The 272209-nt window shown below is 41.0% G+C and overlaps 15 protein-coding genes across 25 annotated transcripts in view; 6 read left to right on the top strand and 9 right to left on the bottom strand.

The window, feature by feature from the left end:
- Positions 1-9482: 9482 nt before the first annotated feature.
- On the bottom strand, positions 9483-15322 carry prkg1l (protein kinase cGMP-dependent 1, like). 2 transcript variants are annotated; one of them, XM_085368095.1, is made up of 19 exons: positions 15133-15322; positions 14907-15021; positions 14533-14699; positions 14047-14160; positions 12618-12723; positions 12394-12457; positions 12137-12214; positions 11864-11958; positions 11559-11624; positions 11369-11446; positions 11190-11286; positions 10973-11112; positions 10799-10888; positions 10536-10677; positions 10290-10453; positions 10066-10188; positions 9805-9867; positions 9645-9711; positions 9483-9566 (listed from the first exon to the last, which is right to left on the bottom strand). In XM_085368095.1, exons 1-19 carry the CDS (start codon positions 15320-15322, stop codon positions 9483-9485), a joined length of 2043 nt encoding a protein of 680 aa, XP_085224221.1. The 2 variants fall into 2 exon arrangements, with proteins under 2 accessions (XP_085224221.1, XP_085224220.1); XM_085368094.1 differs by having other exon boundaries at positions 14907-15035; positions 15138-15322.
- Positions 15323-17057: 1735 nt separating this feature from the next.
- ubl4a (ubiquitin like 4A) lies at positions 17058-21050 on the top strand. The gene is made up of 4 exons (XM_085368093.1): positions 17058-17206; positions 18430-18535; positions 18643-18881; positions 20449-21050. Exons 1-4 carry the CDS (start codon positions 17159-17161, stop codon positions 20554-20556), a joined length of 501 nt encoding a protein of 166 aa, XP_085224219.1. The 5' UTR covers positions 17058-17158; the 3' UTR covers positions 20557-21050.
- Positions 21051-21354: 304 nt separating this feature from the next.
- Positions 21355-31894, top strand: LOC146621058 (dynamin-1-like protein). The gene is made up of 18 exons (XM_085367208.1): positions 21355-21391; positions 21839-21958; positions 23761-23902; positions 24141-24179; positions 24376-24422; positions 24522-24593; positions 24688-24774; positions 24882-25044; positions 25360-25480; positions 25574-25912; positions 27779-27899; positions 28011-28166; positions 28277-28366; positions 28463-28561; positions 28740-28856; positions 28946-29055; positions 31380-31539; positions 31714-31894. The coding sequence occupies exons 2-18, from the start codon at positions 21857-21859 to the stop codon at positions 31768-31770; spliced, it is 2022 nt and encodes a 673-aa protein (XP_085223334.1). The 5' UTR covers positions 21355-21391; positions 21839-21856; the 3' UTR covers positions 31771-31894.
- Positions 31895-40305: 8411 nt separating this feature from the next.
- disp3 (dispatched RND transporter family member 3) lies at positions 40306-47926 on the top strand. Of its 2 annotated transcripts, none has more exons than XM_085367206.1 (20): positions 40306-41299; positions 41380-41603; positions 41686-41818; positions 41915-42049; positions 43308-43468; positions 43622-43797; positions 43903-43994; positions 44103-44267; positions 44609-44770; positions 44860-45006; positions 45105-45238; positions 45333-45502; positions 45605-45735; positions 46013-46197; positions 46313-46439; positions 46590-46735; positions 46839-46998; positions 47110-47223; positions 47313-47485; positions 47570-47926. In XM_085367206.1, exons 1-20 carry the CDS (start codon positions 40312-40314, stop codon positions 47924-47926), a joined length of 4080 nt encoding a protein of 1359 aa, XP_085223332.1. In that variant the 5' UTR covers positions 40306-40311. The 2 variants fall into 2 exon arrangements, with proteins under 2 accessions (XP_085223332.1, XP_085223331.1); XM_085367205.1 differs by having other exon boundaries at positions 40312-41299; positions 41380-41599; positions 41682-41818; positions 43658-43797.
- Positions 47927-50567: 2641 nt separating this feature from the next.
- Positions 50568-81289, bottom strand: bmp1a (bone morphogenetic protein 1a). The gene is made up of 20 exons (XM_085367207.1): positions 80875-81289; positions 70036-70149; positions 67078-67194; positions 66486-66603; positions 64966-65144; positions 64638-64743; positions 60086-60210; positions 58316-58431; positions 58042-58144; positions 57662-57778; positions 57160-57305; positions 56851-57046; positions 56479-56604; positions 55246-55406; positions 54909-55089; positions 54666-54791; positions 54345-54472; positions 53765-53978; positions 53216-53466; positions 50568-51911 (listed from the first exon to the last, which is right to left on the bottom strand). The coding sequence occupies exons 1-20, from the start codon at positions 81017-81019 to the stop codon at positions 51777-51779; spliced, it is 2904 nt and encodes a 967-aa protein (XP_085223333.1). The 5' UTR covers positions 81020-81289; the 3' UTR covers positions 50568-51776.
- Positions 81290-83560: 2271 nt separating this feature from the next.
- On the bottom strand, positions 83561-98863 carry kansl3 (KAT8 regulatory NSL complex subunit 3). Of its 5 annotated transcripts, none has more exons than XM_085367199.1 (22): positions 98546-98863; positions 97383-97657; positions 97097-97267; positions 96922-97012; positions 95791-95976; positions 94778-94906; positions 94543-94659; positions 94345-94443; positions 94034-94105; positions 93843-93917; positions 93506-93663; positions 92801-92864; positions 92523-92711; positions 92140-92296; positions 91692-91769; positions 91261-91440; positions 88687-88774; positions 88321-88448; positions 87833-87939; positions 87198-87378; positions 86192-86313; positions 83561-84354 (listed from the first exon to the last, which is right to left on the bottom strand). In XM_085367199.1, the coding sequence occupies exons 2-22, from the start codon at positions 97592-97594 to the stop codon at positions 84349-84351; spliced, it is 2610 nt and encodes an 869-aa protein (XP_085223325.1). In that variant the 5' UTR covers positions 97595-97657; positions 98546-98863; the 3' UTR covers positions 83561-84348. The 5 variants fall into 5 exon arrangements, with proteins under 5 accessions (XP_085223325.1, XP_085223326.1, XP_085223327.1 ...); XM_085367200.1 differs by having other exon boundaries at positions 98553-98863; XM_085367201.1 differs by lacking the exon at positions 91692-91769 and having other exon boundaries at positions 98546-98862.
- A 7895-nt stretch (positions 98864-106758) lies between these two features.
- On the bottom strand, positions 106759-107565 carry LOC146621054 (beta-microseminoprotein-like). The gene is made up of 4 exons (XM_085367204.1): positions 107484-107565; positions 107241-107322; positions 107034-107139; positions 106759-106931 (listed from the first exon to the last, which is right to left on the bottom strand). The coding sequence occupies exons 1-4, from the start codon at positions 107484-107486 to the stop codon at positions 106802-106804; spliced, it is 321 nt and encodes a 106-aa protein (XP_085223330.1). The 5' UTR covers positions 107487-107565; the 3' UTR covers positions 106759-106801.
- Positions 107566-110234: 2669 nt separating this feature from the next.
- LOC146621053 (beta-microseminoprotein-like) lies at positions 110235-111040 on the bottom strand. The gene is made up of 4 exons (XM_085367198.1): positions 110959-111040; positions 110717-110798; positions 110510-110615; positions 110235-110407 (listed from the first exon to the last, which is right to left on the bottom strand). Exons 1-4 carry the CDS (start codon positions 110959-110961, stop codon positions 110278-110280), a joined length of 321 nt encoding a protein of 106 aa, XP_085223324.1. The 5' UTR covers positions 110962-111040; the 3' UTR covers positions 110235-110277.
- Positions 111041-112478: 1438 nt separating this feature from the next.
- antxr1a (ANTXR cell adhesion molecule 1a) lies at positions 112479-140207 on the top strand. Its single transcript, XM_085367197.1, has 17 exons — positions 112479-112852; positions 115402-115473; positions 115567-115638; positions 116172-116253; positions 116421-116454; positions 117305-117384; positions 118023-118091; positions 118595-118675; positions 120842-120902; positions 122072-122170; positions 126120-126189; positions 126297-126375; positions 126527-126622; positions 128322-128366; positions 130395-130658; positions 133638-133718; positions 138784-140207. Exons 1-17 carry the CDS (start codon positions 112695-112697, stop codon positions 139156-139158), a joined length of 1818 nt encoding a protein of 605 aa, XP_085223323.1. The 5' UTR covers positions 112479-112694; the 3' UTR covers positions 139159-140207.
- A 7098-nt stretch (positions 140208-147305) lies between these two features.
- On the bottom strand, positions 147306-170879 carry LOC146621051 (glutamine--fructose-6-phosphate aminotransferase [isomerizing] 1). The gene is made up of 19 exons (XM_085367195.1): positions 170039-170879; positions 159541-159648; positions 158726-158833; positions 158467-158592; positions 158325-158383; positions 158105-158239; positions 157956-158017; positions 157692-157771; positions 157498-157606; positions 157230-157393; positions 155517-155612; positions 155160-155257; positions 154838-154958; positions 154406-154563; positions 151516-151630; positions 150929-151056; positions 150661-150828; positions 150102-150263; positions 147306-149128 (listed from the first exon to the last, which is right to left on the bottom strand). The coding sequence occupies exons 1-19, from the start codon at positions 170043-170045 to the stop codon at positions 149084-149086; spliced, it is 2049 nt and encodes a 682-aa protein (XP_085223321.1). The 5' UTR covers positions 170046-170879; the 3' UTR covers positions 147306-149083.
- nfu1 (NFU1 iron-sulfur cluster scaffold homolog (S. cerevisiae)) lies at positions 170876-176890 on the bottom strand. Its single transcript, XM_085367196.1, has 8 exons — positions 176813-176890; positions 173486-173586; positions 173124-173259; positions 171978-172044; positions 171767-171884; positions 171593-171656; positions 171319-171493; positions 170876-171192 (listed from the first exon to the last, which is right to left on the bottom strand). The coding sequence occupies exons 1-8, from the start codon at positions 176869-176871 to the stop codon at positions 171160-171162; spliced, it is 753 nt and encodes a 250-aa protein (XP_085223322.1). The 5' UTR covers positions 176872-176890; the 3' UTR covers positions 170876-171159.
- Positions 176891-176960: 70 nt separating this feature from the next.
- Positions 176961-180728, top strand: lg12h9orf78 (linkage group 12 C9orf78 homolog). The gene is made up of 9 exons (XM_085368092.1): positions 176961-177112; positions 177272-177331; positions 177450-177501; positions 177622-177692; positions 177774-177851; positions 178032-178229; positions 178394-178530; positions 178611-178715; positions 180277-180728. Exons 1-9 carry the CDS (start codon positions 177036-177038, stop codon positions 180372-180374), a joined length of 876 nt encoding a protein of 291 aa, XP_085224218.1. The 5' UTR covers positions 176961-177035; the 3' UTR covers positions 180375-180728.
- A 335-nt stretch (positions 180729-181063) lies between these two features.
- med22 (mediator complex subunit 22) lies at positions 181064-192194 on the bottom strand. Its single transcript, XM_085368091.1, has 5 exons — positions 192124-192194; positions 191752-191905; positions 183690-183770; positions 183053-183261; positions 181064-181431 (listed from the first exon to the last, which is right to left on the bottom strand). The coding sequence occupies exons 2-5, from the start codon at positions 191872-191874 to the stop codon at positions 181239-181241; spliced, it is 606 nt and encodes a 201-aa protein (XP_085224217.1). The 5' UTR covers positions 191875-191905; positions 192124-192194; the 3' UTR covers positions 181064-181238.
- A 2420-nt stretch (positions 192195-194614) lies between these two features.
- aak1a (AP2 associated kinase 1a) lies at positions 194615-220138 on the bottom strand. Of its 4 annotated transcripts, none has more exons than XM_085367194.1 (20): positions 219364-220138; positions 213069-213187; positions 212431-212539; positions 211759-211901; positions 211471-211592; positions 211291-211372; positions 211070-211202; positions 210854-210957; positions 210462-210541; positions 210202-210365; positions 209433-209602; positions 206658-206879; positions 205378-205565; positions 204897-205090; positions 204738-204806; positions 202132-202236; positions 201828-201929; positions 200534-200692; positions 200059-200148; positions 194615-196007 (listed from the first exon to the last, which is right to left on the bottom strand). In XM_085367194.1, exons 1-20 carry the CDS (start codon positions 219521-219523, stop codon positions 195154-195156), a joined length of 3369 nt encoding a protein of 1122 aa, XP_085223320.1. In that variant the 5' UTR covers positions 219524-220138; the 3' UTR covers positions 194615-195153. The 4 variants fall into 4 exon arrangements, with proteins under 4 accessions (XP_085223320.1, XP_085223319.1, XP_085223317.1 ...); XM_085367193.1 differs by having other exon boundaries at positions 204642-204806; positions 206661-206879; XM_085367191.1 differs by lacking the exons at positions 200059-200148; positions 201828-201929; positions 206658-206879.
- Positions 220139-271898: 51760 nt separating this feature from the next.
- adrb3a (adrenoceptor beta 3a) overlaps positions 271899-272209 on the top strand; it is a 13283-nt gene continuing 12972 nt past the window's right edge. For both annotated transcript variants that reach the window (XM_085368089.1, XM_085368090.1), the window contains exon 1: positions 271899-272209. This exon is cut by the window's right edge and continues 1514 nt beyond it. The gene's annotated coding sequence lies outside the window, so the exon portion shown is untranslated.

The following is a 272209-nucleotide window of genomic DNA, read 5'->3' as shown; positions in this document are numbered from 1 at the left end:
GCAGTTAGATAAATATGAATCATTGTTGCAGGCTGAACAAATTGCAGATTGAATACTGAGCAGAGCAGATTACGGACAAATGGACAACCAGGTGGGTTTCTGGCTGTGCAGAGCAGCGGGGGAAGGGTAGCTGAACCAAACAGAGTCCAGTGTGGAGAACTAATCCGAGCAAATACAGAGCGAAATCCAGAGCAGAGCAGCCGAATCAGACAGAAGACATGGTAAAGGGATGCAGTGGGAACGCTGTACAAGAGAGGCTGCCAGTGTTGGTCAAGTTACTTGAAAAAAGTAATCAGTAACTAATTACTTCCCCCCCCAACAGTAATCCCGTTACTTTACTGATTACTTATTTTCAAAAGTAATTAATTACTTACTTTTTAAAAACAATTTACAACCTGAATAGGTGATAAAGCGATAGATCTTTCAGCCCAATTCTACTTTTTCTGCATAATCCATCATACAAAATGTAATCAAATGGAAAAGTCTTTTTTTTAAACTTGTTTTATCAGTTTTAATCTTTTAACTTTATGCATCAAGTAAAAATTAATTTATATGAACCATTCTCTGACTTCAAGAAATTAGCTTAACATTTAAACCTATTTTCTGCACATTCCAGCACATAAAATAAAATATTTTTTGTGTTTACATTCAGTCTTTCAAATAGATGCAAGTTAAAATACAGCAGAAAATAAATAAAGTCAAAGACTAGCGGTCCTGTTGCTCTATTTTCACCTGTAAAGCAGGAGTACGGTAGGTGGAGGTTTGCCCTGGTGCAGGTGTGCCGCAGCGGTCAGTGGAAGAATCCGTGAGTTTCTCTGTGAATTTCCCATTACCTCTTTGCGCACTCGGTGCTTGTTTGGGGGGGGGGGGGGGTTCCCACTGTAAAAAGAAGGTTTCTTCCCACGCACAACGGACACTAATGTTTTTGTCACTTTTTATGGAATCAAACTCAAAGTAAGGTCAGTACTTCCACGCTTTAAATGCTGCACGGTCATTCTCTCTCCCCACTCGATATATAATCCATTGTTGATCTGCACACACACACACACACACACACACACACACACACACACCTTTTGTCACGAATGTCGCACTCGCTTACGTCACTGTCATGAGACATTCTCACAAAAAAATAAAAAAATAAAAAAATCAAAAAAAATAAAATCACGATTTTAGTAACGCAGCGTTCCTACAGGAAAGTAACAGTAATCTAATTACCGTTTTTGCGATAGTAATCCCTTACTTTACTCGTTACTTTAAAAGAGTAATCAGATTACAGTAACGCGTTACTGCCCATCTCTGGAGGCTGCAGGCAAATGTGGACAAGATGATAAATTTTAACTTTAAACTACCTTTACAATAATTTAGTAAAATGTGTTTCATATTTTGTGGTAGCTGTGACGTCATTTTAAAACGCAGGCAGTGATCGGTTCAGTCCGCTTCACAATATCTTTGTTTTAGCATAACTAATATTACACTTTATCCAAAGATCATTTATACTCCTCATATTAGTTTTCCGTAATGCTCTTCTTCTACAATAATTCAGTTACTTAGGTGTGTGTGTGTGTGTGTGTGTATTTATTACCTTCACAATTTGTAATGAAATTATCTAAGTAATTTTAAAAATGGATAAAATCTCTACACTTAACCTTTATACTTAATATTGAATATTTATTTAGGGAAAAATTAATTGAATAAATCGAGTTTTTTTCCTGGGTGTGAGTATCAAGTCTAGTATCCTGACAACTCTAGTGGATGTTTACATATCTGTCCCCCTACACCCTGTTTATCCACATACTAAAGAAAAAAGAAAATACGAAAGAAAGAAAAAAATATATCATTCCACTTCTGAAACACAATAATCCAGCCTGAAGAGCCCGGTTTAAAAGGCCCAGCCACAGCGGACCACAGGTTTGGCACAGCTGAGAGAGAGAAGAGAAGAAAAGACTCTGGGTCTATACAGGAGAGAGAGTGGTGGGGGTGGTGGGGGGGGGGTAGAGAGACACCAGGAAGTAATAACGATTGGCTTAAAAGAAACAGGCACCGAGGTTACTCTCAGTCATGTTCTGCCACCCTTTCATTCGCCAGAGAGAAAGAGAGACTCAGGGTGTGTACAGTAGCAACGGGGGCTGGTGGCGAGATGGGGTGAGGAGGGAGGACCGGCTGGGTCCACCCCTAATGGTTCTCTGCCAAAGACTTCATTGTTCATATCAGAACTGAATGAATCAGGGAGACACGGGGAGGGGAAAATGACACACACACACACACACACACACACACACCAAAGTGCAAGACCAGACTTCTCCCTGAAACTGCTAATTTCATCCCCTCAAGCAAACCACTTCATCTTCTACCGCACAAGGAATTCACCTCTCTGAATAAACCTCCCCTTTCCCACATTTGCTCCGCCCTCCCTGAACGCTCCTCAACCTCTCACCCATTTTCTCCCCCAGTGCCCAATTGGAGAGGGTAGCTTCCCCTTCCCTCCTGTTTAACCGGAGCTGATGCTGCGCCGCTTCCCTAGCCTGCACGGGCAAAGCAATGCCACACTCGTCCTCAGGAGGATTTCTAATCTGCTTTAAGCATCAATTTATGTGAACTAAAGCTGTTCACTTCCCTCTTTACACCTGCTGAAGTCACAGAGCAGCTGGTGAGCCCCTCAAGTCCTTTCACTAGGTAAATAAATTGAAAACAAAGGGCTTTATGAAACGTGACATCAAAAAAAAGAAAAAAATGACAGTGTGGTGTGAAGAGAGCTTCCTGTGGCCCCTTTCTGTCTTTCTCTCTCCCTGGCCCTCCCTTCTCTCTCACTCCCATTCATTATGGCTATTGTCAAGTCCCAGACAAGAACCATTGTGCTTCCAGCTCTTACTCCCAAGAAGACAGGAGACAAAAGGAATGGCAAACACATGTGAAAATATACTGAAGGAAAACAAACGCACCTTCATTCTGTGCCAGTTCCTGCAGGGAGAGTGCGCTTTTGGCTACATTGTCATTCGGAGAGCTGCTATCGCAGCAGGGCACTCGTGACAGACGTGCACACAGTTCATACAGTAAGTGCTGTGATGTTTGAACAGTAACAGCGGATCGAAACTATATTTGGTGTAAGTAAAGGCATCCGTATGTGGAGTATATGCCAAAATGCAACACACACAAAAAAAAAAAGGTTCAAGTGGAGACGACAGGCATGTCGCCATGTCCGTGCATGTTTACTCTCGCTCACAAGTGGAGACATAACCAAGAGCTATTCACTAACAGAAGTATGACAAACACATGAGTGGAACGCAGCATGTTGAAATTACAGACATAACCCCCCCAAAAAAACAACCAAAAACCGGTTTTGAGTCAAATCTGGCATGTAGTCAATAATTACAACCTCGTCAATGTTCCTTTATAACCGTCAAACATTTCAACTGCCATCAAACTAATGGGGTGTCATGGGAAAATGTTCCCGGGCAGGCGGTAAAAAAAAAAAAAAAAAAAAAATTTAAAACGGCATGGTGGGGTTATGAATTATTGTAAGCTTGAAAGATCTAGGAGCCACAGCAGACACTGCTAAAGATTCATGTCACTGCTGAGATCAGAGGATAAGAAGAGAAGAAGAATAGACCCTGTACTGACTTGTAACATTTTCAGAGGCTGAACACTGCAATAGGACCCAAGTCTGCATGAGCCGTGGGACAGCGCAGCGTGCCCTGCACAGTCTGAAAACATTTCATTGTTGCTGCTATCACCTAATATAGCTCAGCCCTCCAACATCCTACAGCACCTGACTGCGGAGCTGGGCCAGACAAACATCTGGACTATGCAGCCACGACTGCAGGTCTAGAATGAGCACCAGCACTCTCCGGGGCAGTGTGTTTTATGCTGCACTGCAGCTGTAACATTAGGTTTCCAGATGACACCCTACTGGAGTCTCTAAATCAGCAGCAACAAAGAAACAACTTGCAGAGAGGCGATCGGGCTTGAAGCAACGTGATGTAAGACCAAAAGCTTTTCCCTGAACACAGTGAAACTGGAAGAGCTTCCCACTGACTTCAGCAAGATGCTCTCAAACACAACTGAGCCTCAATTAAACTTCTGTGATGAAAATTGTGTCGTTTTTCCTCCAGGAGTTTTTTTGTAGATGCATTTCCTGGTGTGCTTTCTTTGCAAGTCAAATTTGTGCATAAATTTTGACTCCAGTAACACATGTGGGTCCTGGGATGAAATAAAAGTAATAAAGAGGATCACAAGTTTAAAAAAAAATAAAATAAAAATTGAATAATCAAAGTCCATGTTTTACCAAGAAAACCAAATAACATGCATCTATTTTCTTCTGTTTATCCAATTCAATGTTGCGCAGGAGAGCCTGGACAGGTTGCTCACACCACTAACACACATTGACACCCAGATTCACACCTACAGCCAGTTTATAATCATCAGTTAACCTAACGCCATACATTGTGGGCTGTGGGAAAAAACTAAGTAATCATCCATCATTAAAGCTGACACAGGAAGAACACAGAAAGTCCGCAGAGAAAGGTGACAGACTAATTTCAGACCCAGGATCTTCTTGCTGTGCCGTCCCTCCACTGCACCATCCCCACAAAATCCCAGCAAAACTTTTATCTGTACAATTTATTTGTTAACAACAGTAAAAGTCTTACTCTTGGCAAAAGGGCGGAAATGTAAGCGTATGGAAGAGTGGTTTTTAGAGTTCAGGTGAACTACTGCAAAACCTGGCTTTATCACAAGCTTTTAATATGCTTTCAGTGTTGTAGGAAGCAGCCGTAAGCTGTCGGGATTCATGAATGTATTTTGGCAACATCACCGGCACAGTTAAGTAAAGCTCGCAAGTATAAACAAAGAGCTTGAAAGAGTGGAATTGAATTTGCTGCTGTTCAGATCGGTTGTGGTGGCTGTAAATGATTTTATAGAGCAGCCAAAGACTTATTTAACACACATGCACAGTTTCCTCTGCATTAGACAAGCAGGCAGAAATGCTTGAGATGCTTAAGCTGCCGTCTCCTTTCCTCGTTCGTGTTGTCACATGAAACATCGGATAACGATTTGGCTCTGTGCATCACACAGAATATAAAAAGAGCTCTGTATAGTAGCTTTAAGAACTTTTCTGTGGTGACGGGAGCAATGCTGGGGAATGCTCCCCCCTGACCCAGAAAACTACAGGAGGTGGCACAAAGCAAGAGGGGGAAGGTTTTTATAGCTGGGAGACAGGCCACAGCATTTTGTGCCAGCACCAGAAGACCGGTGTAGTCTGCACACGCTCCATGTGCCCAGGGAGGAGAGAGTTCTGGTTGGAGGGGACCCGAAGAGAGAGGACTGCAAGATGGACACGTGAGGCAAGCGTGGGGTGGGGGGGGGAGAAAGAATGAAACGCACGGGTGTTTTCTGGCTGTGATTCCTAAACAAAGCGTGAAGAACACAGACACATGCACGCTCGATCCCAATGACGTTTCTCTTGTAGCAGGAAGCGAGAAAGACCACACATCCGGGATGCAGAAAACACCACTTTCCTCAAGGCGGTCAGGAGTCTCCCAGGGTCTCGAATTCACTTAAACCCAAGCGGAGATTCTCGAAAACAAAGCTACAGTTGTGCATTCTTTTGCAGACGTTTCTGGTTTCAGGTAACTAAGCAGCGCCAGGTTCAAACGTCAACATGCTGTCAAAGCTCACGTCTGACTGAGCCGGTGTATTTGTTCATTCTTAATGGTTGACTACAAACGTCAGGTGACACATTCAACACTGTAACTGTCAAATACACACAAAACAGATGGCAGGAGGCCATATGGACAACTCCAAACACGTTGCCTCCGAATATCTCAACACGCAAGTATTAGAAGTATGATTTAAAACAAAAGCAGATGTAACGTGTGGAAATGAACAGCGGCTGTGATTTTACACAACAAAAATGGCAGAAAACCTACAATTAGGGCTGAAACTCACTCCAACTGTAATTATCCTCAACTTGGACCACAGACAAAATTCACAGCAGCCCCCTTTTCTCTGTACCTCACTTACATTTTCCACATATAGCCTGTAAAGTTTGGGCAAGTTTAGCAGCAAAACAAACCCTCTACATATATACACGTTATCCCCAATACTGGCCTTTTAATACAGATCATGTAGATAAAATAAAGCAAAAAGGTTCATGTAAAGTGGCATGCAGAATGCAAGGACGAAGAAACTACTTAAAAAATAAAAGTGTCTGTACTAAATTGATTTATGCAAATGTAAGCAGCGTCTTTATTGAGTGCTCTTGTTCTAAAGAATATGGCACTTCCTGCGGACTCATTCAGGCTTCCTCATCTCTGACAGGTGACCTGTGCTTGATTACAGCAGTGTCTTCAACGACAATTGACTTTTCCTTCTGCGAGTTCCACTTCAATCTAGACTCTAAAGTTAGCAAGCGCGTCATTTTTTTTTTCATGCGATTGCATTTGAGAAGTTTCTCTGACAGGCAGATGACCTTTCCTGCCTCTTACCCAGTGGGTGCTGCTGGGATAGGCTTCTGATAGTAAACAGATGTAAAATGTGATATAATGTTTGCTTTGTGGAAATCACAGCACTCTTAATATACCAGGACGTCGCTTTCAGGTTGTGCTGATCATTGAGTCCATTGATGAAAAATTATAAAAACTATTTTTATATTCCTTAGAGGAGCTTCACATTTTTCAGTGTGAGGGGGGGAAAAAATAAAAAAAAATAAAAAAATAAATAAAAAAATAAAAAAATAAAAAAAATCACAGTTGTGGCAGTAAGACTGGATTTGGGGAATACAATGTTGAAAACATCTGGAATCATTAACTGATGGTACAGGAAAAAAAGAACATGCACGTCTTTAGAACATTATCCTACCACCACTGAAACGCACAGATAAACAGTACCATGTTTCCCCCAATAAATGAGAAAGGGTTCCACGTGTGCGACTTTAAAATCTTATGTTAATGACTGAATGATGTGTTGATTTAGTTTCAGTTTTTGTTTTACCATCATGCTGGAAATATGTTAATTAATTTAAACACAAAACATAACATGCCAACATCTTCCACTTATCCAATTCTGGGCTGCAGATGGGACTGGAGTCTTTCCTGGCTGTCACAGGGCAGGGGGCAGGACACACCCTGGAGAGACTGTCAATCTACTGCAAGGCTAATTCAGAGACAGAAAACCGTTCACGCATACAGGTGACTTAGTAACCAAGTAAGCTGACATACACCTGTCTGGACTGTTTGGAGCAAGACTGAGGGTTGACTTGAAACCAAGACCTTGTTAGTGCTAACCGCCGCACCAACCCCAAAAACTGTCAAGTGAGTATCAATAATATATTTGGTGCTTTAAGTAAGCTATAAAGTGAAAATTAAAGAAGAAAAACAGCATAAAGCATCTTATTAAGGAGTTGGACCTCCATGCTCCTCGGCACTGATTCTCTAAGTATTTGAAAGTGTACTTGAGGGACACTTTCCTTCAACTGGTGTTTTGATAATAGTGGTGGTGAACACCAACACCTGGGTCCAACGGGTGTTGACTTCAGTTGCGATCTAGTGATTTGCAAAGGTCAGAGCATGTGACTGTAATCACATGCGTACTCAAAAGCATTCAGTGACCCCCTTATGAATGAAAAAGAAACCACGCCGATTGGGAGAAGCTTTTCATTACTGGGTGGAAGGAATCACTCAGAACAGCCCTGGTTTCATTTTCAGTCGACAAAAGGCCATGCCAATCGATTATTATTATTTTTCTGGTTTGTCACCATTTCATTTCACATAACCTGTGTATCTGAACTATGTTGGGAATGCATTAAGAGTAAACTGCTGGTGAATTTTTATGGGAGAAGATTATCTTGTTCTCACATCCACAATACATTCAAACAAACTCCCAATCAGCTCACAGCTTATATGCTATATTCAGTTATTAATATTTAACCCATGCAAAAAAAACACAGGTGTTCAGTATTTAAATGCAACTTGATTTACGTACATAAATGTTTCATTTTTGCTTGTTTTTAACGGAGTACACAAAAGTTTAAGAAAAATGTTTTTACCAGATGCACATTTTTCCTGCTGCCTCGAATCACTTTCAAAGAAATCTTTCTTTGCTTGCGTAAAACTTTTCACAAGTTAACAGGTTGATTCCTGTTCACATTCCTCCAAAATCTGCAACTATCAGCTCGGCAGCATGGGAACTCGGCGTGCTGCAGCCAAACTTTGTTTCTTTCCTTTTTTCACAGTCTAAGCCTGCTCAGTTTAGCTTTGTGCTTCTTTATCGAGCTGAGACGTCTGAATACAAACTACCGAAGAAAGAGACTCTGACAGAGACTTACCAGAGTGAACGCAGGTTTCCAAACGGTCGTTGACTGAGAGCCTCACTTAATCCTGCCTCAGGTCCACAGAAATTTGCCCACCAGTCCAGCTAAACGCAATTAACCTGTGTTTCCGGTCCAAATCTTCAAAATAAAGGACTGCGCTCAAACACTGTATACAAACACACTGACTTTAAAGGAAAACAGTTGTACATGTACAATGATAATAAGGGCTAGTCTATTCTATTCTATTCTATTCTAAGAGAGGATGAGAAACACTGGGGGGAAAGACGTTATAATATGAAAAACACATTATATGTATAATTAAATAAATAACAAATAATTGTTATTTCAATATATATATATATATATATATATATATATATATATATATATATATATATATATATATATATATATATATATATATCAATTAGTTGATTCACTTTATTTTTAACCAAAGCAGGGTATATATAGATAGTTATTTCATCATCTTTGCACACTGCACCATTACACATATACATATGATATATGTTGCTATTGCCTGTGTCATGTTGCCACTGAGAACAAAAAACAAACAAACAAATAGAGCCGGATTCCTTGTGTGCGAGCACTTATTAGGCCAATAAAGCCCATTCTGAATTTAAAGTTGTATTAAAGTTATACAACTTCCTGTGTGTTTGCCTTTCCTTCCGGACCTTGACGTTTTTCTGCAAGACTGGGCCCACACTGACGTAACTTCTTAATTGCATTCATGCATTTGAGGGAGGGATCAAAAGTGATTGTGCAGTCCCCCCAGCCCCCCAGCCTACCATTGACAAAGTGAATCTCATGAATCAAAATTTAAAAGGAAAGAATAGAAAGACACAGCTCATTTGATTAATGAATCTGTTTATTTATTGTTTACTGGATTCGATTTGACTCCAGTTATAGGCTATGTTTGGAAATGTGTAAAGGTTTTATGCAGATACACAGAAAAAACAGTCTTGGCTTAGCGCAGCAGGCAGTATGGATCACTTATCAAACAAAAGCTGCATCAAGTGTTACAGCGGAAAATATTTTTTGTCTTAAACTGTAATGAATTCGTAATGGCAGTAAGTCTGTGGGTAGTCAATTATTCATGGAGACAAAACCTGAAGTAGTGTCTGACAGGATTTTGTTTCCGGTTCACAGAAATCCCTCAGAAATCATCCCAGTCTGTGCACGGCTCCACCGAGTCCTCGGTATAAAGGCCAAATGAACCGCTTCCCAAAAAATGCTTGACCTGAAAAAGACAGAAATAAAAAAAATGACTAACATGAAAAGCTGTAAAGACCAACAGCCAGTATTGAATTTGCCTTACTTTGGGAATAACCGGGGCTGTTAATGTCCTTTCACAAAGTCCGTCCCAGTTGAATCCTTCAAACCATCTGAATAAAAACAGAACATCATAACAACATGTTTCCAAGCAGAGCCTCAATGTTTCTCTCCAGAGTACCCAAAACAAAAATCCATCATCTTACTTGTGTTTCTGAATGTCCCTGGCCCCATTTCTCTGACTGCCCAGTCTCTCTGAGGGATTGCTCCTTGAACAGACCAGCAAATAAGCTGAATTTATAATCAGTTTCTCATCTTTAGGAGGTGGTATTACAGCACACTTGCACTGTTTCTGTCTGGTTTTGTGTGTTGAGGGTGGAAAAAGTGTGAAAAAGCACTAAATAACAATAATTTAAAAAAAAATCTGTCCAAGCTTTCACACTGTGCTTAGTGGCTCATATTCACACCTGCACAGTTTCTTTATGAGACTGGAGGCACTTCTGCTGATGGTTTTTGGAAAGTCGACCTGATCGATGCCACGAATTGTTGCAGTGAGAATTTTCAGGGGGTCAGAGTGGCTGAATGGGAGCCTGGAGAGGAGAACAGGTGGCCGTCAAGATAACTTCAATCTGCAATTCGGAAAAATATGCTGGAAAAAAAGGAGGGTTGTCCAAAAATTTGAAAAGCTTACCTACCACTCAGAAGTTCAAACACAAAAACACCCAGCGACCACAAGTCTGCACACATGTTGTGGCCTTTGCTCGAGATGATTTCAGGTGCCATGTAGCCCAGCGTACCACAAAACGTCCACGTTTTCTTACCCACCTCAACCTTCTTTAGACACCTGGAGCCAACCTGCAAGAGACAGATATGAGTACATTTGCTCTCACCTCTGCTACATTTCATTTAACAAGACGTGACGTTAAGATTGTAGTACCAGCTTGGCATAACCATGCTCATCCAGAAGAACATGTTCAGGCTTGAGGTCCCTATAGATGACACCTTGACAGTGCAGAAAGGACAAGGCCTTTACAACACAAGCTGTGTAGAACCTGGTGCTCCATTCATCCAAATATCCTCTGAAACAGTTTGGAGAAGTGGCTGACATGAGGTGCAGGCCATTTAATATTTTACTGTGAGGAAACACAGTGGGACTACAAATACAGGCCTCAAATATTCCGTTTATTCTTAAGTACTTACTTGTCTTTGAGTAGATTAGATAAATCTCCACCAAGACAAGCTTCTGTCAAAACATACAGACGCTCTGCATCTTTAAAGGTGTTGTGCAGCCTGTGATCAATGAAAATAAAAATTACTTTAGATCTTTCTACTCAGCATCAACAATATTTTACTAGACCTAAGTATGGGACACACCTGACTATAAATGAACAGCAGGTCTCCATTAGGATGTGGCTTTCTCTCTGGATGTGCTCTCGTTGGCCACTGCTGACAATCAGCTTCTTCTTGAGGACCCTCATGGCAAAAGGACACTTTGTCTTGCTCTTCAGTTGCACCTTACAGAGAACAGAAGTAAATGCATTACATTATAGACACATCGCCGAGGGCGAGCTGCTTGCAGATTGACCCTCACCAGGTCTACGTGACCAAACTCTCCGACCCCCAAAGGGCAAATAATCTGGAAATCACTTAAGGTGGAAGTAGACAGGAGGGTAGGATCCGCATCTGAGCTGCTTACAAGGAAAACAGGGGTGAGCTTTTATTCTGGGTCTTCTGTATATAGAAATGAAACAGTGTTTTAACGCTCCTCACTAGACTTCAGGTTCATTGTTTTGTTGCTCCTCTTGACTGCAATCAGGTGTCAAGCCTTCAATGATGCCCTTAAAGGTGCTGTAGTACAGACAATTACGAATATTCACGTTAGATAAAGCACATTTTCAAATCAGAGAGTAATGTGACAGCTGAATCACTTACAGTTTGTGAACAAAAAATATCCACTTACTCTCTGTCTATTACCAGGCACGTAACTCCTCCAGCAGCTATCACACTCACAGTCCGAATGTCCTCTCTGAAGACAAGCAAGTATCACAAAAGTATCACAAAATAAAACACAAGACTATCAATGTATATATATATATATATATATATATATATATATATATATATATATATATATATGTGTGTGTGTGTGTGTGTGTGTGTGTGTGTGTGTGTGTGTGTGTGTGTGTGTGTGTGTGTGTGCTTTTTCATTATATGTGCAGAAATTTCTTTATAGCATCATCTGAAGGAGCTTTTTTTCCTTCTTACCCCCACAGAGCCTTTTCTCCAAACCACTGTCTCTCAGAGAGCTTAGAAAGAACTACCTGTTCTTCCTGCTCTTGCCCCTTTTCTGTCACTTTCACCTGTCAAATGTAATGAAAAAAGAGGTAATGGTGATGAGCGCAACGCACCAAAGTAAATTATCACCATCATAAAGTCATTTCCGCCACTGCTTTGACATTTCTGTCATCCAGGCTGTAAATCTTTTCCTCAGAAAGCCCCCCTTGATCTGTGCAGCAGGATGAGAGCAGAACACTTTACCTGGCCTTTGCTGATGATATAAAAGGTGTCTCCTGTGGCCCCTTGTCGAATGACGTACTCGCCATCGGCGTAATGTGTCTGTGGAAGGCAAATGAAAACCGACAGCAGTGTGACCAGTGGAAAAATATCAATAAAACAAAGAAGGGTTCATCCAGAGAGCTTTCTTTGCACTTATAGAGGCACTGCATGTAAACATTCACCTCATCTATTAGCTGGATACACTAGTGTGCTTCACAGTTAAATAACTTCAAGTGTACCTCTTCCATGAGATCCGACATTTTCATGAGGACATCTGCTGGCAGCGACTGGAGGAAGGGAATGCTGCACACAGATACAAACAAAAAGCACTGGATATCATCCGCAATAGCTCATGTAGGTGCATGAGGACAATGAGCAGATACCGTGCTCAGAGGTAAAAGCCTACACGGCCCATCAAAGCAGCTTTTTGGAGCTGCTCCATGTGCATCAGTCTGATTTTCACCTGCTAAGAAGCTCCACTGAATGGGAAAGGCGCTTGAGACCACTCTGCATGATTATGGTCTGGTAGCTCTTGCGATCCACAACCCACAGCCTGCTGTCCGTTCGTGCTGCAGATCAAAACACAGAGGAAAACGCTGTGTCAGTGACAGATGAGTGAAAGCACTATCGAGACTCACGCTGCCTGTGATGGATGTGGACGTGCAGCCAGTAAGTAGGCCAGGATTTCATTAGAAATGCTTACCGTGTATCGTAAAAACTAAAAATACTTGTTTTCCTTGCAGAGGTCAGTTGATATCAATCAAATCTAATTTCCTTCAGCCATCATCACCATCTTTCTTTCTAATAGAGCTTGAAAGAGAGTGTCGTTAATTAATAATGACCAGTATTGATTGATTCACTGAACCTTCCTGCAAACGGAAGACGACGTCCCCACCAGACAGTCTAATAAGATCGAGCATCTGATTATTGTGGTGCAGTCCTTGTCTCAGTTCCCTGTTTTTGGATACAAACCAAACTTTGTCGCTTTACCTTTGTATGGCACACGGCGTGCAGCCATTAGTTTTTAATTTAATCTCTTGTACCAGATATGATGGGAAAAAAGGTAATTTCAGGTCAGGAAGGAGATAAATGCAACAGGCCTTAAATGGATTGAAAAAAAGAGGGTACATGGAACAAGGGGGAGCAGCGAGCAGACATCAAATGAGTTTTGTTACCAGAGAGCAGACAAATGTAGAACAGTGAATTGGAAAGGCTGCCTGGTTGCAGGACAAAGAAAGGAGTTTTTTTTAAAAAGGGGAGGAATGGGATGCTTTTGGGACCAAACAAGACAAAACAGACAGATTTTTCAATTTAAACTAATCTGGCCATTTTCACAGCCTATTTATTTGTGAAACCAGGTCAGACACACGCAGCCACGGCTGAAAAGGTTTTCCCACAGGACTCTGCGATCGGATCCTCAAAGGAAATGATAGCACAGTTTCTGCTTGTAAGAGGGGGAAAAAATCACCACAAAAGCACAGATGAGAGGTTGCAACGCAGCGGTCATTAAATCGAGATCGTTTATAAGAAGATTATTTTTAAATGTTTGCAAGATGCTGAGATGCTGGATTGCAGGGAGGAGATGTGGCGGTCCAGGCAGCCTTGTTAAGCGGCAAAAACCAAGGATGCTTTAAATTCCTCACATCTGATAGAAGGCCATGCAAAGCTGTTGTAAAATCTCAGAGGGTCTTTTGATTTCGAATTCAACAGGCGTCTTTTGTCCGAGGCCACAGCCAGAAATCTTACCGCTTGTGAAATTCGCTTAAACTAGAATTATTTATATTCTCGCCGAATCAGAGATAATCACAGAGAAATTCTTCAGGTTGACAGCTCTCCTGTGACATCTGCGTGCAATTATAAAATAAAGAAGCCGATGCAAAGCTTTGATATACCTGACACAGAGTAGGTGTGGGTGCAGTTGTAAAGGAGCGCTAGCTCTCCAAACATGTCTTCTGGTTCAACTGTGAGCAGCTTCAGTCCATCTTTCATCATCTCCAGCCTCCCTTCTGCGAATAAACAAACACTGGGTGAAGGACGACGCAGAGAAGTGGGTTTTATGTCAGATAATGTACAGACTGAGAGAGATATACAGCACAAACAACAGAAAGGCAAGGCAACCGGAGATAAACAGCCTCTCCGTCTCCTCAGGCTCAAGCTGACATTTCAAGCCAAACTAGAAATGTGTTGCTCCACACGCTGTCACTTTGTTGCGTTTCTATTTGCTTCTGCTTATCAGTACAAGAATTTAAATATAAAGATATGATCAAGCTCATCATTTAATCAGTCTGTCCTTAAGCATCTGACATCTCAAGGAAGCCTTAATAAATATCCTCGTGTGTGATTAATGGCGGCCATTGTGAGAGGAAAAAAGGATTTACCTTCCAAAACGTAAGCCTGAGCCCCAGCGGTCCCCTCCTGAATAACATAGCAGCCTTGATTGATGGTGGTGGAATGCATGCAGGCGATGATGGCTCTGATTTCTCCTTCATCAAGGTGCTTCAGCAAGTCGTTTCTCAGAAATGATGCCCGAATCAGCCTCTGGGACCTGAGGACATGAGGAAACGATATCAAATTTGCAGGTGAGGATGAGTTATTAAACAGTGTCAATTGCTTGAGCGTCTGACAATGAATAAAAAAAGCATTGGTTCATCATGAGTCATGCAGTCAGCAGTCAGTGAGCCTTGAACATGCATGAATGTAATTTTTCAATCTGAGCAGGTGTAGCTCTGAAGGGAACACTGTGTCCTCTTACTCGTGGCTTTTGTCACAGCTTCTCTGTGAAACCAAGGCAAGAGTCACTGGGTCCAGAGTGAGGGGCTCACAAATCACCGTCTGCCTTCTGGGTCTCTTGTTGTCATCAGTTTGAGCTGAGGTAGAAGCAAAAAAATAAAGAATAAAAAAAGTCAGGGAAATTTAACAGAACTCTATATCAGTCCTAATAAGCCTTGCAATTATTAGAACAGCACAAAACTGCCTACATGCACTGACTGCAGAGGATCCTGGGAGGGAGACAGTGGTTCTGTAGCGGTCTAGTTCTTCCTGCAGCCGCCGGATGAGTTCATCCTTTGTGTCCAGCTCAAGCTCCAGCTCATCTATCAGCGTGTCCCTCTGGCGAAGCTCCTCAATCTTTAGTTGCAAAGCAAACTGAAGGTCCCGAAGTGTCCCCATCACCTGCAAACACTAGCAGACTTCATCTATGCTTTTTACAAAGAGCCATCCATAGAGTATATACATTCCTACAGCTCCTATGCAGTATGGATCTATCTATAACAAACTTGATCTCTGTCTGATTTTGATCTACACACCTCTTTATTATTTAGCTAATCCATTCAGGTGTAATGGCTTCTACCTGGATAAGAGCATAGATCCACCTGTTTTGGGCTTCTTGTACATTTCCACACCTATACGTGTGTTCATATGTTTATGAGCACATTAATGTTCACTGCAAATGAGTCACAGGTAAGGTATAGCTCCACATTGCAAGCATTAGCTCTAGTCTATTGTTCTGCATCTCTATACATAATTCAAGCCACATTAAGACAAAATAGAAAGAAAGTAGAAATGAAATGCTTGCACAGTAAATGTTAGTGCAAACTTCCTGCTGGGTCCCACACAAAAGTCTTAACAGGAATGAAAACATAAAAATAAGATTGGATTTTCCATGTGACTGTTAGGCGTGGCTGATGCTTTCACGATGATTTTTTCTTTTTTTAAAAAAATCTTTGCTGCTTTTACGCTGTTATGTTTCTAATTGACTGTCTGTTAGCACAGATGAGGCTGTGTCCGCAAACTGTATTAATGCTGTGCGATATTTCACACCATAAACAAACAAATGAACACAAACATCACTTACCACACGCAGCCTGTATGGCGTTATGGGGGTCTCTTTCACCGGCGTGTTTTGGCCTGGTTTGGTTGCAGACTGTTCACTCGACAGGTGCACATCCCGTCTGTAAGTGCCCAGCTGAAGGATGCTCTCCTCTCTTGCTCGCGGCTGGCCGGGGCTGGGCACAGACAGCAGGCAATCACATGACCCACACGGTGGAAACCATGCGGGGAGGGTGAGATGAGAAACGTGTGGACCGGATCCCATCTGGGTCACGGGGTCCTCAGGGTGTTCCTGAGCCTTGGGAGTAGGTGGGGATCCGGCAAAATGTGCAATGCATGTTAATGATTGTATGCCCAACCGATCATAAAGCAGGTTAAAGGCTGGCCGTGTGCACCGATCAAAGATTTATTCGTTTTCTCTCCATAGCAGATGTGCAGCCATCCTAATATAATTTTACCTTATATCATGTTTTTTATTTTCTCAGTAAAGGCTTGATATGTATTTGATGTAGGTGCATAAAGTAACAAAATAAATGTTACTCTGCAATTGGACGGCAAGTAGTTTTCCGATAACTACAGTTTCAAACTACATGTGATGATGAGTTATGGTAACAACGCTATAATGTTGCAATAATGTGAGGCATTAATAGGAAAATCAGTTATAAGTTACTGTGTTCACCACGATACTAGTAAAAACACGCTAGAGTCATGCAGCCTTAGTCCACTTTATTTAAACACAATTTCCCTGTGTGTTATTTAAACACACAAAAAGGAAAAAAATGTTTTAAAAACGTAATAAATTAGCCCTGGTGTAGCATTGTTGATAATATTACTAATAGCCGCGTTATAAGTCAAAGTTGTAAGCCTTTTTGAGTTTTCCCATCCTTTTTTTTTCTTTTTAATATTCAACTGCGGCATAATTAGGAGAAAATAAATGGATTATTGTTTGTTTTTGTTGTTATGACACTTTCCTCCGAAGGCTGGTGTAGCTGCCATGCCACACTCCGGCCAGCGCGCGGCGGTAGTGGGATGCGGGAGAAGAAAATGGGCCGTTGGCAAGCAAAGAATTGCGAGCTGATAAAGTAGCTGTACTCTGAAGCAGCACACTCCGGGAGGCTTTGTTACTTTATCTTTATTGTTGTGTAATTTTTTTGTTTTTTGAAAGCATATTCAAAAATGATCCTCACGGTGAAACCGCTTCAAGGAAAAGAGTGCAGCGTACAGGTGAGTGAAGTACCGCTGCGCTAGCTCACCGCTTCTTGCTAACTGCGATCGCAGCTAGCAGTTTAGCCGAGCCAGCATTGGCATGTCACATGCCGAGCTGCCTTTAGAAAAACGGCTACGCATGTTTTTTTGAAGTAATAAAATAGCCTGTCAGAAATACTGGGATTCAGTGCTACACACTGTAGCCTACACTAGCCGGTTGTATGGGCATTTCTCCTCAGAGTCATTGATGTTATAGTGGCTGGCGTGCTAGCCAAATCCTGGATAAGATGTTGCATACAATCTCGCCTGACAACAGCTGACTAGTAGCATTTGAAGCCGGTCTTTGTGATTTCGGGTAAAGAAAAAAAAGGGGAAGTCCTATCTTAGGAAAACACTTTTTCGTGCAGTAAGACCAATATAGCTGTCAGTTAGCTTTAGCCTCAGTCTGTCTCTCACAAAGCTAATTTTTAAAACATTATGAAGCACAAACTGGATTTTTTTTTTCTAAAATTGTTTAAAAATTCTGTGTTCAGCAGAGAAGTGGTTCCATGCACAACATCTACGCTATTACAGTGATTACAGCCATTTCGTTTAAAATGTTAGCCAGAGTGCACTTTATTTATTTATTTTTTAGAGAAAGGGGCCTCTACAAAGGTCAGTACAAAGCGGGGATGTCACTTATTTATATCCCCTTTCTGTTTTTTGCTGCTGTGTTTTTGGTCACTATCCTGTTGCATAACCCAAAGGCGTTTGAGTGTTAGGGGACAAACTAATGACCGGACATTCTACCAGAAAATCCTGAAGGATAGAGCAGAATTCATGGTTCCATCAATTACACGAAGTCTTCCAGGTCTCGAAACAGCAAAGCAGCCCCACCATCACACTACCTCCACTGTGTTTTACACCAGATGTAACACAGAACTCAAACTCTTCAAAAAGTTCAGTTCTTTTCTCGTCAGTCTAAAGAATATTTCCCAAAAAGTTTTGGGGATCATCAAGATGCTTTTTGGCAAATGTGAGATAGGCGTGTGTGTGTGTGTGTGTGTGTGTGCGTGCGTGCGTGTTGTTTTGTTTTGTTCAAAATATGCCAAAAAACAAGAAATCAAGAATGGGACAAATACTCTTTTACAGCACTGTGTGCTGTGTAATTTAAACGCTGTTCAGCTGCACAGAAAGAAAACAGCTAGCGTCATGCTCTTAAATTACACATGTACTACATGATTGGGTTGTTTATCTTCCAGGTGACTGAAGACGAAAAGGTCTCCACAGTGAAGGAGCTTGTATCTGAACGTCTCAACATACCAGCAAACCAACAACGGTTACTCTACAAAGGGAAAGCTCTAGCAGGTAGATGTGGCAACAGTGCCACATTTGATGGCAGCATTTGTTAATACTTTTCTGCATGCATCATATGTACATTTTTAATGGCAATACATTATATCACTCTCCCTCAGATGAACACAGACTGAGTGATTACTCTATTGGTCCTGAAGCTAAATTGAATCTGGTAATCCGTCCCGTGGGAGAGAGGACTGCAGCTTCAGGGACAGCAGCACCAGGCGGCGGTGGTAGCTGTAGCAGCACCAGCAGCGGAAGCAGCACACAGGGAGGAGTATGGCAGACCATCTCCACTATACTTGCTAGACACTTTAGTCCGGCAGATGCAGCAAAGGTTCATGAACAGCTTATTAAGGTATATAAATGCAGCATCATCTATTTTTTTTCGTCACACAAGTTGACAGCTGTGCATATTTAATAAATGTAAAATATTAAAGTTGAAAGGGCCAGTTATGGATGATTTATGAACATGTAGTGGTAACAATGAGATACTAATTTAATTTCTGGAAATCTATTATTAATAATTACTACAATATTTGTATAATGCTTTTATCTTTTAATGAGAACGGATTTTACTGTAGAAAGTCGGTGTACTGACAACTCTTGAGTAGGGCTGTGCGATATGACCAAAATCTCATATCCCGATATAAGACATTTATCATCCGATAACGATATAAATCACAAAAATTTTACATTTTCTGTACATTCTGAGAATCGCGGGCAGCTCGACTTGCGTAAAGTGTTTCCAGCTGGGCGTCGTGTACCTGGAGTCGAGTGTTTTTAACCGATGCATGAAACTACACATTTTTAGACATAAGTTGTAACGGCCGCTGTTTTCTTTGTGAGTATTTATTACACGGCGTGCTGCAGGGAAAAGCCTGTTCTAACGTTTGAGTCTAAGGTTTTTTTTTTTTTAGCACCTGTCAGCACTTTTTTGCTTCTCATCCTTAAGTACTCTGCATACTCTTTTACGTGATTAAGTTTATTTTGAAAAGTCTCAACAGGATCTTGAGCTTTATTGTGAAAGGTTTATGTGGAAGATAAACAAGCGGACACGCAATGGTTTTACTGTCGTTGTTGCTAACGACAACGCATAAAAACAGGCGCTTGTCTGTCCATAGTGTGGTTATATTAAATATAAGAGAAAGAGATAACTTTAAGAAATTAATATAGTGACCATCAAAACGATGAAAAAATATTGCCGTAAACAGTTTATTTTGCGACACCACGAAACAAATGATAGCGTAAAATGAAACGATAGATGTTTTTATATTGTCATCCGATATATATCCTTATATCGAACAGCCCTACTCTTGAGTTTGTTAGTTGATCAGCTCCTATCCATCCAACTGTGCTCACTAATTAGAAGCTACATTCAGCTGCTCCCTCATTCACGAGGCGTTGCCACAGCAGGTAGCTCTGCATGCCTTCCCAACGAAACCCCAAAGGGATTCATGTCTCCTCCTTTCGCTTGTTAGGCAAATATGTAAACCACTAAACTATGGAGCCACTAATTATGCTGGGCTAAATAATTAATTGAACAACTCAGACCAGTAGCAGCCAGACATGCGTGTGTGTTTGAAGGGGGGGGGGGGATGAAGCAAAATCTAGTTTGGCCTTTTGCTGCCAAATTCTGTTGTTATCCTGAAATTGTTTAATTATTTGCGTGCAAATAATTTTAACATCATTACAAAACAAACAGTCAAAATTGAAAATTAGCTTACCTCCACTTGCGTCTACACTTTTTGGACTTAACAAACTCCTTTTAAGAGCAACAAAAATGTTTCTGAAGGTCATGCTTCCAGTCCTTCATGCATTATTTCTAAGCCAGAACATGTTGTAAATAAATGCACTGAAATGTTTTTAACCTGCTACTTTTCAATATGTTTTTATTTCTTTTTTACTTTCTTTCTTTTCTCAAGGACTATGAACGTTCCCTTCGACAGCTTAGCCTCGATGACATTGAGCGCTTAGCGGGGAGGTTGCTTCATCCGGAGGGCGAGGGCATGGACACCTCATACATGGACTAAGAATGCATAGCTTGAAGCTGTTTTTTTCCAATTGTTGTTTGAGAGACGCTCAGTGCTTTGACATGCATACGGTGTTCAGAGTGTTAGACTGTGAAAAATACAATGTCATTTTTCTTACAGAGAGCCCCAGGGTGAGCATGGATAACACTGATTGTTTATCTCAGCAATAGGGCTTTCTTATCTTGGATGAGAAAACTTGGCCTCTTGAAATTGGCCCTTGTCATTGGTGGCACAGTAACCTCGACCTGATCACATAATATCTGAATACAAAGGAGTCCATTTATGAAGCTGTCTTCACATGATCTCTGGCTGCTACAAATTCCAGGGGACACTAACTTCTAATGGAGGGTATTTATTAGTAATATTTGGGTTGCGTGATGACTGGGTGTTTCCTGTTATAACCATCTGTGCAAAGTTCATACATGTTTTATTCTGTAACTTACTGATGGCCATTGTATGTAAATAACATGTTTATATATACAGATATTAAAACACAGGGGGAAAAAAAGCCTATCTTTCCGCTTTTCTTGTGTGCTTTTTAAGTGTCAGAATATATAAATGTATAAGCAGTGTGGTTTGATTTGAGGTTTCACAAGGCGGGACTTTACATATCAGCCAATCAGATGCTAGGAAACCTCGTGACTCAAATTTTTGACCAATTGGATTGACTGAGTAATACGGTTCCGCCTATGTGATCAACTGACGGTCTGTATCTTTATGCTGCTAATTTTGGATGACATTTCGGGTAGAATGAAGGGTTAACGCGTTGTTTTAATACAAACTATGAAGAACAGGAAACTTGGATAGGAAGGAATATATCTTGAACATTGGTGAGGTCAGCATCGGGTACCGTTTCTTTAGCAGCTAAGCGAGTGTAAGCAGTTAGCTAGCTTATCCATTTCACTTCCTTCCTTTACCCAATAGATTTAGCAAGCTATAGTTGGCACATAACATCGAGTGTCTCGGTTTGTGCTGTCACCACCATTTGTTGCACTGTTAGTCAGACCTGGTTTCATCCCAGTAGTTGACAACTCGTAACCAGTGTTTATCTTAAAATGCCACTTCAAACTGGTGCTTAACCTGGGAGGATTGAGCGTGGTGTTACACCCCTCTCATCAGGACCACTTCTCCCTCTGACGAAGCTATACTGCTTTTGTTTTTTTTAACAATTTTGAAGTTTGTTTTATCTTTGCTCTGTGTGTGTGTGTGTGTGTGTGTGTGTGTGTGTGTGTTTGTGTTTTTAATTTATTCATTTTAAAAAAAAAAAACAACCCCAATGTAGCAACCGTCTGTTGGAAGGATGGAAACTCTCATTCCCACCATCAACCGGTTGCAGGAGGTCTTTCTAACACTGGGGGCGGAGATCATACAGTTACCTCAGATAGTCGTGGTTGGATCTCAGGTAGGCTAGGACGCATCTAAAGTACTGTGCAAAAGTCTGAGCTACCCATGATTTCGTTATATTTTGTTTCCAAGCAGCCAGGCTGTCTTCTAATTAAAGTAGTCTTGAACAATAGTTCTTCAGGTTTTCTGAAGGTCTATCAAAGTTCTTCTTTGGAGACTGCCTACTTTTTTCACTCCTTTTCAGTCAAGTCCTTGTACCTGAGCATTTTTTACAGAAATGTTTTGTTCATTAAGTTAATTTGTTTATTCCCTAACTCAAAGCCTGAGCAATATAGCAGACAACTAACTTACAGAACATGCTTTGAGTTGTATCTTTGGGCATCTTGTTAGTGAAAATATTTTATTCCCATTTCTTTATCTGTGAAAAAGATCCCAAAAGAGCTGAAAACTTTGTATACATAAAAAAAATATCTACAGCAGATGAACTGCATCTGAAAGTCATGTCCTTAAGAAATAGGAAAAAAAATCCATCAAAGACCTGACACAGAACCTGAGAGATGCATCTGGTCCTTCAGTTGACTATTCACTAAAGTCTCATCAGGGTTGTCAGTGGAAGAGTGGCTGTCAGGTAACCATTCCTAAGGAAAGGAAACCAGGAGAAAACACTGAGGTATCCCAGATTACAAACTGGACTGAAAATCAATGGCAGCAGGTTTTATCGTGTGATGAATCCGTATTTGAAATGTTTGGTTCAAATCATCTACAGAGATGTCAGGAGGGAGGCACTACAGTGAGTGTCTACTGTAAAACCGTGGAAGTTCTATCATGGTTTAGAACTGCATTTTCAGCCAGTGGTCTTATCAAAATTGATTAAATTATGAACACAGAAAAATGCAGTCAGATTTTGATCCTCATCTGGCCAACAGCCTGTATCCACAGGCTGTGAGGCTCCTGAACTCTCTGCCCCCCTCTCACGGACAATAACCATATCCAACTTCTTAATAGCAATGAACTGGTCTGCATTGGTGCATCATATCTTTATTCTCTTCCCCCTCCTGCCCCCCCCTCTTTCTTAAATAGATAACTATCATATCTGATATCATATCTCACAGTACAATAATATTGAATGGGTTGCATTGTTGTATTTTGTCATGTTTCTCAGGTCTTTGTCTGAATTTCTACGAACATTATTGCTAAGGATTGTCTTATTGCATTGGAGTCACACTGGGTTAAATATGTACACTTGGGTTTTAAGGGGTATTTATTATTTTCTTCTTTTTTTTGGGTTGTATGGAAGCCCCAAACGCAATTTCATTGTTCTTGACAATGACAATAAATAAATAAATACTAATACTATGTAGTGCCATCTGAAAAGCATCTGATTTGCGGTGGCTTCATTTTTCAGGATGATAATGATCCCAGATACACTGCCAATGCAATAAAAGTTTACCTGGATATACAACACACACACAATGGAACACTATCAGGTATGGAGAGGCCAACCCTCAACATAATTGAAGCAGTGTGGTATCATCTTGACAAAACAAAAGGCAGACAACATCCGAAGAAGAGGTTTGAATGTCCTTCATGAAGCCTGGAGAACTAATTCTGAAGGCTGCTTAAAGAATTGACAAAAAAGTTTGCCCAAGAGAGCTTGAAGTAAAAAGCTCAATGGTGATGCAGTTTTCTCAAATTTTTATCTATAACATTCCATCATCTGTCATGTATGCTGTAGCTGAAGCTGTAAACTGGGTTCATGTTATTTTTTTTATTATATTCACAATGGCGTATCCACACTACATGAAAACTTTGCAGATGACTGTATCAGGGTTAAACTGGTCTTATCATGTGTCATAACAGAGCAGTGGAAAGAGCTCTGTGTTGGAGAGCCTGGTTGGACGGGATTTCTTGCCTCGAGGATCAGGAATAGTCACAAGACGACCCCTGGTGTTGCAGCTTGTTAATGTCCCCCCATTGCAGGAGAGGCTGAAGATCGAGAACGGTAAACAAACACAAATCTGTCACTGTTATATTCCTTTAAAAAAAACAAAGTCAAGTTTAGGAAGTTAGGGTATGCAGAAGAATGAGGAGAATAGAGTAACAGAAGGTTGTTATTAAAGTGTATACTGCATGCAGTAGTTAACGTGCACCTTTTCTCACTGTTTTTAACTGCTATTCCTTTTATGGTCTTGCTTTGCTAACACTCTCTTTCTTCCTCTTCTCCTTCACTGGCTTTTCAGGAAATGGGATTAAGCAAAATGCCCAAAACAGCTACCCAGGTCTCTCTACACTTGATCTGCATGCACTTGTCTTTGTTTAACTTCTTCATTTCTTTTCTGACATTTTCTTCAGCCTGATCTTTCTGCGTCTAGTATGAACACAAGTGGCTTTGTCTTATATTCAAATTAGCATAATGTCTCTTCAAAGTCTTAGTTTTATCTGTGTTAAAATTCACACTTACTCCTATTTGTTCAGGTCTCAAAGCTGAAGAATGGGGTACATTTCTGCACTGCAAGAATCAGGTTTGTTTATCTTAGGCATTCAAATAATATGTACACTGCTTTGGTTCTGTATTGTGTGCTAGGATTATGTGATGTGTAATTTTCTCACTCTTTTAATAGATCTTCACAGATTTTCAGGAAATTCGTCGGGAAATTGAAGCAGAGACTGAACGAGGTTCAGGCGACAATAAAGTGAGAAGAACACTTTGATGTGCGCTCAGTAATGCTGCAGGTTCAGCTGTTTCCACTGGATTCATTATTTTCTTTCTCTGTTTTTCATATCCAGGGGATCAGTCCTGAGCCCATATATCTGAAGATTTTCTCTCCAAAAGTTCTTAATCTCACTCTGGTTGATTTACCTGGAATTACTAAGGTAGATTCAGCCTCTTGACGGGGATGCTGACTGGATATGATTTATGCAAACACAGTGACGTTAGATAATCATTAATAATGATCGAATGTGTGCTGTGGTTGTCTTAGGTTCCTGTTGGGGACCAGCCAAAGGACATCGAGGCTCAAGTGCAAGAGATGATCTTGTCCTTTATCTCCAATCCAAACTGCCTTATCCTCGCAGTGTCCCCTGCCAACTCTGACTTGGCCACATCTGATGCACTAAAATTGGCTCGTGAGGTTGATACAGATGGTAAGACATTATTTATACAGGGTTTTTTTTTTCCTCAGAATTTATCTTAATTTTCTCTCTCTCTCTCTGTGTTTACTGCATGACGTGCTTCATTTTTAAATTGTTACATAACATGCTTTCATTTTTAAATTATCAAATGCGTCGAAAGAAGTAATTTCATGCTACTGATATAGCCTGTCTTTACAGTTTAAAAACCTTGCTGACAGGAAAATGAATGTTCATGTGCTCCCTTTGGCTGTGGTGATAAAGAGAATGATTAAATGGGGGAACCGTTCACCCTGAATGATCTGTGAATGTTGTGTTGGTGTCTGTCAGGCCGTCGAACACTGCTGGTGGTCAGTAAGCTGGACCTGATGGATGCAGGAACCGATGCGCTGGAGGTCCTTCTGGGTCGAGTCATTCCAGTCAGGCTTGGGATTATCGGGGTGGTTAACAGGTTTGGAAGAAACAAACTTGCTTGTTGATCTATAATTAAAAGTATTAATATTCTGATTATCTTACTGAACTCGCTGTTTTCTTCTTGTTGTAGGAGCCAGCATGACATAAATACTCAGAAAAGCCTGGAGGACTCAATGAAGGATGAGCAGGCTTTCTTGCAGCGCCACTATCCCTCGCTAGTGTCTCGTGCTGGCTCTCGCTATCTGGCCAAAACTCTCAGCAGGCTGCTCATGCACCACATCCGGGACTGCTTGCCAGACCTCAAAACCCGAGTGACTGTGCTGAGTGCCCAGTACCAGGCAAGACTCAACAGCTACGGACAGCCCGTAGAGGATCACAGTGCCACCCTGCTACAGATAGTCACCAAGTTTGCCAGCGATTATTGCAACACCATAGAGGGAACAGCCAGGCACATACAAACCTCAGAGCTGTGAGTCTGACCACACTCTAGTGGCACCTGGTGGAGCTTTTGTTTTCTGAAATGCCTTAACTCTTCTGCTCAACACAGCAGTTGTTGCACAAATCTGCATTTTAACTTACTTTGATGAGCGTCCCAAAAGGTTGATTCTGTTCATCTGGACGTTTTCAGTGAGAGAAACGTTTCGTCGCTCACTGAAGTGACTTCTTCAGTCTCAGCTGATTGCTGCAGGTTTCCCCAACCTTTTAAACAGGACATTTGCATAATGACTGAAGCTAGCCCACTAACGAACAATGGTCTATGAGGTCAGTTTCTTGATCATTAATATGAAATTGTTATGAACATTGATCAACAGCCACTGATCAAAGACCATTGGTCAATGACAGCTGATCAATGGCCTTGAGTACTATTCACAGAGAGGTGGGGAATGGCTTCAATCACAGCACTGTAAGCTGGTGAAACGTGAAAAATATACCATTACGCCCCCTCCTCAGCCTTCTTGATATGATGTTCTTCTGCTTCCCTGGCCACTGTATCTGTGGCGATGCTGTTCGCTCTTTGTCGTAGCGTCCTTATGACACACAGTTTGTGCTCCAGTGGGTGATGAGGGTCAAACCTTAAATACTTTACGTTACCCATCAACTTTTAAATGTTCCCCCTTAATAATGGAAATCTCAAAGTCTAAGAAGGCGGTCTTTCTTCATAACCTCCATGGTGATCTTGATGTGTTTCTCCACCGAGTTATTGTGATCAGTGAATTGTGGTACGTCCTGAGATTTGATTTTCAACCAGGTGTCATCCACATACCTGTACCAACGACTTGGGGGTGTTCCAGGGTAGGATAACAGAGCCCCGTTTTCCACTTCTTCCATGTACAAGTTGCCCACAGTGGGTGAAACTGGGGAACCTACGGCACACCCATGTTTCTGCTTGTAGTACTGACACTTGTATTTGAAATAGGTGGAATGAAGACACAGTTCCACAAACAAACACACTTGGTCGGTGCTGAGAGTGGTCCTGCTGCTGAGGTTGGGGTCATCCTGTAATCTCTTATGAACTACCTTCACTGCTTCAGTGACTGGAACACAAGTGAAGAGAAACGTAACATCATATGAGACCATTGTTTCATCTGCCTCCATTATGACATCTCTAAGCTTCTCAACAAAATTCAAAGTGTTCTGGATATAGCGTTTAGAGCTGCCTATCAACGGGTTGAGGATCAAAGCCAGAAACTTTGAGATGTTATACGTGACTGAGCAGACAATTGGTCTTAAAGGTACACCCTGTTTTTGTATCTTAGGTAAACCATACAGACTTGGTGTAGTTTCCCCTGGGTGTAGCCTGTGGTATGAGGTCTGGTCAGCAGCATTGTCTTAATCTAAGTGCTTCAGACAATCTATCACCCTCTTCCTGTAACCACTACCTGGGTCTTGTTGTAGGGGTTCATAAGTATTTTTGTCAGTGAGCAGTGACAAAATTTTTCACGACAGTCCTTCTGGTTAAGTGAAACCGTGCACCTACCCTTGTCGACAGAAGGGTCGACAAGGGTAGGTGCACTACCCAGATGAACAGAATCCACTTTTTGGGATTTGCAAACCTGGATGATTGAGACTGCATCGAGACATTTGACGAGCGTCATGAGAGTAATGTCCTCGTGCTAATGTAGGTGTAAACTAAAGTGGTATCAGCATCTTCCGTTGGCACATTCCACTCTGCAGCTTTTACCATTTGATGATTAATTCATTAAAATACATGGGGAGCAAATATTGACCCTTTTTGGTTGACTGCATTTAAGCTTGGCACAGCTAGCATTGCTGACACGCAGGACTGAGACACAGCACTGATATCACAACTTTCACCTTTCTCTTCTTTCTGCAGCTGTGGAGGTGCTCGGATCTGTTACATATTCCACGAGACCTTTGGCCGGACCTTGCAGTCTATCGACCCCCTGGCGGGCCTGACTGATCTCGATATCCTCACTGCTATCCGTAATGCTACTGTAAGCTTCTTCTCGCTTCTGTTTGTGTAGCTCTACTAAATCCTAATTCTAGTCAAGTCTGGAGCTGGTGTGTATTTGTGTTTGTATGTATGTATGATATTTGCCCTGCAGGGCCCACGGCCAGCACTTTTTGTGCCCGAGGTGTCCTTTGAGCTGCTGGTGAAGCGGCAAATTAAGCGTCTAGAGGAGCCCAGTCTGCGCTGCGTGGAGCTGGTTCATGAAGAGCTGCAGCGGATCATCCAGCACTGTTCCTCCTTCAGTACACAGGTGGGACCACAGATCATATTGCACTTTACACATGGTTGAATAAAGAAAATAGTGCCGCAGTAATTATTACAGAACCGTGTTAAAAAACAGCGTGTCTTTGCATTTTTAAGGAGCTTCTTCGATTTCCCAAGCTGCACGATTCCATTGTGGAAGTAGTGACTGGATTATTGCGGAAACGCTTGCCGATTACTAATGAAATGGTAATCCACAGCTTAAGCAAGATCATCATTTTTATATTAATTATATTAGTCATCCCACTGGATGCTTTTTTTTTTGCTTTTTTTTTTTACTTTCAGGTCCATCATTTAGTAGCAATAGAGCTTGCCTACATCAACACAAAGCATCCAGACTTCACGGATGCGGCGCAGGTCTCCGCATCTGTCAACAGTCAGCAGGTAGTAGTTTGTTTCTCACTGCAGGGACTTTTTTTCTGCTTGGCTAAACAGCAGACACTGTGCTCTTTAAAAGCTGAAGTGTAATTCATAATTAAATATTAAAACCACTTTCAGAGTTTTTAGTGGAATCCCAGCCTAAAAAAACCCGTCTTTTACCCTCTGAGTTGCTTGTTTTCAGGCAGAGGCTCTTGACGGAGGGAAGCGCTGGAAGAACGAGAAGGTCACGGAAGAAAAGGCTGCAGCTGCAGGCTTTGGGAGCCCCAGCAAAGGCCAGGCCATTAATCTCCTTGACACAGTGAGTAGCGGGATTAGCAGTATGACAAAGCACTGAAGTCATTGCAGATGGTCAGTATTAATATTTTGCTTGGCCCTTCTCTCTGTCAGGCTGTGCCAGTGTCCCGAAAGCTGAGCTCGAGGGAGCAGAGGGACTGTGAGGTCATCCAGCGTCTCATCAAGAGCTACTTCCTCATTGTCCGCAAGAGCATCCAAGACAGGTTTGACTGGCACAAATCCAGAGCACCTCAGGGGACCCTACTTCCCCTTTACATCACGTTCAAAGCTCAGTTGTTGCTATTGATTAGTTCAAATTTGGCACAAACATTCAGTTAGAATAAAGTTGGTCAAAAGTGACATGACCTTACTGAACTCGCAATAATTCATGTGGTAATTATGTTGTCTCTTATAGGACAAAATGATTAATTGAGATCAAAGTTCAGCTTTGCTGTGACAGCATTCTGTAAAACCACTTCTCTGGTTATTATTCAGGAGCTTAAAGGCTTTTATACACTGGACATGTATTTGTTCAAATGTTTTGAGCGTTAAAAATATTTTTTGGGCCGGCAGCATAACTTCGCTTACCAATCAGACCACTGCATTTTCCAGCAAGTGCGCTGTAGGTCCGTGAGTCGTTTGGTACCGGGCCGCGAGAGTTGAGGCTCGGGTGTAAAATTTATGGTTTTTATCGTTAACTCGGTTTCCCTGGGTCTTATGTTACTCTCAGTGTTGTTGGCGCATTTCAGAAGGACGCTGCTAATAAATTTACACAACTACACAGTGGATTCGTGTTTATTATTATATTTGCAAAATACCACAGTTTTTGTCTTGGTCATTTTATTTTGTTGTATTTATCTGCAACACCTTAAAGGCTGGTCCGTGAAGATATTGTCTGAAATTAAATTGGTCTGTGGCGCAAAAATTGTTGGGGACCGCTGTGTTAGACGACAGGTTTGGATCCAAAAACTTTGGGAAATTCTTTGTGTTTTCCGAAAGCGCTCCGTGTGGCCTTAACTCTTAGATAAAAGAGTAGATCATATATCTTGGCCATTTCTGAATTGATGATACTGATCAGTGGTTAACCAAATATCATTAGAGACTTTTACATCAGTAACACAAAAATCTGAAGGCTGTCTGTCTATCTGACCCATTAAAACACTGAGCCTGAACTTTAAATAGTTAACACGCAGCCATGTCACTGTCCATTTCATACCATCAAACATGACATTGCTAAATCCTCCCTCAAGGTCTGAGAGTACTACTGTGACCACTGTGGTTCCCGCGGAGCTGTATTTTGGTGCAGAAGGAGCTCATGCTGATGGATTTTTGCCTGATGATGCTTAATGCGAGTGCTTGTACGATCTGTGTTCAGAGAGCAGTTTCTGATTTATTCCTTAGGGGAAATGTTCCCTGACTGAAAGTCTGGGTGAAGTGTTCGCTCGTATATAAAATGTTGTCTGCTCCGGTTATATTAAAGTAATGATGCAGTTTAAGTCCATTTACTTGCATTTGCCTGCATGGACTGGTTTTATCTATGGACAGGGGTGGGCTTGGCTCCAACAGGCAGCTTAGCCACTCAGTCAAAAGTTCAGAAAAGTGTGTTCAGGCTTCCTGAACGACAGGCGTACAAGTCTAAATGTCAGCTCAGGTGTAACATTTGTAGCTGTGTTTGTTCAGGTGAGACGTATCGTGATGCTCTTCTTCTCCCAACACTTTTAATGTTAGATCAGTGCTGATATGTATTGGTCAGATGAAAATGTTGTTTTTTAATGAAATCCATCAGATTTTTCCCTCATTTGCATCTTTTCTGCCTGGCCGCAGGGCACCGAGAGCAAGCGTGCCACTGCGTGCGTGTATTAACTTCACAATTAGATGTGCCTGATGGTGCTGTCAGTGTGGCTCAGGGTTAGCAGCTGTTAACCTTTTATCTTATCAGTTGTTACTTAGATAAAAGAGCTGCATTGAAAGAGCAGTCTAACTACATGAACAAAGGCTTCTTATATAATGAGAGCTTTTATTTTTCCTCTAAAAAAGATGCAGGGGTTATATTTACATGTAAACTAGAGGGTGACACATTTAGTGAGGATATTAGATTTAGTCTCTGTGGATATTAACTCATGCACTGTTTTCCCTACTTTTACTTCAATTACTGTAAGGGGATTAAATATATCAGCATTAGCAATAAGAGTTTTTGTTCTGGGTGTTTTTTTTTGTTTATTTTGTATGTGTCTGTCTTAACTGTGGTGCTCTGTTAGAGAATAAGTGTGCAGATGTTGATTCCTGCAGTGATGTCTGTTCTCATACAGCTGCTACATACATACAAATCAGTGTTTCTTAATATTAGTTTAGTGAAGTTGTTTCTTTTTTTAAATATGAGATTAAGCACAAAATAAATCAGCAGTAATGATCTGAACAGGGACTCAGCTCTAACTCTGGAGTCCCTCGCCCTAGTTTCTAGTCAGACTACAGCTTTCTTGGTTGGTGGAAGCATGCAAATTCAGAATAGTAGCCCTAGTGTAAATATCATCGATCTGTGTGTCTACAGTGTGCCCAAGACAGTGATGCATTTCCTGGTGAACTACGTGAAAGAACATCTGCAGAGTGAGCTGGTGGGTCAGCTTTACAAACAGCCACTGCTCCAGGAGCTGCTCATTGAGTCACAGGACACAGCACAGCAGCGGACTGAGGTTGCTCAAATGCTTGAGGTAAAATTGGATGATGCAATTTGTTCTCTGAATGGGTTCTGAACATCGTGGAACAGCTAGTTGTTTTTCTTTTTCTTTTTTTTCTTTTCTCTGCGGTCTTAATGCCAGCAATTTAACCAGCCTTTCTTTCTTTCTTTCTGTCTTTCTTTCTTTTTTTCTTTCTTTCTTTCTCAGGCGCTTAAAAAAGCCAATAACATCATCTCTGAGATCCGGGAGACTCATCTTTGGTAGCCAGAGGAATGCAACAACTTCTTTTGTGTCAAAGGAGAGCTCTGAGAGTTTGAGAGTGTATGTGAGTTTTCGGCAGTCTGTGTTAATGTGTGGCAGTACCACTGTTTTCTCACGGACCAGTGACCATAGCACATTCAGATCTACTTTTTTTCCTCTCTGGCGGTTGCACTGAACAGCATACCGGAGCTGTTGCTTTTCACTGTGAATGCTGAGAGAGAGAGAGATCAATCACACTCAGGCTGAAAGTGTTATTTAACAGGTAGAATGTGACAAGCATAGCCGCGAACAAAAATTTCCTGCAATACTTTGTGTGAAAACCTTTGATGGGTCATAAGTTTGTTTTCTTTTTTTGTAATGTATGTTGTGTATGGAGTATTTATTTTCTCTGTGTTTATTTTTTTTTTATAAATTTGAAATGTGTTCACACTGCACAGCTCCATGCTTTCCAGGCACGGGCTTCCTCTGAGCCCACTTTAGCAGGTGCTAAAACTATGTTAGATTAGATTTCCTGACTTTAATCTCCTTTGTTGGAGTGCTCAGCAGATATAGAAATAAAGTGAAAATCAAATCAATGCAGACTGCAATGCAACACTAAAGACAGGCTGCAGTCATTTAAAGAAATCACAGGATGACTGCGGATTGTTTTTCCAGCTCCGATGCTAATCAATATCAGGTTTATTTTCCAGTCTCGTTTGCATATGAGCCTATTTTTACTGCCTGCTGTAAACATTCCAGTTTTAGGTGAGCAAACCAAACATGCCCAACATATCCTTCCCTCTGTTTGTGTACGATTTTAGAAGACTGCCACATTGAGCTGGACAGCTTAAGTATAAAGTGTGTATGCACCATAGTGTTAGTCAATTCTTACACTTGAAGTGTGTTTTTATTTTTATTTTATTAACCATTAAAAGAGTATGCTTATTATATTTCAGATCCACATGATAGCACTGAAATTTCCTGTAGCTTCGTTTCCTTCCCCACAAAACCAATTATCCACTTGTTTCCACTGTTAATGCTACAGAGATATAAGCTTGTTCGTATTACTGACCCTTTCCTGCCGCTCAGATAAACTGCCTCCAGGAAAGCGAGACAATTAGAAATGTAGATGAATCCTGCCTGCAGTTGTTTTTTTGTTACATTCCCAACCAGAAACCTCAGTCTTAATTTAACCTGACTCATTTGCCCCTGTGCCAGTCACTGTTTCATTATGTAATATTCATTAATATGTAAAATAATGCATCTCTTCCCGGCTTTCCTCCCCCATTCTCAGGCTCAGATAATAGCCAAAACTAATGTTATCCTAAGAATTAGACTTTTTCAGGAAGACCTGCTTTAAACAGAAAGTTCGCCCCTGATCAAATATACATGTTCTCCTCCTCGGCCTGCAGTGCTGTTTATCTACTGGATTGTTTTGGTATGAAAGAAGACGGCTCCTACATGACACAGGGCAACCAGAGGTAACTCGAGTCAGAGTTTTCAGGGTCCCCGAAGGTGCCTCTCTTCTTTACCTGGCTAAATTGCTACGGTAACTGATGCTGAACACATGACCCGGTCAGGAGCATGATCTGATCAGTTTCCTTTTAGGATCAGGTGGAAGCACAGTGTTTACACTATTTTATTTTCAGTTTGCTTTCAGTGAAAAAAGTTGTTCCTTGCTGAAGGAATATGTTTTGTATATGCAACTTTTTGAAGCCATACTTTACTAACGCACTGAAGCCCAGCTATAAAGCTGCAGCAGCACAAAGTGTATGTGGCATTGTGACAGGAATTTGCATACATTCGGTTGGTGATGCAGAACGTCTGTGGTCCTAATCTGCTGCTAAGTCTCTTTACACTGCTGGAAATACAGCTAATAGAGTACAAATTAGAAAATGAATTGGTTACATTTGTAGACTATATAATTAATAATTTCACTTTAAGCTGGCGACAAGTGATATCCACAGCTCTTTTATGTACACACCTGTGATGTTTAAGCATATCAGGTTTAAAGTTTATGAGCTCTAACATACAGCTGTCACATTAGAAATAAACAGCAGCACCGAGACCCACCAAATGATAAAATAAGTATATTGGAAGGTACTTCAGGCTGCTCCCTTATTTCCCGAGAGGTCGTCAGAGTGGATGAAACTGTGTGTTTGATTTGGCACCGGATGCCTTTCCTGACATGACCCTCACATTTTATCCAGGCTTGTGACCCTCGCAGGCTGGGTTCCCAGAATTGAACCGAGGATCTATAGGCGAGTGTGTTTACCACTCAGTGTGATTTTGATGATAATGAGTTCATATGATATATATATATCGTCATTACTTTCTCCTCTTATTTGCAACATCGTTACCATTATATTTTACTGCTGTATCTGTCTGTCTGTGTTAGGCATGTGACAGACTAGCTAGGGTGTACTCTCCCTCTCATTATATCACAGCTGAGATTGGCTCCAGTGCCCCTGCAAACCTGAACTGGATAAGTAGAAGAAGATGGATGGATGGATATATGTACTAGCACCACGTCAGATAATGTCACTGTCTGGAATATGAGGTGCTGAGTTTATGTATTTTAAGGAAAAAGAGTCAAATGATGCAGTCACTAACTGACGCTGTGATACCCGTTATCACCAGCTGTTTTTAGGGTTTCTTTTTGTTTGCTTTTTAACCAGTTAATGCAAAGAAAGCTTGGCTGAGTTGAACTTGCTTGATTTTTAGGTACCTTCAGCACCGCAAAGTGAGAGCCATCTAGCCCACTTCTGTTCAAGAGATGGCATCAAATTTCTCCAAAACTGTGCAATTCACTCCAAAATAATCCAAACAGATACACTGTACTTGAGGCCAGAGGGAAACGTGTACACTTTGGGTGGGAAATTTCTCATTAAGGGTACTATTAAACAGTAATTCTGTCTTCACTGTGTTTTTCTGAAAGCCCTGTATACGGTTGCATGTATGGTTCAGTATGCATGTGTCAAGATATGAATGAATGTATATTTTGTATTATTTAAATGTATATTAAGATCATGTGTCAACTGCCTCATGAGTTCTTGCCTGCCAATATTTGTGATAAATGTTGACTAAATGTCATTTGGAGGGTCTCATTAAACCCTATCAAAGGATCCCATGCAGTGAAGTGTGTGTGTCTGGTGTCATAGACAACATGCAGCTCCAACAGTTTTCGTAAAATGTGTTTGTTTGTTTTTTGGTTGTTTGTCCCCCACAGAGCTCTAGCAGTAGATGTGATTGGACTCACTCTTCTTCACTATATTGATCTCGAGCGACTGAAAAAGTCTTTCTTACAGATGTCTCTGTTACAGTTACACCAGCATGATGAAAACAGTGCGCAGCTATGAAGTGTCCTCCAGGATTTCAGCACTCGCGCACTCTTTCCCATTTTTCAAACCTCTCTTCTCTGTTTGACTCCACGATGCCACAGAAAGAGTGAAATTTCACTACAGTTATCTGCTCTCATTTAGATGATGGATTGTCACCTTTTGATGTCAAGGCAATCCAAGTTAAACACGAACAGGGGTTGAGGAGCGAGGTGATGGATGAGTTGAACGTAGCGGTGTGAGGAGAGTGCTGGTCATTAATGTTGGATGAGAGCGAGCGAGGGCACTACAGTCCGGGAGAGTGCAGTACTGGCACAGCAAGGCAAACATGACAGTTGACATCGGTGCTGAATTTACAGCCTCCACCAAATATTAGAGATGCTGTATAACACAGCAGTCAAACCATTTACAACAGAGGACAGCAGGCTGAGCAGCTTCATTCACTCGGTCGGCGCTGAAGAATGAAAATGAAGCAATAACTAATAAACCCTTTTTCTCAGGTGATTATTTTAAATTGCCTGCACTTTGTCTCCCACTGTAACCAGTTATTCTTATTGCCCTCTTATAGCACACCCCACCTCCCCACCAACTGAGACTAGACTAGACCATACCAACTCTGATGTGATGGGAGGGGGCTTGGCTGCGGTACCGTGACAACTGCATCCTTTGGGTCACCCGTAACTAGCTGACTGATGCTTGAATTTTTTTCCGGTGACATTTTTGCAGTGGTATAAAAATCCCCGCGGGCTCGCCAGCCTGTCGCGGGAGGTGCGGAGAGGTTTTCGAGCTGCGTTTCCCTCCTTGTGTCTCATACACTATTGAGCCAGTCAGCAGAGCAGGCTGAACAAAGCCATGGGAGAGAGAGAGAGGAGCTTCTGGGAAGAAATGTCTCTCACTGACTCTGTCGCCTCGACAACCGGGTAAGAAAGGAGGGGAGGGAGAGAAAGGACTGGGGAGCATAAAAGGAGAGGAAAACAACACATTATGAACTGCCGGGGTTAGAGGATTCTTGCAGAGTGAGGGGAGAATAGTGGATTTGTTTTTGTGTGGGTTTCTCTGCTGAGGGCTCCCTCAGTGTGCCTCTTGATGAGTTATTAACTATGACATTAAAACACTAACTGATCATTTCTCTCCCCCCCACATGAGTGCGTGGAGCAGATGAAATTACAGAGCACAAGTTCAGCACATTACAAGTGGACCAAACAGGCCTGATCGCCCCACCTGTAATTTTTGTTTCATCAGCCTCAGGTAAGTCTCTCCCCTGTGTTGCAGATTTCTTTTGCTTTGATGGGATCGCTTATTGTTTTTGTCTGATCTTTTCTTTTTTCTTTAAATTAAATGTGAATATGAGATGCTGATTGCTGAAGAAATGCAGACCATTTAAGCTGTTCATCTAGAAAATAAAAGATAAAGTGCACTAATTGTTTTAGAAAGTTGTACGAAATTGGTTTCATACTGTTATCTATGTCCTCTTATGCTGCCAAGATAGAGGGAAAAAACTACCTCCAGTGTAGTATGAGGCTTTGGTGTTCAGTTTCATTCAGGGGAGGGAGAGAAATTGAATTTTAGATCCCCTGGATGCCTCACACTGTATGCACAGAGCTTTGCGCTTTGCCTTCAGTTTGAGCAGGAATTCAAAGACAATAAGAAAACGAACATCTCTGCTGGGTGCAGATGGACCTTGAGAGTTTGATTTGAAGCACAGATTGAGAGCGTGTATAGAATTGGAGGCACGTCTGCCATAAACACACTGCTGAATGCTCATGCATAAGGAATACATTCATAAAGCACTAGTGGTGAAATCAATGCCCCTTTAAATGAGGTGCTATGCTGGCTGAGCCTACACCAAGCTCAATGTGTGTGGGTCAGCAGGCAGCATGCGATATCCATATTGGATGAGATGAAGAGGAGATAAACTGAGGAAGGTGGAGGGATGTGTGTGTGTGCGTGTGCATGTGTGTGTGTGTGTGTGTGCGCGTGTGTGTGTGTGTGTGTGTGCTATCAGTATTGAAGGTTACAAATCTCTCACCTTTGTGGACAGGATAGGGATGTGGGGGTAAAAAAAAAGGCAGCGAGACTGATGGGAAGAAAAGGGCAAGAGATTGAGGGCAAACAGAGTGCTGAGAGAGATGTTGAGAGTAATGATGATATGTGAAGGGTTCAGGCTCACAGCAAGCTGGGGATTGCTCGGAGCGTACACCTCGCCGGCTTCACATCACCCAGAGAGGTAAAGGAGGGTAATAACACCGACACTGAGCTTATCTGTGTTTTCACGGGAGAGGCCGTGCGTACATTAGGTTTCCAGTTCATCATCCTGGATGCCCTCATCTCGCTGAACACGACATACGAGACAGCTCTGTCCATCACCTACACCTGCTGTGCTTCCAACGAGCTGGCAGGTACAGCACAAACATCACTTGTTGGGAAAAAAAATGTAAAAGCTACAAAGTTCCCACGTGAGCCTGAACGCAAGCGGGATGTCAAAGGCATCAAAAATTCATTTTCAGACAATTAACACAATTTTACACCTGAAAACCCAGCACGTGCAACTTCACTCCAGGCCTCCTGGTGCATTCACCTGTCTCATTTGTCACAATGTAACTGCATTACAGAAAACCACATCCTTTCCTTTAAGAGCGACGCAGCTTTAATATACACTCAGCCATATGGCAGACTGCTTTTACACCAACATACACTTAAAGCACGATGCCAGTTTATTCTTATTTTTTAATCCACACCTGCGCCGGTGTGGATTAAATCGGGTGCTCTCTCCTATTGATTTTTTTTTAGAAGCGACGTTGAACAGTTCTGGCAGCTTGTAAACACATTAGTTATACCAGGCTGCGTACCGCTCGCAGTGCTTTGCAGATGTACTCCACTCATAATTATTGTACACGAGGCGCAATGTTCCTGGATGCGAAGGAGTGCCAGACTCATCACGAAGAGACGAAAGGATGCGTCCCCGAGGCCGTGGGTAGTTATCTCTCCCTCACTGTACCTGCACGCCGCTGCGAGGCACGTGTAGACAGTAGAGGGATCATAAAAAGCAGGCAGAGCTTGCACTGAGCCTGCCTCACTCTCCTAATTCATTCATACATCCTTAGTTTGAAATCTGCTCGGCTTGTGAGGCTTTTTTACGAAGCGGGCCCTAAGATGCACCTGTAGTGCTGCTGCCCCCCCATAATTATTAACCAGCAGAAATTTCTTTTTGACAGATTTTCAAGGAGCCCACGGTTTGTTTGATGTCTGATGGCTGCGCCGTCTCTTCACCCACTTCCCCGTTTTTCTCTTCTCTCTTCTCTCCCTTTCCCACTCTTCGCATGATATTTCTGCACTTCTCTGTGTGCCTCCTCTCATCTGCTGCTGAGAGCATCACGACCAAAACATGCTTGAGAGGGGAGGGCAGGGGGGCAGAGAGGATTACCAAAATCTAATTGCCAAAATTAGTAGCTGTATTCAATTTCATTTACCCCCCAAGTACAGAATCATATCGAGTTTAATTCTTCGTGTTTTTCAATGCAAAATAGTGACGCTTGGACCGAAAACGCATTTGACGAGGAAAAGTCAGCATTCGAGGAAAACAACATAATAGGACTCATTATGGAATAATAGCCCACGATGGCTGCAGATAACGAGTCATAATAAGTTGAAATTACACCAGCAATTTGGAACAAATTATTTTTCCTTGTTATATTAAAAATATATGTCTGTGTTGTTTAAGAGAAAAAGGTCACTGAAAAGAATGATTAGATGGTTTTCTTTTTGTTTAGTGATGCATCCTGAGCTTTTGTCTTAAAAAACAAAAAGCTACCAAACAAACACCATTAATGCGTTTATCCTCTAAAAATGCGGGAAGCTCACATTCACACCGCGCGCCCCATCTGCACTCCCATTAAAAGGGGCAGCGGTGCCCTTGTTCGTGCACTTGGATGACATGGTGCATAATAAAACAAAGTGTTGTCCATTTTTAAAAGAAGTCCCAAATTTGGCCTTTTTTTCTAAGAACGTGAAATGCAGGGCGGAGCTCTTGCTTTCAACTCCGCAGGTTTTAAGATCTATTGAATGTAAAATCCAGCGTGAAACCATGGTGGATGTTTGAGAACATCAAAAGTGTTTCTCTCAAAGGGCGAGGAACTGGAGGGTAAAGGATTTTAATGATGTGCCCGTTAAATACATCCCCCAGTCTGTGAGCCGGAGTCTGACTGTTGCACGGTGGCCGCACAAGGAGGCTGGCTGTTCCGAGTGGAGCACTCCCTTTATTGCCACCGTGAAATCAACTACGTTTAGATGTAAGAGCACAAACTGTCCCATAAATCAGCACGCCTACAGTTCATTTGGCATCTTAAGGGTTTGCCTTTCAACAGTCTTTCTTCCCTGCTCTCCAACGGGAGGAATCTTTTTTTGCAAATATCGATTAATCCGTGTCATTTGTAAATTACTCTCTTTTATGATGGATTTTTCACTCTAGCTAGAAAGCTGACTACAGCTACCTTTTACACATAATTATGATTCAATGTCTTACCTGGCTGACCTTAAAGCATCGTTCTAAAGAGAATAGATAAATTGCTGCAGTTAGCAGACTCACTGCCACTTGAATGCAAACTGTCTGCAATGTCTTGCCTGAGAGAAAAGAAGCGTAGGGGTGGGGGGGGGGAAAAGTGACACCTATTGACACGATTAGTCGAAGGCTGCCCATCGCTGGAGATAAACTCTTTATACCCCGCTCACTCTTCTTGTCACTAATTAGACAAGTGAGATGATTTAATTTGGTGCAGGGTGGAAACAACTGCATCGACTGGTCATATGTAGAACCCCACTAGTATACGCTCTCCGGGTGATAATGGCTTGCATGGGCTGGCAGAGAAAAGAATTAAATCACAGCTTTTTAGCCCGTCTCACCCCAAGCTCTTGTGATCAGCATCTTAAAGCAGGACTCGGCCAGCCATTTTCTATTACGAGCCCTTGAGGGGAAGAACAAGAAGGGGGAAAAAGGTCCCCCTCGCTCAATTTTCTCCATGCGAGCAACCAGTGGACGGCCTTTCTCGCCAGCTGCTTCAGGATAGACTTAATTCGCTCGTGTCCTTGCTCTCTGAGCACAACTTTCAAAGTTGCCTTGTCCCCCATTCTGTCGCAGCTGTGCTCATGTTCACCTGACCAAGTGGACAACAGCCATAACGTTAAGTGAGTGATGATCAAGTGGTCTTATGTGTCCCTGACAGGTGCCGCAATGGATGTGGATGATGAGCCGTTGCTGTTTCACACCAGCTGGGGTGGTGGAGAAGAGGAGGAGGAGCTGGAGGAAGAGGATGGAGCAGCACACGCCGCGGAGCAGAGCTGGTCCTCGGGGGATGCTTGGGTTTGTGGACTGTGGAAGGCAGTGGGGTGGGTTTACACGCAACCCTGGGCCAGTGGGGCGGTTTTAGGGGCAGCTGTCCTGCTGCCATGTGCCCTCTTTGCCTACATGCTGCTCTACTGCCCTCCTCTGGACATAGACCTCTCCTACAGTGCCTTTGAGGTTCACAGCCACTTCTCAGCTGAACGTTTTGACGCCCTCGCCATCGCCGTAAAGACTCAGCTGGGGTCGTGGGACAGACGCAGACGAGACATAGATATCATGGAGTCTGAGGCGCTGCGAGAGCTTCTGCTTGAGAAGCTGGGCAGGAAGGAAGTGTTCAATAAGATGGATAATGAGGACACGGGGTCCTCCGCTCCTCAAGGGGACCCTTTACAAGCCAGCGATCATCAGAAGAGAGGAGCAGCAGCAAGCAGAGATGAAAGGACAGCGCCTCATCTGGGTCAGGGGGAAACGGGGACGCATGAAAGCATAAATCCAGGAAAAGGGGAAGAAGAGGCGAGATTAGGGGATGGAAATTCAACTTTTTCCCTCATTAGGAAGCGCAGATTTGTTCCCAATTACTACTTACAGAGCCAGGCTCTGTGGAGGATTGAGCTGGTGTTTGTGGCTCAAGGCAAAGGCGAGCGCAACATCTTCACTCCAGAGCGCCTGCAGACGATACACCAAGTTGAGCGGCTGCTCATGCAGCACCCACAGTTTCATCAGTTCTGCTGGAAGCCTCTGGAGTTACTGAGGGATCTGCCACTGGGGCCGTCCTACTGCTCCCCACCCAGCTCCCTCCTGTCATACCTCTACCCCAGTGAGAGAGGAGGCAAGATCTACTATGATGGCATGGGCCCAGACTTGGCTGATATTAAAGGCAGGTTGAAATTCCAGTTCAAGCTTGAATGACTCCTTGGGGTAGCCCAACTTAACTTTGCTGATTCTCCTCATGTGCAGGTTCTCTGGGCCTGGCCATTACCCACCCGCAGTTTTACTGGTACGTGGATGAGAGTCTGTCCCCGGAGCATCTGTTCTCATCCCTGTTACGCAGTGAAATCCACTTCGGAGCTCCTCTGCCGTCCTACTACTCCCTGCAGGACCGAGCGGATGAGCAGAGAGCACGCTTCAAAAACTTTGTGGTCCAATATGCAGACATCCTGGCCAACCAGTCTACCAGGTCAGTAAAAACTCTCGTATTCACAGGTACTGAATGCTATTGCAAACACTCAAAGTTGTTTTGTCTGTGTGACCTGTTCCAGTCAGGTAAAGGTGCTATATGGGGGAACAGAGCTGTTTGATGACGAGGTGAGACACACCTTCCACAATGACATGATGCTGGCTGTGGTCAGCGGAGCCTGTATTACTGTGCTTGTCTACGTCCTTACCTCCTTTTCTGGTACAGTATCCCCGTATTTCACTTACATCGATGTGTGTACATGTTTCTGTTTGAAGGCGCAGAAATATTTACAAGCTTCTTCTTGTCTCTGCGCAGTCTTTTTGACTTTCTTTGGACTTGCTAGCATCGGACTGAGCTGCCTGATGGCTCTTTTCTTATACCACGTCGTGTTTGGCGTGAGGTACCTGGGCATTCTCAACGGAGTTGCAGCGTTTGTTATTATCGGTATCGGTAAGTCGTTTAAGCAATAGTTTGACATTTTGTAAAACACTTTGTGTTTATGAAGATTGATGCCACTTTGGGGTTTGTAAAATACACTGAACAGCCTTATGACCACCTACCTAATAATGTGTTGGTCCCCCTTTTGATGCCAAAAAAGCCCTGACCCAGCGAGGCATGGATTCCTCTAGACCATGATGTTAGCAGCAAACTCTGTAAGTTGTGCTGTATAGCCTCCATGGATCGGACGTGTTTCACCAGCACATTGGACAGATGCTTGATTGGATTGAAATCTGGGGGCCTTGGAAGCCAGGTCAACACCACAAAATCATGTTTTTGTTCCTCAAACCATTCCTGATCTGTTTTTGCTTTGTGGCATGATGCATTATCCTGCTGAAAGAGGCCACGGCCATTAGGGAATACCGTTTCCATGAAAGGATGTACATGGTCTGCAAGAGTCAGCATGGGCACCCTGACTGGTCTGTTGCTACGCAGCCCCATTTGCAACAAACTGCAATGCACCGTGTATTTTGACACCTTTCTATCAGAGCCACCATTAAGCTTTTAGAGCAATTTGAGCTGCAGTAGCTTCTCTGTTGGATCAGACCACACGGGCCAGTGTTCGCTTCTCATGTTCATCACTGAACCATGGCTGTCCATGACCCTGTTGCTGGTTCACCACTGTTTCTTGGACCATTTTTGATAGATACTGAGCACTGCAGACCGGGAGCACCCCACGATAGCTGCTGTTTTGGAGATGCTCTGGCCAGTCATCTAGCCAGCACACTTTGAAACTCACTCAAATCCTTATGTTTCTTACACATCTACTTAAAGGACCAATGTTCACTTGCTCCCTAATATAACTCGTCCACTAACAGGTGCCATGATGAAGAGATGATCAGTGTTACCACCTGTCAGTGGTTATAATGTTATACGTAATCGTATGTGAAGCTCAAGGCAAGCTTGGCTTAGCTACACCTAAATACAGAATTGAAGAAGAAGCCACAAGCCTGGCTGGGTCACTGTATTTCTCTGCGTCTCGTAGGTCCCCATCTAGCTCCCATTTCCAGGCTTTTCACGCTAAACTAACAAGCTGCAGGCTTTAGCTGATTTCGCGCACAAGATGCAAACATAATGACCTTTTTATTTTCTGACTCTCAGCTGTATGTGAATGCTACGTGGAGCTATTGCTCTGAAATGAGGAAAACTACAACTCTTTGTCATGAGTTGTGCTAAGAAGTCCTCCTTTTGTCTACCCTTCATCTCTCAGGGGTGGATGATGTGTTTGTGTTCATCAGCACTTTCAGACAGGCTTCTCATTTGCATCAGCCGCAGCAGCGAATGATCTACACAATTAAAACAGCTGGCCGAGCGACATTTCTGACCTCCTTCACGACTGCGGCCGCTTATGCCGCTAACACCTTCTCTCAGGTAATTATGAAACTGAGAAAGAAAAGAAAAGAACAGCGCTTAATAGGACATGTACAGGGTGTATAAATGACTCTCCTACAGTGGGTGAATAGAAGTGCCTCTCTCAGCAGACAACCATTTTTCCCACGATAAGCACAAATTGAATGTTTCAAGGTCCTTTACACTGCGCTTTGTTCACCTGACACTCAGATCCCAGCCGTGCATGACTTCGGCCTATTCATGGCTCTCATCGTCAGCTGCTGCTGGCTTTGGGTGTCTGTCTTGATGCCTGCTGCCCTTTGTATCTGGACACAGTTTGTGGAGCCTCGTGAACATGCCTGGTTGAGCTGGTAAGCTTTTGCTTCCTTACTTTTTGTGCTGCGTGACACCCACCCAGATCTAATCCCCCTCAGCTGTCTCTCTCTCTCTCCCCCTAAACTCTCCACCCCGCGAAGCTGGAAGCTGTTTTCGGGCCTGTCGGCGAACCACAGCCCTTTGTCGGACGAGGATGATGATGTGGCTCTTCTGTCAGTGGAAATGGAGCCAGGTGAGATTATTATCTGCCTAGCATCGGAATGAAGGCTGGCAGGGGGATTGGTTGTAAGAATGTGTCTCGCGGGGCACCTCTGAGGATCTTTTCCTTCGTCTCTGCCAGGCTTCTGCGACACAGACGGCGATGCGGCCATCCTGTCCCTGTCGGTCGAGACACCTCTGTCCCCTCCGGGGCAGCGGCACGTGGGTGTGGTGAGCACCAATCTTCAGTGGGCCTTGAAGCACTTAGTGGCTAAGCCGGTTGTGGAGCGACGGAAAACTGTTCTAGGTGAGATTTAATCTTAACTCAGAACTTGCAAAGACAACATCAATTTATATCCCAAAACTCAGCGGTTGGGGCTTCTAAGATATTGTGTGCAGAGCTCTTAATGTTTGGTTTAGATGTGAGAGTCACCTCAGGCTTAAGTAAGAATTATTGTAGAAATTCTGTAATCTCTGTTTGCCCCGAGGGGATTCTGCCTGTCAGAGTGAGTGCAAAGCATTCTCATGAAGGATTCAACCACACTCTTTGGGAGTGACTGTAATTGATCCTCACTGCTGATCTGTCCCACAACTGTTCTATCAAACCCTCTTTTCTGTCGTTGTTTGTTCATCTCCCTTCTGGCCCAGGTGTCTTTCTCCTGGTTCTGGTCTTCTCAGCTGCCTTCTGTTGTCTCCTGAGGCCGGCCACTCACGCTCCCCTTCTTTTCCGCCAAGATACAAACCTCCAGAGTCTGCTGGCTCTGCGGAGCAACCTCAGCGGCCAAGGCATCTCCTGTCCCATGTGCTCAGGTAAGAGTGGAAGCATAACTCGGTTAACTTCTTAGATCTGGAACGAATATCAAAAGAAAAAAAAACAAAAAACATGTCGTGTCCTGCAGGTGTGTTCATGGAAAAACCCCACCCACTTCCCACCCATGCTCCCTCGTCTGCATTTTTGTATCCTACACATCAGCAGAGGCCGAGCAGGACAACTCCCACTGCTGCTCCGAGTGGAGTGAAACAGGACTCACTCACTAACCAAACAGGTAAAAACCCAGCACATAAAAAAACCCAAACCCAGCCCTTTTCTCATTTAAGCCCTGTTTCCTGTCTTTAAAATCCTGACCTTTGTACCTTTTTCAAGGCCCTCTTGTGACAGTGTACGTATCAAAGTTAGACCACGGAGCCTCTACAACCATTTACCGCTTCTCCCTTAACGCCAGCATCCCGTCCCCGTGGAAGATGTGCAGCACAGAGCGTGAGGTGTCATCATTCCAGGTGTGAGAGCAGGAAAAAAGCCAACCTGATTATATTGGTAATAATTCGAGTCCCACTAAAGCAGCTTACAACTAATCTTGCTTTATTTGAATAGGCTTTTAATCAGCCCCATGGCAATTACACCGCCAGAATGACAGTGTGTGTTTCCCACGTATACCTCCCGTACGACAGCTGGATGATCACGTCCGGCTCGTGTGATCCTCGTCATGGCTGGACGCCAGATTTTTCCTTTTATGTAGCATCATCCCCACAGCAGCACAGCAGGTGAAGGCACAAAGGAAGAATGTAAAACAGAGACTGAGACAGGCTGTCAGGTTGTTTTAGTGGGGAAATCTGTCATTTTTCAGCTCTGCTTTTTCCCTTTAGGAAGTTGTACTTTGCTCAGTGCCGCCTGAGACCTCATCCCAGCCGCGTGTGTGTCAACCCGCCAGGCTGTGGCATTAGCTCTGGGCCTGATGGACCTTCACGGGGAAGCTTTTATACGTTTTTTCCCAGCGGTGAGCGAGCAAGCATCTCGTGATAAGCATAAAGACTGTTTGTTAGCATCAGGAAAACAGTTCTCACTCCGCATGAGTCACGCTGCACAAATGTCTTTTTCCTGTCATTTAGCTGAGTCTTAACTACAGAGAAAACGCACTGATGTGACTTCTCCTCTTAAAGTGAATCCTCTGGAGAGTTTTTTTTTTCTTTTCACAGTGCACCAGTTATGCAGATATTTTTGCCCCGTATAAATAAACGTGGTTGAAAGGGTTTTCTTTGCTTCTATTTTCAAAGATCCCTCATCTGCTGCCAAAACGAAACCATCCAAAACGTTTGGCTTCAATCCGTGCAGCGGCGGTGTGTGCGGCCAACCGGCGGTGCGTCCTCTGGTCGACACCGGAGCCATGGTTTTCCTTGTGTTTGGGATCCTGGGAGTGAACCGAACCGAACGCAGGGACAACCACGTGATTGGAGATATGGTGATGGTCACACCTGCGCCACATGCATCTTAAACTGTCGACTGGAGGAACGCTGCACCGGATTTTAAAAGGACTTTCTCACCGTTGTAAATTTGTTGTTTGATTCTCTCCAAAGGGCAGCATTATACTGGATCCAGACTTTGATATTTTCCAGGAGATGGGGCATCTTTGCAAAATCTGCAAAGCTGTTAGTGCAAACACACAGCTCGTAAAGCCGGGAGGAGCACAGTGCTTGCCGTCAGGTAACATTTGCTTATCTGATGGGAAGGGAAAGTAACTTTTCAAATGTGGGGTTTTTTTGTGGCACAAAAAAGTAGTATAAAGTCAAATCAGCAAGGTTAGGCCTTCTGATTTGACAGCACGCAGGCTAAAAAGTCTGCTGTTCCTCACAGGCAACAAGCTATCTTCCATTCTGCCTCTTCTTCATCCCGAGTGCCACTCTCTCCCTGAACCCAACCTGCTCCCAGGGCAGCTGTCCCATGGAGCGGTGGGAATGCATGGAGGGAAGGTCCGCTGGCTGTCCATGGCCTTCGAATCTGTAAGTCTCTTCATCTCCATGCGACAAACCGCCGTCGGTTTCAGAGTTGCCGCAACGCCTTAATTCTCTCTCTCTCTCTCTCTTCCTCCTCCTCCCTTGTAAGACCACATACAAGGGAAAATCCTCATTTCAGACGTATTCCGATTTCCTGCAGTGGGAGAACTTCATCCAGGAGCAGCTCGCAACTCTCCCGCAGACCTCTTCTCTGCAAAGAGGCTTCCAAACGTGTGAGCACTGGAAGCAGATCTTCATGGAAATCATAGGCAAGTGAGAGGTGGAGCAGATGTCAAAGAGATGCAGTGTTTGTTTTTTCCTTTTCTAAAACTGGAGACAGATAAAAATGCCGAAAGTGCTGCCCTCTGGTCCTGTTGTAGGTGTGGAGAGTGCCCTCTGGAGTCTGCTGCTGTCTCTGGCCATCTGCGTGGCAGCTGTTTCTGTGTTTACCGCACATCCTCTGCTGCTGCTGCCCGTGCTCGTGACCATTCTCGGTAAGAGCCGCACTAACATATTTACATTTGAAAGTGATGTTTTCAAATAACCAAGAGTGCATTTCCCTCATGTTTTTGGTCTTGAATAGGGGTGATCTGTCTGGTAGTGGCGCTCATGTATTGGCTGGGATGGGAGATGGGAGCAGTGGAGGCAATTTCTCTGTCAATACTTGTTGGATCCTCGGTGGATTACTGTCTACACCTGGTGGAGGGATACCTTCTGGCTGGGGAGACCACACCTTCTATGCCTTCTCATAACTTGGTACGCGACTATTCTAATTTCAAATTGACCACAGCGTGTTTTTTTTAAGAGTCTGCACTTTTTAAATCTCTGTTTTATTCGCAGGAGCCTCAGGCCGAGAGGCAGAGGCGGACTCTGGAGGCAGTGAACCATGTGGGTGTTGCCATAGTGTCCAGCGCTGTCACCACAGCGATCTCCACAGTCCCTCTCTTCTTTTGTGTCATTGTGCCTTTCGCCAAGTTCGGCCAGATTGTGGCCATTAACACGGCCGTCTCCATTTTGTACACCCTGACCGTGACTGTGGCCACGTTGGCCTGCGTGGCCCCGGCCCGCTTCAGCAGACACCCAGGCGCTGTACTCAAGGCCAGCCTGGCTGTGATGGCAGCCGCCTCTTTGGGAGCAGCTCTGTGGTGGGTCGGGGGACAGCTGGGTGCCATGGCCTGGCAGTCACTCACCACATAAACACTACTGATGTCACACAGAGGCGTTCCTCTGTATGCAACCTGTGAGAACTATTTTCTTTCTTCCATGTTTGTGGAACAACGGCTCAGTACACGGTTACATACTTTACAGCACAAAGATGTCAGAGTTATCACAGTTTTTTTTCTTTGTTCTCACTTGTATTGATCAGTGGATTGTTAAGTATAGAGGGGGAAAAAATCCCCACTCTGGGTGTCTCTTTTTAAAATCTAGTGTAACTGAATATGTGACTCATAATAGTAGGTTGATTTCTGATTCACACGAGCTGTTTTTGGTTTGTTTCCCCCCCTTCATCTTCAGCCCTAGATGATGGAGTAATTGTTGGGAAACCCTGACTGAGTCACAATTTTCATCTGTGTTACTTATTGAGTTGTGAAGAGTTGCTGAGTGTTCTGTGACCTGCTTTTGTGAACACTGACACAGCGCAGCGCTGCGATGTCCGTGAAGACCAGTGTTAATGGTTCATTTTGATACGTGGCCATGTTGTGAAGCATCAGAATGTTTCTTTGGGTTTTTTTTTTTTTTTATTCGTCGTTTTGTTTTCTTTGTCTCGATTTTGCACTGAATGTGATTTTTCAGCCACATTTGTATCAGAGCTTATGATGTCCCACTGTGGCTGGATTAAAAGTTCTATAAACCAAATTTATACTCTGTTTTTATGTTAAATGTAATGTAAGATGATGTAAATGTCTGCGTATGCTGCTCTTACTCATTCTGAACTGAGCTTTGGATGCTGCCAACACACACACGTTTAGAAGAACTCTCAAAGCCAATATTTAGCACAAGTCACTTTCCTCTTTTGTGACTTCGTTTTATCTCAGATCTTACAAAATGCTTCAAGGTGTCTATTTTTGTCATTGGGTTAAAAGAGACCTTTTATCAGCTCCTCAGGTGTACCCTCCACAAGCCCTCCGCCACACTCACAGCCTCTCACTGTAACCTGCTCGGTTCTCCCACAATTCAGAGCACCACTCAATAGCGTCTCCACTCTGCCCCACAGTGAAGGTGACGGCCATTTGTCAAACCGCACAACGTAACGGTCGGGGGAGAGGGGCCGACTGCAGCAGGAGCAGTAAATTCTGGTTTATGTGCGTGTTGTTACTCGTGGATGTCAAATAAAACAGGTGCAGAAAAGCTCGAGGTCTTTTCTTTTTGTTTTCCTTCCTCCTGCACGGTTATGTAACGGAGCGGCGGGATGACGGCCTGTCGCTGTTGGCTTATAATCACATAATTACCGGGAGAGCTACTGTAGATGCGTCGCATCTCTGGGCGGCTGTTAATAACTCATATGAAAGAGGTCAGATGAAACAATGAATTGCATTAATGTTTCATGCTGGTTATTAAATAAAGGGACGCTGTTCTACACAAAGAGGTATTTTCTACTCAGCGTGATGGAAATGGATGTAGGAAGATGAGAACAAATAGGAGTAAAATTAGAAGGGAAAAAAACCCGTTGACTTTTGTTCTGGAGAGACTTTAATTTCCACTGTGAATGAAGTGGAAATTAAATTGAATGTCTGCGTACCTTTCACATTCATTTCCTTCTTTTTTTTTATTACCGCAGTGCTTCTTGTAGGGTACCTAGATGTATCGAGCTTGATATCGACATCTGTTATTTCTGTCTACCATCTATTGATATCTCTCTCGCTACCCCTTCATTTGTCGATAGCTCTTTCTCTCTCCAACCCATCTTTATAGAGATCTCTCTCAATACCCATCTAGCTATCTATCTAATGCTATTCTCAATCTCTTTCTACTTATTTCAATAACTCTTGAGATATAAAATAATGAGAAATATTGAGATGTATCTCTACTTATGTTTATTTATACCCACCTATAGCCATGTCTATTAATTTACATGGTACTTTTTTGTTTTGTTTGTAAAAAGATCTCTCCAAGCCTGCAGTCTTGTTACACATTTATGTATGTGCAGTACTTTTGTTAAGTAAAGGGCCTACTGTCAGGCACTCGAGCAGTTTTTTTTTGTTCAGCAACATCGCTCTGCTCCTCATATTTTCATGGAAAGAAAAAAAAAACAATAGGAGAGTAATGGAATAATCAGAGGGAGAGTGATGTTACATGTAGAGGAATGAATATTTAGCAAAGTGGAAAAGCAAATGCTTTCCTACTGTCGTCTGGAATGAAAAAGCTCCCGTCTATAAATACTGAATAACAGATAATATGAATAAGAGATAGTCTGTTTATATTTGACTGTTCTTTTCCTGTGTTTGCAAAGGTTCTTCAACAAACTTACTTCAAACAGGGAGCATTCAAGTCCTCTGGTCTGTTACTCCGTCTTGCACGTCCTGGGTAATCTCTGCCAGAACACAATTTAACTACAGTGGCCTAAAAAACAGGTTTACAGAGCTGAGCTCAATTAGCAGTATGGATAAAAGGTCAGTCATCAAACAAGTGTGTCAGGCCACAGAAGGCTCATGCAACATGGTGCTGAATAATAAATAAAGAGAAGGAAGGAAGTGAGCAACAAAGTATATTCAACACTGACCATTGGCTATACATTGGAAGGCAATTATAAGGCTAACTTCAGAAATACCTCCCCCCCATTACATTATATATGTAATCACTATGACAATAAATACCCAGGCTCATTTGGTTCTTGAGAAATACTTCATTGTAGCAAGAAAAAGGCATTTTCTCTGGAGAGAAATTATTTTACATCAGACGTGTAAATCAACACGGAAACATAAGTCATATCTTTATTACCCCATGTTACAGGGCACACACAATGTTCAAGTATGCCTGAGGAACTAAATGGAGCAATTACAAAAAAAATATATATATAATAACAGAATAAGAGATAAAATGCATTTAAAAACAAGTGAACTGGCATTGCATTTCACAAAATTCCATAAGCTCATGATTTTGGAACAATTCACTGTAAAGTGCTAACTGGTTCGAGCTGAGAAAAGCACACGTTCCCTTTGAAAGATCAAACATTACTTTATACACGGAGGTACAGTAATAGCCAATCATCAGGCAAGCAATTACCAACCAGAAGATATGGACCACATTTCATTTATTAGTCCTTTGATAAGATAACAGATTCCTACATTTTCTTGTTAATGGTAACAACGAGAATCTTGCCGCTGGTTGTCAGGACAAAGCCAATTACAAATGCTGGTGTTGTCACGGTACCGTTTTCCTCCTTGCCTTGGAATTACATGCACTTGACTGACATACAGTATCGATATCTCAAGTCAAGTCCTTTTAATCCTCTTATGGATAGGAATCCTTGAATCAAAGGGATGAGAGGAGAGTGAGGTGAAGAGAGCCTTTACTGAGGAGTGCAGGAGATGTTCCCCATATGCCTCCTCCTCTTCTTCTCCTCCCCTTGCATGTGGCAGGCTGGCCTGACAAAAGCAGGGATCTGTCCAGCTGATGCCCGCCTTCCTACAGGTCCTGAGAATCCACTGTTTTCCTTTGTGCCTTTCTCGGCATGTATTTAAAAAAAGAAGAAAAAAAAAAAGAACAATAAAAAAAAACAAACAAACAAAAAAAAACATATCTGGTGGTATTGGGTCAATACATTTTCCCCTACTGTCCACCTAAAGCAGACATCCACCCTCCCACCCCAATCCTAACCATAGAAAGGTAAAAACAAGGTGTACTGCAGAATGGCTTTTACTCCTCACAGTCTGTGGGGGGAGCTAGAGCCCCTAGGAGCTGAGGTGCGGTTGGTGGTCTTGCGGCTGTTCTGTCGTGTCTGATTCATTTTGTTGGCCGAAGGGATCCGAGCGTCTGGCTGGCGCCTCCCTTGGGGGCCCCTCCGTTTGCCCCTTTGCCCTGCACGGCCCCTTCTGGCCTCCGCTGGTCACTTGCGTGAGTGCAGTGTGTCCTGGAACTTGGTGCTGGTGTAGCGGACGTGAAATCCCTTTTTGTTGATTGTGTCGTCGGAGTGGAACTTGATCACAATGGAGTCACCGGCCGAGTAGATCTCCTCTGGAGGCTGTCAGGAGGGACAAAACAACAGATTCGTTTGTGGCTTTCTGCTTCCCTGAACTTCAATTCAAACTAAAAGGACTTCACACATGCTGAAGTCCAATCAGTGAGTCTGACAGAGAGCTTCTTGACTGCTACTGCTGTAAAAGCCAGGGGCCATGTGAGGGTCTGGGTCCAAGACTAGCCTTCTGCAGCTTTCTCCTCTTCTTTTTTTTTTTTTCCCCTTTTGTTTGTGTTTTGCTTGAGCTTCATATTGAAGTGCACCGCTGCAGAAAGCTTATTTCTTCCCTGAATAGAGCCATATAATGTGTTGCTACACACATGCTTCAAAAAGAGGTAATTGCATTACGTGAGCACAAAAATATGAAACATTTGACCTAAGTGTTTTTCAGAACACCATTATCATGTGAAAATTGATTTTAAAAAATTAATTCGAGCAATCATTAGTTAAGGCGCCGAATCAGCTGCCCTGTGGTTGTCACAAAGACGAGCGTTGCAGTGTCAGAGCAGTCAAAGCCCGCGCAACCAACTGTAAACACACCGGACTGCCGATTAAAGCCGCCGGTGAAAATTCGCCACAACATAACACCCTGTAAGTCTTGGTTTATTGGGAAAGGGATTTTAAACAAGAAGAAAGCGGCCCATTCTATTTTATTGTAGACCCAGAAACAATCTACTGTGTAACTGAGAAAAGCCTCGGGGCTGAAAGTAAACCTCCCCCACAACGTAATGAGTTTTTACTCTACTTTGGACTGAACTGTGTCAGTTTATTTCAACCTGTTTTATAAAAGGAAACTTGATTGAGGAGCTGCTCCCCGAGGAACCCGGGGTGTTACGTCCCCTACAGCGAATGACTCATAAGAATGTGCGTGAATAAGAGGCCAAAGCTTATTAGAAAATCTTGTAAATGAAATCAAGCTGTTCTCTAACCTGATGAAACTCGAGTTACTATTCCCCACAGGACTCATTGTTTCATAGACCAGCTGCAGCCTCCATCGGCTGATTATTTCACCGCTGGAAGTAAGTGCCAGAGAGTCCAGCGACACCCAGGGAGTGACCAGCTATGTTGACCTGTAGCCACCTCCCAAGCAGCACTCCTAAACTCAGGAGGAGCCCGCTGGCTTAAAGCCAGAATCAAAATCCCCAGGCCGGGTCAGAAAAGTCACCCCATTACAGGCGACAGGATCAGTTTTGACAGGATTAATAATTCCAACAACTCCCTGATAATTACATCCGGGCAGTCACGGTGCTTCCCTGCAGAAGGAGTTACCCAAAAAAGAATCTCAGAGAATTATTGGATAATGTTCTTACCCCTGAGCCACAGTAACGTCCCAGCCGTGGAGACTTTGTGTCAGGGCCATCGAAGAGCTCCATGTAATCGTAGCCGCAGTCCGCCTCTTCTTCGATCTCAAAGGTCTGGAAGATGAGCTCCACGCCGTAGCCTTTCTCCGCCGAAATCACCCACTCGCAGTCAGAGGCTCCGGGGTAGTTATTGTCTCCAAACTGGGCATGGGAGAACAGGTCCTTGGTTTTGACTTCCGCCTTTAGTTGACCTCCACACTCTGAACAGAAAAGTTGAGTTAAGCATTTTTGCAGAGAAAAAGAAGTGGGCTGATGGGAATCAGGGCCAGCTGTGCTTTTGTGTCTAGAGTCATCCTGTTACAAAAGGAGAACATGGTCTGAATCATCCCATTTTGAGACAGGGTGGTGAACATTGACCTACAAATCCTGGAAGAACATCTAAAGCCCTTCATGAGGTTTGATATGACTAATTGACTTAAAAATAACAAAAACCGATGTGAAACTGTACACTGTTTTTTTTAGGAGAAAAACCCCTGAATGCTGTAATATAACTCTCACCCGCAGTATGGGAAGCCTCAAAGCCTTTTTTCTGCACAGAGTTATCAGAGAAGAAGCGAATGAACAACTTGTTGCCGCTGGATGTGATGGGTGGAGGCTTCTTAGTCCCACAGAAACGACCCAGTTTCTGCGCTTTTCCATCGCGCCCGTCATAAATGTCAATGTGGTCATAGGCACACTCCAGGTGGGCCTCCATGTCAATCTCATTGAAGGCCTGTTAGAAATGAAGAGGAAGATCAACTCGAATGATAAGGCTTAGACATTAAAGCCCTTTGTCTTTTAGCGAGATAGTAAGGGAATATTTCTAGAAGATAAGAACTTAATTAACTCGGCACACGGAAGATCAACGCGCGACATTGTTTCAGCAAATAACAGACTCTATATCTGTGGCACAGTGGGCAAAAATGCAAAAATAATAACAGAAGGGGGAGCCACACATCATCATTAGGAAGGCCATAACAGTTTCTGACATGAGCACAGTAAACACAGATGTCCTCAGCGGATTTAGCAATTCAATTATGCAGATAAAGCTGCTAACAAATAAATAAATGACTGACAAGCAGGAGGTTGTGGCACGTACGATTTTGATGCGGTGACCTGGAGTGGTGGTGAGCACCCAGGTGCATGCCTTTTTGCTGGGGTATTTATCTGGCCAGTTGGGGCTGGTAATAATGCCGCTCACACTATTCACAGTGTGATCACAACCAGCTGCAAAAAAAAAAAAAAAAAAAGAAAGAAAGAAAGAGATAAAATGTCGACACGGTGCTCTGCGTCAGGCTAATCTACAATGGGCTCAAGCACTGCACTCAGACTGTTTATCGCTCTCACCAAAATCTAAGAAGAAGACGAGTAGATAGATCTATTCAAAAAGACAAAAGACAAAAAATGTTATGTGCAATACCTTCTTTGCAGTCGTGTCTGTTCTCATGCAGCACAAAACCACTCCTACACTGACAGCTGTAGCTCCCAAAGGTGTTGACGCACTCATGCTGACAGCCACCGTTCTCCTTGGAGCACTCGTCCTTATCTGCAGGACCACAGAGGACACAACAACGCTGACGACTGCTCGCTTTGAAGACTTGACAGGTTGCAGATCTGAGTGAGTGAAAGCAGAGACCGTGCAGAACCCTGCCAGAAGATTTACCTGAGAAGAACTGCGCTTTAAATCCCTTTTTGGACACCGTGTTGTCGGATTTGAACTCGATGCGCATGTTGTTGTACTGCGAAGTGATAGCTTCTGGTTTCTCTGCCCCACAGAACTTCCCGTGTAGCTTCGAGTCGGCCGACAGCCCGCTGCGTACCTCCACGTAGTCGTACTTACAAACCTGCACAGGACGTGTTATTTGGTTTAAATTACAAAACTCAAGGAGGAGAGAAATGCTTCATTTGCTATGATTAAGGAGAGATGCGTCGCAGTGACAAGGAGCAAAAGTATAGAACAAACCCACCCATTGTTCATTTAACATAACCCCAAATCTCACATCATTGCCCTCAGTCTCGAAGACGTCAAAGAGCAGAGTGATACGGTACTGCGTGGGGGCAACCAGCTGCCAGATGCAGTTCTTGTTTGGGGGGTACTCTCGGGGCCAGCCTGGACTGGTTATCGAACCGTTCAGCTTGGTGATGAAACCTCCACAAGCAGCTGGACACAAAAGACAGAAAAATAAGCAGCTTGATATGCGCGCAGGTGTCCACACACAAAAATAAATAAATACATGATATCACTGTATATTTCTCAAGGATTGGTTCCAAATGTTACGCTGCCATCTGAGATTTCCTTTGAACATAACAACCCTCGGAAAAATGTGATTACTGCCTGACCTTTCTGCCAAAGCTTTGTAGTAGCAACGCAGGATATAACACAACAGCAGCAGCTGGTGATACTCATTAGATCACTTGGCTATTCTTAGTTAATTCCGTCAGTCATTAACTAAGTAAAACAAAAAGCTGTGCTGACACATGGACTGTGTTGAAATCCAGAAATAATAATAGTGCACAATATCTAACAGATATCTATATAAGCACAGGTTTTAGGGATCATTTTAACTCAATTTAAACGCAGGTTTAAAATATAAAAAATGTATTTTAACCATGTAAAGCCTGAACCCTGAAGTTTACTGAAGCAAGAAATTGAATATTTGCGTATACGAGTGCATCAGTCATCTAAAACATAACAGGGGGTTAGTGCTAAAAAAACAAAACAAAAAAAAAAAAAACTGTCTGCAAGCTTCATGTGGAAATATTGCACGTACACCATGAATGTATATCCTTTCTAATATGCATTATTTTAATATTAACACATTAATAAGAGAACTACATTCAGTTATGTGCATTTTTAATTCATTTTAATGTGTCCGTCTTTAATTTCAGGCCCCGTTAATTCAACATCAGCGAAATATTTGTACACACAGCAAAGAGATGGGTAGCTGGCTGACTTCCTGTAGAGGCAGAAAGGGATTAAATGGTAATGTTGTGCAGCTGTGTGTGCTAGCAGTTGGGTCTTAAACAACAACATATAATTTGAGGTAAAATAAAGCTTTCATTGTTGTAACACAAATCAGAAAAGGCCGTGGCTGGCCAGCACCACTATTAATGCTGGCTGTTAGGAGCAGGACTGACTGTACTTATTGTATTTGGGTGGCTAACTGTGTAAAGTGCTTTAGCATGTAAATGACATGGTGAGCAGGGCTGGTGACTTTTCTCCCTGTACTTACCCTCACAGCTGCGCTTGTCAGCAGCCAGCTCATAGCCTGGGTCACAGGCACACTTGTAGCTGCCTAGTGTGTTGACACAGCGTTGCTCACAGCGACCGTTGTCCGGCTTGGAGCACTCATCCATCTCTGAACACACAAAGATATGGCCCTTTTAGCTGGCCCCCCTGGCTCAGTGGCTTACGAGAGAAAACCCTCCAAAACAACAGCAGAGTCGGGCAAAGAGGGTCGCACAGAACGCAAAGGTGCAAGAAGAACAAGGATATATGAAAGAAAATTTAAAAAGGTCATGACCTACAGAGTGAATGTTGGAACATGCTTTAATTCAGATGCTGACATTCTCTCCTAGATGTTGTCAGCACTTAAAAAGTTCACCTTTGAAGAAGTTTGCAGCAAAGCCGGCCTTGTTGACAGAGCCATCTGAGACAAATTTCATCCACAGATGGTTTGAGCTCGTTTTTATGTCATCTGGCTTGTCATAGCCGCAGAAGCGGCCCAGCAGAGGGCTGTTTTCAGAAATCCCATCGCGCACTTCTAGATAGTCATATGCACAGCTGTCGTGTCTCTCAATCTAAAGAAAAGCAGAAGATTTGGTGTCAAAAAGGGGAAAAATTAGTCATGAAATCCAGAAGAAAGCATGAACACTATTCTGTTAAAAACATTAAAAATGCATTGGTGTCTTACCTCAAAAGACTGGAAGGTGAGGCCTACGTGGAAGCCCTGAGCGACAGAAATCTTCCACACGCACACTTTGTTTGGCCTGTAGTCATCGGGGTAGTTGGGAGACTGGATCTGGCCATTGTCCTTCTTCACCTCCCCGCCACAGATGGCTGCATGTGACAGTAAAAACAACACTGAGCTATTTCATTGCTATATCATCAGTATTTTCCTTTGGAAAAAAAATAAGGTGCTCACTGCTGATTCACTGATTTATGCATTGGGGATTAACTGAATGCCTTCACACTCACACACATACATCATCCCTTTGCACGGTCTGCAAACAATAGAGCTGAATGTGAAACCTGGCCAAGATCTGATTAATGCAGCATAAAATGCCTGACACATCAGCAGTAGGAGAGCCAAAAAGGGTTTTTATGGGGGGTTTTTTGCTACAGCCTCTACACATATTGTTGGATGTGTGATCCGACCCTGCGTTCAGCATGCATGGAAGAAAATGAGTGCTCACCTTCATAAACAGCAGAGAAACCTTTTCCCACCCAGTTACTGCTGCTGCGGAACTCAATCCACAGGCGGCTGTCAATGGAGATGATCGGCTCGGGCAGCTTATCGCCACAGAAACGACCTGGGTCACAGGTGAAAACATAAAATCAAACATTTGAACCTCACAACATCCGCAGTACTGGCAGAAATCTGTCTCCAGAGCTCTACAGAACTTCACACGAAGCACACTGCATCCACCAAAGACTGCACCCAGCTTTCACTTGCAGCAGTTGTTTTCTGAAACTGAATGTCTTTTAATTTTTTTTCCCTTACACAAAAGTTGACCAGGAGACATCTGGAGGTTTGTTGTTCGTTAGCTGCTCTCTGAATTCAGTTAAAACTGACCTTTAAGTGGTGCCTTCCTCCAGTATCCATCTCTGATCTCCACGTGGTCATACCAACACAAGTGACTCCTGTACAAATCCATGGAGGTGAAGTTCAAAATGATCTTAATAAAAAAATAAAAACCCATTATTGGGACAGCAGGGGGCAAAGGTCACATATTGCTAAATCTCAGATAAATATGATGAAACCAATAAACTGCATCAACATGAAGGAGCCAGAGATTTGATTTGAGGTGCCTTTAAGCAAAGATCAGACACTTTCCGTAAGCTCGTACCTTTTCCCCCGGTGTGACTGATATTCTCCAGATGCAGTGCATGTAGGCCGAGTATCCATTTGGGAATCCAGGAGAGGAAAAATTCCCGCTGCTGTCCTGCAGGCTGTCTCCACATCCTGTGCACAGAGACAAACGCACAACTGCACATCAGACCCGATGCTCTGCCAGTCAGTCTCTGTCTGAAATCACCTAAGCTACTAAAAAAACCACAACAGCTCTGAAGTAGATCCTCTGAAACTTGCGGCTGCGGAGACAGATGCTTGATGCTGGAATTATAACACTCAATGTGAAGAAAAGGGCAGTGCTTTCATGTTCAAAGGCACATCTGCTGATAATATTCAGCCACAACCCCTCATCTCACCCATCCCCTCCCCCACCTACTCCAGATGATGATCACACAAAGGAAACAAGAGAGTGTGAGACACTTTCTCTGAGCATCTTCTGAAAATAAACCTGGCCCACTATAAATAACCCGGCCCTCTGGAGGATGTGATGCATTATGTACGTGTTGCCAGTGAAAAAAAACAAAAAACAAAACAGAAACAACCTTTAGTTTGATTGGCAAAACTAAGTGTGCGATGACTGAGTCCAAAACAATATGCAGCCTAGAAGAATGAGTGCGTGAGGCTCCAGCCAACTGGGGGAAAGATGCCTTTGATTAAGGCACGAGGAAATAATAGAAGGCTAGATTGGCATCTTCAGCTGTCCGTCTTGGGTGGCGTGTAAGCATTTACAATCACCCTTGGGTTTTTGTTCTTTTACCTTGAACTTCATTTAGTAAGAGTTAAGAAAACACTCTCCTTGCCTGTTTGCGTTCAAAGCGAGAAACCGACGAGCCCCGAGCTTCAAGCTGTGTGAAATAACGCTTTGTGCGGAGCTCTGCCAATCCTGAGCCATTAACCAACACACATTTGGGATGACAAACACTCCTAGGAATGCTGCATGAATGGGAGATCCATGGCTCTTTAAGAATTTTTTGTTTTTTCCAAGAACACATGGAGAGACTCACTACCTCATCCCCCCACAGCGCGTGCCACATCATCCAGTCTTCCTCAGGAGACAGCGATTGCCATGATGAAAGAGACAGAGCACTTGCAGTGATGCACGTAGATACATTTAAAACTTCCACCTCTGCCCTGAAACCACACTGGATGATCCACTGTGGTGACCAAGCACTATGTTTACTCATTGAAACTGACTGCTCAGCTGTCCCAGCTTTACCTGCAATTAACTGTCTGACACCAAATGCATTCAGCAGAAGGCTGCTCTTCAACGTACATCTGCTAATGCTATAAATTGTGTTTACTTCAACAGCATCAGATTCTCTCTCCTCTGGAAGCATAAACACACAGAGAGCTTCAGAAAAGTACCAGGATTACATAACTCTCCTTAGTGTATAGCCACGTGGTTTACATTGTTGGGAGTAAACACGCGTGTCTGCACATCACAGCTTGTACAGTCATTTCGGTTATTGTCTTTAGAAGAACAGCTGTTCTTTTGCATCTATCTGGGAAAACAGACTGACTAACTTCCTGTCCCTGGGTAGTGTTTACACTCCTCCCTGCTTGGGAGTCTGGTACGCTATAGCTAAGGAACCGCACCACATCAATCGCCGATGTGCACAGCGTAAGCTGCATCTGCGGAGGCCAGGAGAAGTTACAGACCTCTCTCTTCCTCTCTTTCCTTCTTTCTCAGGGTTGTGCTATGCATACGTTCAAAAATAGACAAGAAAAACCCCATAGCAGACAAGAGCTGTCATTTTGGCCTTACTGGAGCACTTGTAGAGTTTGCGTGCCTGTGCAATATCCCCTTTGCTAAGTCTGGTTCTTTGGCCAATGGGTGGTCGCACGCCGTTCACATCGTAGCGTGGCAGGATGGTGTCCAGGAAGATGCCTCTGTAATTCAGAGAGAGAAAGAGAGAGACTGATGTTAATGTTGCATAAAACCCCAACTGCATGCGCACCCTCCTGCAGTCTACTCCAGCATGCACACATGCCACAAAACATGTTTGTTCACAGGATTAGGTAACTTACCATCAATCAGTGCAGTTCAATCACTGTCAACATTAACTAAAGAATTAAGAGTTCTACATACCCAGTTAAAAAGGAGTGCTGACAGTCAGAAAGTCAGAAAGAAATGTGATTGCTTTTGTAGAAAAAAAAAAAGAGCAAATCCAACTACCAGCATGGAGTGCTCATTATCATGTTTACTTTCTGGATTAGCATTTAAAACAAGTTTCAGGATATCAGAAAAAAGTAAAAGGCTTGTAATGAGATGCCATCAGAATTTATTTGTCTTTAACCAGCTGTTGCTCACCCACACCCATGTGGACACAAGAGGGTTTTCATTAAGATAAAGACCCAGCTGCTTGTACAGTAAGAAACGACCTAATTAAGATGAACATCAAACCTCTTATCTATGAATATCCCCACTTTTGATAGCGTAACCAGTCAGTATATGCTTTGACATACTTTACTGTTTGACCCTTGCTCACTCTCTAATGAGGTTCATTAAAATTACGATACCATCTGAACGTTCAGTGTCCACATGTGTGCGCCTGGGCTTTGAATCTCCCTGCATCTGGTGCTACTCTGCAGTTCTTTCAGATCTACTCATCTCTTTGATATGGGACTGCTGTTGAATTTCAGTCTTTCTTTAAGGTTGAGGTCACACAGTCCATTTCAGAGGTTAATGCTCAGATATCATCCTTTACACACACACACACACACACACACACACACACACACACACACACACACACACACACACACACACACACACACACACACACACACACACACACTAGCGATAGACCCAAAACTGCCGCGGAGGCAGGGAAATGAACATCAGCCACATTCTTGATAAACATCCAAAATGAAAACTATAAAGATAAATAAAATTAGATAAAACATCTGCAAATGTTAAAAATGAGACAGGACAGAACAGTTAGTCCAGAAAGACTCCTTTTTACAAAGCTGCCTCACTTGACACTTTGCTAGTTTATCATCTTCATTTTTCTGTAAGTATTGGCAAGAAATGGTCTGGCTCCCTGGCTGTTCCCATGGTGACATGCCTATCAACGCCAGGCATGTGCAAACAGAGCAAAAAAAAAAAAAATTAAAACAAAACAATGCCACTCCAGTCGGTGTCAGAAAAGACAAAAGGGGACACTGGCAGATCTCTATTTGAGCTGGCACTGCTCCACACACTCGTCCTAAAAAAAAAAAAAAAAAAAATCTCTCGAGCAAAAGGAGGGGGAAGGCAGAGCCATGGGTCGGGTAACACACCCGAGACAAAAAGCAAGGGATCAGCCCTGCTTGTCCCCAGGAGACACGGCAAAACATCAAGACAGGCCATGAAATCTTCCGAACAACACCCGCGGCAAAGGCCCTGGCTTCCCACGGTGATTTACTGTAAAACACAGAGCAAACACACCGGCCAACAATGGACCGACAAAGAATGACACTGGCACAGGTAAATCAGCCAATCAGCGCTGAAGAGAAAGTGCTTGGAATGACTTGTGAAAAGCCAACAGGAGCCCCTCGTCTGCTAATACAGCTCTGTGAAACATTCCCCGGCAGTGACAGCCACCGCTTCTCATTTCTAAGCAGCCTTTTTGGATCAGAGGAGTTTGTATAGGAACAGAGTCAGAGTTGGACTGAAAACAGATCAGGGTGGATTACCTCACATAAATATACCCCATTGTGCAGCCAGCTGTAGAACATACTGCAAATTTATAAGATTAAGAGCCTAAGTCCAAATGATGACCTGGGAGTGACCACAGCTAAATGGACATGTGCTGACCTGACTGAAATCCAATACAAGATAAAAACCATTCCCTCTTTAAAACCTCAATTCCATGGAAGTAGTGGGCTTTGTTTCCTGTAAACCTGGAAGCTAAGACAAGACAAAAGTTTGTTGTTTGCATGGAGAAGGAGTACAAATGTCTCTCTTCCCCTTTGTCTCTGTTCTGCAGTCTTTTTCTGTACACTAACAAACACTGGAAAAGCAGCAGTAATTCATCTCCGCTCGGCGTGAAGTGCATTAACAACCTACAGTTTGGATGCACGGGGCCAGGCAGGAATTTCTGCATACTGGCCTACATCCAGCCTCAGCCTCTGTTTAGACAAAGATTTACTCCCCACTGTCTGTTTGTTGCGAGAGCATGGCAGCTATCTGGGAAGAGGCCACAACTCTTAGAGAGCCAGTGGTGGGAAATATAAAAATATATGCATGTGCAAAGCTGAGGGAAGGGCTAACAGCTGGTTCTTATATCAGGCGGAGGTAGTAATGATTATAGTCTGCGCTTACTTGTTTTTTTTGCTTTAACTTTAGGTGCCCAGAGATCAATTTACACCCATACTGAGTGACTGAAGGCTGTCTGGTAGATGGAGGGACAGTTCTACACACTAAACTAGTATCATATCCCGCACATGACATTAGGAGATGGCCATGATATTCACATGCCTGCAAACCTGGGTTGTAACAGCTTTCAAAAATAATTTAACATATACTGCCAAGTTGTCTTGAAGCCACTTGCAGTGAGTGTAGTGCTGCTTTTGTAATTACAATAATGAATCAGCAGCTGAAAGAGTCAAATACTCCTAGTTCCTCTATTCTGGCTTTGTAGTCATCCAGATGGTAAAAATACTTGAAATTAACCACAGTCCCTGATGACTAGGTCAAGAAACCAGGCTGCCTTGTGTTAGTCATGTACCTTTTTTTCCCCCCACCCGCCTTAGATGGATCCTTCATCCAACACTGTAGCTAACCAGTGATGTGCTAAGCAACAGCACAACATCTGGCAGGCCTTCCCATAGAATACAACAGGGAGTGAAGAATGAGGTCAGCCGATGACAAATTTAAGTATCACTAAGAATACAAACAGTTCCTCTTTTACAAGCGCATGTTTTTCTAAGCAACAAGTTTCTGGAAGATTTAATGCCAAAATTTCAGCTGGTCCTCTGCAGTTCTTTGTACTGACGTTACTGTCCCAAGTCTATGACGCACAAATTTCAAATCATGTGACTATTTAGTTTGTAAAGCATTAAAAAGGAAAACATTTGCATTTTTTATCCTATGTAGATTATTTAGGGATTAAAAAAATGCTGCTAGGTGTGTGAAGACATTCAGTTTGGAGGTAGTCATAACACCAAAGTGCTGTGAAGATGCCAAAATGTTCCACTCCAGAATATAGGTCTCTGCAGTAACCTTGGGTGACATCATTTGTCCCACCATGAAAATCTTTTCAAAGAACTCTTAGGACCATAATGAGGTGGTTTATGGATGAAACCCTTTACGAGAAGCTTCACACAACCTTGAAGGTGGTGTCCATAAATGCTGTTGTGATGAGGCAGGGCTACTGTTGCTGAGCTAGCTGCTTTATTGGGGCTGCTACTGCAGGAAAAAACAGCAGGAACCAAACAAAGGAGCCTTAATTTAAAACAGGCAGTGTGAAAGAGCGAGTATATCCCAGACAAACACTTTTACTACGCCTGCAAAAATTCACATCTCACTTTTCTTATTTAGAGTTACAATGTGTCTATTGTCATACTGCTAATCCGGCAAATGCCAAAATTAAAGCGAGAAGTGTAAATGATACCGTTTACAGGTAAACCCTATAAACAAAGACCACAGACCAGTCCAAAGAGACCCAGTCACGGTCTGAAATGGAACCTGGCATCCAAGTTCTTCTTAGTTTCCTCCATTTACCTGATATACGACTCCCAGTACACCAGCAGGTAACCTAACCTTGTCCAAATATCACTTAAAAATCATAGTACTACTTCTCCAGTTGACTTTAGGCTCAATGCAATGTGAGGATTTATTAATTTATTTCTTTTAAAATGTCATGCCAAAAGATATCGGGTAGAAATCGGTTTATTTTTGCACTTAGTGATAAAAGACACTAAATCAACAGCAAGCTTTGAAATTTTTTAGCAATTTCTTGTTAAGAACAAATATGCCACTGCTGTAGATTTCTGTAGATCAGGTTGCATGTGCTGGTCTGGTGTGTACATTTAATATAGAGTTTAATATGATGAGCTTGTACAGCTGCACTGATCTCTACTGGACTTTCTAGTAAAGAAGTAAATACGTGTTTTTTTAATTTATTTCTTCCTACAAGAATTGGGATTTGTGCCACATTACTGAGCGGCTGCTCGCAGACACAAACCTGGAGCATTACACACCAGTGCAGTCATGAAACATGGAAATGGAAAACGAGATGAGACCAAAGTTGGAAATGGTTCAGTCTGACTCGCTCTTAGACTAGTTCTCATGTCTGGGGCTTATGGAGTTGAACTTTGGGTTTGGCTCCTACCTGGAGAATGTATTCCTGGCGTAATGCATGATACTGTCAAAGTCATAGACTTCTCCTAAAGAGTCCACCTCTCCTGGCTCCATCTTCAAAAAGTTATATTCCTGTCCTGTAAAAGAGAAAAATTCAGACCGAACCCTTACGTCAGGCGTAAATATAGACTCTCAGGATTAGGTTCATGAAAACACTTCTGCAAGTTTGTGGCGTTTTATTCTTAGCTCAGAGTGTGTGAATAAATGTGTGACTCTTAATATTTTATCTAACTCTCTGTCTCCGTCTTTCACTTACACACATTATTGCTGGGGGATCTCGGAGAAACCTGAGGTCTTACCTGGTTGAATGTTGTCCCTGATAATGCTGACGTGATCATCTCGGTCGGGTCGTGTGTGTTCGTGCCAGAACCCAATAACATGACCTAATTCGTGCACCACAATGCCAAACTTGTCACAGTTTTTCCCTATGGATATGGCCTGGGGGCCCCCTCCGCGGCGACCCACATAGGAGCAACACCTATGAATCAGCAGGCAGACACACATGGAAACACAGGCAGGCAGTGTGTAAGTCAAAACACAGAGACTAGACTTTATGCTTCACTTCATTTAAAAAAAAGAAAGAAAAAAAGTAGTGAGTGGAAAAAAACGAGGTTAGCAAAGAGAGAAAAAGGAATGCATCTCTGACTCTATCTCAACATGCTGCTTATGTATATAATAAAACTAGAAAAGAAATCACCTCAGAATCTCTGCTCTGTTTTATAGTCGACACATACAGGAGTGACATTCATTCAGCTGTCTGCTAGTGGAAACGCTGAGAGTAACTGAGGAAGCTGGCTGCAGCGCTCCATCTCGATGTGACATGAAAGGTTGAGTGTGGGAGCCTGCAGGATGGGCACACACATAATGGCCCTGTGGGCCAGACAGCCGCTCTCTAATTACAGCGAGCCAAGTCAGGCTCTCCTGAGACACGCCTTGAACTTTGCACAGGACAGATGGGGGCCTGCTGAATATGCAGCAGAGTCAAGCGTTCCCACTGCTAACCGCTGCTGCCTGTGCGGATAATGTCATCGTTGTTGCTCCAGAGGCCAGCAACTGGGCTAAAAATGGCTTTTAACAGTTGGCTAGAAAAAGTTTCATGAGTTGCATCCTTTTTCCTGTTGGTACTGAATGATATAAATCAGCAGGAGGGGTACATTTGAGTAATGACATGATGGTATCCGGCTTGTGGACTAAATCTGAGAGGTTGATATGTTCCCTGGAAACCTCTTTAACAACTCTGACTTCCTTTTCTCAAAATCCTAAATGGATTTGCATTCTTCAACACCAAATGTTTTAATGAAAAACTGTTTCACGACGGCTTACAAAGAAAGAGCCCTGCACATCCAAACAGGTTGTCAATAGTCGCTTAGCAACGAGAGCCACCACCAGCACTTCCCCTGCGTATCTGTTTAAAGAGAAATGCTGAGTGGACACCGAGCCCGACTTTCAGCAGAGTGCAGCAAACAGGCAAAGGAAGTCTCTCCCTCGTGCCCTGTCCTGCACACCGGGTATGATTTAAGCACTCAGTGACTGATGCAGTGTGATGATCAGGCACAGGAAATTCCTGCCCACCGAATGGTTTGCGCTTTAAGGGATGGCAGGGGGGCAGAAAAACAAAACAAAAACACCCAAACCCAAAACAATTCCTACTGACTGCAGAGAGACTGCAAGGAGAGGATGAACAATGGAGAAACTCTGCTGAGCAAGAAGCAAGGAAAAGCATTAGGGCGCTAAATAATTAGCTGCAGACACTGAACAGAAACAGGCCATTGTTCAGCTCCTACTGTACACGTGGGAGCTTAAAACCCCACTGACTCACCCACATGGTCGGTAGGTGAAAACAATATAGCTTTCCTCAGTCGTCTTCTCAATAAAGGTCACACAGGTGTGCTTCTCCCAGTGCCGCATGGCTTGGCGGAATATAGCCCGCTGGCTGCCTGAAAGGGAAGTCGGAGAGGGTGAGAAAACGCACTCCAACAGCATTTCATGGAAGAATGGAGATGAATAGAAACACAGTGAACAGACGAGGCTTAAAAGTAAAGTCATACCAAGTTCAAAATGTGCCTTTCTCATCGTTAACCACCATCACACACACGCAATTTAAAGAGTCCCAAAATGTTATATTTATCATGTCAAGAATTCAATATTTGGTTTGCTTTTTAATAAATTGCACAACTACAAGCATACAATTTTTTAGGCGATGTAACAAGATCGCACAAGACCTCAGAAGTAAATACGGTTATTTCTAGAAGCAAAACACTATGAAGGGTACCACGTACTTTACTTTGCAGACATCTAGTATTGTTTTACAGATTATAGTTTACCGTGATTTGTGACTTTAAATGGGAATGAATGATGCTAATTATGTTTACCACATCTGGTCACACGTGAGCACATTACATGTTACTTACCACTAAAGTTTCCACTGATGACATAAGGGATGACGCCGTCGGGCCAAATGCGCTCCGGTCTGGATGTGGCAGCTCTTTTCCTGCGCCGTGCACCTTGCCTGCTTTGACTGTTTGAGCCTGAGGATTTGAACCAACCACGAGACAAAATAAAGATCACTCAGAGCATTCCTGGGTGAAAAAAACCCCCAGCCGTTCCTCCAACATTGGCACAAAGAGATAACAAGCTATGCTTCTACTTAATAGATTCCATTTTTTTTATTTGCAAAAACCAAAGGGCTTTCTTCAAGGCTTGAAGCCGGTTATATTAATATTGGCTGGTTATTAAAAAACTAATTTAAGTAATTACATTAATTCCATCAAAGAGACAGTTCAAATAACACTGTACTTCTCGTTGTGCGCTGAATGGATTTTTATTAAAGCCGAGTCTTTTCTTCTTTCAAATTAATTTTAATGTCACTCATCCTCACATAAATGCCACCATACAGACTAAGCCCCCACCTAAACCTGGTTATTATTATTATTATTATTAAAGAAACATCCTTATGCGAACCTCAACTTTGATAAACTTGCAGAACAAGCATGAGCTCAAAGTGCATGTGATGAATAAGCCACAAGTGGATGTAGGCTTAGTCAGTCGATCTATTAAATGATGCATATTTGCAGAAATACAGATGGAAGTGATTTATCTGATGAAGCAGTTACTGCTGTGGTTTTAATTGGGATCTTGCATTCTACGTTAGGACACCAATTTAACTTGTAGAAACAACAAACAAAAGGTGCCAATGATTTATACGTAATTGAGCAAAAAAACAATTAAATTCCTGCGGCAAACACCATCAGGGGGTTTTTCTTGTATTTGTAACATCATCCAGAATTATTATTAATAATTCTGGATGATGTGACTCTCGATAATGTGGTGTGTTGCAACTTCACACAAAATCCTCTATAAAAAAAAAGAAAAAAAAAAAAAAAAAGGAGAAGTGACTCCAAACATGAGGAAATCTGTAGGAGTGAAAACTTCAGCAGTCTGATGACCTTAAACTTCTGAGAAAGCCCATTAAACATATGCACCAAGTGAATTTAGTGCGTGCGCTGGGATGAAGTCATTTTTCTTACACAATCATATGTTTGTAAAGCTTAACAAAGAACTGTTGTACTGTCACATTATTCTTTTATTTGGCCAAATCATTTAATGTATTACAGAGAGCTGGGACAACGTCTACAGTTCCCAGATAAAGGCTCCAAAGCTGATTTCACTTAGTTTTTCATTTTGCAGCAAAGGTGTGTAAAATAAATGTGTCATCACTGTGAGTTCTATTAACAAAAACCAGCAGAATCCATTTGATATAAGGGTGCTTGTCTAAACTTTATTTTAAAAAAAATTGTGTAACACTTCTATTAGAAAACACCTATTAACACACTGACCTATGCGCTTTGTGGTTGAGGTACAAACAGACATCACCTTCTTCCAAGGTGTACAATTATTAGAAACTTTATTGGGAAACGTCACCTGGGTGACCCCGATGAAGGCCTGAAGCTGCAAAAACAAGCGCTGGTTGTTGTTTCATAGCTATACTTGAAACGGTGCGGCTCGGCTCATCTTCTCTTAGTATATTTGATTAACACGCATGCCGTAGATTGCAGCACGCTTTTTAAATTTGCTGGAACAATGTGTTCTGTTGAATTTCAGTCCGCAGGACTAAATCTTAGCAGCCTGGCGAGATCAATTAGCACGTACACTTGTGCATGTGTTGTGGAAAAGGCTGATAACAGCCAAATCTGCTCAGCTAACTGATAAGAAGTCCTGGGGAGGCAAAAACTTGTGCGTGATGTGTTAATTAAAATAAAACGATTAAATCTTCCATGTTCGTCCGTATTTAGACGGGGAATGTTCTGGGTGGTGTTTTTTTTAGGTCAAGGCTTTAATCTGAAGATAAAGTACCCAAGACTTTTAACTTGACCTCTAAAGTGACATGATAATTGAGAAAAATGACATATCAAAGTTATCTTCACTGCCAATTAGGATCCACACCTGTGCAGGGTGAGCAGGTATTGATATGCGTGCAGCCCGAGGCGCCAAGCGTTTCTATGAATGAATGTTGATCAGGGTGGAAAACAGCCACCTTGTGCAATGCACAGTTATACCGGCTGTGTTTTCCTATTTTGAGCTATACCTTTCCACTGCTTAACACTCGAATTTGCTGTAACTAAACTGCTCAAGCACACAGATAATTATTCAAAAGGTGAGGATGAACTTGCAACCTGCTTCTGATTCACGAGTCTCATCTTAATTCCCCACCTTGGGTCAAAATTTATACTAAAACTACTAAATACTAAAAATCAAACCAACACGGTGAATACTTTAAGCTGCTGGAAATGTATTCATAATCCCCCCCCCCCCCCCCCCCCGCAAAAAAAAGTTTGCTTTTCTTGGCGCGCTTATTAACTCGAACAAACAGCACTGCTCAAGCACAGACAGATGTGGATATGCTTGTTGGTTCATGTTCGCTCAGAATTTACAGGATTGCGAAGTCCACTGGTCCCGGCTGACTCACAGCGGTTGATTAAATAGCACTTTTCACTGGAGAACATAAAACTGACAAAGCCCAGCAATCATTCTTAAACATGATGCTACAGGTGTAGCAACGTAATGATATCATCACAGTTGTAGGCATAAACATTTTGAAGAGGGCTCATTAAAAACACAAAGCTGCCTTCCGGCAGGTGCTGCTGGAGCCGACTCTCAGTTCGAGAGGTTGGAGCGGTTTTACGGCTGTAGTGTTGGGAGCACAACGTCTTTGTCTGCAATAATCACCCAACAATGTGGGAACCTTGTTCATTTCAGCTCTTTTGTTGCAAATTTAGACTAACAATATAATCTGCTTTGCCTTGGTGCTACAATAACTACATTTTACATCATACTGTAACCTCAGAGGTCTTTCTGTCTGTTGTTGTTACCTGTATTTGTGCGATTAACAACCTGGACGGTTCTCGCTGCCAGATCTATTATTCTGTCCACTTTAAAGAATCGCAGGTCTTCCTCATCCAGAGCAATGTCTCCCAGAAAGGCAGCTGAAAGAGACACACAGAGACAGCACATGTCAGACTATGTGTAAGGCGATCGCACAATATGAAGCATCCGTTTGCACAGTCCTGTAGCCTCAAGCTTTTCCTGCTGCTCAGACTGGGAAGTCCAGCCACACACACACACTCCTTTCTGGACTCTGGCTCTGTTTACTCTCTTTATTGTGGAACCCAAGTAAAGTTGTGAAACAGAAGTGTGTCAGTTCAGATAACAGGAAGGCTGCCTTGTATTAACCCAGTTACAGGACAGAAAACAAAAAACACACTGACTTGTGTAATGCATAGAGCATGAACTTGATAACCTACTGACATGATTTATGAAAACGAATCGAGTCCGGAAGGTAACATAACGTACTGTGCCGTGGCACACTTGGATAGTTAATGGAAGCTATCAAATATGCTACAATGAGACACCGACACTGCCTTGACCGAGTAATATGGGGCACCTTGAACACGTAATAGCTCTTTAATGGGGCCAAGGAGAGAGAGAAATAACTAAACAGTCCCACTTAATGAAGAATGTCCTTTATTAGATTTTTTTTTTTTTTAAACTAAAAATCTCCCGTTGCTAGAAGTCCACTCTGCAGAAACTGGGTGCTTGGTTTTACGGGCTTTTAACACCAGCACGTTTCCGGAATTTATAGCCAGGCCTGCATGCAGGACTTGGGAGGGGATGGGGAGTGGAGTGGGGCCATTTCTAGAGAAGGCAAAGAGGCTGCACTGTAATCCATCGCTAACCAGGACATGACAACTTGAGAAGGAAGAGAGGAAGGCGGCACAAGAACAGGGAAGGCAGCTGTGGAGCAGAAAGAAAATGACAGCCTTCTGCATGCTTGTTTGGTGGGTTAGTGTGATGGAGGTAGAGACCAAACCCTCAGGGGGCAAGAAGCCCAGAGGACCTTTAAAATGCAGAGTACATGGGAGTGATTTATAGCGGGCGTGTTTGTCAGAAGTTTTAGTCTGTGATCTTAAATCTGACACCCCAATGCAAGGTGTCCTTACCGCAGAACACACAAGAAATTAATTTTGTTTCATTCTGAGCTCAGGATATTTTTGGTTTCTTTAAATGCAACACGTACATTTGGCCAGATATGACAGTTTTTTCCCAGTATGTGTATAAAAGTTTTACTGAGGTCTGAGACAAGAGAGAAAGGGATGGAAAGCACAATAGAGACACAAAAGAAAACCCCTACTTGGCTCTGGCATTCAAAGGAGTATTATTGAAACAATCTGGAGCTGGCTCTGGTAGATGCAGGCTGTTTTGTTTTTTGTTTTTTTCTTTCTTACCCTGAAGGTCCTACAAGGATGCACAGCTGAATGACTTAATTAGAGGCTAATGGCACAATAGGAAAAGGCGTTTGTGACAGCTGGCATGGCAGGACACGCAAAAAAAAAAAATTCCAGAGGTCCTCTAATTTCTGCAAGTCAAAAAAAAAAACAAAAAAAAAAACCACAACAAAAAAAAGAAACTGTCCAAATCTGAGACAAAACAGACCTCTCACAATCAGCACTCACGCTGACAGCCACTGCCAAAAACACTACTGTTAAGGGACAGCAACCAGATGTTGAGCAGTGGAACAAAAGGACTTTTTTTTCCCACTTTTATCTTCGGATTATTCGATTCCCTGAACTAACCGAGTGCTGAAAAGAACAGACAATACTTAAACAACAAAATTCCAAGTTACATAAGACAACACAGACAATGTATAAAACACTACTGAAGCAGAAAAACTGGACAACACGTCCTTTCACGTGTAACGTTTCGGTATCTAACGTGAAAAGCAGCGATTTAAAAAAACAAACAAAAAATAAAAACGGGGTGCGGGCTTTCTCCCACCCCCTGCGCTCTCCGAGTTCCAATCATCCACAACTGTTCTGGAGACAGGCCGGTTAATCCGCAGTGTCATTGTTCTCAGACAACAGTGGAGAATGAAGTGAGCAAATGCACAGCCCGGTGGCATTATGAACTCATTTCCCCCAGGCGCAGCAGTCGTCCTGGAGACGCTGTTGCAGGTTTATGGAAAGACTCTCAGGGATTGTGAATTAATCCCCTTGTCTCCTGGCTTTAATTATCCACAGACACAGGGTTTTAGGATTCTTTTGTGTACAACTCTGGGCTGGGAATGAGGACAGGCTATGGAGAAAGGTGATAAACTTGCACGGAAACAGAGCGCTGACATGATGCAAAGTACAAACACAGTGAGATGGCAGGTTACAGCCAAATGAGTGCGGCAGATGGCAAGTGATCACCATGGAGTACAGTGCTGCATCTCTTTCCAAACATTTTTCATTACCTAATTGACAACAGCTGCAACTAGAATAATAATATTAATATCCATGCAGAATAGCTGGGTGAAGGCAGTGTGCTTTCTCTTCTCTTTTTGTGCAATAATCCATGCACCTTTTGCATAAGAATGCAACTTAAACACACATAAATACAGGACCGATCTTTAAATCAATGGACTGAAAAAAATAAATTGACATCTGATTAAGTCCAACCTCCCCCATCACTGTTTTTTTTTTTTTTTTAAGTTAATCTAAACCATCCTAATCCTTCTCATCTTGGACTGCCCATCAATCAGCATATCCAGTCAGATTACACATGAGACCTCAATCAAATTAATCCCATTGATTCGTGTAATGCCCTAGCCTCGACCTCTATGGTGTCAAATACTCCTGGACTATTCCCATAAATCTCCTTCCGTGAATACCAGACCACGACATCTGCCACTGAAACCTGCACAAACATCAATACTAAGCCTAAACAGACACTGAAATCAGCCTATATTTAGAAGGCCAGTTCCACTCGGGAGAACACGGTTTACAGCATCCCCCCAGTATGTGACCCAGTGATTACAGATGGGAAAAACTTGGCTAATATGCAAGCACGGAATGCATCACAATACCCGGCACCGCCTTTCACCACTGTGTTTGCTGACAAATGCTGCAATTTGAATTCCAATAGAGGTCAGTGGTATATTGAGGTAAGGCAATTACCATCTGATGAGTGTATCACTAAGTTTTCCCAGGTAGAAGCCCCCCAACCCTCTCAAGAGGAGCTTTTGTTTCTTTAGCAGCTGTTTGAAACTGAAATACACACAAAAAAATAGTCAGGTAAAAAAAGTCTGTGCAACAAGAATAAGGAAACAAACTAAGGAATGAAGAGTGTGATGCCAGTTAGCTGTCCTTTGTGAAAACACCAGCTGTTATTTATGCTTACCTTGACATTTTCTAACACTGCAATTTGAGCACAGGGCAGGAGAAAGAAAGAAACTGCATATTTGCACTGCGCTCGCTTAAAACAAAAAAATGTAACAAATGTGTAATTAGAAGAAAGCTTCTGACAAAAGTAACAAACTACTGCTCGAGATTCAGGCAATTATTTTCCAATAAAAGCCTGACGTCTCGTCGCCCACAGCTGCGATCAAGCCCGAGCTGCTGTCATCGCCCTGCAGCGTCTATCGTATTGACAGAGGGGCTTCAGTTGCAAAGGGCACACAGCGAGAGACTGCCGCCCCTTTAACATTTCACACTCCATCAAGCCCATTAGCAGATTGGATTTCCCAGCTCATCCTCGCCACTGATTACTGATATACCCCGCTACCAGTCAAACTACCTCTAATGATTCACCAGCTCTCCAACCATTTGTCTCCCCCCAATGCCAGCACTACACACTACTTGAGCTCCTTACACAGATGAATAATTCAGTGCCAGACCGTAAGGATTCTCACCTTTGACAAAACGTATTTTCACCATCCAGGCTTAATATTTCAGTTTAGACCACTCTTTGCATAACACATCGTTTCGTGTGAGTTTTTCTCAGAACAGATGTGCAAACAAAAGTTTAAATGAGCTTGTGGGTGAACTTAATCTGGGAGTAATCCTTAACTCATAGCTTTCCAATAAACAATAACCATCTGCAGTTAAAGAAAACACCTTTAGTATTCATTACAGGTGGGGGAAAGAGAGAAAACAAAAACAATAACAATTCAACACAGCACAGATGAATCGTTCTGGGAAAACTAAACAATGAAGGAAAAACTGTTAGGTTGCTCATCATTCCAGACCAATTAGGCATCATTTGAGCCACTTGAGTGAGCATTGGCAAAGCATTCAGGCTCTGCACTCACCCTTGGCTTTTCTGTAATGCAAGATTAGTTATTACTTAGCTCTGACGACAAACATATTGTTCAAACTAAAGCCCTGAGATCACGCCTATAGATTGGCTCCCTAATCACTTGAACCCTGCGGAGAGAGAAGTGGCAGGGGCTCTTTAATGTAAAAACAAACACTCAGTGTGGGCTCGGCTATACGGCCTGCATTCCATGATAAAAGAAAAGCATCTGCTTAAGTGTTGCTTGAGGGCCTCATCTTGAAGTTCAACAAGGCAGCCCCATCACCCCAAAGCAGGAGCCGGAGATAGAGCTGGATAATGAGCGGCATCTGTTTTGAACTGCTGTTTTCCAGCCACTTGGATTTTTTAAAAGACACAATGTCCTTACACATGGGATGCCAGCATGTAGCTGATTTTACATCTACAGGATTGTTAGCCTTTACAAAAATGCAAAAGCATCACAAACATACAGCTTAAGTCATTTCAAATGAATCACAGTCGGATACCAAAAGGTGAGGGGTGACACAACTCTCTGTTGATAGCGACAAATGCTTCATGAGCAGAAAGCAGACCGGGGTGAACGTACCAGGCCCCTTCATGAATGGGTCGCACTAACCTCACCTGGGATAGTGTGGCACGGTAAGACCGGCCTGCCCTAAATCTTGTTGCCGTGCTTTCTCTTGGCAAATGGTGAATGACCCCGTCTGTCTTGTTTTGGCCAGTCTGAGTGAAATGGAAGAAAACTACTTGCATAGGTGAGTGGATGAGAAGAGGTGCAGAGGTTGACCTGTCTGCAGATGAGGCCACAGCAGCAAAGAAGCCTTCTGAGGTAACCTATTTTCAGATCTTTGGGGAAATTATCCATAATAACTGGTGGTCTGAGAGGGAAACTGGACTCCTGCACTTCCTTCAAGTTGTAAAAAAACCCAGCTGGGGCAGCAGACTTTTGCCAATCACAGGTCGTTTAACACCTAAAGTCCAATTAATGTCCAAAGCAAAGGAGTCGAACAATCTAATCTCGTTAGAAAAAATAAATGTCTGCAGTGCACGTGTGAAAGCGGCTTTCATTTTAGACCCGTGCCATATGACGCGTGAGCATGTGCCAACGCTCTGAGCATAGCGGAGAGAGCTGCAGGAGAACTGTTGTCTGTTTTCAAAATTGCATTGTACATTTCTCCCTGCTGCAGTTTTAATGTGCACGACGGTCAGCCCACTCAGACTACGCTGTCACAGAGTATTTAATAGATTAAGATGTCTGCTTCATGAATGAATGCATGCATTCAGACAGTGACTACTTTTCCGATTATCATTTAAGCAGAGAAGACAACAAAAGCATGACTGATTCTCATCCATTTTTCATTTTGAAAACGAGTGGCGCTAATCTCAGTGGGTTGTTAGAGTCTTAAATGTTTTCCTGGGATGCTGCCAAGTTAGGAGTTCTGCAAACTAAGGAATTTTCCACTGGTTAACTCCTAAATAGAAGGCCTGATTTCAGTGTTATTGCACTGCTAGATTAAATCGGTATACTTTTTTTTTTTTTGCCTGGACTAAAGATGAATCATTTAAACCTTTGTTAGTGTAAAACTTAAAAAATAAAATAAAATAAAATGTTGACTTATTCAGGGAAGATAGTTAAATAGTCTCAGCTAACTAGCACTGCAAATAAGCAGAGCACAACAGCTAGAGAGTCCTCCTGCAATGATACACTGGTGCCAAATAACTTTTTAATTAAAACCCATTAAATTCATTTCCCAGACTTGACCAGGCTAACCACAGTCACTACTTTATGACTTCTCATGGTGGTACTTGCGTGTAAAGTGGGAGGGCCAAGTGAAAGGAAGAAAACTTGCTTTAAAGAGGAAACTCCCGGGGGGGACAAAAATGGCAGGCAGCATGGGAAAGCAGAGATAATTGAATTGACTAATTATAAAATTGAATGATAACGCCCAGACACCACAGTGCAGTGAGCAGGTAAATCCCTGCCTCTGGCCTTTGAGCGCATTTCCTCTTCTTTGATGTTGTGAGCCATCGTAGAAGAACGCATCAAGCAGCTGTAGCGCGACACTATCATCAGGAGTCAAAGTACTGAGATGGCATCATATTGAGATGTGATTTCCAACCCCCGCTTACAAAAATCTGAATGGGAGTCATTCAATTTCATGTATCCGGCAGTAATTTGTGAAAATCCTTTCACTGTGTGGAAGCAAGGACAGCCCTACAGAGGACGAGCACACACACTCCTCACAGTAAGCGTTTTCCTGGGTGGAAGCAGCATAACATGAAAATGCTGACCTCCAGCCACAGAAAGAGATCAGATTGACTCATAGTGATGGGCTCAGGAAAAATAAGAGAAAAATCAATAATCCACAAAATCATTGCTGGTGCCTAAAGACAAGTCTGGTTTTATTTGTTTGGGGTTTTTTGCTAGAATGAATGTCTCCGTCTCTGATGTATTAAACTGAGTGAGGAGGAGTGAGGAGTAGAGCTGGGCGATATATCGAGTTTTTAAAAAATATCGATATATTTTTATACGAGATATAAGATGTGACCATATCCTTTATATCGATATAGTCTATGTTACGTTATAATTATACTTGCGGAGCCGCAAGTTTGCCTCTCTTTCGTCCACTTTCGTCTTTACGCAACGTTACTCGGCCTCGCCTCTCCTTCACTGAACACAACTCCCCCTCCTCCCCCATCGCTTCACCTGCAGGAAGCGACAAGATGGACACGGCAAATCTCCGTTAACGAGTTACTGCGCATCGCCCTGTGCGTGGGGCTGGACGGCGTCAACGTGTTAGCTAGCTAACCACGCTAACGAGCTAACCACGCTAACGCCATGCAGCCCAGAGGTGCTGCACGGACTAAAACCCTTTCATTTTCTCAAAAGTTGACAGCGCGCCTTATGTATGAATTCTGGTTGTGCTTGATGGCCGCGAACCGATTTTATGTGGTACACGGCGCTCAGCAATCTGTCAAAAAATGTTTTAGTACGACTTTGGTAAGCTACGGAGCTGCACCGCTTGATGGATTGTCGGAGCATTACGGCTGAGCCTCGCGGAGTGATACGTACTGTGCTTCAACGTAATATTACCCTACTGTGTATAAGGACCGTAAATGTCATCTGTTAAGAGACGTGGTTGCGAAGCGGATTACAAACTCCAGGCTGTCAAGTCAAGCAGTACAAGTTGGGAACAGAGCAGCTGTGAAATCTGTCTTTGTTACTCAGCGTCTTTTAGTTTACATTTTGACTGCACATTTGTGAGCTTTTTGTTATGCACAAAAACAACATTGTTTTCTTTTATTTATGGAGCATTATTATTTAATAAATGCTCATAATTTATTTTTGAGTAAATTTTATGTACATCTGCTCTATGTTAATAAAAGTGCCTGTGTGACATCTGGGACACAGCTTTGACTAAGAACTCTCTTTTTGTTCTTACTTTATTGCTTTAAAAAAAATATATCGAGATATATATCTTATATCGCCATCCAGCTAAAAAATATCGAGATATGAATTTTGGGTCATATCGCCCAGCCCTAGTGAGGAGGAGATCTTGGACATTTTGCTGCTTAGTAGGAAGAAGAAAAGCAGGTGGGTGTTGAAAGAGCTGGAGACTGGGAGGGTTCGAAAGAGTGGGAGTTCATGCTTGTGACCATCTCCAAAGCGCATGTCTTCAGAGAGGACCGTAAACAAAACCGTGCTCACGACACCTTGGACAAACCACAGAACAAATAACGATAACATCCTGACCCAGATAAACATCAGTCAGGACTGAGGATTATTAAGCAATGAGACCTTTCTTTTCTGTATCAATATTTAACTAAAAAACAAAACAAAAAACTGCTTCTTCCTAGAACTGACATTGTCATTGTTTTGTCAGTTTACCGCTCAGCAACAAGAATCAACATTTACCAGTTAATCCATACTAGAGGTCCGGTACGAGCACTTGAATGACTCAGATAAGAGGACAGCGAAAACAGGAAGGAACATCTTCATCATTTGGACTTCACTCGCCTGTTTTTGTCATGTTTATGTACAACAACAACAACACTCTCAAAGCGCAGTCTTTAGATTATCCTTACTCCTCTTCTTTGGGTAGTTGGGTAACTAAAAGTAGGAGGACTGGACTCTGTTGTATAACTGTCTGACACATCAGAGACAGTCAAATGCTAAAAATCAGTAAGCACTTCCAGGACTTTAGAGGTCATTGTGACTGAAGCCAACTCTCTGTATCTGTAACCTGAATACTTTTACCAGATGGAAAAGGCAATCTGTTCAAACTTCCCCAAAGGGATTTGGCAAGACAGTGAGCTCACAGTACAAAGAAAGAAAGAAAAAAAGAAAAGACTACAATGACAACTCGGATAATCTTTGGCAAATATAGAGGGAAATTATGCAGGTCTCACCACAGGCAGAAGAAGCACATATAAAGGATGAACCAGAAGTATGTACACCGCTGTGGAACATGACCAGTAAAGTATTTGCTTCATGATAAATTAAGAAATAGATAAATACTTAAATGTACTATTTTAAAAACAGGTCTAATTCTGCCTTTCTTTAGATATATTTCCAGCTCCGCTTTGATTGAGGTGTTTTTGTTGCTTCTCTTTAAAATTCCCCCGAAAAGGTGCTGCACTGGATTCAAGTCAAGTGACATACTTGGACAGGCCATCGTTTTTACTGTTTTTTCCCCCTTTCTTCTTTTTCTTCTCTAGAGACTTTAATTTTGGCAGAGGGTTTTGGATCATCATTTACTGGAATATTGGTCCGTTCCCAGGCTTCTGGAGAATGGGAGCATCCTCACGAGGCGGCTTTTTAGTCATTTTAGTGCCACCTTCCCCACTGTACGGCAGTCCATATTGGATGCACCCACTCTGAGCTGGACTAACAGATCTTGGTCTGATCAAAGAATAGGGTCCTAACATTAATCAGGCTTCTCTTTATCTCCTTAGCTAAGCTTAATCTTGTGATTTTTATCGTTGTTGTTGTCAGAGAGCAATTGAGAGTTAGAAATTACCATTGTGGAATACCCTTAGAGAGCTGTCACACAAACTGATCTCCGTGCCAACTCTGATGCACCCGTCCTTTTGTTTTTTCAGAGCCAAACTGTGCAAGCAGAGCACTGTGTGTTTACATGTGTGTGTGTGTGTGTGTGTCCGTGGGGTCATTTCAGGAGGACAGCCACTGCACCTCTGATTAGTGGCATCACGGCTAGTACCTCCTGATTTCTGCTGCGCCTGCGTTTCACTTGGTAACTGATCTTCCTGTAGGCTTTTCCATCTGTGCCAAGTCTCACAGTCACATTGTTCAAATTCACTGAGGACATGGGTCCAAAACAGGCACTTTTTCACAGCAGCCATTTTGACATGTAACCCAAAGTAAACACAGGTCTAATTGATAAAAAAAAAAAGTAAGTAATAATTAAGCTCAAATTTAGTGTGTCACAGCGATCCCAGTTCGCCCGTGTGAGCCAAAGCCAGGGGTTTTTTGCCCCCATCTGAATGGAACTGGTCTACATGGGCTTATATTAATTACACCTATGTTAACCCTGCAAGGACATGTCAAAATGGCTGCTGTGGAAAGTTATGCCACTCAGGTCATTTCATGAAATATTTGCAAGGAAATAAGGCCAACTTGAAATCACAGTCGTCCTGAATTTGCTCCAGCAATCCAAAGCTTTTTTAACTTTTGTGTCAGTGTTCCCAGATCTGAGATAGTCTGTTGAATTATTCAGCTTCCCCTTTGGAGCCTGTGTCTTCTTTACAGTTTAAATACTCACACTTAATGCAGTTACTGTACAGTACTGTAAATTTATGATTTGGGTTTTTTTTTTAGCTCTTACTGTGGAGGAGTGGAGGCTTACTTCTTCCCTGTACTGCAACAAATAAAGACAACCGCCAGCAGAAAAATATGTGCATAAATATCTAAACTCGACTGTACTCTACTTTCTCCCCTCCTCCACTTTGTTTTAAGTGGCCGTGCAAACAACCGGTAGGGAAAGAAAAAAAAACCGAGAGGAGATCTGTGCACTGACAAAAGCGGCCAGCAAAGGGAGAAGAAGTCTGCAAATCAAAGTGTAAAAATCCTTTGTTTCCCCAACAGCGCAGACTTTTATTTTATTTTTAAGTATATAACAGAGGAGACAGCCTGCAGGAGGGATTTGATCACATTTTTAAGCACGAGTGCAAACAGCAGGCTCCAACTTTTTCAACCGAAAACTAAACCCCCCCAGAAAACTTTTCATGTGTCGCGAAATGCACACAGAAAGCCTTCAATCGATGCGTTTTCATCCCTACGATCCGTGGAGCCGCTCTTTGAGCTGGGTTATACTGTGTACGCCTCGGATGGCTCAAACTGCAGAAACTATGTCACTTACTACAAAACAATTGCACACAATGTTCCCTCAAGCCTTTTAAAAACTACATCCACTACTGTCATCTCTCCAAAAGCGTTGCTCTGGCCGCTCTGTGCGAGCTCCACGTTGAGTCGTGGCATTTTTTTTTTTTTACCTCCACATAAATATGGTTTTTTTTTTTAAAAAGAAAATCATACATAGTACAAGAAAAAGAAAAAACGATGACAAATCAAATCTCACCAGCTTTGCAGGGATCCTTGTAGTCGATCGTCTCTGATGTGGCAGTGGGCTCCACATAGTAGCCTGGATCAATCGCGTCCAAATCGATCGCCAATATCACGCCAAGACATGATAGAAGAACCAAACACCTCGCCGAGAGATCCATGTTTGTGGAGGGGAAACGGCGAAAGGCGAGGGATAAAGGTAGAGGAGAAGAGAGGGACAGAGGGAAAGAGAGACAGAAGTGGGAAAGAGAAATAGAGTGAGAGAAAATGGGAGGTTTTTCTCTTTTCTTTTCTTTTTTCTTTTTTGGTCGGGGGGGACGAGATCCCTCTGGAGGGCGGGTTTTAAATCCAGCCTCTCTCCGGTGTTTTCTTGGCTCTGGGGGCAGTGATTTCTCTCATCCAGCCGGAGCTTAGGGCTAGTGCGGAGGACTGCCCGAGAAACTTTGATGATATGGCAGCCCAGCAGGGGCGGAGAAAATCCCCAATTACCACAGATGCACGTGTGAATTTTTATTGTTACCTTGTCTGCGCGTGAACAGCGTGTGAGTGACAAGAAACCGGCCGACCGGGAATGTCTCTTTGTGGATAATTATTATAGTGACGGTAGTTTCCCCTCTGCTCTGCTATACACACGGTCAGAGACCCGAATGATCTCCCCGGAACCACCGCTTTGTAAACACCCCCCGGTTTATAAAAGTTCAGCCGCACTCTGCGCGTAAATTCGTGATTTTTTCTTTGTTTTTACACTCCACGTTGTTTCCCCCTCTCCCTTTACTTCCACGAGCGCAATTATTCACACGCGCACACTACCGAACGGCCGCCCACTCGCATTATGACATGCACGCGCAAACAAACAAACAGACCCTTCTGAAGTAAAGGAGTCACGAGCGGTTAGTGCGCCACCTGTCGGTAATGTACGGAACACATTTAGACAGATTCACAAAGAGTTAAAATAAAAAAAGTAAAAATAAAAACAACAACAAAGAAGAGAAAACCACGGAGGATAGTCTGAGATGTGGGACGCTTGTTTCCGCTAGTGAGGGGGAAAAAAGACAATCATAAGTCAAAATTTCGATGTTATCAAACTTCTGAGAAAATAACTTGAAATTTCAAGTTATTATTATTCTTATTTCCAGCAGAAGGTTTGTTAATCTTAGTAAAACGTGTGGCCCTGAACCCTGAAGGGTAGGCTGTACCTGACAGGTGCTCTAGGGTGGCTGTAAGTCAAAATGTGGAGCAGGTGATCTACTAACCCGCTGGTTGTTCGAGCCCTGGCTGCTCCTGTCTACATGCCAAAACATCCCTGGGGAAGATACTGAAGCTCAAGTTGATGCATCCATTGGAGTGTGAATGTCAGACAAAAAGCATGGACAGAAGTGTATGAATAGGTGAGGAAGGCATGTTTTCTGTAGTGCTTTGAGTGCTTGGATAGAGTAGAAAAGCACTATATAAGAACCAGCCCATTTATTTTATCCTACCAATGGAAATTTCATCCACTCTATAAGTCTGTTTATTCCTTGTGACTTCATACCTGTACAGGGTTTGGTTTATGGAAACTTGTTTGGGGTTTTTTTGCCATAGAAAAAAAAATACAAAAATGTGTATTATTGCAATGTATTATTATGTTGTTTATTGTAGAATAATAGCCCAAAATTTTAAATGGTAATTTATTTATTTCAGTGGCAGAAAGAAGCTTCCACATGCAGTTTGTTATAATTATTATTATTATTTAATTACAAGCTACTAAAATGAAAAATGTATAAGCTTTCTTAATCCTAGAAAAAAGGGAGCCCTGAGACAGTGCATGGTAAGATGCCATGTGTCACAGCTTGCTTTATTCTATCTGTGTAAGTTGGATCAGTTTCTTCCTCATGAGATCATATCTCATTTGTGCTTCAAGCAGTGATAAAAAACCCCCAACAGATTCCAACTGAAGTCCTCCGATGAACCACTTTTCCACCTATCCAGTTTGTGTGGAGCATTTCTTGAGTTCGTGTTGGATATTAATAGTTTGTTCATTCTTTTATGTTATTTATGCTTGTAGCATGAGGGACCTAAAGCTTACACATATTAACCATTAAATTCATTCTGTTACCGCTTTTCATTCACATTCCATCTTTCCAATACTGCTGATTTCCCCCTGCGCTGTTCGGGCCTTGTACAAAAAATATGTTACATATTTGTACCTGTGAATATACACACATCCTGCTTCATTGTTTTGCCTGCTTTACTAACATGAAGTGTAAAGTGTAAGTAAAACACTTCTATTCTCACTGTACTTCACCTTCAATGTCTGCAGGACAGTAAAGCTGGCCTGCAGACGTGATTGGATGACTAAATCTCAGATGGATTGCTTCAAGAGGGGCTGGTGGCAATGATGTGAGGAAATACCAGCAGCTGCTGTTGTCTAAATGGGATCCTTCATGCTATCTAATGTATACAAAGGTTTACATACAGAGGAAGAGAGACACTCCTATCTATATCTTATCTGACTGCTGACAGGATGTCGTCTACAATAAGTGGGCTGTATTTATGCTGCGGCTGTAAACACAGCAGTGCGACTATCACGCATTGGAGCGAGCTCCTCCATAACATTTTGAACAAGAGCGGAGTTTCTCAGCTCGCTCAGTGCTACAAGTGTTTAGCACACAAGACTAAATGTTTACATTAGCTAAGTAAAGCAAAAGCATTGCATTCAGGTAAATATGTTTATTTCAAACATAAGCTCTGCGTGCAGTGAAGTCATGAGACGGTGCAGATGGGAAGCAGTACCCTGGTCCAGTGTTTGAGGCTATAGAAAAACAGGTTCAGGTGGAAACGAGTGCAACAAAAGCTTGGAGTTTTACAAGTGCAAATACCTCAAACTAAGCATCGCAATACGCGTCTCCCTTTCAGAAGCACATTACATCAAATTATATTATTATTAAAATTGCTACATAAAAAGAAACAATTATGACAGACACTTATTATATGGATTACTGTTATTGGATCTATATGGTCATATATGGATACAGCAATGATAGAACTCAATATATTCTGAGTACGCTAAGGACTTCAAACATTATCTTTGTTGAGATGCACAGCTGTCCTTTTGTAGGCTTTACCTGGGCTGCACCACCACACTCCAGGTAGTTTACAGTTTACCTTCAGCATATAATTTTCTCCCAAGAACATGTGATCATGCTGTCAGTTTAAAGTCAAAGGTGTAATAAAGGAGTGCAGGCTGTAGCACGACGACATCCCCTGAAGTTAGCAGTGCCTGTTCTATCCAGCACAGACTCGGACTTGTCCACAACTGAAAGCAACTGCCTGGCCTTTTCCCACCATCTCCACAGGGGAGCCCTCTGTGAGGCGTGGTCTTCTGCACACTGTGCGGCGGTGTGTTCGTCACTATGGGGAGGGAGCAGTCTCATCAGCAGGCTGTGGCTCCTAAGGTACTTTTGCACATCACCATCTTGCATCAGGGATTTGCCCACAGTGAGCCGAGATTTCAGTGCTGCAAAAGGGCACAGTGCAATTAATTAACTCTCAGTCCATTCTTGGTTTATATTAAATTCTTCGGGGCAATAACATGTTTGACATTTACTTTAAAGTCTGCTCGGAATCCTCAGATATAATATTGAGATATTTTCAGCTGCATCCAGTTTCAGAAGTGGAGCACACTGTGATCCACACTCTAATACTTATCTGAAAAAGACAAGGCATGGGAGGATTTTGTGTTTATTTCTACAGTGCTGTGCAAAGGTCTCGAGCCACCTCTCAGTGCTTTATGTTTTGCTATGGAAAATGGGGATTTAATGGATATGGTGATTTACTAAAACATGCAAACATATATGGAAATAAGGCAAAAAAAAAAGAAAAGATTTTTGCACTGTTTTAACAAGCTTCAAAGTCAATATTTGGTGTGGCCACCTTTATTCTTGAGCAGTCTGAACTTCCTTAGGAAAGCATCCCTCTTATTTCTTTAACTAGTCTTCAGGAATAGTTATCCAGCTTTCTGTAAGCACATTCAAAGCTGCCTTTTGTTTTGGTCTCTGTCAAACTGATCCCACACCGCTTCAATAATGTTTAAGTGTGGGCTCTGGGGAAGCCAATCCATGATTAATAGTGATCAATTGTTTTTCTTTTACTTTATTAGAAGTGTGTATGAGATCATTGTCATGCTGAAAAATTCCCATGACAATCTAAACCAGAAATAAAAACAAACAAACATTTGTGTTCATTACTCCATGAGACCAGTTCTTGTGCACTTTGCCATATCTCAACCTTTCCTTTCCTTAAGAATGGCTTCTTGACAGCCACTGAGACCATTTCTGACGAGACTTTAGTGAACAGCAGATGGATGAGCTCAAGGGCCAGATGTATCTCTCAGATCCTGTGTCAGTTCTTTGCTGAATTTTTTCCTATATCTAAAGAACATGACGTCCATAGGCTGCACATCATGATGAGTGATATATACATGTACATAATTACCCTGGTGGTGCAAAATAGTGTGCCTGTTAAACTATATTATTTTTGACATTTTTCATTGATTCAAACAAAGAAATGGGAACAAATGTGTTTTAACGACAAACTGCTAGTAACAGATTGCCTAAAGATATGATTTAGGAATAGATCTTTGCTAAGTTGTCTCTCATGCGTACACACAATGTTGGTTGAGCCCTTCATGTAGGTGCCTTTTTTGCCTGCATGCTTCGTATGTCAGTGTTAAGTGGCTTAACAAACGAACAACTTTCTCAGAAAATGGTCAGGTATAAGGACTGGACTCAAAATGAGTAAAAAGAAAGTCTGGCTATGTGAAGGCAAAATATTAAGAAAGTGAAAGAAATTCACTTGCTTTTTTTAACTTTTGCCCGTTTCCTCAAACGCTGTCATCTCTTCATGAAAAAGAAAAGCTGTAACTGACACTTTCACCTCAGTGTGTCATGTCTAACAAACACTTCAGTGTTTTTCTGTTAATGCACCTCCAGTCCTCAGTTTATGCCCCAGTGGCTGTATGTGACCTAAAATACACAAGGCTACAAGATACTGTGAACAACTGGGTCAAAGGCTATACAGTAAAGCCGGTAATTATTTTCTAGACTGCCTCCACAACAAATTATAGACTAGTGACAACAAAATCATTTTAAAAGTAGGCACTGGGGTGCCATGTCAGTGAGAACCATTACAAGCTATCAAACTGAAAATTTTAATGGGCTGCATGAACATTTGCAGTGATAACAGAAATCTGTCAAACTTTGTGTTAGTCAGAAAAACATGTAACCAAGAATAAGGGGGAGAAAAAAAAAGCTCCAAGTTAAGTGTGTCTGTTTAGGTGCTGAACTGAGGCGCACCTTGGGCTCATGGGTACGAGCTGAAGTCACAGCTTCACCACCAGCTTGGCTGACAGATCCCACTCTACTCGGATGTGCTCCTCGAAGGGTCACCGTTATAGAAGTGGGGGCTTTCTGCCCTCCTGACAACAAACACCAACATACACAGAAATAACAAGCTATAAATGATTTACGTCCAAATACACCAGATTAGACTAAATAATAATTTGCTGCAAACATGCTGTGATGCAAGTCATCTAAAGGATAGCTGTTGTTGTTGTTTTTTAAAGCACGTTCATGATATTAGATGACCATGAAAGGTAAAAGCAAATTTGGAGGTTCAGGTAAGTGAAAGGGGTGAGAAAGCCAACTGATTTACACTCAAAATAAAATGACAACAAGACGACAATGAAAACACAAGTTTGATTCCAGTCTTTATTACAACAGGAACAGCTTGGGTAATGCCATGTGCCAACGTTATTGCTTCTCAACACAACTCTCTAGGAGGTCAGCGTTAATATAAATGAATAATTGAAAGCAGGTGATTTAATGGGTTTACAAAATAGGCAAACAAAAAGAAACAAACATGAAATGATCGCTTGAACAAACAAAGCTGACGCAGAAAGCAGTTTTGACTGAAAAACAGGAGTCTTATTAAAATTTGGTCAACCCTCTTAACATTGATCTTAACTTAATTCACAATTATTCAGGATCAAACTGTTTCATGCCTTTGTGTGTCCGACATCAGATGGAAACTCTAAATTGTGACTTTCCATTCCGTGAACATGAAAACATGTACGCCACTAATCTGCCATTGGCTGCTGTACGTGTAAGCTGCACATTCCTCTGCAAACCTTACAACAGTTAGGCTCATTCCAGGCAAACCATCTCTGCAAGTATCAGAGATGTCCTCTACATTCCTCTACGTCCGGCCTACAGACCTCCTGCACTACTGTTTCCAAAACAAAGGATGAACAAACTCTGGGCATTCAACGTGGCCGTCGTGTCTTGGCAGCTCGAGACATACCGGTGGTCTGGTTGGTGATGTGCGCCAAGCCAGGCAAGCTGCTAGCAAGTTTGGCCAGCCCACCATTAGTGAGCAGCTGATGGATGGCGGTGGTTTTAGCCACTCCTCCTGTGGTGACCACAGGCACTGCCCGGAGCAGAGCACTGCTGCTGCTGGTACCGGCGGAGCTCAGGACCGGACCCTGTGGAATGGCACAAACAGCATGAGGGAAGATGAGTGGACAGGAAAGATGATTTTATCATCTTTTATTCCATTAGGTCACTTAAAAGGAAAAAAAGCAAGAAAAAAAAGCAGTTTGGTAGTATTGAAGCCGATTAGACGCGATGACGACGTCTATTAACAAAAAAAAAAAAGTTTTTCCTTGGCAATAAAACATATGCTCCAGTTTCTCTTTTATGTACCTAAACCATGGAAGTTCCACTAGATCTGTGTGTTTTCAGTTCTTTTAATCATTTGGGTAACCAATTACAAATGTGGCATATTCAAAAAAATAGATTAACACATAACTACACACTTTAAAAAAATAAAAATAAATAAAACCCTCTTTGAGTGTTATAAATAGTCTACATAATTTATCGCAAATGGATGGTTCAAAATCTGGTTTAGGAATCGAATACAACCACTCCAAGTGTTACCTGGGTGCCACCTGTGTTGGCTGCTGTTGAGGGAACGTTAGGAGCTTTGGTGACGATCTCCTGAAGACTGAAACTTAGGCCTTGTAGAAGACTGCTGGCGGAAGGTGCTGCACACACACAGATCAATCATTGATTGGGTTAAATCAATCCCAACGAAACATCACAGAAATTATTAAGGGAAAAAAACAAAACATTCCAAGGCCTAAACTAACAGCACGCACGCACGCACACACACACACACACACACACACACACACACGATAGCCAGGGCAAGGTTTGGGTCAGTGACTGACAGCGATGGTGCAAGAGGTGATCAATGATGATGTTTGCTAAAACATGTTGTCCAAATTCTCAGCTCAGCGATCAAACTGGATCCCACACAATAAAACCAAGCAGAACTGCACTTGTGTTTTGATGTCACTATGTTGAGATCAGCTGCACAATTAAGAGTGCAAACAAGCGTGCAAGGCAGGACAAGACGAAGATACCTTGGGCAGTGGCTGGAGCTTGCGCCTGGGCTGGTGTGGAAGGCCCCGACACCATGCAAGGCTGCACGCTGCTGAATGAGCTGGAGCCTGGGGACAGGGCACCAGACACCTCTGAGAGACTACCAGACCTGCAGTGACACACATAACCACCAGTCTACTCAGGAGCTACCCCAGCAAGTGCTGCTTTGGCCATCACTCAGCTCCCAAACTCCAAGTACACCTCTAACCAATCCCTCTGCACCAGACACCCCACCAAATGGGAGTGGATGTGGGTGTAGGGATAGTTAGGGTTTCAAGTGCTCCAACCTCAATGTGTCAGTGTGTGTGTGTGTGTGTGTGTGTGTGTTATGGCGCTGGCTTGCTTACCGTTGGCCTGTAAGAAGTCCAGACAGCTCCTTGGCACCAGCTACAGTCTGTCCCATTGTCACAGTTAAGGGCTTTCCTGAGACACCCACTGCAAGAAAAAAAAAAAAAGAAAATATGAAGGACAGTCAGTTATCTCGCTTTGGTAAAAACAAAAAAGGAACACAAAAACAAAAAACAACAAATAAATTATGATCATTTCTAGAAAAAGGGTGAATCTCAAAACAACCACCTGGTCATTAATGACAGGCAGAATGTTTGTTTTTTCAAAATAAAAGGCTTAGCAAAGCCCTAGTTTAAATTTAATAATGCATAATCAACAAAAAACACATTTTTCATCTGCACAGTTGAATGAACTCAACCTGCTCAAAGCATCTGTCTGCCCACAAGTGATTTTAATCAACGCATGAAAGAATGAACTATATCTTTTTATTCTGACAAAAACAAACAAAAAAGCCCAGACAAGTTCTCTCAGTGTTTAAAGATTCAAGTTTGTATGAAGCTATGTATGACATGAGAGGCAAATTACCCAACACCTTATAGTGGGTGACTGCAGGAATGTATTGCTGATTGGCTGAATCAGTCACTGCCTTCTTTTTGTGTGTGTCTGTGTGTTTTTTTGTTTTTTTTAAGGCTGTTTATTGGAATTTTATTTCACAAACTAAGTGGTTTGCCTCACTGACAATTCAACCAAGTAAATAATTAATCCATCTAGTGCAATTCAAAGCAGTTGGCATTTTTTGGCCATTTTGGGAATGTCCATGTTGCACTGATTTAAGCAGCAGATAAATAATTATTTTAGAGAAAAATAACAGTTTTTTACCATCTATAGAAACTTCACTTAAATTTATTTTTAACAAAAATGATGTTTTATAACTACAGACTGCTTTGGGCTATAAACTATCAGAACCTTTTCTGTAATTTTACATATTTATTGCACAGAAAAACTTAGATACACTGTTGAAGCTATACGTTTTTAAAAAATCTTATATTAACCCTCTGCGGTCCAGGGTATAATTGGCCGTTTTTGATTTCACCTCTACATTTCACATTTAAAAAACTGTTTATCTTGCCTTGTTTGGTATCATTATTTTCAGCACAACCTCGAATATCTGGCATTGGAGTTGTTTTTTCATTTTGACATACTATATTAGCACAATTGATCTAAACTCAGACAAAAATGTTTCATTTTAAATATTTAACGTGTTTAACGAATCATTTTCATAACTTGAAATCCAAATAGAAATTATACATTTCTAAAAATTGTGCACGTTTGGCAAACAAGAAAGGTATGGTACCATTTACCTAAATCTGGCCACAACCCTGGCCTAAACCCTGCAGGTCTGACAACAGGAGGTGTATCGGTCCAGTTTTCTATGTGGACACAGCGTTTACACTGGAATCTGCCCTTGGTGGCTTTTTTGGAGGAAATGTGACATTCGCTAGTATACCTGACACACAAAACAAAAAGTACACAATACAGTAACTATAGCCTCCAAACACGCTAGATGTCACTAATGTCTCACATGTGAAAACTCGCCCTCTCTCTTTCTTTCAGTCGCCCGATTTCTCTCGCGGGCGTCACTCCTAAAACTTCCCCTTCTCCCTAAACAACCAAGTGCCACATGCTGCCATATCATTTTTTGATTGGCTCACATGGTACACTTTAACACCAATAGGGAACGGGTGTTTTTTATTTTTTCACTCGCAAGCGGAGAGTGTTTGCTAGCACTGTCCTTAGAAAACACCATTTTTACCGTTTCTTTCTGCCGTGCACACCGCTGTTTTGTTCAGAAAGAAACATCGCGTGTATTTTTTAATCATAACTCTGGTGTTACGTGGCCCATCGACACAATTTAAAAACTGGTATATAGTTTGAAGTCCAAATTGAATTGGAGACTCTGGGTCGCTGCATCTTGTAGCCGTGTTGTCTTAAATTGGTCATGTGATTTTGACGCGCCGGTGCGTCCGTCGACCCCAGAGGGTTAAGACATCTCAGAAATTAAATATGTAGCTAATCTTCTTTAAACTGACAGTAAGATGATTTACTGGTCAAGCCCACTTCAGATCAAAGTAACTTGATAGAAAGTGAGCTTGACCTCCCTCACTTAGACCAGAGGTTTTATATGCAGCTGTGGTCATTTAACAGTGAACGCTATTTCCAGCTGTTTGTTTACTTAGATGCTGCCAGTGGAGTAGTCCATCTGGTTGCTACATTTAGGCCTTCCTACTTGCTGGTTTCATCTGGTTTAAACTGCAATTATCCAAAGTTGGTCTATTGGACTGTGGATTTTTTTCCCCCGACAGTGAGTTTTTTCATGACTGCATATGCTAAAAGTGTTGTGTGGAGAGCAGGGCTGGGCTACGGGTGACATTCAGAAGTCGACCCTTGTGGTTGTTTAGTCTAGATACAACGCCGAGCAAGTGTCAGCTTGTTGTGTGTGAACCAGTTTAGTTTATCATCATCTTTAATATCAAGAATATCAAAATTTCATGAGTATCAGCACCAATTTACACAATTTCTGATTACCAATACTCCTAAATCAAACCACTGTTAAAGGATCCCAGGTTTTGTACCTTCATGTGCAGCAGGACTGAGGCTGCCCCCTGCTGAATCGCTTTGGGAAACAATAGTAACCTTGATCTTTGCTCTCTTGGAGGCTTTGCTTGGAGTGGGACTAGGTGTCTGCCTCCTCTTGCCATGGGACCGCAGTTCATCTCTGTCCAGGCCCTCCATCTGATCAGAGGTCACCGGCACTGCACGGCACAGACAAACACACAGACGAACACACAACTATCAGTGAAGTACTGAAGTGACACGAACCTGTGGTATTTTATCCTTAACTAACCCCAAGCTTTGAAGTTAATATTTGCTCTCAAAAGCTTTATAAAGTTTTAATGCAGTAAAGTAGTCACATTAGTCTACAATTAAAGCAGCGGAAACAAAGGAAGGAGAGTGAAAGGGAAAGAGGAAAGAAAAAAAGGAAAGAAGAGGGATAGACACTTACCAAAAATACAAGGAGGAGTGCCAGGAGGAAGATTTTTCCTCACAAGCATGTTTTGTTTCATAAAAGCAGCAAACTGAGCTGGAATGAATTGGAAAAAAGAGCCGGAAAGGAAAGTTGTAGGAAGAGAAGAGACAAGAGGATGAGAGGAAAGTATTTCAGTCACGTTCCATCTTCCCCCATCAGATGTCGTGACTTGATAATCTCTTCAAAATCTTTGTTTTCTACCATCATTTTCACATCTTGCATTCTACCCTGTCTGGTTACCTTGTAACACCTCTGCAAAAATTCCACTGGAGTTAAGATCAATGGCTCGTTTTAACAAGTTCAAATAAACAAGTGGGGTGAACGGGACAACTGTGTACACACAGGTACCAAGGATCACAGTGCACAAGCATATTTACAGAGCCCTTTTCAATGAATTCAGAGTTGAGTGAGTTGGTGCACTGACCTTGAGCCTGCTTGTGAGTGAGCACTGTGCCGGAGCGCTGCATGTGTGTCTTGAGCAACTGTGTAGCAGTGATAAGGCTGGACTTCTGTGCCGGAGAAAGACCAGATGTCTTGGGTTTGGGACTGGATGTGGGACTGCTGCAGACACTAGACAGATCCTGAGGATCGAGCGAACATGAGCACCTGGTGACTAATATGCAGACAGTGTAGCTTCTTACAATCATAAGACACGATGCTATGACTGCAATTCCACCATACAAGGTCTTATTATTAAAACTCAACAGCTACTGTTGAATGATAACAGTTATGATACACACCATTGTATAATTTACCATCATTTCATAAAACATTTTTTATTTCATAAAAATACAGAAGACTTCTTACCTCAGATCCTGACGGCGAGATAGGAACTCTCAGTGCAGGGGAGGATGGTCGTCCTCTCTCCATGTCAAAGGGAAGCTCCCGTCGAGGCCTTTTCTTCTTTTCTGTGTCCATGTCTCTCAGCTCACCTGAGCCATGACCGTGGCCCTCCGCCCGTGTAAGCACACCTGAAAGGAAGTCAGCGATCTCATCCTAAAGACCAGTGAGAGAAGAACAAAATATAAATATTCAAAATATAAACTGCAGCAGATGAAAAATGCTTTCTAGCTATGAGGGCCCACCTGAATGCAGCGGTCCACCATGGTCTGCGTCAGTCCTTCTGATTTCATCTTTGCTGAATTGATTCTGTGGAGTGTTTTAGAGTCAGAAGTGGAAAAATATTAAGTGTCATACTTGACCATGTAGCCAATCAATTGTTCAAACTATTAAAATGCGTTTTTGCATCACATATATGTGGTCTCAGAACATTTCATCAAGAAGTTCAGTGTCATATACGCTGCAAACAAAGTAGTTACACTTGAGCAAAGAAATGCCATATAACCCCCCCAAAAAACTGTATTATTGCCCAGCAAACTTATCTCATTTATGTGCCATCTCTTGAGTTAAGTGCCTTCTTATCTTTGAACCATTCATAGATTTTTTTGAAAGTGGTCAGGTACAAGCATTGGTCTGAAAATTTCAGTCAATTTGTTCTGAAAAAACTATGTGAGACCTTCAGAAAGCCTGGAGAACGATTGCTCATGAGCACTTTAAAAGCTAAATATATAGAAAAGAAGGACTTGTGCACAAAACTGTACATTAAGCTTTTGAGTAAATCTTTCTCATCCCAGTGATAAGTTCGATACAGGCATTTACTTGCTGTGAAGCGAATATCTTCCAAGCTTCACTGACATAATGAGGAATCTACTTGCATTTGACTCGTTGAACATCATCTCTGGTCCCTGCTAAAATATTATGTTTTTCAGATCTTTAAGGCTGTGACTGACCTCAGATTGTCATCCGCGCCTCCAACCACCACCATGCTGTTGTCTGCCCTGAGCTTCTCTCTGAACTCCTCCATTCCTTCTGTGCTACACTGGAGCGCGTTCTGGCCGACCACAAACAACACTGGTGTCTTCATGTCCAGGAGCGGGTCATCCACATCCTGTAAACCAGCAATATGTGAAAAACTGGCACAAGCAAAGTTTTGTTTTTCAGTTATATTTTTAAAAAAAAAAAAAGAAAGAAGAAGAAGAAGAAGAAGACAGTATTTTTTTCTAACAGTTGAGTAAAACATCAAAGATAAAAACCAGTGCTGAAGCTAGATAATGCTTTAGGTCATACCCCACGTGGCCCATTGACTGTTAGCAGGGGGAAGCCAAGACAGACCACAGCCGTCAAATACTCCATCAGGGACACCTGGAGTCAAAGTTTATTATTAAAATGTATTCTATTGCACACCTTTGACAATAGTGCACTTTTATTAGTGCCATCACATTAAATCACTATGATAAATACATGGTAAAAAGTCTTACATGGCAAGCCATAAGAGCCCCAGCGTTCCAGCCGACCAGGATAATGGGTTTGTGAGGAAAGTGACTGTGAACCTGGTGGTTACATTTATAAAAAACATGCAATCAGTGCAGGTACAGACGCACAAACAAAAAAAACATTATATAGCATCTCTAGTTTGGACAGTGATCTGAGTCATTACCTAATAAATACAATTAGAAATGTGCATAATTAAAAATCTGCCACATTCATCTACATGAATTTAACAAAATAAAGATCACAATCACATCGCAGCTATAGTCACTAATGCATCAAATAAAAACCAACATCCTACCTCCATGACCTTGGCCCTGACAGTACCCAACATGTGCTCTAGGCACTGGGTGATGCCAATATTGGCCCCGCTGTTCACATGAGTGTGTATTGGGATGACCTAACACAAAAACAGCTGTTTTAGGCAGTTTTCTGTGACAAAACAGGGAAGAAAAATATTTCTGTAAACACAAAGATTTGATCTGATGGGACATCTGACCTTTCCAAAAAAGGAGAGCTGTGACTGCCAGAATCTCATTCTCCGTGAAGTGGAGAGGGCGGGATTGGTTGGGCTTGATGGTGCAATAAGGATGAGCGGGGATCCTGGAAGCTTGCTCTGCAAGGAGAGAAAAAAAAAAAAAAAAAAAAAAAAAAAGGATTCAGGGGTCACATGTGCAAAAAGTTAAATGAAAACGTTTTCTGTTGAAAACTGAAAGCGACTGATTTAATTTTACCGGCTTGTTTTGAGACAGAACTCCAACAGCTGGGTCCCATGGCCGTTTCAGTAGCAGTGACAGCGCCTCTGCGCTTGGAGCGCCGGTCTTTGCCGATGACAGCAACATTCTGTCGATCAGCGAGGGCAACTAAGCAGACAGAGGAACGTAACAATGAATCAACAGTCTCATTAATTAATGGCGACCTGTGTTGAGCTTAAAGTCAGTTTTCTGTGTCATGAATGAGGCCCTCTGTTAACCCAAATCACCATAGTAATTTATGCTGAACACATAAAATGGAGCAGGTTATACGCCAAGTTTGGGTTGAAAAATGAAAATAAATGAATAAATAAATAAAAAACTAAAAATAAATCACTGCAGATTATCTTTTATACTGCTGGAACTGCAGCTATAAGAATTAACACCAGCAATAGCTCTTCATTCAATAAAATTTATTTCACTTCAATCTGCCTGCAAACGAAAGCAATTTCCAAACTTCCTTTATTAGTCTGTGGGACGGTAATACTTAACGTTTAAATGGATCCTGTTTAAAGTGTCAGCGCTCTAATGTGCAGCCGTCACCGTAGGGAAAAACTAAAAAACACAGCAGCACTGAGAGCTAAAACAATTACCTTGAATTAAAATCTTTATTGTACTGCTTTGAGCACTAAATCACCAAATTAAAAATTTTCTGCAGCATTAATCTTTTGTCTTATTTGCAATAGTGTAGCACTGAACTTTCTAATGTTCTTTATAGATTGTTAAATCACCATTTCACCATCATTATCATTTGAGAACATCTCAGAAGCAGGCTGGAATCATAGAAATTTTGTGCGAAAGAAGAGTAACATGATGCGTGAAACACCCCTTTTATGTGAGCATGTGCAGATCCTGAAGCAAGAAACCTGGCTGATACCCATTGAGCTAGCTAAGGCAAAGAAACCCTGGCTGGGTTGAACTTTGTAGCCTATCCCTCTGGCACAGGCCTAACAGAAAAATGTACATCAGTTCATACTCTTTATTCAATTACGTACCTTGCTTTTGAGAGTCTGCAGCACATCCAGGTATGCAGCAAGCATGGCTAGGCTTAAAGACTCAATTAGAGTGGTGTGTAACCACTGTGTCAGTTTGGTGTCCCAGTTCACACTGGCCAGCGCATGCCGCACCTTCCTCGCACACTTGTCCACAGCTATCCTTCGCAAAATTGGCTCATTGGAAGTCTGTGAGAAACAAGATCACAGAACAATTCAGTCATTTTTACGTCTGAAATATAACCTACAGAACCAGGGATCCCCACTATCACTCAGCTGGCGAGTTCAGATGGTAAGCCCTAAAATTAGTTGTCATATGGTAAAAAACTTTTGTAAATTTCTCCTCTCATGCTTTCAGTTGCTTCTGTGTGAACAGATTATCCATCAGTGCATCACCCGGTAGCTTTCTTCATTTTTGTTTATTAAATTTATTAACCAAAGGAGCAATAGGGCATGAATTTCTCTGGGCAGAACTAGGGACTCAAAACCTAAATCACACACGGGCAAAACATGACCCGAGGGCCAGAGCGAGGCTGCACAACACTTTTAGACACCTGAAGCCCTGAAAGAAAAACTAAAATGAACCCCGCCAAAAAATAAGAATGAAAGGGAGGATTATGTTAACGAAGCTTGGGGAGAATAACTGCAGCAAGTCTGTCCTGCTATTTAGTAAGTCAAACAGGGGGTGCTTCACTACAAACTTTTTGTGATGAACTACAATGTATTACAGATCTTAGCATCCAACCCCCATTGGGCTTGAATGCATCTTTTGCAAATCTCAAACAGCAGTAACTTATCCTCATAACTTAGCTGCAGCCACATATGTAAAACTGAACAGATAATTAAATCAGACATTCATATACAAGTGTGTTTGTTTATGGGCTTCACAAACAGAACAGACTCCATTTAAAAATGTTCTTAATTTATTGATGCAGGAACATATTCTATTATTGCATCAGCTGTGTATATCCATATTTAGATATTAGGCAACAACATATTGGCACAAAGTGCCATTATTATATATAATATATCATTTCAACTGTTAAATCTTTTCCCACAGTCAAACAAAGAAGTTGTGAATAATTCTTAGTACCCTTTAGTACCCAAAACAAACAAACAACAAAAAAGACTTACATTTTCATTGGCCAGACGGGCTAGTCTTTCCGCTTGCAGAGCTTTAATGACCTTGTTGAACAATTTGTTCTGGGCCACTGTCCATCCAGTCCTGAAGCAGAATTATTTCAAAGAGATTTACTGCAAGTGGATAACGTTACATGATAAAAGGTGGAGCATTGAGGTGGTTGCTTACTTGTTTACATGTTCCTCCCAGTCATCAGGGGGCGGCGGACTCTCAGCAACTGTACGAGCAAACAGGACATGCCGCTCGCACTCCTTCATCACACTAAGGGCTTTGTGGTTATCATATAGAAAAACAGGTGTTGGCGTTACAGTTTCCACATCTATTAAAGAATCTGAATCTCTGCAGACAAAGAAAAAAAATACCGCATCACTACAAGTGATTAAAAATGTGCATCAGATTACTAATTTTACCATGGCTAAAGAGAAGCAGCCTAATAGGAGCATTTTTAACTCACAAAACGGGTTCAGGCTGGCGACGTGGGGTAACAAACAGCGTCCTCGTGGGTCGAGCACTGCTGGCATCTGGGTGGGCATTCCATGGTTTGGCATAGCTGTGGTCCAGAAATACTAAATCTAACTCTCTTTCATGGGCTGAGAGCTGGAACAACAAGGATGTGCCCATCTTTCGAGCTGAGGTCTGGAAGTCTTTATCTCCACCACGATGCATCCTCTTCCTGGGCCCCAAAGGGCCCCGGGAAGACCTTAACAACTGGTGCTGATTCAGGACAAACTTGGGAAAGAAGGGAAGAATTGTTTTTGTATTTTATGCAAAATAATCGAAGAATATTATCAAATTTGTCTGCCAAAAAATGACTTTATCTTAAAGTGGTATTGCTAATTTTACAGAAATATTAGTTGTGAAACATAGAAATCACACACACGCCCACGCACACATATGTGGGAGGAAAACTGTGTGTGTGTGTGTGTGTGTGTGTGTGTGTGTGTGTGTGAGAGAGAAGATTTGTATCAATTTTAATATTGAAACTCTTACATCATAAATCCATAAAGTTGGTGGTAGGGCAATAGCTCCAGACAAAGCCTTTAAAGCCCTTTAAGTGTTGACATATCAGAAAGACAACGGAATAACTGAACTACAGTCAGCTCTGTGGAAGCGAGCACATTCAAGGGTCTGCACTTACACAATTTCTAGTTTTTTTATGCATACTGACAATGCGTTGAGCTCCAGGGCTTTACGCTATTTTCCAAATATAACTTATTTATAAGTTATTGATTTAAAAAAAACCCAACAACAACAGCCTAAAAAGCCACAAAGCAACAATAAAAGCACTAACAACAACAGCACTACGAGCGATAGCGAAACAGTTTCAGTCCTGGTACAGAGTCAGACTGACGCTTAACACGTTTATACTCTTTAAGCACCACCTATTAGCTTCTACCATGTACTGGATATTATTTTGCCATTATAAACCACATATTGAGTCGCGTGTGGCAAATAACCAAAACATTCCACTTAATACGTGGGTTAAGTGTAATAGGTTCAATATTTATCACAAATACATTCGCAAATTCACCCGCGACTGAAAGCTGCGTAATGACCTAGCATGCTAGCATAATCATAGCGAGCTACAAGCTAAGCAAATGGTGTACCGCTCATTACCTCTTACTTTGATCACTCCATGTTGTCCGCGACGGCTTCAGCTCCTGCTTCGAGCAAAGCAAATATAAGAACGGCGTATTTACCGGGCAATGAAAGAGGTTATATTAAACATAAACATTTAGCTCGTAAAAGCCACTTCCTTTTGTTCGCTTCGTTGCCTTGTTAGGCTCCGCGCCCTCCCTTTCTAGGCCCTAAATTCAAGCGGCTCAGTCAGGCCTGCTGTTTCTACCAAACTGGCAACCCTGATCGTGGCGCGTCAGACAGAGAATGACGCAAAATATGGACTGGATTGATAAAAGTCTGGATTATTATCGGTCCCCCAGAAATAAAATACACGATTTAATGACATGAAATGTGCGTAACTGTAACTTGTTAAAAATGAATCCTACCATTTCCAAGATATATATATATATATATATATATATATATATATATATATATATATATATATATATATATATATATATATATATATATCTTGGAAATGGTAGGATTCATTTTTAACAAGTTACAGTTACGCACAGTTATTGGTCGGTAGTTATTGGTCCAACTACCGACCAATAACCTGCCTCAGTACTACATGGAAGCTCCTGTCAGGCATCATATCGGCTAAGATGAACAGGCACATGGGTCAATACATGAGCGGGACACAGAAAGGAATTGGCAAGAATACCAGAGGCGCAAAACACCAGCTACTGGTAGACAGAGCAATCAGCCGAGACTGCAAGACCAGACTGACCAACCTGTGCACTGCCTGGATTGATTACAAGAAGGCCTATGACTCAATGCCCCACAGCTGGATACTGGAATGCCTAGAATTGTACAAGATCAATGGGACCCTAAGAGCCTTCATCAGAAACTCAATGGGGATGTGGCGTACAACACTAGAGGCCAACTCCAAGCCCATAGCACAAGTCACCATCAAGTGCGGGATCAACCAAGGAGATGCTCTGTCCCCACTGCTGTTCTGCATAGGCCTGAACCCCCTCAGTGAGATCATTAACAAGACTGGCTACGGATACCGACTACGGAACGGAGCAGTTGTCAGCCACCTCCTGTACATGGATGACATCAAGCTGTATGCCAAGAGTGAACGAGACATCGATTCACTGATCCACACTACCAGGCTATACAGCAATGACATTGGAATGTCGTTCGGACTGGAGAAGTGTAGTCGGATGGTAACAAAGAGAGGGAAGGTAGTCAGAACTGAGGGGATTGAACTACCAGAAGGCAACATTGCAGACATAGAGGACAGTTACAAGTACTTGGGGATTCCGCAGGCGAATGGGAACCATGAAGAGGCCGCTAGAAAAGCTGCAACCACCAAGTACCTGCAGAGGGTCAGGCAAGTCCTGAGGAGTCAGCTGAATGGTAAGAACAAGATCCGGGCCATCAACACGTACGCCCTGCCCGTGATCAGGTACCCTGCTGGGGTAATAGGCTGGCCAAAGGAGGAGATAGAAGCCACTGACATAAAGACAAGAAAGCTCCTTAGCATGCATGGAGGGTTTCACCCCAAGTCCAGCACCCTGAGGCTGTACGCTAAGCGGAAGGAAGGGGGCCGGGGACTGGTGAGTGTCAGCACCACAGTCCAGGATGAGACAACGAACATCCAAGAATACATTGGGAAGATGGCCCCAACTGACCGAGTGCTCAGTGAATACCTCAGGCAGCAGAAACCCAAGAAAGAGGAGGGAGACGAGGAACCATCATGGAAGGACAGGCCCCTGCACGGTATGTACCACCGGCAGATAGAGGAGGTGGCTGATATCCAGAAATCCTACCAGTGGCTGGACAAAGCTGGACTGAAAGACAGCACAGAGGCACTAATCATGGCAGCACAAGAACAAGCTCTGAGCACAAGATCCATAGAGGCTGGGGTCTATCACACCAGGCAAGACCCCAGGTGCAGGCTGTGTAAAGATGCCCCAGAGACAATCCAGCACATAACAGCAGGGTGCAAGATTCTAGCAGGCAAGGCATACATGGAACGCCATAACCAAGTGGCCGGCATAGTGTACAGGAACATCTGTGCCGAGTACAACCTGGAAGTCCCGAGGTCAAAATGGGAGATGCCCCCAAGGGTGGTGGAGAATGACGAGCTAAGATTCTGTGGGACTTCCAGATACAGACGGACAAAATGGTGGTGGCTAACCAACCGGACATAGTGGTGGTAGACAAACAGAAGAAGACGGCCGTAGTGATCGATGTAGCCGTTCCGAATGACAGCAATATCAGGAAGAAGGAACACGAGAAGCTGGAGAAATACCAAGGGCTCAGAGAAGAGCTCGAGAGGATGTGGAGGGTGAAGGTAACGGTGGTCCCCGTGGTAATCGGAGCACTAGGTGCGGTGACTCCCAAGCTAGGCGAGTGGCTCCAGCAGATCCCGGGAATAACATCGGAGATCTCTGTCCAGAAGAGCGCAGTCCTGGGAACAGCTAAGATACTGCGCAGGACCCTCAAGCTCCCAGGCCTCTGGTAGCGGACCCGAGCTTGAAGGATAAACCGCCTGCATGGGCGTGCTGGGTGTTTATATATATATATATATATATATATATATATATATATATGTATATATATATATATATATATATATATATATATATATATATATATATATATATATATATATATATATATATATATATATATATATATATATATATATATATATATATATATATATATATGTGTGTATTTCATGACTTTCATTCTTCAAAGGTTGATTCTGTTCATCTGGACATAGCGTATTGAGTGGGAGAAACGTTTCGTCACTCATCCAAATGACTTCTTCAGTCTCAGCTGACTGCAGGTTTCTCCAATCTTATCGTACATTTGCTTATTGACTGAAATCAGCACCACTGAATGAACAATGTGCTGGGAGGTCAGTTCCTTCATCATGATTATGCAAATTCTCATGACCATTGATCAACAACCACTGATCAATGGCCATGAGTACTATTCTCAGAGAGTTGGGGAATGGCTGCAATCACAGCATTGCAAGATGGTGAAAGATGTACCCGTAGGCCCCCTCCTCGATTCAGAGATGGTCTTTCCCTTTTCACGTAAACAGCCTCCTTGACTCCGCTCAAACCGGCGATCCCCCCTGTCCAGGATGTGTACATCCTCATCATTGAAAGAGGTAATGTAATGATGCGATTTGCTCTAAGGAATTTCCCTGCCACCCGTCTGCACACCCCCTATCCCTTGCTAAATTCTTTTTTAAAAAACTGTAAATAACAAGAAAAATACAATTAGTAACCGACTTTCACTTTCAGAACTCCAGATCGGTGAATGATGACAGTGACAGTAACACCGGATCCTGTTCCGTTTCAGCTTTTCATTAAACCAATAATAAAGCCACTGTTTCAGTGTAAAAACTACAATTAATTAAATACAAGAGAAATGAACCGGTTTCAGGGGAAGGAAAAAATCTATAAATGTTCCTATTGTGTGTTAAACAACTGACATGCTCCATGACCTCACAATTCCCTACAAAAGTGAGTTCTTCTTTTTACGTGTACACACGTCAGGTTTCAAATTGCAGCCATGCAGGCGGTTGTTGTCTTATAATGCTTTAATGCTCCTATAACACTGGGGCCACTTTGGACTTTACACATCTGCTCCAGACACATCCGCCACCAGACACAGCCTTGCAAGGCTGTCCTATGTTGGTAATAATTAATTAATAATTCTAATAAAAGTGAGCACAAAAGAGAGGAAAACACCCTGCAATGAGCTGAAACATTAACTTATTTGTTCCTGCTTAAAACAGATTATTATTATTATTATTATTTGGTTTTCATATGTACCTGTTTTCAGAGATATTAACTTTAATAAAAGGAAATTAACTAGACAGGGCAACACGGTGGCAAGGTGGTTAGCCTTGTTGAAGCAAGAAGGTCCTGAGTTCAGTTCCACCATCAGGGGTCTTTCTGTGTGGACTTCCCATAGTCCAAAGACCTGCAGTTAGTGGTTAATTGGAAACTCTAAATTGTCCATAGGTGTGAATGTGAGTGCGAATGGCTGTCTGTGTCCCTGCGACAGACTAGTGACCTGGCTAAGGTGTACCCTGCCTTTTGCCCTAAAACAGCTGGGATAGTGCGACCCTGAAAAAGGATAAGTGGAAGTGAATATATGGATATAATTCTTTTCTGTCTCTCTTTTTTGTCATATTTTTCAAGGAACCTATTTTTGAGAACAGCATAATAAAAATGAAAATTCTGTTTTTGGTGTGCCACTCCAATATTTTTAGTGTCCCCTATATGGCCACCGTGAAGCCAGTGTGAATGTGCATTAAACCTACATTCTTTTTAAAAGCCAAAATGGAGCAATAAGTTGCAAAAATACTAATAAGCCTACAAAAGTTTACAGAAAACGACCCTTGCTTTTTACCTCATTATAAATGTTCTCGATATGGTCTCAGTCACTAATTTTGAGTAACAAGTCTGTTTTATGACTTGTATTCAGTCTAAGTTACAGAAAGGACGGTTTGAGGCATAGATTATACAATAAAGGCATAGATCATATCACTAATAAAGGTATTCTCAAGGGTTGGATAACTGCCAAAAACAAGAGGCTCCTGGTGATTTTTAAAAAAAATAATTTTGGGTTCAGATTAAGATTTGGGAAAACCAACAAATCAGAAAGGAAGGAAATCAATGAGGAAAATATGTTTTGGTAGCAGGCTGACTAGGGATGACAGCTTTCAATTAAAATCATGTGTAACATTTTACAAGACTGAAGTCACATGTCGTTAAATTTTCTGTTCTTTTCTAACAATAACCTGTCATAGCTTGGTTGTATTTGGAGCTGAAAGTGTGCTGCAGTGACATGCCTTTATAAAAACTGCCACAGCAATATTTATTTGTGTTGCAACTATAACGTTCATAATTGTAATTTGATTACTTAATCTATCCTCCTGTCCAGGTGAGATCGCGTTTAAAATATAAAAAGCTCAAAAGTATTTCATATAATATCAGTGTGCAGTGTCCAAAACCAATGGCTGACACCACTATGTCCATCTACTTGCTCTCTGACCATCACAACCAGCTTTACATAGTTTCTGTTGTAATTTAACTATTCTTCTAATAATGTTTTAATATTAAAACTTCACCACACACGCGCACAAGTTACGAGAACTACTGCTCCAAGCAACTTCATCCCCTCGATGCTGGAATTTCTTTTGCATCCGTAAAACACCCACCAAGTGTGAAGCAGCTTAGTCTACTATTATCTGATCCCTGCTGGGTTAGAGTTGGCAAAGGTACAGACATTCTTTTTTAAGTAGAAGTACAGCTACATAATTAAAAAATGCTCAAAAAGCTCAAATACTGATTCAACTTCTTACTCAAGTAAAACTGAAAAAGTACAGGCTCTGAAATCTCAAAATAATACATTAAAAGCAGCTCTTTGTTGGGCATTTCCATCTGTGCAAAGGACTTCATGCTATTCAATATAACACAATATTAGAATTGTATTAGAACTCTAGTTCAATTGAATTTCTAATTCTAATGCATTAAATCACCTTGAACACAAACAAAGAAAACTAAAAACTTAAAAAAAACCCCTCTATTTTAAGTTGCCTAAATTTTAGAAGGTGACTTTGCCTCCACACGTAAACAGAAAAGTGAGTATAGTCAGGGGTTAAAGTGGGATTCGGCAGATGGGGGTTTTAGTGATCATGCGTGGGGAAAAGAATCACAACTCACAATAATTTCCATGAACTCTAGTAGATTTTCTTTGTGAAAATCTACACTGATCTACACTGCTGAGGTTTACTCCTCTTTATGAATTTGCAGAGCTGAATTAAACAACATATTGCCAGGTGTGCTGTTTATACTTTTAAAAAAATCTTTAAACCAGAAAAAAAACCCATAACTTCACATCATATACAGATACATATACAGCAATAGAAAGTAGAGATATTTGTGTAAAAATGTAGGGAATATAAGTGAAAAGTTTTCAGAATAAATAATAATACTATTAATACTCAGAAATATTAACTAATAAATACTCAAGTAAAGCAAAGGTACTTGAAAAGTCTCCCAAAGTATAATAATGATGTGTTTTTCCTTTAATAATTCCCACGTCTGTTATTTGGTGAGTGACAGATTGCCAGATCTCTGCCTGTGGAACTGAAGGTTGAGATGCCTGAGCTGAAAAAGTGACTGAGAGTTGGTTTCATATGAATTCTTGTTCAAGAATCTAAAACGACTAACAGGCATTTTGAAAAATGTCACGAAAGTGATATGAAAGGCATCATTTATATGAAACACCCATCTTCAGACTTCCAGAACGCCATAAAAAACAAATCACTTCAATACTGCACTAAAAACTGGACACCGTATTGTTGGTTCGTCTTTCTTATGCACTACATATTCACATGCCTCTGGGTCAAACACTGACACACAGTCATCAGGGAACCGTTGTGGGGTGGCACACCTGTGATAACGCAAAAGACACACAGTTAACAGTGCATCATGTAAAGTCAAATATAATTGATTTTTCCATCTATTTAAATACCAGTAATTTAATGTGAACACTCAGGCACGGCAACATGCAAGTACAGTCCCAACAATTAGCTCTCCATCTAGATCCCACTGCATGCCAATTGTTATTGTCATCCTTACAATGGGTTGATAGATAGATAGATATTATTCTGGCACAGTTCCTATTGAACTAAAAAAATGTGAGTGTATGTTTATCTCTGTCTGTTATTTCTGTTTTTTTCTTACCAGGTTCTAATTTTTTTGTTGATGCACTCACTATTTGTCAGTGACAGCAGAGCGCACAGCGGCAGAGCCAAATATTTCTTCAGAGGAAAGCAAACATTGCAGTTTGATTAGGCACCATCTAAGTAATTACTTCTGTACATTTAATTACCAGTAAACATTAAGTTTTATAAAATTGCTGCTTATTGCCATAATTTATATAATTTTAGCCTGTCAGAAATGTACAAAACAACTGTTAACTATAACAAAAATGAAACTCACCATCCTGGAAGTCAGATTTGATAGAGCTGAAAAGCAACAGTCTGAGCAACAATTGACTGTTCCTTTTAGACACCTTTGGATGTAGATGTAGATGGGAAGATTCGCTACATACATGTGGAAGAGGTCAAAATGTCTCAAAAAGCAAACAACCAAAATTGGTGCTCGAGAAAGTCGTTTTTCTATTAGTTTGTACTCATTTTAAGAATTAGTTAAACAGTCAAATCAACAAATATTCAGATCTTCTTTATTTCTTTTAAATCTGAGAAATAACTTGATATGCCAAGTTTAAACAAACACAGTTTGCATGCAAGCGTACAAGCTTACTGGAAGTTACGGGCAGTAGGATAGACCACCCCTCCCTTGTGTTTAATTTCAAAGGTCAGGCAGCATTGATTTAGTTCTTTCTTCAAGGTAAATAGATATTCAGTTCTGATATCACATGATGAGTTGTCACTGTGCTTTACTATTACAGGTATGTTTTGTTTCCAGTGAGGGACTATCAAAATAAGACAGGAAGTAATTAAAACATGAAAACACTGAACACTTAGACAGAGACTTCACCACGCAACACGGAGGAGGCAAGAAAAGTGATAATTGAAGAGACGCACAGACATCTGCATGAACACAATTACAATACATTAGCCTAGACAAGAAAGGATAAACACTGAGGGAGGAATAAACTAAAGGAAGAGAACTAAATACACTAAATGTAAAACCCCAACCAAACCACAAAACAAAGAGATAATACAAATAAATAAAGCCTCGAAGTCCAACAACCTCTCCACACAGGGTCAGAGACCCAGAACCATGACACTGAGTACTCAGATTGGGTGAAAATGTCTTAATCCCATTTTCCGCATTATAGCAAGCTGACAGTGTAGCTTAATATGTGTTTGAATAAACTAACTGGGACTGAAGATAAACACCAAGAACAAATAAATCAGAGCTTCATGAGACATCTCATCTCATAGCTGAAGGGATGGTGTATTTGGTGACAGAGTGAGAGATCTCTGTCTTGGACTTTGGAGCTGGGGTGGAAATGGAAGTTGGGATAGCTGAGTCAAAAAAAGTGTCAGAGAGTTGTTGAAGAAGTGGGTATAAGACAAACTCAGACAGGCGATAGCAGTCATGACTAAATAAAAAGAATCACCACCAACATTTTTCTTTTAATAATTTCATTTAGTTGTTTTTGCATTCAGTGGTACTCACCAAAGACATATTTATGGATTTTTATTCAAGAGTCTAAATATTGATTGAATCACTTTCCCGTTGCAGCAAAAATTGGGCATAGTTCTGTTGGGTTATCTCTCTTGTGCACTACATATTCACATCTCTTTGAGTCAAACACTGACACACAGTCGTCGGGGAACTGTCGTGGGGTGGCATACCTGTGACAATAAAGTAAAGTTAACACAGTTAACAGTGTATTATGTAAAGTCGAGATGACTAATGTTTTCCTCCACTTAAATAACAGTAATAAATGTACTTACGCAGCACAGCATCCTTGGCAAGTACAGTCCCAGCATTTACTGTTTCTCCATTTAGATCCCACTGCATGCCATGTCTCATCCATATCATCCTTACAATGGGTCATACCTATGAGTGAAAAAAAGATCATGAACATTTTTCAATGTTTATGTGTGTGCACAAAGAATATACTTTATGTCTTTCAGTATGTATTATTCCTTTTTTCTCACCATATGTCTGAGGCTTAACAAAGCACTGACTATTTGTCAGTGACAGCAGAGCGCACAGCAGCAGAGCCAGAGCCAAGTATTTCTTTGGGGGGAAAATTGCAGTTTGATTAGGCACCATCAAAGTACTTATGTATATTTAATTACCAGTAAACATCACACTTGATAATAATGTTGTCATTACTTTAGCCTGTCAAAATCAGCCGTTAACTGAGTTTCTTCTGAACTGGCAAAAATAAAACTCACCATTGTGGAAGTCTGATTTGTCAGATCTGAAGAGTTTTGAAGAGTGAATATTGTGTTTCTAATGCAGGGCGCTTTCCTTTTAACAACTGCATGTACAATGACCTTTGGAAGTAAACAACTGGTGGTTTTGCCATATAAATGTGACGTAAAGACAGCTTCAACTCAAATGTCAGTATTCTCTAATGATAAGTGGCTGTAAGCCGGTTGAATTTAGAGATAAAAGTAAGTCATACCTGTTGCAGTGGAACAATGAGATGTAGTCTGCAACTGAATATGGTAGTATAGCAAAATACAACACAAACAAAACAATTGAGATTCAGGGGGAAAAATATGTAATTCACGGTCTGTGAAGCAAAGGTTTATATCTAGGCTGCATTGGATATAGTTTGTCAATATTTCTAATCAGATGAAAAAAAATGTTAAATGAGCTGAAATACACCAAATCATTGTCCTGAAAGCCAAAGTGGAGAACTGTTGAAAGCTGAAAAGAAGAAGTTTTAAAGTTGGAAATAGCTGAACATCTTTAAATGTACATAAGAAAAAGCTGATTAATGACAAAAGAAAATTTAAAGTAACAAAAAAAATTCTGGATGAATACTGAAAGCTCATATTCTTTAGATCACTTGAGTGGAATTATGGATTTCAAATGTCTAAACTCAAGAATCTCTGCCTGTGGAACTGAATGTTGAGATGCCTGAGCTGAAAAAGTGACTGAGAGTTGGTTTCATATGAATTCTTGTTCAAGAATCTAAAACGACTAACAGGCATTTTGAAAAATGTCACGAAAGTGATATGAAAGGCATCATTTATATGAAACACCCATCTTCAGACTTCCAGAACGCCATAAAAAACAAATCACTTCAATACTGCACTAAAAACTGGACACCGTATTGTTGGTTCGTCTTTCTTATGCACTACATATTCACATGCCTCTGGGTCAAACACTGACACACAGTCATCAGGGAACCGTTGTGGGGTGGCACACCTGTGATAACGCAAAAGACACACAGTTAACAGTGCATCATGTAAAGTCAAATATAATTGATTTTTCCATCTATTTAAATACCAGTAATTTAATGTGAACACTCAGGCACGGCAACATGCAAGTACAGTCCCAACAATTAGCTCTCCATCTAGATCCCACTGCATGCCAATTGTTATTGTCATCCTTACAATGGGTTGATAGATAGATAGATATTATTCTGGCACAGTTCCTATTGAACTAAAAAAATGTGAGTGTATGTTTATCTCTGTCTGTTATTTCTGTTTTTTTCTTACCAGGTTCTAATTTTTTTGTTGATGCACTCACTATTTGTCAGTGACAGCAGAGCGCACAGCGGCAGAGCCAAATATTTCTTCAGAGGAAAGCAAACATTGCAGTTTGATTAGGCACCATCTAAGTAATTACTTCTGTACATTTAATTACCAGTAAACATTAAGTTTTATAAAATTGCTGCTTATTGCCATAATTTATATAATTTTAGCCTGTCAGAAATGTACAAAACAACTGTTAACTATAACAAAAATGAAACTCACCATCCTGGAAGTCAGATTTGATAGAGCTGAAAAGCAACAGTCTGAGCAACAATTGACTGTTCCTTTTAGACACCTTTGGATGTAGATGTAGATGGGAAGATTCGCTACATACATGTGGAAGAGGTCAAAATGTCTCAAAAAGCAAACAACCAAAATTGGTGCTCGAGAAAGTCGTTTTTCTATTAGTTTGTACTCATTTTAAGAATTAGTTAAACAGTCAAATCAACAAATATTCAGATCTTCTTTATTTCTTTTAAATCTGAGAAATAACTTGATATGCCAAGTTTAAACAAACACAGTTTGCATGCAAGCGTACAAGCTTACTGGAAGTTACGGGCAGTAGGATAGACCACCCCTCCCTTGTGTTTAATTTCAAAGGTCAGGCAGCATTGATTTAGTTCTTTCTTCAAGGTAAATAGATATTCAGTTCTGATATCACATGATGAGTTGTCACTGTGCTTTACTATTACAGGTATGTTTTGTTTCCAGTGAGGGACTATCAAAATAAGACAGGAAGTAATTAAAACATGAAAACACTGAACACTTAGACAGAGACTTCACCACGCAACACGGAGGAGGCAAGAAAAGTGATAATTGAAGAGACGCACAGACATCTGCATGAACACAATTACAATACATTAGCCTAGACAAGAAAGGATAAACACTGAGGGAGGAATAAACTAAAGGAAGAGAACTAAATACACTAAATGTAAAACCCCAACCAAACCACAAAACAAAGAGATAATACAAATAAATAAAGCCTCGAAGTCCAACAACCTCTCCACACAGGGTCAGAGACCCAGAACCATGACACTGAGTACTCAGATTGGGTGAAAATGTCTTAATCCCATTTTCCGCATTATAGCAAGCTGACAGTGTAGCTTAATATGTGTTTGAATAAACTAACTGGGACTGAAGATAAACACCAAGAACAAATAAATCAGAGCTTCATGAGACATCTCATCTCATAGCTGAAGGGATGGTGTATTTGGTGACAGAGTGAGAGATCTCTGTCTTGGACTTTGGAGCTGGGGTGGAAATGGAAGTTGGGATAGCTGAGTCAAAAAAAGTGTCAGAGAGTTGTTGAAGAAGTGGGTATAAGACAAACTCAGACAGGCGATAGCAGTCATGACTAAATAAAAAGAATCACCACCAACATTTTTCTTTTAATAATTTCATTTAGTTGTTTTTGCATTCAGTGGTACTCACCAAAGACATATTTATGGATTTTTATTCAAGAGTCTAAATATTGATTGAATCACTTTCCCGTTGCAGCAAAAATTGGGCATAGTTCTGTTGGGTTATCTCTCTTGTGCACTACATATTCACATCTCTTTGAGTCAAACACTGACACACAGTCGTCGGGGAACTGTCGTGGGGTGGCATACCTGTGACAATAAAGTAAAGTTAACACAGTTAACAATGTATTATGTAAAGTCGAGATGACTAATGTTTTCCTCCACTTAAATAACAGTAATAAATGTACTTACGCAGCACAGCATCCTCGGCAAGTACAGTCCCAGCATTTACTGTTTCTCCATTTAGATCCCACTGCATGCCATGTCTCATCCATATCATCCTTACAATGGGTCATACCTATGAGTGAAAAAAAGATCATGAACATTTTTCAATGTTTATGTGTGTGCACAAAGAATATACTTTATGTCTTTCAGTATGTATTATTCCTTTTTTCTCACCATATGTCTGAGGCTTAACAAAGCACTGACTATTTGTCAGTGACAGCAGAGCGCACAGCAGCAGAGCCAGAGCCAAGTATTTCTTTGGGGGGAAAATTGCAGTTTGATTAGGCACCATCAAAGTACTTATGTATATTTAATTACCAGTAAACATACACTTGATAATAATGTTGTCATTACTTTAGCCTGTCAAAATCAGCCGTTAACTGAGTTTCTTCTGAACTGGCAAAAATAAAACTCACCATTGTGGAAGTCTGATTTGTCAGATCTGAAGAGTTTTGAAGAGTGAATATTGTGTTTCTAATGCAGGGCGCTTTCCTTTTAACAACTGCATGTACAATGACCTTTGGAAGTAAACAACTGGTGGTTTTGCCATATAAATGTGACGTAAAGACAGCTTCAACTCAAATGTCAGTATTCTCTAATGATAAGTGGCTGTAAGCCGGTTGAATTTAGAGATAAAAGTAAGTCATACCTGTTGCAGTGGAACAATGAGATGTAGTCTGCAACTGAATATGGTAGTATAGCAAAATACAACACAAACAAAACAATTGAGATTCAGGGGGAAAAATATGTAATTCACGGTCTGTGAAGCAAAGGTTTATATCTAGGCTGCATTGGATATAGTTTGTCAATATTTCTAATCAGATGAAAAAAAATGTTAAATGAGCTGAAATACACCAAATCATTGTCCTGAAAGCCAAAGTGGAGAACTGTTGAAAGCTGAAAAGAAGAAGTTTTAAAGTTGGAAATAGCTTTAAATGTACATAAGAAAAAGCTGATTAATGACAAAAGAAAATTTAAAGTAACAAAAAAAATTCTGGATGAATACTGAAAGCTCATATTCTTTAGATCACTTGAGTGGAATTATGGATTTCAAATGTCTAAACTCAAGAATCTCAAGTGAAGTTAAAGCTAACTGTTACCATCAATGTTGGTCCTTTGGTGTATTTGTAATGGCTTCCAATGTGACACAGACATCCAAAAGGTTGTGATTCAGTTGGGGTAAGTAAAAGTTAGTAGTGTGTAGGTAACATCTGTGCAGCTCACTGATGTTTTGGAGCCCACAAGGGGTCAGCATTCAGCAACAACGGCAACAGTCTTCGTGTCTTCATGCATAAGCCATTAGCAACATCTAATCTACTGTCACGGTAACTATCTCTTCAAGTTTGATGAATGAACTTTGTTTATGGAAATCAGAAATTGGTCTACACGGTCTTCACAGTTATGCAGATGTCACCTAAATGTGTTGCTAGTTTTACTTCTTCTCCTTAATGTTATCTTTCTTTCTTGTTGTTCACATGATCACATGTGACAGTAACTTTCTCTTTGCATCATGAAACCAAGATAAATTCTTTGCATGTGTCTTCAGCATTATTGGGTTTCTGCAGCTCCTGGTTTTCGTGTGTAATACGTTCCAGCACACAAGGAATCAGACACCATGAACTGATTCCACAATATTTGTGGTCTCTTTATAAAGGGTGAATTATATAAAGGCAGTCACTGATCACCACTAGATGGTGTGATAGGGCAGCAGACTCCAGTATTTGCTCTGCATTGTGTTCTTCGCATCATATTCTAGAAAGGAAGAGAGAGAGAGAGAGAGAGATGAAAAGAGTTAGACTTCTAGGGTTTGTGGATCTTTCTGCTGGATGGCCTTGCCCTTTACAAAAACAGCAAATATCAGTGGGAGGGTGCATGGGGCTCTTCTCATCTCTACATAATACTGTGTTGGAACCACTGATGAGAGGGTCCCAACAACAGTGAGCTCCATAGCACTCGTGCTTTGTCTCTCTCCTCCTCTTCACCCTCTGAGTTAAGCTCGCTGCTCTCTATTGGATCATTGCTTTTTACACTTCAAGGATCCGTGCAGAACTGAAAGAAGTTTCTGCAGGAGGATTAAAACTTTGAAAATAACCGATGCTGGTTTCCTTCATCATCTGATGTTTATGAGACTTTTGGTTTTTTTTCTGGAATAATGCCTTTGTGCTGGAAGAGAAGCTCCTGGTTGCCAGTGGTGTTTGGGACTGCGCTGGTCGTTCTTACTGCTGGTAATGCTGGACCGAATCAGGACAGGAGGCAACCTCAGTCATCCTCGTGCTTTGGAGGCTTTGATCTCTACTTTGTTTTGGATAAGTGAGTGAACTGACAGACATTACCTGATTTTCTATCGATAACTGAGTTCATGATTTTTTTTAAAAATCTAGGAAGAAGCGTTTGTTGACGAAACAATTTGGTGTCTGTCTTTGTTTCTACCTCCACTAAAGTTTCTTCCTACCCTGAAAACTTAAGACAGTTCTCTAGCTAAACATTTTATGCATTGTTATGAAATCATACTTATGCACGAAGTTTAAAATGCATATTTACTTTATGCATAAAAGAATTGTGCTTTTTGTGTCCCCTGCAGCAATAAAATCATGGTTTTGCCAAGTGTTTTTATGATGTCATCATCCCATTTGGTATCATTATGAGTCTGGCGTCATGCAATGCAGGAAAATGGGTTAATGATGCAATGTTTTCATTATTGTGATTGTTGCTCCATTTAACTGTCAGCTGCAGTCACAGTGCTGTGTTTGGTGTACATACGTACCTCATTAGCCAGTGAAAAGCTTGTCTTGATAATTATGTTTCTTCATATTCTCAGATTTTCAAATTCTGTGTATCTTAGGGAGTCATTGTGATAAAGTTATTTGGACACAGGTCATGATTTAGAATCCATTTCCCTGTTTATCTAAGCTCAGTTTGAGTTATCTTTGTTTTTCATTCAGCAGTGCAGCAAAGACAGCTGTACAAATCTGCAAAGTGGCACGAACCTCCCACAATAATCTATCACAATTACAGTTGACAGTCTTTTGGAGGGGGCATGTCGTGGACTCTTTTCATTTTGCAGGTTTCTGCAGGCAGCACATGATACATTGATAAGTTAAACCTGAATTTTGATGCTCTGCAAATTTAGAATTTTCCCAACTAATCCTTTTAGGGTAATAACTAATAATATTTAAGGTAAATCAGCACATAGCCTCTCTAGAACCGATGCTTAAATTGCTCAGGGAGTTGCCTTTGGACTATAGCAGAGTACTTACCTTCTGACATTTGTATTTTTAAATCCTGGTTTCAAACGACTTGTTTTTATTATAATATCACCACATGCCAAACTTCTTGGCCAACTAGGCCAAGAAAAAAAAAAGATCCAACTCATTAAACCACTCTTTTTTTATTTGGAGTTTTTAATTGGTGGATTTTTCTGTAGCTCCATTGTTTAGAGAGTCTCTACATGCAGAGGCAGAGAGAGATTTTCCAGTTGTCCTACAGTACTTCTCAGTGCCAAGTCCAGGCACATGCTGCTATTTCTTAGAGGAAAAATCAGGCACTTATGCAGGAGTGAGCAACTGTTTGCATTAGCCATGTTTCAAAGACACAGGTTTACAGGTGCACCCTGGCAGTATTTGTTGTCGGGCATTAGCTGTTCCTTTAAATTTCTGTCTCCTCTCCAGGTGGGACTTCACTTTGCCTCTTAGCTGCGATGTCCTCCACCTGCCCTCACTGATTTCTCACAGTATCTGCCTGATCTCTCTTCTCCTCTTCTCTCTTTTCCCGATGTCTGCGCCGCCTTTCTCCACTTGGTCCAGATGTTCCAGTGTTTCAGCCTGTTGGCTCAGATGTTTGTGCTGGGACTTGTGTCATGGTGACAATGGAAAAATACGTGTGTTATGAAAACACAATTTCACTGAAAGCCGTGATAAAAATCAGCAGTGACACATTCAAAAGACATCTAGGCTCACAAAATGTCGGCGTTATCAGCCAAAAAAACTGTAGCTGTGTACTGATATTGATACAGATAATTGAATAATGAGATAACTATACAAAACAGCTTCTCTGCTAAATCATTTAATCCCTCCCTGATCTCCTGATTTTTATTTCCTGACAAAAAACAGAGTGGGATTTGGCTAACTTTGCTGTGGCATTTGCTATGCAATCAAGAAAAACGTTAAGTAAAAACTGTGACAGTAAAGAGAGAACAAAGTTCAAGATGATTAAACAGAAACACTGATCAGCTGTTATTATGCAGCAGGGTTAACGAAGCCTTATTGTGAGTGTATTTTGATGACTGTAAGACTAAAGTAACTACAGGTGCACAAAGAGGATTTTAGAAATTTGAAGATCATTACTACTTCGTAGAGTAAGTTCACCAGGCTCTCCAAAGCATTTATTCTGCAGGCTCTTTCAAGTCAGCTGTTTTCTTTGTAAGCACTCCTTCCCCCCTGGGCACAGACACAAGGGCCCCCAATGTCAGGGGCGGTGGCTACAGAAAGAGACACAAATACAAACAGATGCACAGCTTCAAAAACATGACCGCAGTTACCCGAAAGAGACACAAACAACAGAAGAGAGACCACGAACCATAATTCACAGTGACATACAAAGATTAAAACAGACATAAAGTTAATTTTTTATGGAGACAAAACAACATACAAAAGACTCAAAAGACATGGTGGTATAATTTCAGGTGCTTTGGGGTCTTTTTAAGACTTGGTCTTGCACCTGTCTGAAAGTGCTAGGGTTTTTTTTTTTTGTTTTAAATTATTGCCTTGGGCTACTGCCAGAGGAGAGGTCATGTAGTTTAGATGCACAGCTGCGATTTTAAATAACACATCATCATATTAATTTGATCTTTTTCTTGTCAGATCTGGGAGCGTGCAGCATCACTGGACTGAAATCTATCACTTTGTTGAAAATTTAGCTCAGAAGTTCATAAGGTAAAGAAATAAAAGTGTTGTAACAAGAAACTGTGGGAAAGTTTGTAACAAGAAATGATGACAGATGAATGTTTTCTCCTGTCTTTTCTCCAGCCCACAGTTGCGGATGTCCTTCATTGTGTTCTCCACTGAGGGACAGATCTTAATGAGGCTCACAGAAGACAGGTGGGTGCAGCTCCTCCACAAAAACAAAAAACAAAAACTGGTCCTAATCCTTTAATTTTCTGCCATCCAGCTGAAAGGAATGAGCGTAATACCAGATCTGGACTGAGGTCACATACAGTTATGCGCTTATGATTTTTATGACCAAGAAGAGATTCCAGACAGATACTTTCCTTTGCTCTGCAGAGTCTGCATAAATACTTAATCATGTGGTGTTTGACACGATGCGGACAGTTTATGTATCCAATCTTTTAATGTTTCAGTGCTTCCTGTAGATCTTACTCTACAAAAGGCTCATTTCCTGTCTGTCTGTGCAAAAGTGTCTCAGGCCAACACACACCAATACCATTCCAGTTTATTCATCTGTTACACATTGCTTGCATTTTCTCAAAATGCTGCCCTTATGGAAGCTATTATCCTGTCGCCACGCCCTAAAGTATCTGGTTTTTATGCAAAACCATGTTCAGAAATGAATCTGACAAAATAAATATTTCAGTTAGATTAGATATTCCCTTGTCTTCTGCGTGTCCGCTCAGGGAACGCATTCGCAAAGGACTGGAGGAGCTTGAGTTGGTTCGACCAGGAGGAGACACTTTCATGCATCTGGGCATCATGAGGGTGAGTGGACCTTCAAGCTGGCACCTCCTGCTTCAGCTGCAGCACAGTCACCGCGCAGTTCAGAGCACTAGATGACTGAAATGTTAGAGACACAAGGAGTTCCCTCATTCCTTGCATTCTACTGGGCTTACGCGTGTTTAATTGATCTTTTCTTTTATTGTTCGCAGGCCAGTGAGCAGATATACCACGGAAACATAGAAGGTGTGTTTTATTCCTCCTTATAGTGCGCTGCAGATTTTTCAAGTGTAATTTTTACCAAAACCTGTGAATGGATGAAAGTTTTGTCTGTTTCTGTGCTTTACTGAACTCAAATGGATGTTGCCGACTTTAGGGACAGGAGGTCAAAGGGGTCACAAGATAATTAGAGTCTGAGCAAAAAAACACTGTTATGTGATGCTCCCACATGAAATTGCCGTTTTTGTCCTTGTGTGTGTGTGTGTGTGTGTGTGCTTTAATGATGCTGTTACTGGTCCAGGCCTATAAACTAGTCACAATAAACAACTTGACAAAGAAGAACACAATTATTGCTGAGAGCTCAGGGGAAGAGGTAACCTTCAGTGTAAGCCTTTGAAAATTTATGCACACGTCGGAAAGAGCCAACAGTCGTGGCTTTAGTTATGGTTTACATTTGCTCGTTGACTTGAGGTCACCTTTAGGAGGCCTTTAGATGCATGTGATTTGATTTAGACTGAATGAGATATGCAATTACAACAATTAAGGTTTAGATCATGTAACTACAAACAGTGTTCTGTTAGCTCAGTCAAGGTGGGCGACGTTTTGGTAGCGCGTGCATGCGTTTGTGTCATTATGCCTGTAAACACGATAGCTTGGAAATTTTTGGATGAATTCTGATCAAACTTTGTGGGGATGTAGAGTGGGGTCATGTTAACGATACAACATACAGGCATATAGGGAATTATATATGGAGGATGCCAAATATCATGTTAGTTTGTATATCTGACTTTGTATATCTGAAGTATGTAGCTAGAGTATTTCATTTGCTAGGCCAGTAAAACTGCAGCAGGGGTGATTGTATTCTTTTTGCTCACAGGTTATCGCACTGCCAGTGTTATCATAGCTCTGACGGACGGAGAGTTACACGAAGATCTTTTCTTCTACGCTGAGAGGGAGGTGAGAGGAAAAAAATAGGTCACACGTGTTTCACAACCAGGTGAAATATGTAAACGATTAAACATATGTGGGACCAGATCAAACACTGCCATTCTGTACATCACCACTTTGATCCTCATCTTTTAGTCAGACAGCGGGGCCAGAGCCTTCCCCGGATTCATACATCAGAGCTCGCATTCGCATCTGCTCTGGCCTCTAATAATTCAGCTGCTCCTCTGATCATTCAGACTTTGCAGGCGAAGGCGTGTGAAAGCCACAGGCTTTAATCAGCTTTTAGTTGCTTCAGACACATGTTGACATTGGGGATGGTGTTCCTGGAAATGTTCCTCCTGGAAGCTGTAGGAGGTCTTAGGTTGTTTCTCGATGTCAACACCAAAAACATATTAACTGGAAATTTGACTTGTGTGTTCTGTCTGGTTTTGTGGCATCTGAGGGACGTTTCGAATGTTACATCATGCGTGATTAATATTATTAAGTGGAACTATGATGGTGCCTGGCTTCTTTTAAAGAGTTTTTCCAAGTGCCAGATAAAAACAAGCCTTTTTTGGGTTTGTTGTGGATGGTGTTGTGAAATGCAGAGGTGTAATTGAAGCCAGGTCTCCCTGTTTTTGCTGTAAATCTGTGTGTGTACTTGACAGGCCAACCGCTCCCGAAGTCTGGGTGCCTCGGTTTACTGCGTGGGGGTGAAGGACTTCAATGAGACACAGGTGTGTGTATGCTTTTAAGTTTTAGTCTGAACCTTACTGGCTTATGGCACCTGAACTTGAGAGAGAAATGGATAGCACTGCTGTAAAAATTTAAGCTCTGGAAATCCAAACCTTATTTTGAAAATCCTGAAACTAGCGTTTTTAAAGAGTTAAGTGCTTGACATCACATAAAGTCATAACTGTAAGTAATTTAAACCCCGTGTCACTGTCTCTGTTCATGGACAGCTGAAGCAAACATATTCAAGTGAGTTAAGTACTCCAGCAAAGACATGAAATATGTTTTAACTTATGCAGCTTTATCCAAAGGCTTGGTTTCCTAATCACTGCAACATGCCAAGTGAAGGGGACTTTCCCCCCGCCTCCTTTGTTTGTCGTTGAAGCTGTTTTGTTTTAAGGAAGTTGTGTAATTTTGTTATGCCACTGGACAATGTCTGAATGGAAATCTTGGATGAATAAGTGTGCCACTTGTCTCTTTTGATTACAGTAATTTGTTTTCTCTCTAGCTGGCAAACATTGCTGATAGTAAAGACCACGTCTTCCCTGTAAATGATGGATTTGAGGCTCTGCAAGGAGTCATCGATTCAGTAAGCATTTCAGTTCTACATGTTTACATCAGACAGACGCTCGGCATCCGTGTGACGTGTTATGATCAGGACTTTCAGACACAGGAAAAGTCAACGGAGATCTTCTTGCTTTAATAGGCTTTATATAATCTCTCCCTTGACCTCCCCTTTAATCCATAAACATGTTGATCAAATATCAGGAAACGAGTCCTTCTGGACAGAGACAGAATTCCAGGAAAACCTGCTGTGACTTTCCTTCTTTTGATTAGTGTGACTGATAAACACAAAGTATGTCCTGTATCTCTTAAGATTGACCTCAGTGTTTTCCATTTGAATGCTAGGATGAAAAATTTGAATTAGTTTGCTGTGAATGTGCTGATGTCACTGGGATATGGGATTTGTTGAGCAGAAATAAGGGCCAGACAGCTGAATTACATCTGGAGCAGATTAATGGCAAGTTGAAAGCAGCTACTTCTCACTCATGTGAAAGGGGCAGTTGATCATGAATCGTCCTCTTGATGTTCAGGGTTAAAGAGAGTATGTTCCTGGAGACCAACAAATATATATATATAATACTCAGTGTTGGGAAGGTTACTTTTAAAATGTATTCCACTACAGATTACAGAATACATGCCCCAAAATGTATTTTGTAACGTATTCCGTTATGTTACTCAATGACAGTAACGTATTCTGAATACTTTGCATTACTTAATATAGTATCATGCTTTTTACAACTACATGAATGTACTATTGCTGTGTGATTTATTACTATTGCTGGAGGTCCACGGCTCCGAACCGTAGTAAAGGGACCTCTGGCTAATACGTCGGGTTCCGTGTCGGGCTCATAGCTGAAACCTAGCTTTACTTTGTTGTCTGGGTCAAGTTTGAGACAGAGAGGCGTTGAAAGGCTGCTCCAACGGAACTTATTGTTTTGGAGGAAAACACCAACATGGTGTACAGTCGAGTCTTAATAGCTTACTTACAACTGGGCTCGTCAGGCACTCTATTTGGCTGCAGTGGTTATTATTATATTTACATGCTTCCAGCTCCTGTTTCTGCTCTATGACAACTCGTACTTTTCCACTCTCCTTTTTCTCCCTCCTTGCGCTCACAGACATATAACAGGAATGGCAGTCCATTCTCCCTGCAGCACGGACTACACTGCCCATGAGGCTACATTCTTTAGGGCTATGACTGTAGCATTCTGCCTATTAGCTTAGCACAACAACAACAACAACAACAACAAAAAGGGGCTCTCTCACCCAGGAAACACATAGTCGCAGAGAGAGCGCGCGTCACCCTTTAACCATGGCAACCATAATGCTGTGCCTGGAACATAGCTGTCAAACAAAACCCAAACAGTCCTGACCAATGTTCCCTCTAATTTTTCACGTGTCTGAGCGAACACACAAACTCCCTGAGCGATCCCTTGGACCACTGTGAGCAACATTAGACGTGTCCACTGTGGTCACGCCAGAGTTTACATTTATGTTAGACTACTTTTAATTAACTGCTCTAGCCCATTTACAATGAAAATGTAAAAAAAAAAATCTAGTCATTGACCTGTGTAGTATGTTAGCCTGTCAACGACGTTGATTAGCTGCGTATGTGCGAATGTGAATCGCATTATTGGCTGGACTATGGGATAAGGTGGCATCGTTCTAATCCCATATGGGAGCAGCCAGTCACTTACTGACTAACACTGCAAAACAGAATTGTTAAAGTATTCATTTTAATTTCAATTCAGGTTAGATTTTTTGTGCGCAACGCAGATTTTCTGTGCGCAGAGACCGTGTCAGCAGTGCGCAATTGCGCACGTGTGCAGCTTAGAGGGAACATTGGTCCTGACCCGCGATATGAAACAGGAAAATACCGCTGTGTAATCCATTTATTTCAACAAAGTAACTGTATTCTAAATACCACCTTTTTAAACGGTAACTGTAACGGAATACAGTTACTCATATTTTGTATTTTAATTGCGTAACGGCAGTACATGTATTCCGTTACTCCCCAACACTGATAATACTGTATATCTGCAGGATGTAAATGGGAGCAAAAGTTTATTTAATAAGGACATAAAAGTGGACTTGGCTCAAAGTGGCCATTCAAAATGGAAAGAAATAGATGACCACGAGAGAAAGATGGACAGCAGGAAAACCACAGTGCTTATCTCAATGTGTCCCTCAGATCCTCAAGAAGTCCTGTATCGAGATCCTGGCAGCAGAACCATCCAGTATCTGTGCAGGAGGTAAAACTTTATTCTAGTTCACCTTCCTCAGGCCACTCATTATAATATTAGGATTTTCTTAAGATGGTGAATGAATTTGAGTATGCCGAAAAGTCGTTTCCTAGAGTGCATTTACCTTCTAGGATGGTATAGTTGTATCAGAAGCTTTCAAGCAGTCATCATGGGCATGGATATCATGAATCGAAATCTATCAGTTGAGAGCTTTTAATGAAGTCTTCTTTTTCCAGAGTGTAATAATTGTACGGCTTACGTCTTTAATGAATTTCAAAACAAAACAAGAATTGGGTGTTTGATTTTTTTCAGGGTCACAAATATGCATAAAGCCTCATTTACATACGCCAACACTAATATTTGATTAAATGTCCCAAAGTGTATCTGGCAAGACACTTTTGATAGCCATCAATGAGTTTCTGGAATAATTCTGGCTGGATATTTTACCACTCTTCTTGGCAGACTTGGTAGATTTCATTTAAATCTGTTGGTTTCCCGGCACAGACCTGGTTCATAATTTTTCAATCGGGTTGACATCAGAACTTGGGGAAGGACATTCAAGAAGCTTAATGTTAGGGATATTTGTTTGGGATCATTGTCCTATTGGGGGAAAAAATGTGTCAAAGAATTTTGGAGGTAATCCTCCTTCATTTTACCATCTATTTTGTTCATCAGTACCACTGGCAGCAAACAGCCCCAGAGCATGATGCTACCACTACCATGCTTGACAGCTGGTTTAGTTGTCTTGAAAGTCTCACGTTTACAACTCCAAACATTTCTTGGTCAGCACCCTCTAAATCTATTGGCGATGTGAAACTCCCTTTACTGGGATAGTGAAAAAGGTTTTTGTCGTGTAGTTTCCAGTTCATTGAATTCTTGGATCTTCCTGAACGCCATTTTCCTCTCATCTGAGGGGAATCCACACTTGACCCTGTGTGGATTAGAGAAAATCCAACTTGCACACCCAGTTCTTGTTTTAAACTAATTTCCCCTGGAAAAAGAACTGTTGAAAGAAATTATTAAAAGCTCCAAATTTCCACGACATTCATGCTCAACACAAGTGTATGTAAACTGCTGCTTGGGATTACTTTGGACCAAAGAAGATGAAATAACTTCATTTATTTTCAATAATATTTTATAGATGAGGTGACATAATGTGTTTCTCTTCGCCTTGTCAGAGTCCTTCCAAGTGGTGGTGAGAGGAAGTGGATTCCTTCACGCCCGAAATGTTGACAAAGTGCTGTGCAGCTTTCGAATCAACGACACCCTAACTAAGAGTAAGTGAAGCATTGCTTATCAGGGTGTTACCCCTTATTCACTGCATGAGCTATTTTATTACCATATAACATCATATCTGATTATGCTGTTAAACTATGACAAAGACGGCTGGAAAACACAGATGAGTGTGTGAGACGTTGTGAAAGTCACCTAAATTACACCGGCCTGATTTTCCCAAAAGACAAACACTACGTGAGCCACACCGCTGGAGTCCTCGATGATCAAATGAGCAGCCAGGTTTTATTTATGCATTTTTTTAAACACATGGTGTAATTTTACAGTCTGGAATCAAGGTAAAAATTAAAACAGGAGATTAAGGAGAACCTGTACCACACACAAAGGAAATATCTTTAAAGTGGCTTACAGTAACGCTTCCTACTTCACATGCCGCTGCAGCTGCATGAGGTGACGGTCTAATTACAAAGCATGACAATAACCAGCATTTACATAGAATGAAATGTGTGCTCCGCGGAAGTAAGACCACTGTGACCGTTTCTACTTTCATTGTTTTTACTGTTTAAATCTACAAATTCAATGAGATGATTTTCTGGAGCTTGGATTTGAATTCTAATTGTTTTTGCATGATATTATCTAACGTCCTGTAAAACTGATGACATGGAAGCAATTTGAGCAAAATTATCTCCTCATGTCAATCCCATTACGTGGAGGTTCCTCCTCCACATTCATTCACTCCTCTAGAACCTTTGCACACAGACTTCTGGACTTTGTTTACTTTACATCAGCAGTAAGCTTTAAATGAAAAATAATATTGTCACAGTTAGCTTTCAGAGAGACAAATGTATCATTCCTTGAGAAATAATTGCTCCTTCTGATTCCTGCTCTCAGCCCTCTGCTTACTTTGCAAGTCTGGAAAAGTGTATAAAAGGAAAGCAACAACATGCAACTACATGTGTGAAGCAGATGAATCCATGTTTGGGATTTTATCCCCAGGAAAAAGTAGCAGCAAGTATAGCCAGGCGTGCAGGGATTTGGCAGTTCCTGTCCTGAGCTATTCATTGTTTTTGTGACAGATGTTGTACTGGACAACTGTGGGAAGGGTGAAAGAAGAGACAAGAAGAAATTAACACGGTTAGATGAAACGATCCACACAAGTCCTGTGTCTGTTTGATAAACTTGAAGCTACGGCTAACCTGGACCTGTCGACATGTGACCAAATCCACTCAACAGCACTTTTAAAGCTGACAGTTTGAGCCATAGCATGACACTGAATAAATGTGGTTTATGTCACACCGTTGATATAATATAAGACATTAAGGTTCAAGGTTACTTTATTTATACCCGTAGGTAAATTTGCTGTACAGAAAAAATTATTGCATTTGGCATCCCCTCACAAAACACACATTAAACCCGACAAACACATATTTGATAATTTGACAAGTGATAAAAAAAACCCCAATATAAATAAGATCAAGATTAATTCAATAAAACAGTTTTTATTGAGTTCAGTGACAGCAGCAGGGACAGCTGTTTTATCTTTGACCCACACTTTGGGACTAGAAACCTCCATCCAGAGGAGAGAAGCTGAAATTCACCCCATAAATGATGGGAGCCATTATTAAAGATTTATAAAGCCATTCCTCTGTAGCTGTTTAGAGTACAGGGAAGCCAGACAGGGCCATGACTCACATATAAGACGACTGGAGTGTCTCACTATCTGATTCAGTGAGCTTTTCTCTGTGACAGAGGTCTAACCGAACCATGCCACCAAACAAAAAGATACAACAAACTCAATAAAAGAACGATTGTTCGGGCAATGTGGAAATGAGCAAATTTCTTAAGGCACTAAATGCGCTGGTGACCCTTTAATTAAAGTGACTCCATGCCCATTTTGTTGCTTCCTAAAATCAAGAACCATATCTTCTGTTTCAGATATGTTCAGTTGAAGTTAAGACTCCTCACGCCACTGAACAAAGTCATCAATAACTAGACTGTGTGTAGTTTCACCCTCTTTAAGTAAGCTGGCAATAACATCTGCGTATTTAATGATGGCCCTGTTTTCATATCTGCTCTGACACATGTTTGTATAGAGAATGAATAATAAGCATGATAACAAACGCTCTTGGGGAGAACCTGTAGAGGAGAACAGTGGGTCAGACAGAACCCATTTATTCTCACTCTTTGTGACCTGTCAGCTAAATAGTCTAAAATCTAATCCACCAGGTTTTCCCCAACTTCAAACTGTTCTTAAAGTCTTTAGATTAAAACATTGGGGTGTAGTTTATTAAAAGCAGAGGAGAAATCAGTAAACAGAAGTCATACAAAAGTCCCTTTACTCTCTACATGTTTAGAAATCAGATTAAGTAGAGTCAATGGTGCATCCTGATAAGTTTTTTAAAGACTTTCATCACGACTGAGGTGAAGGCCTGAAGTCGGTCAGAACTTTCAGGCGACCAGCTTTAAGGACAGGAACAACGACAGCTTCTTTCCAAAGAGAGGGCACATGTTGCATTTGCAAGGATTTATTAAAAATAACCTGAAATAAAAGACTGAGTTCTCTAGCACAAGATTTAAATAGGCGGCCACTAATATTATCAGGACCGTGGCTTTTGTTAATAAGAGGTAGGAAGATTTTTGTTACCTGTGAGCAGTGTCAGTTTACTTGTTTCCTCTGGTTTACTATCTTTAAGCTAAGCCAATCTAGCCACCTCCTGGTTTAGAAGTATGAGCATCTTATTCCTGGCAAGAAGGGGATTTCCCACCCAAGCTGAACAGAACCCTGTGATGTATGATCTTCATCTACGGTTACAATCACAGACACAGGCAGTCTGACTAAACCAATTAGACACAAATGGTTGTGCTTTACACAACGCTTTCCTGAAAACTCTCACAGTGCAGGCTGGGAAAAAAGCACAAGTAACCATCTGCGCTTTTTTGCTTTTGCAACTGTAAGATTCTTCAGAACTCAGCTGTATTTAACCAGTGTCACCGAGTTTATAGTATGGTACAGAGGATGACTAACCTCTCAAAAATCAGCCATAATCTTAAGCAATAACTCCAAATAATTAAGTGGTTGAAGATGAACTTCAGTCATCTGTCTTCACCTCCCAGTTAAACATGACCTCTCTCTGAGCTTGGGGAGTAAACAGTCTTATAAACCTTTATGACACTGACTTCGAATGCCTGCCAGAATCCTTTTATCCACCACGGATTTAAATTGTGGAAAAATGTAAGTGCAGCAAATCGTGTTTCATCAGCTCTGAGCTGGACAAAGTTTGCACTTTGCTTTCACGCTGTAAGGCCACTCTGAGTGCAAGGTGGGTGCAGAGTTGAACTCTGACATCTGTCCCAGTTCGTGGCGGCGTGGAGCTGTTTTGGCCTTGCTGCCTCCCTCTCTCGCCTCTCTTCCTCTCCCTCCTCCATTGTGTTTTTTTAGAGAAGAGCAGCCGCTTGTGTTGATTTCCTCAGTTCTGGGGTATGCGCTCGCCTTGCCAGGATAAGCAGACAGGCTTGCGCGATGATGTTTGTTGGATCCGCTTTCCTGGACAGCCAGCTGGATGAGGAGAAGTACTACATTTTGCCAGAAAAACAAAAAGTGTGGTGAAATTGTTTGTATTGGCATTCGTGAGCAGGGTGCAGATGCCTTCAGATGGGAAAACAACAAAGTGCTTGTTTTGCAGATGCAGTCCTCTCTGATTGTTTGTCAATCAACTTACAGTGAAAGATGTGACATCATTCGACTTCTGTTAACAAATGCATAGTTTCCGCTCTTGTTGTCAAATATTTGTTGAATTAAGTCTTGTCTAATCAGTCAATAAATTCATTTTACTGCAATCTGGCAAAGAGATGTCATAAGAAACGGTGATTTGAAGGTGAAAACATGTTTCAGGAGCTGCATGTGTCCTTGAACACTGCTCACAATTCCAGTCAGGAAAGTTTGGCTCATGCTTTTGCTGTTTTTCATGACCCTTTCCCCCTCCGCTTCTCTAGTGGTGAAGCCATTGGTTGTGGAAGATACATATCTACTCTGCCCTGCCCCAGTGCTTGAAGAGGAGGGGATGTAAGTCGTATAATTTACTTAAATAAATGTGAGGTTTCAAATGAAACCCTCTGCTCTGCTTTTCAAGGTTAAAACGGGGCTGAGATATTTTTCTTTTTCTTTGCCAGGGCAGCAAATCTTTATGTCAGCATGAACGAGGGTCTCAGTTTCATCTCTAGCTCGGTCACAATTACCACCGTGAGCTGTGTGAGTACAATAAGATATAGGGGCATTTGGCCTTTAGCGGGGGCTTGGAGCAGCACAGAGTGTGGAGCTACAGACGGAACACAAAAGTGGTTTACATCCAGCGCTCTTTGTGTTCAGACAGCCTATGCTGACGTGTCTGTCTCTTTTACAGTCTGATGGGACCATCCTGGCCGTAGCTCTGCTCATCCTGATGCTGCTCCTGGTCTTGGCTCTCCTCTGGTGGTTCTGGCCTCTGTGCTGCACTGTGGTCAGTTCCCTGCAACGAAGACATGAACTCGTGCTGCTTTACAGATTGCTCTCAGCCTGCTCCTTACATTTTACATGGCTACAAAGAGTATGGGGGCTGTAGCCGAGCCATTTACGTCCTAATTGATACCACAGACAATATAGTGAAGCCTGGAGTCTGTGTATCAGTATTCCTCCTTTGGATCCTTGCATCTTGCAAAAAAAGAAAAAAAAGAAAAAAAGTGATACAAATTAAAACTAATATTTGATTCATTTCTTTTTAATTAATCCAAAGGTTCAAAAAACACTCAATTTTCCCAAAAAATTTAATTTTTTATGATTTAGGCTGTAAAGAGTTAATTTTTACTGGACTTTAAAAAACACTCTGTTCCTGAGGGATCTTTGTTGCTGAAGTTAGTCCACAACCAGTAAATAGTCTCGGCCATCAGGTGAACATGCGTTTAAGCAATTATACCTCTCCTAAAATTATTTGCGTTTCCAGAGGTTACTGCAGGTAACCTCCAAGTCAGTATATTCACTTAAAGAGATCTAACTTGTAGCAGATTTTTCTACCATTTATGGCTTTACTTGATTTGTTGCCAGTGGTGTGGAAACAAAAGCGTCTATAGCCTGAATGTTTTGGTTGATATCTTTGTCACTATGAAGTTTTTAAGTAGCGGGATAACTGATTCCAAGTAAAGAGTTTCTTTTTCTTTTCTTTTTTTTTTATGTACTTATGCAAAAGCCATCTGCTCAGGACTCGGTGAAAACATGTTTGTGGGATTATTTAGCATCAAGGTATTTCAGCAAACTCACTTGCTACCACATGCCCTCTGTACAAATCCGTACATCTCCTTTCAAAATCGTCACGGGCATGGTGTCTCTTCAAAATGCACTGCAGTGTTTCCACTGGAGCTGGAAACAGGAAAGCTGAGCCCTGCCAGAGAGAGATGTCAGCTTTTACAACACAGCTTTCTCTCCCTTCACTCTTTTTCTGTCCATGTCAATTCGCTTGCAAGTTGAAGTTCGTGCAGCAAGTGTGTTTGGGAAAAAATGACACTAGGTTACCAAGGGGAGTCTTTTTTTTCTTCTTCTTTTTGTTCCAGGATTTGGAAAAGAGTGCAGGAAAAAAATCACAAATAAGAATCAGAGTGACTTAATTTGCCAAATGCATTTAGTGGAGATGAATCTGTCTTTATTACACCTGTGAAAAAACCCTGACGGCTCATGCAGTGTGGAAAAAGTTTATATGGGGATAGCAGCGGTGTACATTGTTGTGCATTCATCCAAGTTTTGAGTTGCATAACATCGAAGTAGATGGATAAATTGTTTTTCTTTCCCTATTTATGTGATACTAACTAACGTATAAATACTATAAAAGTTATCCATAAAACTAAAAAGGCATAATGTGGCATTTATGAGGTTGTTACTCTTCTCTTGCTTTAACCAGCAACCTCAAGGCAAAAAAATCTGGATAGCAGATTTCTAGGTCAGCGCCTTGCTCTTGTAAGTCGTAGAGACTAAGAGGGAAAACATTTCTCAGTCATTTGCTGTTGTGTAGCCACGTCACTGTGCATAAAGCGCGCATTGTTCTGACACGCAAAAAGCATTTTCAAACATGTCTCTGCGACTTCTGTCATCTCCTGATGTTAAACAATGCTCTCCATCTTTTTCTTCCCATTCACTCTGCTTTTTCTTCCCCTCTTTTATTTCGCCCACAGATCATCCACGAACCACCACCACCGCCAGCTGTGGAGGATAGTTCGGTAGGAGCTTCACAATCTCCGCCTCCTATCTGTTTTGTCAAGACTGAAAAAGAGTGCTTGTGATTTAAGACTTCGACAGCTGCCAGCGTTTAGCTTATGTAATTGTTAGAGTGACAGCGTAAACCTCAATGACCACACGGCGTCACTGACTTTCCAGCTTTAAACTTTCAACACTCGTTTTCTGATTCATTTGACGAGAGTTAACGCCCTCTCAGAACAACGGCATCGTGACTTTTACAGCACCCCACCACACACACGCGCACACACACCATTTCTGCTGTTTGTAAGAGCACTGCTGTTGTGTCCAAGACTTTAATTTATGCCTTTAAAAAATTATAACCATTTGGACCTGCAGTAAGAAGTTTAAAAACTCAATAATAATAACTCAATAACTCAAAAACATAATTTCAATTTAGTTTTAAGATCAAACCGCAAGTCCAAATGACTCGATTCAATACAGTTTAACGGTCCTCAAACACGCTGCTGCAGCTGTGGGACGTATCAGGCTGCATCTGTTTGCACAAAATTAAACAGAAAATTAGGTTTAACTGCTGAATTTAAATGCCAGTGACATCCACGGCCTCAAAGACTGCTTTTATTACGGTCTCCTCTGTGCGACATCCTGGTAGGATACGAGACAGACAGGGTGTATTAAAGAGCTGAAACATCACAAGTTTGGCTAGTGGGCTTTTTCATTTCCTTTGATCAGACAAACTAGAGCAATGGGGACATAATGACAGCTCAGGGATAGGAAGGACAGAGAGAGAGGGGCATTCATTCCAGTTTGCCTGGTAACAAATAAGAGAGCAGTTGTGTGCAAAAGTCTTGTGCCACTCCTCTTTCTTTATATTTTGCTTCCAAGAGGGGCTATTTTGTCATAGTTTTCTTGAGCAATAGTTCTCCAGGCTTTCTTTGGAAATTGGCAGGGAACCATTTTTTAAACTGTATCTTTCGGCACTTTGTTACAACAGCCTGTGGCAAAAACACAGAAATATTCCTGTTTCATAAAACATGCCAAAGATAATACAGTGTTACAGGCATAAAATAGTATTTTTCATGAACAAGAGGATTCAAAAAGAGTTACACTTGGTATATCTCTGCATGTTGTGCAGTGTGTCCTTGAAAAATTTGAGGAAACTGGACACGAAAGGGACATCTGCAGCAGATGGGCAGTATCTGGAAATGTCCTCAAGAAATAGGGAAAAAGACCTGACACAGGATCCGAGAGATGCATCTGGCACATCAGTCGATCCGTCTACTGTTCACTGAAGCGCCATCAGAATTCATCTCAGTGAAAGGGTGGCAGTCGAGAGTGAGGAATCCAAATTTGTTCAAATTATCGTCAGTGCTTATGAAGTGAGTGAGTGCCTACAGCATCTGTAAAACACGTGGAAGCTCTGTCATGGTTTGGTGATGCATTTCAGCCAGTGGCGCTGGGCAGCTTGTCAAAACTGATGGAAATACAAACACAAAAAAAAACAACCATCAGATTTTGATCCACTGTGCCATATCATCTAGAAAGCATCAAATTGGCAGCAGCTTCATTTTTCATCATGACAATGACCCCAAACACACTGCCAATGCAGTAAAAGTGTACCTGGATAGAAAAAACACACAATGGAACACGATCAGTCATCGGTTCCACATTATTGAAGCAGAGTGGGATCTTCTTGACAGAGAATGGAACAAAAGGCAGGAAAGCTTATTTAAGACACTTCAGGCTGTGTTGAAGAATAAAGGCGATCATACCAAATATTGACTTTTAAGCTTGTTAGAACTGTCAAAACTCTTTTTTTGCCTTATATACTGGATTTCCATGCATGTGAGTTAGCAGATGTTTAAATAAATTGCTCCTCCTATTTCGCTTTTTCCTAGAAATGTGTGAAGAAATAAGGGGCGGGCCAGGACCTTTTGCACAGTACTGAATGTTTACTGCCTCTTAGTTCAAGCTAAGGGGTGATAAACATTGGTGAAATGGTTAAACAACAAATACATTTAAAAAAAACATTTCCTGTTGCTCTCCCACAGGATGATGAGGACTTTGAAGCCCCCAAGAAGAAATGGCCGACTGTTGATGCCTCCTACTATGGAGGAAGAGGCGTAGGGGGGATCAAAAGGATGGAGGTTCGCTGGGGTGAGAAAGGCTCCACTGAAGAAGGAGCAAAGCTGGAGAAGGCCAAAAATGCCAAAGTGAAGATGCCTGACCAGGAGTATGTGTCACCACCCCCTCGGGTTCTTAACAATGGCATGCAGAAACCGCCGGCGCCACGCAACTGGTACTCACCCATTAAGGTAGGGGGGGGGGAAATATATATATGATTACTCATTAGGAACTACTGAGAAACTCAGTATGATGCTTCACTAAGGGAACACAAACAGTAGGCAATGGTGAAGATTATTTCACCATTGCTTACTGATTACTGAAAACCATTGCCCCAGATGGTTTTCAGTAATCAATATCTAAGACTACATTTGTAAATTAAAGCTTTGATGCTGTGTAAAATGTAAATATGAAACAAAATCTCATCTAACAGTATTTTATTCACGACAGAACATAGTTGAATTTTTCGTTTCATGATGCTCCAAATGTTTTTAAATTGGTGGAAAGATCTGGTCTGCAGGCGGACTAATTCAGAACCCAGACTCTTCATCTATGATGCCACGCTTTTCTAATAGACGTATGGAGTTTGGGATTATAGTGATATATGGAAGATCTTCTCTGAAAAACACTTTATCTGGATGGGAGTGTATGTAAAACATGTACAGGCCTTTCTGCATTGTTGGTGCCTTTCCAAATGTATGTTCCTAATACCACAGGCACCAGTGCAACTCTATATCATCAGAGATGCAGGCTTTTGAACTCAACGCTGATAACAAACTGGACCCCTCTCCTCTTTAGTTCGAAGGACACGGAGTGCATGTTTTCCAAAAATAATTTGACCACAGAACAGTTTTCCGCTTTCACTTTTTTTTTTAAAAAGATGTGTTTCTGCCATCAAATTCAAAACGAGCTAATATTTAAAAAAATAAATAAAAAATAGTAAAATGTCTCACTTTAAACATCTAATACGTTTTCAGCACCCGAACATTTTTGGAACGGAGTTTTACAATAATGTCCTGAGTCAGACGTGATCGTGGAAGTACTGAGGAACAGCTTATCACTGTTGTCCTGAATCATTCCTCACAAGTGTTACCTAAACAACTTAAAGCAAACAGGATATGAGTTTTAACTGAGCCACATAAAAATGAGTAAATACTGGAGAATTTGAGAGTTATTAGTTTAAAAAGTATTTGAAGTAGAGATGGACCGATCCGATATTACGTATCGGTATCGGTCCGATACTGACCTAAATTACTGGATCGGATATCGGAGAAAAATAAAAAATGTAATCCGATCCATTAAATATCACGAAAGCACCTCACAAAACTTGCAACACGCCGTAACTCACCTCAGAACGTTAGCAGTCGGAGCAGTATGCATCACGTGATAGAGCAGCTGTGGCATGCGGGACCGGTGGTCTGGATAGCATTTGGAGCTTCGCTAGCAACCTGGCATTTCATCTCCGACAAAGTTATCCCCGAGAGAAGTAAAGCAAGTGTGTAAGTCCATCTCTGAATGTTTGTAAAGCATTCCTGCGTTAAGCTTAACAAGCGACTGCCTCTCGCTCTCCGGCTGCTACTTCAATCGTGAAACTGCTTAAATGATCAGCTGATCGGCTTTTCTGTCGTGAGTCTCTCTTGTTTGTTTTTGGCCCACTTTGCACCAGAAAGAGGAAACCAGCGGCTGAACAACAGCAGAACGTTTAAGCTTGATAAGCTGTTGTTAGAATTTATTTAATATTTCTTTCTACACCAGGATCTTTTTCTACGTAGCTGACGCTGGTAACTGTGCAGGGGCGGATCTAGCAAAGTTTAGCCAGGGGGGCCGATAGGGCATGAACAGGGAAAAGGGGGCACAAAGACATACTTTTCTTTCTTATTCTCATTTAAAATGTCGAGCTTTTAATAAATAATTATCTGACACCCAAAGTTTTAATTTGATGTAAAATGAATAGAAGTCAATTACTGTATATAGTGACTATTAAGTCTAATATATACCCTAGTAAGCTATAGTACTTTTTACTTTGGGAAGGTACCATCTGTGCAGTCTGCAATTTTGTTGAAGAAAGATGTTGAATCTATTTAATATTTCTTGAAAAATAATTGATTTCTGTGCATTTTTTTTTCACACTGCATCAAATTAAGGTTGATTACGTCGATTAAGCATCATGAGGTGGCGCGTGAGGGGTGGTTCCTTATTTTTTATTTATTTCTTTTTGTTGTTGCTGGGAGTTGGAACCCTATTAGTTAGGTTGCTTAATATTTACGCTAAGTACTCTTTAAAATACCAGAATAGGGAGGATGGTGTAGGTTTAAGTTTATTAGATTGATCAGTATTGCTGAACTATGAAATATTTTTTTTGTATACAGGTATAACAGAATAGCTTTAGTGTAGTTGTTGTTTTAAACTTGAGTATGAACTTGCAGACTTGCAAAATGCAGCAAGATATTTTAAAAAACAGTTTTGTTGATTAAAAAACACTATATCGGATTCATATCGGTATCGGCAGATATCCAAATTTATGATATCGGTATCGGTATCGGACATAAAAAAGTGGTATCGTGCCATCTCTAATTTGAAGTGTGGGAATCATGGTTTTTAACAGCTCTGCTGGGGCGCATACTACATATAACACAGCATCTGTCACAGATTACTTCATGCTAATCTGGCTGAGGATATGTTAGTACGAGTATGGTGTTTTGGTGAAAATAGCCCGAGATGTGTTCGGGTATTAAAGCTTAGGTGACAATTGGCACACGGCTCCATTCCTCCAGGACCAGCGTGGGGTTAAAGGAGTCTTTCTGAAGTCTTCCCAGTCAGCAGGGGATTGCTAATAGAAACCAGACTTCTGTTGGACTGACCTCCAGAGAGAAAGGCTCCACAGCCAGGAGTTTTTGTGAGCAAAAACAGCTGCATTTTTTCTGCTCTTATCCTCAAAGTATTTGCTGTGTCTGAAAAGTATGAAGAGCCAACTTACAGTGGACTGAAACCATTTCACTGTGTCGCTTTGAGATAAATGGATGAATTAAACGATACATTAAACTGCAGCTGAAGTCACTTGTGTGAAAAAGAAGACAAAAAAAAAAAAAACAAGGGTTGGAAGCAGAAACCAATGTTTTGTAGGATTTTACATTCTCTTAAACATTTTGGTCTCTTCTCTGTTTCCACAGAGCAAACTGGATGCATTGTGGGTGCTTTTAAGAAAAGGCTACGACCGTGTGTCTGTAATGAGACCTCATCCAGGTGACAAGGTAAGAGCAACACCAACCCTGCACTGGCATGCACTGAGCGTGCATTGTAAATCGTTCTGCATTTCACGGGCTGACGTCAGGCTTGGCTGTGCATTAACTTCTGGCAAATGAAAATTAGCAATTGAAACGATTGTATGTGAAAATGTTGAGAAAATGGACCAGCTGTAAGCAATGAAGTGTGCACAGCGAGACTCATGGGAAAAGTTGCAGTGGGATTGGATTTAGACTGCTACAGTACGCAGCAATGTAAAAGCGTCTAGTGAAGTCATTATGAAAAAACAAAATGAAATTCCTCAAAGACCAGCTGCAGTGGGGGTGACAGTGCAGTGACCGCTGCAGCTGGAAGCTAACATGAAGTCAGAGACAGTAGAGTCTGTATGCGGTGAAAAACGGGAATTATGTGTCTAAAAATGTCACCGCAAGCGTTTATGTAATGATTCACATTTCTCTGGGTCAGAGTGTTGATCTAAAACCATTACCCTCACAGGGTGAAAAGACATTTCTGGCACATTTAAACAATCATTTTTTACATTTTCTAGAATTTTCTCTGTAACTACTGTAACTCCTAAGTGTTTTGAGTAAATCTAAAGTACACTGAGCTAGTTTCAGATTTGACTCAATAACAACCCAGACAGGATTTGCTGCTAGAAGACAGGCCTTTAAATGCCATTCCAGGGAGGAGCTGCTCCTATTGTTTGCACAGAGCTGTATAAGGTGACACACAGCCGTGTTGAAACATAAAGGAGAATTTTGAAGATGAGAGTAGGAAGCAATATTAGTAGCCCACCTTTCTTTTATTTTAAACTTCTAGTGAGAATACCAGTTACTCCCAGTTACTACAGTTAATACCAGTTATGCATGCTTTTAAACCCATGTTTTTGTAATGTTATGCATATGCATATTATAAACTCAACAGCCATTTTGTTAAGTACAGCTGCTCAGCTGTTTATTAATTCACATATCTAATCAGTCAGTCATGCAGCAACTGATTTAGGCATGCAGACATGGTGATCTACTGAAAACCATCAGAATTGCCCGAAAAAGAATAAAATACCCAGTGAGCAGCAGTTCTCTGCGGAAAATGAAAACGCCTTGTTGATGTCAGAGGAGAACTCCCAGACTGATAGGAAGGCAACAATAACTCAGCTAACCATTTGTTATAACAAAGGTATGCAGAAGAGCATCTCTGGAAGCACAGCACACATATCTTAAAACAGATTTAGTTTATAGCAGCTGAAGACCACAGCAGCAGCAGCCGGTGCCATCCCTGTAAGCTGAGAATAAGAATCTAAGGCCACAATTCACATGTTGTCTCAGTTTTTGCAGGGACATTTAAATCGCATGTACTGAATTCTGCATAAACATCATGAAAGCCTCGATCCATCCAGTCCTGTATGAATGATTCTGGTGGAACTCTGGTGATGTAATAGTACCGGGGATATTTTCTTGGAGCATTTTCGGACCAGAGCGTACCCATCATCTGACAGCAGGATAACACGACACATCACAAACCTCAAATGATCTCAAAATGACTTCTTAAACATAATGAGTTCATGAAACTCCAGTGGCCTTAACAATTAGCAGATCTCAATCAAATAGAGCATCTTTGGAATGTGGTGAAACAGGAGATTCACATTAATCTGCAGCAACTGTGTGATATTGTCATGGTAATGTGGACTAAAATCTCTGAGGAGTGCTTCCAGCACCTTGCTGAATCTATGCCATGTAGAATTAAAGCAGTTCTAAAGGCAAACAGCAGACCAACCAGTTACTAACAAGTTCAGCAAAGCTCACCAGTATAGTCCATAGTTCATTTTTTGGCAGCTATAATGTAATTTTTTACTTTGATGCAAAAATCCTAATGTTGATACTTTATGCAGTTACAATAGAAATATAATTGTTTGGCATGAATAAGCCTCTGGAATTTTCAGACTGATGTGTTATTATACGGTCAGGTTTCTTCATCTTCATCAGTGCAGTTATGCAGCATTTCCTTAAAGAGATACACTGACAGTCCAGCAAGACCCTCATTTCATGCTGAGGAGGATGGGAAATTACATCTCAAGGCAAACTTATCAGGATTCATACTTTAAACTATTTCTTAGCCTCCTTTGCTGTATTTTTTGTCTTGAAGTGAGCCAGATGTTTTTAGAGGGTAAAAGGTCTGGTATGTAGGTGAGCCACTTTAGCAATCAGGCTTGTTTTCTACAGTCATGGTGTTGTAATACATGCAAAATGCAGTTTGGCACTGTTCTGATAAAATAATCTTTAGTATTTAGTATTTATTTATTTATTGTCATTGTCAAGAACAATGAAATTGCGTTTGGGGCTTCCATACAACCCAAAAAAAAAAGAAGAAAATAATAAATACCCCTTAAAACCCAAGTGTACATATTTAACCCAGTGTGACTCCACACTGGGTTAAATATGTACACTTGGGCGTTTCCTGATTAAAAACAAACAAGAAATAAGTGTTCTTTTTTCTTTGCATGATAGAGTTTTAACTTGTAATTGTGGATGCAACGAGCCTGAGCAGCCGATTTCACCCTGTTTTACTTCAGCCTCAGCCTGTCTGCGATGCTCTTTTGTGCCCGAGAGGCATTTTATAATAAGCTTTCAAGCTTATTCTAAAATATTATACAGGATATTTAGAACTAACTAGGCAGCTCATTCTCTTGACAGTACTTTTTGCATTATGCAGTTTATGGACGTTTTAACCAGCACTCAGCTCACTGAGAAACAAAGTGTCGAAGTGTGTCTTCCTCACTATAAAAGCTTTTCATTAGCTTACTGGAAAAGAAAAATACTTGTTTGTACTTTCTGAGCAGTGAACACTTTCTGAGCAGAAAGCTTGTTCTGATTGCAATTAGGAGTCTATTTTAAAAGCCTTTTTATAAATGAGTGCAGCAGCGGGGAGGAGGAAGCCAGCCGATCCAGTTGTTACTGGAGAAAAACCCTGTTACGTGTCGCTTTTGTGAGCCTTAAAGACTGGGGTCTTTTCAGTAATTAAAAATAAAATCAGAGGACGTAACACAGCAGGTTACTGGGCTACTGAACCATCACATATTTCAGTAGTGACTGACTGGGAATGTAGATACAAGTATGATACAGTCCGGGAGCCCAAGAGACATAAGGATCTATGATATTCAGTATAAGATGAACTGTACAACATGCAGCATTTGGCCTATTTCTTTTCCCCCAACAGTCATTTCTCCTCAGTGTTAAATAAGAGACACATTCCTTATCAGCCTATTGCAACTCCTGGGTCGACTGAGTGCAGCTGCTCCAGGGGTGTAACTTGTTTCTGGAGTATGATGATGATGTATATCTCCCTTTAATGACCTCACTTCATTTTGAATGGGCGTAAATGATGGCAGGTCAAGTTGTCCAATGAAATAGGTGCATAGCTTCTCAAAATTTAAGCTGGCACTGAGAATTACAGCACATTTTTTAAGGTCTGCTGACATTAAAATACACATTATGTAGCTGTGTACTGACAACAGGAAAAGGCTTTTGTGAGAGTGAGTTCATTCAGTTGTCAAAGCAGGAAAGTGTGTGTTTTGTCAAAGAAAGTTCAGAAAAGTGGAGACATTGGTTCTTCACCCTTCAAATTCTGAAGTTATTGTTTGATCAAATGAAAAAAAGAGCAGCAGATAAATTTAAAAAATGTCATAGATCCTATGTTTTTAGTTAGTACTAACGTTCTCAAACTTAGAATTAATTAATTAAAAATATAGGAGCTGGCACCACTTTGTGGAAGCTACTGTGTTGCCCCACTTTCTTGAATGCAATGGCTGAGATGGATATAAGACTATTTTCCCAAAATATGTTGCACCCGAAATGTGAATTCTTACCTATGTTTTATCATCTAAGAAGGGGTACTCCTCAACAAACAAGCCAGAATGCAAAAGAAAAGAGAAAACTCTTCCTCTAACTCTTCCAGGGTAATCTCCTGAACTGAAGATGTGGCTCTAACACATAAAAATGTGCATAAACATCCTTATTTATTCCAGATATTGTCACAATTACTTATTTTCAGCAGATTTGAAATGTGACTCTCCTGTGTCCAGATACTGAGCTAGCTAAACAAAAACAGCAGCTGGTTATAAATGTGGTTACCACCAACAAGCCTATGAGTGTCCTTGAAGCAAACATGAATCTTACTTTCTCTGTGACAAGAAGTTTGATTCTCACATCATATGAGAGTTTATTTGCTACGTGCCAGAGTCACACAATGTTAGATCTACTTCAAAGATAGTTTCACTAATGCCAGCTAACAGAGGCTAACAGTAGCTAACAGAGGCTAACAGTAGCATTTACCAACAGACAAGGTAAGGATATCCTCAACAACTCAGTATCAGTGTCACTGGTCAAAAGTGAGCTTCAACAACAGACCGACTCATATCTGACTACTTTCAGAAAGTTTTACAGCCTCATCCAGAGTAAATAGATGTAGATATTTTTCACTCTGCATATTGAAAGCCGAGATAAACAGTAGACTGACAGATTGCAAAATATGTTCATGCAGATCTGATCTGCTTTTTAGCCACGATTTATTGCACAAAGTTGATATTATTCAAATAGTATGTTAAAATATAGTACTTGCACTTTATGGCAGTAGTTTATGAATGTATGAAATTTTGCTTTGGCTCTTAGAAAATGCAAATATCATCTTATTGTTCTGAAATGTCGTATTAGACTTCAAGCTAGCTGCTGAGACAATAAAATCATTAATAAAGTTTTTATAGTGAATATACGCTAAGTAAGCAGTAGGGTCAACACAGTGAGATTTTTTTTATGCAACCTTAGAGGTCACACCTTGTTGGATCATCAAAAGAAAGCAGGTTTAGGCAAATGTTTTATGAGCCTCACTTTTCAAACCCATAGGCTAAATCCATCTTCTATATACAGGCTGTGATGTGAGCCAGACCTTTTCCTTTCTGTCATTTAGACTCAATGTCTGAATTTTCATTGTGAATTTTTGCCTTGGATTGAACAATTAATGGAAAAAAATTTAACGTTTGCCACTTTGCTAACAAAATCTGAACTCTGTTTAATTTTATAGGGCAGATGCATGAACTTCACCCGTGTAAAATCCCCCCCTAGCTACCCACACTTCAACAATCACCCATCTCCCATCTACAACCCGCCTGGCAGGAATCCACCTCCACCGCAGGGCACCCTACCACCGACTCCCAGCGCGCCACCCTTCTCCTCGCTGCCTCCAACCCCTCCACCCATTTCCACCCCTCCCCCTTACACACCACCTCCCAACCGGGCTCTTCCTCCAACCACCTTGCACATACCCGCCCCACCGGCGCTCTCACCCACGCCTCCGCCCTGCGCTAGCCCAACCGGCTTGCTGCCACCTCTTCCCCAGGGACCCCCTCCTGGACGAGCCCCTCCACCTGCCCGCCCTCCGCCTCGCCCTGGCCTGTAGAAGTCTGGTGGGAGACAGGAGGTGGTCACACAAGACTGAAAAACATAATCCAGAGTTCCACCAGCACATAGCCATCTTTGATTGTAACTACGAGTGAGGTGCAACAAGGTGCCAACCTCAGCAGGCTGTAGCCTTTCAGACTTGTGACGAGGAGGAGCGAGAACTTGTTTTCAGCTATTTGTCTACTTTTGTACACATCTAGCCCAACAGTGCAATTGCTTGGATGCTTGAATTACATAGACATTCCCTATAAATGAGATCACGCAGGCCGGCTCAAAAACATTTGACTGAAGACTGTATGAATTCTGACCGAGCAGAGGATCAACAGCTTGTACTAACAGCTTTATACACAGGCCCTAGAGAAGGAGTACAGTTGTCTTCTGAATGGCCATGTCACTAAAATAAATGCCACTGTAAAGTTCCTGTTTTATATAAGAGAAAAGAAAAACACTCATCCTGCAAATGTTCCACATACAGCAGAGTAAGGATGATGCAGAGGCATCTGAAAACAATCCTTTTTTTAAATCCTTGAATGTTTGCATGCAAAAGTGCTCGAATCATCGTTTGTAGTTTTTTAACATTTGTACTTGTTTTTATACATTTGTAAATACTTTCATTTTTTACTTTGTACTTGTGTAGACCACACTCTTCATTTTGGGGAAAGAAAGACAATCATCGGTGATGACGGCATGGACAGTAAGTGTACTGAAACAGCAATGCAATGTATCTGAACTTCCAGTGTTCAACTCCTGACTCGCAAACTATTTTCATCCAACCTAATGTGAGCCATGTCTGGCCCGTTTTCTGTGCTCATTGGTGTAAACAGTAAATTTGGCTTTACCAGATGTATGGCTGGAACTGACCTGACCAAGATGACTGTAATTACAGCTGTAGGTAAGCGCTGCATAGGATCTGTCTGTTAAGATGAGGGTAACTCTGGGAATCAGGGAAAAGCTTTGCACATCGTCTTACTCGTCCACCTACGGCTTCAAAAAAAGTTGTACATTATTAATGCAAATAAGCGTGCTCAGTTATATGTGTGCTGTACATTGATGAGTCAGTAAACAATCTTGTTTTACTTTTTTTGCAGAAAGTCTTTAATTCCTCTGAGAATAAAATACGATGGAAGCCATTTCGTGGATGTTGATATGAAGCTTTTACTCTCATCACGTCACGGTTAGCAATCCCGTCAGTACTGTACAGTAAACACAGACTGGTGTGTGATTCATTTAAAAAGCAAGGAAGCAGTTTAGCTACATAAAATCTGACTCCGTCTTCTTATTCTTTTCTTCAGATGCTAATTTGAAAAACATTCTGTTTTACTTCCGGGCAGCAAAAGCAGCAACTGATCCACATGTTTACTGTGTATGCTTTCATCGAGAGTCTGTAAAGCCTTTAATGCATTTAGCTGGATATTCCCTCAAGTCACTTTTTATCCACAGGGCTCCTTTAAACAATATTCTGTACCTCCCAAACTAAATGTACAGCTGTTCTGTTCTCATTTACCTACTGACATTACCACTGCGTGAATGTCTGCAGGCCCTTACTCATTCCTTGTGACAGAAAAACAGAGAAGAGAATACTTCATGTGCAGCAAACTCATTCAAGATGTTAATATATTGCATTATGTTACAACACGAATAGGGGAGCCATCTTGGAAAATATTTGAAACAATCTAATCCTCAGGAAATATGCATGGGCTGCAGAAATGAAAAAGCCTGTCGAGGGTGATGACATCATGATGATCTGGGAATAACAAAGAGGACAGAATCAAATCAAAGGGCAGATTTTATAGTAGAATTTCGGGCAAATTTTAAACTTTGTTGCTGTTGCTAACCTCTGTTTCTAAAGTAAATCACATAAACTCATTGGCCACTTTGTTAGGTACACCTGTTCAACTGCTCGTTAACACAAATATCTAATCAGGCGTTCACATAGCAGCAACTCTGTGCATTTAGGCATTTAGACATGGTTAAGACGACCTGGTGTAGCCCAAACAGAGCACCAGAATGAAGAAGAGAGGTGGTTTCAGTGATTTTGTATGTGGAAGGGTTGTTGGTGTCAGATGGGCTCGACTGAATAACTCAGAAACAATTGATCTACTGAGACCTTTCTGCACAGCCACGTCTAAAGTTTACAAGGCAAGGCAAGGCAAGTTTATTTGTATAGCACAATTCAACAACAAGGTGATTCAAAGTGCTTTACAGAGACATTAGAAACAAGAACAAATAAAAAGCATGATTTAAAATTGATTAAAACAAGCAAATAAACTAACTAACTAATTAACAAACAAACAAACAAACAAACAAAACAGTATATAAAATCAAAACAGATAAAATCAGAACAGTAGATAAAATCAGTAGTTAAATGTAAGTTTTGAAATTTAAGCTTAAAGTGTGGATTTGGTGCTTTATTCAAATGCAGCTGAGAACAGGTGAGTCTTCAACCTGGATTTAAATAAACTGAGTGTTTCAGCTGATCTGAGGCTTTCTGGGAGTTTGTTCCAGATATAAGGAGCATAAAAGCTGAATGCAGCTTCTCCGTGTCTGGTTCTGACTCTGGGAACTGATAAAAGACCGGATCCAGATGACCTGAGGGATCTGGATGGTTCATACTGGGTCAGGAGGTCATTGATGTATTTTGGTCCTAAACCATTCAGAGCTTTATAGGCCAGCATCAGAACTTTAAAGTCTATCCTCTGACGGACAGGCAGCCAGTGTAAGGACCTCAGAGCTGGACTGATGTGGTCCACTTTTTTGGTCTTAGTGAGGACTCGAGCAGCAGAGTTCTGAATGAGCTGTAGTTGTCTGACTGATTTTTTAGGTAGACCTGTAAAGATGCTGTTACAGTAATCAAGCCTACTAAAGATGAATGCATGGACTAGTTTTTCCAGGTCCTGTTGAGACATCAGATCTTTTATCCTTGATATATTCTTGAGGTGATAGTAAGCTGACTTTGTTATTGTCTTAATGTGTTTTTCTAAGTTTAGGTCTGCATCCATCACTACACCCAAATTTCTCGCCTGGTTTGTGGTTTTTAGATGTATAGATTGAAGTTCTCTGGTGACCTGTAATCGTTTTTCTTTGGCGCCAAAGACTATTACCTCAGTTTTGTTTTTGTTTAGCTGGAGAAAATTGTGGCACAACCAGTCATTGATTTCCTCAATGCATTTACCAAGAGCCTGTACAGGGCCTCGGTCTCCTGGTGACATTGTGATATATATTTGTGTGTCATCTGCATAGCTGTGATAGTTTATTTTGTTGTTGTTTATAATCTGTGCCAGTGGGAGCATGTAGATGTTAAACAGAAGGGGTCCCAAGATGGAACCTTGGGGAACTCCACATGTGATACTTGTCTGCTCAGATGTGAAGTTACCTATTGATACAAAGTATTTCCTGTTTTCTACGTATGTTTTGAACCAGTTTAGTACAGTTCCTGAAAGACCTGTCCAGTTCTCCAGTCGTTTGAGTAATATGTTGTGGTCAACTGTATCAAATGCTGCACTGAGATCCAGTAAAACTAGGACTGACATTTTTCCACTGTCTGTATTCAGACATATGTCATTAAACACTTTGGTCAGAGCGGTTTCAGTGCTGTGGTTCTGTCTAAAACCTGACTGGAAGGCATCGTAGCAATTATTCTGTTTTAAGAAGTAACTGAGCTGTTGAGAAACTGCTTTTTCAATGATCTTACTTAAAAACGGGAGATTTGAGATTGGCCTGTAGTTGTTCATTTGTGTCTTGTCAAGATTGTCCTTTTTCAGTATAGGTTTGATTACAGCAGTTTTTAGTGATTCTGGAAACACACCTGACATTAAGGAAAAGTCGACGATCTGTAACAGGTCTGACTCTAAAGTCTTTGAGACCTTTTTGAAAAAACTTGTTGGCAGGACATCTAAACAGCAGGAGGAGGAGTTCAGTTTACCTAAGATGTCCTCCAGGTCTTTGCTGTTAATAGGTTGAAACTGTTTCATGGTGTTTAAACAGTTTTTTGGTGGACACAGTACATATCCTGGATCTGCTGTTGATGTACCAATTGCTTGTCTAATTTTTTGGATTTTTTCAGTGAAGAATTTGGCAAAGTCATTGCAGGCCATGGTCGAATGAAGTTCAGCTGCCACTGACACAGGAGGGTTTGTTAGCCTGTCAACTGTAGAAAATAAGACCCGAGCATTATGGCTGTTTTTAGTGATGATGTCAGAGAAGTAGGACCTCCTTGCATTCCTCAGTTGTAAATTATAATTGTGAAGTTTCTCTTTATAAATGTCATAATGAACCTGGAGGTTTGTTTTTCTCCATCTGCGCTCAGCTTTCCTACACTCTCTTTTTTCTTTTTTCACCAGTGTGGAGTTTCTCCATGGAGACTTTTTCCTTCCAGAGATAACCTTCACCTTAATGGGAGCAATAGTGTCCATTACATTTAACATGTTAGCATTGAAGCTATTGACGAGCTCATTGACTGACCCTCTGGGCAGGTCAGGTGTTAATGGGAAGACCTGGTTAAAGATCTCACTACTGTGTTCAGTTATACACAGTTTTGTGATCACTGTTGTTGATATATTTGTGTGGGCTGAGATTTTACTTTCAAAGAAAACACAGTAATGATCAGACAGGCCCACATCAGACACAGTAACCTTTGAAATGCTCAGGCCTTTGGAGATCAGTAGGTCAAGAGTGTGTCCTCTATTATGTGTGGCCTCTGTTACATGCTGAGTCAGCCCAAAGTTGCCCAGAGTGTTACTCAGGTCTTTAGTCCCTTTGTCCTGAGGGTTGTCCACATGAATGTTAAAATCCCCAGCAATAATTACACAGTCGAAATCAACACAGATCACAGACAGCAGTTCACTGAGGTCATTAAAAAAGTCTGTGCAGTATTTGGGAGGCCTGTAAACATTAAGAAACACAACTTTGGATGGGGCCTTCAGCTGTAAAGCCACATATTCAAAAGACTGAAAACTTCCAGGAGATAGCTGCTTACATTGAAATGATTCATTAAATAAGACAGCAACCCCTCCTCCTCTCCTGCTCGCCCTGACCTCACTGATAAAACTGTAGTTAGGAGGGGTCGTCTCGATGAGAACAGCTCCACTGTTACTTTGGTCCAACCAAGTTTCAGTTAAAAACATAAAATCAAGGCTGTGCTCAGTGATTAAATCATTAATTAAAAATGTTTTCCCAGCTAGAGATCTAATGTTTAATAAAGCCAACTTAAGTGTTTTAGAGGTATTACTTGTCCCCTCGTGTTTGGGAGCAGTCTGTGGCACACAAGGTATGTTTACTATGTTTAAAGATCTTTTAGAGTGCAGCTCTCTGTGTTTTGACCAGGCCACATGTCTCCTGTCACCTAAAAGTACAGAAATTTTAAAACCTTCTAGTAAACAGGGTCCCAGCTTCTCCTGGGAAAAGTCATCACTGCCATAATCCTCACAGCCCGGACCCTTCACACATCACGCATCAGACTGCGGAGACAGGGCATGAAGAGGAACTAAGGGGGGCGAGGCTGGGCAATGTGACTTCGATTGCTCTGTTGAGGGTGGGGCTCGATGGCGAACCTTTGGCCGCTCTGGTGGGGGGTTTATGGGGGACAAAAAGGGATTGGGACGGGGGGTAGATCTGAGCCCAGCATTGACCCGCTCCATCATCTCCTCAGTGAATTTCAGGTGTGGGGAGGAGGGAGAAAGGGAGGGGGAGGAGGGTGATGGCCTGTCAGGGGTTTGGGGGACTGGGGAAGGTCGTGGTCCCTTGTCCTGGTCGTTGGTGTTGTTGAGAGAGTTGGAGGCAAATAGGGACCCCTCTTCTTGCCTTAGATGTCTCTCCTTTCTGAGGCTCTTCCTCAGATGCCATGGATGTCTCTCCTTTCTGAGGCTCTTCCCGGGTGGGGGCAAATGGAGCTCCTCCTCAAGGTTTCTGCTGGGCTTTGTCTGTTCTTGGAGTACTGTTTGTTCCTCTTTATGAGATAACTCCTCGTTTATCTCAGCCTTGGCACCAAGCACGGATGGATGACGTATGGAATAAAACAAGTTGGAGGTGAACAGTTTCACCCCTGACTTGTTAAAATTAAATCCATTTGCTTTGAACAGATGCCTGCGTTCCCAAAAAATATTAAAGTTGTCGATAAAGTGCACTGAGTGGTCAGCACATGCTGATATAAGCCATTTATTCAGTGTAAACAACCTGCTGAATCTCTCGTCTCCTCCTCTGACCGGCGGTACAGGTCCACTGATGAATACAGCTGCATTCAGAGAGTTTACAGTATTTAATAATCCAGTAAAGTCCCGTTTCAGAACCTCCGACTGTTGTTTGGACACATCGTTTGACCCTGTATGCAGAACAATGTTTGTCACAGTTGGATATTCATCTGCAATTTGAAGAATTCTCTCCTTCAGGTTGTTGACCATATCGTTAGGAAAGGACTACAATCTGGAAAAAAATAAAATAAAAATCAGTCTAATGTCTTCAAATACAAGCATCTCATTAGAATACAAACAGCAGAATGTAAAATGGGTTCTTGTAAATCATTTGGTAGAAAATGTTTGATGGTTATCAAAAGCAGCCATGAATTGCCAGACAGTAAACATGTAAATGTAACTGAATATTCATTAGATTTTCAAAATAAAATTACCAGCATTTTAACTGACGCTTCAGGTTTAATGTTCACTGCTGCTGGCTCAAACTGACTAACCCTAATGAAGCAGATTTGAACAATTACATCATTAGGTTTGTTCATTTGGTGATCAAACATGATGTTTCTGGTAGTCCACAGTAGTTGGATTTTAAATAGCAACTTAAAAAGATCCAACTGCTGATAAACAAGGAGACCTAACCTAAAAGAAGATAAAGAGGACACAGCTGTTTATTGCACTTTGACTTGGCGCCGTCAGGAAACATCTAGATACCGGGTGAACCTGCTGATTGCTCCCCTGCCCTTATTATGCAGAAGATGCTAAACTTTTAAGAAAAGATAAACACAATATCAAGTCTTGACAAGATCGTATAAACGACTACAGTTACAGAAACTCAGGTTTCTGCTTTTGGTTTTTCAGGACGTTTAGGCATAGAGGAATCATGGTTAATGTTCATGGTTAGAGATGCGCATTTCCTGTGATAACACCTAATTCCTGCCCCTCTAACAAGAGGCCTGCAGCAGAGAAAATCCGTTCTCCTTACGACACCAAGCTGTCTGCAATTAAAGTCACAACAGCTGCTAACACTTATTCAGCCCCACTGATAAAAGCTGCAGTGACGCTTTGATTTATAAGAACTAGCAAAGTCTGGCTCCTACACAGAGGATGTTACCTGCTTCACACGATGCTCTTTATAGATGAGAAACTGCCCAGGACGCTCCCCATGCTCGGACAATGGAGGCTGTTACTGCTGAAAGCCGTGGTTACTTTCCATAATTACTCCACAGCTGCGTGTGAGGCCGCCGTTGTGGTTAGTTTCTGCAATGAAATCCTTCTGAGAGCTGCACTTGCTTTCACCAGGAGCTTGACTCTTTACCTCTCAGTCTTGCTGAAACTGAACACGTTCATCAGGCAGAAGCTAGCAGGTGTGCTCCTGGCACGTGAAGACTTGGACCAACATGCATGCTCAAGCTACTGCTCCACCTGGCCTCCATCGCACACCTTGAGAAATTACAGCTGCCCTCCGAGTGGCTGTGGAGGAAGGAGATCTGCAGAGCCCTTAAAGCCAATCAAGGCAGTGCTGCTTGTGCTGCCCGCGCTCTGCCGCTTCTCACTATCTCTGTGTTTGATGTCCTTTGCTCTCGTTCAAGTGGCAGTTTCACTCCTGCCTTGTCTGTGGAGCAACCTCAGACGCTGCGTCTCCACTGTGACAGCTCTACGTGAGAGCATCAGACCGATAGTGTCCGTCTTCCTGGAGTTTGGCACCAGCGGCGGCGTATCGTTACTTTGAGCTACCCCTAAATACCTCCAGTACCTCAACTCTTTGTGCACTCTATCACCTGAACTAAACACGTTATTTTAATGACAAGTCCAAATGTGCCTGAATTTCTACAGCGTATTTATTGGAATAAAAATCGTACAGACACCTTTTGTTATCACTGTCAGTATTTTAGGTCATGTAAATCCACAAGCGCACACATCCTCAATCCAATAACTCCCAGACACTTTTAAAAGATACGTACGTGACACTTTATTGCATCAGTTCCACTAATAAATAGTACTCCCACTCCCTCTGTAACCCAACAGATGGTGCTAGGATCCACTGCAGCATCCTTGATCAATACATCCAGTCAGTAAATCAAAAAGTGTTTCGAGTGTGGGTTACAAAAGTACCTGTAACAACATTTCACTGGCTCAGAAAAGGCTCAAAGGGGGAAAATGAAGTCCAAGTTAAGGCTTGATTGTAAATGCAAGATAAATATCTTTAAACTTAAAGAATGCAGGCTTAAAAAAAGCTGCTCCTATTCTTTCTCTACTGCATAACTGTGTGTGTGTGTGTGTGTGTGCATGCAATGTCACTTTTTTTCTTGGCTTCTGAATTTAAAAGACACCTGGGATCACAGACACACAGCTTGGCATTTGGCTTCTGACCAAAGTCAACGTCTACAGTATGACATGCTGCCAAGCGACTGTGTGTATACGTGCCCTCAGGGCCTCAGAATAACTTCATAGCATACGATCTGCAAAATCAGTTCATGTTTGGCTACAAAAGCAACAGTGAAACCGAAAAAAAGAGATTTGGTTTATGATTGCCAAAGCCACCAGAGACAGATTTTTGGTTTGACATTTCAGATGACAGTAACATTAACATTTTAAATGAAAGAGTAACTTCAATAATATAAAATTCCTTCCAAAAAACCAATTAACAAACAAATGTAACAAGAGGACGAAAAAAAAAAGAAAGAAGAAAAGCTACAAATGGTCCCAAGATTGCAAAATGACGGTGGCAAGGTGTGGGCTGGCGACTGCCTCTACTTCAGGTTTGCAACTTTATCTCAATTGCATTACTTCAGTTTATTGATAAAAAGAAACCTTTATGCGAAAAGTCCCACACGAGAATGAAACGCTAAACTGCAACGCTAAACTGCACCCAGAGAGCGTTTACAGTAACAGGATCGTGTCGAGAAAAATAGGAAAGAGTGAACGAGCGACGTCTCAGACTCTGGTGTAGGTGGTTCCTCTCATTAACTGAGTGGACCAAAACCAGAGTTTAAAAAACCGAATTCCTGGGCTTACACACAGCAACATTAGAAGATTTATGATAGTATTCACAAACTTTTTCTGATCGGACATTTGATGCTGCTCTTTGCTGCGTGTCCTCAGAAGAAAATCCAAGAGGGGAAAGTGTATCAAAACCACACTGCAATTATGAAGAAGCGATGACCTGTGGCTTGGAATGATTCAAGACTGTGGTTTACTTCAACAGTGGAGTAAAGACACTTTGAATGATTAGCTGCCAAGGAAAAAAAATCCCAACTAAACTACAAATCATTGCACTAAAAGAGAAAATGAGCCAGTGAGGTCTTTAAAGCGTAAACTACTGTCAGCTTTAACATCAGCTTCCAGAGAGCCCAATCAGCAACAGATAAACATGGAAGGCATGCCCATAAATGGCCAGCGAAGGTTGATACAGGTTCACCCCCGAAAAAGTGATATGCACGTTATATGTCATTCCCAACCCATTCCTTGCCACCGGCAACAACAAAGAAAAAACAAATGTTGTCAAAGCTTTCTGATAAAAGAAACAATGCAACACTGTGATAATACACAACAGTGAGATACAAGAGCGATTACTGAAAGACTGCATAAAAAAAAGAAGGAAAAAAAAAGAGCCACGACACACAAGACACAGGACAGGACGTCATCTTCTGATGGTTTACTTCACACAGACGCTTCCTTTGGGGTCTGTGCTTGAATGTGTGTCTATGCCAAGCTTTTGTTGTTAGTGATGAATGGTGCGGCTCACTCTACTGTCACGGACTTGGCCAGGTTTCTTGGACAGTCCACCTGCGTTTAAACAGAGGAGCAGACAATCAATAGCCTTGCAGATGAAAAGGACACTGTTGCTGCTGTTGACTAAATGCTGCTGTCAAAACACCCGAGTATGATTTATACAAATCTTAACAAAAACATACTTTAATCTGCGAGCCAGAGATATGGCGGTTTGGAAGAACTGCTCTTGTAATTATCACACATGTCCTGTCCAGAGCGCTTCTCCTCCCCTCGGACAAAATTACATAAAACACAGGGCATGCGTGTGGTGGAGCTGTTTGTTCTACAGAGCTGCACGGCCAGGACGTTTCTCTGAAATGCTCTGAAAAACTGACTAGATGCTGACTTTGAGTTAAGCTGCTCACTTTGACCTTTAAAATTCCTCAAAAACAGGAAATCAAGGGGACAACACATCTAAGTCAGTTCTGCAGCACCAGCACAAACATCAGTAACAGCTTGTGGGCTTTGCCAATAAATGAAACAATCGCAGGTCGGAATTCGCGCACAGATGGAGGTTATTTACATTTCACTATAATTCTTTCAGTGTGGCAGCTAACCACATCGTCATCACCTTCACCACCAAGTTTGCCAGTTTACATCGTTCACAAAGTAGGTTACATTTTCAAGCGAGTTGGGGACATGCTGATTTACAGATATAAACACTGCACGTTTATTCTGGCAGTGTTTCTGCTTACAAAGCAGTCCTGAGCGACAGCGCTAGATGATCAGTGACAGGCTAATAATAACAGAATATCTCATTTATATTGTGCTCCAGAATCTTTTGCACAACTGTCTTCTTTTATGTCCTGAAATGAATCATCGACGTATTTTACACAATCATACTCTTACTACACCTGTAAACACAGGTATACTGATGATGACTGTAAGAGTGGAAATCACTTGGGAAAATGGTATCTCCAAGAAATGTTTGAATTAAGAAGCATGCTGGATTGAGAGTTGTTGCTGATCCTGAAGGGAAAGCACTTACATCGTAGCCTCTGAGGACAGCCAGGTGGAAGGACAGCAGCTGCAGAGGGATGACGCTCAGGATGCCCTGCAGGCAGTCCAAACAGTGAGGCACTTTGATGGTGCGGCTGGAGTTTTTGATGGTTTCGTGATCGTCCTTGTCGCAGATCACAATAGGACGACCCTGTAAATGAAACAAAGAGATGAATATAGTGTGTTTACTGCACAATGATGGAGATGCGCTGAATCAACCTCTCCCCTTTCACCGACTGAGTTGAAGGGCCAGAGGTGACGCAGTGGTCAACATACTTTCGGGGTTTGAACTTAATGAGTTATGATGCAAACAGTTTTCAGAAAGGAAAAAACTTAAATGGATTCAAATAAACTCACTTAGTCATTTTCCACGATATAATAAACACTGTAAAGTGTCACATTTAGTTTTTATTTGTCAGAGTTTGTTTGAGCATTTCAGGCAACTAAACAATCTGGGCTGATCACTTGTGACTGGATTATAAAATAAACCAACACACCGACATTACAATAAGGCTGATCACAAAACATGCGCCATGTGCGATTCTTACCTGGCGAGCAACAACTTGCTGCAGGGCATTCTGACACTTGACATAAGTGTGGTCTCTCATTATGATCATGATCACCGGCATGAGTTTATCCACCAGGGCCAGCGGGCCGTGTTTCAGCTCTCCTGCCAGGATACCCTCTGAATGCATGTACGTGATTTCCTTGATTTTCTGCAGGGGAATGAAAAAAAACATCCAGACTTTAGATAAATACAAGCCTACGCTGAAATTAACAATCAAGCTGTCAGATGATAAACTCGCATGTGCTCACCAGTGCTCCCTCCAAGCAGGTAGCGTAATGGTAGCCTCTGCCCATGATGAGCACACTCTTCTGCTGGTACAGCTCCGTTGCCAGCTTCTGGATTTCATCATCCAAACTGAGGACCTCCTTAATCAGATCTAACACATACACACACATTTTTTTTCTTGTTTCAAGAGGCTGACTGGCAGAGACAAAATATGAAAAAAATATTGCAGCAACATGAACCTAGACTCAGCTTCTAATGTTGGGCAGGGAGTGGCAGACAAGCCAGACATTCCTTATTAGGTTACTATTGGGGACATGCTATCATGTGCTTTAGATTCACAGAGTCATGCAAGAGCCCAACGCCAAAATCTAAAGCTATTCATCCGTCTGCCCCCCTTCCCGCTCTCTCTCGTCTTCTGATCCTTTTGTTGCCGTTTAAGTTTGTCCTCTAAGAGGATTTAAAAAAAAAATAAAAACACCAACAAAAACAAAACTAAAACAGGCTGTGGATGTGCTTGATCTTGGGTCTGAGAGCTAGTTTTTCCAGTCTTTTTGTGTTTAAACTTCACATATGAATCTCTGGCTGAATTACAACACGTGGTGTGACTTACCTGGAAGCACTCTTAGGCCCTGGATTATCTCACGGCGCCTGGGCTGCACTGAAATCCTGTCATCGCACATCAGGAGGGCAAACATGATCAAGGCCACAAACTGACTGGTGTAGGCCTGAAGACGAAAAACACAACAGAGAAAGTAGAATATTTATTAACTGTAACACAATTGCTAAGATGCGGTTTCTTTGTCTGTCTCTACTCTGACTAATAAAGAAAACAACTGCTCCCTAACTATTTGTATGAAGGTCACAAAGTGGACCGCCACCACTGCACAGTCAAAGCTTGCTTGCTTGTGACCTCATTTCTAGAGGGAATGGTAGATTTCCTATTTTGCAGCTCAATATCGAACCAACGAAGCAGCGACCAGATCACGACTTGAGCCTTTCGGTACAGATTATGAAGCCATGTCCTTCTTTTTCGCTTTGTTTTGATTGCAAATTTGGTCTCCAGTTTATAATCTGCACCAGATGAAATATGGAGAGGTGGGTTTTCATACACATCAAGCAGCATTATAAAAAAAACAAAAAACACACGCAGTTAAGTTAGTGCTGCTCATCCTAAAAACCTTTGTAGCCACATATACCACAGATGATGTCTGATCCTTCTGGAAATGTCGCTTCTTATAACCTCAACACATCTGAGACTGTGCCTGCCGTCATCGCCGCCCGCACCCTCTCCTTCCTTCATCTCCAAGCACGTTTGGAGGTCTTCCATGCTCATTTAGGAGATTCAATCAGAGTCTGAGAGAAGCCAAGTCAATTCACAAGACTCTCTGGACTCAGAAATGCCAATGTGCAGGGCCAAGAAAATAGCTGTAAAACCTTTACACACAGTTTCTTTTTTCTTCACAACAACACACAAATCGTAGTCCTTCAGAGCTGTGGCAACATATTTAACCCACATATTCAACCGTTGATCTCTTCCATATTCATACTTTCAAACTTGTCAGTGCTTTCCTGATGCACAATGTGCCAACTTTGACCCTGCAAATGTGAGCATGCATGCATACACAGCTGAAACATAAAGAAAACACAACAGCTGTGATCTAGAAAACAAACTTTGTAATCCTGTAAATTCCCAGTGGAAAGAGTTATGTAATTCAAAAGCAGTCTTCTCTCATTTACTGTCGGCTGACCTGCCAGAAGGATCTGCCTCATGATAGCATCAAAGTGTTTTGTCTTTTAGTGCTAATTTATGCCATGAATCTTGAATATGAACAAAGGAATTGGAAATTCCCTCATTTAAAGTTTAAAAAAAATCCTACGAGCATGAAAAGCAGAAAATTGAGACCAAATATATGAATTTGGGATGATTCAGCATGTGATTAGTTGCAAACCAAGTCAGTGTTTTGATAAGCTTGGTTGTTAATGTGCAACATTCGGTTGAGGTGGGTGTGGGTGTGTGGCCCTGCCAGCCGAGCAGTAAATGATGGCGTCTCTGAGGCGTGCTCTGGGACTTTGGAGCAACACAAGAGTCACTGAGCCAAGAGCTGGGGCAGGGAAGGACCTGCTCCACTTTTCCTAACTCTCTCTCTCTATGCTCCCTAGAAAGAGCAGGGGCTTCAACTCCTCTGCTCAAATCCCAGCTGGCAAATGCTTTCGGTGAGGGGGTGGGAGGGGCATGAAACCAAGTGTCCAAGGTTTACATGAGCTGAGATGAGAAAATCAGGCTTCTTTAACTCCCTCTGGGATAACGGTGGAGGACCACGTCAACTTCCAAAAGGCGGGACCAGAATTGCAATGGAGTTTTCATCTGGGTTTCATTCAGAGTCAGCGAGCGTCGAGTTCATTTATGAGATGTTGCAATTAACTGGTGTACAGTACTTTAGCTAAGCATCAAAGGCTCAGTTACAACAAATCAAAGAAATCATGTGCTATATTTCTAACTTGAACGTAACAAATTCATTTGGTGTGTTGCCTCTGAAAATATTGTCATAGACAAAAGCAGAAAAATTAGTAGATTGCTTTTTTAAATGGAGCAATAAGCATTCACTTCAACTCCAAGGGAATGTGCTGTTTTCAATCATCCACATCCAAGCCTGCCACAACAAGGTGAAAACACACCCAGCAGTACATTCATCTTCATCACTAATGACTCAGTCTCACTGGAGTTTAAATAGAATGAGTAGGAAAACTCTATGGCTGGAAACTTGGTTGCTGCCCAGTGAACTGATTTAAAAAAAATAAATAAATAAAAATTTGGAGCCTGCAACTGGTTGCAAGTTGTTTGGCAACCTGTCTCCAGCTCCAACTGACTGCAATCACCGTCAGACACATTGGTGAACATTTGAAAGGCGGAGTCCACTCAACTGGTTATATCGCTATATAAGATTCCTGAGCCCCTGTCTCATTATGCAGTGAAATCGTCATCCAACAGCAACTATGCCGATATTTGTGGAGCAACTTCTGACTTTCTCTTCAAAATCTATGAGGTTCTGGCTAAATGCATGCAGTTAATGTGAATTTATTTGTATGTAAAAGGCAACAGATTTTCTATTTTGGTTGATTTATCACACACAGATTGCATGTAATTGGCAACTTGGCCCCATTCACCCCTCAAAATGATTACAGACTGACTCTGTCTTATCACCATTTTATCACTCTTTATATAAGTTGCTATGAAGGAGGCAACTGACAGCGGGTAGTCACAGACCTGGTCCCTGTGTTTAAAGTAGCCATTTCAAAGATAGCAAGATAATAATAACAGTAATTTTGGTAATGCTGTGTAGCATAATATAACCTAACCTCAAGAGGTTAATGTAAGAAGTATCCTTTCAATCTCCAGTGACACAATAAATGCATGTTGTGGTTTTCCACTTCCACGGCGCATAAAAGCTGCACTCATAAAAACCGCAGAGTTAATTAGAGCCACGGTTGCCATGGTATACCTTGGTGCTCGCTACTCCGATCTCTGGCCCGGCGTTGATGTGGACGCCACAGTCAGTCTCCCTCGAGATGGAGCTGCCCACTGTGTTAGTGACGCCCACAGTCAGAGCCCCCCTCTCCTTACAGTAGCGCAGGGCCATGAGGCTGTCAGCGGTCTCCCCTGCGGGGTCGGCAGAAATGGAAAACACAACCCGTTTATGGAACGTAACAATTCACACAATAAAACTGATTTACTGACTTTTGCACCATAAACTAGTCTGATTTAAGACAGCTTTACAGAAAAAAATAATCCACAGGTTTCAAAAACTTTGACTCAGCATTTTGAAAAAGTTGAGCACATAGAAAGATAAATCAAGAAGAGCCCCCAAATAGAAAGTGGAATACAAATGGGGAATGTGCCACAGATCAAGTCCAGATGGCACTGGTCTCCACACCTGACTGGCTGATAAAGAAGCAGACATCGTCTCGGAAAACAGGCGTGTTCCTGTCCAGGAAGTCGCTGGCCAGCTCCACCATGACAGGCAGCTCGGTCAGCTCCTCCAGCACCTGGCGGGTCTGGGAAAAAAAACAACAGCATCGATTTGTGAAAACGTGCCAGCTGTGCACAGAGCATAGAGTGTGGCAGGACACGAAGCTCATACCACAACACAGGTGTCATATTTCCTGTCATATTTTCCTCTTGGATTCAGTTTGATTATTTTTCTGACGGGACTTTGCACCAAAGAACAAAAGGTGGTTAAACAAAAGACTACTCACTGCTACTCCTGCATGATAGCTGGTGCCACAAGCAATGAGGATAAGTCGGCGACACCTCTGAATCTCTTTGATGTGATCCTTAAGTCCACCCAGTGTCACTGAAAAGCACAACAAACTGCTCAAAGACCACAAACACCCCACAGGAGAGATGGGACATTTTACACTTAAAAAATGTACTTATAGCTGTAAAACTTTTATAGGGCGTCCTTGATCCTTATTATAATGAACTAAAGGTAGTTGCACATGCAAAACTAAATTACTTGACGCTAAAGACTACAGTGAAAGCCAAAGATTGACATTTTTGAGGAATTGTCATTTCTTGTCTTGGTAAATATAATAATAAGGCAGTGCTCCAACCTGTGTTGTTGTCAAAGTTGACTCTCCCTCTCATGGTGTTAACAACAGACTCTGGCTGCTCAAAGATCTCCTTCTGCATGAAGGAGCTGTAGTTGCCTGTAAAATGAGGATCAGATATCACGGGAACATTTCCAGAATTAGTCAAAAAAAAAGAAAAGAAGAAAAGGTAAATACCAGTTAAGCACTCAGTGATAGACTTTTTATAAGCCCCATAAAACCCACATGAACTCAACCGAACGAGAGAGGTTTTGTTTACATGTATTAAGTGTCCGAGAATGCAAACCACAGCCTCCTGAAGGAGCAAAAACAAACGTCCTCACTGTGTTTTATTGACAATCAGGCCTTCCTGGAAATGAGAGTACTTATTGGGTAAACTTTCTTTCTCTATTAAGATATTTGGAGCCATAGCATGAGTCATGCCTCAAATGAAATAAAACGTACTTTGAGAGCAATTTGGGTCATTCGAATTAGGTTATTCAGCAGAAGAAGAAAAAACTAGGAAATGAGAGGAGAGAGGCTGAGTAATGACAGGACCACAAAGGAATGTCGAGTGCAGCCAACACCGGCTCACCTCTGCCCTCTGCTGGACTGCTGAGGAAAAGTCAGTGAAAATGAAGAAAAAAGAAAATATAGACAGTAACCATGAGATTTAATCTCCTTTTTTTTAGCTGTGTTCATACTGAGCAAACTTCTTAGACTCATGTTCCTCATTTAAGGACACAGCAGCAGGATAGATGAAATACTTCAATTCCAAAAGTCCAATAACTGATTAAGTGCATGTAACAAGTTGATTCTTGGTGCAATTTTGCATGCAAAACAGACCTTATGCACATCGACTCCAAGTCCTAATCAGGGTCTGACAAATATAAAGTCAGTAAGGATTACCTAACAGCCCTGGGAAGCAATTTAATCCTGACTGATTATAGATTTGTCAGATTCTTACAGACCTGGAGTCGATATGCGTAAAGGTCTGTTTTGCATGAAAAACTGTCCCAAGAATAAACTTACATGATTGTGGGGTTTTTATTATGATTTTGTACACGAAAAAAGGGAAAATAATGCAATAATAAAAATGTGTCCTAATTCCCATAAGTGAACGCTTTAACTTTGGTGACTTGGGAAAATAATTGTTTTTCTTTAACAACAATTAAACACTGAGAAATGCTTTTTATTGGGTGCATTTGTCTAAGCATTAGTAAGGGGAACTGTACTTTTTTTTAAAAAGCCACAAATTGCACATTGTTCTATACATAGGATATTAATGGCTTCACATTAAAGCTAAAATTTAAATTTAGCTTTAACAAATCCAGCCCCAGGATTTGTTTGAGTTCAAATCCTGGGGCTGGAGTAAAATGTTGAAAAAGAAGGAAACAGCTGTCTTACTACAAACCTAGCATAATATTTCAACTCGGGTCAAGAAGGGAAGATGGGAGTAATAACATCTTAAAGCAAAGTGGTTTGTTTTACCAACAGTGGTTTCTCTGGTGGCGCTGCTAATCTAGCAAGAGTGTAACGACTTGGATGATAACAAGAACAACCTCAGGGCAAACCGTTAAAAGCAAGCCAAACTATGTAAGCAGCTGGTCATCGATTATGACTTGCAGGATAATAACAGGATTTGAGACTAAATTAATGGCACAGTATAAATGATTTATTGACCATTAGTGTGGGAAAGGAATGCATGTTGTGAAGAGAATTCGTCCCTCCACTCACCCATCATGATCTGCTGTAGTTCCATCTGCAGGGTCTGGATGGCACGGGCTGGGTAGTCTCCAGCTGTGCGCTTTATCCTGTGAATCGACAGCCGGCCATCCATCACGGCGGCTACGTCGTCGTCCTCGAGGAAGATCACCCGGTTTGTGTGCTCGATCACCGCGCTGTCGTGGCAGATCAGAAACCACATCAAACGTTTGATTTTTGATACACGCATAAAGCAGGCATATAAAGAACATCGTTGTGCACTCTAACAGTATCTGCTTACCTCGCATCAGATGCAAAATAGTACTCCACCGCTTTTTCATCTACTGGAAACAGGCAGGTGTCCTGGTCTGTCCTGGGTAGGGTGCTGCAGCTCTTCTTGTCTTTAGTAGCTGGGATGTAAAAGAAAACAGGCCTCAGGCAATTTCATCCAGCCACATTTGGATACATTTGACTAGAAAGAGAAACTATAACTACATGAGCGGTAGAGCACAGGAATATGATCGCTGGACAGCTTGTGATCACTGCGCACTCCAATCAGCAGAGGACCTCCCCTCCTGTATAAACCACAAGAAAATATTCATTTTAAACCACATCCTGATATTTTACCAGTATATGGTCTAAATGCATCGCAGAAAGGTTTCTTATACTGTCAGACTTCAAAATGTATTGTATACATTTTGACCCGTCTTAGACGTCACTTTAGGAGATTTAAGATCAGCCATCAGTGTGTGAGTTTACCTTGTACCAACCACCTCGCCGGGATAGTGGACACTCTTGAAGACCAGTGCAAAAGCTCCTTCCTGCAAGGCAGCAGGTCAAACAGGAAGTCAGATCTTTTTACTGTCTGATTGCTTTTGCATCTTTGGTGTACATTAGCAAGTCCTTACCAGCTGCTGAGTCACACGTTCAACCAGCGTGGCGAAACTGATGTCGTCGCTCTCCCGGTTGTCATACATGTACTTCACCAACTTGGCGATGCTCTCTGTGTCAGTCTCTGACTCGAACTCATAACCTTTGCTCTCCTACAGAAACGAGAAAATGATTTCGCTTTACAAATCGGAACAATGAAAACACATCAAGAAATATTAATGAAAAACATCTGCTCACCAGGAATTTCTTCAGGTCTTTGTAGTTGGTGATAATGCCATTGTGAATGACTATGAATTCTGCAAACCAAAGAGGACTGTCAGAAACTTAACACAGAATCAAACATTTAGCTGTTTCTGTACCAACTTGAAACATCACTCACCATTGTTTTTGTCAGATCTATGTGGATGACTGTTGACTGGGCTGGGCTCACCGTGAGTGGCCCAGCGAGTGTGGGCAATGCCACTGTGGACATCAAACTCCACATCCAGGTCAATATCCTGCTGTTCTATAAATCAAACAAACACACCCCCAAGACAGACGACATTAAATATGCGAATTGCACCACAGCGTGCAGGAAGGAAAATTGAGGATTCGGTCAACTATTAGTTCTCTCTAAACGAGCAACAATCTCAGCTTACTGTGGATCTCCTCATCCAGGGCCTTCACTTTTCCACGCTGCTTGATCAGCTGGATAGATCTGGCGTTGACCTCCCAATCTTTGCTGTTGCCCCCATCAATTCCAACACCTAATGAAATTTTTAAAAAAGTTAGAAATAGCTGAATCATAAAGATGGCAAGGCCGTAGGTATTAGGTATAACGGTGGTATTACTATTATGTAAGTAAAGTCTTCTTTTTGGTCCAATGTCTGAGAAGAACTGAAAGAAAAAAAAACTATTATTTACTCAGTATAAGGAAAAATAATCATAGTGTAAATACAAGGTCAGACAGCAGATTCCTTGAAGAAGATTGCTGAAACTACCAAAATGGATGTGAGGGAAAGTACAAAGAAGTGGAAAACCAGAGGGATAAATATAACTGCCTCCACAGAAAACAAAAAAACAAAACAAAAAAACAAAATAATAATAATAATGTAACATAAAACTGAGCAGAACAAAGAGCGAGGAACCAGGAGAAAAACAAAAATCCCAGCATCTGTTGGCACCGTATATAAAACACCGGGACACAACCACACATTAATCAACACGTAACCACACGCAAGCATAAATCAGGCACAAGTCATTAGTGTTGGCATGTATTACTGAAAAACAAAAAATCAAGTGTGACTTTCAGGACAGTTGCTGCATTAATGTTACATTGGAGACCAACAAACTATTACAACATTTTGGCATTTCTTGAGTAACCTCTGAGGAGGTCTGAACACAAGAAAAACAAAACAAAACACAATTTAAAAAAAGGCAGAACTTGTTGGTGATGAGTCTCTCTTTTTCTTACCAGCTGAATCATAGCCTCTGTACTCCAGACGATGTAGACCTTTAAGGAGGATCTCAAGGATTTCACGGCGAGTCCTTGGCACGTGGTAGTTGAGATAGGCAAAGATTCCTTGGGGAAGGAGGGAATAATGTTTTAGAAAGCTTTTCTTTATAAAGAATGTGTGCTACCAAAAGGAGATTTTTTTATTTATTTATTTGCAGTTGGAAGGGCAGATCACTTGAAATGCCTGTCAGACTAATACCCCTGTAACATTTGGGAGTGATGTTTAATTCATGTGGGTTTGGTAAAGTAGGGCTGCTCAATTAATCGAATTTTAATCACGATTACGATCTGGGCTTTCAACGATCATTAAAAATGACTGAGCCGATTATTAGCCCCTCCCTCATTTATCCGCGACACCTTAAAGGCCGGTCCGTGAAAATATTGTCGGGCATAAACCGGCCCGTGGCGCAAAAAAGGTTGGAGACCGCTGATTAAGAGGACCCGAGGGAAGCTCGGAAAGCTAAGCAGAAGTTATTTGGAGAGTGACTGCCGTTGGTTGAAAAGAGAGTTTAAAAAAAAAACTTCAGTGGTGTTGCACACCATTTTATATTATTTTTTTTAAGTCATTGTTAACCCTTTAAATCCGGTCAGAGCAGCATGCTACGTTTTGCGTAACTATTTTTAAATCCCTGTAGAACCTGAACCGTGTAAGCTAGCGCAATAATTTGTTTTGCATATGAAACCGGAGGAGTTGTACTTACATCTGATGCCATCAGCTTGTCCTCGGTCACGGTTTCGTTCCACATATAGCTTTGCAAAAATTGCATAAAAAGCGCTTGCAGGAACAAAAACATAATATTCCAGAAACACGCTTCGCCGTTCCTATCAGCTGTTCGTAACACTTCCCACAGTGAAATGATGCACATGCTGTTTTCTTTGCAAATTTGCAGCATAGGATTGTTTTTTGTTTTTCCTGCAGTATATAAAAATTGCTGTATCTCCAAAATAAAACTATGAAGACACTCAAAATAAATTTCCTGTGGTGGGAAACTATTTTTTGCAACTTTATTGTATTTAAAGTTTTGAGGGATAAACCTCTTAAATTTCTCCAAGTAGAAATATATGTAAACAAAACAAAAGCGATTTTCAATTTTTTTTGTAGTTTATTGCACTTTTTTGCAATTTATGTAATTACTATGGACTTAATGCATACATATTATTAAAATATGGGCTATAACAGTTGTATTGATGTATAGCAACTTGAAATGCTCCCACAAATGGCACTACAGCATGTAAAAAAAAAAAAAAAAAAAAAAAAAAAAAAAAAAAAGCTCTGGTGGACTTGGTTCTATAGTAGGTCTGTTACAGGAAAAATGATTCTATGTTTCTTTACCTTCTTTTAAATGTACAAAGATGCCTTTTGTCTGCCCTCTCCCTATGGTTAGATTAGTTTAGAATTATCTTTTTAGACTTTCCCAGCAAACACATCTTGTTTCTGGGACATATTGTTTTAGATTGTTTTATCTTCCCTAGCTCTCTGCTGACGAGACTAGCACCATATATGGAGTTGTTTTATTTTATCTGTTTATTATTTGTTATCCTGTTCTCACTGTCTCTGTGCTCTGTGCCTATAAAAATTACCAAGCCACTGTGCATGGTGTGAGTTGTTCTTAGCAGCTCACCCGTGTACACGTTTGATAAAGAAAGTAACTTTGTCTCATTGTGTCTTTATTTCTCCTGGGTCTTTTACAGAGTTTTCCCCCAACATTTCTTGGTCCTTCGGAGCCGGAGCGCCTCCATCGTGTCCCATCTCCGTGACCAGTCCACGTTGTTCGTCTGTCGACAGCCCACACACTAGGTGTGTGGTCAAAGACCAAGGGCGTTAAATTCGAGTCTTGGCCAACGTTCTTAGAAAGCGACCCACGGTGGTGGGGCCCGATCGAGGTGGACCAGACCCGGCGACACTGACCAGGTAGATACAGACACACTGACACAATCTTGCGTAAAAGCGTATTTTAAATTCAGGGAATTTAAAATAGCGAAAGTAGCTCGTCGCGACTGGAAGCTCCCCACTTCTGTGGGTTTAAAGTAGCTCGTCGGCTGGTAGCTTGGAGCTCGTCGACTGGAAGCTCCCCACTCTTGTGGGTTAGGTTTGGAGCTCTGGGTAGCTCCCCCAGCTGGGTCAAGGGAATAAGTAGCTCGTCTACAGAAAGACTGGCAGCTCCCCTTATGATAAGGGTTCCGATCGCGCGAATAAGTGTGAATGTGAATGTATGCGTGTGTATTGTTGTAACTAACGGAGCAAGCTGAATTTTCACGGTCCAATAAGAGACTGAGCTGCTCCTACTGTGTTTTTCTTTTACTGCTATTCACTGACGTGCTGGTGAGTTGAGAGAACGGTCGAGTTCCGTCTCGTAAAGTTCACACCGCTTTTGGAAATAGTCCGAAAGTAGAAGGGCGTGTGAGCAACCACTCTCGTCTCTAATACCAGCGAAGGTGATAGCAGCTGTATCGTGTATATATTACTTAAACAAAAATAAGTAAATACATAAATAAGATGGGTAATCAAGCAAGTGAAATTAAAACTCACTCCTGCTGACGAGCAGTGGTGAGAAAAGAAAAGTCCAGACGCCGGACAAAAACAGTGTCTGTAAACTGAGAGATTTAAGAAAACAAAATATAAACAGTCAGAAGAACAGAACTCAACTGCCAGTTTAGTAAAACCAGAAGACGAGACACTGCAGTCCCCACAATCCTTTTAGTAAACCATCACTCACTCCTGCAGCCGCATCTGCAGCACCACCCATATCAGGAAGAACTTAATAATCCCTTATTAAGTGAAAACTAGAGATCACAGTAGTTTGAAGTAGTTTAAAAGGGTTGAAAACAGACCCCACTGAGTAGATATAAATATAAAAAGTACGAAATAAAGATGAACAAAGGGAAAATTACAGTAGAAATTATCTTTAGAGTATTTGAAATTAATAATAGCAAGGATAACAACCTGTAAAGTGATATTAACAATGAAACACAGTTGGCATGATGACCATGCCCAGCATGTATAAAATGAATATAAAGCAAATAATTCACACGAAAATATTTTAATAAAATAAATAAGGTATATTAAGGCTGTGTCATTGTTCAGCCAAGGACAGTGTGTGAAAAGGTAACTGTCTCCACCCTGGGAAAAGGATGATTCTGCAGGTCATCTGAAGCCCTTGATGGATACAAAATAAAATATAAATAATACATTATAATAGAACTGCCTGGTCCGCCATGTAACAGAGAGAACAAATGTGACCGCAGATTGGATGAATTCTAAATTATCTGTTTGCTGAATAAGATGATCCTAACTAACAAATTGGCTCAGTAGTAGTATAGTGGTACACACTAATAAAATATTATAATATGCTATTGCTGTTATATAAGACAAAGAGGATAATATTAACAATGACATAATATTAATATGAAGAGGCACCTTAATCGGTTATGATGTGAGGTGAATAATTGTTAAGCAGTAGTCTGCATCAAGCTTAAGGTTTGCTGAAACTCAGTGTAATGACATGTGAGATGAAGACAATACGGAGAATAACTAAACTAATGAAGTGCATAGAGGCACTTGACCAGCTTGAAACTTATCATTCTAGAATGACACATTGCTGAGATAGAGCACACCTATAATAACAACCAATAAGCAAAACCCTGTAGACAACAGCTAAAACTACAGGATTGAGAAGCTGAATTAAATATGTAGACACTGCTAAGCTGTTGAGCATGTTCCACATTTTCTTTTCTTTTTATTTATTTGTTTCTTTTAGAGCAGAAGCTGCTGTAACACACCCAAAGAAAGACTCTAGGTCTGACCAACCATCTCAGTCATGGGCAAAAAGATGTCAGTCAATAAAATTCTAAAAGATAATTTATTGACAAAAAATATATCAAGAGATAAAAGATAAAACAGTCCAGTGTCCCACTTAAGAATTGTATAAAAACACACAGTCCCAAGGCCAGAGCCAGCTATGCCACACGGCCAAGTTGCACTCCACATGTTGCCTTTAACAGGGTTAGAAGTTGTCCTTGGAGACCCACCACCCTGCAAGCATATAGTCAGTGGTCACTCAAGCCTCTGCAACCCTGCTGCCTTTAGGCTGTGGCATATAATAGGCCCTGGCCTGCACAGAGAGACAAAACGACACACCTAATATAAAATTCATAGGGCAAAACCCGTCCATCCCAAACATATCTGATTTCATCACATTACATACCTGCACAGAGAGACAAAACAACACAGCAGTGTTTGTAGTGTGGGCTATAAGAAGACCAGTGTATCAGTGCAATCAAGTACACCTGCCTCTAATTAGTCCAACCCCATTCCAGCCATTGGCTCACCAAAAATGTGACACACACAAAACCACTCCCAACCCAGTGCAACTTCACACAATAATATGGAGCTGAATTAACACAGGCACATTAGTCTACCATGTTACAAGCTGCATGCTATTACAAGCCAACATATGCAGACTTCTGCCTTGTTCGGGTGGCAGCATTTTTCTTTTTTCTTTTGTGTCCTGACACGTTTATGTTTTTTGTTTTTGTTTGATTATTTTGTTGGTTTTGGAAACGAATTTAAACGAACTTGTGACAATACTTGAGAGTCACAGTGACACATAGTGATTAGGCATATGATTGAAAAATGCCTAGGTTTAGAGCTGTGAGCTATGCAAAGTTAAATATATATATACATATATATATATATATATATATATATATGTATAAATGGGAAACAACCCTAACTTGAAAGTTTGAAATGTGTGAGATCCATGAATTGTTTGAAAAACTAGAAATTATTCAAAACTGCCTTAAGTGAAAATGTAGTGTTGCATCTATTCTCCCAAACCAAGACAAACAAAAAAGAAGAAGCTTTCTGTAACTTCAAAATAAGGCTGACTGTTGACAATAGACTAAAACACTAATCCGCAGGTGGCTATCAGGAACAGAGAGGCGAGCAAAGTCACAAACACCAAGGCTGCAGACAGCCACGCAGAAACAGCAGATAACATAGAGACAACGCCTGCTAGAACCGTGGAGAGGAAGGTCACTTCCCACGAGATTGTAGGAGTAGAGGACAAATTAGTTGTAAAGTCAGCTTCAGGCCACACAACTGCACAACAATTAACTGCCCTTTTAGAACTAGTACACACAGCAAGTGGCCGCAGGTGCTTTATTAAATGCATATATGACCCGTCGTGTCCAGTAAATTTGCTAGGTAGAGACGCTCTGACAAAACTTAAGATAGCAGTCATGCCATTCTTTTCTGGTATTACACCTGAGTGCCAGAAACCGACCGAGTATCACAACATTCTGAGATTTAAACAAACTCCAGGCCCAGATCCACCTTATGATCAGCAAGTGTGGAAGCTAGGAGAACAGCATTTGACCTTACAGCACAGGCCGAAATTGTGTAGGTTACGCAGTAACCACAGATAGTAAGATAATAGAAGCAAAACCACTTTCTTCTTCATGTCCTGCACAGAGCGCTGAGCTGATAGCTGTGATACGCGAAAGCTAAATACACAAAGACAAACTAATAAACATACATACAGACAGCCAGTATGTTTTCTCTGCTGTGCATCATTTTGCAAAAAATTTGGCATAACAGAGGAATGATTACACCAACTGGCAAACCAGCATGCCAACCTCTTACAACGCCTACTGACTCTTTCATTACTACAGGCAACAATTTTGCTGACAGAGCAGCAAAATAGGCGGCACAACAGGCAAACATCACATTGATGGCAGTAAACACACATCAGATTCCACTGGATGTGTTGAAAAATGAACAAAAAGCAGCAAGCACAGCAGAGCAGGCAAAATGGCTAAAACACGGTGCAGTTCTGACAAACGACTTAATGATGTGTTATGGCAAGCCAGTGTTGCCAAAATTCCTCCACAAAATGGCGGCATTAGTGACTCATGGCTGTACGCATTTGTCAACGGGGGGACTGACCAGTATTGTCAACTCTCATTTCTACACTGTAAATTCTACACTGTAAATTTTGAAACCTCAGCAAAACAATTTGTCAGAACGTGCATGACGTGTCAAAAATATAATGCTCAGGGAAACCTGAGACCACACAATCCATATGGACTTTATTGAGCTAAATGAATGCCAAGGGTAAAAATACACCCTAGTGGTTATAGATGTATTCTCAAAGTGGCCAGAAATCTACCCAGTGAAAAAGGCAGATACAATTTCAGTAGCAAAATGTATGTCTAAGTTGTAGGAAAATAAAGAGATGATTGTAAATGACGAAGAATGTAATGATGTCTATCAAGTGTCTTGCAGACTAAAGCCCGGTGACTGGGTTCTGATCAAGGTGCTCCAAAGGAAAAACTGGAGCACACCCAGGTGGGAGGGGCCATACCAAGTCCTCCTCACTACACCGACCGCTTGCAAAATTGCGGAACGACCATCCTGGATCCATCAGAGTCACTGCAGGCGAGTCAGTGAAGCCATCTAAACACAGCTGACGGCAGGCTTGCCCACTTGTTGTGATCTCGCCCGGTGGAGGGGTCAGCTTTCCTGGCCGGGGGGTCTACTCGCGACAGGAGGGTGTGTCCCGTCGTCATGAGGTGGTGGCTCTTAACAACTGCAGCGGCCCTGACCATGGCCGGGCTCCTCACCTTTGCTTCCGTGAGGGACAACAAGTCACGTTATATGGAGAAAAGGCAGACACTGTATGACAAAGGAAAGTACACCAAGTTTCCCCATGGCTATGCCACTAATTTCTGGTGGCAGTTTATGAACACTACAGCTTACTTGAATAATAAAACTGACTGCTATGCAAATACATATACACTTTCTGCCCACCGAGGAACGAGAGGAAGTGTATGGACTGTTCACTCAACGAAACCTGTGCCAGTAACGCGACACTGATGAGCCTCAACTGTCGCTCCAACTACAGCTACCGAATGATACTACAAACAAAGACTCATTACCAGACAGGATGTGCACGGACGGCACCAAGCAGTAAAGGAACCAGAGTTTCGCATCTGAGGATGAGTGAAATTCTTACAGAGCTTGATCCCCGGCATTGGAGTTGCCGAGGTGCGGGATCACGTGGAAATCAACCGATATGCTCTGCTACGACACATCAACTTAACTAAGGCCCTGGGAACGGCCTTAGCAGGAGAACAGCAGGCCATCAGAACGATGGTGCTGCAGAACAGACTGACACTAGACCTGCTAACAGCATCACAAGGAGGAGTTTGCAAGCTGATCGGGGAAACATGTTGCACTTTTATCCCTGATGGATACGAAACTGGAGGAGACATTTATGAAGCTTTGCAGAATTTGACCGCTCTGCAAAAATATGTCACTGACCACACACCTGGAGCAGCTACAGCACAAGGCTGGCTGGACTGGCTGTTCAGCGGTTCATGGCTGGCTGCTGTAGCAAAGCCATTTTTCCTTCTAGGTCTCATCATGATAGCACTGCTCATATTAGTGTTGTGTGTGTTGCCATGCCTAAGAGTAATGATTTCAAAGATGATAACAACTACAATGACTGCTTATGTTGCCGTGCCTGAAGAAGAACAGCATCCCGTTGCAATTCTGTTAGAGGAGAACTTGTAATAACTGCTAATGAATGACGTGGTGTTTAAAAATGACTTGTCAAGTGATCACGCACTGATTAAAACATTAGTAGGTTATGCAGGTTTTCATCCTTTTATTTTTTGAAGTTTTCATTTTAAATATGAAGTTTTCATCATTTTTCATATAAAGTTTTCAATTTAAGGTTTGCATCATTTTAAATATAAGGTTTTCATCCTTGTATTTTTTGAAGTTCTCATTTTACATATTAGGTTTTCATCATTTTTAAATACAAAGTTTTCATTTTAGTTTTCATCCTTTTATTTTTTGTAGTTTTCGTTTTAAAATATAAGGTTTTTATCTTTTATTTTTTGTAGTTTTAGTTTTATTATTTTTTCTTGTTTATTCCACTTGTTATTTCAATTACTATGATTTTCATTTACTATGTTTTTCTTTTTATTATTTTCTTTTGTTTTATTCTTTAGACCAGATGACTTCCATTTCTGCTATGCTGACATTTTGAAAATTAAAAAATTGCTTAAGATACTTAATAAATAACCTTCACAGACAATTGTTGTATACATTTAAAATAAGTTAAAACAGGAGGGAATGTTACAGGAAAAATGATTCTATGTTTCTTTACCTTCTTTTAAATGTACAAAGATGCCTTTTGTCTGCCCTCTCCCTATGGTTAGATTAGTTTAGAATTATCTTTTTAGACTTTCCCAGCAAACACATCTTGTTTCTGGGACATATTGTTTTAGATTGTTTTATCTTCCCTAGCTCTCTGCTGACGAGACTAGCACCATATATGGAGTTGTTTTATTTTATCTGTTTATTATTTGTTATCCTGTTCTCACTGTCTCTGTGCTCTGTGCCTATAAAAATTACCAAGCCACTGTGCATGGTGTGAGTTGTTCTTAGCAGCTCACCCGTGTACACGTTTGATAAAGAAAGTAACTTTGTCTCATTGTGTCTTTATTTCTCCTGGGTCTTTTACAGAGTTTTCCCCCAACAAGGTCTTAAAGGGTTAAATAAATATCGTCAAATAATCGTGATCTCAATTTCAGTGAAAATAATCGTGATTATCATTTTTGCCATAATCGAGCAGCCCTATGGTGAAGGTTGGCTGAAGTCACTATTACAGTATTTAAAAGGTTTTTTCCGATGCCAAAGGACATCTCACAATCTGTATGCTGCATGGATTTATCCCATCAGCTGGTTTTTATTTTAAACAAGCTTTGGATTCATTTTGAGTTAGAAATTGTTTTTAAAACAATTTTAAATCTTAAAACGAAACTATTTATGATGACAATGATTACGTAAAGGTCGCTGGTGAAACCACAGAGAACGTAATTGGACTCCTTCCTGGTGTAGCAGGCCAAGAATTACTGGGAGTTGTCGATCTGCTGCTATTCACAGTTCAGTGCCAGACAAACTAATGTAACACACGAGAAACAAGTCATACAGGCACTGGAAAACCTGATATAGTTATCTCTTGGAAGATAGACCTGTTTAAAGACAATTAAGTATACATATATAGACCTGCCGTTTCCCTAAGATAACCTCTTGCCTACGTAAAGCAGAGGTAGGGGAATTGTCAAAGGAATGACAAAAATCAGACGCGAGATGTTTCTGTTTCCCATCTGTAAATCATTTTAAGATATTTACCTTGTCACTAAGACTTGAGATTTATTTGTGTGTGATTACTAACCCAAGTGAGAGACCATTACGATACAGAAACAGGCCAGTGTAAATCAAGATTTCAGCATTTTATTGGCAACCTCCATAAATAATGAGAATTTCCTCCCTAAAACATCTGTCAGCCAGTCTAATAACAAATACACAAAGGAAAGGAGTGACACCATGAATGGCAAAAGGAGTGGGCATAAAGTGCAGCCCTGTTACAGGGCTAAACACTAACCAGTGGACATCCTGGCTCAACAGAGCATTCATTCAGAAAAGCAAGTGATGGGGGTGGACACTGAGGGGTAAAGAGAGACAAAAGGGACCCTTCTGCAAATAATCAGTGCTTAATGGTTAACCTAAGCAAAGTGGCACCTTACTGTGAGATATTGATAGCAAGGTGGCTTGGTTATGGAAGTGCTCTGATTGTGATAACAGTGAGAGAAAACAGATGTCAGGTATCAGTCATAGGACTGAGATAGATGGAGACGGCGGAGACAGGACAGGATTAGAAAGCATCAAACTGATTATGACCACTGGCGTCATATAGACAGTGAAAGACTGATGTTAATTCACAGCGATACACCAGTATTATATAGTACAATATTTGCTAAAGCCTTTGGCACTCTTTTAAGGGGTTGACTCAATTTGACTTAAAAAAACATATTTGATTTTATGTTTTGTTTATCCTATTTGTATGTGTACAGCATTTTGTGGACACTGGTTTATATGTTAAAGTGCTTTATAAATAAAGGTGGTATGGTATGGTATGGTATTATCCCAAAGAACACAGATCATCTAGTTACACTTTCATTTTTTATAATAACAACGAGCCTAACTCGTTTTCCAAGGTCTCTGTCACAGTCATCTAGATCCACAGTAACAGACAGAGATTTAGCTACTGGAAACTTACTCGGCCGGTAATAACGTCGTAAAGCAGGTTACCATTTTAATGTCGCACTCAAATATCGACTCTGCTGCTCGATCGTGTTATCCCACATCAAGCAGCTTTCAGAGTAAAACGGAAAAACACAGACCGGTTTATATTTAGCTGGCTAGCAACATCATGTTGGCCATACAAAACTCACTTTAGCCTCCCCTAGCTCATTTCCAGCATTTATCCTCAAACTAACATGGCAATAGCTGAATAACTATTCAGCTAGCTATTCTGGTGAAACGTGAACCACACACATTCAGCGCCTATTAGTATAAATATAGAATAAATGCACTACTCACCACACATGGCTACAGTTCTGCTGCCAGTTACAGCTACTCTGAAGTCGGTAGCTGGGAACGCCTGTCAATAAGCTCCGCCCCCGATGGTTCCTATGAATCATAGCCAACCGCGTTCTTCCATGGCGCCTTCTGATTGGTCGGGAGATCTGTCGATTCAGGTTGCGCCTACAGACGTACGCATTTCTGACGTGGCATCAGGATGCGATTCGCAGCCGGAACATCCTGCAGATCCTGCTGCTGCTAGAGTCAACATCGGCCCACAATGGAAGGCCTGTGCTTTCTACTGGCCGTGGAAGGAAAATATTGCTAAAAAGGCCCAAAAGCCTGTGTATGCTCTGGCGATTTTAGAATTACTGAGGTACAACGTCCCTCAGTAGAAATCCACCAATGCTTTTTAAAATTTTTATATGCAAAATTGCCTTTTATGGTTTTTTGGTCTTACATAGTTTAAATGGTCTATATAATTTTTGTGGAAAATACCCACTTTCTATTTTACCTTCTTTTGGTCGCTCTGTTCATGTGTCACCACCCTGGATCATCTGACCTTATTGGTAGTATCCTTTTATGCCGCACCAACCCTCTGCATGTCCTCCTCTTGCCTGGCAGCTACATCTTCAACAACCTTTGTCCAGTATATCAACCATCCGTCCTCTTGTGTTTCAACTGCTCAACTCGAGCTGTCCCCCTGACGTACTCATTTGTAGTCCTGTCCATATTGGTCATTGTCAATGGGAATCTGAGCATCTTCAACTAGGCCACTAGTTGGAACACTTATGTACAACAAAGCAGACAAATGGTCACAAAATATTATAACAAACTTTATTTATACACATATAATATACTGATTTTAAAACTAAAAGGCTGCTTTTCTTGCTTGACAGATGTGGAGTAATAAATTATTCCAGTCAGCTGTTCCTGTGACTGGGCTATTCTTGTTAAATACTGTCACTGTACAAAAAAAACCAAACAGCTGGGAAACAACACATACGAGATTACATCTGAATTGATAATGGTGACCGTTTCTTTCACACAGCTGTGCTATCAAACACATTTTATTGCAACTATTGCTTGCATTAAAGTCGGTAGCTGGTAGAGACAGGAATGTGTATGATTTCAGTGGTTCAGACTTGAGCAGCCTCCTCCTCCTCCTTCACCTGGAAGACACGCATAAAAGCTCTTTACAGCTCAAGTGCTGAACATGAAATATAAATCAAGATGTCAGGATTAACATCTTAAAAATTAACAGTGTCCTAAAATCAAATGAGAGAAAGACAACAAACCTGTTCCACCGATTCAACCTCAGGTACATAAAACTGTAGCATGTTTTGGATGCCACTCTTCAAAGTCACAATTGAACTGGGGCAACTGGTGCAAGAGCCCTGCAGCTTCAGTTTAACAATGCCATCTTCAAATCCGCGGTATAGAACATCTCCCCCGTCCTCTTGCACAGTTGGCCTGACAGAGTGAGAACATTGACTTGTATTAGGCAAAAAACCCAAAAAGCATAGGAAGCAACAGGCCCTGAGGTCATAGTGCACCTTCATGAGTAGTTACCTTATTCGAGTCTCTAGTAGTTCTTTAATCATAGCAACTACCTCGTCGTCGTCGTCTGACGGTGCTGAAAGGAGAGGCAGAGATTGTTGTTCCTCAGCATTCAAAGCAGCTTGTTATTTCTGTCTAAGTTGATGTTTTAATAATGGGTAGACCACAGCTGTTTGAAAACCATACCTGTATCTGGGCTTGGCTGGCTGTCCTCGTTTACAACAGGAAGCCCGGAGGTAAAAAAGTCCATAATGGTAGCAAACACATCAGGCTTAATTACCTTCCATTCCAAATTTGGGTCAGCCTAAACGAAGAAGGATGAGAAACCAACCTATTCTTAGTTGTGGTATGCCAAGCTGTGCCAGTGCCAATTCTTACAAACTGGGCATGGCTTTACCTTTGTGATGGTAATAAAGTCAGGGCCCAGGAACACACTCTTGACTGCATCGATCCTAAAAAGCTGCCTGAAGACAATCACTGAGGTTTTATTACGCCACACTTAAAGATTCATCTTACACTTAATACAGAAGGTTGTGCAATGATTGTAACAAATAAATACACACATATAGACGTGCAAATTGTGTGCAGGTATCAGTCACATTTATTAACATAATATTTTAATGGGAATAGAATTAGAAAATAATATTTCTGTTCAAAATTGTTGCACCGCAGTGTCATAAAGATCAAGTAGAGGTAAAAGTGTTACACTGAGGACGTGAATCAGCAGCGTGCTGGGCTGTGAGAAGAGAGGTCTACTGTTTCTGTGCGTATCAGAGGTTATACCTTTTTTATATTTGGTAATAATAAATGTTGCCTTGGTTACTGCCCTACCAACAAGGCATGTACTGGTAAATCAATCTTGTCATGTGACTAGCAGAAGTCAAACTATTAATCCATTCTTCTTCTGGCTGCTCCACAGTGGATCATCTGCCTCCATCTCCATCGTTCTCCACTGTCACACTAATGTCCTCCTACATGACATCCACCAACCTTCTCTGGAGGTCCACCTATTTTCCTCCTGCCTGGAAGCTGTATATTCAACACCCTTTGTGCAGCATATCCACTATCACTTCTCTGCACATCTCACTTCCCTAACCCTTCTCTGCACAGACCATCTCAGCCTTGCCTGGCTCTCCAACTTTGTGTTTAAACTGCTCAACCTGAGCTGTCCCTCTGACATGCTCATTCTGATCCTGTCCATCCTGATCACTCTAAATAAAATATTTAGCATCTTCAACTCTGTCATCTCTATTTTTTTTTTTGTTTGTTTGTTTTTTGTCAGGGTCACTGTCTCCAAATTATACATCATAGCAGGTCTCACTACTATCTTGTAAAATGTCTCATTCACTCTTGCTGCTTTTCCTCTGTCACAAATCACCCCTGACACTCATCTCCATCCACTCCACCCAGTCAGTTATTTCACCTGTCGTGTGCACTGTCCACCGCACTGACCGCATGTATTAAAACTCATCTACCTACATCTGTTATGCTAAGATGACTGTTTGACATCAGGCATTTCTCTCAGACCAGTAATCTCACATACCTGGCTAGAGGTGAGCAGTGTGCCTCACGAGGGCCCGCAAAATTCATAGTTCCTGTTTCAAGAACTGTCCGGCCAGGCAGGAACTTCATGCTGTTTGGATTTGGTGTATCCTGCGTCTGCACAAACATGGTCCTTCCTGGGAAGAGAAAAAACAAAGAAGAAGAATGCAACATAAATCACCTTTTTTCATTAGACAGTGTCCTTATTTTGTGCAGCAACTCTTTACTTTATTGAACTGCAAGGCTAATGTCACGTGTCCTACAGGCACCTGCTCAAACAGCAGCTGCATCTATTGGGTTCAAGACAATCACTCCAGTATTAACACATTCAATGTTACACATGTGATTATTCTGAATACAAACCAGGAACAATCCAGATGGGGTTTGAGGGCCATCTGTTTGAAACTCCCGTGGTATGTGAAGGCAAGTGTAATCCAGTGCTCTGAAACCCACTGACAGCAAGACTGAAAAATGCAGCAGATGAAGACATTTAATACAGCCCAGCTCACACTGATAAATGAATGGTGTTAGAAATCAAAATGTCAAGCACCCGTGCCAGCTCACTTCATCTAATGCCTTCCTCTCTGGAGCGGTGAAATAATGATTTCAAAACATGAAGGTGTGGTGAGACTAATCCACTAAAATGATTTGGTGCACAGTGTTTGTACAAAACTGTATTACAAACTGTTGCATAAGGCAACACGTAAAACAACCAAAGGGGTCATGCAGAGCTTAAAACGATACACTGTGCAATCAGTATTTGTCTTACTTTAGCCAAGGAGAAAGAACTGTCTGTATCATTTCACTGATAACTAAAAATTTATTTATTTTTATAAGACATTTGAATTACAAAATAGAAAACACAGACATACACTATACAATTACAGGCAAAAATGGCACTGTATATGATATGCAAGGAAAGTGGACAACAGCAGAAATCTGTCTGTTACTTTTATTTGGTGTTAGATTTGCCTGAACCTGCTGATCTGCTGGGATTTTCCCAAACAACCATCTTCAGTGTTTAAAGAGAATTGTCATAAAGAGAAAATATCTGGTGAACAATGGTTCTCTGGGCTAAAGCACATTGTTAAGGTCAGAGGTCAAATGAGAATGAACCTGATACAAATTCAAATGCAAATAACAACTTATTACAACAGAAGACCTTGTCCAAATGCAAGACACATTGAAGCTTGAAACAGATGGGCTACAGCAGCAGAAGAGCACACTGTGTGGCACTCCTGTCTGCTAAGAACAATAAACAGGATTAACCAAAAATTGGAAAATGGAGCACTGCAAAATCGTTGCCTGGTCTCATGAATTTTAATTTCTTTTTTTAAACAATATTTTTTTATTAAGAATTTTTCTTTTATACATATAAACAAAAAAAAAGAAAAAGATTACAGTTGATCTGTACATTCGGGATTAGGGATGGGTACCGGTGACATAAACGGTAGTAACCAGACCGAAAAGCAGCGCACATTTCGGTGCTTTATTTCGGTGCTTTTTTTTCCTGAGCTGTGATACACTTTTAGCCAATCATTTTACGTTTCCGAGGATAGTAGGCGGGGCCAGGTACGTACGTTCTGTTAGAGCAGAGCCACAGATTAAAAATGTCCAAGGCGAAGCGGTCAAAAGTCTGGCTGTACTTCATAGCAAAAGATGCAAACTCAGCAGCCTGCAACAAGTGCTTTAAGCTGATACTGTGATACTGTCAAAGGAGGTAACACCAAGAATCCGATTAAACAGCTGGCGACGCATAGCGTTTTTTTTTTAAACCCGAGAAATGCGCCGTATTTGATAGCTTGCTGCGAGACCTCACACCGTGCACGTCGGGTGGGTTGCCAGTTATCGGACCCGGAGCAACATCCCCCAAAAACCCGAAGAATAGAGTCCTGGCCCCTAGCTCTGCCAGTGTAGCAGAAATGATGAGGATGATGATGCAGCAGCAGCCGTTCTTCTCTGCATGAGTAGCTTCATGTTGTTCGTGTGTAATTTACGTTGAGTAGGCTAACCACGTTATTACATTAATGCATGTAAGGTGAACTAGCAAACATCATCATAGCTACATGCGGCTGTCCTCTTGTTTGATGGCAGATGCTCCCTTCACCCTGGCCAAAAAGGCTAAAATGACCAAAGAAAAAGTGGGAAACAGCTAAACATGAGAGGTTTTGGACAAAGTTTGTGTTTTTTCCATTGTTTAAGCACTGCTTCCAGCCAAGAGTGATGCCATATATGCCACATAGCTGCAGAAAAGGCACACATTGTTATCTTTTTACAAAAAACAAACAAACAGCTTAACACGAGAGGTTTTTGGACCAATTTTGTGTTCTCTGTTCTTTAAGCACCGGTTCGAGCACCGTTTAAGCACCGGCACAGTTTCAAAAGTACCGATTTGGCACCGGTATCGGATAAAACCTAAACGATACCCATCCCTATTCGGGATGAATTTCAATTTCTGCAGCGATGTTTGGATAGTACGGTCAGATTTGTCATGGCTCCATCCTGCCTTGTATCAATGGTTTAGGCTTCAGGTAGTGTAGCAATCATGCAGATTTTTTTCTTAGTATACTTTGAGCCCCTTATTTCCATCTGAGGATAAATTGGGAATACGTGGAATGACATGCTGCTCACCATGTACATCCCTTTGTGAAAGTGGTTATAATGGCTTGCTTCTTTAACCCTTTATTTACAAGTGCTCTTTAAATGACAGTAACTGTTTCCGTTTTTGTTAAAGACATAATTCAAATGGTTCCAGAAGAAGGAGAAAACAGGCTTCATGGGATACTTAATTTATCATGGTAGCACAGGAAATTCACAAGGTAAAAAACAAACAAGGGCCTAAATTTTACCAAGTGAACTTCACATTGCCTTAACTCCTCAACCATTTTGGTCATGTCATGAAGAATTGAGGCAGTTCTTAAGGCAAAGGGGGTCCAACCCAGTACTAGAAAGACGTTTGTAATGACGTGTCTGAGTGTATAAGACCGTAGAAACACCAGCAGAAAGTTATTTTAGTTTTGCCTTTTGTAATTAATTGTTATTTATATTTTGTTTTGATGTTTTAATCCAGTTTAGTTTGAGTTAGTTTACAGAGTGAGTGCAGATTGGTTTTTTTTTTTTTTAATCACTTATTGAATTAAGGGCATATGTCAGAGGCAAGATTTAGTAAAATCAGTGCAGTTATAAACTTCTTAGGTGTAAATAAATATATCTACGAAAGCCTGATAAGGCAGTTTAATTTTTTTTAAACCAAGTTAAGCGATACTAAAACCTGTAATATTTTTGTTAACTATAATAACTGCAATAACTTATGGATATGAACTGTCGAGAGTAACGGTGTCCCTGTGTACAACTCGGGATAATCCAGAAAAAGCAGATTAGAATCGGGCTAAAGTTTTAGCACTTGTGCAACACAAACAAAAAAAACCCATTTTTTTAAGTTTGCAAAGGTTTGTTGTGGTTGATACTGACGACTTTAAAGTGTTAATAAGCGGCTGTACGGTGGAGACGTTTAAAGCAGTAAAACATCCCCACACCTCCCTGCTCTGTAGCTGACTGCGTCACTCCGCCTTTTAGCCAGCGTGCTACCGTTAGCCTGCCTGACCCTGATGCTTAACATGCCGACACATTCATGCACACATGAAATAAAGCGAAAACAATGCAGATATAGATAAATACAAAACAACTTACAGACGAGAAAGTCTTGCTGAAATACCCAACAATCTGCCGACCTGCCTGTAAGTCGCCATGTTTGTTATGGTTATCTAAACACGACGGAAGTGGCGCGGTAAATAAGGGGACGTGACGCACTATTATTGTACATTTGTTCGTCCCCCCTCTTATTCCAGCAGCAGCTACACTCAAGTCCAGCTTCTAGAAAACTCTGAAATAATTTTGTGTTGTATCTAAAAATATGCCGTGTGGCAAAAACTTTAGAAGGAGAAGGGACTCGTCCGATGTGGAAGAGGATGAGACCACCGAAGAAGTCAGGTAGAGCCATCCGTTTAACCACAGGAATAAAAAAAAGCCCTTTAGAGTAATGCTATGCATGCTAATGCTAATCGCTAAACGCAGATAGTTTGTGGTCGCATTTCATACAAGCTGCCCAGGTAATGTGTTTGCAATCGTTTGTGTTTCATGGATGTTTAGACATAAGTTGGAAGAGGCTAAAGAGCTACAGAGTTTGCGCAAACGACAGACCGGAATCAGGTAACGTAAATAAATCAAACCACGAACACGTTTCATCCTGTTACTTTACATGAAGTTTTACAGTCTGTGGTTTGAGCAGTTACAATCACAGTTTTTTTTAAATATTTCTTTTATTTAGTGTGACCGCCTTGTTGGTTGGAGAAAAACTTCCACCAGAGGCTGAAATTGAGGTAGGTAGTCAGTTTTGTAAAATATATATATATATTTTAAATTGTAATATAGCTTCATTAACCAAGGTGTTTTGTTTTTTGAACTTACGTTTATTAACATTATTTGATTATTCCGCACAGAATGACCCATTTAAACTGAAGACTGGGGGAATTGTTGACATGAAGAAAGTGAAAGACCGGAATAGAGACATGTAAGTGAGTTTTTAACTATTTTTAGCATAATTGCTCTAAGCTGTGCATTGATATGTCATCATTTCATGTTATGTATTCAGGACAGAAGATGAGACAGACCTCAACCTGGGGACGTCTTTTTCAGCCGAGACAAACAGAAGAGACGAGGATGCAGATATGTATGTGTGCTTTTTTTTCTTTTTTGTTGTCCCAATGTCTGATTCTTTTCCCTCCACTTTAGTTAGATATAGCACAAATTACTTAGAAGAGACATTTCAAATCCCCAACATTTAGGACACAATTCAAGATACCCTCACACTTGTTTACAACATGGTTTTATCATAAATTTATCCTCACAGGATGAAATATATTGAGACGGAACTAAAAAAGAAGAAGGGCCTGGTGGAGGCTGAGGAGCATAAAGTTAAAGTGAAGAATCCAGAGGACCACCTGTACGAGCTGCCCGAGAACATCCGAGTCAATTCTGCCAAGAAGACAGAGGAGATGTTGTCTAATCAGATGCTGAGTGGCATCCCTGAAGTTGATCTCGGCATTGAGTATGTACCGAGAATATTCTAGTAATCATCTACACTTATTTTAGACTCAGCAAGAGGAGTCTTTTGACTAAAACTGCATTTTTGCATGAGATATGGCATGAACGAATGCTGCTTTTTACTTGTAGCTTTACTAATGCAACTTGTGTATGTAATTTCTTTTCTAGTGCAAAGATAAAGAACATTATCCAGACAGAGGAGGCAAAAGCAAAGCTTTTGGCAGAACAAAGAAACAAGAAAAAAGACCACGGCACATCATTTGTACCCACGAACATCGCTGTTAACTACGTCCAACACAATCGATGTAAGTAATCTGAAGAGAGCGAGATATTCCACACCTAAATTAAAGCGGATTATACTGATCAAGCTGACTTTTTCTTTCAGTCTATCATGAGGATGCAAATGCACCGCAGAGACACCACAGACACAAAGAAGAACCCAAAGCAAGACCGCTGCGTGTGGGCGACACAGAGAAACCAGGTCCAGAGGGTAAGAGACTACAGATACGCTCACTGCTCAGTACACAGAAATAGTTCTATAACAGTTGGATAAACAAAAGAAAATGGGTGGGTGGAATCACCCCGGCGAGCAGGCAGTATGGACACTCGGCTTTGTGACTTTGAGATCAAGGTCAGAGGTCAAGTTTTCTGAAAATTATCTTAGCAATTTGGAGATTTTATCATCTCATAATTAGAGATGGACCGATCCGATATTACGTATCGGTCCGATACTGACCTAAATTACTGGATCAGATATCGGACAGAAATAAAAAATGTAATCCGATCCGAAGTATCATAAAATCACCTCACAAAACGCGCTACTTGGCGTAACCCAGCTCGGTGCGTCGGAGCAGTATATGTCACGTGATAGAGCGGCTATTGTCTGCGAGACCTGTCGGGGGCCATGTTGGGCATTAACAAGGAAAGGGGGGGCGCAAATAAATATTTTTCTTTATGTCATTTAAAAACTTTGAATAAATAATTATCTGAATCTTACAACAAAAGTGGTCACCTGATTAAATGTATAGAAATCCATTATTGTATATAGTAACTATTAGGTCTAATATACACCCTAGTAAGCTATAGTCCTTTTTCCTTTGGGAAGGTACCATCTGTGCAGTCTGCAATTCTGTTGAAGAAAGATGTTGAATCTATTTAAATATTGTAGAAAAATAATTGATTATTGTGCATTTGTTTTACACTTGCATTAAATTAAAGTTGATTACATCGATTAAGGGAGGGGGGGGTGGTTCCCTAATATTTTTGCTGGGAGTTGGCAACCCTAGTAATTAGGTAGGTAAGTACTCTTTAAAATACCAGAATAGGGAGGATGGTGTTGGTTTAAATTTATTAGATTGATCAGTGTTGCTGAACTATAAAATGTTTTGGGTGGAGTGTATTTTTTGCATACAGGTATAGCAGAATAGCTTCAGTGTCTTTTTTTCAAACTTGAGTATGAACTTATACAAAATACAGCAAGATATTTATAAAAAAGTTTTATTGATTACAAAATACACTGTATCGCATTCATATCGGTATCGGCAGATATCCAAATTTATGATATCGAATCGGACATTAAAAAGTGGTATCGTGCCATCTCTACTCATAATGACAATAATTTCACAGAATCAAGAGAAATCTCTGCACACGAAGGGAGATGGCTGTGACCTTGAGACCCTCATGAAGCAGTAAATTAAAAACAGGCATGAATCTGTAGTAGGAATGACTGCATAGACTCAAACACTTCAAAAACATTGCCAACTCAAAATTGAATAAAGTCTAAGTTGAAGTGGAAAACTGTCCTGTGGGCCAGACCTTTCAGAATGTGAAACTCTTGTTTTAAGTCACTGTCACTTGTGCATTTCCAAAAATATTTCTCAGTTTCAGGATTTTCTTCTTTTTATCCAAGCTAGATACAAACTGTATTACAATCATTGCATTTAATTTACTTTCAATGGTATCCCCCATTTGCTTGTGTGTCTGTGTGGGGATTTATTGAAAATCTTTTTGAAACCTTTAATCTGATTTCTAACTTATTTGTTCATCCACAGCTCCGTCACCACCAAACTACCGCAAACGTCCAAACAATGAGAAGGCTACAGATGACTACCACTATGAGAAGTTCAAGAAGATGAATCGACGATATTGATGTGGATATATATAAAACCATTTTAAACTCAAGATTGGACCATAAATCATTTGAGGATCCCAAACGGCTTTTGATGGCATAGCTCTAACATCAGGGCCACACCGTGTAATTATTGTATATAGCTCCTGCTGTTTGTCTGTATACAGCACAGTTGTTAATGTCTCAGATGATTTCTTTTGCTCAGGATTGTCTTAAGTTTAAAAGACAGGAATATGTTAAGGATGCAGATTCTGGTCTTAAACTGGTCAGGATTTATTTTTATTTTTTTAAATCGGTGACTTTTCCCTTTTTAAGTGTCCACTGTTACATGTTTAGCTGTAGATTTGTGTTTAAAGATTTCAGAAAAATAAATAAAAAAAAAAGAACCAAAAATATTGTAATATTTGATTTAATCTGATGTGCAGTTAAATTAAACAGACAAAAGTAAACCAATGCCATTCTTAAAAAAAATAAAATACATTTAATGCAAAGTCTAACACAGGAATATAAAAAAGTACTTGAGTTTCAAAGGTGAGTTTAAAGTTGTCTTCATTTTCTTTTACTGAACGTGATTCAAGTCTAGACTTTTTACAGTGGAGTTCTTTATCAAATATATCTTCTAGTTTGTAACTAGGCTTGATGCAGATCTTGGAAAGCAGCAGTTGCACTTAAGAGCCTACCACTCAACACAAGCATTTTAGGTGGTTTAATACAACAGTCTCTTATTTTTGTGATGTGTTAATCCAAAAGAAACCATTCATTGCAAAGTTTAAGTCCAGTTTTAAAGTCCTCGATACAAAAAAGTAGCAAGTCAAACAACGGTTCACAAGCTATAACTGATCCAAACTGGGCAAAAGCAAACCGACAGGTGTCCCCCTTTCCTCCTCACGGTTTCTCTACGGAGGCGGTCCCGTGTCCGTTAAGGTGGTGCTGGGGGTTCGTCTCCTGAGATGGAGGCCCGTCCACGTCCTCGCGCTCCCCGTGCGTAGAACTGTTGCTGCTGTTCGCGGAGGCCCAACTGTCTCGACGGCGGTAGGCCTCGCACAGAGGCAGGTCAGTGCTGTCCCACTGACTGTAGCTGTGCAGAGCAGAAACCAGCAGGAGGCAAAGAATCAGTGCAGCACAGAAAGAGAGGAGCAGACGAGAGCAGCAGGTCAGAAACAAGCACAACCAACTCAGAGAGGAGCACGTGAAAGCACATTTGATAGAAGCACAGAGGTTATGCAGAAGCACCAGAAACAACTTAAACATAAAACAGCAATTTATTCATGTGTTACTATTTAGAGGGATGACTGTTGATTAAGCTCAGCAGAAGGGTGAGAACAAGTGCTGATGGATCAGAAAAGCAGAGCAAGTGCACCGAGAATGGCAGACCCCAATTTGGCATGATGCAAACAGAGCTCAGAGACACCTCTTAACACTTGATCACAGAAAACAAGACAAACTACTTCAACATTTTGTCTCTACTTTATTTCTTAATCATCCTGGGTCTCTAGGAACAGCGGGCAAAACCTGGTAAACATGTACAACTGCACCGTGCGACTGTGGCTGACACTGATGTTAAGGTTACACCTTTTAGATTTTAGGGACGGAATGAAAAACATTATTGTGGAAACTCTAAATAAATACCAGCAAACGTGTGTGTTTAACTGCACAGACCATCCTTAAAATATAACACAAAAGGCCATCACAACTTTATTTGACTTAAATACTACATATAAATAATCTTAAATTGATTAAAATGATACTTTTACACACAGAAAAAAAATATCTATAAATCCATATAGCTTTAGGACTTTAGATGTATATACGTGTTCTTTGTAGCACCCAGCAAATTTCAACAATTCATCGATGGATACAACAGCAAATCAAGTGCTTTAAATGATAGATTTTTAATAAACTTTGTTCATTCTTTTCATTTTTTTCTATTACTATAAATGAACAAGGAGTTCTCAATACTAAGATTTATAAATGCTGAATCTCTCCTGTCTACCAGATAATGTTGGGTAAACATCTCTCTAGGCCAGGCGAGGGGAACTCCAGGCCTCAAGGGCTATATCAGCTCTGTTTGGATCAAGGGCACATCTAAAACCTGCAGGACACCAGCCCTTGAGGCGTGGAGTTCCCCCACCCCTGCTCTAGGCCATCAGACGCTGCAGACTAGTTCCTAGGCAGTGACTAGTTGCTCTGCTGTGATTGGGTAGTTTTTAAATCAGACTGCCTACTAATCACAAGGGACAATGAAAATATGAACAAGATCTTTTCCAAGAGCTTCATCAGTCACCTATCCATGAAACAACTAATCACAGCAGACTATAGTGTCTCTTCTAGTTGATTTGATCTAGCACTAACCATTAGAAGTAAAATCAGTAAATCTACTGTTTTTGGTTCCAAAGTGCTGATATTTAAGGGCATGCCACTTTAAGACTGAAGACCTCCCTCTAATCATCTCTTATAATGATTTCTTTTAAAAAGGTCAAGGCACGCACTAAATAGTAACAATGTAAAGGCACTTGTGGTGAGATGAGGTTCATTACAAAGACCTATAACAATTTTGATGAAAGGCTCAGTTTAGACACTGTCACAAGCCCTTCCCAGGGCTCAGTGTAAATGGTGAAATGTGAAACAGCGGTGCTGGGAATGGGACGACAGAGGCGCAATGGGATGAGGGATGGGGGCAAGTATGAGCCTATTTATACCTGGAGGAGTAATATTCTTCCTCTAGCTCATACAGGTCGATGGCAATCTCGTCACGGAGTGACATGAGCTTCTTGTCGCACTCTTCCTGTAGCGAGCGGAGCTGCTGGTTCTGCAGGCTGATGGCGTCGTTCACGGAGGGGAAGTCGTTCAGAATTAGGAACTGCTTCAGGTCAGAGACCAGCTTCATGAGGGACTCGCCGGCACGTACCTGGCACAGAAACATAGAAGAGGGGAAGCAGGTTTGAAAATGATCATAGTGATGACTTGTTAAAATGTCAATTTCTGCACAGAAAAGATTTTTCGCTAAGTGTAGAAACCGATTCATTCACAGGGCTGTAATGCGTCTGTCAGTTACATACAAACTACAACATTTCAATACAAAGGATACTGCAACAGTAAAGTGCAGCCCCAGATGTGACTCTTCGACTAGTGCTAGTGCACACATCAACATGTTTACAGTAATATGATAAATTACATGGATAATATGTTAACCTTTCATTCAAAGGAGTCTTTCTTGGAAACAGATGTAACCAGCTTTGGATTTTTTCTTCCCCACAGGTAACAGAAATAAATAACAATAAAGCCCTGAATATGTTGCATACGAGTGTGTTGTCAGGCGTTTTCTGCAGTACTTACAATGTTGGCTGCTCTGACATGCATCTCATAATGGTCCTGCTCTGCCTGAGTAGGTCGGGATACCTGTGTCTCATCCTCAATCTGGACAAAGAGATAAGTGGTAGAATATTATACTCGTCATAATGGTGTGTTGTATTTGGTCCACTTAATCAATGTAAACCAATTTGAAACCAATAAGTGACATTTAAACAACACTAAGCTGGTACTAAGGGACGTAAAGTGTGGAAAGAAAAAATATTCTCCACACCATTACACCACCAGCACCAGGATGGATCCATGCTTTCATGTTGTTTACACCAACTTCTGACCGTACCATCCAAATGTCATGGCAGAAATCGAGAGTCCGACCAGGCAATGTTTGTACAATCGTCTGTTGTCCAGTTTTGGTGAATATGTACAAACTGTAGCCTCAGTTTCTTGCTCTTAGCTGACAGCAGTTCCGTCCAGTGCGACTTTCTGCTGCTGTAGCTCTTCTGCATACCTCGACTGTAGGGACTGGTTATTTTAATTACCAGTGCCTTCCTATTAGCCTAAAATATTCTGGCCATTCTTCAGGCATTAACACTGCACCTTCACACAGAGAACTGGCGCTCGTTGACTGGTGTCAAGCCAGCCTCCAATTCGAGACTTGCAGTCAAGCCAGCCTCCAGTTGATTTTACGTTCCCTGTGTTTTCAAAGTATTACGGGAATGGATGTGGAAACCAGATTTCAAAATAAAAGCCAACTTCGAGTGAATTAACAGATATGTTAAGAACATAATAACATATAATTTAGGCTTTTTTTTTTTTTTTTTAGAAACTCTAATGTTACATCTACATGACACAGCCTTGTACCCTAATTGTGCCCTGTCAAGGCCATCTTATTTTGGATTTCAAAGTAAAAGCCCTGTGAATCTTCATTTTTGAACTACTCTTTCAATGAATTCATAATGCTCTTAAAAGCAAAAGTCGTATTTCCAAATACTATTTGAACTTTGTATCAACACTTTCCAACCGCAGTCTTTTTCACAGTAATACCATATCAAATAAATTCTTTCTGATTTTGCTTTTCATAGTAATGGCCCTTTGAAATTGCCGATATTTGACTTAATCTCCTAACGATTCAAAATGCTCTAAAATGGAAAATTCCTGTTTCCACAGGGTAATTCCACTTTAGATCAACAGTATACAACCCCACAGTGATACCATATCAATATCAAGTCATTCTGATTTTGCTTTCAAAAATAAAAGCCCTTTCAAATTGTCCATAATTGACCTAACTTCCAGTGATTTCAAAATGCTCTAAAATGGAAAATTCCTGTTTCCACAGGGTAATTCCACTTTAGATCAACAGTATACAACCTCACGATGTTACCACATCAATATCAAGTCATTCTGATTTTGCTTTCAAAAATAAAAGCCCTTTCAAATTGTCCATAATTGACCTAACTTCCAGTGATTTCAAAATGCTCTAAAATGGAAAATTCCTGTTTCCACAGGGTAATTCCACCTTAGATCAACAGTATACAACCTCACGATGTTACCATATCAATATCAAGACATTCTGATTTTGCTTTAAAAAATAAAAGCCTTTTCAAATTGTCCATAATTGACCTAACTTTCAGTGATTTCAAAATGCTCTTAAATAGAATTTTGCTGTTTCCACAGGGTAATTCCACTTTAGATCAACAGTATACAATCTCACAGTGATACCATATCAATATCAAGTCATTCTGATTTTGCTTTCAAAAATAAAAGCCTTTTCAAATTGTCCATAATTGACCTACCTTTCAGTGATTTCAAAATGCTCTAAAATGAAAAATTCTTGTTTCCACAGGGTAATTCCACCTTAGATCAACAGTATACAACCCCACAGTGACACCATATCAATATCAAGTCATTCTGATTATGCCTTCCAAAATAAAAGCCTTTTCAAATTGTCCATAATTGACCTAACTTTCAGTGATTTCAAAATGCTGTAAAATGGAAAATTCCTATTTCCACAGGATAATTCCACCTTAGATCAACAGTATACAACCCCACAGTGACACCATATCAATATCAAGTCATTCTGATTATGCCTTCCAAAATAAAAGACTTTTCAAATTGTCCATAATTGACCTAACTTTCAGTGATTTCAAAATGCTCTTAAATAGAATTTTGCTGTTTCCACAGGGTAATTCCACTTTAGATCATCAGTATACAACCTCACAGTGATACCATATCAATATCAAGTCATTCTGATTTTGCTTTCAAAAATTAAAGCCTTTTCAAATTGTCCATAATTGACCTACCTTTCAGTGATTTCAAAATGCTCTAAAATGGAAAATTCCTGTTTCCACAGGGTAATTCCACTTTAGATCAACAGTATACAACCTCACGATGTTACCATATCAATATCAAGACATTCTGATTTTGCTTTCAAAAATAAAAGCCCTTTCAAATTGTCCATAATTGACCTAACTTTCAGTGATTTCAAAATGCTCTAAAATGAAAAATTCCTGTTTCCACAGGGTAATTCCACCTTAGATCAACAGTATACAACCCCACAGTGACACCATATCAATATCAAGTCATTCTGATTATGCCTTCCAAAATAAAAGACTTTTCAAATTGTCCATAGTTGACCTACCTTTCAGTGATTTCAAAATGCTCTAAAATGGAAAATTCCTGTTTCCACAGGGTAATTCCACTTTAGATCAACAGTATACAACCCCACGGTGATACCATATCAATATCAAGTCATTCTGATTATGCCTTCCAAAATAAAAGACTTTTCAAATTGCCAAGATACGACCTACTCTTTTAAAGATTTCAAAATGCTCTAAAAGTGAAAATTGCTGTTTCCACAGGATAATTTCACTTTAGGTCAACAGTATACAACCTCACGATGTTACCATATCAATTTCAAGTAATTCTGATTATGCCTTCCAAAATAATGGCCTGTTGAAAATGCCCATAATTTACCTAACTTTCAGTGATTTCGGAATGCTCTAAAAAGGAAATTTTCTGTTTCCACAGAATAATTTCACTTTAAATCAACAGTATACAACCTCATGATGTTACCATGTCAATTTCAAGTCAGTCTGATTTTGCTTTTCAAAATAAAAGCTTTTTCAATTTGCCCATATATGACTTACTCTTGGAGCGAATTCAAAATGCTCTAAGATGGAAAATTGCTGTTTCCACAGCATAATTCCACTTTAGATCAATAGTATCCAACCCCACAGTGATACCATATCAATATCAAATCAGTCTGATGTTGCCTTCCAAAATAAAAGACTTTTCAAATTGCCGATATACGACCTACTCTTTTAAAGAATTCAGAACGCTCTAAAAATGAAACTTGCTCTTTCCACAGGATGAATCCATGTTAGATCAAAAGTGTACATCCACACCATGGTACTACTTCAATTTCAAGTCATTCTGATTTTGCCTTCCAAAATAATGGCCTGTTGAAAATGCCAATAACTTACCTAACTTTCAGTGATTTCGGAATGCTCTAAAAAGGAAATTTTCTGTTTCCACAGAATAATTTCACTTTAAATCAACAGTATACAACCCCACAGAGATACGATGTTAAGATCAAGTCACTCTGATTTTGCCTTCCAAAATAAAAGTATTTTCAAATTGCCCATAGACGACCTACTCGTTTAACGATTTCAAAATGCTCTTAAATTGAAAGATGCTGTTTCCACAGGATAATTCCACTTTAGATCAACAGTATCCAACCCGACAGTAAAACCATGTAAATTTCATGTTGGTCTGATTTTGCCTTTCAAATTAATGGCCCGTCGAATTTGTCCATATGTGATATACTCTTTCAATTATTTCAGAATGTTTTAAAAATGAAAATTGCTGTTTCAACACATATTGGGTTTTCATTTTGAAAAGCAAAATCAGACTCAATTGATTATGACAGAATTGAATCATAAAGATGATGTAAAAGGAAGCTGAAATTGCCACTAGGTTGTAATTGATAGTACGTTTATATTTTAAGTCTGTGGAAAGATGTCATTCTAAATAAAGAAATTACAAAACAGCTTGCAAACCAACCATGACATCTTTCCACAGACTTAAAATATAAACGTACTATCAATTACAACCTAGTGGCAATTTCAGCTTCCTTTTACATCATCTTTATGATTCAATTCTGTCATAATCAATTGAGTGGAAACAGGAATTTTCCATTTTAGAGCATTTTGAAATTGTTCCAGGATCAAGTCAGATATGGGCATTTTGAAAATGCTTTTATTTTTGAAAGCAAAATCAGAATGACTTGATATTGATGTGGTAACATCGTCAGGTTGTATACTGTTGACCTAAAGTGAAATTATCCTGTGGAAACAGCAATTTTCACTTTTAGAGCATTTTGAAATCTTTAAAAGAGTAGGTCGTATCTTGGCAATTTGAAAAGTCTTTTATTTTGGAAGGCATAATCAGAATGACTTGATATTGATATGGTAACATCGTGAGGTTGTATACTGTTGACCTAAAGTGAAATTACCCTGTGGAAACAAGAATTTTTCATTTTAGAGCATTTTGAAATCACTGAAAGTTAGGTCAATTATGGACAATTTGAAAAGTCTTTTATTTTGGAAGGCATAATCAGAATGACTTGATATTGATATGGTGTCACTGTGGGGTTGTATACTGTTGATCTAAAGTGGAATTACCCTGTGGAAACAGGAATTTTCCATTTTAGAGCATTTTGAAATCACTGAAAGGTAGGTCAATTATGGACAATTTGAAAAGGCTTTTATTTTTGAAAGCAAAATCAGAATGACTTGATATTGATATGGTATCACTGTGGGGCTTTATACTGTAAATACAGAGTGGAATTATCCTGTGGAAACAGGAATTTTCCATTTTAGAGCATTTTGAAATCACTGAAAGTTAGGTCAATTGTGGACAATTTGAAAGGGCTTTTATTTTTGAAAACAAAATCAGAATGACTTGATATTGATATGGTATCACTGTGGGGCTGTATACTGTTGATCTAAGGTGGAATTACCCTGTGGAAACAAGAATTTTTCATTTTAGAGCATTTTGAATCGTTAGAAGATTAAGTCAAATATCGGCAATTTCAAAGGGCCATTACTATGAAAAGCAAAATCAGAATGACTTGATATTGATATGGTATCACTGTGAGGTTGTATACTGTTGATCTAAAGTGGAATTACCCTGTGGAAACAGCAAAATTCTATTTTAGAGCATTTTGAAATCACTGAAAGTTAGGTCAATTGTGGACAATTTGAAAGGGCTTTTATTTTTGAAAGCAAAATCAGAATGACTTGATATTGATATGGTATCACTGTGAGGTTGTATACTATTGATCTAAAGTGGAATTACCCTGTGGAAACAAGAATTTTTCATTTTAGAGCATTTTGAAATCACTGAAAGTTAGGTCAATTATGGACAATTTGAAAAGTCTTTTATTTTGGAAGGCATAATCAGAATGACTTGATATTGATATGGTGTCACTGTGGGGTTGTATACTGTTGATCTAAGGTGGAATTACCCTGTGGAAACAAGAATTTTTCATTTTAGAGCATTTTGAAATAACTGAAAGTTAGGTCAATTATGGACAATTTGAAAAGGCTTTTATTTTTGAAAGCAAAATCAGAATGACTTGATATTGATATGGTATCACTGTGGGGCTGTATACTGTAAATACAGAGTGGAATTATCCTGTGGAAACAGGAATTTTCCATTTTAGAGCATTTTGAAATCACTGAAAGTTAGGTCAATTGTGGACAATTTGAAAGGGCTTTTATTTTTGAAAGCAAAATCAGAATGTCTTGATATTGATATGGTATCACTGTGAGGTTGTATACTGTTGATCTAAAGTGGAATTACCCTGTGGAAACAGCAAAATTCTATTTAAGAGCATTTTGAAATCACTGAAAGTTAGGTCAATTATGGACAATTTGAAAAGGCTTTTATTTTTGAGAGCAAAATCAGAATGACTTGATATTGATATGGTATCACCGTGGGGTTGTATACTGTTGATCTAAAGTGGAATTACCCTGTGGAAACAGGAATTTTCCATTTTAGAGCATTTTGAAATCACTGAAAGGTAGGTCAACTATGGACAATTTGAAAAGTCTTTTATTTTGGAAGGCATAATCAGAATGACTTGATATTGATATGGTGTCACTGTGGGGTTGTATACTGTTGATCTAAGGTGGAATTACCCTGTGGAAACAGCAAAATTCTATTTAAGAGCATTTTGAAATCACTGAAAGTTAGGTCAATTATGGACAATTTGAAAAGGCTTTTATTTTTGAGAGCAAAATCAGAATGACTTGATATTGATATGGTATCACCGTGGGGTTGTATACTGTTGATCTAAAGTGGAATTACCCTGTGGAAACAGGAATTTTTCATTTTAGAGCATTTTGAAATCACTGAAAGTTAGGTCAATTATGGACAATTTGAAAGGGCTTTTATTTTTGAAAGCAAAATCAGAATGTCTTGATATTGATATGGTATCACTGTGAGGTTGTATACTGTTGATCTAAAGTGGAATTACCCTGTGGAAACAGCAAAATTCTATTTAAGAGCATTTTGAAATCACTGAAAGTTAGGTCAATTATGGACAATTTGAAAAGGCTTTTATTTTTGAGAGCAAAATCAGAATGACTTGATATTGATATGGTATCACCGTGGGGTTGTATACTGTTGATCTAAAGTGGAATTACCCTGTGGAAACAGGAATTTTCCATTTTAGAGCATTTTGAAATCACTGAAAGGTAGGTCAACTATGGACAATTTGAAAAGTCTTTTATTTTGGAAGGCATAATCAGAATGACTTGATATTGATATGGTGTCACTGTGGGGTTGTATACTGTTGATCTAAGGTGGAATTACCCTGTGGAAACAGCAAAATTCTATTTAAGAGCATTTTGAAATCACTGAAAGTTAGGTCAATTATGGACAATTTGAAAAGGCTTTTATTTTTGAGAGCAAAATCAGAATGACTTGATATTGATATGGTATCACCGTGGGGTTGTATACTGTTGATCTAAGGTGGAATTACCCTGTGGAAACAGGAATTTTTCATTTTAGAGCATTTTGAAATCACTGAAAGTTAGGTCAATTATGGACAATTTGAAAGGGCTTTTATTTTTGAAAGCAAAATCAGAATGTCTTGATATTGATATGGTAACATCGTGAGGTTGTATACTGTTGATCTAAAGTGGAATTACCCTGTGGAAACAGGAATTTTCCATTTTAGAGCATTTTGAAATCACTGAAAGGTAGGTCAATTATGGACAATTTGAAAAGGCTTTTATTTTTGAAAGCAAAATCAGAATGACTTGATATTGATATGGTATCACTGCGGGGTTGTATACTGTTGATCTAAAGTGGAATTACCCTGTGGAAACAAGAATTTTTCATTTTAGAGCATTTTGAATCGTTAGGAGATTAAGTCAAATATCGGCAATTTCAAAGGGCCATTACTATGAAAAGCAAAATCAGAAAGAATTTATTTGATATAAAAATAAATTGAAAAAGACTGCGGTTGGAAAGTGTTGATACAAAGTTCAAATAGTATTTGGAAATACGACTTTTGCTTTTAAGAGCATTATGAATTCATTGAAAGAGTAGTTCAAAAATGAAGATTCACAGGGCTTTTACTTTGAAATCCAAAATAAGATGGCCTTGATAGTGACAGGGCACAATTAGGGTACAAGGCTGTGTCATGTAGATGTAACATTAGAGTTTCTAAAAAAAAAAAAAAAGCCTAAATTATATGTTATTATGTTCTTAACATATCTGTTAATTCACTCGAAGTTGGCTTTTATTTTGAAATCCGGTTTCCACATCCATTCCCGTAATACTTTGAATACACAGGGAACGTAAAATCAACTGGAGGCTGGCTTGACTGCAAGTCTCGAATTGGAGGCTGGCTTGACACAAGTGCTCGTTGGTGCTCGCTTTGAACTTCAGCAGGTCGTCTTTGCCACATTATGATGTTCAAATGCGAGTAACAAGGCACGAAATGAGTTGTGAGCAGCTCTGATTGTAGTAAAAACACGAAAATACACAAAGAGGGAGGTGACAGTATGTCTGTTACCTTTGCTGTCTTGACTATTTCTGTAAAGTTGTCCATAATGGAGCGGATGTCATCTTTGAGCCTCTTGTTGTAGTTTTGCAGTAGAGTCTCTTTGCTCTGAGAAAGCACTCTCTGAGTAGTCATCGTGCCCGGGTAAACACACACCTCACGTCACCTGTGTACACCGAAATAACACACGCGGGCGCCTTTAGGCGATAAAGTTTACAATAAAACAAAAAAGGCTAAACACATCATCAACGAGCACGCAAGTAGCTAGCACCGAAAGGCGCGTGCTTTCAAAACAAAAGCGAAGTCTCGCTCTCAAACAGTTTTCACATCTGTACCTGTATACGAATACACTTTAGTACGGATTATTGAATTACTGTTACATACCGTTTCTTACCACATATTCTACAATCACTTTTGTTTTCATGTAAAACAAACTCCTACGTTAGCGCCTCCTCCTTCTCTTGAAATTTGTGTGCTCACATCCGGTATCTCCCTGTAACACCGCACTCTACCGGTGCCTCCGGTAATTGCTCTCATGAATATATATATATATATATATATATATATATATATATACATATATATATATACATATATATATATATATACATATATACATATATATATATATACATATACATATATATATACATATATACATATATATATATACATATACATATATATATACATATATACATATACATATATATATATATATACATATATATATATATACATATATATATATGAATATGACCCTCAAGCTCCCAGGCCTCTGGTAGAGGACCCGAGCTTGAAGGATAAACCGCCCGCAGGGGCGTGCTGGGTGGGGTTTTTTTTATTTTTATATATACACAGTTTAAAATTAGTTTAAAATTCCCAATGACATAAGGTAGCAGCAATGTATTTGAGTAAAATATATAAATAACCAAAACAAAAAGTACTTTTAAAAATTCATCTAAGATGCCATTTTTGTGATTGCATAAAGTCAACATGTTGTGTAAGAATGTGATCGGAGTTTAAATAGAAATGAAATTAAATTTAAGACAGCGTGCAATCCCAAATTGGACATTTCTGTAGATGACCAAGGTATGTCTTAGATATAATAATGTATTTATTTCTTTTACCAACAATCAGTCCACTAACCGATGAAAATAAATCTTTTTTGCACACTAAGCATTGGAGGACCTACATTTAAGAAGAATGTACTTCAACCATAGTCTAACCATATGACCACAACTAGTTCATTTGGTAAAATAAATAAACCAATAGATACATAAACAAACAGTTCTCCCTTCTTATGAACTACATCCAGAAGAGCAAAAAATGTAGGCAAATATGAGAACACCCAGGGGACCATTGTTAAAGACAGCATAACTAATTCAATAGAGAGAAAAAAAAAACAGTTGATCTTTATGAGGCAAGATGTGATCATTATTATTTATGCAAAAAAAATTTTTTTTTTTTGTATGGAATGAGTCATCATTGTAAAGCCCTCATTGTATAGCAAAACCCAACCCATTAGCCTCCCTTATTATGTTGGTCAAGGTAATGTTTCATTATGCCCGAGGTATATTATTAATAACCTAGAATTATATATATCAAATTTAAGAGGTACAAAAGATAACACTTAACTCGTGGTGGACCAACTTCATCATGAACTGAATGTTTTGACGATCATTTAAAAAACAAAAACAAAAACCACATGCACACAATTTTGATTTACATTCATTTAATAGTATCTCATGACAGTTTTCAAAGGCAGGCTGTGCAGCATAAGAAGTATTTTGAGTGCTTTCCTGTCCAACAGTGTTATCAACTGTTACTCCAAATGTTTCTTACACAACACCGGTCACCCCCCCCCTCCTCAAACAAACAAAATAAACAAAAACAAACTTACAGCTGTGTTACAAACAAAACACATTCTTCAAGAACCGTGACACTCTGTCAGTGATTATGTGCAATCGTCTTGTTTAAAACTGGGATGAGAAAAGTAAACATTTATATCAAAATACCGAACACTTCGAAATAAAAGATTTTACATTGCAAAGGAGAAAAACATAATTTAAGCTTTGGGTTGAGAAAGGCTGGATCCCTTTTGGGAACCAAATAGGTCTTCCATGATTCTATAAAGAACAAAGACAATTAAATACGTCTGAATGGCAACGGAAACAAATCCAACAGGAATGTCATCAATCAGACACCATATAAGATTTCACTTGGACAACACTACATTTACCCTGACTGGAACTGCGAAGCATGAGTGCCGTAGACAGTTGTAATATTTATTTATTTAATTTGAAGCTGCAGTCAAAAGTTTTCACTTCAGTTGTTCATAAATGTGTCACAGTTAGGATACAGAAGTCGACAACAAAGACGCATTCCTGTGCTCGATGACAATCTTGTGCGTGCGTGTACAGCAGACAGCAAGAGGAAGTTGTACATGATTGTACACAGGTATTTGGTGCTGAACACGAGTACAGTAAGATATGTGAATGCAGCAGTGTCTTTATTTTCATTTAAGGAGGGCACGAAGGCAAACGTGATGAATGCTGCTGATGTTCTGATGTGGTTCTGAGGTGCAGCAAGGGTGTTAAGGCTTTGGAGATGTCATATTGTACAGTGAGGACAAACAACGGGAATGGTCTTCATTTATACAACATAAGAATTACCATAATAAATGTTATATGACTAACATTTACTTATAGTTCGTACATAATGTGGAACAAACTGTTTTTGTATGACATGATTGTGACGGCAAACGTAACGCACACGTTTAATTTACACTTTGCATCAACATCCAGCATCTCTTTTATGAACTTCGAAGCATAAAAGACAAAAAGTAACTGTAAATGTTTAACTGTAAGGCATTTGCACATTTCTAGTTTAATGAAATATTCCTAGGCTGTGTCTTCCCATCTTTCAAGCTTCTATGAAGTTACTGTCACGTCATTCAAGCTGACTACTAAAATAAAGGAATGAGGCATTTTCAGATCAATGAAGTTCAAACTGTCCAGGAAATTTAACCGCCACGGCTGCAGACAGTCTATGACCTCCCTCACTGTGTGTGATATTTCAGCGCCGACGCACACCAAAAGGAAAAAAAAAACAAAAAAAAAACTGAGGTAGGCGAGAAAACAATCAAATGCTTGACCATAATGTAGTCATTGTGTAAATAAGAACAAGAAGGAAAACGTGAAAGGCAGAGGGAAACAAAATAGTGTGAATGTGGGACTGATGTCAGTTTACTCAAAGTAAAGATGACCTTGCACTATTTGAGTTGGTTAAGAATGAGATCCATGCAGGCCTGCAGTCCCGCTGCAGCGCTGGTGACAGCATGCGTTACGCCTGTTACACTTTGCATATTTCGGTAGGCGCGGATTCCCACTGCCCTGACCTGTGAGTGTGCGTTCAGGGCTTTTCTTGCGGTGCCTTGAGGTGAAAGGGTGCAGAGACAAATGGGTCTACAGCGCTCACGTCTGAGGTCCACGAGTGCAGAGGTCCAGCGGGGACAGATGCTACAGCAGCCTGCTTGCTCGCGTTAGACGCCGCTCTGTGAGCTGCTGCTGGCTGCTGGGGCACAGGTCCTTCAAAGTGTCGGGAGTATTTGGCCAGAGCTTGAGGACGGAAAGGTTGCTGGGCAACCTGTTCTAAGACTCCTTGATCAGAGGTTACAGCGTGAGCTCCAGCTGCGTGGGGGTACGAGGTCTTCGGCTGCGCTCCTTTGGGCTCCTTTCTTTTTCCGAATGGAGCCTGAGAGAAAACGTCGAGCTGCTGCTGCTGCTGAGCCGCGAGGGGACCGCGTGGAAATGGAGCGTTGGCGAATACGTCACTTGTGTCTTCTTGCGCAATCAGAAAGGGGGCTTTGGAGAAGATATCTGCAGCGCCCTCCATCTCCTTTGCTGCCTCGTGTACATGCTGGAAGTGATTCTGGGCAAAGGTATTTGGAGCAGGTTGATCGAAGGTTGTAGCTGATTGTGCTGCTGCTGTGCTGGAGTGCAGAGATGGATGGAGAGCTAACTGAGGCCCTTGGTCTTCTTCATCCTCAGAGTCCTGCAGCAGAGGTCTAGAACCGCTGCAGTCATGGGGGGCTATGTGACTCTCAATGCCTTCACCGTCCTCTTGCTCGTCCTTGTGTGCTTCTTTTTCTTCGTCTTCATCGCTGGAGTGCACACAGCCCTCATTCTGTGGAGAATCTGCTCCTACAGCTTCAGTCTCTTGTCCCTCCTCAAGCACAGAGTAGCCATTACTCTCCCCTTGGAGATCTGTTCAAGCAAGCAAAGATAGAGGGGGAAAACAAATTGGAGGTAAACAAAAATGTTAGAATACAAATGAGAAGGAACTGCCATCTGTGGTCCAGCTGCCCATTTATCTACCAGATCCGTCTCGCATAACAGATGGACTCTAAAATCTGTAAGTCACTGATTTTCGAGGATGACTAAACAATGAGAACCCATCACAAGACTACAATTCTACTCTGAACAGGTCACAGTCACAACACTACCAGTTCTACTAGTACGTCACCACATTAACCTTGTTTCCACGATTCTCAACTCAACCTTCACAAGTAACGCCCGGTGTTACAGGAAAACAGTGGCAGCAGTTTTGCTTTAGGTTAAAACTGAGTCAGTTGAGGAGGAGGGAGCATGAGAAAGATCTGTGGAAACAAGGGGAAAGAGCCTTCACAGCAAAAGTGAAAAATAGTTAGCGACAGACAGACTGCACAGAAGACAGATCAGTCTTACCTCAGCAGTGTTGACAGCAGTTGTTAACGTGCAGCTCAGGGGGAAAGGTTAGTTGAAGCAATTAAAGGAAAAGACCAGCTCTTTCGGCTCTTGTTTTGTTTTACTTATTGGGCGAGCTTTTCCTCCTCACTTGTGTTTTAAATCGTCCACGCCCTTTCCGTATGACTTAAGTGTAAATATGACACAGTTTGGAGCTGACAAAAATATCCCACAGTGTGACAGCTCACGTAAGTGTGTAGAAAAACAGCTTCTCATCTCTCACAATACAGCTCATAGTCTGTACAGTCAACTTGAGATATTACCTGATTAACAGACACACAATTTAGGAAGGCAAATTAGAAAAGTGTGAGGAGGAATAAAGTTTTTAGGTTTCTGAAAACTGGTCTGATCACAACAACCACTCTATTTATGAACATTACACCGGGTGATATGAATAGGATTCATGACAATACCCCATTAGCCTTTTATGGCTAAGAGAACACCAAGGGAACGACGAGTCTGATGATCTCCATCAGTGATACTTCATTAACACTTTGATGATTATAGATAGTCTGTTTGCATTTCAACCCAAAGAGCACAGCAACACACGTAAAAGTCTGCAACCAGTGGCAGAGTGCTGCAGGATGCAGAATTATAGTGGACTGCAAAAATATGAACCGCAATATTAAATGGAAAGAAAATGGGATGTAGACATTTAAAATGGTTAAGATCAGATGTAATACAACTCACACACAAGCCTTTCTTATGATTATTTAATGAACTATAGGAGACAGAGGTGAAAGGTATCCCAGTGTTATCAGGAAGTTAGTTCCGTCATTAGCTCTGTTAAATAAAATCTATTCAGGCATATACAGTAACTTACATGTACCAGTACTAGTGTATAACCTAACAGCTGCAATGGAGAGCAACACATACTATCCAGTCAAGCGATTCAAAAGCACTTAGTCTCATGTTTGTTTGGTAACTAAACCGTGAGCACTAGATAAATGTTTGACAAGAACTAAGAGAGAAGACAGAAGGACAGAGTCGACAGTTTTGCACTCTTAAATAAAGCCTCATACACAAATATGTTTTATCTATACATCCTTATACAATTTTTACATATTTTATAATGGTCCTCAGTTAATACATTCTTTCTAAAGCACTATCAATAATAGTCACTTTTAATCATAACATGATAAAATGTTACACACTAAAATCTACCTTTACCAATGCTGACAAGTGCAAAAAAAAGAAAAAAGAAAAAAGTGTTACTTTATGTATATTTACATTTCTCTTTCATCTGGACAGACTGTCACAACTGACTTTATGGTATATGGTAACAAAGGATTGGCCAGAGAAGATTGAGAGGATGTCAGTGGGAGAGGGAGGAAGGATATTTTCATGTAAAGTTCCTTCATTAACATAATACCTACACAAAATAATGACATTTACGTCACACTTCCCTCTCTGTGACGGTGGTATTCTGCTAAAAATCTGCTCATTTATACGACCCTGACAGCGGACCAACACAGAGGAAAAACAGCATGATAATAGAGTCTTGTTTAGCTTTGGCATCGGAACAGGTCAAATACCTTCATTCCCTTTTACTTCTGCTGTGCTTACCTCAACGATGGGTCACAGGTATGAGAATGAGCTGGCATTAGTGGTGTTGTAGATAATGCTGACAATGGTGGGAAGCTGTGCTGTGGCAATGGAGCCGAACTCACCAGCTGTATTAACACTGACCTCAGCAGTTTCAGGAAATGATTACAACTGACAGATTTACAGGTGTAGCATTAGAATACGCTAGACACGCTGCTTAACATCCAGAAAGAGGGGACAGTATACAGGTATGCTCAAGCCTGTGAAGCCACTTGGTCGGTTTACACCAGTGATTCCCAAAGTGTGGGCCACAAAGGTACTACAGGTGCCTGCAGTAATAACAGAAATTACGCTCAAGTATGTACAAGTATGTACATATTTAAATGTATTTATTTATATAAAAGTGAATTAACACTGGTGATCGGAGGTGGTGAGTTTGTGAAGTTTTTCATCACTCTGATCTAAATTTACGCTCTTGTTTTGAAGTCTGAGTCCCAGTGGCAGGTGGCCATGACACTTTGCATGTGATTGGGCAGCATTAGCAATTTATAGCAAACAGCCTGGGCTGTTTATGCTTTTTTTAAATAGAAATGTCAAGAAAAAACACACCACCCTCTCGTGTTTTGATTAGAGTGAAGATTTAACACTGGGTGGGGCCCGTGGGATTTTCTGGTTTTTAAGTGGGCTGCAGCACTCTTGACTTTGGGAATAGCTGGTTTAGACAAATAGATCTATAAAGGAATCATGGCACATGATGGCTTGAACAGATTTGACTTTCCATGACTATGCGCACTCCAACAGTGTGAGAAATCTTTAAAACCTATCCAAAACTGACACTTCTTCTTTTATATGTAAACTGGTTCAATCCGAACAGAAGCGCAGCTCCAGGTTGCATCTTTGTTTGGCCAGTAGTTCAAAGCTCTCATAGGAAAGTGCATCAAATTATCTACAGCATTCTACAGTCTTTAGTCAGACCCCTGACACATATAACCATGCTTAACATGTGCATACGATGATGGTCGACTATGGCCGTGCACTCTGTGAAGGATGTTAATGGGAGTAAGAAGAAAGCATGAGGAAGACCATGGTGTAGCCAAGACAGAAGCGGACGATATGCTCAGGCATTAATGAAAAGATTTTTACCAGTGTGGGAATGTCAGCGGCTAGCAGAGACATATGAAACCAGCTATCAGGCAACTAGAGATGGAGTTGAGGCCAAGGAGGCACATAAAGAGAATACTGGCTCCTCTTGGTCCTCATAAGGTGCTACATTAAGTGTCTCTGCGTGCCCATCTTTACCCCCCAACCCTCCCCCCATATCCCTTTGTTAGGATTGCACACTGCCCCTTCGACCTCTCCCACCCCCTCTAGAGGTCGATGAGCTGATCCACCAGCAGAAGGGAGCGAGCCAAGTTGGGGATGCTGGACTCTGAACTGCCACTGTTGGTGCGCGAGTGACCACCTGGAACGTGCCAGAAAGAAAGAGAGATAGAGACAGAGATGGGCATGGAGGAGCCGAGGGAGAGTGTGAAAGACAAGCAAAAGAATAAGTCATTTTAACAGGGATTGCATGAAGAAATTAAAGAGTGGGAAGATGACCAGGATGAGGGGAGAGAGATGCATGAATAGGGGGTAGAAAGAGAAACAAGCAGAGAGTGAGCTGGGATAACTTTTATACAGCTGCATCATTACAGGGGGAGGGGGGAGTTAGGGAAAGCCATACTAACATGGGGAGACTTTCAAGATAAACTAAAAAGAGTCAAAACACCTGCAAGATGGCGAAGCACTGGGAGTTAAAAGATGACTAATGTGAGAGCTCGATGAGATAAGAAAAAAGCCACCCATACAAGACTTCTCACATCAGAAATCCCAGGAACAAGCTAATGGTGACTAAACTGGGAGGGGGGGCTAGCTCATTCATCTTCGTGGCTCACAGTCTGGGTTTCAGCAGGTGTGAGTGCTCATCTCAGAATTAGGTTAGCCTTACCTTGATTTGAGTTTTTGGAGATGAGCACTGGAATAGGATCAAACTCGTCGTCATTGCCCTTCTCCCCACACGACATGAGGAAAGCAGAGTCTGTGGTGAAGGAAGAGGAAGTGAAGTAACGATGGAAGCGGGAAGAGGTTAACTCGGCCAACGAAAAGAGCAGGAAATAAAAAAAAGAAGGAGAAGAAAAGAAAGGAGGATGCGAGTAGATTATAAACGGAAGCAGCCAGGGCAGTCAAAGTTTTTAAAAGCCATTCAGTTTTACATGGCTTTTAGCATCTTCTACAAATGAGTCAAGGGTCTGGCGAGGCTGTCATTTAGTGTCCAATTCAATTTCCACTTTTGCTTTTTACTGTTTCAACAGGCCTTTCTATTGTGTGGTTGATCAGGGGTCTGCAATTGTGTTGCCACAAACACTGAAACCCCGAAACCCCGCCCCCCCACACACACGCACGCGGAAAATAAAAGGTCTTACCAGAAGCAGTCTGACCAGCTGGCAGCTCCTCCAGGCAGGATCCAGCGCCAGGAGGAGCAGAGGAGCAAGAAGAAGGGAGAACAGAAACAGATGGGTTTCCATGACAGGTATGAGATAACAGATCACAACCCAGCAGAGAATCCTCCCCAGTGAGAGAATCTGAGACAGCGGCCAGAGAAAGAAAGGGTATGAGAAAGTAAGACTGTTAGTGCAAGGAGCAGAAAAAGATGCATTGTATTACTATAATAGCTTATATGTGCAAGCATAAAGAGTTTAAAAGCTATGTTAGCTTCATTTAATAACAAACAATAAAAAGAGGCGTCTCTTTTTCAATGATTGAGCACAATTTTTATTTCTATAGCACTTTTCAAGATAAACGTGGCAAAGTGGGTCACAGAAAAATGCAAGCAGATCTCACTGAATAGACCACTTAACACCCTAAAGCTTAAGCAGGTTATGGTCCATATAACTGAACTATCCTAAAGCAACTGTTCTAGTTATAGACCAAAATGATTGTGATCTGGAACTAAGGCTGTGCGATATGCCCAAAATCTCATATCCTGATATAAGAATTCTATCGTCCTGATAACGATATAAATCACAAAAATGTAACATTTTCTGTAAAATCTGTGAGTCTCGGGCAGCTCGTCTTGCGGGAAGTGTTTCCAGCTGCGCGTCATGTAGCTGGAGTCGAGTGTTTTAACCGATGCATGAAACTACACATTTTTAGACATAAGTTGTAACAGCCGCCGTTTTCTTTGTGAGTATTTAATACACGGCGTGCTGCGGGGAAAAGCCTGTTCTAACGTTTGATGCTAAGGTTTATTTTTTAGCACCTGGCGGCTCTTTTTTAAATTCTCATCCGTAAATAATCTGCTCTTTCACGTGATTCAGTTTATTTTGAAAAGTCTCAACAGGATCTTGAGCTTTATTGTGAAAGGTTTATGTGGAACATAAACAAGCGGACACGCGATGCTGTTACCGTCGTTGTTGCTAACCAACGCATAAAAACAGGCGCTTGTCCATCTTTAGTGTGGTTATATAAAATATAAGAGAAAGAGAGAACTTTAAGAAATTAATATAGCCACTACAAGGACCATCAAAATGGTGAAAAATATTGCCGTAAACAGTTTATTTTGCGACACGAACAACCCTATCTGGAACGCCAGCAAATGTTTGAGTTAATATAAATCAATAAAACTACATCTTAGGATTGTCGCAGAACCTGAACTTAGTTAACCTTGGGTAAAACAGTGATCGGAAAAAGTGCTATTCTGAGGTCCAGGATGCTAACCTGGCACACTGGCAGGAATGAGCTCTGGCTGGCCCAAATGTCTCTGGGGCTGGGGAGCCTCCAAACCAGGAATCAGTGAGTCCACACACACCTCTGCCTTTACTACATAAACACAACGTAAAACAGTAATACAAAGACGTTGTTATTAGTACAGAAAAGAAAGAAGAACATCTTCTTTGTTCCTTTCCCAGATGATATGCCTGACTTTGTAAGGATGTTAGAGAAAAGAAAGGGAAGGAAGACATATGCAGAGCAAATGAGGAATTTTTGGGGGCAAAGCATGGGACAAGAACATAGCTGGTACCATTTGTGGTGCTCTCTGCAGCAGTGTTGAAGGAGTCAGTCAGGGTTAAGAGGTCAGGGAGCAGAAGAGAAGTATCAGGGGACTTCTGTCCCTCAATCAGCTTCTCTGTGAGTGAGCCAGAGAAAGAAGAGGGAGAAGAGAAAGGGACAGATGGCAACAGAGAAAAAGGCAATGAGAGAGGATTTTCCATAGAAATGACAAAGAAGCAGAGAAACTACACTTTGCGATGGTGCATGATGGCAAAAATCAACAAGGACAAATGCATCCATCTGCCTTCATGGTCAGCATTTTTAGAAGCAAGATTCATCCAGCAAGAAAAAAAAATTAAGGATATCATGTAAATTTCGAGGTACTTTCACGTCAATATAATAAAATTACTGAATCATTTGTTAGTTTATATCAGGGTTGTCAAACATAAGGCCCTGGGGCCAAAAAAAGCCAAGCAAAGACTCCAATCAACTGCCTCTGGAAGATATAAGGAACAGCATAAATGTTTTGACTTTTAAATGTGTTTTAATGAGTTTTGCAGCTTTTCCTACAGATATGACTAGTCATACTATACAAAAGAAATACATTTTACTAATTGATTGCAGATTTTAAACATTTTTTATTTATTTGGTCAAAGTGAGCTGTACGTGGCACACAACGTGAAATGAGTTTGACATCCCTGGGTTATAAGTTCCTTCCTCAATAGCATTCAGTTGCCAAAAAAAGTTAAATTATGGCAGCAGATCTTTAATGCAGAAAACATTTCTCATGCTCTTTCACACCTTCAAAAACTTCAAGTTAAAGCAACCAATGAAGACCTTTCTTTTTATTTTCCACAACATTTTCAGCTCATTTTTGGAGCAGTGCACAAAAAAAGAAAACAAAACCCACAGTTGATGTTGTTAAGTTGTCGTTACCAAAACAAATAAGATCTGATTTTACTAAGTACTAAGTGTGCTGCATGCATGAAGTGTATTTCTATTTATTATAGTATAAGTGTATTTCATGCAGTTACTAATTTTTCACTGCAGCCTTATACTCACAGGAAACTGCTAGGGGCAAAGAAAGGGTTGGGGGGGGGCATCTAGGACAAGGAATGTGTTGGCTCAGAAAATGGCACAGCAGATGTGACCTTCTGACCCCTTCGCTATAGGAAAGACGCCAACGCTGGTGAAAAGCTTTTCACAAATCCTAAATGTCAAACATTTGATTTTCACAGGGAACAGTGAAAATATGCAGTTTTAAAATGCTACATACAGTATGTTTTACATGCTGTTGCACTCTTGCCACAAGGCTGTTTTCACGTTATCTCAGATGGGATGTTGTGCTTCTTTAGCAGAAGTCAGAGTGTGTTTGCTTGTGTGCATTCTATCTCAGTAAGGGATCCAAAGAGTCAAAGAGATAGCTTAGGCTGGACAGAGAAGATTACCCACACCCTTATTACGTAACGTTTTTATCCTCTCAGTTCAGGCCTTAAACAGTATGTAAACAAAAAAAAAAGAAAATAAAAAAAAAGGTAAAGAGGCATGAAGCATACACTTCCAGAAGAACTCAAGACTAAACAGAGAAGAAAATAAAAAGCTGGACCGTCATTTCAACAGGAGAGTGCGCTTAGCTTTCTCTTGTTCCTAGCAGCACTGGTAAGCAGGCTCCACTAGTAGTAAAGCAATCCAATTAACAAAGGAGAATTTGTCCTTCGCGTTACCAGGCAACAGAGAAGGAGAAAGCACAGACCTGCAAATGAGATGCGATCTAGCTGTAGCAACACTGTCTATTCATGAACGCTGACAAGAAGCCACTGTGAGGCTGCTCGCTAAGTCAACAAGGTAGAACTGTGTACTAATCCAAACCACAAAAACTGGCACTTGGAAGCTAACCTGTGGATGGTGTGAAAGCCAAGAAACTACCTGAGCAAATACAAAGTCACTCATGAGGTATATTTGCTAAGAGTCCAGGAGAATCAAAGGGATGGCTCGTTGTGCGTCCTGGTGTGACCACAATATTATAGAGTGAGAGGCAGTTAAAAGGGTCTGAGAGACAATAGTGCTGACGCTACACTTGGTGATGGCTATAGATCAATACTGCACAGTGGACTCTAAAAATTGAGACAGCAACATATAGAGCAGCTATAACCTACACAACAGAAATTTTCTAATAATATGCAAGAAAATGGGGATGCTTACTCAAAGTCAGTGCTTGGAATCATCAGTTGAAGATCTGCAGTTTAAAGCTGATACTCTGACTTGACTATTTGCCTGCTTACAACAAGCGCAAGCCTCTAGGGCTGTCCTGGACACTGGCTTTAGTAGTATCAACAGCTAATACTTGAATATTTCAATATTAATTGCGGACGCTTTTCCTACAATGGATGCATATAGATGTAACAATAAAAAAAAACAATCACCATGCAAATAAGATTAAGATGATGGCTGCGCTGTGATTTCTGATGGTTATAAACTGTTTTCTTTTAATAGAAGTACACAAGCCCACAGACAAATCCTTATGATAGATTAACATTATACGCATATACTCAATCACTGAGACAAATCCAGATGGTTCAGAAGCATCCTTTACAAAGCTGTCAGAGGCATACTGAGAAAAGCTAAACAAAGACTTACCTGGAAAGGCATTGAGGCTGGGAATGAGATTTTCATTGGATCCCGCAGCTTTCTCTCCAGCTGCAGCAGCTGTGCACAAGCCAAAGGAGGAGAAAAAACAAACAGGTTTTAGATCATGGAATGATTCACTAATGCTGTGTGTGAACAAACTGAACTTACTCTCAGCTAGCTTTGCAAAGTCTTTGTTAAGAAGCTCCTCTGCTGTTAGCTTAGAGAAGTTATCGTCACCAAAAGGATTCCAGGCGGGCTGAGTGTGGGGGACAGTGAGTGCTGAGGAGGCGTCCCCGTCACCTGGATGGTATACACTCTGTTGGGACGAGCAGGGGGACCCAGAAGGAGTAGTGCTTGCTGATCTGCAGTACAAAGATAAATATAAAAGACAGTAGGAGCACACAGTGAAACTACACAAAGGCTGTTAAGTCAATGCACACTGGCCTCCTGATGTATGCGGTAGTAAGGAGAGAGAATGAACAGTTATTTAAAGACTGAAGTGAGATATTCTCGGGGATCTAAAAGAGTTATTTGTCCTCTTTCTGGGTGCTGTGATATGAATGTACTGTCTATTGCACGTCGATCTTCACTCAGTGTCATGAAAGAACAGTTCATCCTCAGATCACTGAGGGGAGTTCATTCTGCTCACTTGGACTTGTTGAGGCTGGCTTCAGCTGCGGCTGCCTGAAGTAGCTGGGTCGACTTGCTAACGGGGACCCCAAACACGGCACTGTGGGTGACATCACTAAGGATACGTCTGTGGCCACTCTTGGTGGCCGTCTTTGGCGAGGAGGGGGGTGTCAGGGAGCCAACTTTGTGGATCCCTCTGCCAGTCGTCTGCAATGAGAAAAAAAAATGATGCAGAGGGGTGAAAATGTGTTAGTAACTAAAACCTTTTCTCTATGGTACTGTTCAAAAGTCTAGAGTCTTTTCTTTATATTTTTCTAGAAAAATAGTAGAAGTTCCTGTGGTCTATAGAAACACGTGCAAACATACACGGAAAAAAATTATATAGAAGCACAAACAGAGTTTGTACAATTCTAAACAGATTGAAAGTCAATATTTGGTATGACCACCGTTATTCTTCAACACAGCCTGAACTCTGCTAGATAAGCTTTCTTGTAATTTCTGGTCTTTAGAAGTACTTCTCCAGTTTCTTGAAGGACAATTAAAGCTCTTCATTTTTCAAAGAGTCAGCTCAAAAACAAATGGTATGTTTTTGCAATAGGCTACTGTAACAAAGTGCCTAAAGATACAATTTAAAATTGGTTCTGCTCATAAAAGCCAAGCTGTCTCTTAAGTGTAGATACAACACTGGTTCATCTATTGAGTTAGCTGTCTTTTCTATGTTTGAACAATTCAAAGGTCAGTATTCCTCTGAAATGGTCAGATACAAGTACTGGACTAAAAAATGAGTGAAAAAGGCCAAAGTCCAAAGAAAAACTTTAAAAGTCCTTCATAAAGCCTGGAGAACTATTGCTCAGGACCACTTAAAAATTACATGCAAGTCTGGCTGCTTGGAAGCAAAACATAAAGAAAAAACTGAAGACTTTTGCACAGTTCAGTATTATAAAAAAAAAAAAAAAAAAGAAAAAAAGAAAAAGAAAAAAATGAACCAGATACAAACATTAGAACAAGTAAGAGCAACTGGAAAAGAAAATTGATCAAAGAGATTGAAGATTGCTCCAAACTACAACTCTATGAAAACAGGAAACATTTACAGGAGAGGAAAACATGAAACAGTCTGACAGAAACTCATGAAAATTCTATACATTATACATTCAGTAAAAATGGAATGAGATTTTTCGAATATTTTGCCACCGAGAAGAGGAAAAAGTGAGCAAAAGTCTGGATGTGATTCGTTAGAGACGAGCCAATAATCAGCCCCGACCCAAAGAGTAGCAGACAGCAGCAGGAGTAGGACGTTACCACAAACTCTGGACCACGAGCTGCAGGACCAACAACTGCAGACTCGGGGATGGGTGTGAGATGGGCAGCTGCAGTTTCAAGGACTAAATGCTGCTGCTGTTGGTGTTGATGCTGCAGGGTAACAACTTGAGGAACAGGTTTATATTGCAGCAGACTGGATGCTTGTGATGATGTTTGTTGTTGCTGAAGTTGGTGGTGGTAGAGGTTCTGTACCAGGTGATGCTACACAGGAACACCACACAGCTGACCGTGAGCAAGGTAAACTGTGGCCCAACTGAAATATTTTCTGTTATGTATTGCAAAACTAAACCAGATTAATTTTTTCTGTTCTGCTTCACCAGCAAACAACATGAATGCACGGAAGAAAACCTACAACAAACCTATAAAAATATGGAAATATTTGTTGCAGCTCATAATAAAGTGGGAATCTCAAAGGGTTTGTTTGAACAAATGTCTGTTAAATTGACATTTATTGATAAATGAGGTAACAGAATGGGAATTTAACAGTTTTCTGAGGAATGATTCCTAATAAGTAAATATGTAATTTTGCAGTACAAATGCAACGAGTTTGTCTGTAAGCTTAGTAGTTCACACTATCATTCCTCAAGAACGTGTCAACGAAACACGTCAACAGGCGTGTACTAAGAAAGAAAGTTCAGCATAGCCAAGATTTTCTTTTCCTGTTAGCTGGCTTGATGAAACCTAACAATCCAGTCTGAGACAACAGGTATGATGGTAGTGGTTATTAACTTTCTTTGTTAACCTAGGCTTGCTTCAGGTGCCAAGAGGGCAGCTGACATGTCATTTGATACTTCCTCCACACAAAACAAATGACTTAGCTCCACCTACTCTGATCAGAAACATTATCAGAGGAACAGGTAGTAGAGATCTAGAAAAAGAATTTAAAATACACCTCCTATTGCTGCAAATAAGACAAGCGAGCAGTGATGGCAGAAAATCATCAATCGCAAGCTCTCCTAGCACTAAAATAAAGTGAGGTGTATCAAAAAGAATCATCTTATTATAAAAAGCTATCATTTTAAAGTGACAGTAATCGAAATAATGGACATAGAAGCTTGTGGTAAATTTTTAAAGTACATGGCTGAATAATAAGTTTTACAAACAAGACAATGTTAACAAGTTCTCAATGTGTCCCCCTCCAGACACACAACATGTCTCCACAATACTCAAACTTGCCACTGCTGCTGTTATGCTACAGACCAGCAACCACGTGACACTCACGAATCTCCTATTTCTAATAATAGGCATTTCCACTTTTGCTGGAGAATGGGGAATAAAACCACTTTAAAATCAGACGATTCTTTTTGACACACGCTGTATAAATGCTGTTTATTTCCAACTGCACATTAGGGTTTCGAAACTTGAAGTTTTACCAAAATTCAGACCAAAATTAAACCAAAACTCTGAAGATAACCTGCGCAGGAATAGGTTGTGTGTTCAGCATCAGTTACTATGGTGATCTAGTCAGGCAAAAGGAGAGACACTGTCATAACACTGAAAATTTGTTGACAGCAGATCTAGTTAAAATCTTACAAGAATGAATGGAAAAGGAAGCTACAGTAAGCTGGTTAAATAAAGAGCTGCAAACAGCACATTTCCTGCCTCTCAGCCAGGTAACTTCCTCCAACCCTTTCACTGAGGTGTGGTGCTAGCAGTCTCATGCTATGTGCAGCATGAGAATCAAATCACAATATGTCACAGAATGAATGAAAATTACACTTACTGCCTGTCAACTAATTCTTTATTTTCTCATTGTTATTTCTTTATTCATCTGGGGAAAAGACGGCATCCATAAGTGTTTTATTTGGGAAGTACAGTTGCTGTTGGCCCTGGTTCTTCCTATCTGTAACATAAGACACACTATTGCAGGATTCCTTAATATCATTCAGCTCCTTCTCAAGATCGGATCTTGACTGATGCCAGCTTCTATATATTACAGATTTCTACATATTACAGGACTACAGATTGTGACAACAGTCCTCCTCCAGCTGTGGAGATCCATTGCAACATAAAAGCCTGAATGTGGAGCAGGTGGAGAAGTGTTTCATGTTGCACTACGACAAGTTCACAAATCCTAGAGAGCAGAACAAGGACCACCATTGCCAGCTGTAGTGTAAGAAACTAGAAGTGGAGTTCATCTACAGGATGAGGCATTAGATTATATTTATAAAGTATTTGTATAGGACAAACCTATAGGAAGTATGTGACTGTACGCATAAACACCATGAACACAATCTAATTGGTAAGAAACCAAATCAAACCAGGCCTGAAACCTTTGAGATTACCACCTTAAGACTGGGAGCAGTGTAAATGTGTAGCTTTGGCTTGAAACACACACACACCAGTGATGAACATAATCATGTTGAATTTAAGCTTCACTGAAACTAAACAGAGCTCTTAAAACTGATTTTGAACAACAAACAGGGCAGCTCAGCCAAAAAACAATATCACTAAAATCCACAGAAATCAAAATAGTTCATCATGCAAAACACAGACAGCCCACACCTGAAGTTTGTATTTTCAAGTGTGTCTCATTATCAAGCCCAAACCCTTTGCGTGGTATCACACTCTTCTTGTTATTGCTTGCACAGTGAATATGCATTTTATGAAAAATCCCTGATGCTGTTAATTCTTTGAAAACAAAGGCATTAAAATGTCTCACCACGCGTGCACAGCATTATTCAATGTCATCCATGAAACAGCACACATTGCAGCTAATCACCATTTCCATTCTTGCTCTAACAGTCTTCCTACCTGCTGAGTGCTCTGTGGGCTTAAGAAGGCAGAGGCTTGCTGCTGCTGCTGCTGCTTCATAAGCAGCTGCTGATGCTGAGATGTAGCCTGCGGCTGCATGTTAGCAGACGGAGCCTGTTGAGCAGGTTGGACAGCAGCTGAAGCTGGAGGAGGGACACTGATACCGACACCTGTAAGGGAAGTTAATACGATATATGAGAAAATTATAAAAGTATTCTTGATCATCAAATACGACACAGATTCTTTTTGTGCAGATTCTTACATGAACCAGCTGTCATCCACACAAACATTGTTGTGCAAGTGAGTGAGAAAATCTTAAATCACCTCACTCTCGAGTTATTGGATTCACAAACTTGGGTATATACGCCACCCGCCCCCACAGTGGGGTGACACAACACCCCATCAGCCTTTTTATGGCTGAGGGGCAAAAACTAATTGGACCGATACCAATCAAAAGAATGACTTTGAACAACACATAAATAAATGTGAGGGTGAATCATGCCACCATCTATTCTGTCTCTGCAAGTTGACCAGAAGGGACTTTAAATAAAAACTAAAAGCCTTTAAAGAGCAGACTAAACCAATAGGAACACAGCATATAAATATATAGTGAATTATAGTGAAATTCTTGAGGGATTCATGAACCAAAAGTAATTCAACATAAATAGTGTTATTAGCAGGGTAACAGTCATCATAAATCCAGGCTTTGATCACAATGGTTTTAACCCTGACATATAGAGAAAATCATAGTTTAAACAGCTCCTTGTACCTATAGCCTGGGGTGCCCCAGTAGCCACACCAGGCCTCTTGCGTGGGGTGAGTGCTGGCTGGATGGGAAGAATGCCTGATATGGGCTGGGGCTGAGCCTGGCCAGCTTTGGGCCGCTGTCGAGGTGCAATTGAGGTTTCCGTTGTAGGAACTGGGTCTGTGAGCCTGATGGAAGAAGAAGAAAACTCTGCAGAGTAACGCAAAGTTTCTTATGACAATAATATTAATAAAAATAACACACACGCTTTGCTTGTCACTCACCTGGCTTTGTTTTGACTCTTTTTGGCCACTGCTTCACTCGCTTTGATAGGCTCAGGAAGTTTTGCAGGAATAGGAGAATTCTGCAGAGGAGAAAAGATTTATCAAAAATGATCAAATCTTTTCACATTTTTGATTAGTATTTTCCATAAATGTATAATTGTTTTGTGCTTTGTTATTACTAAGGGCCTAGTGACAAAATCTGTACTGTCATTAATATCACTGTGTTCTAGATAGCTGTTTCTAGCTAGCTAGGAAAGTTTCAAACTCAAACTCCAGCACACGAGATGTAAAATCAAAGACATGTAGTAACAAAAAGAAAATCTAAGTTACTGCTGAGCACACACATATTTTCATCTAATACTCCCACTATTGCTCTCGCCGTGATGACTCACATGTAGATTTGGGACGGGACACTCTCGTCGAGCCAGTTTAAAGGCAAAGTAGGATACTTGGTAAATGTCTGGCCTCTTTTCAGGATCAGGTTCCAGCATGTATCCTGAGACACAAAAAATATTCTGAGTTCATTTGCATTTAAATTTAACTGCACCTAGACTACACATATTCAGAAAGCAGAACGGTCGCATGATCTAAGCAAATAGAGTACTTACTAATAAGACAGTGCATTTCATGTGAGTAGCGAGAGTTGTCTGGGATGGTGAAACTGCCATCACAGATAGCCACTTGGCTCTCGCCGAATGGAAGGGTGAAGTAGCACAGCTTATAGAGAAGACAACCCAAGGCCTGCGCAGACAAGGAAATGAACACATATAAAAACATATACTCTGTATGACGTCATAGTAGTTAGATAATATTTTTAAGTTAGCCTCACCCAAATGTCTGCTTTTGTTGTGATGACATTTCCCCCATAGAGGTTGACCATCTCTGGAGCACGGTATGACAGCGTAGTATACCTGCAGTAGCAGTAATGTATGAGAACAGACCAATGAGCTTCTGAAATATAGGGAGAAAATAGGGTAGATGGTACATCAAGAGGAAAAAAACAACTAACTTTTTGATTTCATCCTCTAAAACTGCCACCCCTTCTGTCTGTGGATTTTGGAAGTGGTTGGTGGCACTTCCAAAGTCACAGAGCACATAGTGTCCCCGGTCATGAAGAAGAATATTTTCCACCTATGTGTGGAAGACAAGATAAGACTTGTGAGATGTGATGTACAGTGAAACAAACGCAAAAAACAAACAAACAAACAAAAAATATTCCAAATTACTAGTGTGATAATTCATTAGATAGATCTGTGCTGTCAGTAGTATTCGCATACAGAAAATGTATTAGGCTTGCCTTGAGATCTCGATGGATGATTGGAGTCTTGCACTGATGTAGACGAGTGACCGCCTCGCACGTGTCACAAAAGATCTGTAACACCTCAGCTTCAGTGAAGCCCGTCTGTAGCCGCTGGTTCATTAGGTTCACCACCTGGCCACCTAAATGAAAAAAAATTTAGTCAATAAAAAGACATAAATTCCTTTTTTTTTTATGTAATTATTTAAAGTTTCTAGGTAATATTTAAGGCTCAAATATAAGTTTACTCTGATCCCAACACATCTAAAATAAATGACAAAAACATACATTAATCTTTATCATTCACATGACACTTCAAAGCGGTCAGCTTTTACATAAGAGAAAAAAGTAAAGAGGGCATCATGAATGTATTGCTTTAACACATTAACATTGCTGTTTATAGCATAACAAAATTAATACATTTTCGACACTACACAATTTAAAAACCCTAACGATGCTCACAACTGCACAGGCATGTTAACATTTTATCTTTCTACAAATGACACAGCTAAGTTAAGCACCGAGTAAAACACAAGTTCTATTGACCACGACAGCTATCAGCTGAACATTTGCCTTTGGAAAAAAAGAAAAGAAAGGATGCTGTAAGAGCCGAGGGTAATGGAGCTTTGAATTCAGAGATAGAAGGCATGGGGAGGGGGTTGGGCGATTTACCTCGACAGAAGTCCATTAAGATCAGGACTTCCCACACATCACCAGCTCCGACTGCAGTTATGCTGGAGTCCAGGAAGCCGACTATATTTTTGTTACCCACCAGGTCCCTCTGTGTAAACAAACAGAGAGAGAAACAGGAATGATGAACAACAAGAGAGGCAATTTTCAAATATCATGCAGTCCTAAGAAACTTTATTTGATAGATCAAAAAATACATCAATGTTTGTAAATTCTCAGTTTAATTTTAACTGCCAAAGGACTTAAGGTAATGATGATAAAATCATCTGATAAGCATGTCACCAGGGAGTGGCTACAGGAACTGGTCTGTTTCACTTACAGTTAGGAAACGGACATGCAACTGAGCTTACAAGGCAACATTTTAAACAGAACTTCATGTTCTAAAATGGAACTAATTACAATCCTGAGTGCTGCTTTGTTATCACCACTTGACACAAGTCAAATAGTGTTTTTGCATAACTTTTTTTTTTTAATTTCGGGCATTCTGGGTTGTTCATATTTGCATTTTCTGTATCAAATTACTTAACACTAGATAGATTTTTGTGTTTGTTGCTGAGCAGGCTAACAGTAATGCAAATTGCTGAGTTTTCTCCAGTCAGCTTTGGGGCAATCACACTCACCATAATTTGTATTTCAAGTTTGCAGATCTTCAAATCGTGTTCGTTGTTGACATACATTCTTTTTAGTGCACATCGTGCACCTTGATGAGTCCTCACCAAAAAGACTATGGCAAAACCTCCTGCAAAGAGAAGAACAGGAAGAATGGACAAATTGAAATGCAGAAATAGAAAAACCACCATAGTTATGTCTCTTGCATTTTTTGCCACCATATACAGTGCAATTATAAGTGGCACTGCATTGGTGCTAAAACCCAGGGCGTTCTTTCTATGAGACAACACTGCTAAGCATACTGCCTTGCTCAGTCTGGTTTGAGTTTATTTCTCAGGACAGTGACCATCTGTTGACAGTGACTTGATTTTTACTGAGGAAAAAAGACAACCTTGGCAGATCAAATAATCATAACCTAAACTACAAGGAGCCTGATAAAGTCACAATAAAAATAAAATCTATCAAACATGTGCAACGAATCGCTTTATCCAGTTTAAACCACTGGTGTCAAACAGCCCTGCAGCAGGGTATAATTCAACCCTGTTGGATGGCCTGGGTTTAGCATACAGGGAGTGCAGAATTATTAGGCAAATGAGTATTTTGTCCACATCATCCTCTTCATGCATGTTGTCCTACTCCAAGCTGTATAGGCTCGAAAGCCTACTACCAATTAAGCATATTAGGTGATGTGCATCTCTGTAATGAGAAGGGGTGTGGTCTAATGACATCAACACCCTATATCAGGTGTGCATAATTATTAGGCAACGTCCTTTCCTTTGGCAAAATGGGTCAAAAGAAGGACTTGACAGGCTCAGAAAAGTCAGAAATAGTGAGATATCTTGCAGAGGGATGCAGCAGTCTCAAAATTGCAAAGCTTCTGAAGCGTGATCATCAAAAAATCAAGCGTTTCATTCAAAATAGTCAACAGGGTCGCAAGAAGCGTGTGGAAAAACCAAGGCGCAAAATAACTGCCCATGAACTGAGAAAAGTCAAGCATGTAGCTGCCAAGATGCCACTTGCCACCAGTTTGGCCATATTTCAGAGCTGCAACATCACTGGAGTGCCCAAAAGCACAAGGTGTGCAATACTCAGAGACATGGCCAAGGTAAGAAAGGCTGAAAGACGACCACCACTGAACAAGACACACAAGCTGAAACGTCAAGACTGGGCCAAGAAATATCTCAAGACTGATTTTTCTAAGGTTTTATGGACTGATGAAATGAGAGTGAGTCTTGATGGGCCAGATGGATGGGCCCGTGGCTGGATTGGTAAAGGGCAGAGAGCTCCAGTCCGACTCAGACGCCAGCAAGGTGGAGGTGGAGTACTGGTTTGGGCTGGTATCATCAAAGATGAGCTTGTGGGGCCTTTTCGGGTTGAGGATGGAGTCAAGCTCAACTCCCAGTCCTACTGCCAGTTTCTGGAAGACACCTTCTTCAAGCAGTGGTACAGGAAGAAGTCTGCATCCTTCAAGAAAAACATGATTTTCATGCAGGACAATGCTCCATCACACGCGTCCAAGTACTCCACAGCGTGGCTGGCAAGAAAGGGTATAAAAGAAGAAAAACTAATGACATGGCCTCCTTGTTCACCTGATCTGAACCCCATTGAGAACCTGTGGTCCATCATCAAATGTGAGATTTACAAGGAGGGAAAACAGTACACCTCTCTGAACAGTGTCTGGGAGGCTGTGGTTGCTGCTGCACGCAATGTTGATGGTGAACAGATCAAAACACTGACAGAATCCATGGATGGCAGGCTTTTGAGTGTCCTTGCAAAGAAAGGTGGCTATATTGGTCGCTGATTTGTTTTTGTTTTGTTTTTGAATGTCAGAAATGTATATTTGTGAATGTGGAGATGTTATATTGGTTTCACTGGTAAAAATAAATAATTGAAATGGGTATATATTTGTTTTTTGTTAAGTTGCCTAATAATTATGCACAGTAATAGTCACCTGCACACACAGATATCCCCCTAAAATAGCTAAAACTAAAAACAAACTAAAAACTACTTCCAAAAACATTCAGCTTTGATATTAATGAGTTTTTTGGGTTCATTGAGAACATGGTTGTTGTTCAATAATAAAATTATTCCTCAAAAATACAACTTGCCTAATAATTCTGCATTCCCTGTAAACACTGTGTGGTGAGTTAGCTGGCTGGCACAATAGTCACAAGACCTTGAAACAAAACTGTGTGAGTAAGCAGCTGTGCCAAAAAGATGCAAGAAGACAAAACTGACAAGACAGGAAGTGAGAGAATATATCATCCCACGTTTAGTCACAATGATGACAGTGACAACCATAGCAACTAAAACCACCAGGAATCATACCACACTAATAAATAAAGCACAAACTGAGTATCTCTCAGCAGATATCTGGATATTTTAGATTCAATTATCATTGTTATTATTATTATTCTACTACTATCAGCATTACTCAATACGAGCTGCATTGTTAAAGACGTTCATAGAGTACAGCAATATTTTTTTTTAACAGGAAACCACACTAAATATGAAATCATGTGGGCTTCAGTCCTCCATCCTGTGTGGGTCAGCATGAATGAGGAAACTTAGTCATTTTACTGTTGTCAACATGAATTAAATGACTTGAAGTTTCACAATGAAGTGCTAAATTCTCTGCATATAAGAAAAAGGAGCTGGCAGAGCACATTGCTCAGTAATTAGTGTTATGACATGAAAAGCAATTGCTTGGATGAGATATGAAGTTTAATTAAGAGCTGAGGCCTGTATTGAATCAGAATAAAGAGCAGAGACTAGGCGGGCACGTGTGTGTATAGCCCAGCAGAGCAGAGGCATCTGATCCACTGCTGTCTTGCACAGTCTAATCTGAGATGCCTGTTAGAAATTAGAGGGATTAGCGGCTGTCTTAAGTAACATTTAGCAGTGGTCTACTGTCTCAGGAGACGGGGTGACTAAATAAGTCCAGCTAAAAATAGCCACTACTCCTTGACGTAAAATGATTATAACACAGTTGTAAATGCACACAAAAATAAACCTTTGGGCTCTGCAATGAAAAGTGTCACCAATGCTTGTAATGTTCAGTTACAATCTGTCAGTGTAATGGAACTTGCATAATAAGCATCTAGGCTTTAGACTAAGACACAGCACATGCCCTCACCACTACGATGCTGTTTACAAACATATGCACAACACTGCAGTGACAGGGAGAAAAACCAGAGATCGTCTAAAGAGAAGGTGGCATAAACTATCTAATCTGACTTAGAAAAGTTTTTTTCCCCACTCTGTTAGAAAATGTGATAATTATGGTATACAAAAAGGGAATGACTCGCACATTAATGACAGCAGGATCTGGGGGCACTAATGTTACCAGCAGTAACTCTATACATCAATACAAAACAACACTTCCTGCTGACTGTAAAGGGAGAGAGCTGTGTGTCAGGAAATCCAGAGGTAAGTCAGTAATAAATCACAGATTTACCCAAGACCTAAAGCTAAAAAAAGATAACACTGTTCAAAGCGTGCACCTCCAAACCAAAGTTACAAAAGAAAAAAAAGTTACAAAAGCAGCACAGTGCGCCACCCTCACTGCTTTAGTCAGCACAGGGTAAAGTGTGTTGCCACAAAGTTCAAGAGTGACAACAAAGGGAGTTGGAGTAAGAGGAGGAAAAAATAATTAACTACATGACGCAGCCAGATAACAGTGACTGCAGGCCCAGACTTCAATGAAAAGCATCTGAATAAACAGGTGTATTGCCAGTAGCTGTACTCGAATTACAAAGAGCAGCTCTACTACCAGATCAAAATGCAGTGAAAGGAAAAAATAAATAAATAAATAAAACCTTGCATCTTGGGGAAGCTGTATATATAATTATGGTGATGTAGAGCTGGGCGATATGAGATTTTTTCATATCACGATATGTTTTTTTCATTTCAGGCGATAACGATATCTATCACGATATAAGCCAAATAACTATATTTGTAAGATTTAAATGTGCCGTTGCTCACAAGTAAAATGTGAAATAATCAGCAGCTTGTTTTTATTTAAATATTTATTTCCCATAATAAGTTCAACAGGGTAGATGTACTTAAGGAACATGAGACTTTTTCAGATAAATAAAGGCAAATATTGCAAACTACACAAAAGGCAGCCGCTAAAGCGTTTAAGTTTCAAAATAGGACAAACGAAACAGACTAAATTGTCAATTCCACTTAGAAACAAAATATTAATTCTAAAAATAAATCTTAGTTTGTTTTACAGAAGAACAGACAAAACTGACTAACTTTTGTCAATATCAAATAAACTGAGAACTAAAAGGAAATTCTCAATCTCTCCTTGTTGTATAGCTGAGCTTTTCAAACAGTTTTAACAGTTACTTTAGTCTGACAAAAGCCGAATGACGAATTAGCGCTTCCAGTCAGAGACTGAGGCTACGTCCACACGTACACGGGTATTTTTGAAAACGGAGATTTTCCATTTTCGTTTTAAAAAATAATCCCGTCCACACATAAAGGCAGAAATGAAGGAAAACGCTGCTATGAACATGCCAAAGCAGCAGGTGGCGCTAGATTCCTAACCGTGCCTAAATGTTGGCCAATCAGAAGTCTAGAAGCCTCGGTGGGAAAAAGTAAACAAAGCTGGGGCATAGAAGCAGAACCGAGTCGTAAGTGTGGAGGGACAGTAACTGTGTGTATATGTAAGCATTTAAACACTGCAGAGAGTAGAATTAACAGTAACAGTATTGTAGAAATTCATTTCACCGAAACAATAACGTGGCGCAGTGTGACGCATGCACCAGTTTATTGTATTTCCAGACTTGCTTTCGGCACAATTTACAGTGCACGCTACTCTATTTTTGTCAGACTTGAAATAGCCGAAATACCTTCACACTACGGAACTTCTATGGCTCTTCCGTTTGACAATCTCTCCGGCATTGGAACCATCATCTGTTTTCTCTTCGGTCACGCTCGGTTGATTTTTCTAGTCGGCACACTCATTTCCTCCATTACGCGCTGGCTCCATTACCCGCTGGCTGCTTCCCAAACAAACACACGTGCGGCTTGGCACTTGTGCTGTACGTAACAAGTCACGCGACGTGACGCTGCGGCTCTGCGCTACTTAATTTGGATTGGCTGACCTTTTTTTTTTTTTTTTTTTTTGAGGACAAGAGCGGCGAGGTCTATCGCGATAGCTTAATTTCTCTATCGAGTAAAAGTTATATCGCGATACATATCGTTATCGTTCTATCGCCCAGCTCTATGGTGATGCCATTTAGTAGGCCTAAGAATTACACACCTGAATTGTGCTTTTCTAAAGTTATTATCTGCAGCAAGGCCAAACTGAGCTCACAGAAACAAAGAAATTCCCTAACATCCCAGTACAGGGCGGGTCTGAAGTTTGCTGTGGAACTCATTCATAAAGCCAGTGTGCGGCCAAACACATGGTTCCCATCTATAGTACTGATAAATTAATCAGACTTTTTTCATCTATTATTTAGTAACAGGCCCTCTTAGCTAACAGAGGACATCAGACTCTCATTGCAAAGACAAATGACCACAGGGAAAAGGTTTACCTCTTTCACAATATCCGTTTAGCCTGTTCTAATAGAAATGACCTAAAAAAGGTGCAATCAGTCCTCACCACACTAAGTTAAGTATTTGGATTAACAAATGACCATGCAAGAATATTTTCACCTGGAAAAGTTTGTGTGAAGTTATGTTTGAGTTTCAGCTTACTGTAAGGTCACATTCTATGTGCCAACACATCCTAACCAACAACTTCCAGTTAATTTTAACTTGTGCAGTCTACATCTGCCAGTCCCTCTGTAAATATCCATACAGGTGACTCAGCATGGCGTTGGCCCCTTACAGCACAGCAGGAAATCCAGTTTTGCTATGTTCCTCCCAGCCTTCAAGTAAAGAGTGTAGTAATGCAAGGATAATACACACTGAGAGATGTAGAGCCCATCATCTTTACATCTTAAAATTTCAGCCTAGTCTGTCTTCCTCCTAATCTGCCTGTTGTTATTATAATTGTTATTATTAATAATAAACAGATAAGACAGGTTTGGGCAACCTGGCAGCAAACAGGCATGCAGAGGACTGCCTAAATGTGTAACCTCTAAACCCTGACCAGTAAATATTCATTAACCAATGCCATTTCCACTTAGTAATGTATAGCAAACATGATAGCTTATCATTGTGTTAGTAACATTACTCTGACTGGGCCAAAAACAAAACAAAAACAGGCCCAATCGTTTAAATGAAGCCGTCCAAATCACAATTAAAGTGTTTGTAGTAATCCACACAAGGGAACGCCACGTAGTTCACCTTCAGCGATTGTTTCCTCCACGGTTACTTGATATCTTCCAATGCTGAAGACTCGTCCGATGAAGCTGCCACCGCCGCCGGAACCAGCGCCTCCTCCACCGGCTCCAGGACCAGGCCCGGAGCCCCCAAACTCCCGACGGGAATCAAAAAATTTCTTCATTTTCCCTTGACACTGCCCAAAGCAGGACCGAGTCCAAAAATGTATAAATGTCGCGACAACGACAGTAGTTAGACAGAGTCAGTCGCTGAGGTGCTGGCGTTAACGCTTCAACAGCTGAATGAATGCTGCTAGCTGGCTTCAAGCTAAAAGCTAGAGAAACTAGCTGGACCTTAAAATATCCCGAACACTGCTGCCTGATGCTGTTCAGCTAACTCATGGTTTGAACAGCAGGCGGAGTCAAATAATGCAGAGAAGCCGCTTTCCACTCTATACCAAAATCAGTACTAGCTACACAATGAGCCGGACTATGAGCCCGAAAAACCCAGTCAGCTCACCTAGCTAGCTAGTCAGCTAGCTAAGCAGCCAGGTGCCAGCTGTCAGTCAACAGACTAGCAGCCAGGTAGATTCCTGATATCAAGTCCAGGTCGTTACACATCTCGGTCGATATTCTCCCGAGGGAAATGTTAGTCCACTTGCTGCCTTATACCTCTGTATCGTTGAGAAAATTTCAGCTCTTTACTGTTTGTATTCGTGCTGCAGGTTAGAATAAGCCTAGTCAACTAGGTTAACTTAATGACAGAGCTAACACAGCCACCAGTACACGCTAATGGCAGAAGTCCTCCCTATCTCCCCTGAATCCTGCTGGACTGCTCCTCGTGTGATTGGTCAAATCAACAGCGACTTCCTGTTAGTGCACCCTGCTTGTCCCTGAGCTGTGGATTGTCAACATAAATAAAGTGCGTTTTGTTTTTTCATCAGTCTAATTTACTAATAACAGTAAAATAAAAGGAAACCAATTTAATCTTTAATCTCAAATTTGTGAACAAAGACGAGGAAATATCTACAGAAGGGGATCCCCACAGAATTCATTTGCTATGTGATTTCTGTTCCAAACTTCTGAACATATTAGATATAAAGGTGAAAGATATGGAGCTATAACAATAATAATAATGATAATAATAAAATGTATTATACATATCCTCCTGAGAACCGAGGAAAATTTTTTTTTTGTGTGTGTGATTTTCTTGGTCTTTGGAGCTAAAAGAGGCCACCCAAACACACGAGATATCAATGGAAAGCCCATGAGGCACTCTATTTAGTACCACAGGACTAGGTAAGGTAGCTCAAATAAGTAAAAAGATATACACCAAAAGCAAATGTCCATTCCAGATAACATAAATGAATAGGATAGTTCTCAATATTTAAATACAAAAACCAAAGTGAAACAAGCAAACCCACAGTAACTAAACTAAAATAAACTGAGAACAAAACATCAAGTCAGTAAAACAAACAATAAAGTTGGCCAGTTCAAACATCCATGATAATCTTACATTTTTAAACACAGATATTATGTTAGAGTTTTATAATAAAGATTCATAATTACAAACACATAAAGTCACTTAAATTCAATTCACTTTGGTTTTATTTATTATATAGCACCAAATCACAGAAACTGTTGCCTCAACTGTTGCCTCAACCTTACATTCCTTATAATGTAAGGAAAATTACAATAACATAGAGAAACACCCAATAATCAGATGACCCCCCTATGAGCACTTGGAGACAGTGGGAGGGAAAACAGCAACTTGTTGGGATGAGGGGAGGGAGAGAGGACAAAAGACACACTAAAGAGAGCCAGATATTAATATGAATTTCATTAATGATCAAATGTAGAGAGGTGTGTAAACACATAGAGAATGAAGAAAAAAGTCCCACGACATGGTAAGGAAAGGATAAAACACACCAACTGTGCTGAAAACTGTAATAGTTATGCATCTGTTTAAATGCTGCTGTGACATGCCATATTTACCATCCATTTGTTACCACAGCACCAGACGTAATTATAACAAAGAGTTGACGCCAGTCCACTTCAGCACTTCTCCACGAGTGAATTGTCTTTACTGATATTTGTTGACATTTTAAGTTATGGCCAACTATTCTAAACTTTGTGTTTTTAATCTGTGTTTTTCACTGCCATAGGAAATTGTTAAATAAATCCTATTCTTGCCTGCTTGAAGTTAAACACATTCATATTCTTAGTTGCATTCTTGTTTCAGGCCAATGCAATATCGAAATGGTCAGTTTTAATACTGTCATCTGAAATTCAAAAGGTGAGATTATATTTTATTTATAGCTCAAGTTTCGAAGACTGATCTGAGGTCTTGGCTGCTCGTGCGAGTGAAATACTTTTTCCCGCAGGGGGCGCTGTTTCATCACAAAATAAATATGGACTTGTAGACTTCTTCCCCCTATCTCAAGGACCATATTTCCCTTACCTTGATGGAAGGTTTGTGTGTGTGTGTGTGTGTGTGAAAAAAATTGGAGCAAAACTTTTAAACAGGAGCCACTTTTCTTATTTATACGTAAATTCCTGAAAGACAGTCAAACTCAAAGTGTTTGCAGCATAGATCCAAAATCCCCTCTTGTGTTTGTCATTCACACTGTAAATAATTTAAATATATAATGCATTATGGAAAAGTTCAACATGTATTTCCATTCATATCATTTTCTCACAGCTCCCTACTTATGTACTGTATTTGGACATGCATGATAACTTGTTTACAGAATATAGGACATTCATTTGAGTGCAGCTATTATCTTGGAATAAATGTAGCTACACATTTAAACATGTGGTGACCATTTTGCTAAAATAATTGAGCCATTAAGCTGTTTCAGCTGCAGAGTTGTTAGTGCTCCAGTGATAAATGACAAAGCTCTGATGCATTCTTTCCTCTGTGATCATCTACAATATGTTGGATCTCAGCTGACCGAATAGCTAAAGGTAAACAGACTTTGTTCTCATTTTGTGTGGTCCCCCGAGAACCAAAACATCCTTACAATTTGGCGTCTGGACTCAGATAATGTGAAAAGGCGAGGTCAGAAAAGCAAACATAATTTATGTGTACCAACAAGTATTAGAATAGAGCTGAATGGTGCCTGTGACCGGAGCGGAGCTGCAGTTACATCATTAGAGGAGTTGTATCTGCCACGTTGAGAGAGAAAAAAAAATCTGAGCTCTCACAGGCTAGAAGACATGCCAACCGTAGATCTTTCTTCTCCATGTGTGAAATTGCCAAAACAAAATACCAGGTTTGAATTCTTGGAGATCAAAGGGATATAAATATAAACCTTTTATTAATAGTTTTTCCTGTGGATCACCTTTTTCTAGAGTAATTTTAAAATAAGCAGAATGGAAGCAAAGATTAATTCTGCGCTTTTACCTCCGCCTTATCTCACTGCCTTCCCCCAATCCTCTCAGATGAAATTTATTAAAAGATCAATCCCAGCATATTACTTTTTTTTTTTTTTTTTTTGCTTGAAAGTATCTCCTACACACATACACACACACAAACACACACGTGTCGTGTACAAATTGCTATACTAATTAGAGCTGGACGATTCGATATTGTGTATCGGTCTGATACTGACATAAATTACTGGATCAGATATCGGAGAGAAATAAAAAATGTCATCCGATCCATTAAATATAAAAAAAGCACCTCACAAAACTTGCAACATGGCGTAACTCGGCTCATAGCCGCTCTATCACGTTGCAGCAGTATGCATCACGTGATAGAGCGGCTGTGTGTATTTGTAGCCTTGCTACCAATCTGGCATTTCATCTCCCAGGAAGTTATCCCAGAGAGAAGTAAAGCAAGTGTGTAAGTTAATCTCTGAATGTTTGTAAAGCATTCCCGCGTTAAGCTTAACAACCAATACATGGAGCGACTGCCTCTCTCCCTCCCTCTCCTGCTGCTACTTCAATCCTGGAACTGATCAATGATCAGCTGATCGGCTTTTGTGTTGCGAGTCCGTCTCTCTTGTTTGTTTATTGCCCACTTCGCGCCAGAAAGAGGAAACCAGCGGCTGAACAACAGCAGCACGTTTAAGCTTGATAAGCTGTTGTTAGAATTTATTTAATATTACTTTGTACACCAGGATCTTTTTCTACGTAGCTGACGGCTGGTAACTGTGCAGGGGCGGATCTAGCAAAGTTTAGCCAGGGGGGCCGATAGGGCATGAACAGGGAAAAGGGGGCGCAAAGACATACTTTTCTTTCTTATTCTCATTTAAAATGTCTAGCTTTTAATAAATAATTATCCAAATCTTACACCCAAAGTTTTAATCTGATGTAAAATGTATAGAAGTCCATTACTGTATATAGTAACTGTTAAGTCTAATATACCCTAGTAAGCTATAGTACCTTTTCCTTTGGGAAGGTACGATCTGTGCAGTCTGCAATTTTGTTGAAGAAAGATGTTGAATCTATTTAATTATTCTTGAAAAATAATTGATTTCTGTGCATTTCTTTCACACTGCATCAAAGTTGATTATGTTAATTAAGCATCATGAGGTGGAGGGTGGGTGGTTCCCTATCTTTATTTTTATTTTTATTAATTTTTTTTGCTGGGAGTTTGCAACCCTATTAGTTAGGTTGCTTACTCTTTAAAATACCAGAATAGGGAGGATGGAGTAGGTTTAAGTTCATTAGATTGATCAGTATTGCTGAACTATGAAATATTTTAGGTGCAGTGTATTTTTTGCATACAGGGATAACAGAATAGCTTTAGTGTTTTTTGGTTTTTTTTTAACTTGAGTATGAACTTATACAAAAAGCAGCAAGATATTAAAAAAACAGTTTTATTGATTAAAAAACACACTATATCGGATTCATATCGGTATCGGCAGATATCCAAATTTATGATATCGGTATTGGTATTGGACAAAAAAGTGGTATCGTGCCATCTCTAATAATAATAATGACATGGTTTGACCTTCAAGGTTCTTTATTTGTCACATGCATAGTTATACAAGTATAACACACAGTGAAATGTAGCCTGACACGCTCCTCGACATGTGCAAAAATTGGGGGGGGGGGTGTAGAGGAAGAACATTATATATATATATACAGACATATAGTATATACACTGGGTGAATGTGCAGTAGTAGCAGCAAGCAGGTGAATTCTGTACATTAATATGAATAGACATCTGACTATTTTACAGGATAGACAATATAAACATATTTAAAATTAAAGGAATTGAAATGTACATTGTGCCTTGGTTTAGAGTGTCTGGAAGAGAGTCCTGTCTCAGTCAATTATAGATGATGTGAGAGGGCGGGTGTGTGTGTTTAGGGCATGGATGGCTTGGGGATAGAAGCTCCTCTTGAGTCTCTCTGTCCTTGCCCGGAAGATGCGGAACCTTCTACCAGATTGCAGAAGTTGGAACAGTTTGTTGCCAGGATGGGACGGGTCCTTCAGTATCTGTGCTGCTCTAGTCTGGCATCTCCTGGTGTAGGTGTCCTGAAGCGGGGGGAGAGCAATCCTGCAGCAGCGTTCTGCTGTACGGATCACTCTCTGGAGAGCTTTTTGGTCCTTCACACAGCTGTTCCCAAACCACGATGTCATGTTCTGTGTGAGGATGCTCTCCACAGCGCCTGTATAGAAAATCCTGAGGATCTTTGGAGAGACCCTGAACTTCCTCAGTTGTCGTAGGTGATACAGGCGCTGCCTAGCCTTTTTGGTCTGGACCTGAATGTGGGCAGCCCATGTCAGGTCTGAGGAGATGTGGACACCAAGATACTTGAAGGACTGCACCCTCTCCACTGGCGCTCCATTGATGATGATGGGCTTGTAGTCTCTGTGCTGACCCCTTCTGAAGTCCACCACCAGCTCCTTGGTCTTGCTGACGTTCAGCTGGAGGTGGTTGTCCTGGCACCACGATGCCAGATTCTTCACTTCATCCATGTAGGCCGCCTCATCGTTGTTGGAGATGGCACCCAACACCACTGTGTCGTCAGCAAACTTCACAATGGTGTTGGAGCCATGGGTGGCCACACAGTCTGAAGTGTAGAGGGAGTAGAGCAGTGGCGAGAGGACACATCCCTGAGGGGCTCCTGTGTTGATGGTGATGCTGTTGGAGAAGCACCTGCCCACCCTCACCACCTGAGTTCTGCCAGTGAGGAAGTCCAACACCCATGCACACAGACGGCTGTTAAGTCCCAGATCCCTCAGCTTTGTGAACAGTCTGCAGGGCACTATTGTGTTAAACGCTGAACTGTAATCAACAAACAGCATTCTCACATAGTTACCCTGTTTCTTGTCCACGTGGCTGAGAGTGGTGTGTAGGACGTGGGCGATGGCATCCTCTGTGGATCTGTTGGATCTGTAGGCGAACTGCAGCGGATCTGTGGTGTCTGGGATGGAGGAGGAGATGATGTTCTTCAGCAGCCTCTCAAACACCTTCATTACTACCGAGGTCAGTGCAACTGGCCGGTAATCGTTCAGGGATGAGGGTTTGCTGTTCTTGGGCACAGGGATGATGGTGGATCTTTTGAAGCATGTGGGGACCACAGACTTCGCCAGGGACTCGTTGAAGATGTAAGTGAACACACCTGCTAGCTGGTCAGCACAGCAGCGCAGCAGACGGCCGGTGATGCCGTCTGGCCCCGCCGCTTTCCTTGTGTTCACTCTCCTCAGTGCCGCTCGGACGTCATGCTCCGCGATGCTGGTCACCGGTCTCTCGCTGATGACGTCACTGTCCTCGGTAGTCAGGCGGTAGATAGCATTAGCCGCCTGGCTAACCTCGAAACGGGCGTAGAACCAATTCAGCTCGTTGGTGAATGCAGAGTCGGCGTTGATCGGCGCAGTGTCCCTGGCTTTGTAGTCCGTAATGGTGCGTAGTCCGTGCCACATACTCCGTGTGTCGCCCTGGTGGAAGCGGGACTCCACACGTTCCCGGTACCTGCGTTTGGCATCTCTCACCGCGCGCCGCACGCCGTATGAGGCCGCTTTGTAGGCGCTCATATCGTCAGTGGCGAGACCCGCGTTGTAGGAGGCGGTCCTGGCGTTTACTGCAGTGCGGATCGATCTGTCCATCCACGGTTTCTGGTTTGGGAATGTGGTGACTCTCGCAGTGGGGATAATCTCCTCCGCTAGCATATTGACGAAGCATACTGCTACTTCCGTAAACTCGTTGATGTCGACTGCGCATGCTCTGAACATGTCCCAGTCTACGTCGTTGAGTGCGTCCTGTAGCGTAGCTTCTGATTGGGCAGTCCACCGTTTTACCTCCCTCTTGGTCACGTCTTCCCTCCGTATGCTTTGTTTATACTGGGGAATGAGGAAGATAGCGTTGTGGTCAGACTTCCCAAAAGCCGGGTGTGAGACAGCTTTGTAGCCCTGCTTGTATGGCGTGTAGCAGTGATCCAAAATCCGATCCCCTCTCGTTGGACACGAGACATGCTGGTAAAAGTTTGGCATGACTTGTCTGAGGTTCGCTTTGTTAAAGTCTCCTGCTACAATGAGGGCTGCTCCCGGGTCCTTGTTTTGAAGCGAGCTCAGCACATCATGTAATTCGGACAAAGCCATACCTGTGTCCGCTTGGGGTGGGATGTAGACCGCCGTGGCGATGACTGAGGTGAACTCACGGGGCAGATAGAAAGGGCGGCACTTAATGCTCAGGAACTCCAGATGTGGCGAGCAGCCGCTGGAGAGAGTAGAAATGCTCCTGGCATCACACCACTTTCTGTTTATCATGAAACACACTCCCCCACCTTTGGTTTTGTTCGACTCTGCCGTTCTGTCCGCGCGGAGCACAAAGAATGAATCCGACGGAGTTACGGCCTGGTCCGGCACGGTGGGGGTCAGCCATGTCTCCGTGAAGCACAGAATGTTGCAGTCCCTCATGTCACGTTGGAAGGTGACCCTTGCTCTTAGGTCATCGAGCTTGTTCTCCATGGATTGTACATTGGCCAGTAGGATACTGGGCAGTGGTGCGCGATGCGCCTGCTGTCTCAGTCTGTTCCTAATACCAGCGCGTTTTCCCCGGCGCTTCTTTGTTCTGTGGATAGTCGGAGCGGAGCGGTCAGGAAGGCGTCTGGCGTCTGGACGTGGCCGCGCCATCTTGTTCACCTTTATCTTGCCTTCACTCCAGATGGCTGCTCTCAACAAGATGGCCTTTTTCAGTTCCAAATGACCTTTCAGTATCTTTGCATCGTTGTTATAGTAATATCATGAAGCATATAGTTCATTGTCGATTGTCTAACCATAACAACTACACACCACAGCTATCTGTTCAGTTTGTCAGTCAGTCTGAATCTTGAATGGTAACTTTAGTAGACACAAGCAACTAAGGCAATACATCTGCCGGCTTGTTTTGGCAATCAAGCCTGTTTTAAAAGTAGCCGATTATTAGACTTTTTGGAGCGAGTGAGTCGTACCTACATGTGAGAGGGAGCTGGAGTGCCCTCCTTCACTCAAGCAGCAGACACAATGAACATCTGGATCTCATCCCCCTGTAAGGGAAAGCTAATAATCACATACCTGAGCAATCACTCTTGACTTTTTTTTGGGTTCAGCAATGGCGAGCTCGGAGCTTTAATTATTGCCTCCATTTGTCAGCAGCGTAAAGCTTTCCATAGGTACGGTCCAAACTCTGACATTATATAATATCCTGGACTCTGGAAGCCAAGCAGGTACATTTCTGAAAGAAGTCTGGCTCTCTTTAAAAATTCTGACACTGTGCAGTTGAGTATCAAATGGACATTTTTAGGGGAACATGTTGATCACTTCCTTTCTACTGTAGCTTGGTCCGGGTCATGGTTAATATCATAGCCCATTGCTTTTAAAAAAGCAAAACAAAAACCCCCACAGTCCCAACACTCTCTGCATTGCCCTCTAATCTTCACCAGAGCTGCACATTCACTTTAAATCCTTGCTGGTAGTGCAGGCACAGGAAGGAGAACTCTGTTTCCCTTTAAAATATTCCAGCCTCATGATTCATGGATCAGGCCTGTGTGCTTTTTTTTTCCTAACAGAATTTTCACAACTTCTCCTTCACTTGATTTGCCACCCATTTTCACCTGTACTGTTTAGGGAAAGGGAAACACACACAGTAAGTAATAGTGCAGAAAATTAAGGACAGACTTCCTTTTTGGATTTTAAGTTTGGCTGCTATGTGTAACGCCTCATCGCCAGCCAACACAAACTAATTTCATTTTCATTCCCCTTGAAGTGCTAATTCAATAGAAAGCATATTTTAAAAGCCTCAAAGGATAGAGACATCTTTTCAGCTGTCAGTACCAAAATTTACAAAGTGCATGATCATAAAAAAAGGACCACTACGTTGGTTGTATTCAGAGTCTGAATGAGATGCTACCCTCAGAAATCCTGCAGCTGAATCTTTGCATTACAGATATACTGGGGCGAGGAGGCTATTATAAGTTGCCATAATGGTCTGATAAATTCACAATAATCACAGGCAAGTCTGCGGTATTAACTCCAGTATTTTTTTTAAATCCTGGCTACAGCCCTGCTTGAGCCACGGCAGTCAACAGGCAGAAAAACAGTATGTTAACACCAACACAGACAGATAATCACACTTTGTTTAACATCCACAACGACACGCGTGGATTTAGATTCAGAGGGCCAGGCGATGCACACACCTTGTCGTGAGGAAAACAGCACATACCCCTGAGCCACTGTGATGATGGCCGTGTTCTCCTGAATTACGGCACGTTTGTGTATCACCTGCTCTATCACAAACTGCTGAATGCACGTTTTATGTCTGTGGCACAGGGACGTGCGTCTCCTGACTGGACGCGATGACAGGCAGGTAATCTGTCACGCTCACACCGTGCAGCAGCAGCGGCTTTTGGATTAGTCTTCTGTTTGCAAAGGCGGCAGGTGCGCCGACGGAGAGTGGATGGTGCTGATGGCCGTGGTGACAAACAGCCAGTCTACCTGGAGCAACCGTGCTATCTGATGGAACTCGTGGCAGCTGGTGCAACAGTGCAAGGGAAAGAGAGGCGAAAAAATCAAATCACATCTCTGACCCTTGGATAGAATTTGGATGTGTATTATGTGTGTGTGTGTTAGGTTTGAATTGGTCTGGTGACTTATTGTTCTGTTCTCAGTATAGTTGATAATGTAACTGTAGTGTTTTGAGTGATTATCTTGCAAGTTATGTGTGTGTGAAAAAAGTTTTGCACCATTAAATGGCTCAGGGACTCCTCTCTACTCATTAGCATCTCTTATCAGCCCACCCAGCCAACAGCAATCAGTACCGATCAGTTGAGGCAGGAAGAATCAGGGATGAAAGGAAGAGGCCACGGGTAAACTTCCTGTGGAATGCAGTCTTTTCTATAGCGAAGGGTGGAGTGCTTCTTACAGACAGGAGAGGGGAGCATTAACCCTTTTATTTAAAAAAAAAAATTGTGGTCACAGAACACTAAGCAAGAATACTTCCCTGTGTTAGTAAACAGAGACAGTCGTTTCAAAAGATAAGGCTTTTTTTCAGGGCTGAGGAAATGGTCGTGGTATGTCAAAGCCCTGAGTGAAACAGATAGCATTTAAGTCATTTGTAGCAGTCACGAGTTGGCTGTCAGGCCAGGTGATTTGTTTCAAATGACGTATTTCATCAAGTATTTAAAATAGTCTTCAGTCAGAGTGGGCTGAAGCAGCAGATCTGGGCATAGCTTAAGCTAAGCTTTAAATCCCAATTCTTCCACAAATGCTCACATTAAGATCCACGGCACTATACGTAGGAGTACGCTATTAATTTTGTGATACTTATAGAAGGGCTTCTTGTTTTCTTACTTCCTCTTCAAGATTTCCTGCTCTTTTGTGTGTGTTACTTTATCCAGTTATTACTGATACGTGACATGACCAGAGGCAGAAACACCCAAAAATCTATAAACTTCATATTATTGATTTAAGCAGGAAAAAAGATTGTGAATGTTTATTGTATGTCTTTAGCTGTTTCTCTGCTCAAAATACAATCAGGGACATTCTCTAGTCTTATATCAATTTTATATAATTGTTTTTTTTTTATTATTTCCATTTATATTGTCTTATCATTGGGAATTACTGAAAACAGATACTCAGATTTAGAAGCTGCTGACCATCTCAGTGATAACAGATTCAGAGTATAAGGAGATGACCCTGAGATCAGCATCCCTGTGGGGGAAACAAAGTCTCTTCAATCTTAGCTGAGGCAACTTTCTCATATATTAATGTGTGCCTCTGTGTGTTTGTTAATGTTCATCCCAGAAGAATTCGTCTTTAAAAAAAGAAAAAGAGTCTGAAACTCATCACTGCTTAAAATCCAACAAGTCTTCTTTTTCTTTTTTTTATGATTGTAATTTAAAAAATATATATTTTCAGGTCTAATATTATATATATTATATATATAGGTTTGAGGAAGTGTTTTTTTTAACCCTTCTTATTCTTTCTCTTCATCACTTTATCCTTTATGTTGCCTTTGTCCCAGGCCCTGTTTTATGCACAGCACTGTAGTAGCATGGTATGTGATGTCATACGTCACCTTTCAGTCTTTCCTCACTACTCATAAGTTTGTCTTAATTCACCTTTATTGATATTATCATTGTTATTATTATAAGCTCAGCAACACTGAGTCATCAGTGGCTTTGGGGGAAAAAATGCATTTTTATTACCACTTTATCAATATTTGAAATGCTCCTGATTGAATTTCTTTGGCTTTATCATCAAAATATGCGAGCTATCTGCTTAAGTGAATTCCAGCTGCTGTTTAAATGCAAGCGTTGCTATTGTTTTTTATTCGATGACCAAAATAAGGAAAAACAAAAGCACCGAAACAAACCTTTAACGTCAGCAGTGCTGCTTATAACTGAAACCTTTGGCAGTGTGGAGCTCCGATGTAATTATTTTTTGTGTGGAAAGTTCACACTGGATTTAGACTCCACTTTCTGTAGTAGAAAATAAAGTTGCTCGTTCCCTAGAGGGAATGAATATGATATCCTCCCCACTTTTAAACTAACTCTGGCACAGCGGGCTGCATTCGTCAGATGTACTACAAACCTCTGGTGGTTTGTAGTTTCACACTAATGAGGAGGTCAGCAGAGTCCTTGTGCCTGACCTCGGAGCCCCATGGGGGACACCGAGCGGGACTAACAACAGCGAAATGGATATGAAAGCACTGATACATGAGACAGCGGGGGTTTGGTTTGTGTCATTTCAAGCTGTGCATAAAAATACTGCTACATTTCTAAGTGCTGTTTAAGTTTTAGGTGATTTTTTTATATTGTTGCCTTACAACTGTACGCAATGCTTTCATGGTCCGATTTATCAACTGACAAAAAAGCTACTGCAAAATAGAGATCGTCAAGGCAATCAAAAAAGAATTCTGTTGAAAAAATTACAAAATCTCCACCTCTTTGGCTCTAATTTAATGTCCTATCTCGCCCAGTTTCCATACATGTATACGCTTGCACAAACTTGCTCATTTACTGAATCCCGTGGTAGGATCGTCTGATAAGCTAAATGGAAAAGTGTCCTAAAACAGCTCATGAGAACACGAGAGCCGCCTAAGTGGACTTCTAGTTGGGCTATGATGGCACTCGGTGATTAAAGTAATCTTAACACCAATCAGTTTGCTACTCAGGTTATCTATAACTGCAAGTTTCTAATACATGAAATTCACTGCAGGAGGAAGATTACATGTTTTTTGGTTTTTAGGGATTTTTTTCTGTAGTTTCAAATCTCCTTTTGTGTAAACTTTTTTGCTGCTTGTAAAGAGTGGACAAAACCATTTGCAAAAGTAATGAAAAACAATCAAATGGAAATGAATAACCCGCAGGAGCAAGAGTAACAAAATGCGTCATCTCCAGGACTGAAACTGCCGTGAGGTCAGGAGGAACTGGCAAGTGTGTTGTTGTTTGTTGGTTTTGAGCTGAGAGGCAGCAATAGCCCACTTTCTTCTGACCAACTGACATGGACTTGCTATAATTACCTTATATTAATCTTTATATGCATCAATTATAACTGATGTGTACTACTCTATAAGCAATTATCACACTTCACTGCAAAACAAATAAATGTCTGACGGAGCCTATTTTTAATTTTTACTTTAACAATTGTTCATAAACCACCCGCACTAATGAAAAGCAATAATTATACCATCCAATTAGCAACCCGCTGCAATATCAGAGGAGTATATCATTAAATTAAGTAAAACACCTAAACCCATCAGAGAGCAGTATGTAACTGAATGTAACTGAATTGAGATTTACTCAGAGAAAATGTAAATCACTTCTACTTAACATTAAAGTTTCTCAAGCTGCCTGCTGATTGATTTACTAACCATCATTAGAGAGATAAATGCTATCATGAGGTAATCCGGGAGTTTATGCAGTAAATCTTTAAACAGCAAAGCTACAAGTACACAGTGTACAGATATGCTAATTTTACTTTGAGTCAGATTTCTTCTCTTCTGTTAAATGCTAGTAACTTCCCCAAAATCAAGTCATTTATTGTGTTGACTTGTACCTTCAGTCACAGGACCAACAAAATCCTGTTAAGACAGCAAACCAATTACCCTAACCTCTAACTAATTGCATAATAAATAACCAAATAAAGCATGATTGGGATTAATAAGTGCTTTCATAGCTTGTTAATGTTAAAAACTATATTAATGAAAGCCACCTGGTCCAACCATTTAATCCCATTAATTGCAAACACATTTTCCTCATTCAGTCTGTATTTGTTTAAGTGATCAAAATACACATGTGAAAGTTTCTCATCTTTGAAACGGCGCTGAGTCATGAACCGGGTTCAAGTCATCTCTCACCGGACACTCTTAGCGTACGTGCAGATCATAGTTCTCTCAAAAGGAGGCTCAGTCGAAGCCCACTTTATGCCTGGATGAAGGGAAAGGTTGACAAACATAAGACAAATGACCAGTCACTGTAAAATGAGATGGATGGTGTGAAATGAAGCAGGTATTGAGCGGGTTGTCATACGCATTAGCAATGTTTCCTGAGCCTGCCATCTCATCTCTGGCCTCCAAAATAACACACAGCTTTCTGGCAGGCGAAGCCATCCAGACTGAAATAACAACTGAGAGCGAGTAGGAGGATAATGCTTTCTCCTGCTTAAAGTCTAGTTTTTTTTTTATCTGCGCTCCTGGACATTTTTCAAGGGAACCCAGAAATTGTAGATTAAAAAAAAGTAAAGATATATGATATATTTTTAGATTTTCCAAATCAAATAAAACCATACCAATACCACCATTAAAGTGAATACATTTATAATCAGACTTTTACTCACCAACGTCTTTGTGGCAGTTTTAGAAATGCTCCTGTTGCTTACCCAGCTGGACTCCGTTCTACTTCTGCAATTCCAGACATCAAAAAATTAGTCAAAGTTGGAAGGTAAAGTATTTTCATAACCAACACGAGTGTTGGGCTTTAACTATTAAAATAGAACCGAGAGTTCTGCTGAATAAATTAATTATTACAGCTGTTACTTTGGGAAAACTGACAAAATAATATGAAAAAAACTGCTGCAATGATATATTACCTCATATGCCAATGAGATGATGATGATGTTTAATGTTATTCAAGACTGGCACTGTCAGTGCTGTTTAGATTACAGCATTAAGTCCTGAGTTTAGCCTGACGTTTCAGAGTTGCCTTGTTTTGTTACATTGCAGAAAGAAAATGAGAGCAGGAGAGCAATGCAAGGTTTCCTTTTGATTAGCCACGTCAGTAGTTCTGGGTCTTTACAATATACAGCAAAAGTTTTGAGCCACTTCTTGTTTCTTTATATTTTGTTAGGAAAATGACAAGTAGTTGTGCAAATACATACAAACATACATTCAAATACAGTATATAAGGCAAAAATGAGCTTGACAATCAATATTTGATATGGCCATCTTTCCATTTCAGCACAGCCTGCACTCTCATAGACAGCAGTAGTCTTCAGGAATAGTTCTCCAGGCTTCTTAATGACATTTAAAGCTCTTCTTCTTTGGATGTTGGCTGCCTTTTGTTTTGTTCTCTATAAAGATGATCTTGCACTGCTTCAGTAATGTTGAGGTCTGGGGAGGTCAGTTAAATGTGATGCTTTCCATATGGTATTGTAGGGTGGATTATAATTGGACAGTACTTTACTGTATTCGTTAAATGAATTCATTTTGACAAGATCTCCAAAACGATTGAATGAATGGCAGCATCAGCTGGTGAAGCTCGCTGTCGTACCTCTCTCCTGACCTCCTTTGTAAAAATTGATGCCAATTTGAACCAAAAATTTAAAATTCGTCACACCATTAAATCTATTTAAACTGATTTTCAATTCAGTTCGGTAATTTGGCATACTTCAATCCACCATCCACTCTCCGTTTAAGTCATTCAGCCCTGCAAACATACAGTTAGCCAAAACAGGACTTCCAAAGGAGCGATGCACACATAGCATGAGCACTCTTCAAAAGGAGATGACCTTATTGGGGAGATCTGTTGAATGTAAATTAGGCAGGTGTTCACTTTTTCTGGGTGGAATCAAGCAACTTTCTTACTGCACCTCATAGATTTTATTTGGACATCTTTTAGTAAGATTGATGACATTACTCTTAAACTGAACACATTAATAAAAGGAGGTCAGACAGAGCAGTCACAGGGTCACAGTAATATCATAAAACAACTTTAAGTGCGTGTCTACTGTCACTGGCATGGTAGTGCCAGCAAATGGAGGAAGTCCTAGGCAAGGAAGGATTATTTATAAACAATTTCCCCCCTGAATTGGTGACATTATGAGATCACCGAGGAGTACAATCATATCTGTCAGGTCACAAATCTAGCATATGTGCCTATAATACCGTCGGAACCATAATATCGTTATATGACATCATATTTTTGCCAAGCAATAGGGATGATGAGTGAACAGGGAGCAAGGCCCCAAAAAGGGACCAACTCTCATCCAAACAACCTTAAACTAAGTACTGCACTCAGTTTCCCATGAGTACAAGTGCCAAGTTTGACGTGAATAAGATTAACAGTTCCCAAGATAGGGAGGACAGACAGACAGACAGACAGACAGACAGAGATTCCCTGATTTAACAGTGAAATCCATCCAGCTTGGACCTTCATTACTCAGCATAGAGATTGCGGCATTTTAAGAGAAATTTTTGTGCCTTCAGACAAAGTGGTTTAGATTATCTACCGAAACTGTCTAACAAACTGATTGTGTTTTTTTCTTCTAATTAAACCCCATTTTCAGATCTCCGCAACTGCTTTGCTGATGCGACCGATAGAAATGTTGGCCAACACAACCAAACAGGGCTAAAGTTTTAATAAACTGCTATTATACTTTGAGTTTCATCCACGAGGAACAAGTACCCATTAGTAAAGTTGTCATAATGTCTTGCAAGTGTCAAAGTTGATTAAATGCCGCCTTGTTCACTAAAGGCAGCACAGGGAGGTGGTGACCTGTGGTATTTACTGAGGTTGTATATCCAGTATAATCACTTACTAAACATAGGTAATCGACTATGTTTGAATAACAAATAACTTGGCGTATGTTATTGTGGGTATTGTGGGAACCCGATTACCTCAACCCCTGGCACTGCTGTGTGAACCTGAGTCTCTGGAAGCCAGTGTTTGTCTCCATGTTTTAAACTCATTTTCATCAAGAGGACAGATAAGATTGATCCAGAGGAAATATGGAGGAATACTCTCTGGCTTTAAATAAAAGGATTCTGGAAACTTAAAGGATTTTGTTTCTCTCAGCTGACCCAGTTCAATAAATCATTGACTCCAGCTATTAACTACTGTATGAAAGAGGGATGTGTTTGTCTCCTTTAGAAGTCAACAGACGTTGTCAAAGTAAACCACATAGAAGCAATTTTCTCGTGTTTTTCCTGGGCTGTGGTGGATTATAAATCATAGTGCCAGAAGGCCGGGTAAAGTGGTGACAATTTGAAATAACCTCTGTTCCAATAGATCGCTGGTAGTAGCCAGCATCGGGCTGGGAAAGGATTAATGAAGTATGAGATTGGGCTCAGTGCCCTGCACGAAGTCGAGTCACCGCAAAAGTGGAAGCAAAAGAAAGTTCACTTCACCTCAAAGACATAATTTAGCCCACTGTATGTGCTGGCCTCTGACCTAAGGGAGAAAAGAACACCATCACTTCATTAATGTTATTTGCCAGCATAAAACCAAAAATGGTCAGCCTTTGGTTGCTGACAGCATTAAGTACACAGTCAGCATTACTTCTTCCAAAGCTTCTCTGCTATGACAATAGCTCCTATATAGGTCAATTAAATATCCTCAAAACACCATTTACAAATCTAATCAGGAACATCTAATATGTCCTGTAATCCTTCCAATTATCATGACTGAGGAGACTCGGAGTGAGCTGCACTGTGGCTGTGTGCCACTATGTCACTGTCAATGTCATCACAGCCATTAGTGTGATGTAATCCCGAGGAGCTATCAGCTTCTCTCCAGAGATGTGATCATACTTAAATAAATAACCATAACAGACCCAAAGGTGCAAGGCACACTGTCTAAGGTATAATTTATTACTTTCGCACATGTTATACACACCTTTAACAGTAGATAGAAAGATAGAGAGATAGTTGAGACCCGTAACTGTCAGATGGAAGCGTTTGACTTAGCTGTAGTTTTAATCACAAACACAGCAGTCTTCAAATGTGTGTTATGGTTTGAGAGTCATAACCGATCTGGGGAAAGTGAAACACTGATTATCTGTGACAACACAGCTGCTTGCAGAGCTACACTTGTGCAAGAGTGTCATTAGTTCTCATAATATGACTCAGGCTGAAAGTACTTTTTTTAATGTTTGCTTTTCTTGAGCAAATTCTTTCAAATTAGGTAAGAGTATCATGATCTAAATGCATTTCTAGTAGGAATGGTTATATTTTTACATATTTACAAAACAAAATATACATATATACATTTGTTTTCAATTGCAATTTAAACATGCAGAAACCATACTACAATTACAGTCAGCTGAATGCATCAACTGACTGTAAAAGGTGAAGCTGGCAGGATAATTCCCTTGTTTAAAACAGTTGTCTGTTCAGTTCTTTCAAAGTTTGAGCTAAAATGTCAGCTGCAGACAGATCATTTGGCTTAAAGTCACTTCTGCTCAGTGCCGTTGTCCAATTCCAGCTTTCGTTTTGTGTGTAGACTCCCAAAAGAGGAGTCTACAAACAAAATGTGCATCTGATTAACTGTAATATTCGTTTTGCCTCATATACAATTCAGGCAAAATCACTGTCAGAGGTGGCGAAAGTTCAGACATTCTGTAATTAAGTAGAGGTAAAGATACTAGTGTTAAAAAAAATACTCCAGTAAAAGCTTAAGTACTGATTCAACTTCTTTACTCAAGTAAAAGTGAAAAGGTACAGGCTCTGAAATGTACTCAAAGTAAGAAAGTCGCTCTTTGGAGGTCTAAGAAGCTTGGAAAGAAAAGCCCCTGGATTTCTTTAAGTTCTTCTTTGGAGGTCGTTTCTACCAGCTAGTTTTATGCAAAGCTAACTGAAACTTGTTATGTTAATGTAATCATAAAATCATATTAGTTGATGGAAATAAAAACTTTATTTTAGTCTAAATTTGGGGAGAAAGTTAACAGAAGGAGAGAAAAATAGAAGAAAAGGGGGAGAGAGAGAGAGAGAAGGGGAGAGAGAGTACAAACAATGTGAATCTGCTTCAACACCTGCTGAGAGGAAAAAAACCAGCAGACAGACCACAGCAACAACTATCATATATATTAATAACAATGACAATACTACTGAACAGCGCACAGTACTAATAATACAAGATATTTTTAGAGGCAGCAGCTGCCCAAGATAGTGTGTGTCTGCGAGTACCTGTGTGCACACCTGTGTGTGCGTGAGCACGCTTGTGTAGGTTTCTCCATGTAAGTGTCTAATAGTGGGTGTGGGAGGCTACAGCCCCACAAGACCTGAAGCAGGCATGGAGGAGACCTGGGCCCCAGATTTTCCTAGGCCCCCCAGAGCATGAGAGCCCCAGGATTATCACTACAGGGACAACTGCAGCCTCCAGATAGAGAAGAGCAGAAGAGAGTCTTGGGGGAGGTCATCCAGCAGCCAGAGTGCAGAAGCCCCGGGGGGCTGTGGCGACCAGCCTGGAGGCTCTGCCAGCAGCTGGCTACACCAGAGCAGACTGAGGTCTGGGGCTAGAAACCCGAGACCCAGAAGCACCCCACCCCCAAGCAGGGGCCCGACAGAGGGTGGGGCATCAGTACCTGGGAGGGAGTGTGGCAATGGGAAATAGGCCCCCACACCTGGGGGAGCCTGAGATGTTCTAACAGAGAGGTGGAGTCTAAGACCTGACCTTACACACTAACATATACAAACACTCACACAAATACCCAAAAAGGAGACACACAGTAATGAATGTCGTCTAATAAATATTCTCAGCTTGAATCAGATAACCAGAACATGAGCAGAGAAAAAGAAGGAGAGTAAACAAAAAAGAGCTCAGTTTCCAGTTGCCTACATTGTAGAGGGTGACTTTGTCTCTAAACAGAAAACGAGTAGGGGTTCAGCACGTGGGGGATGCCTAAATGAAATGGCTCAGCATGGGGAGAAGAATCATAATGCACAATAATTTCCATTGAGAGCTTCAGTAGATTTTCTTAATGTACAGGCTGTGATCAGCTGATCTAAATCCATCATGGTACAGCATACTAACCCGTTTATTCTGCACTAACCTGTAGAGTATTTTCATGCAATCTTTAAATAACTCAGTTACTCTACCTCAGTCTGTCTTTTGCAGAAGGTTTTGCAATATGAAAAAACATAATGTTACGTGGTAAATGGACTGATTCAGCGCTTTTCTACTCTCCCAGAGTACTCAAAGCACTGTATACAACATGTCACATTCACCCAATCACACCCATTCTCTCAAGCACTGACTCTAAACTGAAGGCTTTTCTAACAACATTCAAACACATTCATACTCTGATGGATGCATCGGAGAGCAACTTGGGGTTAGTATCTTGCCATGCAGACTGGAGGAGCCAGAGATCGAACCACCAACCTTCCGATCAGTATGCTCTACCTCCTGAGCTACAGCCACCCCCAGACATGTAGTCTGGGGGTGGCTATCTGAATTAAAAACACGAGGACTTACATGTAAACTTCAAATGTCCAGTTTATCAAATACCACTGAGAGTCCTTATATTTAAATCTGACTCCAGCTTGTTGGTCTGGTGAACAACTCGTCACCTGACTCAACTAGGCTCTCCTCCACACTGTTCTTATTTAGTGCTTTACAAACCTGAACATTACGACTAACAGGTGGATTTTCCCGTTTGAGTGCAGCTAGTGAAACAGTGAACAGAGACAGAGAAAGTGGACAGTATATCTTTGGTTCCTTAACATCAAACCCATTGTTGCCGCCAGGGACAGCCACAAGTGCTCCCCTTAAACGTATTTTTTGTTTTAGTGTCCTTATTTTCCTTTGAGTTCTCGATTCTGTCGCTAGTTAGCTAACTTCAACTAATCTAAGTCCATTACCCGCCACTCGCCAATCAAGCAGATGATGTCACCTTGTGTATTGACAGAAGATGGTACTTAATATGTTTTTAAAACTTTCCAAATCCAGCTTCACAAACAATGTTACAGCTATGTCAGTTTTTGAGAGCAGGGCTTCATGATTTAAATGAGCATTTATATATAACACATGTTCATGTTCCCTTTAAAGGCTTGCATTGATGTAAAATAATACCTCCCCTCTTAACCGTTAAGCCTAAAGTAGCGATCCTGTTTTGAAAATGTAAGGAGTAGAAATTACAGATATTTGTTTAAAAATCTAGGGAGCAAAATTTAAAAACTGTCAGAAAAAAAACTACTCAAGTAAATTACAGATACCTAAAAATGTATTCTTAAGTATAAAAACAAAGTATTTGTACTTTGTTTCTTCCCAGCTCTGGTCACTTTTACTATATGAATATCATAATAGCACTATTATTGAACTCACACAGATAATTTATACTTCTATGTTAAATCTAAACCACAGTACGGTATATCATAACTACAAATCCCTCTGAAACCCCATGAGATAATCTGCACTGTAACCCGCCATGCACCTGCCTGGAAATGTAGCTAAATTTTGATGTAGCCCACAGCTATTGTGATTAGCTTTTTCAGTGCCAGTTTCAGTAACATTTCTGGCTACATTTTCACAGTGTTTTTGTGAGTTATAAGTGTGAGAGTAATAATAGTTACCTCAATATAAGTAAGGAGTCATATATGTCAGCAAATTTCTGGCAGGAGATGGTTGAAACTACTGGAATGGATGTATGAATGAATGTGCAAAGAATTGGAAAAGTTAAAAAATATGCTTTCCTCAACAAAACCAAGGACCAATATTTTTGGATCAGCTGTTTTAGAATTGCAGAGTGCTAATCCTTGCACTGAAAATTGCAGTAAGTACACCCTTTTTCTTTTTTTCTTGACTAAAGTTGAACGCGAACTGTCGTTTAGCATTGCTAACATGGCAGCTAGCTTATTAAAATACCCCCTATACTCTGTTGTGTCTGTGTGAAAACTAAACACATGCAGCCAGCTATTGTCATGGTATTTGCCAAAAAATGTGGACTAACATGGTCAGGCCAAAGATAAAAGAACCTAATGACAGTCTGGCCAATAAACAAACCCAGAGTGGAAACCAAGCAATTAACTTGAATCTCTGTGACAAATGCTCAGACTTACTGGCAACTTTGGTATTTTCCACATTTATGCATGCTGTTGCTTGCAATAACAATGTAGGACAATGTTGAAATAAGACCACCCCAACTGGTCACCACTGACCATCCCCGAGCCTGCTTCTTCTTTCCTCTTAGAAGGGAGTTTTTCCTTCCCACAGACCCCAAGTGCTTTCTCACTTTGCAAGCTCCTTTGACTTTCTCACAGAGGGTTTCTCTGTATTATTGTAGGGTCTTTACCTTACAGTTTAAAGTACCTTGAAGTGGCTGTTGTTGGCGCTATATAAATACATTTTTAATTTAATTTAATGACTTGGTCCACAACAGCTAATTAGCCATAATGCTTTCTTCCATGAAGGGCTATTTCCACAGTTATTTAAAGATATATTTCCACTGCAGATGTTTTGACCAAGATGAAAATATGTTGGTGTTATTATAGTTTTCCTCAATTGCTTCGTCACACACCTCACAATATTTCCAAAAGATCTCAACTCAATTTTTCATGCGTCAAAATTAATTACATTTTAAAATAAATAATTGACACTAAAAGTACAAAGTCTTTTGGCATTGTCTAAACGCAGCTGTTCAAAATGTTTATCTATTTAGTCAGTATGACAGTGAAAATTATTGTGTTCCTCATCTTCCAATCACCTAAAAGTCTTGCTACACTTTTTCTTTCCACAGACACATATGATATGATTTTAAGAGCATGAGGTTTTCGATTCTAATTTGGATGATACGATAATATTTGTCCTCCGGTAAAGAAAATACAGCAAACTACACCAGCAGTAACAGAAAAACAGCCTTAAATTTCGCATCAGTACACCATGGAACAAAGAATGCATGCACAATATATTGTGTGCATCAATGCTGGAAATCACTGGACAACCTGTTGCTCCTGGTCCCTGTGACCATATATTCTCATCGATCTGAGCCTAATGCCTTGCCTTGCCTGTAACAGGAATAAACCGTTGCTACACTGCGTCTATCCTCTGCACTATCTTCTGTTGTCTTGCTGCACTGCCACGCATCCTTCCTTTCCTCCTCTTCCATTGGTAGCAGTAAAATGTCTATATCAGCAGGCTTGTCTGCATTCACAGACTACTGTAATTCTTTGGCTCTCTAGGTCTAAAATATATTTTTTAATACTCACACTCATGACTCACATATGGGCTCCAGAGATTTTGATAATTAGATAGGCAGTTCTATCATATTTTGGACAGTAAAACAATTCAGCTGGTACAGACATAATCTATTTTGATCACAAAGACATTGTTGTTCAACTGCAGATGGCTGTTCTGAGTCGTTTGCCATAATGCCCTAAAACAGTTGCAAATGATAAGAAAGAATGAGAGATGTTCTGTCTGATATACAAAGTGAAACAAAAGATTTATATGTTAAATGTTCTTCTGAAAACTTTGAGAGACCATTCAAGAAATAAGCAAAGGCAGCTGAGAAAAACGATAAAAGAAACCAAACAAATATTATTTATAAATGTAATTTAGTGTAAAACAAAAAAATAACCCAGTGACTCTCTCTGTTTTGGTAACTGCATTGTAATAATTTAACTTAAATCAGTGAAAGCAAACGCCCACCAGCCCCACCCCAAACCATTCTCACCAGATTTTGAACTCAAACCTAAAGTAATATTTTGTGATTTTATGTATAGATCTCCTCAGTTCCAAATAAGATTACAAGTTTAGGACGTTTCAGTCCTCTCTCAGCCCTCGAGTAAAAAAAACTTGAACTGGATTCAATTATGGCTGCGCTGTGGCAGGGGGCTGACCCAGGGGATGGCCATGTGGAGACCAGCGTGAGGGCCTGAGAACAAGAACTGGAATGTCAATGTACCAATTCACAAGCAACTGTAAACTGCATTACTGGGTCTGGAACAAACCCCGGGGGTATATTAAATAAATATATAGGTTTATGCAGCTATCTCTTTTTTTGCTATTAAGAACATATACCTTGTGTCTCAAGGGAGCAAGCCTTTGAAGAATGTAATTGAACTGAAGGTTCCTATTGGTCTCAGAAATGTTCCCACACACTCCCATTGGCCATGTGTGTGTGTGCATGTGTGTGTGTGCATGTGTGTGTGCGAGATTAATCATACTGGTGTAAAGAAACCCAGACATTTCCAAGTTCAAAATGGTCTCATATAGGCACACCCTTCAGTCCTCGGTTCTCTATCCGAGCCCTCCTTTCCCATTGTCTCCTCCAGTAAAAACACCCCGCGTTATCTCCTGGATAGCTGATAATGCTAGTATTGTAAATGCAACACTGTTTGTTCAGCCATTATGGACTAAATGCACTAGAAAAAAAAGTGTCTGTACTTTGCAGCCACAATCGGAGTTAAAAACAGACCTGTTCTCCAAGACATCCATCTGGGCCAGCTAGGGTGAGGCTGCTCCTTGCGTGCTCAAACTAGACCTTCTTAATCATTAACATCAAAGTTTCATCATGTATTCCGTGTTGCATAATTTATGTACTGATAAGCAGTCAACGTGGTATGCTGTGATGTCTAAATGAGTTCACAACATCACTAGTTCTAATGTTTTTTTCCTCTTTTAAACAAACACATTGCAGACGGACGTCAGGTTCAGGGCACCAGGTAAAAGGTGAAATGCAGGTTTATCTGATCTGGAGTGGAAACTACAAGAGATCTGATCATCAGATGTAATATGTCTGGACTTACAAGTGGCGCCTATCTGAAGTGACATGCCATTCTGTGGCTCGTGGTCAGACCATATACTTAAACTTAGCTGTTTTTTTTTAAAGCAGGTACTGTGTCACCTGATCAAAGACATGCTATTACAGGTCATTCAGATCTGAAGTTAAACTTAGCATTAATATCCCATCAGTGAGTCTGTAACCATCTAAGAAGCATTATCTAATCATCTAATCTAAAATGGATGTAAGGCTTTGAGTCACTCTTGTAAAAGCAATCCTCGTATAATGATGTACTGTTAGATTTGATAGTTGGAGGGCAGCTGCTGAACAGCTCGCCAACCTAATCACTCATCTGCCTCCTTATCTGCATGGCCAAGAAAAGCGCAACACAAAACAAATCAGTCTCTGCCCATTAATTTGGCTTTCATAGACAATGAAATGCTTTCTTATTTCCTGGATTTATGATGCTATGTGTGTGTGTTTCTTTGTTTTATTTTTTTAATCTTCAGGGTCAAAACACGGTCAGATGCAATACTGCCATCTGCGCTCTACCTGTTTTAGGAACCACAGATGGAGGTCGAGTTTACACAGCACACACAGCAAAGCCATTCATTCAACACACCGACATGCAGCACTGGAAATTTCCTTTGTACTGTGATCACATCAAGTGTTAAAAAAAAGCTCAGTGAGGAAACTTGATTCACCGTGGTTATGGAAATTGTCAATGACATGCCAAAGAGTACACACCTGTTGTGAATTAACACATAGGTTTTACCCACTGTGTTTTCATGTATTAGTGTTACATTGATGTACTATAGTTACAATTCTGAAACTAGTTAATGGTGGTCAGACGTTTACAATCATTCCAGTGCAGTTTACTAGTTTACAATGTTTACAATCATTTTTTTTTATTCCACATATGATCACCACAATATACACACAGGCTCAGATACATACAAACACTCTTAAACTTGGTAACAAGTGGTGCTGGAAGTTCTACAATGTCATTTAACTTGACAAGACCAAGGCCAATTAACTTCTTGTTAGTAATCATAATTGACTACAACTGTTTGTCTTTGCCAGCATAAAAAAGATTTGTTTGACAGCACTCATTGTATTGACCAATACTCAAGACAATGGGACAGCCCAAGCAGTTCAGTGAAGGTCTAAGAAGGAGAATTTACACAAGTTGGAACGGTTGCTTTGATCCATTTCTAAACAACAGTATGTACAGTTCTTTGAACTGCATATATATAGTCAGTTCAAAGAACTGAACTACATGCAAGTTGTATCATCACTTTGCTGGGGTCTGGAAGAAGAACCAAACTGTCACACTCAGATGAGAGGAAATTCTTTAAGATGTTTGAGAACAAACCAGGAACCCCCAAGACTCAAGTCTGCCATGAAGTGGAAACTGCTAGAACAAAGTGTCACTGTCCAGTGAAGTGAGTTTTACATCCACGTGGACTGAAAGGCTCCGACCAAGTAAGAAAGCCTCTCCAAAACCGACACTTTCAAACTCAATTGAAATTTGCAGCTGCTCACATGGACAAGCTAAGTTTTATGATCAGAAGAGACAAAGGGGAGGCTTTCAAACCTAGGAACACTACACAAGTGCATGCATGGTGGTGGTGGTAGCATTGTGCTCTGCTTTGCTGCCAGTGGTACCAGTACATTTGACAAAGTGGATGGAATAATGATCAAGAAGGACTATGTCCAGAGTTTTCATCCTCACCTCAAATCAACAGCTGGGCGGTTGAAACTCTGAAAACAACTGGGTGTTCCAGCAGAACAATGGTGGTTTTGAAATGGATAAAACAGGCTAAAAAGTTAAAAAGCTCAGTCCGTGCCAGGAAATTATCTAATTTAAACAAACTCTATTGATTGTCTTGAGAAAATCCCGTCATAATTGTGCCAGAAGCTTGTTGATGGCTACCAAAACGACATTTGCGCCAATGATGAGTGGATGTAAAGTTCTGACCACAACTCTAATGTCATTTGACTCCCTTACAGACAACATTTAGGAAAGTTCATTGACTCGGTTTTTGTGCATTACGATATGCGATTAAAGGTCGAGGGAGTGAGTCATTGAGAGAAAGATAAAATTTGTCCCAAACTTGCTGAAGAATGTGAAAAATGTAGGTGTCATTAAGTAGTGAACTCCCCCATCATCGTCATCAGCTTAGGAAAGTATGAGGTCACCTGATTCCTGACACTCAGTAAATATAAGAGCTCAGCCTCAACCTGCACTACAGATAGACATCATATTGTTGCACAACTGATACACAAGCAGTCAAAATTATTAATTTTTAGCAGTGATATTAAGAAAACTGGAACGTGCTGGCATTGTTGTACAAGGTGACAGTAGGGATGGGTACTGGTATCCGGTGCCATTATGGCACCGGTTCTGACATAAACGGTAGTAACCAGACCGAAAAGCAGCGCACATTTCAGTGCTTTATTTCCCTGAGATGTCATACACTTTGGATTCCAGCCAATCATTTTACCTTTGCAAGCGTAGCAGGCGGGCCCAGGTGCGTACGTTTTTTTAGAGCAGAGCTACAGATTAAAATGCCCAAGGCGAAGCGGTCAAAAGTCTGGCTGTACTTCACAGCAAAAGATGCAAACTCAGCAGCCTGCAACAAGTGCTTTAAGCTGATACTGTGATACTGTCAAAGGAGGTAACACCTCAAATCTGATGAAACACCTGGCGACGCATAGCGGAGAAATGCACCGTATTTGATAGCTTGCTGCAGGACCTCACACCGAGCACATCTACTGCGGGTGTGGTGCCTGTTATCGGTCCTGGAGTTAGCAACATCCCCCAAGAACCCGAAGAGTAGAGTCTTGGCCCCTAGCCCTGCCAGTGTAGCAGAAATGATGACGGATGATGATGGCAGCAGCAGCAGCCGTTCTTCTCTGCGTGAGTAGCTTCATGTTGTTCGTGTGTAATTTACGCTGAGTAGGCTAACCACATTATTACATTAACGCATGTAAGGTGAACTAGCAAACACCGTCGTAGTTACATGTGGCTGTCTTCTTGTTTGATGGCAGATGCTCCCTTCACCTTGGCCAAAAAGGCTAAAATGACCAAAGAAAAAGTGGGAAACAGCTAAACATGAGAGGTTTTTGGACAAGGTTGGTGGGTTTTTTCCCCCTCATTGATTAAGCACTGCTTCCAGCCAAGAGTGATGCCATAAATCCCCTATAGCTGCAGAAAAGGCTAACATTGTTATCTTTTTACAAAAAAGCAGCTAAACATGAGAGGTTTTTGGACAAAGTTTGTGTTATTCATTCTTTAAGCACCGGTTTGAGCACCGTTTAAGCACCGGCACCGTTTCAAAAGTACCGGTTTGGTACTGGTATCGGATAAAACCTAAACGATACCCATCCCTAGGTGACAGTCAGCCTACCTCTCAAGGAGCAAATAGTCTTTGGCCTAAGCTTGGTCCTGTCCCCGTGGCATCAGGGATCCATCACAGTGGAGGAGGACAGGGGAATGCTGGAGTCAACCAACCAGGCAGCAACCCAGGAAGCTCTAACTCAAGAAGGAAGCATGATTTTACTGTCAGATAAATGAGGAATTAAATTAGAAGACATCTGTGAGGCATCAGAAAATAGTAAGGAAGAAAAAGACAGTAGAGAGAGAGACAGATGAAGAAAGACATGAAATACTGGAGATTTGCTATGTCAGCTCTACCTTTATATACAGTATAAAACTGTCAACACACACAAACTACTCTGACTACAATATGGCTATAAACTAACAGTTAAACTGCTGATTCAACAGTCGAAAATAGACCAACACTAATCCAATCCACTCCAATCCAGACACTGTGCTGCATCAAAGACCAACTGTCTTGGTTTCCCATGGCTCGCTGTAGGTAACAGCATTAACTCTTTCCATGCTACAGGAAAAGTAGGCGTTCGAAAAAACGCATGAGAAATCACTGAAGCATATTTAATTGACTTTTTATTTGTGGCGTTAACTCCAACTGAACTCATCTTTTCCAGTGCAGTCCTATGAAAACAGTGCGCACAGACTTCATCATTCCTTCTATTAAGGCTAAGTGGGTCATGACAATAGACAGGATAATCAGATCACTTTATTTGATTTTAACCACTACATACTCTTGGCAGTATAGCACATCTCTCTCTTGGTGGGAAGGGCCTCTGTTTAAAATCACACACAATCTCAAGATTAGTCAGTGAGCTTAACCTCCTGTGTGTCCACATTTCTGGTTCCTCGCTTGGAAAACTGGCCATCATTTCAACATAGCATGGAAAAATAGTCTATGAACAAATATTTGTTTTCACTTTAGCGGCTTGCATCCTTCATTTTGCTGCCCCCGCAGACATGTCTCACTTGGCACACTGTTGGGGTGGTGGTGGTGCGTGTGCGTTGGGATGTGGGGAGAGGCCAATCATTACAAAATGGTTTATGCAGTTGGCTTTTTGAACATTAGACACGTACACACACTTACGAGTTTGAGGCACACACACACACACACACACACACACACACACACACACACACACACACAGAGCGCATGAAGTAATGGACAAAACTTCTGTGCATGGATGCGGATGGAATCATGGTCCGCTGTTCAGCTTAATATTTGACCAGAAAGTGCCTGCTCAAGACTTAGAGTGAGGAAAAAAAAGAGCAAGAACAACAGTAAAACTGCCCATGTTAATTCATTATTATCACACCGAGTGTAACGCGTTACTGTAATCACATTACATAAAGCAATAATGCATAGCATTAATGTACTAAATTCAGTAGCACAATCACAGTTACAATTTTGTCATTACTTGTAAGGTTTAGTTATTTGCACAATGGGCAGATAGACGAGTTTTTGAAGTGCAGAGACTTTCTGTGCACTTGAGCAACAATCAGCTGATTTAAGTTCATGTGCAAAGAGGAGGAAAATGATGGAGCAGTCTATAACTTGTGAGGACTGGCTGTACAGATATTATTTTTATTTTTATTACACAAAAGAACAACAGTGCAATGGTGAAGCTCCAATACATCTTTGAAAGATTCTTCAGAGATGATTCAAATATGATACCACTAACAGACATCATACATGGGGTGGCTGTAGCTTATGTGCTGGGTCACCTACTCACCAGAAGTTGGTGGTTTGATCCTTCTCTGCTTCAGGCTACAAGCCAAATATCCTTCGACAAGATACTAACCCCATGTTGCTTTCTTGTGATTCTCGTGAATCACAAGAAAGCAAGAACATCTTTATTTACAAAACTGACACTCGGTTTTCCTCTCTTGCTTGAAAGTGCTTCAGCAGTGTGGACCAGTGCTGCATCTCCTCCAAGCTTACAACAGTAGAGTGGGCCAGGCCACAGAAGGGGGAGTAATTGCATTCATAACACATTTATAGATCTGTGCATACTAACAAAGGAAAAGTCATAACTAAAATGTATGTCACGAACGCAAAAGCTTAGAAAATGTGATTTTGCTGAACAGAATTTAATTTTCAAGTTGAAGTAAAGTTTATAAGAACACAGTTCTTCTAGAAAATCATGCTTTAATCTACCAGCCTGCTTTAGAAAGCAGAGTTACAGTCAGAGAAACACAACCACGAAGCCACTGAAGGCTGTGTTCACTATCACAACACAAACCTCAAAATTCAAATTTCACCATCACTGTTTCAACATCTAACTTGAATATCAGATTTTGGCAACCTCGCACACTCATTGCTTTTAAGTCAGCTGGAAAAAATAATAAAACAGCCATAAGTTATAAGTCATCGTATCTTTAAAATGAATATATTTAAAATATACATGAAATGACTATGTGTGTATGTAAACCAACATAAACTGACTTGGTTCTATGTTTCTGTCTATGCTAATTTTATCTTTTTGGTCCAAAACTGCCCCGCCTATCATAAAAGCACAGCTCATGAGACGAGAAAGGGACATTTTGTAGTGGTATTTATTTTTATTTAAAGTGACTGTAGGATAAGTTATTTGGTGCCAACTGAATCAGGGATGCAATAAAGAGTGAATCTGTGATTTAAATCCATTAGGCAGGAGGAAAATATGCTCCAGTGAAAGCTGATGTTGATATCTGACAATTCAGAGGGATCATATTTCTCTCTCTGGCCCGCCCAGTCTCATCAATTAATATCTGATCGGTTCCTAATGACCTACGTAGAAACACTGTGGGCAGAGTGGTAGTCCTTCCCACCTGATTGCATTCTCATTTATCTGTGGCTGACAAGCTGTAATTATAGGAGCAATAAAAGTCTCAGTATCATGTAATTCCATTAGAAATCTGTCTTGCTGCCGTAAACTGTTATCAGCACCGTGTAATTTTGGTTTTCTTTCCCACTTCTCTACCCTTTGGCTGACCTCACTGACACTGCTTGAAACCCATCTTGACAAACTGGAAATAAGATAAGAAAATGAGCTCCACAAACACTTATAAATCTTTGCAAGAGATTTATAAGAGAAGGTGGACAACAATATAGCCTGCCTGACATTCAATTCATGGTTTTATTGTGGTGTCTAATGCATCGTCTGCTGGTCCGTGTAGTTTAGAAAGCAAAGGTTGAGCATTTTATGCCTGTTTGTCTGTAAAAGGCAGCATTTGCTGCCTATTATTCTGGTTCGGCAGTAAGGAACTACCTCTAATGACTTCGGGATAACAAGGAATGTTTCTCAAACTATGTTGGTTTTTTTTCCCCCACATAATGAGGATAAGTTTCCCCTGAGCAATGAGATGTCCTGTTTGCATTTTTGGGCTGGTACTAAGCTGCCCTTGCCGCAAAGGAAGAACCAAACACAGGGGCTGGCTGTTCTATTTAAAAGTCAGAGGAACAGGTTTAAGCTTGTCGAGTGCCTACATATACCATTAGCTATTTGAGTAATGTTCCGAAGCAAAAGGAAGCTGGCTGAAGAGATGCTATCGCTGGGCACACAGTCATGTTTTCATGCCATTCATGTCCCTCAGCTGTCTCAATCTGAAGCCTTAAACCTCTCCTACCTATCTTCTACTTCATGCTTATCCCTCCTCCACCCACACATTCTGACATTCACATCTATCATTTTTCTCTCTCTCTGTCGCTCTGTCTCCCCGATACAATTCAAGCGTAAACTGGCTGGTCGAGATTCTTGCAAATGTATGGGTAAACTGGCACTGTTGTTGCACCAGAAAGCAATGTTGAGGTGTGCCTTTCAAAATCTTAATCTAACTGGCAGTGAGGAGGTGAGCATGTCAAGGGATTTGCGTGCAGCACAGGAATTTCAGAACAAAGGAAGGCAGATGCCGCCTTCCCCTCCTGCTCGCTTGTCAGTTCATCTCTAAAGTCCCTTGGGATCACCACCAGAGCAATCAGAGAATGAAGCTTAGGTAATATCACAGTCTACTAGTTTATTTCGTGAAGCATAATTCAAAAAATAGACTTATAATGCTCTAGCACGTTGTACTTTTCAATGAGGGATCACTCAGTAGTAGATTACACAAACCAGTTCCCCTTCCTCTACATTTCCTTTTCTCAGCTTTATCTTCAATCAGCACGTTAAGCCTTATTACAATATGCTTTACATGGCGCCAGGGGCTGAGCCCTCTGACAAAGTCTCAAAGGTGCACTTATGCTGGGAACTAATGAATATTCACTTCACTTCTCATTACCTTAACATTTAAATGAAATATGCTGCAAAACCTGCAAAGTATTTTTCTTCCACTCTGTTCTGGCAGAGCTCATGTGAGTACCTTTAAATTTACAAAGCCAGTCACTGACGACGGTGACACAACGATACAACAGCCTCCTAAGAAAAAATGAAATGGCATAAGCATGATTGTTTTGCTCGCATCAGCAAACTATGAGAGGCTATATGCCAGATAGATACACAGAAATGGCTGTTACACATTATTTAACTTACAGGAATTTTTGTTTTTGGCCTCTTGTTGGAAGCTGAGACGTTCTGTAAACACAACAGTGACAAATAATCGGCTTAATGGAGAAATATCCCGTATTTATCATACAAGCACATTATTAAGTGAGCTTATGGTGATTGTAATTACAGCATTAATCTTTTCTAACAACTTGTTAGAATATGATTCAGCAGCATCTACTGTGCTTGTCAGACATGAGCTGAAGTGCTGAGTGCAGAAGCACTAATGATGCATGCTAGAAAAAACAAATAATGAACTTAAAGACATTTCTCTGTTCTCTCTGGGTACATTACTACAACTTGTCCGGTTCACTGCCTCGTACAAAATGGGTTTGTTGTTTTCAGTGATATTTAAAAATAGCAAAGTGGACATAACCTGCTGTGGCCACCCTTTGAGTTACAGCATTAAAGGAGAAACAAGGGACCCTAATGCAAAGGGCAAGTCTCATCTAGGGCTTTTAAAACAGGTCAACCATTAATTATGTTTTTTTTCTATTTTGTGTTTTATAGAAGAACTTTGTGGTGGGAAAAGGCAAAATCTTATTTTAAAAAAATGAAGAATTTTACAATAAACAGGAAAGCGCAGCGTTCCCACTTTCAGCTTCCTTTGTCTCCTGCACAAAATACTCTTGGACCTGATTGTGCAAACATGCCAGTGGGTTCTCAGCGTTGCTGATAAATATCACGCTTTTGCAGTATTCTTATGCTGTTTGATGGGGTGGTGATAGGCATAGGGTAAGAGAGGTTAAGAGTTCAGTTAAGAGTTAAAGAAAAAAAATGCCTTAAAAGGAAATGTAGTTCTTTGTAATTATATTTAAAAAAGTGAAAGGCTAAACAAATTTATCGTATTGATTCATTTCTGTGAGAATACCAAAAGAAAAAATAGAAAAGAAAAACAAATCCTGAATCTACATGTTATTACACTCTCCGTTTGCCACGAGTCAAATGACTGTAACTACTCTGTTGCCTGTGTATAATGTATAACTACTGTTTTCAAGGCTATCCACACTTTAGGTGGCACTGTATTGTGACCAGAACAGAAATTTTCAATGCTGATAAAATTGGAGTCCAACAGTCCTGAAAAATTAGCCGTTACATGATATGAGATAAGAGCCCTGAGAGCCACAGTCATTCCTGCAGGGACTCACAAAAATATGCTCACCAGCTTGGGCACAGTTGCACTCTGGGGCATTTTGGAGAGCTCGTACTTCATCACACCCTGTGTCGAGTGATACAGGACCAAAATGTAATAGGTTCTTCCTTTGCCAATGTTTCACAACTCCAGGAAGTTTCATGAAATTGGACTTTTCTTGCTCTATAATCCTGCTTACAAAATTGAATCCTCAAATTACAGTCTGAATAATAATGACAAATAGAGATAGACCAAAGGAGCAGGCCACTTACAAAATCTTCACTTCAACTCTTCCTGTGGTGTTGCAGTAAAAGTAAAACAGAAGCTGAGAGATAAGTGTTCAAAAGTGGAAATATGAGATTTACACTCTTAAAGTATCATCATACAGTGTAGTAATACACATGTGTGACATTTCTATTCAAACATATACATAACTACTGACAACTATGTAATAAGATGCTGTGTAAGTGATGCTGTGCATGCAACCTCTGCCTGAATATTAATTAAAATAAAACAATGCTATAATTGTAGAATTATAAAAAAGAAAAAAAGTCACATGTAAAAAAACTGTGTGCACGAAAAAGTGCAGGAATGTCAGCTTTGGTTTTATCCATGCTGTTGATGTGTGAACACTGAGTAAAACGCTTCCATCTCCACGCTGAGTGGTGGTGACTGCCTGATGAGTACACCGAATATGCCTTCACAGCGGCTAGGATGATGGCAGAAAAAGGAGAGTTTGTCAAAAGAAGGTTCTATTATTGTAGAGAAGCAACAGCAAAATAAAAATGATTAAATGATGTCCCAAAATATCCTCTCTTTGGACTTTTAGTAGTCAATGTCGTGACAAATGTCATTTAGCTACAAAAACGCAAACCAATGACTGGCTCACAGACACGTAACGGGTATGGCAGTCCATTCTCCCTGCAGCACGGACTACACTACCCATGAGGTTACATTCTTTAGGGCGATGCCTGTAACACTCTGCCTATTGCCTTCATATTAAATCATTTAAAAAAAATATTTCTTCACATCATTATGAGATGCGAGATCGAGACACAGGCATTTGAGGTCTTAATGCGTGTTTTGTTTGGGTTTCCACCGGCGTGGAATTACCAAAAATAGAGAGGGCATAGCCGAACATATGAAACAGGAAAATACAGCTGACCAATTCACTGAGTAACGTAATGGAATACGTTACAAAATACATTTTGGGGCATGTAATCTGTAATCTGTAGTTGAATACATTTTAAAAGTAACCTTCCCAACACTGAATGTGAATTAGCAGAGTCCTACTGCAAACTGTAGTTAAAGTACTCCCAAACAGCTCCCAAGCAGGTTTCATTTAGGAGAAGAATAAAAAATGTTTTCATGTGCTGGATTACATGAAGGACGCTCAGCTGTCTTGTGCAGAAACAGTTATTACAGCGAGCGCTGAGGAGAACAGAGAGCAGCAGCAGTACAGGTTAACACATGTAAATCCTACATCCACTCTGATAACAGCGTGTCCTGTGAATTCCTCCCCGTATATCTCATGTATATCTCATGCACATATCTTTCTTTCTACATAGCACTTTAATTGTTATTCTTATTGTTTGCACTGAAGCACCGCAGCAAATTCCTAATGTTGTAAACCTCAACATCTGGCAATAAACCCATTCTGATTCTGATTCTGATTCTGATACGTCACTCACCGCAAGCAAGACATTACGTACGGTATGTAGCAGGCCTTAAAAGAGGAAAAGGCATGTTAACTATGTAAGGTCTTTCTCTTGAAGGAGCAAAGAGAAACTCTGTAGGCCCTTCTTGTGTCTCAGGAAGACGCTGAGTCTTTACATTCTTAGACGATGCTACGATACGAAGCTAACAGTGAGCAGCTCTAGTAAGTGACCTCTAAGTGACCGCAGCTAAGGAAACACTTCACTGCATTGGACATGTATACCAGGCATTGGTATTACTGAATATTTTTTGGTATGCAAACACTTTTACTTTGATTTCTGTGCAGGTTTATGTTACCTAGCTATCAAAATAGTGACAACAATGTCTGACACTGCTTTTTGTAGGACCCACCAAGCAATTGCAGTGTGAATTTAAGCCCAGAACAGAGACTGGACTTTTTCCTACCACAAAAAAAATCCATATTTGTTTATTCTTTTCTTACATTCATTCATCGTGAAACAGAAGGTGGAGAAAAAAATCCAAAATGAGAATAAAATCATAAAAGCTCAAAAGTCTCTCCTTTTAACCAAAAGAGAAAGCATGAAGTGTTCCCCCCAAACTCCCATAATCCTTTTCTCACAGCCCCTTACAAAACACAAATGAGCCATTCATCTACTATTCAATTTTTTTTTTTTTTACTACTTTCCAGCTTTTATTCTGCATGATAGCTCAGCTGGATCTATATAAGCAACACAATGTACCGAACATTTCAAAATGTTTTACAGAGACAGAGCAGGAGTGGAGAACATTTGTAAGCTTTTTCCATCTGTGTGCAGCATTGGAGCTGAATTTAACCTCACCCTGTTTGGACTGGACTCCAGCCTACTTATTCCCAAAGGTCAAAGAGTTCTTTGGGGTTTATATTCTTTAAAGAGATTTCATATATGTTTTGGGCAGAAATTGTTGAGCCGTGCTTCGAAATTGATTCTGTACCAAGGAGCCAGTGAAGATGCTGGAAGACAGAACTAATTGAGTGTTCAGAAATAAAACACTGTTTTAAATTGTTTAAACAGACAAGAAGCATCAAGAAGCATCATCTTACAGGAACATTTTATTATTATGTTAATCATAACCAGGAGAAAGGTTGCACTTTAGTTTTTCCAGTAGTCAATGTTAAAATGATTCAAACCAGACTGACTGCAGAAACTTTCCCTGGAAAAATGTAATAACAATAAACACAAACAACACAGAAACATTTCCTAACAGTATGCACATTCACAGTTTTAAAGCTAGAAAAAAATGCTTAAACAATAAATACCTTCTTTCAAACAAAATGCCTGGTAGTTGATTTTTTTTTCTCTGAACAGAATTTGTTTGAAAATTACTCTAGATCTGAAATTGCAACATTTCAAGCTAAAAAGAATAATAAATTTTGATGATCTTCTAGTACCTGCACTGTGAATGATGCAATTAAAAGTGACTGTAATGTATTTTTATAGTTATTGCCTCAGACATCTGCATATAAACTTAAGGTAATAAGGTAAATAAATAAGGTAAAAGTAGAGAATGATTAAAGTAAATAACTTCTTTGGTAATCTTAATTCACATATGATGACAGCCTACAGTGAGAACGTTTGGGGCATCCTTGCCTTGGTTTCTAATTCATAAAAAAAAATCATATATGATAATCATTTCACAACAGAGGTTACATTTGCCAATAAAACCTTGTGCTAAGAGCAATTAGTTTTAATTTGAATTGATTGACATGTCTTGCATGTCTACAATATTTGGGACACAGGCGGCAGAAAATGTTTGTCAAAGTTTGCCGTGTTCTTCTTAGTTTTTCTGCTTGGGTTAAAAAAAAAGCCTTTGGCACAACTCTTATGACTTTATCTAGTAGCTATATTTGCAAAACAATCAGCATGGCACAGTGTTGTATGACTGCCAAAACCACTTCTGTTGGCTTGTTTTCTCAATCGCTATCTTGATTTTAAATATATATAAATATAATTTTTTTTTCTTATGTCAACGTAACTGATCACATTGTTGGTGAGTATGAAGACAAGGCTGGTAGTGTAGTTCAAACTGAACTCGGCACATTTACACTGGCATCAAGGCGAGTTGGCAGTAGCGTGCATACACTGCTCAACTGAACCTGTCAAAATCTTTGCACAGCGTTGTTTGTTATACCCCAGTACGCTGTCACCTGTAAGCTGTTAAAAATGTGATGTGACGGCTCGCAGACTTCATATTTTTGGTTTACTCAGTTTTAATTATCCATTAACCTCCCAAGACCCGAACTCTTCCACGGCATGCATTTTTAATTTCTCTTTGATATTTGGTCACATTGGGGCCTGATGAAAGTAAAAACAAAGAATTACCTGATTTTTTTTAACCTTATTTTTGTTTTTAAGAAAAATGAGAGCCACATATGAGGATATTCGTTTAAAATTTTGATAGAACAGTAGCAGTATAATGTCCTCGTAAGTGGATATCAGGCCAAAACTGAGTATTTTGGTCTAAATAACCCAAAATGTGATGTCCACATATGTGGATGCCAGGTCCTAGGAGGTTAAAAGAGCACATCTAGGACTCTATTTACAAAACACCCTTTGACTGGAAGGAATATGATTTGCTCGAGCTTAGTGTTTTGGTCCTGAAAATGAAAGGACACTTTCTAAAATAGAGTCTCGATAAACCTTCAGGAACTGGGGCTGAATGAGCTGACCAACAACTCTCCTTTACTTGGACACTTTGCATTGTGAAATATCGTTTCACCTCCGCTCCCTTATCGCTGCTATTTGACTTTAGATTTATTGTTCCTATAGGCATAATGGAGTTAGATAAGACGTCGAGTTTCTCATTTGAACATTAGGAAGCTTGTCTCTAAAGCACTTGGCTTATAGCAAGTATGTTAGTGTATGTGTATGTATATGTTAGTGTTCATAATTATCAAAAAAATGACAACATGATCATTTTTCATTATGAACTTATGTGTAAGGTGTGGTGGTCATTTACGTATGTCTCTAAAAAACATGTGTTTAAGTGCTATTTTCATTCATTTGTTTAAACAGGAAAACACACTTAGGACAAACTGTACTCACAATGACATGTAGACTGTATGTTAAAAAGAAAAATCTGATTGCTGAGATTTGAAACAGTAAATGGACTTCACTCTTCTTTTCAAAGTGCTTTCTTACTACAAGCCTCCTCCACACAAGTGCTTTGTTCTGTGCCTGGACACTTTGCCTAACATTGACACTCCAGTGGATGCATCAAGGGCAACTCGAGGTTCAGTATCTCGCACGAGGATGCTTTAATAAGTACTGGATGATTAATTTGTAATGATAGCAGGGTAATTATGATAAAAGACATTTTTAAATGTGACCTTATAAAAATAAAGTATTCATTAAAAGCATCACATATCTTCTGTTCAGTGGCAGTAAAACCGTAATTTAGCGACAGTATGTGATAATAATTTAGCTGTTTTCCACAGTCTTGCATCCATACACAGTTTTGCATTTACACCCAGATAAACAGAGACGCAGAAAGCCAGCAAATAATATGAAGACGAGCAATTTCCTGGATGTATTTAAATAAACAAGTAACTGCGATCAACAAATAAATGCCGACTGAGTGCACAAAGTAGGCTATTACTAATTTGCATTGGGTAAGTTCAACAGTAAAAGCTGGATTGTTCCTTCCTCCAGTGGCAGAAATTAATTCAGGTAGTAAAAAAAAAAAAAGCACCATTTTATTGAGTTAAATCTGGAAAAGTATTTCATTATGTCAGACTTATTCTCGTTCTGCATCATTTACATCCAAATGAATACATTTGTATTGTTGCACAGTGCATGACTGTGGTGTTTCGACAGAAGAACGGAGACGGCTTGGTTTGTAATGGAACGTATATATTCAGCAGTAGTTCGCCATTTTACATCTCTCCATACACTTCACTTCTTCTCTCCTTCCATCATCCTTAGTCACAGAGCCCCCTACTGGTAACTGAGTATATGTTCATATTCAGTCCCCCTTGTAAGCAACCCTTCACCATCTTAGCAGTGTATGTAAACACAACATCTCTCCTCATTCTCACAGAATTCTACTACCTCAGTATTACTTACTTAGTATGGCAACATTACTATTTGCACAGAACATTATCAGTAGTAAACTTTGCAACCAGACAGCATTTTCAATACCTATTTCACTTATAACATTACTGGGTGTTTGAACTATACCCGTGATCTTAACATACAATCTTGTTATGGTGCCTAAATCGTCCTTTATAATGAATACTTGTACCGTTAAGGTTACTGTAGTAACTTAACAACCTTAAGTCACAAAACTCACAAATAAATCACAGTAAATCAATCCTCTATTATACTTGGACCTCAGAACTAGCAGTATGGAACTTAACATTAGCACCCAACAGCTCAAGCGTGTTTTTTTCACTTTTTTTTTTTTTCTTTTCATTTTTTTTTTTTTTTAACTCATTTCATAACATAATCCTTGGTCCAAGCTGGTAACTGTCTCGGTCTGTTAGGAACAGAAGGTCTTTTAGGAGTTTCTCTTGTGTTATTTTCAACCTCGTCACCAGCCTGCAACGGCTCAGCATTCTCTGCGCGGCAGAGTGAGAGACGGGCTGCATTCCATCTCTTTCCATCACTCAAGATGAAGGTGCTCAGTCCAGTCTGTTGCTGCACTGACAGTGGATCAGTGAACTGTCTCTCTCCCTTCCCCACTCGGAAAGGTTTACGTATCCGCACCCTGTCACCGACCACAAGCTGGGGAGGTTTTGCCCCCCTCTTTGCATCAGTGTAGCGTTTACTCTTACGTTGCTGGTGAGAGACTCTGGCCCTGCATTGGTCATACTGTCCTGTGTCTTTGGGAAACGGCAGGACATTTAGCTTTGTTCTCATGGGTCTCCCTCTGAGAAGCTGGAACGGAGCTGTTCCAGTCGTTGCATGAGCTGTAGCACGGTAATTCTGTAGCATCTCTGTCACGGCGGGCTTCCACAGCTTCTGGGACACCTGTGCAGCCTGAACACAGTCCTTCAGCACTCTGTTGAATCTTTCAACACACCCGTTCGCTTGAGGGTGATACACACTTGTTCTGATGTGCTTGATGCCCCTTTCCTTCAGGAAATCAGCAAAGGCAGATGAAGTGAATTGTGGTCCATTATCTGTGGTAAGCTCACAAGGGTTTCCCTCCCGTGCAAAAACTGAAGACAAGAACCTAATCAGTGTCTGTAGTAGCTGATGAAGTAAAGGCTACTTCTGGCCATTTGCTGAAGTAATCGACCAGTGTGATGGCAAACCTGCAGTCCTGCGACCCGCGGTCAAAAGGTCCAACAATGTCAACGGCCACATGCTGAAAGGGACCATCTGGAAACTGAACCGGCTGTAAGGGAGTAGGAGCAGTTTTGGCCGTTTTGTCACACAATTGACAGACTGAGCACGATGACAGAATCGCATGGACTTGAGTATCCATGCATGGCCACCAGTAAAGCTCTCTGAGCCGCTGCTTTGTGCGAACTATGCCCTGGTGACCTTCGTGTGCGAGGCATATCACCTTTTCCCGCAGGGACCTTGGGACCACCAGACGTGTCCCCCGGAAAACCAACGGTGATTCCACAGCAAGTTCATGTCGCACCAGGAAATACGGCTGTATCTCAGGTGGGAGAGACCTTTTCACCTTAGGCCAGCCTGAGCGGATAACCTGTTGCAGCAGAGAAAAGTCAGGGCAGTCCTCACATTCAGCTTTAAAATCCGTCAACGGTGTCGCTGTCAAGAGAGGAGAAACTTCAGCTATCTCCAAGAGAAGGTCTTTTTCAGCATCAATGTCAGTGCTGGAGTACATCAGGGGAACCCGTGAGAGGCAGTCTGCGATGACATTCTGAACACCAGGACGGTACTGCACATCATACTGAAAACACATCAGCCTTGCAGACCATCGTGCGATTCTCATGCCCGCTCTGTTCATACCTTTGGTGCTGAGAAGGGTAGTAAGAGCTTGGTGGTCAGTACGAAGCGTGAATCTGCGGCCCCATACATATGTACGCCACCTTTCCACCGCCCAGACACAGGCTAACGCCTCCTTTTCTGTGGTGGAGTACTTTCTTTCAGCAGGAGACAGTGTTCGGGAGGCGAACGCCACAACCCGCTCCACTTGATCTGGGTGTAACTGTGTCAACACAGCGCCTAGCCCATAGTCTGATGCGTCTGTGGTGATAAAAGCAGGTAAGTCAGGGTCATAGACGGCAAGTGCGGGACTTTCCAGAAGGAGTTTTTTCAGGTCACTGAAGCTCTCACGCGCTGCCTCGTTCCACTGGAGTTCGACTTTCATGTCTGTTTTCAGCAACTGTCGCAGTGGTTCCACCAGTGTAGCATAATCTGGAATAAATTTACTGAACCAGGATGACAAACCCAGGAACGAGCGCAATGCAGCCATATCCTTTGGAGCAGGAGCCTCGGCAATAGCAGTAAGGTGATGTTGGCTTGGACGTAGGCCTTCCTTTGAGATTACATGGCCCAGGAATGTGATGTGTGACTGGCAGAAGGAACTTTTCCCAGCATTAATCTGCAGGCCGACATCTCTGAGACGTTGGAGAACAGCTTGCAGGCGTGTATCATGCACCTCCTTTGATGTTCCGTAGACGATGATGTCATCCAAGTAGTTGCGAACACCAGGCAGATCTTTCAGGACCGTTTGCATCATTTTCTGGAACGCCGAAGGTGCTGATGCTAGGCCAAATGGGACACGTGTGAACTGGAACAGTCCCTCATGAGTGATGAAAGCAGTCAGCTTGCGGCTCTCCGGATGCAAAGGTAATTGGTGGTATGCTGAGCTGAGGTCAATCTGGCTGTAGTGAGTGGCACCTGCCAAGTCAGAAAACAGATCCTCCATATGAGGAAGAGGATGGCAGTCAGCAATAATGCTCTTATTGGGTTCACGAAGGTCAACACACAGTCTCAACTCCTTTTTTCGCTTTCTGGCCACGACCAAAGGACTCACCCACTCAGCTGCATCGATCCTTTCAATTATGCCAGCTTTGAGTAAGCGAGAGAGTTCTGCTGACACCTCTGTACGTACACTTAATGGCAGGCGTCTCAGCTTTTGGCGTACAGGCCGCACATTGTTGTTTACCTGTACTTTATGGATGAACCCTTTAACACATCCAAGTTGAGCTGGTGGAATAGGATCAACATTGTACACAGCAGACTTCTGGTTAGACGAATCCGGCTCATCTGCAGTTTCATCCTGAATACGGTCCACTTTGCCTCCGACGATGCAGACGTTCAGTGCTCTAATGAGGTCGAGGCCTAATAGTGGGGAACCAGCTTTGACAATGTAGAAGGAAGCAGGAACTTTCTCATTCTGTGCATGCAGTGCAACTGATGCAGGCAGACAACCCATCACAGCCAACTCATCTTTAGCATAAGTAACTAGTTTGACTTTAGGTCGCACCAGTGAACAGTCTGCAAAATACTGTCTGTAGATAGTTTCTGGCAGAATAGACACAGAAGCTCCAGTGTCTACTATCAGCTCTACTGTCTTAGAGCCACCTTGTACAGTTTCAATGTCGACAGTGCAGGTAAGCTTATCTTGAATAGCTGCCATCATTTTAGCATCTTGCACGCACAGTACTGCCAATTCTGGAACCACTACTTCTCTCACTTCACTGACTGACGACTTACATACCTTGGCAAAATGTCCTTTTTTCCCGCAGTTATTGCATTTTGAAGAAGCAGCCGGGCAGTTTTTATCATTAGCTAAGTGCTTGTGAGAACCACACCTGAAGCACTTCCGCTGCTGCTGCTTTGAACCTCCCCGTTTGCGTTGGTCTGGAGTGCAGCCTTTAGCGGGGCGAGGTCCTCTCCTCTGGTGAGAGTGGGAATTTGCCGCGTCGACTGTCTGAACAGGCGCGGTCGGACACGAGCCGGGTGTGGAGAGTAGAGTAGCGTTTTTGACTGCTGCTTCTACCTGGCTCGCAATAGTTAGAGCCTTATCCAGTGTGAGTTCATCCTCCAGTAACAGTTTGTCTTTCACAGCGCTGAGATGAGCATTGGAGATCAACTGATCTCTTATCATTTCACTTTCCATTTGTCCAAAGTTACAAGATGAAGCTAATGCTCTCAGAGCCACCACATACTGAGAAACAGTCTCATCCGCTCGTTGCATACGCTGTCTGAATGTATGACGGCACGCCACGACATTCACTTTCGGCACAAAGTGCTTCTCCAGTGTGCTCATGGCGTCAGCATATGTATCACCTTGCTCCGGTAACGTGTAGAATAACCGCTGTCCCTCCGGGCCCAAGCAGTGTAGCAAAACAGCGCGTTTCCTAGCATCCGGCCATGCGTCTCCCGTGGCATTGATTACTAGCATGTAATTGTCGAATATTTTCCGCCATGTAGTAAATGGAATCGGCGGCTCACCTACATGTGGAAGAAAAGATGGTGGACTCGGAACTGATGCACTCATCCTCGTCGCCAATTTGTGGTGTTTCGACAGAAGAACGGAGACGGCTTGGTTTGTAATGGAACGTATATATTCAGCAGTAGTTCGCCATTTTACATCTCTCCATACACTTCACTTCTTCTCTCCTTCCATCATACTTAGTCACAGAGCCCCCTACTGGTAACTGAGTATATGTTCATATTCAGTCCCCCTTGTAAGCAACCCTTCACCATCTTAGCAGTGTATGTAAACACAACAATGACCTACATGTTTTCTGTAATCACGCGTCAGCTAGTGTCCACCTTTGAACCAAGCCTTTGTTTTGATGTCAAATACACACACGGACAGTTTTCTGACTGCATCCTCCATGGCTGTGATGCAGGCAGGCAGAAAGACACCTATCAGCTGGCTCTGACCTGACCCTTTGTTGTGGAGTAGGTGTCTACAGGTTTGAGTCACACAATGACAGCAAATACCTGGCAGTGATGAATTCATGTTTTATTTTTGTGCAAACTGTAGCTTGTTTCAGTCAGACACGTTTCACAGTGTGATGAGCTATCACAGTAAAACGCTGGATACATTTAAAGACCAAAATATTTCTGCAGGTTTGTCCTTAGTACCTGCTCTCTGCCCACACGCCGGACATTATCTTCTGCCATCTTTGTGTCGAGGTTTCTAAGATTCTCAGTCGCCCAGCACGCATGCTGGGAATGATGTTTACTCGATACATATAGCTTTTGTGTGGATGTACTAAAGTGCATGTTTGTGGGATTTTAAAAAATGGAGGAATGCAGCACATAGGGGTTTGTTCTGGAGCAAGTATTAAGTGCAGTCGGTTCATACTAAGGTTTCATAGACCGAGATTATAGGATGAATAGGAGTCAGTGTAATGTCCCCACAATTTTACCAGAACAAGGAAGTATGTGTAATATGGCAGCATGGGTGTGTTTGTTTCATCTTTTTTATCGGGTGACTCTATGTACAAACTGTAAACGAGAATGATCTGATTACAGCGCAAATGATTTGCGGTCTCACCAAGTGCACCACAGCAAGACTGCAAACAGCAGAAGAAGTGATGAGGGAGCTTTTTTTGACTCTCACAGTACAATAAACGACTTGGTCTGTATTAAGAACATTGCATGTGGGCGGTGTAGTGTAATTCAGCATACAATGACTCGCCTTGATCTGCTGCGGCTAGAGCACTTTTCTCGCATGTGTACATGACAAGTTGGTGGAAACATTTACTTTATTTGTATGTATTTACTGAAGTACCACTCCAGAGGATGCAGGCTGGTGAAAAGGGGTTCTGTGGGCCCAAATAAGGACTGTTTATTTCTCTATTACCCCCCCAAAAAGGCTGATTGACGGGATCCTCATATCTTAAGCATTACACACTGGGCTTCATGCAGCCACAGAAAATGGGTGGTGCACCTTGTTTATAAGTAAGGCCCAAAGTGCTCACTCAGACTGGGCAGGGCTTTGACATTAGCTGTGGCTGTACCTATTGCACACTGGAGCAGGTCAAAACATCAGTGGAGTTGACATCTGCGATGTCTAATTTTTCATTAACGTGTAGAGAACTGGAGCCAGGCAGAGAGACACAAAAGCTTCGGCTGTAACTAAACACTAGACACGAATGTGCCATAAATAGAAGAAACGCAACTGAGCAAATCTAGGTTTACGAGGGGTGCAGCAACATGAAGTCTCTCGCCTCTCAAGATGATTTGGTGGATAAGGACGACTGACTGACAAGTCGATTCCAAGAACCACTCGTATCTTACAATCTTGAACACATTCATGAACTGCAATCTGTTGAAACCTGTCTCGTTTTTGTTGTTGTTTTTTGCAAACACGTCCCAAGTGATAAATAACAAAAAGAAGAGTTCTGTCGTCAAATCTCAAAGGTCACACACACACACACACACACACACACACACACACACACACACACACACACACACACACACACACACACACACACACACACACACACACACACACACACACTGTGATCGTGCCAATGTAGGACTTAAGTGAAGAAAATGAAGGCTCAATTCTATGTCTATGTTCTCATCTTATTATCTGTGTTGCTCAGCTTGCTCAGTTTACCTCGAATAAAGGTTTTGCTCAAATCTTCAAATCATCTTACTTAAATGAACGCATATCAAATTTACAAAACATCGCTACACAATTACATGTAAGTCACATAATGCAGCCTGACATAATGCACTTTGTGTGTCCTCTGTATTCCTCATGTATGCTCCCACATATATCTGCACTTCTATTCTTGTGCCCCTATTTCACTTTTTTATGCTCAATTACCTGTCTGTTGTTTTGGCTCACATTCTTCTTTTGTACTGACAAGACTGTCATCGCACAAGACATCAAATTTCCAAAGTGGATAATCTGCATCTGACATATTTACCTAAAAGATTTCACCCAGCGGAGGATCTCACCTGGACCTCCATCACTAATCCAGTGAGATCACAGGCATGAATGGGATTTTATGGTGATTAATGTCAACTAAACTGAATCTCGGTGCACGGGGTTAACATGCTGCTGACACCGGCTGCAGTCGCTGATCCCCACAGGCCCAGATGATAGCTGAAACAGAGCTCTTCCCTTTCTGTGTCTGCGTGTCTTTATCTGTGGCGCCAGCACCCTGCACTCCTGCCTTCCCCACTCTGACACTGATTCAGATGATGATCAGAAGCAAACCACTCCTTTTATTAAGATGCAGAGCTGCTGTCAACCTTGGCCTCTAATTTATTGTTTGCCTTTCAGCAGTAATGGCAGACCTTGTAGCTGTATTTTTTTACAGCATGTTGTAATGGCCATCGTCAACAGTCTTTGCAGATTTACAACCTCGTATTGACCCGCTCCTGCTGACAAAGGTTTTGGCGGTTTGATCACAAGCAGCAGAACAAAGGAGGTCACATTTATTTTTGCTTCAGTGTTTACTAAATGGAAACACCGGCATGGTTTTTACTCATAATGTGTCGTGACAGTGCCTTGCTTTCAAAACTAGCCAAACAAGACACTCAATTATGCAGCCTGTTGTCTGCAGCCTGTATCCTGTTTTGTACTTCGAAGCGGTGTCCTGTATGGGTACTTTCAAAGAAAACAAGCAAAGCTTCCTCCATGTTAACGAACAAATGATAAAGTAGTGACAGGCTGCTTACAGGAGGATTTCTGTGGTGGACGAGTGAGCGACAGCGAGTAATTAAGCTCCGCACACACGCAAGACAAAACCTATAAAACACAACAGAAAAACCAAAGGGTAAATTAACTAAGCAACCGCTGTGGCCAAGTAAAGTAAATAAACCACACATCAGCAAGATCACTTCTCTGGGATCCCCTACAGCCCTCAGCAGGAAGAGTGGTTTAAAAAACAAACAGATGGACATGCTTCATGGAGCCTGGATTGTGCCACTGGAAAAAAAAAAACATACTCCACTTAAAAATAATTCTGGATTACAGACGCTTATGTGGGTTATGTTTCTTCTCACATTTCATGCTTGGAAGGCATTAACAATTGCAATCTAGATTTTGTGGTGTCTTTAAAATAAACAAGCAGGTTTCTTTTATTATGTTAATATATGTAAGCAGTGAGTCATAGCCAATCAGGGCTTTAATTAAACACAGGAAGCATTTAGAGTTAACCCAGTCGCTATGCAGGTTTGTCGTACAGGATCTAAAGAGTGAAAGAAACTGATAGGGCAATCGTACAAGCCTAAGACAGATACTGGGAGGTAGATCGTGCAATCATGTTTTTTTTGTTGTTGTATGAACATAAGCTTGAGATTGAAAGCATCTGTCTGCATCCGGGGGGGGTGACCAGAACAAAAAAGCTGCACACTCAAAAAATAGCCTGACATTGTTCTTGGACGTCCCAGTGCTTTGTATGAGAGGACAGAGGTCTCAAGCCCTCAGTATTCCCTGTATGAATCCCCCAGAAAACCTCAGCATGTGGTTCCGCTCAGAATTTAATGAGCGTGATTTAAACATACCATGATAGTTACGGAAGGCTGTACAAGGCGGTCTCCAAACCGCTCTCCCTTCACCTCAACACATGGTTTCACACTATATATCTGCTGGCAGAGGAACTGCTCTGGGGCTTTGTACCCCACAGGATGCAAACACAAGGAACAAATGTTCCTGGTTACATATCTGTCATTCACTTGCCTGTAATTCCTGGTGTATGATATGTTTTATGGTCATTAATATAAACTACAGCACATCAGATTCTTTTTTGCTTTTTTTTTTTTTTTTAAATCAAGATACAGCCGACCCATCATTAGTTCCCCGAGTTGTGTTTTGCTCTCGGAGCCACTCCTTCTAGCCTTGATTAGCTTCTCAAGCTAATGGAGAGTTTCCTGTGCTTCCACACACACATGCATGGACGCACACACACAGACACAAACCAAACAAACTCGCAGGAAGCCTTCAGCAATCTAAATATCTGATTTAAAGAAAAGTCACAACAATCCAAAGCACTGTGGAGCTGTGGTGTGAAAATAAAAAACTGAAACCATTATCCGATGCAAAACTCCTCATCGCAGTCCATGAATTTGTAGGATGACAAGTGTGACAGGGATTAAAAATCAAATGAAAAGTGGAGGTAAATGTACCCTTTTGTGAACTCCCTCGTACTGCTGGCTCCTCTTCCCCTTTTGTTTGACAAGATGTAGCCATTACACTTCTCTCTTGTCTACTTATGGAAAAGCAATGGGCGACACTTCCAGCACATCCAAACAACTTGAAGAGTCACATCTCGTATTGAGCAAATGATCAACAAATGAGCCCTACTGAACGTGAGCGAGCTCTGACGTCGATAACTTTATATTTCCTGGGGATTGTGCTATTAAAAGTGAGCAGGAGAGCAACTGCACGGATGTTTCCAAGAATGGCAGCGTTGGCAAAGAGAAGATGGATGGTACCGCGGATTGAAATGTGAGTTTGTAAAGTCCAGGCGGCTGCCACAGATCAGGCCTGCTGTGCTACATGCTGCAAGCTTTAACAAAGCAGTGTTTTGAATGTAAGAGGACTGAAGCATATCGCTTTTGAGGTTTCCATGGTGAGGAGAGAAACATTCCCAGGATATAGTATATATGGGGTGTGAGTGTGTTATAAACAGGCTTCCTAAAGCTTTATGAGAGTTCTGATGATTTACACACTGCCACTGTGAGCTGAGCAAATCCTTGACTGCTACGCTCACTGTAAATTATTTTCTCTCTAGGAAGTGTGTTAGATTTAACTCCAGAGCAGACAACAGGTGAAAGTGTTACATTTTAGTGGCATATTTTTCCATGCTGTACAATGTCAAACCACTGCATGCATATCGCTGTCATCTCAGAATCCTCAACAAACTGTATTAACCTTGTCAGTTGTGTGACGTGAATGAAAATGCAATTTTTTTTGCTTGCAAGCGATTAATTATGCAGTATAAGTGACTGTGTGCAGAGCACCCTAATGCTTCAGCTACAGGCCTGTCTGTATACATGGTGAGAAAGCTGTCACGGCTGAATCCACTATCAACAACTGAGCTCGTGCCAGCCGCTGTGCTTGACTACACTAGGACCAGCTCCAGATCGACCAATGGCATCTTCTCACGCAAAGACAAATGAGCAGCTGTCAAGCTGTCAGCGCCACAGTGATGACCTTCATCTGCAGAAATGCTGTCAGATGGGGCCTCTTGGTCATCAAGTTTAGAAAGGCACCAGTGTTTTGCTTTTGCCCGCTGTTTCCTTTTGTGAATGCACTTGCAACTCCTTAGCTTCCTGTCAGATGAGTGACAAAGTGACCCAGCCTATCTAAACCTAAATTGGGCAGCAAAGCAGGCGTGTATATGACCGAATAACAAAGCACGCCCCTCTTATATCCCTCTTATAACAACTTGTTTTAAATGACACTGCTATATTTATAATAAACCCTTAAAGGAACAGTCTGACAATTTGGAAAATGTGTGGGGGTTTTTTTTCTTTGTTTGCATTTTGCCAAAAGTGCTGCTGCAGAGACTTTATTATCACTGGCCATTTCCTTAGGTGCACTGCTTATTTAATACAATAGCACTAATCCAGTGCATTTAGGCATGTAGAAAAGGTCAAGATGACCTGCTGAAGTTCAAACCGAGCATCAAAATGGGGAAAAGAGGTGATTTAATTGATTTTGAAAGAGGCATGGTTGTTGGTGCCAGACAGGCTGGTCTGAGTACTACAGAAACTGCTGATCTACTGGGACTTTCCCACACAACCATCTCTAGAGTCTACAGAGAACAGCCCAAACAAAGAGAAAACATCCAGCGAGTGGCAGTCTTCTGTGAGAAAATGCATCGGAGGAGATTGGCCAGACTGCTTTGAACTAACACGAAGGCAACATAAACTCAAATAACCATTTGTTGCAATTAAGGTATGCAGAACAGCATCTCTGAACACGTTAAACCTTAAAGGATGGGGTACAGCAGCAGAAGATCACATTGGATGTCATTTCCTTTATTCTATTTATCTATTCAAACTTTTTTTAAGCAGGAAGTCTCTTGATATCTCTTTCTAAAATGCCCAAGAAGGTACAACAATACAGTGTTACGAGTCAAAAAATTAATAAAACATCAAAACACAAGGTCCATCTTATGAATAGCAGTTACATTCTTCAGTTGCGTAAGTCTCCATGTGAGTGCTGAGTTCTCCCAGAAGCATTTAACTTGCTCTGAAGAGTAGTCCATGACCAAGTTGCAAAATAAGAAAAAATCCTGAGGTCGCCAGTCATAGTAACTGTTTGCAGGTATTAAGAGTTTACGCAGCTAAAGATGGCTTTGCACATAAAAATATATCTGTGCGGTTGTCACCTTAAACTTATTGAAGGCCAAGAAATCACATTATGAAGTACACTCGGATGCGTGCTGGACAACAGATTTGATATGAAATGTAATGAGCTGTAATACACAGATTCTACACAAAAGTGTACACAGGACTCACCATATATAAAAATAATATTCTTGTCATGCCTTGGACTCCTTATTAGCAAATGAGCATTGTTTAAATGCCACACCCTAGCTGAGTACTGTTGCTGACTATTTCAAGTGTCTGAGGAATGTTTCCAGCACCTCACTGAATCTATGCCAAAAAAAATGTAAGTAGTTCAACCAGTAAACAGTGCCTAATAGTGGATAAAAAGTGTATGATGGTAACAAAAAAAGTAGCCAGGTAAGGTGATCTGGCAAGCTTAAGTTTAAAATGTAGACTGGAAAGATGGGAACCAGCTTGCTTGGCTCTGTCATTAAGAAATAAAATTCAGTTTTAATATTATGCTCCATTTCTTTAATGTGCAGAAAATACAAAGTCAAACAAGCTTACAGCAATGAGAATAAACTAAAACAGGGAACTGTCGTGAGCTAGCTAAAAAACGAGCTTTTCAGTGTGCATTCAGTTTAATACAGCTGTTGTTAGAAAAATAATAATTATTAACATCTTCGGAGAAGGAACTGCAAAATATGAATGAATCAAAACTCTCTGGAATTACCAAAGTGCTAAAAAGTGTCAGTTTGAATGTGAGTACTTTCCTGTTTATCCTCATTAAGCAGAAGTAAAACACAAGGCGGGAATAATCAGAGAACAATCACAGTTGCACCCGAAGCGTCACTCAGACCAAAGAAGGAGCTGCTCGGCGACAAGACACTGCAGTAGAGCGCTGGATATCTGAAGTGAATCGCATGAAAGGCATTCGCCCGATTGTTCTTCTTCAGTGCACCGGCTTGAGCAACAGCGAGATAGCAATCTATTATTTTCTTTACTGCTCCGAGTCAAAGAGAGGGCACTTGTTTCCTGTTCTCTGCAGCTGGTAATGTCTCGTGCCTTGTGGTCTGAGAAGCTGACCACAAACTGCATTACAAATAAATCTTTGGAGCCCATTAGAGCCGTACTGTTAAAACTGAGATAATGAGGGGACGATCGTAATTAGAAAGCGGCTAAACTTGTGAGCTACATATATTTTGATGTTTAGTGCAAAGCTGGTGTTCGACTGCCCGGAGGTGTGTGTTTGACATTACCCAGCATGTGACAATCAGAACAGGAGCCAGCGGCAGCTGTTACGTTGTTGACACAGTCAGGTGACAGATATTAATGTGTTAACAAGCTTAGCATAGCTGTTACATTCAACACAACAAAAGTGGCATTAAAGAGCCATTCGTCATCGTTCACCTTTAACCCTACAATTTTGTAGTATTAACCTGATGTGTTGTTACACATTTTATCTGCTGTCACACAGGAGTACTTTGTTGCTCCGGCTTATACAGATGCATGACACATAAAAGGAAAACCTGAACCTTTGACTGCCTAAGTGAGAGGATCTGGTGGCTCTCTGAGTAGTTTGGTCCTACTCTCGTCTAGGTTACATTGACAAACCAAAAAAGTTGTTCAGAGTTGTTCTTTATGCTGTGATGAAACACTTCTATCCTCAAGTTAGTTATGTCATCTCTTTTAGCATGATGATCCCTCAATTCACAGGGCACCAAGGCTCACTGAGTAGCATAAACTAAAACTAAGTGAAAATTTGACAAGTTAGAAAGCTCTTTCCAAAACCTACCATCAAAATACCAAATGAGGGGAAATATCTTTATGTGAATGGAGTGCATCTCTCCAGCAGAGCTTCAGATATTTGGAAAATCGGTTCCAAGAAGTATTTAAGCTGCATGAGGTTCGCCTCAACACCTTAAGATGCTCTATGCTGGTTTTTCCTTTAATTTGTCACTCCCGTTTTTATGTCTGCGTGTGTGATTGTTCACATGTGTGTGGCTGTATCAGGGTACAGATCCCTGTATGGCTTTGACACACAGGCACACTTTTTAACTCCTCCCCTCTGCCTTCAGCCAGGGTGTGATTACAGCCAATACAATCTTGGGCAACCTGCACTGAGAGAGAGAGAGAGAGAGAGAGAGAGAGAGAGAGAGAGAGAGAGAGAGCAAAAGAAAGATCGGCCAGCTGCTCTGGTGCACTCTGGTGGTTCTTGTAACAGCGTCACTGTTTGCTTGATCTCCAAACAGTCCAAGTGTGGCACTGAGGCTCATGCATGATCCTGCGACAAAACTAATTCCAGTGGACGTATTTAAATGGAAAAGGCTGGCTTTTCTTCTCCCAAACTTTTTATTTTTTTATTTTTTTACTTGATATTTTGATATTTTCCTTGGATTTATGAAAGGGCTGAAACTGTGTGAACCAGTATTGTTTTGGCTTCGCGGACAGTTTGGATTCATCTTTTCTCTGGAGAACGTGTTTTTGTTGCCTGCACAAACTTCCAGAAACAACAACATCTTCGGAGGTGATGACGAGCCACTGCTACT

Source organism: Diplotaxodon limnothrissa, linkage group LG12 (assembly GCF_057381915.1).
Source record: "Diplotaxodon limnothrissa isolate DT_005_m linkage group LG12, D_limnothrissa_male_GT1.1, whole genome shotgun sequence".
In the NCBI taxonomy this organism is placed as follows: Eukaryota; Metazoa; Chordata; class Actinopteri; order Cichliformes; family Cichlidae; genus Diplotaxodon; species Diplotaxodon limnothrissa.
The sequence above is the reverse complement of the archived record's forward strand: the minus strand, read 5'-3'. Positions and strand labels throughout refer to the sequence as shown.

Excerpts from the sequence above, each read along its gene's own strand:
- prkg1l (XM_085368094.1), bottom strand. The coding sequence starts at position 15,322 with ATGGGGACACTTCGGGACCTTCAGTTTGCTTTGCAACTAAAGATTGAG. Across the intron at positions 15,036-15,137 it reads CCAGGATCCTCTGCAGTCAG|TGCTTCTACCTCAGCTCAAA; the intron begins TGCATGTAGGCA and ends TCTTTATTTTTT. Across the intron at positions 11,113-11,189 it reads AGTTTGGTCACGTAGACCTG|GTGCAACTGAAGAGCAAGAC; the intron begins GTGAGGGTCAAT and ends GTTCTCTGTAAG.
- ubl4a (XM_085368093.1), top strand. The coding sequence starts at position 17,159 with ATGATCCTCACGGTGAAACCGCTTCAAGGAAAAGAGTGCAGCGTACAG. Across the intron at positions 18,536-18,642 it reads CAAAGGGAAAGCTCTAGCAG|ATGAACACAGACTGAGTGAT; the intron begins GTAGATGTGGCA and ends ACTCTCCCTCAG. Across the intron at positions 18,882-20,448 it reads TTCATGAACAGCTTATTAAG|GACTATGAACGTTCCCTTCG; the intron begins GTATATAAATGC and ends TCTTTTCTCAAG.
- LOC146621058 (XM_085367208.1), top strand. The coding sequence starts at position 21,857 with ATGGAAACTCTCATTCCCACCATCAACCGGTTGCAGGAGGTCTTTCTA. Across the intron at positions 27,900-28,010 it reads CTGCTATCCGTAATGCTACT|GGCCCACGGCCAGCACTTTT; the intron begins GTAAGCTTCTTC and ends TTTGCCCTGCAG. Across the intron at positions 29,056-31,379 it reads CGCAAGAGCATCCAAGACAG|TGTGCCCAAGACAGTGATGC; the intron begins GTTTGACTGGCA and ends GTGTGTCTACAG.
- disp3 (XM_085367206.1), top strand. The coding sequence starts at position 40,312 with ATGGATGTGGATGATGAGCCGTTGCTGTTTCACACCAGCTGGGGTGGT. Across the intron at positions 43,995-44,102 it reads GTCAGTGGAAATGGAGCCAG|GCTTCTGCGACACAGACGGC; the intron begins GTGAGATTATTA and ends CGTCTCTGCCAG. Across the intron at positions 46,999-47,109 it reads GATCTTCATGGAAATCATAG|GTGTGGAGAGTGCCCTCTGG; the intron begins GCAAGTGAGAGG and ends GTCCTGTTGTAG.
- bmp1a (XM_085367207.1), bottom strand. The coding sequence starts at position 81,019 with ATGGATCTCTCGGCGAGGTGTTTGGTTCTTCTATCATGTCTTGGCGTG. Across the intron at positions 57,047-57,159 it reads TCACCTTCCAGTCTTTTGAG|ATTGAGAGACACGACAGCTG; the intron begins GTAAGACACCAA and ends GCTTTTCTTTAG. Across the intron at positions 54,473-54,665 it reads CAGACACGACTGCAAAGAAG|CTGGTTGTGATCACACTGTG; the intron begins GTATTGCACATA and ends TTTTTTTTGCAG.
- kansl3 (XM_085367199.1), bottom strand. The coding sequence starts at position 97,594 with ATGCATCGTGGTGGAGATAAAGACTTCCAGACCTCAGCTCGAAAGATG. Across the intron at positions 92,297-92,522 it reads TCTCGCCGTCAGGATCTGAG|GATCTGTCTAGTGTCTGCAG; the intron begins GTAAGAAGTCTT and ends CTCGATCCTCAG. Across the intron at positions 91,441-91,691 it reads CACTCCTCCTTGTATTTTTG|TGCCGGTGACCTCTGATCAG; the intron begins GTAAGTGTCTAT and ends TGTGCCGTGCAG.
- LOC146621054 (XM_085367204.1), bottom strand. Across the intron at positions 107,140-107,240 it reads TGTTAAGCCTCAGACATATG|GTATGACCCATTGTAAGGAT; the intron begins GTGAGAAAAAAG and ends TTTCACTCATAG. Across the intron at positions 106,932-107,033 it reads TGCCAAGGATGCTGTGCTGC|GTATGCCACCCCACGACAGT; the intron begins GTAAGTACATTT and ends TTATTGTCACAG.
- LOC146621053 (XM_085367198.1), bottom strand. Across the intron at positions 110,616-110,716 it reads TGTTAAGCCTCAGACATATG|GTATGACCCATTGTAAGGAT; the intron begins GTGAGAAAAAAG and ends TTTCACTCATAG. Across the intron at positions 110,408-110,509 it reads TGCCGAGGATGCTGTGCTGC|GTATGCCACCCCACGACAGT; the intron begins GTAAGTACATTT and ends TTATTGTCACAG.
- antxr1a (XM_085367197.1), top strand. The coding sequence starts at position 112,695 with ATGCCTTTGTGCTGGAAGAGAAGCTCCTGGTTGCCAGTGGTGTTTGGG. Across the intron at positions 118,676-120,841 it reads TGCAAGGAGTCATCGATTCA|ATCCTCAAGAAGTCCTGTAT; the intron begins GTAAGCATTTCA and ends TGTGTCCCTCAG. Across the intron at positions 126,623-128,321 it reads GGCCTCTGTGCTGCACTGTG|ATCATCCACGAACCACCACC; the intron begins GTCAGTTCCCTG and ends TTTCGCCCACAG.
- LOC146621051 (XM_085367195.1), bottom strand. Across the intron at positions 158,834-159,540 it reads CAGAGGCTATGATTCAGCTG|GTGTTGGAATTGATGGGGGC; the intron begins GTAAGAAAAAGA and ends AAATTTCATTAG. Across the intron at positions 157,607-157,691 it reads TCCTGTGCTCTACCGCTCAT|CTACTAAAGACAAGAAGAGC; the intron begins GTAGTTATAGTT and ends TTTACATCCCAG.
- nfu1 (XM_085367196.1), bottom strand. The coding sequence starts at position 176,871 with ATGGCGACTTACAGGCAGGTCGGCAGATTGTTGGGTATTTCAGCAAGA. Across the intron at positions 173,260-173,485 it reads CCCCATCTGGATTGTTCCTG|GAAGGACCATGTTTGTGCAG; the intron begins GTTTGTATTCAG and ends TTCTCTTCCCAG. Across the intron at positions 171,885-171,977 it reads ACTTTATTACCATCACAAAG|GCTGACCCAAATTTGGAATG; the intron begins GTAAAGCCATGC and ends TTCTTCGTTTAG.
- lg12h9orf78 (XM_085368092.1), top strand. The coding sequence starts at position 177,036 with ATGCCGTGTGGCAAAAACTTTAGAAGGAGAAGGGACTCGTCCGATGTG. Across the intron at positions 177,113-177,271 it reads GAGACCACCGAAGAAGTCAG|ACATAAGTTGGAAGAGGCTA; the intron begins GTAGAGCCATCC and ends ATGGATGTTTAG. Across the intron at positions 178,230-178,393 it reads GAAGTTGATCTCGGCATTGA|TGCAAAGATAAAGAACATTA; the intron begins GTATGTACCGAG and ends TTTCTTTTCTAG.
- med22 (XM_085368091.1), bottom strand. The coding sequence starts at position 191,874 with ATGACTACTCAGAGAGTGCTTTCTCAGAGCAAAGAGACTCTACTGCAA. Across the intron at positions 183,262-183,689 it reads ATGTCAGAGCAGCCAACATT|GTACGTGCCGGCGAGTCCCT; the intron begins GTAAGTACTGCA and ends TTTCTGTGCCAG. Across the intron at positions 181,432-183,052 it reads GAAGAATATTACTCCTCCAG|CTACAGTCAGTGGGACAGCA; the intron begins GTATAAATAGGC and ends TGCTCTGCACAG.
- aak1a (XM_085367193.1), bottom strand. The coding sequence starts at position 219,523 with ATGAAGAAATTTTTTGATTCCCGTCGGGAGTTTGGGGGCTCCGGGCCT. Across the intron at positions 211,373-211,470 it reads TTAGAGGATGAAATCAAAAA|GTATACTACGCTGTCATACC; the intron begins GTTAGTTGTTTT and ends CTGCTACTGCAG. Across the intron at positions 196,008-200,058 it reads CTCCAAAAACTCAAATCAAG|ATCTCCAAGGGGAGAGTAAT; the intron begins GTAAGGCTAACC and ends TTGCTTGAACAG.